The sequence below is a fragment of the Vitis riparia genome, chromosome 1 (assembly GCF_004353265.1).
Source record: "Vitis riparia cultivar Riparia Gloire de Montpellier isolate 1030 chromosome 1, EGFV_Vit.rip_1.0, whole genome shotgun sequence".
NCBI lineage: Eukaryota > Viridiplantae > Streptophyta > Magnoliopsida > Vitales > Vitaceae > Vitis > Vitis riparia.
The window spans coordinates 3,943,034-4,167,263 of NC_048431.1; the positions used below are offsets into that span (position 1 = coordinate 3,943,034).

The following is a 224,230-nucleotide window of genomic DNA, read 5'->3' on the forward strand; positions in this document are numbered from 1 at the left end:
CATATTTTTATATTTATTTTCCAAAATAACATTTTAATTTTTTTTTAAAAAGAAAAGATTTGCCCTCACTATTTCCAATATTTGGTTAAAGAAGAGTCCAAGTGGCATTGCAATGAAAAGAGGGACTGAATCACAGGGTTAGGTGAGTGGGGGATGCCTCATCGTCACCTACCCATGAATTATACAATGGCGTCTTCAAAGTCCAAAAACCTAACGCCCTCCATGGTCCGTAGCACATACCACGTTGTAAATTGACAAGAACACCCAGTGACTCTCTGCAGAGAGAATATATATTTTTTATTAATATAGCCTTTGATTTATCATATTTGAATAGGAATTTGGGTATACCTTAATAACTGTTCTTTTGCTGAATCTTTATTTTTATTTTATTTTATATTATACCTAACAAATTGTAACATCCTGAGTAAAATTGGGTTCCACTACGATGACTCTACTGTGTGATATTGGAAAGGGACACTTTGGTAAATTGACAGGGAATTACAGTAGAATCCAATACGGACTGTTTGGTAGTCTCGCATGTTCGTCGTCCTATTCGATTTCATTGCGGAGTCCCCTATAAGACAGGGTTTTTATTAAGACATTAGGTGACAACCTTTTTCCAAACAGAGGACATCGCTCTCACACCTGATATCCTCCTCTCCGACTCAGTACAGTGACAGCCATGGCCTCTGTGACCTTTGCGAAGTTTAACGCCTCGTCTTCGCAGTGGATCGGACAACAGTCCTTCTCTCAACGCCAGGGATCGTCCGCTCGCTTCCCGGCCCGCAGAGTCTCGGTCCCGATCCGTGCCGGGTCGTACTCCGAGGAACTCGTTCAGACTGCTGTGAGTTTTCGTTTGTTTTGAGGAAAACTGAGGGAAAGGGAGGGATAATTCTTTGAATCTCATGTTTTACGGTTGTTTGATATTTGAAGGATCAAGTCAAATCAGCTGAATCGTGTTCATTTGAGTTAGATTTATTTATATATATTTTCCTTTTGAAAGTCTAAGATTCGAAGTAGTAGTTTATTTTCTTTTTATTTAATTTTGCAGTAATCAAACATAGCACAATTCAATCTATTCTTGGTTGCATGTTTTGATTCCAGATCGTTGGGTTGTGTTTCTGGTTGATCTCCGAGTGCTTATGTATTTCTGTTTGTTATTCATGTTGTTGAATTCCATATTTTTATGTGTACATATTGATTTATCGGATCTCAATTTAGGAATATGATATGTGGCTTTGGTTGGGTAATTTGATTAAGTTGTATTGAGTCTGTGTTATTTTTTTTTGGTTTGATTCAAGGATTACTATACCGATCGATTTGAAAGTATGGCTGCTCAATTGAATTGTACGGTTGTTTTTTAGAAAAAAAATAATTTTTATTTTCTCTTTTCAGTTATCAACCCATCATATGTGTGTGTTTCTGTGATGACCGGAGGTTAAAGTTTTTCCCACTTTGGGTTTGTTTGTTTGGCTGGAAATTCTCATATGAAACAAATTTCATGTTTAAGAGCTGACTTTATGTGACAGAAACTAAAGATTGTTTTATAAGAAATCTCTCTCTCTTTTTTTTTTTGAATCATGTCATGTTCTGTTTCAATGTGGGTGATTATCATTCTTGACATGTATAACTACAAATTTTACTGTTTGACGTCCCACCTTTTTGAATCTGTTTCATTGTAGGCTTGGCTTTTCCCCTCTAACTTATTTCCCTTTCTCATGATTTAAGAGTTATAATTTTGTGGCAAAGGAAATTCCTCTGCACTTAATGGATGTGACTTGTTCTGTTTTAAACTTGATACCCTATGTATTTATCTTTTCTGCTCATTGACCTCAACAGAGAAGGTTTTGTTCAAAATGGATGCTAAAGGGCTTTGGGCAGACACCCTGATTGCTCCTTAACAAAGAGTTTGCAAGTTGAATTTTAGAATTCTTGCAACAAATAAATAAATAAATAAATAAAAATAAGAAATAATAATAATTGTAGTGGTAGCAGTAAATATTAATAATAATGATAGTTTGTTTGAGAATAAGGAGTATTTAGTTCAGTTTTTGAAGATGTTCTTTTCGAGAATAGTGTGTAGAGATTGATTCTTTGTCTTTATTTGATTTTATTGAGTGATTGGGTTCTGGTTAAGGAAGAGAGTTGTTATTGGATTTCTATTCTTGTTTCTGTGCTTAAGGCACTTTTTGTGTACGTCTTGTGTACTTTGGAGTGGTGTTTTTATTTTTTTGGTTTTATTTATAAAAAAAATTAATAATGATGATAATAGGTTTTTATTGTGCTTAATTGTTCATGGTCTCTGTTTTGATTGTGTAGAAAACTGTTGCATCACCTGGCCGTGGTATACTAGCCATTGATGAGTCAAATGCTACCTGCGGGAAGAGGCTGGCATCTATTGGTCTGGACAATACAGAACCCAACCGTCAGGCCTATAGACAACTTCTACTGACCACTCCTGGCCTTGGTGAATATATTTCTGGGGCCATCCTTTTTGAGGAAACACTTTACCAGTCAACAACTGATGGAAAGAAGTTTGTGGACTGCTTGCGTGAAAAGAAAATTGTGCCTGGCATCAAAGTTGATAAGGTATGTTACTAGTGCTTGTTTTGTATTTTAACAAGCCTTTCTCTCAAATCATTTGATGTGAGATTTCTGTGTAGTTAGTAATGAACTTGCTCATTTGTGATTTCTTTGTTTTGTTTTCAGGGTTTGGTTCCTCTACCAGGATCAAACAATGAATCTTGGTGCCAAGGCCTAGATGGTTTGGCTTCAAGATCCGCTGAATACTATAAGCAAGGTGCTCGCTTTGCAAAGTGGTAAGCCTTTTTTTTTTGGTTTAAGAATTTGTGACTTGTAGGTTCAACTGGAATCTTTTTGGTTGGTTGAATTGTTTGCATATGATGGGAAAATGAATTTCATATAATGATTGAACTATTGGTTGATCTGTTTACTACTTAAAGAGGTATGTATTGCAACTTATATTTGACTGCTGCACATGGTTCTTTGAAAATATCTAGGCGCACTGTTGTTAGCATTCCCTGTGGTCCTTCTGCCTTGGCTGTCAAAGAAGCTGCATGGGGTCTTGCACGCTATGCTGCTATTTCTCAGGTGTGCCTTTTCTTTCCATGTTCATATTTTCAGTAAAAGTAGCTAAACTTTGTTGAGAAAAGTATGAAAGCTAGGATATAACAATGCCTACACGTCTAAAGAACGAGGGCCAGAAGTTCACTGAGATGTCTTGATAATATTCATTCAATAAATTCATGCAAGGATATAGTTTGAAATGCATATATAAAAAGTCACCATTCAAGTAGTTTGTGCTTTGAAGACAATTACATCTTCATTATTGTTAGGACCAGTTGACATCTATAGAAGTAAAGATCCAATTCTATCAATTTGGACTTAATTGCCTCAAATTTCTGGCGCCTGCCAATAAAAAAGCGTTTTGAATTCCCAGCTTGGGAAAGTTAAAAGGCTAGTGGTAATATGGATTGGGTATCTAGTAATTAATTAGTATCTTTAATTCCCCACCTTTGAAGAACAAATTAATTAGTATCTTTACCTAGCTAAATAGATTGGGTTTGAATCTAGTAACGTGAAGAGACTTCTATTTTTATTTTTGTTATTCTTTTCCTTCAAGGTAATTATATTCCAAAGTGTAATCAGCTTATTACCATCTTTCCCCATCTTTCCCACCAGTTCAATTGTTTTACTCATTTTATTTTTCATTATTCTGAATTCATATGCAGGACAATGGTCTTGTGCCCATAGTAGAACCTGAGATTCTTCTTGATGGGGATCACCCAATTGATAGGACACTCGAAGTTGCAGAGAAAGTGTGGTCGGAGGTCTTCTTTTACTTGGCACAAAACAATGTCTTATTTGAAGGAATCCTACTTAAGCCTAGCATGGTAACCCCAGGAGCTGAACACAAGGAGAAGGCTTCTCCAGAGACCATCGCCAAATATACACTAACAATGCTTAGAAGGAGAGTACCTCCTGCAGTTCCTGGAATCATGGTACCAACCCCTGAACCCTTTTTCAATGCTTTTGTGCTCTATTTTACTATTCCTTCTGTCCTTACAATCCCTTCATTTCTTTGTACCACAAATTCATGAATAATGTGAACATAACTGTCCAATGAGTTGGTTGTGTAGAAACATTTCGAGTCTTTCTAGTGAGCAAGTATATATAAATATATGGATCATCCAGTATGGTTGATCCTTGGCCTAAACTTGTGGCCAGTATGTTGTTAACCTTTGACTCTAACAAGGCAATTCAATGTTCTTTTTTCTATATGAGAAGATATGACTCAAACTGAAAACTCACAGGCTTCAAGCCTTGCACCTGACTGGTTCTAGCAATAGAATCCCATTACACCTGCAACTGAAAAGTGGCATATTTGCCATCTTCTTGGGATGAGGAATATTCTAGTCATATTTTGTTTTTCATATGATTAATCTGTCTGTGGCGTTTGTATATGCATTTGATGTTCATTTTCTTGATCTCTAAAAAGAATATGAGACTAATGAATATATGTTTTCTACCAATATAGTTTTTGTCTGGAGGGCAATCTGAAGTGGAAGCAACATTAAACCTGAATGCAATGAATCAAAGCCCCAACCCATGGCATGTTTCCTTCTCATATGCTCGTGCACTGCAAAACACTGTCCTAAAGACGTGGCAAGGACATCCTGAGAATGTTGAAGCGGCACAGAAGTCTCTTTTAGTTCGGGCAAAGGCAAACTCCCTGGCTCAGCTTGGAAAGTACTCTGCTGAAGGTGAAAGTGAGGAAGCTAAGAAAGGAATGTTTGTCCAGGGCTATACCTACTGAGCTGTTTAAATCTATTGGCATTTCTTGGCTTTGTTAGTGTACTTTTTTCCTTGTTAACTATGGAGAAGCTTGTAATTTTTCTTTCCCCACCGTCACTCTCTTTCCTCAAAACTAGGGTGCTTGAATAAAGACACACGGGAAGGAAAGAAGTTTTCCAAACCTGTAAAACAGGAGTAGTAGGTTTAGCGAAAGCTACCATATGTTTGTATCTCTATCGTCTTTAAGGTAGGTTTGTTGAGAAGAATGGGTCTTGGAGATAGGTCTCAGATTCATATCAAATGAGAGTGAACTACCAAAATAATATTTATAAGTTTTCCCTTTCTTTTCGGAATAGATTGCTGCCCAAACTCTCAAAAATGGAATGCTGAATGTTGAGCACGAATAAATGTCTACATAAAATCTTGTTTTATTGCTGTTAAAATAAGTTTTCTTTTTCGTATTTTTCATTCCAAAAAATTAACCTGAAAAACAGAAAAGGGCTTGTCCTTAGTGTCTTCTTCTAATTATCCTCATTTGATTGAACCGTTCGCCATTTACTTATGTTAAAATGATCAATTTATGGCAAAACCTATTTAATTCATATAAATTTATTAATTTTATTTATTCTAAATTATAAATTTTAAAATAACTTTAATTATAAATGTCATATAATTTAAAAAGTTAAATAATTAAGTAAAATTTTTACATATTTCATTATACATATTAAAAATATTTTGTATTTAAGACATTGAATAAAATAATAACCAAATGTATAGTTACAAATTTAATTTATTTATATTACAAACGTAATATAATTAAATTTAAACAAATAAAATAATCAATATTTTTAAAAAATAAAAACTTGAAAATGAAAGCAACTAAAAATTATTTTAAAATAACATATTTATAAATTTTATTTAAACTATTTAAATTATTCATAATCATGTTCATAAATTTAATAAGTTGGAATTGTGTTAATGACTTCGAAAATTTAATTTAATAAATTTAAGTTAATACTTAAGTATTAAAGTTAACTTTAAGTTAAATTATTATTAAGTTATTAATTTAAAATTTATTACTAAATTTTTAGTTTTAAGTATTAAAGTTGTTATATGAAGCTAACTTAACATTTATTTTATATAATCAAATTCACATATTTACCACTCATTATTTTTAATTAATATTTATTTTTATTAATTTTAAATAATAAATTTATTTATTAAATATCCATATTTAAAATATTGTAAATATATTAGATAACTATAAAATATTTATAATAAAAAATGAGTCACACATATGAAATTATAATTTAAAATATGCTTTAAGTAATGTGGACAAATATGGTAAAAAATATTTGAAAATAATAATAAATTAATTATTTTAATTTAATACTTAAAGTTATAATTAAAATATTAAGTCGTTTTTTTAAATATATTTAATCCATTTAATAATATAAATTAAATTATTAAATATTTAGTTGACTTATTAAACACTTTCTTCTTAAGAAACTCGAAACACATAAGCCCCCATATTTCAATTTATCATAATTTTCTCAATGAAAATAACAGATGATATAATAAAAAATGATTGCAAAAATCAAATAAAATAACGGACTGAAATATCTATCAATGTCTCTCTCTCTCTATATACATAATAAAAAAATATATTTATAAAAAAATAAAGTAACAAAATATAATAAATTCAAGGAACGGTTAGAAGCCATTTGCAGAGGGAATATCCCTAAATTCGTGTTGAAGAACGGCTTGGCTGAAGGATGACGCAGGGGCTCACGTGCTGAGGCAGGCCAGGTCACGCCTTTCGTCAAGCATCAGCCGAGTGTTCCCTCCGCATTCTCAGACCGTCACACACATCGCCATTTCCATCGCTCTCACTCCCTCTCACTGAGAATCCCAAACACTTCATCTGCAGAGTTGCAATCCTCCATATATATGGTCCCGCCATAACCTTTTCTTTTGCTTGCATGTACGCTCTCCAATTTTCCTTCACTCCCCGCCCCAAAACCCTAAAACCCTCCGCACCTCCACCACTTCACATCCTCATGAAGGACCGCCCGCCTCCCTCATGCGTTTCCCGCTACATCCCTCCTCATCATCGTCTGCGCTCCGTCGTCACCTCCTCTGCCTCCCCCAATCTCAACGCCGCTTCTCTCGACTCCACGTCTCGGGATCATCAAGGCACGCTTCTGAACCCTAGGAACACTTCTCTTCCTCACTCCCAACCTCAGAAGCTGCAACAGAAGGATAATTCACTCTATGATTTCCTGTACGAGGAGGTGTCTGAGGAAGGCTCTGATCGCGAAATTGAGTCGTCGTCGCATGGGGTGAGTTTGATTCATTTGCTTGTTTGTGAATTTGGGGTTGGATTGATATCAAATTGCTTATTTCTTTCCTTTCTCTCTCTCTCTCTCTCTCTCTCTTCTTCTTCTTCTTTTAAAAGAATACTGATGCGGTTCCTTCTTCGGAAGTCTGAAATGTGACTTGTGTAATTGATGTTGACTGAGTGTTAGTGAGATACGAATTTCAAGTTTGAATTGCCGGTCATTTCATGACAGTGGACAATGTGATATTAACTCGGTGTGGAGACATTTAACTTATATTTTCCTTGATACATATTATTGAGGGGTTGCAAGGCTGGTGCTGTCTAGACATTCTGAGACTGGATGGGAACAGTGACCTTAAGTTGCCATTCTAATCTACTAATGGAAGGCCTTTTGTACAAGCCTCCATGAAAGTCCTTATTAGAACAAATCTAATGACGCATCTTCCAACCCCATTTATTATTATTTTATTTATAGTCATAATTGCTTCGAGATTGTGATGCATTGCTGCTTTTTCTTGAGCACAAGGCTTGGATGATGTAGCTAAGGTATGCAATACGGGGAATGCTTGAATGCATGATTGGTTGGCTATGCTTGAGTTGGTTGAGCTATTGGAGCATCAGTAAATCTGTGATTACCTATCATTGGTGCCTGGATTGAACCTTCTGGCATTATTTCAGTGTCATGTGGAATGCTTATTGTTTTTGAGAACGTTTTGGCCCTTCGTTAGAATGAAGATGCACTTGGTTGTTGTCTTGTTATGCCTTTTGCTATGAGTATGTGTTGCTTTCACTAGTCTATCGCTCGTTCTTAAGGAGTATGCTGTGGGCATGACATGGTCTTTAACTAGGGTGGGCATTGATGATGCCTTGATGGATTCTATAGGATGTGCATTTGTGTTATTTTTTATGGCTATGGGAACCATATCTTCTTGTGAGTGTAAGGTTCGATATGGAGGAGATATTGGTGTTTTGACTAACAAGGTGATGGGTGTTTGGAACTTGTTAAAAAGTTGTATTTGTTTGTTAATCTCAATAAACATGACTAGGTTTTTTTAGCACTGATGTGAGAATGGTGTTAGGTATGGGCTAGTTATGGCTTCACACAATTTGATTTTTATGAACAATATTGGATTTAGACATAAAGATACCTGTATTTCAATTGCATGCATAGGTTATGCTGCTGTGTACTTATCTTTTATATGGGGCAAAATTTTTACTCCCATCATGCATGGAATTTCTTTTTGGTTGCTTTCTAGAATTTTGTTTTCTAGCTTAGTACAACTGGGTTGCCTTTTTATTATGAATAGATTAAAAAGCCACATTTCTTTGGTAGTTGCTGTTTATTGGTATCAGATAAGACTTCGTTCTATTTTCTATGTTGGCCATGGTTCAAAGTCCCGGTATTGGTCATTGACTTGGAGGGCCCCAAGGCACATTTGTCTCAGCATTTGGGCTCGGTATTAGATGATATGCAAAATAAGATAGTTAAAAAGTTCAAAAATTTATATTAACATTATGAAATTTTTAGAAAACTAAATATAATTAAATAAGCTTAAAAAAATAATAAAATAAAAATTTTCTCACATTTAACATTATTTAAATAGTTATAAAATATCCGTAGGATGTAATTTATGATAATATTAAGAATTTAAAATTATTTTATTTCAAATACAATGATATTAAACTATTATCATGCAAATAATTGATTATAAAATCTGGTAATATATTACCTTAGATTAATGCAATTCATACTAATTCATACCACATTAACATATAAAATGATAAAATGTAAAATAAACATGACTATCATTTCTTTAAATCCCCAATTCACCATAATGCACACCTACGAGGAAAGAGAAGAGGGTTGACAAAAGCAGAGATAGAGATAAGGGCAGTTGTTGTTAGCCTGTAGACCCACACCCATGACACTAGAGACCCAAAATAGAGAGACAAGAGACTAGATGCAATGATTGGCAATGTAAGAAATCCAGATGATGTTTCTCAATCTCCTCTTCTTATACACCTCTAGATTCACTCAAGGGTAATCTTTCTTCCTCTTCACCATGGGTCATGGGTTTTGATTCTTGAAGAGCTTTTCCTTTTGAAGAACATCTTTGATTTTTCATATATTTTTTAGGTTTGAATCCTGTTTGTTGTTAATTTGTTGTGATTTGAAGTGAAAAAAAGATTTATTTCGATAACTTGACGTTTCAATTGAGTCAAGTTGGAATTTTGATCGAGTCAACTAAGTTTAAATGAGTCTTTATTGAGTCTGAGTCTGAGATGGTATCAAGTATCGGACTTGACACAGAAAGGACTGAGACAGATATGACTCGGTCGAGTGGTACCGAACTCAGTCGATGCTTTCAACCATGATATTAGTTAATGGGATGTGTATTGATTTCTTAAAAGTTTGAGAATTCGAAGTAGTGGGACCTTTTTCTCCTTATCCTTTTGTCTTGTTGATGGAGACCTTAGGTTGTTCCATTGTTAAGGCAATGGAGGGAGGCTTCATCAATGAGTCCAAGGCATAGGTGGAAGAGGGAAAAGGATGGAGATTTCATGTTTGCATTTTGCCGATTATAATATTTTGTTTCCTAAGGCAAATTATGAACATTATTATATTCGAGGTGGATTTCTTTTTTCTTTGTGATTGTATTTGGTTTTAAAGTTAATCTTTAGGAAAATTGAGCTCATCTTGGTGGATGATGGGGTAAATGGAGATCAATTGGTCCCTTTTCTTGGTTGTAGGATGGTGAAGTTTTCATCTGCCTAGTTGGATTTTTCATTGGAGCCCTTGTTTAAGGTTGTTTATCCTTAGAACTCTGTTGAGGTGCATTTCAAAAAGAGGTTTGTCTCTTGAAAGGGGAATATTTGTTAAGGTGGGAGACTATATGTATTAATAGATTCTTTTCCACCTTACTGCTATACTTCATGTTCTCTTTTTGACTTCTAGGTTCGTGATTAGGCTTGAAACTATTTACGGAGATTTCCTAAGAGCACTCATGGAAAAAAAAATGCACTTAGTTAAGTGGTTGATGGTTTGTTTGTTCTAAAAAGGCTATGGTCTGATGGGGTATTAGAAGCCCCATTGGTGAGGTTTACTCAAATAGAATAGCCTGTGGAGGAAAGTTCTTTTGGGCAAGTTTGGGGAAGGAGGAAGAGGGCTGGTGCTCTAGGAAGAGGAAAGATGCTTATGGTATAGGTCTTTGAAAAGCTATTAAGAGATGTTGCAATTGTTTCATAACTCAAAACTTGTATTTCAATTAGCAATGACTTAGGACAAAGTTTTAGTGTGGTTCTTGGTGAAGGGGTTGCTTCTTGAACTTGTTCAATCAATGTTGTTACTATAGAAATGCTTACATGGTTGATTTGTTGCATGAGGATGGTAGTTGGGGTCATTGGAATCTAAAATTTTCTGGGTGGTCTCTCATTTAGGGGGTTTGGAGTTAGTGTTGTTTTTGTGGTTAATTCATTTTTATGATAGGAACGAGGATAGGTTGGTGTGAAGGATCCCTTAGTAAGGTAGTCCTCTTTGAAGTCTTTCTACCAATTTTTTTTTTTTTGTTCATGGGTGCTTTTGGTCCATTTCTAGTAAAGGAAACGTGGGATTCTTATGCTCCTTCTAGGATTGTTCGCCCCACCTCCCCTTCTTTTTTGTGAAGATTTCTAACAATCGATCAACTCATGAGAAGGATTGGTTTCTTGCTAATAGATGCTTTCTATGTAAGTAAAGGGAAGAATCAAATTCATGGAATGATGCCTTTTTGGTCAAATTTCTTTATTCTATGTTGGTGTCAGGGTGCTCAATTCCTTTCCTGGTGGGCAATATTTGAAATTCTTGGGTTCCATCTAAAGGAAGGTTTTTTGGTTGGGAAGTTTGTTGGGGGAAGACATTGACTTTAGATTAGCTTCAAAGGAGAGGATGGTCTTTGGAAAATAGATGTTACCTTTATAAAAGAGAGATGGAATCCATTGATCATGTCCTATTTCATTACTTTAAAGCTAGGGAGTTATGACACTTGCTGTTTTATTTATTTATTTATTTTTAAGAGTCTTTTGGGTCCTTCCTTCTTTGGTTAAGGAGACCCTTTTAAGTTGGCTTGACTACTGTGTGGGCAAAAACATAAGAAGGTCTTGAGAGTCGCCTCGTTATGTATTTTTTTGACCTTGTGGTATGAAAGAAACTAAGAAACTTTTGACAATGTGGAGTCATCGACTCAATGATTGAAGAGTTCTTTTATTAGAAGTTTGTCGACTTGAGTTAGGGTTGTACATAGCAAAAGAATTTGTGTTTCTAATTGATTTTGTATATTGGGTGGGATCTAGATTAGGAAGGAGCACTTTTTTGGGTTTTCTCTTTTTTTGGGTTGTGCCTTTTGTTTCCCTTTGCACACATCCTGTCCTTTCCTGTTGGATAAACCTAATGATACAGTGTTTCCCGCAAAGAAAATATGGGTGGAAAGGGTGCCAACTAAAGTCTGTTTTTTTGCTTGGGAGGCCACTTGGGAAAAGGTGCTCACTCTGGATAGGCTTCAGATAAGAGGGGTGCAACTACCAAATTGTTGTTTTTTGTGTGGCTGTGAAGAAGAGAATGTAAATCATATTCTTTTACACTGTATAGTGACTAGAGTCCTTTGGGATATTATTTTTGGGTTGATAGATATCAAGTGGGTCCTCCCAGAAACTGTAAAGGAGACTCTTATCTTCTGGAGGGGCTCATTTGTAGGGAAGAAAAGGAAAAAGATTTGGAAATCCATTCCGTTGTGTATTTTTTGGACGGTTTGGAAGGAGAGGAATAGATTAACTTTTAGAGGGGGTGAGTTGAATATTCAGAGATTAAAGAATTCTTTTGTTTGTAACCTGTGGAATTGGGCCAAAGTGTATTTAGGTGAGGAGTCTTTCTCCCTTATAGGTTTCTTGGAGTGGATAACTTCCACTTGAGGGGAGGTAGTTCTTTTTGGTCCTTTTCTTTTTTTGGGCTGTAGCCAGCTTGTATACTCCCTGTATGCTTTGTGGCGTTTAGCCTTTTTAATGAATTTCTTGCTTACTTATCAAAAAAAAAATTAATATTATCCTCTCATTGTTTACTTATCAAACAAAAAAAAAAAAGGAAGAAAAGAAGAATTGACTCACCATATTGTAAAGTTATGCATGTTGTTTGTGATCTTTGATATTTAGAGTGTTTTTGGTGTTAACTTCATAGTTGTTAGAAACTTATGATACATCATGCGATATATTTTTTTTATGGAAATTGATATCAATATGTATTGCAATCTATATCTTATCTTAAGCTATCTTACGATACATATACGATACACTATATGTTATATACTACATCAATGCATACATTTTCAAGCATTTTTCATAATTTTTAAGAAAAATCAAATTCAATTTTTTTTTTTTTGTTAAAAGAATTATTTTATTAATTCTTTGAAACGTACATAAATGTTAGAAATTGACCATAAAAAGGAGAAAGAGGTAAAAAAATCTTATATGAAAAGTTACATTTTTTAAAAGAATTATTATATTAATAGTTTAAAATGTACAAAAATGTTAGAAATTGATCATAAAAAGAATAACGAGGTAAAATAATCCTGATGAAAAGTTACTTTCTTGTCGAAGGTCACAATGAAAGTTATATAAATTTATTTTTGCAATTATATATACATGTATATATTTTATAGGTAAATTTTTGTCCTCATTGGGACTTGAACTTGGGGACAAAAATTTAAGAATTTCTATTTGAATGGTTTAAATGTTGATATTGAAAATGATGGTGATTGGTGAATAAAAACTTTTATATAATATATTACTCTTTTTTTTTTGGATTTCTTTTTTCTAGTGGTTAGGAAGGAATGATGGCGAATATAAAAGTTGGAACTTAGGAGATGACACATAAAGACATATTTCAACAACAAATACGAGTACATATAACTAGTTAGAATTTTGGACTAAAAATAAAATTTAAAAATTTATTTTTGTGGATTTTGTGATGAACTACGTTAATTCATATTTTGGTTAAGCTAAAATTTTCAAAACTCTTGTATTCAATGTTTTCGTATAGCATGATAAGGTTTAACTTTTTAGGTTGTACTATCTCTCTTGAAATTAGTTATATATTACTCTATACTTCATGCTTCCAATATATATGGACATGTATGCATATTTTTTCTATTTGTTCTTCACTATATTAAAAAGCTTATGATACACAATACAAAAAAATAGAAAAATGATACACGATACATTTTATGAGTTAACAACTATGGTTAACTTATTCTATTATGGTACTTTGTCCAGTTGAAATGGTAGTTTTATTGGGTAAGAGCAGAATGAGGGAGGGTGTGGAGGATGGTCTCCTTGTGTTTGTTTGTCATGTTTAGAAAGCATGAAATTAAAGGATTATTTATTTATTTATTTATCTATTCTTTGGAGTGTTCTGAAGTGGCAGTGACAGAATTTCTTTCTCAAATCCCTATTTGCTTGGTCAAGAGGTCATTTGGCGATTGAGATCTTGTCTTTTCTTTAAGTCCTATTGATAATCTTGAGCTTTTTGTATTTTCTTTTGTTTGTCTCTATGTCTCTTGGTGCTCTTTGTAAGGGTTTGCTAAGTGCCCTGTTAATTGTTGCTGCTTACACATGCATAATAGTGCTTCACCATATATTTTACATATAAAAAATTTAATCATAGTTTGCATTTCAAGGGCTATTTTATTGCTGCTTATTTCAGGCTATTTAATCTTTACTTGCCATCCATTTGGAGGATATCTTAGTCTATTAAATATTTTAATCATTGTGTTTTTGTCTCCTTAATTTTGTATTGAGCAAGACACAAATTTGTGCATGCATTTACCAATGATGCATAGTTATAGACATTACAAATTCTACAATTCCTACAGTGGTTGTTTACTGTTTAAACCCTGCTTTTCAGGGTGCTTCAGCCCCTGATACCATTGATGAGTGGAAGTGGAAGTTTACTATGCTTTTACGCAACAAAGACAAACAAGAGTTGGTGTCAAGGGAGAAAAAGGACAGGCGTGATTTTGAGCAAATAGCTATTTTGGCAAGCAGAATGGGTTTGTATAGGTAACTTCAACTTCAATAGAGTAGCTGTTCTTATCATTGGATTTGCACTTAGTTACCATATTGATTTCAAGTTGTCATTATCTTTGGCAGCCATCTATATGTAAAAGTTGTTGTCTTTAGTAAGGTTCCACTGCCAAACTACAGATTTGATCTAGATGACAGGCGCCCACAGAGGGAGGTATTTTCTTGTAGCCCTACTCGCTTAATGCAGTTCATCTTTGTTTGATAGAATTTTGATTCACAAATCACTACAGTACTCTGAATTCTTTTTTGCTGCTAGAAAATTGCTACCTCCTCTTTTTTTTTTTTTTTTTTTTTTTTTCTTATTTTTTAATTTATATTTTATCTTCTCTATCCTTTGAGCTAGACACAAAATTGCCTCACCCTCTCATTTCCAAGATACTGTAAATTTCAATTTATTCCTTTTTTGCTTAGCTAGATTGCTTTTATTGTTTGAAACAGATTAATATACTTGTTTATTGAATGTCTTTAAGTGTTTTTTTGCTTCTCCCTTATTTGCATGCTTCTGGAGCATCTAACTGAAGCTCTTAAGAATTAAATAGGTAATTCTACCTCTTGGTTTGGATAGAAGAGTGGAAGCCCATCTTGAGGAGTACCTTTCTCAAAAGTTTACGACGAATGAAAACTTTCAAGATATTGCCTTCTCTAGATCAAGTAGTACTAGTAGCATTGCTACTGATGAAGGGCTTTTTGAGCAACCAGAGCCACTTGCAGTTAGTAGATCTGTCATTGAGAAAATTGTTTGGCGGAGGAGTTTGCAACTGCGGAATCAGCAACAAGCATGGCAGGTTTACTTTGTCCTTACCAATCTGGAAAACACATTTTTTCTATAGCCAAAGGGCAACATTCTACAACATTATGAGCAAATAACTAATATATAATTCTAGTCTAGACAGAGCAGGCAATATATTAATCATTCACTTTCCATGCATAAATGAAGTTTGGACATCATATATAGTCTATGTTACAGCCTTGAAAATTGATCTAGGCATGTTTGCTTGCACTATAAGGATAGTGATTAGCTGATTAAGTAAATATTATGTGCTTCTGTATGCATGCTCGTGCTTTTCTTTTTAAAGAGGAATAACTCCGATTTGCCATGCATGTAGGAGTGAATGACTGACTGAGTTGATGAGTGAGATCATAGGTGGATGTCATAGCCTTGAAAATCAATCTAGGCATGCTTGCATGGGCTATAAGAATAGCACTTAATTAATTTGGTATGTATTTTGTGTGTGTATGTGTGCACATGCGCGTTTGTTTGTTTTTTTTTTTTCAAAAGAAATAAACCTAATTTGCTATACATGTAGGAGTTATTCTAGAAAAAGACAAGTGTGGTTACATACATTCACTTAACTTTTGTTTTCTGTTAGATGTTTAATCCTAAAACCATTTGCTTAGCAACAAAAATTTAATAACTAGGAAACAAAAAACTAAGCCCTTTGCTTTGGCCTTTGAGAGTGGTTATACCCCTAAAACTTGGTAAAAGCATTGTCCATGGCTAACCATCAGCTAAACTCCTATGCTAGTTTGCCATCCTAGCATTGTCCATATTTGTAGCAATTTGAACCAAGAAAGTGCTAGAGCATTAGCAGTGCTGAAAGTTCCTAATTTTTTTAATATCTTTTTGTGTGCTGCTGTGGTAAATACTGGCTTCATGTTACTTTCTTATTTGATGGGGGAAGGTTTTGCAAATTAGTTGAGGTTTGAGTTGATGTTTTAATTATGCACTCTGTAATTAAGAAATAAAACCACCTTCTTGTGGGCTCTTTATTCATAATTAATACATTTTTTTGTTTTTGATAAAAAAAAAAAAAAAAAAAAAATAGAACTTGTAATCTTTACTTGACATATAAATACAAAATAATCATATTGCTATAATTTTATTTCCCATTAAGTTTTTCTGGTTCTAAATCCATATAGTTGATTTTCATATAGAATGGTCTGGATGCTTGTGATAATTTTTTTTGATATAGGAATCTCCAGAAGGTAGAAAAATGCTGAAATTTCGTGGAAGTCTCCCTGCTTCCAAAGAGAAGGATGCATTACTAACAGCCATTTCAGGAAATCAGGTATGACAAAATTTTAATATTTTGTTCTTATTAATTGGTTGATTGTGGTTCCTTTCTTTCATGAACCCCTAGATAAAAGGACCGAGTTTTTGACAAGCATGGATTTTCTTTGCCATGTGGTTTGTTGTCTCCTTTGATGGATAATCCATCCTTCTTTTTGCACTGTTTCATTTAGATTCAATGAAATGAAATGCTTATTTCTGACCCAACAGAAAAAAAAAGTGACAAGCATGGGTTTCCAAATCAAAGCTTTCTTGTTTGCTCTTCAGGGAATTGACACTATTTATTCATTTACTTGTTTGGATCAGAAACAAGAAATTTACAAAGAATGAATAAATCATGAATGGCCACGAGGGATGTGGAGCTCTTAGACTAAAAAGGAAAGATGCTTTACAAAGGATATCTATTCTGATTGATTACTGTTACCCTCACAGTAAAAATCTGCCTTCTTTTTTGCTACCATGTTCAATACTTTTCAGAGGTTTTTTAGAAGCAGTTCTTATGGGTAATGTCGATCCATGAAAATATTTTTTAGTGTGTGCACCCTCAAATAATGAATCATACTTTTGATTTGATTTCACCAATGCCATAAAGTACTCTGAACTTTCCCCATGTCTGTTCAGGATCAGAATCAACAATGATACTTGAAACTACATCTTTCTTTCCTTTTTTCTTTTCTTTTCGTTTTGTTTTTACGTTGCTTATTTTAGTAAGTTTAAGTTAAATCAACTTGCTTAGTTTGCCAATTGGAATGGAAAAGTTAAATGCAATTTTGGTAGGTCCTTGTTTTGGGGCACTATGGCAGTTGTGATAATGTTTTCTAAGATCTGTAATTTGGTTTTGTCAAACCATCCAGGTTTATCATTTTGGTTATGTCCAAGTAGTTCTTTTATCTGACACAGATAATGTTGCCAATGTATATAGAGATGTAGAGATGTCAAAGTAATTGTTTTTATATGCAAGAATAGAAGGTTTAAGAGTACAAACTGATATGCTAATTTCAAGCTCAATAGCTACGGACAAACTGATTATGCTAATGGCAAACTCAATAGCTGGGCTTTTATTATGGCATTGCTTTCTTTCCATGCTTAATAAATTGTTTGATAAAGGTAATATTTTGTATTATATCTGATTAAAAAATATTTTGTATTATACAGGTGGTTATCATCTCAGGTGAAACTGGTTGTGGCAAGACCACTCAAATTCCCCAATTCATCTTAGAATCTGAGATTGAATCTGTTCGTGGAGCTGTATGTAGTATTATATGTACCCAGCCTAGAAGAATATCTGCCATGTCTGTTTCTGAAAGAGTTGCTGCAGAAAGAGGGGAGAAATTGGGTGAATCCGTGAGTTTCTATCTCAAATACACTTGTCCTACAACGTTTGTCATAACCATGGTCTTTTTCGATCACTTTTGACAAGAAAACTTAAATAAAGTCTTTTTGCTTCTTGGCTTCGTATGCTAAAGGTTGGGTATAAGGTCCGGCTAGAGGGTATGAAAGGAAAGGATACTTGCCTTCTATTTTGCACCACAGGCATCTTGTTGAGAAGATTACTGGTTGATAGGAATTTGAAGGGCGTAACTCATGTTATTGTTGATGAAATTCATGAGCGTGGAATGAATGAAGGTAAAATGTGGACTTGATGTTCTGTTTTTCCTTGAGAAGAGGAAATGTGATTTCTTACCATGATACATGTTTGATTCCAGATTTTCTGCTTATTGTCCTGAAGGATCTCCTTCCTCGCCGGCCAGAACTGAGGTTGATTTTGATGAGTGCAACCTTAGATGCAGAACTTTTCTCATCCTACTTTGATGGGGCTCCAGTTGTCCATATCCCGGTAATTTTAAGATGCCAATGAACATTGAGTAGCATTTTCCTATCCCTGCTGAATTCAATCAGTTGATTCCATGATTAAGCAAATATGATTTAAGTATTTATTTCTATTTTCTTTTAATTTCATACTTCTCTCCTTGTTTGAAGTTAGATGTTTTAGTATCATTTATTTTCATGCATGAAGGTTTTGTTTACCGGTGTTCAATACTTCGACTGATTGGGTTAATGCCTTCATTATGATTTGCATAGTGTTTGTAATTGGTCAGGTTAAAGGGTTTCTAATCAGAATCCAACCTATTTATGATCAGGTTGCATTGGCTAGACTAAGTCCAGATCTATTTGGATTCAGATTTCAAGGAATGTTAAAATTATAAAAATATTTTGGTTGTATTAAAATATCTTCAAAATACTAAGAGAAAAAATAGTATGAAATAATTAATCAAGTTAATTAATTAATACTAAAAGGGTTGAGTTTAGGTTGGGGTTGCCAGGGTGGAACACAAACCTTTATAACTAAGTAGGATTTTGGTTGATATGTCCACATCTGAGTCCATATAAGAAAACAAGAATATAAGTTGATAGAAATAGAGTATACATTGGTTGGTCTGGAACTAGGGGGCATTGGAGTTTGAAGTTCATTAAGGATTTCTTGGATAGGGAGCCTGAGAGACTGAGTGGCTTTATGGGTTAGTTATATAGGAGAGATACATGGTTAAAGGCAGCCACACTGAGAGCATATTTTTATGTGGTAGGGAATAGAGAAAGGTACAGTTTGGAAAGAGGTTTGGGGGCACTTTGGCCCCTCACAAGTAGCTCTCTTTGGGTGGCCAACAGTGTGGGAGAGAATTTTATGCCATTGGCCAACTTATGTGGCAGACCCCTTACAAGCAGGTATTACATATGTAAAAGAGGGAAGAAAAAATGGCTCAAGGCTGTTACTATATGGTTAATGAAATTTTGATGTCTAGCTGGTAAGAGAGGTTGCTGGAAGAGGTAGAAGAAAGGATGTAGGGCATTTCATACTTATGTAATATATTTTTATAATATGAAACAAGAAGAAGTCATGCATATGTTCTGTGTCATTGTCCATTCATATGCTATATTTTGAAGTGTGTCCCTGCAGTGTTGTTCTGGGGTCTCTTTGGAAGAGGAGGAGTTGTAAGGTGTTTTGGATTTTGTCACTAGTATGGTTTTAGCTTATCACATCCAAAGAATTCAAGTGCAGTTGAGCTTAAGTTGTATATCAGTTAGATGAAACAACCATTTTTATTTAAACTCTTATGACTCTATGCTTCAAGTTTGTCGATGATATTCCTCTTTAGAGATTACAAGCAATTTACATGTTGAGGTTGTTCTCTATGAAAGGAGGTGTCACTGGTCTTTTTGTGTAGTCAAAGGGAAAATTTTGAAGGATGAAAGAAAGCAATTTCATTTGAAATTACATTTTTTTACCATCATTTTCAGTTCTTCATATATGATGTGGCCGAGTTAGGCTGATACAATATATTCTGACAGCCTCCAAACTCGATACTGCCTGCCAGCGTCCTTCTAAATGGGAGTACTTTTATATTTTTCCAGCTTTTCTGCCTTCACCAACAAAGAAGCTCCTCTAGTTTGATTTGAATATTTGGCTCAGAGGAGACATAAGTTGATGAAACCTTTTATGATCACTCCCTGAGACAGGAAGGTTGAACTGTGTTAGTTGTACGGGTAGCTTTCTCAGTCTCAAAGTTATGAACCAGAGCAGATTGAGCGGCTTTGAAAGGATGTTGAACTGCTGTCTCACATCCTTCAGAAAAATTAAGCTTTCAGAAATGCCTAAATGGTACTTGTAAAAGAGAAGTCCTTGCCATGATTTTTTTTTTTCTTCAACTTTTTGATCCAATATATGGAGTTCCTCTTTTGTAGTTACTGGAACTTGTTTCCTTATCTTTTATTTCATGGATATTCTTGTATAGAGTATAGAGCATGTAAGAAAGTTGCCTATTAAAAAGAGCATACAAGATTGTTATGTGCTGCTGATTAAACCTATCCATTGAGTTTTTAATACCCCTTTAGTTTTATTAATTAATTAATTAATTTATTTATTTTTAGTTTTCTTATTGCTTACAGTCAGAAATTTTAGTCAGAGTGGAGGATGAAAACTCCCATGTAATGGTGGAGCTCATGTCTTTTTTATTTTATTTTTTTAATGTTTTCTTTGATGTAGGGTTTTACATACCCAATTAGAACGTATTTCCTGGAAAATATTCTGGAAATGACGGGATACAGATTGACTCTGTACAATCAAGTTGATGATTATGGTCAGGAAAAGATGTGGAAAATGAACAAACAAGCTCCAAGAAAGAGGAAGAGCCAACTTGCTTCTGTAGTCGAGGTATTCAGAATTTTTAAAAGGTTTCTGTTTCTTCATTGCATTTTCTAGTATCCCCTGTCACTAATTTTTTGTTTCTTTTTCAAATATTAACTAGGATGCACTCAGAGCCACTGATTTCAAGGATTATAGCCCACAAACTCAGGAATCTTTGTCCTGTTGGAATCCTGACTGCATTGGTTTTAACCTCATAGAAAACCTTTTATGCTATATATGTGAGAATGAATGTCCTGGTGCTGTTTTAGTCTTTATGACTGGGTGGGATGACATAAGTTCTCTGAAAGATAAGCTCCAAGCTCATCCCATCTTGGGAGATTCAGACCAAGTTTTGTTGCTCACGTGCCATGGTTCTATGGCTAGTGCAGAGCAGGTAATTTAAATATATATATATATTAATAATCTATTTCATTGGTCTGAATAAATGTATGCTACTCAGTTCTGCATATGTTACAGCACATATCAACTGGGTTAAGTTGCCTTTTGCCTGCTAGTTGAAGCATGGGTGGTTTAAATATCATTGATCAAAAAAAAAAAAAATGGGTTGTTTAAATATCTTGCTGTTAATTGTATCCATGTCTTTTTCATGAGGTCTCACTGGCCTCATCATAAGTTTTCTCTAGAGATGAGAAATGATTTCTATTGGCACCCCTATTCCTGATCACATAATGGAACTCTGATATGACATATTATATTAACTTTGTTCAATTCTTTTTTGATCTGTTAAGCAAGAGTTCCCACTTTGTCATTATTAAATTTCTCTATGGATGGCACAATGATCTTGTTTGGTGTTCATGTACCACCGCTCATGTTTTAGGTAATAATATATGATGTGTGTGTGGTGTATATGTGAAAATAAAGCATTTTTTGCCTGCATGGACACACATATGGTCACTTTTTAACCGTGTAACTAAAAAATAATGCTACACTAATTGTGATACTAACACTAATGCTAATACTAACACTAATACTAATACTGCTACTACTACTACTAATAGTAATAATATTATTAATAATGGTAATTATAGTGAATTTTGCCCATTATATTAGTGCCTTTCAATACTTGCTTTTTGTTCTTTCCTTAATTTGATTAGAAGAGTTTTTCGCCCTTGAGGTTTATCTCAGGTGGCAAGTGGTTGGGGTGAGAATATGGGAAGTTCTAGGTTTAATTCCTAGGAAAAGAAAAGAATAAAATAAAATGTTCCTATAAAAATACTGCTATAATAATAATAATAACTTTGATTTCTAAAGTGTTGGCCAATAGATTTAAGAAGGTGGTAGGTAAGGTGGTGTCAAAATCCCAAAATGCCTTTGTGGAGGGAAAGCAAATTCTGGATGCAATGCTTATCACTAATTAGGCTATTGACTTATTGATGAAAAACAATGATTATGGTTTAATTTGTAAGCTCGATATTGAGAAGACTTATGATCATGTTAATTGGGACTTCTTGTTGTTGGGTCTAAAAAAGATGGGTTTTGTGAAGAAGGGATTAATCGGATTAAATGATATATTTTTGCAATTAGATATTCTGTCCTTGTCAATGATACTCCATTAGGCTTTTTCCAAAGCTCTCAAGGTTTAAGGTAGGGGGACCTTTTCTCGCCCTATTTATTTGTGATTGCCATGGGGACACTCATTTGTTTGCTAAAGAGGGCTAAGGTTGGAGGTTTCTTGTCGGGTTGGCGGGTGAGGGGCAAAGATGGAGAGATGATGGAAGTTTATTTTTTGTCGTTTTCCAATTATACGTTAATCTTTTGTGAGCCTTCTCAAGACCAATTCACTTATTTCAGGGGTAAGAATTGATTTGGAAAAGAGTGAACTAATTCCAGTAGGGGATGGTGGAGAACTTAGAAGAGTTGACTCTAGAGTTTGGTTGCAAGGTGGGTGCTCTCCTGTTTTCTTACTTGGGTCTTCCTTTTAAGTTTGTGGTGTTGTTGGATGGAGCGGAAGAAAGGCTTTTGCAAAAGTTTAGTTATGTGGAAAATACAGTATATCTCCAAAGGTTGGAAACTAATCTTGATTTATAGCACTTTATCTAGTATGCCTATCTTTTTTATGTCTTTTTTTTTTTTTTTTTTTTTGTATTCTAAGGACAGACAGGGCGAGGTTGGAGCAAATTCAAAGAGGTTTTCTTTGGGTAAGAGGGGCTCTTGAGCAAAAATCGCATTTAGTAGGGTGGGCTATTGTTTGTTCAAACAAAAGTAAAGATGGTTTAGGGGGTTAGGAATATTTTGACACTCAACAAAGCCTTGCTTTGTAAATGGAGTTGGTGTTATGCTGAGGATAGGGGGGCCTTTTGGAAATAAGTCATAAGTGCAAAATATGGGGAAGAAGAAGAAAGGTGGTACCTGCTAGGGTAGCCCAGTTGGTTAGGGCGAACACTGAGAAATGTGGTCTCAGTAAGTGACACCTGGTCCTGAGTTCAAATCCTACCACTGATGATACTTTGAATTTACTTGTTTCTGGTTATTGGGGGGCGGCCAGCACTCCAAGGTTTGGGTCCCCATGGAAAGTCCTAAGGGTTTGGCCATGGAAGGTTCCTCAATTATAATAATAATAATTAAAAAAAAAAAGGAAGGTGGCGCTCCCATGAAGTGAGAGAAGAGTATGAGGTAGGATTATGGAAATTCATTAGGAAGGATTAAGATATTTTGACTTCTAGAGTTGTCTTCTCAGTGGGTAATGAACGGAGAGTGAGATTTTGGAAGGATAAGTGATGTGATGAATTGTTATATAATACTTTTCCTTCTTTATTTGTTATTGTTGTTTCTTAGGAGGCTTGAGTGGAGGATGTTTGGAACCCCTCAAATGAAAATGGTTGTTAGCCGCCTTCACCCCCACCGCCCCCCCCCCCCCCCCCCCCCCCAACTTCTCAATGATCAGGAGGTGGAAATTGTGGAGTGTTTCTTTTGATACTACAAGGGAGGAGGGTGCATAAGGATGAGGATGATAAGGTGATTTGGACAGTGTCAAAGAATGATAATTTTTTTGTTGAAGCCTTATACTTGGGTTTGGAGCTGGAAAGTCCAACTTCTTTTCTAGTATGTGTTATTTGGACCTCTTGGATGTTGCCAAAGGTGGGTGTTTTTGCTTGGTTGGCTACATGGAATAAGCTTTCAACCTTGGATCATTTACAGAGGAGAGGGTGGTCTTTGACAAATAGATGCTTCCTTTGTCATTTAGAGGAAGAATCCATTGATCACATCCTCATTCACCTTATCAAGACAAGGGATTTATGACATTTATTGTTTTCCTTGTTTGGCATGTCATGGGTGTTTCCCTCCTAGGTTAGAGAGATGCTATTAGGATAGCATGACTCTGTTGTGGGTAAAAAACAGGAAAAGGCGTGGTAGGCTACTCCCTTATGCTTATTTTGAACAATTTGGAAGGAAAGAAACATTAGACTATTGGACATTTCTTTTCAAGGGCTAAAACACTCTCTTTCTTGTAACCTTTGGGTTTGGTCTAAGTTGTTTATAGTTTTAGGTCCTTCTACAGTAGGTTTTGTTGATTAGTTGAGCTCTTTTTTAGGGGATGGTGTTTTTTGTTGCCCCTCTTTTCTTTTGGTGGTGTTTTTAGTTGTCCGTTGTATACTCCTTATGTACCTTAGCATGCACTATTAGCGCTTCTTTTTATGATATTCCCTTGCTCTACCCATCAAAAAATAAAAATAAAAATTATAAGCACTATAATAAGAACTTCTCAAACACTACTAAAAGGTTCAGATTTGGCTTACCAGTCCAAATAGGGCCTAAGACTTGAAAAGAGGCTTGACAATTTTTTGAATTCATATGTTCATGGGCTATTTTGGGTCCTGTTTGCTTCAGCAGTAGAAGTAGAAATAGTTGTTGTGCAATTGAATTTATATTTGAGAGTTATACTTTAAAAAAATGTTTTTATTAAAAATAGGAATAATTTTAACATTTTAAAAAGATTCTAATTAAATAAAAATCTTCTTTCCACTACATGTTTGAGAAAAAAAAAAGAGTCTCTTTGCCTTTCTAAAACGTGGGTAAATCATGTTGGAAATTGTGGAACTCACATTTGTGAATTTTATCTGAACACTCTTAGAAGTTGCATTTAACCTGCAAATGCTGCATTTAGCATTTAAGAAGCTCTCTTCCAAACAGGGTCTTTATATGTTTGACTTTCACATTTTCTTACGTATTTGGTAGCTCAAATGGGAAAGCAAAAATTCTTCCTAAATCAAATTCCCAAAAACTGAATGATTGCACTTTTGATGTCAATTGGATGTACAAAGCTAACTCCTTGCCTGCATTTTTTTTATCTTCTCTAAAAATTTTCCTAGTTAGCAAACTAGACCTGCTCAAATTTGACCATGGGTCATTCAATGCTTTATTCACTTCTGTCGAGCAAATGCAGCACAAAGACAATGGATAGTATTATACACAGCTGCATCATCCATTCTTGATGATCAAGTGGGTACATAGATTTTCACAGTAATTTATCTGATCCATGCTATCCAGTTTAACCTCATTGTCAATTATAGTGCAAAACAGTGTAATTGACGATCAGAATTCTTTTCAATTACTACTGAGCCTAATACACCAATTTTTAGGGACCAAACTATGGAAACTCTGATATTCTGAATGTTCCAAGTGATATGGGCGCTCACATTCTTTTGTCCAGTCATCTTTCATCCTTAACAATCATGAGGTATGCAATTATAAGTAATATTTTTCTGTGCCCGGAGCATGAAGGACCAATCTCAAAGTGTATTCATTTTTGCACTAAGAAAATCCACTTACATTACACAAACACATGCATTACCAATTTTAGGTTGAGCTGCAAATTGTACAGAGGACTGATGGCAACTTCAATCTTTGATACCTAGATTATGCAACCTAGTTGTAGATCAATTAGCCAACATGGAGCATTGATTCATGAGGCTTTTGTTGGGGACTCCATACCACCCTGAGATGATTTGCTTTTAGATCTATGATTGCCCTTGTGGTCTTTGCTCTTGTTTTCTGTTTCTCTGTTCTTTTATACTCTTATGGTGACTTTTGGTTTGAAGGGTAACTCGTCCTTCCTCATAACCTCTAATCATGTAATGAATTTCTTTGTTTTTTCTGGTTTAAAAATAAAAATATGAATAAAATAAAGTAAAATAAAAAACTTCAAATTTGAGAAAGCTTTCTTCTATTAGAAAAGAGTTAGGATTGAGTCTGAATAGCCTGAATTGTGGTTGCCAGTTGGAAACTCTTATCGTGTAGCCTCTGGGTTCTAAATTGTAAAAACACAGACTGCATGGGATTTTTAATCAAGAAATTAGGGACAGAGATTGAAATTGGAACCACAAAAGTTTTTTAATTGAACCTGACCGGCCTGAAATAGATTTCCAGTTGAAAACATGCAATATGTCTAGGATTCCAATTTTCCTTAGCTGGGACTAGAAGGAAAACTTAGTGTGGCATCCACTAGTCCAGCTGTGAACAACAAAGAAATGGACAACGATATATCTATTGTAATAACCTCTCCCTCTCTCTCTCTCTCTCTCTCTGCCTGCCTCCCTTCTTCCCTCTCCCTCTCCCTCTCCTATTTTGTGGTTATGTGGTATGTGGCAGATATAGCTTTTGAGAGGCTGAAACAGTGGAATTGGATGTCTTGTGTTGATTCCAAAATTTTCTTGTTTTCATCATTTCATGACTTTTGGTTTGATTGATTTCTGTAAAATGCTTTTCGGCTACAAATCTGCTGATTGTTTAAATAAGCTGAATAGTTGATCTTATGCTGCTATTTTATGTGCAGACTTGCTATGTTTTGCTTTGCACTGTATATACAAATTTTGTATCCACTGCATCTCATTTTGCATTTTATACTGTCACATGTCAGCTTTGGCATTCAATCTCTTTGTTATCCTCATTGAAGGAGAGATTAAGCTATGTAATGGCCACTATATAAATATGCATTCTCACTGCATTTTTTTATAATCCATGTGAGGATTGAAATCAGTCTCATATATTATGCCTCTTATCAGTTCCTCAAAAGTTTTTATTTGGAATTCATGCAGCGGTTAATATTTGACAAGCCTCGAGATGGGGTAAGGAAAATAGTGCTAGCCACGAATATTGCTGAGACAAGTATCACAATTAATGATGTGGTTTTTGTTGTTGACTGTGGAAAAGCAAAAGAGACATCATATGATGCACTGAATAACACTCCGTGTTTGCTTCCTTCCTGGATCTCTAAGGTTTCTGCTCAACAGGTAAAGCTCATGTTCTGCTTGAAAATTTTATCTTTCAGATGCAGATTAGTAGTATTTAGCCAAGTTTTCACACATACAGCCAAGTTTTAGGAACCTTCTAATTGGACAAAAACCTTTTAAACAACTTGTACTTCCCTGATTCCTTTCAAATTACATTGACTTAGAAAATAGGAATCAAGGGTTTATTGCATATGTTTGATATATTTTCCTTTCCTATGCATTGTCTAATATGTAGAGAAGAGGAAGAGTTGGCCGTGTTCAACCAGGAAAATGTTACCATCTCTATCCTCGATGTGTATATGATGCTTTTGCAGATTATCAATTGCCTGAAATTTTGAGGACACCTTTACAGTCCCTTTGCCTGCAAATCAAAAGTTTAAAACTTGGAAGTATTTCTGAGTTCCTATCTAGGGCTTTGCAGTCTCCAGAGTTGCTAGCGGTGAGGTTCAATTATATTTCTTCTGTGTCATCTAATTATAATTTTCATATGTCATATATAGAAACTGTTTCTGGGGAAGATTAGAATCATGTCTATCTCGTGATGTTGAACTCTTTCATTCTCATTTGTTGGCAGGTTCAAAATGCTATTGAATATTTAAAAATCATTGGGGCTTTAGACGAGAATGAAAATTTGACTGTTTTAGGTGTGTATAGTTGTTTCCATGTTTCCTAATGCATTCTGGTGCTCATAACTGATGCAATGTATAACTTTTTCATTCCTCATGTCCTCTAACTAACATTGGCAGGCCGCCACTTGACAATGCTTCCAATGGAGCCTAAACTTGGAAAGATGCTTATACTGGGGGCTGTCTTCAATTGCCTAGATCCAATACTAACCATCGTTGCTGGACTTAGTGTTAGAGATCCATTCTTAACACCATTGGACAAGAAGGATGTAAGTCCACTTCCTCTGTTATTTGATTAGATGAAGGTAAAATGCTCTGTTTCAGATAGATAGAGACAAAGGTTTGTTCTGTCATTCTGGTGCTTTTTATAGTTTGTATGTTGTTGCTTCCCTGTTCTCAAAATATTGCCGGCTTGGTTATCTTATATCTCTATTTATCTCTACTTTTCTTGGGAGAGCAGCTGCGGATACCGTAGCTCTTTAAAGGTGTGGGAGGCAAGTTGAAGGTTTAACCTAGTGATGGTATATTGTGCAATTGGAAACTAACTTTTAGGTCACTATCAAGAAGAGAGGAGAAAAAAAACTGACTCTTAACCTGGCGATAGCACATTGTGCAATCAGAAACTAACTTTTGGCTGGCTTATCAAGAAAAATGAAACAAAGCAAAACAGAATAAAACTGACTTTTAGCTCAGATTGATGGTGATATAGGTGGGTTGGAGGGAGGTGCATGGAGAGCCCTTTCATGATTGTGGTTCATTTAGAGAACCAGCTAAAGAGGAAGGCTGTTGAATGGGAAGATACTGGCATGGCCTTTGTTTGTGAGCTGGTTGACTTTGTCTACTTGAAAGAAGTTTCAAGCTACAATCTTCTGGTCTAGTTGGATTTCCCCGGAGAACTGTTAATGAAGGATTATGCGTTCTTTTCACTGCATCCCCCTATTGATAAGGGCAACAAGCAGTGGAGAATTTCCTAAAATGCCTCATTTTATATTTATTGGATGGATGCCTGGGAACTTCTTAATATCCCTCTTAGGAGATTATGCAACTGCAGGGCACCTACATGTGTGATTTCAAATAGAGTTCGGGAATTCAGTAGCCATTTGGGGAGAATTTCACAGAGTGGGATAGATTTGAATATTGACTCATTGTTCTCAAGCTGATTGCCATATGAAAGCAACTAACAGGATTTCTATTACCAATTTGATAAAGTAGTGGGTTAGCATATTTGCTGCAGTTAAATTTGCCATTCAGGCGAACAGTATCATATATTTCAACAGTACTCTGTAATCGTATATGGGCAAAATCCTACTACTGCTCTTGACTTGGATCCATACTGCATGTGGCGGGGAAATATTGGGCCAACATATAACAATCCATAAGCATGTCGAACTTCAGTCTTAAGAACAGTGTGTTATCCATCTGGGATCATGACAAGATGAGTGCCATTCACATGTTGTAGATTTAAGTTGTGGCATTTTTCTGTTTTTTAAGTTCAACTTTTTAAGCGATAAGATTGTGGTGTATTTTCAATTAAGGAGTGGCTATCCAAATGCATTGGACATGTGGGAGTTTTTACTGGCTATTAAATTTTGCTTTGCACATGTGCTTTTTTGGTTTTCCTGCCCCCTTTTTTAAAAAAATTTAAATTTAAGTTTTTTGTCATTTTGATCTTCTACACATTGCATTGTTATGGAGGATGCCCAATGAATTTACCCATAGCTTATGCTGAAGAGATTGTGGCTGTCTCTTGTATAATTGTTCTCACAATAGTTGTATCATTTATGGCTATAATTTGGATATTTTACTTAACATCTATTTTCCTCTGATCTCTGATTTAAAAAAAAAACCCTCTATCATGGGAGAGAAGAAGAGAAGGGAGGGGAAGTATGGCAGGAAATGGGTTTTAGATGTTACAACTATAAAGTAGAAGACAGGTCCCCTGTTCAGGTGACTGACAACATAGGAGAATAGTGGAAGTATAGTATGGTGCTAAAATAATGTATTTTCTCCGTAACAATATTTGGGCTTTGCAACTAATGTATCCGGTTTCTTCTTTGTAGCTTGCAGAGGCTGCAAAAGCTCAATTTTCTCATGACTACAGTGACCATCTTGCACTTGTTCGGGCTTATGAGGGCTGGAAAGATGCTGAAAAGGACCAAATTGGATGTGAATACTGCTGGAAAAATTTTCTTTCGGCACAATCAATGAAAGCTATTGATTCACTTCGGAAGGAGTTCTTCTCTTTGCTAAAGGATGCTGACCTGGTTGATGGCAACATGGCCACCTACAATGCATGGAGCTATGATGAGCATCTCATTCGAGCAGTTATTTGCTGTGGCCTGTATCCTGGAATTTGCTCTGTTGTGGTGAGTAATGAATTTCCCTTCTGCGAAATTGTCATAGTTTATTTTGATTCTCTGAGTACAGCAATCTCTTTGATATTTGACCTCCTTTCCCCACTCCTAAGGTAGTTCTGTTTTGTACTAGATTGAGCTCATTTGGTCTAAGTTGGAAACTATGACTCCATTTAGCAAAAAATGAATAAAAAGTGCTAGTGATTCCATAATTTCACTATTTAGAAGAATGATTTGCTAATCCCGATCTTCTTGTTACTGTCTCCTCGTAAATTATATTTGGTCTATAAGCATAATATAATCAGTTTCCCTGCATAGAATCTTCATGTGTACTGACATAAATGTATTTACAGCAAAATGAAAAGTCATTCTCATTGAAAACAATGGAGGATGGTCAAGTGCTCTTGCATTCGGTAAGTTTCTTCGCCCAAAAGTATTGTATTTGGGCTACTATTATTTTTCACAAAGTAATTAACCTTGTATTCTCTTCCTAATTGAATACATCAATGCATTTTTCTTTCCTTTCTTTTTCTAGAATTCAGTCAATGCTCGAGAATGTAAAATTCCATATCCATGGCTAGTTTTCAATGAGAAGATAAAAGTAAACTCTGTTTTTCTCCGGGATTCAACAGCTGTGTCTGATTCAGTGCTTCTTCTATTTGGGGGCGACATCTTGAGAGGGGATGGTGTGAGTTTCTTGCTCAACAATAATTATTTTAAAATTTTCTCCTAACTTTATATGGTCTTAATAATTTGGAATGACACACATTCTCATTTGCATGTTTGTTTGTGATGGTCAAGTGAAATAATTTTCCTGTTTGGGCTGACATGCACATTCTCATCTGCATGTTTAGTTGTGACACTTAAGTGAAATAATTTTCTTCTTGTGGCAGGATGGGCACTTGAAAATGTTGGGAGGGTACTTGGAATTCTTCATGAAACCTGCTATAGCAGAAATGTATCAAAGCTTAAGGAGAGAACTTGATGAGCTAATTCAGAATAAAGTAAGTGAAAGCTTGAAGAAAAGCTATTTATGCCTGAGTAGATGGGTTCTATTTTTATGTCCACTTTGGTTTCTATTTAATAAGGCCTATATTAAAAATTTTGGTTTCTATCTACTTTCTGTTCTGAGCTGGTTATCAAAGGGGGCACTTTACTGTTTTGTGATCCACCTACATGCACAACAAGAAAATGTAGAGTTTTTCTCTGATTGTCTAGCTCATGACCAATTTTAGTTATTTGATTTCTGCTAAGTAATCCTAGTTAATCTATATGGGCAGCTACTGAATCCCAGAATGGGCATACACATGTATCATGAGCTCCTTTCTGCAGTGCGACTGTTGATCTCGGAGGACCAATGTGATGGCCGATTTGTGTTTAGCCACCAGGTTGGCCGCCAGGTCGTAAAGCCCTCAAAAACATCTGTTACAGGGATGCCAAAAGCCTTGGTTTCAAGGACTGAAAGTGGTCCTGGGGGTGATAATTCCAAGAGTCAGCTCCAGACGTTGCTCACCAGAGCAGGATATGCTGCACCTACTTACAAGACAAAGCAATTGAAAAACAATCAGTTCCGATCCACTGTAGAGTTTAACGGAATGCAGATCATGGGGCAGCCTTGTAACAACAAGAAGTTTGCAGAAAAGGATGCGGCAGCGGAGGCTCTGCAGTTGCTAATGGGTGGGACCCAGTCAGGCCACGAATATATTGACCACATGTCAATGTTGCTGAAGAAGAGCAAGAAGGATCATAAGTAATTGGGTGATTGTTTGGAAGAACAGTAACCAATGGGGCTTAGAAAAGCCTAAGTCTCGAAACTTCGGTGACCAGGTGGGTCCAAGAATTTCCCTAGTCACTCCTCTCCAAAGGAAGAAAGGTGGATTTGTCATTTATAAAGTCACCAACTCTGACCTTATTTTAAAATTCCGAAACAGTCATAAGCTGTCAGATTGATACTTCCACCAACAAAGAACAGACTTGCTGGCCCAAGGTAAAATTTGTGGTGGGTTTGGAATGTCTGATTATCTGCTTCCAGACATGGAGGTACAGCCAAACCGACCAGATACAGTTGAAGGGACTTAGAGGGACCTATGTTTTCCATTTCATATTTTTGCTTCTGGAGCGGGTTGATTGATGGTGACTGAGTGCTGTCATCAGAGCCCATGAACCTGCAGTTGCTACGTGGCATCAATGATAAGTACAGACTGAATTTAGAGAGAAATCGTGGGATTTTGCCCAATTCCAGGCTTAGAGATCATGTTCATCCTAACTTGATCACTTTGTATATCATGATTCCTTAAAACCGAACACTGGGAAGGTCTTTTTAAAAAAAAAAAAAAAATTGGACGAAGAAGAGAGAAAATGAGAAACCTGTAGTTTGGCCTGAATTGTAAAGTTGGTGGTTGGGATTGGTCGGTAGGAGTGGAATTTGTTGAACCTATTTGGGAATATGTTTGATGAGTTGAATCATCAGGAAATGTTATAGTCACTTTCGACATGGGGGGCCCGGAATTGGAGATTTTTTTCTTTTTCTTTTGTTGAATGATCAAGTGATGTCATGTGAATATTGATAGGGACTAAGAAACATTTGACGCCAATAAGAGTGGGAGTGTCTCATTGAAAGCCCTATAGAAGATAATTTCTGTTTAGCATGGATGTATCCTTATCGAGAAGCTGTATGGGAGTCTCTCATTGTTTTGGCTTTTAGCTGTTAACATGTCATGGCACAGTTGTCTCAGCAGATGGTACCTTGGAACTAGAGTGGTTGGTGCAGGCTTTTTTGGTCCTGACTGGAGAACCCGAGTATTAACAATGCACTTGTACGTACTTTACCTCTCTAATTTTGGTTTAAAATACTCTTAATATCCGCCTTACTTTTATCAGATTCCTCAACACCATCCAAGCCTGAATCTGGCTTTGATGTTAACTTCTGCCAATTGTTATAAAAGCTTAAGGCTGTGAGACAATTATTTTAAAATAGTAAACAGAGTTGTAGTTTCAAAAATATGTTTGGTAAAATTTTTAGTGATCGATTGATTGTTGAAGATGTTTTTGGGTACAAACCTGAAAAAAGAAACAATAGATGTCTCATATAGTGTAGTTATAAAGGAAAGGAGTCCCATAAGATCCATCTTTGTTCTTCCATGGTCAATACGCATACAAGTTCCTGAACCCACCACCCCATACTCACCCCCTAAAAGAAAAGGAAGGTTATGTGTTATGTATTAATGTATAATCTAGTAGAAGGCAGTTGCATGTGTTTTTGAAACTATTATGTCAAACGCCAGAAAGGGATTTTCTTTTTCAAGGGCACCCAATATCTTACTCTCCTCCAACCATCTTGAAAATGAAAGCCATAACGACAGCCTTGTGAAGAAGATCCTCCACTCTGGTTTGTATTGATGGATGTTTTGTTTACTCAAAATTGAGTCGTTGGAGGGGTATTATTTTAACAGAAAGAGCCTCCTCGAAATGCGATATCGATCTCGCTGTCGGGGTACCCCTTAATTGATTAGGTGAATAATGTTGAAAGGAGTGGAATCTGACCATATGAGTATGAGACAGCTTGGGAAGGCTCTGCTCCATCCTGTCCTGTATCCAAAGTAAAAATTTTGAACAAGCCCCTGCTCTTGCTGGGGATTACACGCATAATGATATAAGCTCAAAACGCAAAATTTATATTTATGTACATTAAAAAATAAAATAAAATAAAATAAAATCTAAGGCAATTGTCTACATCTCTATATCATGCTCTCAAAAGTGTACTTTGTGAGTGGTCGACCATCCAGCGTTCGGAGCTGACCCAACCATGTGACGACGCGCATTCGTCGTTACGCTGTATGGTTGCCGGGGAGTTGGGACCATATCTCCAACCCTCACTTGCTTACTCAAAGTTGACCCCCCAAAAATACAAAACTAATCCAGTCCAATCATCTCTCAATTCAATTTCGCACTAGCGTGTTTAGGGGACCCTTTTTGTTTATTGAATGTCTAATAGCGTGTGGATCATTTGCAAGGGGAGCCCCTCCTCTGGCCACTTGTGTTGGGTGGATCACAGGTTTGTGAATCCCATTGCATTTTGAAAAAAAGGCAAAAACACACCCCTAAAGTTGTGGTCATATCTGTTCCATTTTTTCTACACATGGCCGGGGAACTTTGGGGTTTGTCACTTGTCTGACACTCTTAGCTATTTCTTTTATCACTTCCCTCAGTTTTGCCAACTGGGTGATGTAATGTTATTAGTTTTGGTCACAAGATGCATGTCTCATGTCTCATGTCTCAATTCTCAATTCTTCAACTAAATGGTCATGACATTTTGAATTTTGATTGTGGGTTCAGGATTGAATATATTACCTCAGGGAAAATTGCAGTTCTGCAAACTGAAAAAAAAAAAAAAAAAAAAAAAAGTTCAAATCAGGTATTGTATTCAATTCCTAATCCACCATGAATATTTTGACATTGACATGACAAAATTATATCTAAAACCTAACTTATAGGTGGAGCCCTCCCTACATTTATTCATCAATGGAACATTAAGGCAGAATGTCTCAAAAATTTATTTCCCAGCTTGATTATTCCACCAGCAGCTTTCATTTATTTTCATTCATATCACACAGTGAGGGAACCCCACAACATTAAAACAGAAACACCATATGGGAACTGTCCCAACACACAAGTTTCAAAGCATGAACTGGAAAGAAACATAGGCAAAGGAGCAAGCATGACGAATAAATAGGGTGCAGTTCACATGAATTGAGATTATGAGCTGAGCGACACTTGTCTCTCTCCTTCTGGGTGCCTGGTCGGTGAGGAGTGGCTGCTGCTTGTCGCCACTGTACATTAGCATTTGCTATTTATCAGCTACAAAAATCTGGAGTGGCCTACTTTGAATGACATAGAGCATCTCCCCTGAATTGCATTTAAAACCCAATCAGTGGGTGTCCCCCTTTGTAGCACAATTGCTCTGTTGGTCTCTTAATTCTCATAAACTTGTATGTATATGATTTCATTAGTCTCGAGATGCTTAGCAGGTGGGTCTAAATTCTTAACTCCAGTTCCAAAGTTTCAGTCAGGGAAAATGGGCCTCAAAACTTGATGAAGAGCAGTTAATGCCAACGCTCAAAGGCACAAAGGCTCAAAGCCCACCCTTAACAGTTAAATACTCCTTTTGACGCTTGACAGTGGATTGAGTCAACCACTTCACGTGACTGTGGATTCAATGAACCCTTTCTTTTATTTGATATTGGAAGAGTAAATTTGGGGTACAGTGATCCTAACGAAATGGGGTAGCTCTGGTTTCCAAGCAGTGTTCTCATCAAATGGGAATAAATTAATTGTTATAGCCCATAGGCTCCTCCTGTGGTCCCTTGCTTACTGCTGCTCACAGATTAGCTACCCGTAGGTGTATATTTTTTTTATTTTTTATTTTTCAGCATATTCTTTTCTGTCTCTAACTATCGTTTTCGACTTGTCCTTTTAACCTTTGATTGTGTGCATAGCCCAAATGCTATGCTGCCTCTCCGAGGCGTACAGAACACGGCATTTTAACTCTTTCTCAGGTACGAATTTGTGTTGCCAAGTAAAGTAGACACACACACATCCATGCGTAGTAATGACTCTACGTTTAGTCCTTCTCGTATCCCTCTCTCACATTTCTTTTGTTCCAACCATTTTCCGTCCTTTATCCTCCCCTAATCACAAACCCATTAAAAGTAATGCGTGTTTTGCTGACTTGCCTCCCAACAGACTATGCTCATTATCATTTTCTCTGCATTAGTCTTTGTTTTTTCCACTTCTCAACCCATTATTATCTTTTCACTTCTCCAATCATCGAGCTTTTTCCCTTTTTGGGTTGTTACTGAATGGACTCCTGATGATGGGTTGAGATTAGAAGCCTTTTCTTTTTTGGCCTTTTATCAGTTTTTTTGCTGAGTCTGCTCGGCAAAGAGTAAAGAAGAAAGACATTGGAAAAGTTTTTCTACTTTAGTACGTTATTACTTATTTCCAACCCCATGTATCAATAATGGCTAAATATTTGCATTGTCTAGCAGTACCACCCTTTCCTTTTTTATCTTTTTACTTCTTTTTCAGCCCCTGTATTTCCTTTTTCTTGTCCATTCCCATGCCCCAAAGGAAAAAAGACCCCTCATGTTAAAGGAAACTGAGAAACTTATTCTGACTTCTCTCTTTTCTTTTTTTTTTGGCTTTTGGAAAACATGTCTTGGTAATTTTTCTGGGCTTCAGCTTCACTACAAATTTACAAAATGACTTTTGAAAATGATGTGCATGTGCAAAAATAATTTGGAGTAGCTATTTTCAAGACTGAGGGAGATGATTTAACAGATTCTATGACATCCTAAATGAGGTTGAGGAAATGGGCTCTCACCAAGTTCATCTTCCATGGGCATATGATAGCATTACAGGTATATATCACTCCATCTGGGTCCCTGGGTGAGATGGCTTATGGATGAAGAAATGAAAAAACTGAATACAGAAAAAAATACATGGGCAGGTGTTCATGGGTTCAGCATACAGTAGTCATAACTCAATCATTACAATTGAATGCATTACACATTTTTCTGGTGCCCTATTCCATACATATAAAGTTCAAAAAAAAAAATGGAAGATCCCTAATGACATCATGTGTAAGGCTGGCACTGGGAACCAATTTGAGATGTGAGATGTCACTTTTGACCGAATTATAGGCTACTGATTTTGGCATCATGGCAGCTATCTCACAGTTTGATTGGATATGATTTACAGCGCATATCCATTGAATGTGTGCTCATGCTCCTTTGCTTTTTCATATTACCTTTTTCCCTCAGACATTTGAACAGCAAACCTTAATCATTTTTACATTTAGGATCAGCATCTTAAGATATTAATCACCACAACCGATAAAGGATTTGATAAAGTGATGAAGATGAAGATAAAGATAATCACTTTGCTTTGTCGAATCTAGTATTAGCCTTTCTTAAAGTAGCTTTTGAATTCTTATTTGACCGAGATGAAGAATATTGATTTTAATTTTGATATTTTAAAAAAATTTAGTGAAATAAAAAAATATTTTTTAAGTCAAATAAAAGTTTCATGATGTGTTTGAATAATTTCATTGAAAAAAATTTGGAAAGAGCTTAAGACACAAGGAAGGAGAAGGAGAAGGTGAAGGAGAAAGGACTATATCACGTGTCATATAAGTTCTTCTTTAACTTGTACGGAACGTTGTTTATTTTGAATTTTGTTGAATGATTTATAATTTTATCAAAAATTACCCACGTTAATGGAGTGGAAAAATGGGATCCACCAGAACAACCCTAATCTTATCATGGGAGGGCAAATCAGGATATTTTGAATGAAAATTGATCACAGACAAAAATTGGGAGAGTAGGCGGTAATGGCGGTGACAGAGTAGAAGCAAAAGGATAATAAAAATTAAAAATAAAAAGGAGAGGGGGAGGAGAGAGCGGTCCATTTATATATATATATATATATATATATATTTATGGAGAGAGAGCAAATCTAAACATCTTCAAATCTCTCTTTGACCGTCGTACGCTCTCTCTCTCTCTCTCTCTCCCTCTCTCTCCCTCTCTTTGTTTTAAAGTTTTAAGATTAGTAGAGAGGGAGTCGCATCATCTCCTTTTCGCCGCTGTTGCAGGGAGACCCAGACTGAGTTGCTCTCTATTTCTCTCTCACAACTTTTTCCCTCTTTTCTCTCTGCCAAAACTGCAAGACTTATAAAGTCCATCTCCAAGAAAAGAGATGTATGGGAGAGAGTTATCTTTTAGTTTTACTTATTATTAATAATTATTTTATCGACTATCTTTCTCTTCTCTTCCTCTTTCCTCATTTCGATAACTCCCCCTTATTAACTCCTCTCTCTGTTCACAACCCCCCCTCTCCCCCCCTTTCCCACCACCGATCCGACGCCCACGATCTCCTCGTCCTCCCATCGTACGGCTAGGGCTCGCCTGTCAGCTTCCCCTCTACGTAAGTATATCTGCAAAATATATGTATTGCATATAAATATATAAATTTATATTTATACTTTGAAAATATAATACATATAAATAGGAAAAAAAAAGAAAAAATTTGAAATATCGTGTATTTTTATTAGCCACCTTTCTTTTTACTCTCTCTATCCATCTTTTCTTAGAATTATTTCAAATATTCTTTATCTGTATACGTTTATTTATTAATTATTATTATTAATTGGTAATAATACTGGTATTTTTTTTCTTTATACACCGTCTTCCCCGTCGCCATTTTTGAATCTGTTTTTGGCGTTCACTGTACGTAATTCGTTTATTTAAATTTTTGCTGAGCTGGGTATGGAGTAAAAATGCGTTTTTTCTTTTTTCTGGGTTGATGGTTGTGGCAATTTAGGCGTTTTTATTCAATACAGGTGTTTGGTATAATCAGAATAGGCGATAGCATGATGGGTACTGTTTGATTTTACCATTGCTGTGAGATTTTCTGGTTCCGGAAATTTATTTTTGTCATTCGTTCCCTGATTATATTGTTGATATATATGGGTGTGTGCGCGTGTGTTTGCAAGTATCTACATGATGTACTGATTTTCATTTTAGACATGTGGTGGAAGTGTAATTTGTATTGATTTGTGCAGTCTTTAGTGTTTGGCAGTATTACATGATGAAGGTAGATTAGTTGCTCTACTTTTGGATTATGAATCTTTACGGGTTTTCTTTTTCTTTTTTTGTTCTTCTTTTATCTGTTGCATGTACATTTAATTTTATTTTCTTTAAATAATTCTCCTGTGTTGGATTTGTTTTGATGTTTTCTGATAGATAATCTGGTGAGAATGAATTCTGCAAGTTTTCACCATATTATTTAGAAGTTCTAACTGGTTTTGATTCTTCAAGCTTCAGAAGCTTTATTTGATAACTTGGATATGAAATTTCAGTAAGGGTTGAGTTAAAACCCACAACTATATGGACCTGGATTATAAAGTTGGGTTTTGAATGCTGGGTCATGATGGTTGGTGAAGGACTAGGAGATATGTGAGCTGTTAAATAAATTTTTGCGGGTTTTGTTTTGCAGTTTAGTTTTATCCACGCCTGTTTAAGTTTGAGGATAGATTAGAGTTAAAAGAAATAGTGGAGATGGGGGTCCACTCAGAAGATGACTGAGAGCGATGACGGTTTTTAGCAAAGTTCAAATTTTGGGGATTTTATGGGTTCTGCTTGGCCAGCCCAATTGCATTTCTTTCCACTAGTGAATAGAGGGTAGTTGTAGATTTTAATCTTTGAAGGATAATATTTGAACCTCTCCATTTAACTTTTTCCAGGACTTAAACATCATGTGGAATCAATTTTTTTCTTTATAGGCATGGTAGAGTCACTTTTAATGGTGGGAGTTCATTTGGAAGTGGGATGCTATTATCTATGGTCATCGACATAGTGTCGGATTCTGATGCAGACATGTCAAATCACCACAATGGGGACAGTGGGACACAACCATATATGATTGTGTTTCTGCATACATTACATTAAATAAGAGTTATGTACAATAATGAGTATGTATAATAACACATATATATGCATACATCCGTACGCATATACATACGTATGTATGTGCAAGCACATACACAAAAATAGAAAGAGGTGGAGGGTGCAGGAGGGAAGAAAGATACAGTTACTTATGCTTGAGTTTGCTGGTGCATGTGAGTGAGGAATATTGCATAAAATGATGATGAATCAAACAAGGTGGACCTCTATCTCAGTGCTAAAATAGCTGTCAGACACAGGGAGGAGTGGGTGATGTCCTGCCAACAGTTAACAGCCCAATCATTGAGATGAAGATGTGTTCTATCAGTTGTTCACGGGTTGTTTTATTGTCTAGTTAACAAGTTCAATGATCTATAATGCATGTGTTTTACATTTCTTCTCTGGTACAGCTAACATTTTTTTTTTTTTTCATTTTTCACTCATAATAGTACTAAGACTATGGTTGTTGGGACTGCACATAGGTATAGGCTAAGCTGCTTTTTTCATATGGGCTGTCTTTTGTTCCATTCTTTTAAGCTCAGATTTTATGGTAGTTTCTATATTTTTAGTTTATTGGCAGGTGTTGGGGGGGAAAATTAGACTGCTAGAGCTTTAGTGGGTTGCTGATTAAGATACAGCATAGAATCTATGTGCTTCCATGATTGGGTATTTCTAATTACTTATATGAGGAGAAAATAAATGTTGGAAAGATGTTTCTCTTTTGGTTAACAATCAATTGTATTAGAAAAAGAGGAAAGGATTTCAATTCCTTATATATGAGAAGAATACTCTTAACTAGAAGAGAGAGGATTTCAAGCTTTTATATGTGAGAAAAATGCTCTTAACTAGAAGAAAGCAAAGATTATAACTTTCTATGAAATTACCAAAATAAAATAGATGTTCAAAACCCATTTCCCAGAACCAAAAAGAGAATGCTTTCAAATTTTAACTTCACCAGAAAAATCTGGGAGGCTGCTGCTGAAAGTGGGTATCGGTGGAACTCATAGTTAGTTATGCATGAGATTCATCTTAGGGAATGCTCCTCATATGTTTGGCTAGGTATTTTTGATGATTTTCTTTAGAAATTTGATATGATTGGAATTTCAGTTTGATGCATAAGGTTTACCAGATTCCTTCAATGATTGCATGGATTATAAATGTGAAAAATTGTAAATGAGCAATGCCTTTCCTGAATATTGGGAACACTCTTTAAGATTCAACTATTATTTAATTATAGAAATTGGTATCATCATTTTTATCTAAATTTTACAAATATCCTGTTCTTTAAAAATATATTTAATTACTATGACCTTTATTCTCAAATTTTTTTAGTCAAAGGTAAAATGGATGTTCTAAATTAAGGTGACTAAAATTACAGGCAAGTACAATTTTGTTTTGGTCAATTAGCTATAAATTGTCCCAGGACATTTTTCCTAGTTTAATTCAATATCATAGCTACTTGTATATGTTATTGAGATTGTCACAGAACATTTTTCATAGTTCAATACAGTGGCATGTCTACTTGTAGATGTTTATCGAGATTGTCACCGGACATTTTCTTAGTGTAATATGATGTTTATTTATATATCTTATCATAATCAAGCTATCTGATGTGCTATAAGTCATCAATTGTCAGTAAATAAGAGTTTCTTATATCCCTTGCTTCTGTGGAGAATTACTCATTTCAATTTCTGTATTTTCCTTTAAGACCTGCATGAAGATATGAGTTTTTACATTCTTTTAGTTCTTCCATTACTTCTAATGAAGGCTATGTTCTTGTTGGGAATGGAAGGTTAGGAAATAACTGAGTCTGTGCCAATAACAGACCATACTGTGCCTCATTTTTTATTATATGATTTTCAGTGAGCAAGTTGCATTGCTTAAACATTAAGCAATGGAACCTAATGGTCATAGGAGGGCAAGGAGAAAGGATTCTGCTGTTCAAGCAAATGGTAACGGCAGCTTATCAAGTGTTGGTGATGAACACGATCCATGGACTGCATGGGCATACAAACCTCGTACCATTTCATTATTACTTATTGGTGCATGTTTTCTTATGTGAGTGACCTATCAAATAAGTAGTTTACATCTTATTAAATTGATGGCTATATCTGTTGTTAGATTATTGAATAGGATAATTTATGGTGCTAATTATGAATCTATTGATTTTTTTCCCTTATTTTGACACTTGGTGACATGACTGTGATTCTGTCTCTGCAACCTCTTATACTTATGCTTCTGTAAACCATGCCAATTTCTGTAGTATCTACTGGTTATTGTGAATTTTAGTTGGACCAGTTCATTCCAATGTCACTACTTCATGGATAAATCTGTTTCTAGTATTGAATGTAGGGGAACCATTTGCATTTATAAGTTGTGTACTTCTATACCTTGCTTCAGTGACTACATTAGTTCATCCAGATGCAAGTCCTAGTTACTGTAGAGATAGACTTAATGATGATGAGGGAGTTTAAAATAATATTAACATAAAATTCTTCTATGTTTAATTAATTTGGAAATGAACATTATTTATTCCACATGTAGAGAGAGATCATTCAAACTTTCTTTTACTAACAATTTGTAGAACTTTTGTAAATTATATGATCGTCTTGTGATCTTAGAGTGTATTGTTTGATTGGGGGAAGGGTTTGTATTATTTATCTGGGCTTACATCCTGGGTCAGGTTGTGATAGTTAATGTTTGTTAACTCAAATGTTGTTCTCTTTAATCAGATATTCTCTTTTGCTTTCTTTTACTTTTTTCTTATTTTTGTTGCCTTCATATGTTGTTTGCTTTAGAATTTTGGATTAAAAAAATTTCTGTAAATCAGTGGTAAGGACAATCAAGTGGTCACGGATGCCACGTCCTTATCATGGGGACCCTACAAAATTGATTTCAACTTCTCTGAAGTCTTCCGTAAAATTAGTTGATCTATGTTTTTTTTTTATGGGCAAACAAGAATGTATAAAAGAAAAAGAATATATATATATAGAAGAGGCCAATCAAAGAGTGGGGGGCGCAGCCCAAGCTGATCTATGATTTTATATTTCTAAATCTATTCATATTGATGTTAGTTTTGATCTAATGGGCATCAATAATTTTATCAATAAATGCATCCCCCTGGGTGGGTCTATCTGCAGTAACATGATTGCCTGCATGAAATTGGAGCCTGCTCCACTGGTTATTGTCAAGACAGTACATCCCCAAGGTCCCCACAATGGTGTTGCTAGTGCAGCTTCCTGATGTTGACATGTGCTTGGGTTGCCTGTGAGACATGGAAAGTTCTTTCTGAGCTTGATGCTCATCCATGGCGAGTTCACAGCGAGTTGTTTTTAGGCTTTGGATGCGTTCATGGTTTTAGCCTGAGTTGGAAACAGGCTTGCTATCATCTGGACAGGTGTCAACATACATGCATTTCTAACTGTATCAATGTTTGACACATTGGATTTGGAGCAAACCATATCTTAATAACTTGGATAGATGTTGCCATGCATTGAGTTTATTCTGAGTCACGATCTGAATCAAGAGTGTTTTGCTTACTTGTCTCCTTGTTTTTCATGGGTTATGTAATGTTCTCTAGGAGCAGAAAAAACGGTCTTATGATGCTTGAGGTCCCTTCATTTTAAGGGGAATAGCTTTGCTATTCATCAGAATCAAACATGATGGACATGGGTTTCTTTTCTTCTTCCTTTTTTTTTTATTAAAAAAAAAAAAAATGTTTGTTGTGGTCTTGGAATAAAGATAAATTACCCTTGTATGATGTGCAGCATTCTTTTGTAGTTTTTTGTTTATTGAACTTGGTGGAATTAAAGTTTTACTTTTTGTTTGTCTGGATATGTTTACCAGTTGGGCAAGTGGGGCTCTGGATCCGGAAAGTAGGTCATCTGGCAATCTTGTTACTTCTGTGAAAAGGTGTGGCCTTGTCTGTCTGTGCAATACCACTTCATTTTAGAGAACTTTTTAGTATTGATACACATCATAAAATTTTGGTACCTCATGTGTATTGTTTCTGATAGGGGTGTATGGGCGATGATTGCAGTTTTTCTTGCTTACTGCTTGCTGCAAGCCCCTTCAACGTAAGTTCCAGATATTGTTTTCTTTGAACGAATTGGATTTCAAATTACCTTTAGCATTGAATCTGATGGCATTTGCAGATATCCTTTTCTTGATGTTGTTACTCTTGAGTCTTGAAACACATAATTGCCCCTTATCTGAATGGCATTCTTTAATATATTTGTGCTCAAGTGGAGCTCCTGCTATTTTTTGTTAATCGTTCTTATAGATATTTTTCAACACAGGATTCAAGAACATGCCTTTATACACGAGGAAATTAACAGGAGTTTAGGAGTTGATTTCTTATTTATGCTTCTCATCCTTATGCAAGAGACTATTTTGTTTCTTAGATGCCATTTTCAGGAAGGACTTTAGTTTTGCCTTTGCCCATTGATAGGTTGTAGAACTGTCATTTCAAATAGCTTTAGTGAATATGCCAGCTTAAAACTTGCTTTCAGTGTGGTTTCTTTCTTCTGTTGGATTCTGTTTTTAATGCATTTTCCTGATTCCAAATGTGAAGGAAAACTTCTATAGAGGTGCTGACTCATTAGGAGCATCTTACAGATAAAAATCATTTTAACAGCACCCTAATTATGAAAGAAAAAAGGAGTGGGAATTCCAGAAACCTGTATGATATGGGGTCAAGAAATTTGCAATAAGAGAATCTTATTAGCAACAATTAACTCCTTAGATCTTACTTATCAAAAAAAATTAACTCCTTAGACCTTGTAAAATTTCCCAATTGCTTAATAAATTTAAGAATGCAACTCAAATGGTTATAACTTTGCACGAGTTGTAATTTTCATGTTAACTAAATCGCTTTTCCAATATTCTTCTCTTAAAGTTCGTGAACTAATTGATTTAATTGTGTTTAGGGACAAGCAGAGAGTGAAGAATATCTGTCTAAAGAAAAATACTCTAGGTAGTACTTCCAGTAAAAAAAAAAACTACAAAAACTGCTAATACATAAGAAATCAGTGGTTTAGAATCTTATGATCCAACCCAGAATTTAATGATTATATCTATCCCATTCATAGCCCAATGGTCTGAGATCAACTGTTGTGATTTTTCTGCATCTCAGTCACTGCCAGGGAGTTGGATCAAAATTATTTATGTAGGGTCAACAATGGTACAACAATCTGCAATACAATTCTGGAAATCATCTCCATAGTGTGCTGACACCAGAATGGGATTTTGATGTTGATGCTACTGAAGTTCATAAACATTTCCAGTTATGCACTGTAAAATTTGTAGTCGTCTTTTTTTTTTTTACAGGGTACTTATTAGGCCACATCCAGCAATTTGGCGACTAGTTCATGGGATGGCGGTCATTTACCTTGTTTGTCTCACATTTTTGCTTTTCCAGGTTGGCTTTCTTTTCTAAAGCTCACATACTTCTAATAAGTTTGTGTGAGTGCATGTGTGTCCATATGCATGCATGTGTATGTATATATGTATGTAAGTTATTCCCATAATGTTCATGTTTGATGGTCATTTCTTTCTGCATCAACAATCTCAACACTTTTAGCAGCACTGAGATGCTAAAGGCCAGTGTTATTTGTTGAATGGCTTACATTCACTCATAATTAAATAAGCTTAGGTGTACTCCTAATGAACCTCTGTCTTTGTCTACCTTTCTCAAAATCGTTTCTGATAGTATCTCTTAAACAAAAGTATTTATCAACATCTATGTCCAAAATACTATAAGCTCTAACCTATGTGTTTTTCCCTGAATTTCCTTGACACCAATTATGGATCTTTGGTATGATTTCCAGTTAAAAGTATTGATAGTTGTCTTTCTGAATCTCTCATTTCCAGAAACGTGATGATGCTCGGCAATTCATGAAGTTTCTCCATCCTGATCTTGGTGTTGGTAATGCATTTGAACTTTGCCAAACTCTCCCCTCTGAACATTACTTGACATGGATTAGTTTGTTTTGCTTTCTGTAATGCACCTTCTCTTTTGTATTTGCTGAGACAGATTAGCTTATTGACTGCATGTTCAAGATCTGTCTAGATCGTTTTTAACTATTTGTATGACTTAACAGAACTTCCTGAAAGATCATATGGTGCTGATTGCCGCATTTATGTGCCTGAAAATCCAACCAGCAGGTTTAAGAATGTTTATGTATGATTTCTCACAATCCATTCACTTCAAAATTGTTTGTGTATGTTCCACTGTTCCTGACATACATCAATATGATATTGGGAGGCAAGACTTCTGATTTTTTCTGTTGTTTCTAGGAAACCCTTTTTGATGAATTTGTTGTGGCTCATATATTTGGATGGTGGGGTAAGGCTATAATGATTCGCAATCAGCCCCTCCTATGGGTGCTGTCAATTGGATTTGAGCTAATGGAGGTCAGTTTCTTGGTCTGATAATGTTATTTTGTGTTTTGCCTCTTAGGTTGTCATGGTTAATCTACCTTGTATGTCTAAGAATGTGCTCATGTTTCTGTTCTCAAACTGACTGTTTGAGTTCTATAAAGTTAAGTTTTATTTGTCAATTTCAGCTTACTTTCCGCCATATGTTACCAAACTTCAATGAGTGTTGGTGGGACAGTATTATCCTCGACATTTTAGTCTGCAATTGGTTTGGTAAGATCCCAAGAGCTATTTTCGTGGCTTAATTTTACTGGCTCTTGCAAATACTTGCACATGTAACATTAGCCTACATATTTATAACATTTGACTATTCAAGCTTTATCCTTGATTGTTGTAGCTTATCTGGTTAAATTTTTGTGCCATGTATCAGGAGTTTTTCATGACCATCTAAGCTAAATCTTGCATATTGTTCTGAAAAACACACTTCATGTATCAATTTCAACAATTTGTTCCCCCCATTCTCAGCCAAAAAAACAAAGAAAAAAAGAAAAGAAAAGCAATAGAGGACACTTTAAAACAATAAAAAAAGGTAGTCAATACTCAAACAAGCTCTTACTTGTCATTTAAAACTGTTTATTTGGGGGGGGGGGGGGGGGGGGGGGTTCATTTTTTCTCTGTTCTCCAATTGTGTCCTTCATTCTCTGCATTACTCATTCTGTTCATCATTTATAGGTATTCTGGAGATTTCAAATGATACAATAATCTCTTATTGTTGTTTGTATGGTGCATTCAAGGCCTTGTGTGTTGCTTCTAGTCCTCCAACACATGTGTAACATACTTTGCATTTGCATTAGTTTTTGCTATTTAAAAGGTCAGCAAGTCTTTTAAGTCATACTGTTGCTGGAGCTAGTAGTATTTTGTTCTCCCCTTTTTTACTCCATTCAGTTAGGGCACTAGTTTTTTATTTAACTTTTTTCTTTTATCAATGCAGTCTGAAGTTGGAATAAAAGAATTGAGACATGATAATATTTATACTATATTTCAGAATTCTGTGTACATTTCTAGGTTTTCTTAAGATCTTTGCATGAATTCGCAAACATGGTTCCTTACCCTGTGTATCTACCCAGATCATCTAGTGAATAAAAAGTTATCATTTTTGCATCTAGTTTCAGAATTTAGTTTGTGAATTAAGAATGGTATGTAGTCCTGTGGAGCCAATTATGACAAGTTGCATGTGATTTAATATGCAGGTATTTGGGCTGGAATGCATACTGTTAGATATTTTGATGGAAGAACATACGAGTGGGTTGGTATAAGCCGGCAGCCCAATATTATTGGCAAAGTATGTTGTGCATCAAAGTATTTACTCTTTCAGTTTTAGTAATATTTCAACTAAAATTATCATGTGCAATTTTTTTTCTTCTTTCCATTTTTTAATGTGCTGAATGATAGTAAATATACACTCTGAAATTAGTCATTAACCTTCATAACTGGGAAGTTTATGGAGCTGAGCCATGGTATGACACTTCCTTGCCTGCCAATTGGTACGGTTGGAGTCCATTTGGGTGCTTGAAACAAATAAATAACACAAGATGAGCCAATTTTGTGTTCCAACACAAAAAACCATAAAATCAATTTTTCAGGAACTCCCATCAGAAGAATTCATCTCTTTTCCCTGCTCTAAAAAAATTCTGGAAAAAGAAAAATGGAAATCGGTAGCTGGAGAACCTGTTTTCTGGAAAATGCCTATTCAGCAAAAGGAAATGGTATAGCTATTTTATATATCAATACTGCTGAACCATCCTCTATTTTGTCATGTTAACTTGAAAGCCTGTTTTCTTGTAATGATTATGCAGGGAAGGTTTACATTTAAGTGTACTTGTTTTGAAAATGTTCAGAATTAACCACATTACTTAGAATGTCATTTGTAAAACCAAATATAGTTTATACATGGTTGGGATTCTCAAGCCTTAGTCTCTTAGGAAGTAAAAGGATTTTGTGGAAACATGAGTTGGTTTAAACCACTTAATGGAGCTACATGATATGAGTGATGTGGTTAAGGTGCTGTTTTGGTTTCAACCTGGCAAATAGACCCTTGATCTGCAAAATTTCAATGTGTTGCATTGGCATGAAGAATAACGGATAATGATTCTAGATTACTACCATCTACTGGTTTCCCAGGTGAAACGAACATTAGGACAATTTACACCAGCACAGTGGGACAAAGATGAGTGGCATCCCTTGCTTGGTCCATGGCGTTTCATTCAAGTTCTCAGTCTTTGCATTGTATTCTTGACAGTGGAGCTTAATACATTCTTTCTTAAGTTTTGTCTTTGGATTCCTCCTCGAAACCCTGTGATTGTGTATCGGTTGATCTTGTGGTGGCTAATTGCAATACCAACAATTCGTGAGTACAATTCATACTTACAGGACAGGTACTATCTCTCCTTGCTTATTTGCAAATATTATACTTGATACTAAGAATGCCAACCAGCATTAGTGTGCATATAGTTCAACTTTTTCTTACATTTTGGTAAATGTTGTGTCATTCTTCAGAAAACCAGTGAAAAAGGTGGGAGCGTTTTGTTGGCTTTCCCTTGCTATTTGCATTATTGAACTACTCATTTGCATCAAGTTTGGACATGGTTTGTTCTCTATTCTAAAAGCATTATAATAAACATTTCAAGTTTGCTTATTACCTATTGTTTAACTGGCTAATCAAGTATTGATGTCTAGTTGATGTGTAAAACTTGCCTGCTGACATTCGTGAACTGTTATTTTACTCTTACCAGGCCTATTTCCCAAACCAATGCCTCTATGGTTGGTAATTTTCTGGATGTCTGCTGGGGTGGCCCTTTTAATATTTCTGATTGTGTGGTCGTGGCAACTACATCAAACTCTGGGGAGAAAGAGACGATGAATTTTCCTTTGTGGTACATCATTCTTTGATTCCTTGTTGTTCTTATGGATACCCATCCATTTTGTAAATACCAATCACCCTCATAAATTGTAAATGCTTTCTCTTTGGTTAGTGGATCACAGTTTCTTGTGCAGAGAATATTGATTCTTTCGTGTTAGATAGTGGGAGATAGCTTCTAATGTCAGGCTCATGAGTAATCAGTTTGCCTCCATTGCCAGATTGACAAATTTTTCCCAACTTGTCTGAAGCATAAATCGCTTGCAATGGTCTAGTGTTTCATATTGTATTGCTTAGTTTCTTGGTGTGATTCATTTAACATTTATTTATTTTTTTACTGGTCATTTTCTGACCACTGCATTGGATATTATGGTACATGGTAAACAATGTAAACCGTTTTCCTTTAGCTCATGGAAGCATAAACATGCTACATCATACATTTCAGAACCTGTGTCCTTTGTATTCTCAACAATTGTTAAAGATGAGCTTCTTTTTGTGGGGTTGAGCAGGGAGTGGAGTCTAAGCTATTTTATCTGATTTAATGATCTTGAGTATTAGCTTAAAATCAGTTGAACTAAACCAAATTTTAACAGCAATAGGGTTTGTGTTTGAAATGAATCACATCTGTACCTTGCAGAACTGGGAAATGAAAAATAAGATGCAAATAAAAGCCAAGCTTCAGATACCCCAATTTCATCCATTATTACTGACTTCATCTCCGTTTCACATCATGGTAGTAATCTATTACTACTCTGAACTTGGGTTGGTTTGTCAAAAGCTGAGCACCTATAGTATGAATTGTGGATTCATGGCTTAAATGTGCACATGAGCAATATCCATATGCCTTATGGCAATAATAAAACATTCTTTCCTGTTAAAAGGATGTTAGAATGTAGAAGCATTATTGATGACTTTTCTAATTCAAATAGTTATTTAAATTAATTGCTGTTTGGTTTACTTTCAACTTTTCTCTTTATTCTTTTGTGTTCACTGAAATATCTCACGACTAGGACCTTGACAGACCTGGAGAACCTGGCCTGTTATGGTCAGCATATTTTGTTTAATACTGCTGATGCACCGATATAGTTTAGAACTATTAGCAGGTGTCAAGATTGAATTGCCTGAGGTTTCCACAAAAAAATGATTAGGTTTACCTTATTGCTTGATTACAAATTCTTTCATTTCTCTGAGCAATGTTATTGACATGGTACCTTCCATATCAACCTATTCTTCTCAGATCCTATGATAAAGGCATTCTTCACAATCACCACAAAGATATTATGTCCCTTATTTCACTTCCTGCTCGCACTAGCCTCGATGATACTGTTGTTCAGATTAATTCCCATTGAATCACATCCGACCACTGCCACCTTTATTAAGAGCTTCAGTGTGTTCATGGCACCTGACCTAGAACATTGAAAAGTTTTGGGATATAGAGCAAATCCATTTAAGTTCTGGAAATTATCTCAACCCATCTCATATTGGTGATGAGGTGCCTTGAATATTGAATAGGACTAGTTTGCTAGATCCCATTTATATAATGTACAACTCATTAAGTAAAGGATATGGCAGAGTGTTTTGTCCTCCATTTTGTCCTCCCTCTGACGATCTCTTCATATTTGCGGTCCCCTTTAGTCTGGAGGACATGTGTATATCCTAATGTCCCCTTGTGAAAGGACCCATTCAGCAGACCATGGCCATCAAGAATTTCTGATGCCATTGGAAACCCATTTAGCAATTTGATCTCATTTGGTTGTTGTTGACCTCCCTCATTGAGAATTGCAGCCTCATCTGGTTCACATAGGGATTGAACAATGTCTGAACTTCCACATTCTCTTCTATATTCTAGTATGATGCTGGACAGTTGGTGGCTCTCCAAAAATTGATCAGGGATGGTCTGGAGAAATTATTTGAAAAACTTGCTGAAATTAATGCATTTAGTATCTGACTTGAACCAAGAATAATGTGAAGTGTTGGTCTTTACCTCAAGCATCCATCTTACGTACTTCACATTGTTCACGTGGTGGTTCATATCCAGATCGCTCCTCTTGGGCTACAGACCAGAAATTTACGTAGTCAGTAAATGTTTTTCCTCTAGGATGAGCTTTTTGAATTGGAATGGAGGTACCTTCAAGTTGGAGTTCACATATTTTGCTTTATCATCCAACTTAACAATTTTTTCAGGGACATCTTCTTTGATTGCTTGCTTCTCAATAAACCAGGGTGAAATCTCAGCCCTCACCTCTTCTGGCATTTTTGAAAGGCGCCTGGTTTGCTGGTTCATCATCACCCAAGTACTGTTCCATGGTTTAAATTTTTAGTCTGAGCATAATGAAAAAAAAAATATCAAGGAGAGAAATGGTAATGTTTTTTAGGATGCACCTGGTTGCTCTTGCAAAAATCTGCCCTGTGGCATGACTTCGAATTAGCCAGTCTCTTCGCATTCCATTCTTCCCTGATGCTCCAACCCATGTGTCAATTTCTACTACTTCTCCCCTGTAAGATGTGTTCATGTATTTGCCGGTTATGATTTCGGTTCATATGCCAGAAGGGTTTATATTAAAGTCGGAAACAATTTTAATGATTGGGGCCAGGTTGATCTTCAGTCACTTTGAAAGTTGTTACTAGGAGCTTAAATTTCTTATTATCTGCATTAGTACAAGGCTTTACTTCACTGAAGTTGATCAGCGTATAGAATTTTCCTTATTTGATGGTATAGAAGATGATATTAGACTTACCAGATTGGATAGTAATCAAGTTGAACCTGCATTCTTGAGACAACCCATATGAGATTGTTCCTCATCATTCCATGTGTAGCCCCGAATCCATTGCCAAGCAGTCCCGACATCCAAACGTGATTCAATGCTGTTTCCTACATGTTCATCCGTACTTTAAACAAATAGAACTATCAGTGACCGAATAGGTTGTGTTGACAGGTCAAGTTTTGTCACCTGCAAAAGATTAAGGATGCTCTCTAATGTTGCAGTTTTGTCAGGTCCAACTTCATATGAACGAATAACCACTGTCTGGCTGTATCCGACACCCCCTTCGACAATCAGCCCCTGACGGTATGGATCAACAAACTGCTTCTTTGTTGGAATATTTTGGCGGAGCTGCTCTTTGGTTATATGGCCATTTTCAGCTATGGAAGAAACTGAAGTCAATGCCGTTGCTGCTCCTACTGTTTGGCTCAGTAGATCAACCTTAGCTGTGGGCATAGTAGAAGTTCCATGTACCTTGATGTTATTCAGTTTTTGTTTATTTGGATCATGGGGATGGTCCCTGTTAGAACATCTGATGGAACAAGAGGCAGGGCAACAAAGAGAAGCCATTTTTTCCTTATGATGCAGCAAATGGAGGGAGGTGTTGGAAATTGAATTTTTCTTTTTTCTGATTGAGACAGAGGGAGGTATTTATAGTTTTCTTACGGCGGAGCCACCAAAAACAACTGGGTAGACGACAAATGAGGAAACCTTGTTGGAGTTGAATATATCGAAGAGGGTTATTGTGCCTGTTGGTAGAAGGTAGCTTTGAGTTTGCAAAATCAACTTCGATGTCTTAGGAGCCATCGACTAGTGAAGGTGACAAAAGGCTTTGTTTGGTTTTGGCATTTTGGTTGTGTGAAATACCGAGAATGCAGATGTTTGTAGGTCATAATTGGCATGACATGGAAGTGTGCTTGTGGGCTCCTGCAAATGGGCTTGGATTTTTCATATTGGCCAGCCTCATGGCTCTATGCTTGTTAGTAAGCAACATATGAAAATATCCTTTTTACTTTTGACCATACTAGAGAATGGAACTCTCCCTTCTTTTCTGTTTGCTTGATGCTGGCGGGGAAGTAGAGAGAATCTTTATAAGTTTTCCATCTCCAATAATGTCATTATGTGATGCAAAGTAGGAGGCGACAAAGCAGAACATCTTAGAGCTATATTGATTCTATTTGATGCCCTTTTTGGTGGGGCATGCATGGGGGAATTTGAGTTCTCTCCATTTCCATCCGTTGGTCTGCGCTTGAGAGGAGAGGATGAAAAATGGGATCAAAGTTCACCAAATTCTATATAAAGGAACAAAAAATTATATAAAAATCTTGTTAGAAAACCTTTTATGGTGTTGGCATGGCTTGATTTTACTTCTTGTTGGACTGTGTGTTGTTGCTGGTGTAGAACTCGTTGGTGAAAACATTCGTTTGACAGAGATATACTTAAGATGATTCCTAGATAGGCTCTCGTTTTGTTTAATATACTCCCTCGCTGCAATATTAGTATACTATATTTCTCGGCTGCCCGACAAAGAAAATGTTAAAATCTTAGAAATTCCCATTAATGGGGTGTAGATTTTTAAGGGTAAATGTGCCTTTTAATGATAATATAAAGTATGTCAAACATCAATTCAGAAGACATGGTAATTTCAGGATACAGACATTTGTGTATGACTAGTTTAAGAAATATTTAATGAAATGGAAGGGGGTTTAGTGGAGAGAGAGAGAGAGAGAGAATGTGGGGATAGATGATGGCTGAGGACATAATAAGACACACAATATTTTTCTTTACTAACAATTTCAACTCAATTGATAACTCCTAATTACCTGAAGCTATGGCTTGCTGATGTTTCCTATGTTGAAATTTTAAAAATTGCAGGCACGGTTTTTGTTTGTTCTTCCATTACAAGCCTAGTGCTTGCCTAGAGGAAAAAAAGAAATGATCTCTTCCCATATTTGGCCATATTTGGTAATTACGAGAATCTCACAGATGAAACATGGAACATCAACTTCCAATAGATTTCGGTCATGTTTGCTAAACAGAGAACTGTTCTAAAAAACAGTTGCCAATCCTAGCCTTCATTTTCTGGAGAGTAATCTATAACCTTTGAGGGATTCTAATTTCTGTACAGTTATCCATCACATTGTGGTAGAATATGCAACTATTACTCTTAGTAATTCATATTCAAAATCCTCTGTTAACTAATGGAATCCCATTTATCCCCATAATCAAATAATTCTTACATGACAGGTTTGCCACATAATCAATGGCTTTCATTTGTGTACTTAGGGTTGAAAGTAGTTGGATTGAAGTTTCTGAATGTTAGGATGCAACTTTTCCAATTACAACAGAACAAATTTTTGGAATAACTCAAGACAGTTTAGTTAGAGCATCAGTTTGACCCATATTTGAGAGACTGACATTTGAAGTATGAACAAATTCAAAAGCTATAAAAACTCATTACTAGGGCTTTACCACCCTGATTATAATTACATCTTCAACAAGAACGATTGCAAATCCTCACAAACTTCATATTGATGCAAAAAAAAAAAAAAAAAAAAACCAACCAGTTAGGTCCCAACTATCAATTCTGTCAAGCAAGTCCATTAGCATGAATTAAATAGACATAGACTCCATTCATAACACCATCCCAATTGTCTATCCAAGGAAAAGAACAGAAAAAGATTAGAAAGGAGTAAAGAAGTGGCATTTCCCAGAAGTAAACTTCAGTAACAGAACCTCTAACATTGGAATAACAGTGCTATTGATTCCATGTTTATATAAATGAAATCCATGGAGGTTGTGGCATTTCTTATGTTTGAGTGTGCGCACAAGCAAGAGAAAGCAAGAGAGGGAGAAAGAGAAGGCCCTAGTTTGTTTCTGTCCACCAAAAGCATACCATAAAAAGATGAGAAGAACAAGAACAAAAAGAAAATTAGAGACCAAAAAAGAAATGAAAAATTAGGAAAGAGTGACAATCAGAGGGAGAAAGAGATCTAGCTGCTAGCTGCAAGGGACAATCCATCCAATAAGTCAATATTTGTTAGAGAGGAAGGAAACAGAAATCAAGTCATGCACAGAAGAGATGCAGGCTCTTGACAGAATTAACCTTTAAGAAACAACTGTTAGTAAAGTTTTATTAAGAAAGCACTGAATTGCCACAAATTGAAAACTCAGTTTAACCAACACAAAGACATTCAGCCTTCTTCTTTTGCTGATAATAGTTATTAAAGTTTCCACTATTGCACCAACTACCAATGATGGCAGACCATACAGAGGCTGCCTATGCGGAAACAATAAAGGTGGTTTTGCACATACCAAAGTTCCATGATTGCTAATTGCAAGAGAAGAGGGAATGCAAAGAAGTTTAGGCCTGCAGCACAGCAAACAAATTTGCATATGGTAAAGGGGTACCAACTAGGCTAGTTTCAAACAGTCAATTCACAAAATAGGTTACAATTCATTCATGTAGAGCAACCTTTGAAGCTATTTTCTAAGTCAAGTGATAGACAACAAGAGTTGGTTAGAACAAGAATGACTTCCTTTTGGTATTTATTTAGAACAGACAATGAGAAGTGACCCCAACAGATAATGTGGTAGGACTTGGAATACACTGATGTAATCAGCAATGAGTATAATGAAGTGCAATCATGAAAAAGGTTGAAGGTAAGACAAGTAATTTCTCAATTACAAAATGCTTATATCACAAATGGGTCCATACCTTTGGAATCAGTTCTGAAAAAGTCTAGGCACATTTACTAACAATGGAAAATATTACTAGGACTACATTCCATAATCACAGCAACTCATACACCAAGAAGGAACATCTCCTTCCCCCTTCACCCCTCCCTTCTCTCTCTCTCTCTCTCTCTTTCTCTCTCTCTCTCTCTCTCTATATATATATATATAGAGAGAGAGAGAGAGAGATATAAAGAAAACAGAAAACAGAAAATTTTTTGCCAGGATTTATTTGAAAAGCTCAACTTGTTTAGGAATTTCAGCAGTACCTGTCAAAGAATTTATGTGACAGATTTGGCCTCTGTTTTGTAAAATGAATGGTCCAATCCAAGGAATGTTCTCCAATTTTACAGCATAACTTCCAGAAATGAATAAAAAAATGAAGTGAATAGCTCCTTGACCTTCCAACTTCACAGTCAAATGAAATAATTCCTCCAAGAAGAAGATGGAACCCATCCCAATCATGTGAGAAACCAAAAAAGCTACCTAAGTTTTCATCAAGGCTTTGTATTGGCAGTTTATTCACTGTCTAATAAACTCTCAAGTTGCCTGACTGCTTGCAGTTTACAGTCTTTGCCTAGTTGCTTCAGTAGTGCACTATGTGTACAAGAGTCAGGCTGAACTCCTCTATCTAGCATTTGTTTATACAAACTTAAAGCTTCTTGCCAATTGCCCATGTTGCAGTTCTCATTTATCAGGATGGTGTAGCTATACTTATTAGGGAGTATTCCCTTTTCTACCATCTCAGTAAAAAAATTGTAGGCCTGATCCATTCTCCTTACTTTGCAAAGACCATTTATCAGAGAATTATAGGTGATCACATTTGGCAGAATACCCTTCTCCTGCATTTCTGAGAAATATATAAATGCCCGTTCGAGCCTCCCTTTACCAGCATGTCCATGAATCAATACTGTGTATGTCACAACTGAAGGTGTTAGGCCTTTGCTCAGCATCTCATAGAAGATCTCTCTGCCTTTCCTGAGACGACCATTTTCCAAGTGTGCATGAATGATGCTAGTATATGTTACATAATCTGGAATTACACCATCACTAACCATCTTTTGCAACAGTTCAGATGCTTCTTCCAAATTGCCCCATTTACAAAGTCCATCCACAACAACGTTATAGATGATCAAATCAGGTGGGAAACCCTTTGCTAGCATTTCTTCTTGCAGACTAAATGCCCTGGATGTGTCACCAAGCTTCAGTTCACCCACTATTCGAGTTGCATATGCATAGGAGTCCAACTCCAGCCCTTCATGCAACATCTCATCAAAGAATTCCTGAGCCATCGATAAACTCCCCATCTTGCAAGACCCATTTACTAAAATAGTGTAAGTAACAATATCAGGGGCTATCCCTTCATTGATCATTTCTACTTTGAGCTGCTGTGCAACCTCCAACTCCCCCTGCCTACAAAGACCATCTAAAAGGGTATTATAGGTAACAATAGTAGGAAAGAGATATATACTCCTTAACTCATCAAATAACAGAAAGGCTTTCATCAAGTTGCCCAACCTACAATACCCATAAATAAGAGTGTTGTATGAAACCACATCTGGCAACAAATTATTTGCCAACATGTCAGACAACTGTTGCATAGCATCACTCATTCTTCCCAACTTGCAAAGCCCATATATAAATGAATTATAAGTTGCCACTGTAGGAGAAGCTCCTTTAAGCACCATCTCTTCCTGAAGGCTCAAAGCCTCAGCCAGCATCCCCTTGTTAAAATATCCATAAATCAAAGGGTTATAAGTATAAGCTGAAACCTTCAACCCTGTTTTTAACATCTCTCCAATCAATCCCTTGGCCTGCTCAAATTCCCCTTTTTTTGACAACCCATTTATCAACACATTATAAGTAACATCATTTGGAGCACACCCTCTTCTTTGCATCTCTGATAATAGATCTAGTCCTTGCTGCACTTTCCCTCCCTTGCAATAAGAATCCAACAAAGTATTGTATGTAACAATAGTGGGCTTAATCCCAAACTCACCCATTGTTCTATAAACTTCTACAGCTTTGCTCATAAGATCTTTATCTCTAAGTATCCTAAGTATTCTATTACAATTCTTGACATCCGGAGACAACCTACTTTTTATCATTTTATCAAAAACCGACAAACACTGCTCCACCATGGATTTTTTAGAGTAAACCCATATCAAAAGATCGAGAATCTTAACCGAAACCTCCGAACTCACGCACCCGCCAATCAAAACGTCCACAATTCGATGCATGTTTGCACTAATTACTCTCTCCATCACCCAGTAGGCTGATCGCATCAAGTTATTCTGTGCAAGAATTTCAAGAATGGCGCAAAACACAAACTCCGACCGGCGAAACCCTGGTTGGCTCTCCGCCCATCGGAAGAGCCGCAAAGCCATGCGTGGGCTCGTCCTAAACGAACTCAATACGCGAACAAACAAGTCGGGGTCGACAATTACGGGTCCAAACTGGTGGGAGAGCCAGTAATAATTGGAAAAATTCGAGGGTTTTTCACGAATTGATTTGGAAATGACGTCCTGGAAATGGGTTTCGGAGAAAGGTGGAGCTGAATGGTTTGAAGTGGAATCATGAAAAGAGAAGGAACATGGGAAGAGAAGGCGTACCTTGATAGAACGGGTAGGGTTTATGGTAGCCGAAGCTTTTGAAGCTCTCAGACAGAGGGTCATTAATGGAGTAGCACAGAAGCAAAAGCAAATACATGTGAGAGAGAGAGAAGGCAAAGCGATCTTACACCATTACGAAGAGTTGAAACGGCCCGGAGAATCTAAATTTACTTCTAGGTGTTGCGTGGCAGCCACTGGATCGAGGGTTGGCACTCGCCATCGCCAGTCGCCACCACTGGTTTCATTTTGTCTCCTCAGATGGTGGTGGGGTCATTTCTCATTCAGTGTTTCCAACTTTACTCCGGAGCAAGAAATTCTTGGATAGCCTCATACCTAGACATCCATGTTTTTTTTTTTCTTCATTTTCAAAGAAAATAAAAAAATTTCGACACTAATATTTTTCTTTTTCATTTTCTAAAATTTGGGATCAAAAATAGAAAAAGTAAAAATATTATTTTAAATTTTTTTCTTAAAAGCAAAAAAAAAGAAGGAGAATTGTTGTCTAAGAAAGTTGAAAACAAAGAACAGAATAAAATGGAATGGGAATATTATAAATTTTAGAAAAATATTAATATAAAATTCTATTTGATTCGAAAACTATTTTTCATTAGATGGAATAGGAATATTACAAATTAAAAAAATATATATAAAAGTCTATTTGAACTTGTTGGATAAAAATAATTCTAAAAAATAGTTTTTAAAAACAATTTTATAAAATTGTTTTCTAATTTTTTTAGAATAAAAGTCTATTTAAAAACCTAAAATATTTTTAATAGTTTTAAATATATTTTTAAAATAAAATTTATATCTAATATTTTTTTTAATTATTTTATATATTTGTATAATTATTTTTTAAAATAATTATTGAAAAATAAGTAAAAATATTATAAATAATAAAAAACGTGTTTTTTATGTTTTTTTTAATAGAAAACTATTTCCAAAAATAGTTCTGAAGAGATATAATCAATAACAATAATGTGTGGTGCCGAAGAGATATAAGATGGATGCACATATAATCTTTAATTATATATATATATATATATTTAAAATCAAATATTATTTAAAACTATGAATATAAAATATTGTGGAATTTATTTAATTATTATATGTATATTAGAATATTTTGCTAAATTATTTTAAAATAAAAATATGGTAAAAAAAAATGAAGAAAGATGATATAATAATAGTATATAAATATAATATAGTATAATATAATACCATATTATATACCTTATAAAAAAACAATAATATTACATTTCAAATGTCAAAATTATATTAGATTAGTAGAATAAGATATTATAAAATGCACATGTCCTATCTCACATGGTAAAATATATATGTCCTAAAATATCATTTCCAACGAGATATGATGTTTTCAAATATCATACCCAATGTCATATTTTAAGTTACTATATTTATTAATGTATCATGTCAGATTTATATTTATATTTATTTTATAAAATGAATAAAAAATTGAAACTTTATTTTTCAAGTTTGATATTTACTTCAAATAAAAATTATATCATGTTCCAATACTTACTATTTAAAAAAAAAAAATTAGAAAAATTTTCTTATGTTTGGTGATATTTAAAAGTTAAATACTTTAAAATTTGGTAAATATTTATTATTTATTTATTATTAACATTCATGATTAAAATACTTAAAATGTATAAATAAAAATTTGTGTTATATTATTAACAAAAATTATCAGAAAATTTTAATTTACAAAATAAGTAATATAAAAATAATAAAAAATATGTATTCTTACACCAAGGATGAGGATTAACATATCTCATGTAAAGAAAATATATACAAAAAAAAAAGACAAAATTCACTTTTCTTATCCACGACAGTGTTCAGAAAAACAATTAAATCCATAAATAATGTTAAATAATTCAAGTATACATTTACTATTGGATGATCACAAACAAGAGATATTAAACATTGAGCAGGGTGGAAGTGTCCTCACAAGGCTACCCACTCAGCTGGAAAAGCTCTTATAATCTCTTTTCTCCTCCACCTAAAGACGCAGGTTAAAACATCCAGAAGAAATTACTACAAACAGCAACCTTCACCTTCTCCTCTGGTACCCACAAAGCTGACCGGCCATCTATAACTTTCATTGATCCACCAGCTTCCGCAGAATGGCCTACCAACATGAGCAAGATGATACCACCCACATCACTCACATAGATACCATGAAATGCTAGCACAAGAAAATGCACACTCACACACTATTTTTGAAGGAACTTACAGGACAAGAGCGATATGATTTCAATCCCTGATAGAGTTCATGTGATGAGATTAGTAGCTTCACTGCACGAAATTCTATAGATTGATTGTTTCCCCTATTATCCATAAAACAGATTAATTCACGTTGTACAAGGTGTTCAAAAGCCTGCAGAAGTTGAGAGCAAAATTTGTTAATACATGCTGGGATGATTAACTGGAAAGGAACACATACATGGGTCATTTTTATATTAAATTCAATTTTTGATACATAGTTTTCATTCATACACACCCGTAAGCATACATTCCGTGCATAATAATCGGATGTCTGGTATGCATCATGTATGCCTTTGTATTCTGCTATAAATCACAAACAGGTAAGTAATGGAAGATTAACATAGTGGAAATAAAATGGGAAAAAAAGAAAAAAAAAGAACAGAGGAGAACATCTTTGGTTGACCTTTCATTACAGAATTGAAATTGTATGAGTTTTGCTCTTTGACTTCCAACCTCTTCATGCACACCAAAATATAGAGTTCCAAAATGGAGCAATCTGCTTGAACAAGTTGAATATGGATTCAGACTAGTGAAATCCAAAAGGCAATGCCATGCAAAAGAATTTTATGCAAAGGAGATAAACCACAATAAGAAAGGAAAGATTAACAAAGAATTACTACTGTTACTAAACATGTAATAGAAATGCAATAGAAGCACTCTTAAAAGGAATTCAACATGTAATGGATCTCTTTCTTTCCCATTACTCACTCACATCATTATAAAATGACCTTCAATCCCATAGTTTCAAGAAGCCTACGCAGCATTGACTCAGTAAGTATGCTGAGCCAGGGTGTAAACCAGGTATCAGTTTATCCATGCACATACTTGTCTTTCAATAGGCATGTCAAACAAATCCAATGCCAACAGCTATGTCATGTTGTGTCCAATGTGAGTCACCAATGTCTTTGAATATCTATTTAACAGAGCCAGGTACCCTTTTAACCGAAGAGAGTCACTGTTCCACTATTTCCTCTTCTAAAACTCATGTGAGGCCCCTCTGAAAATTTCAGGGATTTGATGTTGCTGATTCCATACATGAGTGCAAGGTGCTATTAAAAAAGAACATAAAAAAGAAAAAAGGATAATAGAAAGTATGGCACCAAAAAGGGTGTGGGTTGAGGGTGTGATGTAAGACATGCATGATTAACAGAAAGTATGATCCAAAGAAGAGGGGAACATTTGTTTTTTTTTTGATAGACAAGAAGAGGGGACCATCAAACCAAGATTCACACAGCAGATCTGTAACAGTTGGGATAAAGGCTTTGTCAGGTCAAGTATAGTTCCTTGCTCTTCCACACCCCCTTTCCAAGCTGGTAACTGTGGCCCAAGTACAAGGTATCCATCAATTCAAAGAGCTCCTGACCATAGCATTTTGTTATATATTCCAGAACTCCTGAAGGTGAAAATCTTCTGCTAGGAGCTTAATTGCATCTATTTTCAAACGCCTTGATCATGTGATGGCTAGCAACATAGATAGGAACAAGCATTTATGAACTTCAACTTCTTCAGGAACCACTCATTAGCAAGGGGTCACTGGCCACCATCTCCATGACTTCATTCAAAGGAAGGGAAGACAGGAGAGTTCAACCTCTAAAGAAACAATCTTACATTTTCAAATATTTCCTTAAATATATCCTCAGTGAGAATATACTTTACATCATAATTTAATAAGCAAAATAAAGAGCTCCAACCCTACAAGCAATAAGTTCCCAGGTCATGCCTACTAAAGAACCAACAAGGAGGAGGTTAGCTTGATGAGCTGAACAATTTTGTAAATAAAAAATATGTCTGCATAAAATTACCACTCATCCCCAAAGAATTCGAGATTTTAGCTTCACATTGGCATGGTGGTTCGTGAAGATTAAAATAAGAGGACAAAACCTGCAATGTAACTGGTTTGGGTATGTGATCAGGCAACTTCTGGCATGTCTGTCTATATGTAAACTATCAAATAGGATATGGCTTATGTGTGGAGCTTGCAGAAGCAGCAGAATTCCTTGTTTGCAATATTGATCTTACAAGGGTAATGAAATTACAAAGCCTATAAACTTGTAGATAACTTCTATGTCGCTCCTTATCTAGGGCATATATTGTTGACTAAACAATTAAGAGAATTGAGAGTACATAGGTAAATTGGAAAGCCATCTACGGTAAGATCTATGGCTTCTATTTGCAGATGGTTGGATCCTGGGCAACACATCTAAATAAAGCAGAACTAATTAGAAAGACAACACGGAATCCAAGTTAGGAAGGCATGCTCTTCTTAGCATAACATCTCAATAGGCAGATTAACCATGAGAGAAATCCAAATTGGGGGCATGGTGGGACATTTTGGCCACCACACAACTGTACCCTCCACTCAACAGAAAATGAGTTAAGAAGCCACAAAAAAGACCATCAGAATGACATTGAACAGCTCTTTTCATCACAACCACTGCCTACAATTTGTCTTCAGTTAGGTGACAAAGTAGAAGTATCAATTTGACATACTTATCTAATGTTCTATGCACTTATTGTCACTTACTGTCGAGAAGACGACAGAAAATGCAGTAAGTGCACATGACTTTTAGTTCAGAATTTTCAGATAGAACTCAACAATAAACAAGTAAAAGAAAAAAAGAATTAATGAGTCAGACCTTGTAAATATTCCATCTTTGGCTGCCTTTGGATGCTTGACATTGCTGTTCTGAAGTTATCAAGTGACAGGAATCCAGATTCCAAATCCATATGACAAACAGCATAAAATCTGGGAACATGGTAAGTCAATAGTAAGAATGAGAAGAGAATGAAGTAAACATTAACAGCCATAGATTCACAAAGGCAATCCATGCTTCCAGTTACAGGAACAGAGAAACTTACAGAAACCTCAACAAATGTTTGACAGTGGAATCAGAATTCAATAAGGTATTAATGATTTCTTTAAATCTCTCATCTGCCAATATTTGCTTTAGAATGTCAAGGATTTCTTTAACAGGATGATGTACAGGGAGGAAAAATCTTCCTGGTTATCAGAATAATAAAAATTTAGTGAATTACAAACATTCATTGATACAAAATACAAGAATTCTCAGAAATTCAAGGAGGTAGGGTAATTACAAAACCAAGCCACTCCTCCCAACACTGGTACGATTCTCATTTCACCAGTAAGGTGGATGTATTCATACAAACATACATGTATGTAAATGTAAACATACACATCATAAATCCTATTATGAAATATTCAATCAGGGAAAGGATACATGGAGTTTCATATTGAACTCAACAGCATAGTCATTTGGAGGGCTCGTGTCTACTGGCAAAGACAAAATGTGCTCTAACAATCTGCAAAACCAGTATTCAAGAAGATCCATATAAAAACATTTATTACAATAGAACCACAAATTTTGGTGCATAAACTTCAGCCACTACCACCCTCAGTCAGACTAGAAAATTACCTTTGTAGATCTTCCTTTGAGGGTGGAAGAAACAACACCTTTCTATGTGAAAAACGAGATCTTACTCTTTTTTCCAAGAGTTGATCTGCATCCTGCATGGAATATAACCAGGTTTTTCAGAGTTCTTCACAAATTGTAAGTTGTTCAATCAGTTTTTCTGGTTCTATCAAAACACAGGTTCACCTTAGAACTCAACATATCTTAACACTAAGTATTAGAGTAACATGGAGAAAATAGTGACAGGCATGTCTCTAGTTTATAAGAATATAATCAAGACACAATGAAAGAAAAATGCAAGGCAAATATGGGGGGAAAAAATAAGTCCAAACCAACATACTAGTCTGCAACTGACACCAATGACAACTGCTTGTGACATCACAGATTGCATTGCATCCAACAAGCTATAAAGTAATCGTTGTTTCCCCTGCAAAGAACAAAGGGAACTGGTAATACCTATGTCTGAGAATTTAAATGTCAAAAACCGATCCACATGGGTTTTCTTTTGTGTGTGTGCACACATGAGAGAGAGAGAGAGAGAGGTAATCTTGCCTGAGTGAAGAAGTCAAACTCATCCAATACAAAAATGATTGTCTTGTGAGCTAATCCACACTCCCTGACAAGAGATAACAAATAGGAAAATTCATGAAAGAAAGAGAATAACAACTTTTCCATGAAACCGAAAATGGTCATCTTTAGCAAAATGAACAAGCCTCAGCACTGACGGAGGACACAATCACCTACCAAATGTGTACACTCACCGTAACATAGCTATCATGAACTGGGAATTATCGTCAAATGATGCCTGCAGCAATTAACTAAAGATCAAGAATTCCAAATCATTTACATTAAAGACACTTTTAAGTGATCTGAAAGAGACTCTGTATCTTACCATTTTTGAGAACAACAATTGATGCTCCACACATAATTGTCTAGCAATTTCCTGAACAAGCAAACAAACAAGATAATGGAACTTTGCACCACCAAAATATATGAACAAAAATCAATAACCTCTTAGCAATTAAACGGCTTCATAAAATACCATTCAAAACTTTTCCACTCTAGAAGCAATTTATTGTTTACTTGTAAACCATAGTTGCTTGAGCAAATGTACAATCTTATGTTTTGCAATTAATGGTCCACTCTAGAAACAATCTTTTCTCAAGCTAACCAGTGTCAGTTTTATTTTTGTCAAACTTTTTTCTTTGAAACTTTTTTTTTTTTGATAGACAAAGAGAACCATTAGATTAAAAACACGCCAGAAAACAGGGGGCACTCCCTATGTACACAGGTTGTATACAAAGAAGGCCCAAAACAAGGCAACAAAAGAAAGATAAATCCTAAGAAGGATTAGTTAAATAACAACCCGATCACCTAACAAATTCCGAAAGGAGAGATAGTCCAAGTCCAAGTCCACAAATTGTTGAGACCATTCAAGCAGGGACCGAAGAAAGAGTTTCCTCAAGCTCGTATCTGACATCTCTTCTTCTTGGAAGATTCTTCGATTTCGCTCTCCCCAAATACACCAAAACAGACAAATAGGCGTCATTTTCCAAACTACACTCCTTTTCTTCCCCAGGCCTTTCATTTTCCTTTCAAGAAGCAAATTTCTCATGGATTCCAGGAGCACCCACACCACGCCAAACGAAGAAAACAACCAATTCCAAAGATCTCGTCTTACCACAATGAATTAGGATGTGGTTCGCCGTTTCCTCATTTTCTTTGCACAGGTTGCATCTATTAGCCATAGACCAACCCCTCCTCATTAGCATATCTACAGTGGAAATTTTACCTCAAACTGCTTCCCAAGCAAAAAAACGAGTTCTTAAAGGGGCATACAAACCCCAAACCTCCTTTTCTGGAAATAAAGGGCTATTGTCTTCCTTCAAAGACCTATAATAAGATTTTACCTTAAAAGTTCCTTTCCTCTCAATTTTCCAAACCAGAAAATCCTCCCCTTCTTGCACCTTTACTGCAGAAATGTAACCCAAAAAGCGGTTCACCTCCTCCAACTCCCAATCTTGAAAGGGTCTTCTAAAGTACACCTCCCATCCCCCGCCTCCACCTTCTTGTCTTCCCCAAAGATCAGCCACTACTACAGAATTATTAGCTGCAATTCTAAATAGCAAAGGGAAGAGATCCTTTAGCTTAGAGTCTCATACCCAAATGTCCCACCAAAATCTGGTTCGACTCCCATTTCCAATACGAATCCTAGTTCTAAGAAAGAACTCCTCCCAACCCTTCCTAATATCTTTCCAAAGGCCCGTCCCATAAGACTCCCTCACCTCTTTAGTGGTCCACCCACCTTGTACCTCCCCAAATTTACCAACAATGACTCTTCTCCAAAAACTCTCCCTTTCTATAGGAAATCTCCATAGCCATTTTCCGAGCAAAGCATGATTGAAATCCTTCAAGTACCTTAACCCCAACCCTCCATGCCTCTTATCTTTGCAAATAACCGCCCATCTTACCAAGTGGATCTTCCTTCTCTCCTCCATATCTCCCCACAAGAACTCCCTTTGAATTTTTCCAATCTGAGTCTCACCTTCCTTGGGATAACAAAAAGTGACATAAAGTAGATAGGGAGATTTGAGAGTGTGCTCTTTATGAGGGTAAGACGACCTCCCTTAGAGAGATATTGTTTTTTCCACCTAGCCAACTTTCTCTTGAATCTTTCTTCTACCCCATCCCAAACTCTACACGACTTGTGGGAGGCTCCAAGAGGTAAACCTAGATAATTCGTAGGGAGATTCCCTATTTTACACCCGAAAACTGCAGCAGCTCTATCCACCTCTTCCACTCCCCCAATTGGAATAATTTCGTTTTTCTGCAAATTAATTTTTAGGCCTGAAACTACTTCAAAACATATTACAACTCACTTCCAAAAAATCAGTTGATCCCTATTATCCTCACAAAAAAGGAGAGTGTCATCAGCAAACAACAGATGGGAGACCGAAACCCCTTCTCCACGTCTTCCCGTTGCCTTGAAGCCCCTAATAAAACCATTCTCCTCAGCTCTTGAAATTAAACTACCGAACGCTTCCATGATCAGCACAAACAAATAAGGTAAGAGTGCATCACCCTGCCTTAGGCCTCTAAACGTTGAGAAGAAATCTGTGGGAGTACCATTCACTAAAACTGCCATTCTCATAGTCGATATGCAGCAAAAAATCCATTTTCGCCATTTTGGACCAAAACCCATCTTCTCCAAGACTGACATAAGGAACCTCCAATTTATGTGGTCATTAGCCTTTTCAATGTCCAATTTGCACACTAAGCCTGTCCCGACACTTCTCTTCCTTAAGTCTATCGCCTCATTAGCTACCAATACAACATCCAAAATTTGCCTCCCTTCCACAAAAGCATTCTGACTATTCGAGACCAATTTTCCCATCACTCTTTTCAACCTATTTGCTAGAACTTTAGCAATAATTTTATAAAAACTCCCCACTAGACTGATTAGTCTATAATCTTGCACATCACTAGCCCCCTCTTTCTTCGGGATAAGCACTAAGAAGGTTGCATTATGGCTTTGAAAAAACGCATTCTGCGAATGGAGCTCCTCAAAGACCTGCATCACTTCCCCCCCAACAACAGGCCAGCAAGACTTCCAAAAAGGTCTATAATCTTGCACATCACTAGCCCCCTCTTTCTTCGGGATAAGCACTAAGAAGGTTGCATTATGGCTTCGAAAAAACGCATTCTTTGAAACTTTGAACAGTTTTAGGTACAACTTTCAATCTTAGACTGCCAAATTCTCCTAACATGAAGGGCAAAAAATTGACTTGATCGAATCATTCATTCCAGAAATTATAATGTTGTACAAATCCATGGATTTCAATAAGAAACCTTCTTTGTTCAATTCACAATGCAATATAACATTATGGTATGGTCTAACAAATCCATAAATCACTTGACTGGCAATGCATTGTATGACAGAAAACTCAAAAATTCTGTGGCAAATATAGCAATGCATAAAATTGAGGAAAAAAGAAGAATGAGGAATCTGACCTTGACTGCACAATTGTCATCACTGTGCAAAATCCCATTCAATCTGATCTGAAACACAGTGCACATTGGGATATTAGTAATAATGAGAAAGCACAGTCTCGTGAATGAGAGGGTTTTTGCACATCCAAAAAAAAAATATTTTATGCAGCATTTGAACACACAAATAGTTAGTGTAATGTATGGGCATCCTATAATGACCCAAATTATAAAGAAACTATAGCATTTATTGGAAACCTACAGCAAGGCAAGTAGTTCGGTTGCTGACAAGAGGAAGGGAAAGGAAAAAAGGTTACGGTTTTTAGTCTTAAGAGTTTTCATTAAGGATTTGCCTGGAACATCAAGAAATCCAAGTAGTTGGAAATAAATGCAATCCACTTTCAAAGTTTCATAAAAATCTGTTAAGCACACCCCTGTAAGTTTACTAGTCAGTCCAGCTTCAACACATAATGAGCTGAACCACTCTAGGAAACTCACAAATAGCCCAAATCAACTGTGCCTAAGACAGCCACTAAACTTAGTTAATGTACCTTTCCATTTGCAAAAACCAAAACTTTAATTTCTTTTCTTTTTCTTAATCTTCTCAACAGCCAAATGGAGGATTTTATTCCAGAACTGCTAATGGGAAAACAAATAAAAATTTATTGGAAAAAGATTCAGAACACAAGGAACTAATCCCAAATACTACTTTGAAAAAACGTCACTTTTTGCTAGTACTGATTTAGAGAGGAAAAAAAGAAAAACAGAGGAAGAAAGGGGGAAAAAAAATTCAAACAAAGGCCCTACCACTGATATCATATCAGCATGTTCTGCCAATAGATCTCTGATAACAAGCTCCAACACCTAAAAACACCCAAAATATAATAATGTAGAATACGAAAATTACGAACAATGACACCAAAACATGCTAAAAGTCAAGAATTAATCTTGAAACCCCAAAACAATTTGAGTACAAAATAAAATGTGTACCGCCGTTTTTCCAGAACCACGAGGACCAAGAAGAAGGATTGAATTGTTACATGCCTCGGTCACTGAGCTTGATATAATGAATTTCAACTTGCTGCATATTAGAAACCCCCAAAAATTTTCCCATAAATAGTATTTACGGATCAAAATATATAGCACCCAAAAAAAGTGGGATTAAATAGATTTCGAAAAAAAAAAAAAAGATTTAGGTTTGGCTGCTCAGAAACCTGAGAAGAGAAAAACATAATAGAAAATTCCTTTTACAATGATATCGAATTCAACCCAAATTTTCTTCAATTTTCTTCTGTTTTCCTACATTTTGTCGGCAGCCAAACGAGTATAAGGCATTGAAGGGTAGAATCGGACCTGTAATTGCTGTCGGGTGAATCGGAAAACGGTGTGAAGACGAAATTAGGGTTACAAATTCTACTTCTGAGAAGAATTAAGGCATCCTCTGCTGGATTTTCTCGCCCTTTCATCGCTTTTTCGCATTAATCAAAATGGCGGGAAAATGAAACGAACAGCAAGACCTGAAGCTTACATCTTATACTTATAGCCTATGCGAATGGAAGTAAATTACGTGAAAATCCTTCACTGTTTCAGTATTAACGAGTATGCCACTTCATTTAAATGGAGCGGTAAATTTAACTGTCGTTGGCTTTGCTTGGATTTACTGTGTAATCGCTTGGTGTATTCTTTTATTTTTTAAACGACTATGCCATTATTCGTTGGGAAGGAAATCCTTATCCGCGAGAGGTTTAGAAGCAAGCCAGAAGCCAAACAGGGGTGATACAACCCCGTCCTTTCCAAATATCGGCGGCCGAGGGAGTTTAGAGCCAATCGTCCAGCTGATGTCGTTTGATATTTAGTATTACCACCCAGAAATCCAGTATCCCCTCCCCAGTAGAGATGGGAAGCACCAGTGGTCTCTTCTCTCTTCTTCGCATCAACAACTGCTGTTTTTTTAATCAGCTCCACCCTATCAGACACCACAAACCTCCCCTGCAAATCCACCGCAGGAGAGCACCAGGCTTTGGGCCATCTCAGAGGCTCCGCCTTAGAAATTTCAGCACGCTTGTTTGTTCTGCCGTTGAAGATGATGCGAGGGATAAGCAGCAGCAACTGGGTGGCGGTGTTGGGTCAGTTGTTGAGGAGAGGCCTGGTAACAACGCATCTAATTTGCTTCCGTTTCTGAATAAATTCTAAATGGGAAAACCTCCGATCGGGTTTTTTTTTTGGTGATTATTTTATAATATATTTTTTTTAGGCTGAACTGGGTTGTGTGTTTTCTAGTTTCTACTGCTTTCAAATCTTACTGTTGGATGAAACCAAGGGGTTATTAGTGGCATTTTTGGTGCAAATTTTGTATTTCAATTTATAATTTTTTTTTTATTCCGTGGGGAATTTGGTGTCTGAAACATGTATTGTGAATTTACTCATTCTGATTTGCTGACTGTATTCCTCTGCGGTTTCTGAAATATAATTATAATTGGATAAACTTTGTATTATTTTCATGTAATGAAGTAAATCAAGCACGCTAATAAGCTGTAGCTCAGTTTATTTTGGGGCAAGTGGATTAACGAGTTGCCTTGTTTCTATTAGTAGTAGTTCTTTGATGTTCTTATGTCGGAACAAAGAAAAAAAAACCACCCAGGTGGAAATATTGCTTGTCTGCTGTCAATATTAGGGGCCATAAACAATTGGCGGTGGAGTGGTGTGGTGACAGTGTTTGGGGGTCCTAAGGATGGAGGTGAGGTGGTGATAGCACTGGTGGTAGTGGCTAGCAGTACTGTGTTGTTGTTGGTGCCCATGACAATGTTTTCAGTTTCTACAGGAGTGTTATCATGAAAAAAGTTATTGAGGCATACGATCGGTCTATGCCAATTACAGTTGGAGGCCTAAGGCTTTTCTTATTTTGTTACCTTCCTTTATAGCCCAGTTAAGCATATGCAGAAAGGGCAAGCCTATTCACTTCAAAGTGAGTGTGAACATCTTATCCTATAGGCCTTAAAGTAAATAGACGCAATATCTCTTAGAGCTTATAGAATCTCCCAGACTGTATCGCATAAAGGTTTTTTCGGGATCCACAAATTCCTACTCAGATATCTTTCTCTTCTCGATTTTCAAGGTTTGTATTTCCGAAGAAACCCATCAGTGAACTTAATGGCATGGCAAACTCTTGTCTTATGTGTCGAATTTGTAGGGTTCGGTCAAAGCACTTAGGAACTCGAAAGGGGCAATTGGTTACTATCAGTGGTGAAGAAGAACTGTAAGTTTATAGAGGATGAGCTGGCTTTGTAGATTCTCACTTTCTATGACAGCACAGATAAGGATTGAAGAAGGGGATGAAAAAACATATTTTAGGCTGCTTCAGAGGCAGCTCATCAGGGAAAAAAACCAGTCCTTATGCTGCTGTTGAAGATGTATGAGGGTGGGGTGTTAGGGTCCTATGAAACTTGAATAGATCCAGGAATGGCAATGTGCCAGTGTTAGTTGGGGACATGTTCCTCTGCCTTGTTACACATTGTTGGTGGTGGGCTACGATTTTGTTAATTCCTGCATCGATATGCATCTTTATATTTTAACTTTGATTACACCTGAGATGTCTTATTATTTGGGCCTTTGGTGCCTACTGCTAAACGGGGAGAGGGTGCAAAACAACTTCAAAACAAAAGGTGAGGTGAGGGATGCTGTTTTATTGGTTCAAATCTCCATTATCTTACTGAACGGGGAAATGGTTCTGACGCTGTTTATAAACAATGAACATTACTTCATGTTTTTCTTATACTAGACACATTGTTTTGCTTAATGAACTGCTGATACTTTTGAAACTCCCCATTCTACATCAGAAAAAAAGTAAAGAGGGCTTGAAGTTCTCAACTGAGTATCCCAAGCCATGATTTCTTCACGCTTGGGACACTGGCCATGATCTGGTGCAGTCATCTACTTAAAGAAAATTTGTGATTAGATATAACTTTGAGCCACAACAGGCCCATAATCTGGCCTGCTTGTGTCTTTCATCCAGCCCTGCTGCATTTTAAAAGTAATCCTTTTTCTAAAAAAGGTTTAGGCTGGAACACCCTTTGATGCACTCACCTCAGTGTTGTCTGTGTAATCAGCCATTTTTGGTTTACATAATTTTTGGATGTACAATTCAGGGTCAAGCCTTAGCAACATTCAGCTGGCTCTATTGGGAACATAAGCAATCCAGTTAGATATTAGTGGTGACATGATTTCTCATTGTTTTATTGGTATAGTAATTTTACATCCTTGGATTTTTTTGTATAATCAAGGAAACATTTTGTTTGTTTAGTTGTTAGAGTATCTTGATTATTTTATTAGTCTATTTCTCATCTAGTTTTAAATCTCTTCAATTTAGCATTTTTTTAATGAAAAGAATGCTGTCATGTCTCTAGTCAGAATCTGACATTGTCTTTATTATTGGTGTTATGTGGAAGTGGCTGAGGACTCAGGTGAAGATACACTGCAAAACGTTGACCAAGATAAAAAGGAAAATGGTCTTTATGATTTTCTTTATCCCAGTAAAGAGCTCCTGCCAGATGATAAAGAAATGTCCATATTTGATCATCTAGAGGAGCTACGTCAGAGAATATTTGTGTCAGTTTTGGCAGTTGGAGCTGCCATGTTGGGATCTTTTGCATTTTCAAAAGAACTGGTTATGATTCTTGAAGCTCCTGTTAAAGAACAGGGTGTTCGATTTCTGCAACTGGCTCCTGGAGAGTTTTTCTTTACAACTTTGAAGGTAGAATGCATGAAATGCCTCTCCTATCTTAGAGATCACACAATTCATTTTTGTCAGTGCCAAAAGGAATTACTTACATATCAAAAGGATTGGAGCCAGCCACTTGTTTTGACTAAAATAGCCTACAGATATTCTCTTTCTTAAGTTTCTGAAAACAGCCCTAACTAGCCAATCCTCAAATGGATTGGGGTGCTCCAGAAGAAGCTATGATTCAAAACAACTGCACAGGGAATCTTGGAACTAGTTTATATTTCCCTTGCTCTTTGTTTTCCCTTGTGGGTCATGCTGCAACTTGATTGGCAGAAAAGTTGCTATTATTCCCATGGGTGAACATTCTTTCCCAATCCTGGTCTGGTTGATTTTCATATTCTTTCCCAAACAGTTGATATATAAACTATTAGAAAAACGTTCGTTTATCACTTTCTCTCGAAATCATGATGATGAACTATCCACTTCTCAGTAAATTCTGTTTGTTGTGGAAGTCCACAAAGTCTTGACTTAAGAGTTCTCTGGTCTGTAGAATTAATTTTTGGATTTTTCAAACACTTCTTAAATATATGTTAAGATCAAAATCCATTTATTGCTGAAGAATGTCTCCTTTCTACAACTTTCACATAAATGACAAATGAATATCACAAGTTGACAATTTGACTCCCATTATCAGCAAAATTTTCAGGAAATCAACTCCAATCTTGAGCTCTCTAGTTTTCTTTCCTTTTTTGTTTGATTTTAATTGGATATGTTAACTTGTGCTGCAGGTATCAGGATACTGTGGTCTTCTGTTGGGGAGCCCCATCATCTTATATGAAATTATAGCTTTTGTTCTTCCAGGTTTAACAAAGGCAGAGAGAATGTTTCTGGGGCCAATTGTGTTAGGGTCCTCAGTACTTTTCTACGCTGGTATCATCTTCTCCTACTCGATTCTCACCCCGGCAGCCTTGAATTTCTTTGTTAATTACGCAGAAGGAGCTGTGGAATCTTTGTGGTCTATTGATCAATACTTTGAGTTTGTCTTTGTGCTCATGTTCAGCACTGGTTTGTCTTTTCAGGTAAGATATCTTTATTTCATCCTTTCTGTCCACAGGGGTGTCACTTATATTTGCTGTTTAGATTTGCAATATTGATATTTATATGAATTTAAATCATTGACCTTATTCTTGTTCAGGTTTCAGTTTAATAATTTTTTAGACATTCAATACTAGCTCTAACTAAACAATTACCGAACCCATTCATTGAAAAACTTATTCTTTTTTTATTACCATTTATATTGAGTTTAGTTTGTTGATATAGGCTTCTTAGCACTCAGTTTTAAGATCATTTAGTAAGTTAAATGAGTGCCCTCATCTCTGTGTGAGATAATTTTGGAGATCTTAATGATGACTTCAATGCACATTTCAAACTATTCAAATGCTCTAGAACCAAAAATTGTCTCTATTCCAATATGGCTTACATATACTAATAGCAATTAAACATTTTGTATAGAAGTAAAGAAATAAAAATAGCCTTTGTTCACCCTCTGCAATTCTCCACAATAACTGTCTTAATGGTTCTTGTTACTTTCCAATAGGTTCCAGTCATACAACTTCTACTGGGACAAGTTGGTGTAGTGTCAGGAGATCAAATGCTGTCAATTTGGAGATATGTCGTGGTTGGTGCTGTTGTGGCTGCTGCAGTTCTTACTCCATCAACTGATCCTCTAACTCAGGTGCTTCTGGCAGGGCCCCTTTTGGGTCTCTACTTGGGTGGGGCATGGATGGTAAAGCTTATGGGGCGGTGACTGGTTTCTGTTGGCTTGCATCAATACATGGATTTGTGCTTGGCCAGTTTTATGCAATGTATGACATATGTAAATCCCAAAAGGATGTACCATAAAATGATATGAGCACAGAATGGAAGGAGGATTCTTTATCTCGTTTCAATCTTATAGTTTATTGTAGTTAATTTTTGTAGCAGATTATTTGTCCATGTGCAATAAAAAGGGTGTGAAACTTATTTCTTAGTTTTCGAAACCCACAGAATTAATGACAGATATGATTATTGTCAGAAAGATCATTACGAAAAAAAAAAAAATTACTGCAGAAAGAAAACATTTTGGCTTTTATTCGTATTGCCTTCCAAAGTAAAAAGTGTCTCTTGACCAAAATACCAAACGAGGTGGAATGCTACCACCATTTCAATGTTCAGTTCTTGGGATTCATGGCAACAGTGAGGTATATGATCATTGTCCAAAAGTTTAAGTAAAACAAGTATAAGAAACCAAACAATTTGGCTTTTATCCAGATTATCTTTCAGAGTAAAAAGGGCTTAACTTTGCTGAGTTGAATTAAGTAAATCAAAATATCAAACAATAAAGTAATCTCTCTCTCTCTCTTTCTCATTCTCTTTCTTCATCTCTCTCCCTCTCCCTCTCTCTCTTTAACTTGTCACAGCAAGATTCTGCATTTCAGGTACAAGATCAGCAGTACTGGAATCACCCACTAGGGAATTTAGCTGTCCCAGAGAGCTCCTCAAAACATTGCATGCCTGAATGAAGGTTTCTGTGGTGCCTCCAAGATTTTCTATCTCTGCTTGTATTTCATCGACACTGCCAGATATTTTCTCTGTGGCGGCCTTCATGGCAGGAATCTCTTGTGGGGGGTAAAGACAAGCACCGAGCTCATCAACCTGTACACCAATTCCTTGGCAGAGCTTCAATAACTTCTCCAACGAATCCACAAAATTACTACTCTTGTTTGCATCTTCCTGTTTAACCAAGCCTGTAATGCAGCGGATAAGCTCCTTTATGACTGCAAGAATTTCAGTGACAACTGATATCACTGATACTGCAATTTTCATTTCCTCAGGCGACAGGTCATTGCCAAGATCACCTTCACTTGAATTATCATCATTTTCAGGTATGCTTTCTGCTTTGTTGGAAGCCTCATCAGAAGTTTCATCAGTTGGGTCTGAGGAAGCTGGCTTCAGCTCCTTCATCTCGCGAAGGACATCCTTCATGGAAACTGCAACCTGTGTCATTGTTCGTCCAATGGCTGTGATATTTGTGGCAGGAGTCTTCTTAAGAGCAGAACAGGCCTCCCAAACCGCACCCACTAACTGTGGGATTGAGAGTTTCTGGTCTCTGTTGCGGGATCCTGCGACGCATTCATTTAAACAGAAATTAAAGCTGCATTTATTTTGACAGAAAAAATGCCAAGAAAATCATTTGTTTAGGTTGGCATGCATCATGATATTCATGATGATATGCTATTATTAATGAAATGATGGATAAAATATAAGATGAATGAGGCAATTTACAAAATGCCTCCATTACGAAAACAACTTCACATACAAATTAACAGAAACCCTCCTACCTTATGGAAGATGGTGCAATTTGCTTCCACAAAGTATAGGTTTAGTTCAATAGTTTGTAATTCTTTTCAAGTAGAGAGGTTCCAAGTGCAAAAGGACAAGGAAAACATTTCTTCATGATAGTAATATTAAACTAGAAGGCAAAGTGACAGTTCATTTTACAGTTGACAATGGGATGTTACTGTAAAAAATATTATGTTAACTGCAAAAAAAAAAATTTGACACTTTAAGAAAGGTCTGAATTTTATTTTATTTCTAAATCTTGGAGACAGGGAGAGAGAGATTACCGTAGGAAGAGACGGACTCTTTCAATAACCGAAAACTAGAATCCACAACTTGCTTCACCGATGCATGAATACTGGAAGAAAGAGTAGGTCCTGCACCCACTGTACTTCCATGGGAGAGAAAAAGGAAACCCTGTAGCATATTGAAGTATGCTTCCATATTCCCTTCCAGTGCTGAAACTTCAGGTGCTTCCCCGGTCCAAAGCATTCCAACTGCATAGCCAATTAAGGACAAAGTTAATTCCTGGATATGAAAGGCAGATAAGCAAAGAAGAAATATCAAAAAAGTCTCAAGTGTTATACTTGACATGATATTGTTGACTTGAAATGTTAGATATCAATTCCGCTTAAACATGGAAATAGTATTAAAATAGATAAATAAATTGGAAACCAGTGTTTAATATCGAGCAAACAAGTGTGTCAGATAGCAATAAGTAGGGTCATTTAGAGCATAATTTACCTAGTTTGCATCTGGAGTGCTGTGCTATTGCATACCAACAAATAGTTTTTCAAATTAGCATACCACAATTTCACTTGTGGTCATGGACTATTTGTTCATTGTTCTAAAGTCCTTTGTGTTTGGACACTTTGGGGTATAGATATCCAAAAGTATTTCACCAGAAAACCACCTATGTCGCCATGGTTGTGGTTAGTGCTGCAAATTATTCATGATGTTTATATGAGTAACACATCATGAGCTAAAACAGGGAAATAATATCTTCATTAGGGTGAAAAGAGCCCAATCAGGTAAGTTATGATTCTGAATGGAGATCAATCTACAAAAGCATATTTTAGGAAAATTGAAAGCCCATTCAGCCCTTACCAGGAAAGACCCAAGCTTGGAAAATTTGGTTTTGCAAAAGTACAAGGATTCTCCAGCTTGTATACTGACTTAACTAGCTAACCACACTTCAACTCCAAGCAAGATAACCTTAAACTTTTTAACACAATTACTCTACAAGGCCCCATGAGGATTTGGCCAACAAGCAAACTAATCCCAACTCCTTCCAAATCCACATAATTGGTAACCTAGTAAGTCATGCTAAAAGTTAAAAAGCAAAAGGGGATTAGCTCCAAGCATGTAAATAAGCTCATTATGTCACTACATTCAATTGATACGACCATTTTATTCTTGATGTAACCCACTACAAGTAGAATGAACTCTATCACATCAGCATGAAAATTCTTCCAGTAAACCAGAAGTCATTTCAAGACCAAAAGATTTTATAAGCAGGAGAGACCCCTGCCCTGCCCCTAATCAAGCATGTTTGAGTAACATATATATGGGGTAGGGGCTGTTTGGGAAAATTTTCAAAAACCCGGGACTGGTTCCTTGTGGGCCTGGGTTCTGTCCTGCCCTACCCCAAATACTATAGCATCTTACAATGTTACCCTTAAGAGTTTAATTTATTTCAAATTTGCCATTCATATAAACTACTAGTTACCCACCACCACAGCCTTACCCCTGAATCCTCATCCTCCTCCCTTCATTTCTTCTTTATTGAGGGCTACCCTACCCCACCCACCAGTCTTCGATGGCCACATTCACTTAGGTACAGAAGACAATCTCAACATGACATACAACTAAACAACGTACTTGCCTAATATTTCAAATAATTTCATCTGAACTTCATGGGTACATCGATATTTAATGCTGGAGAATGAGAGAAGGAAATGATGGGGTGGATTGCAGTATCAACTTCCAGCCACTCCTTCATCTAGGGGACAATCCAAAATTATAGTAAGGGGGAGAGACCCTCTTACTGTTGGGAGAAGCAGTCTTAATGCTACTGTTGGGAGAGCAATTGCCTTGAAGAATCTCAGGCATCTCTTCTTTTGGGATGGCTTGGAATTTCTTCTCAAACTTAGTAAGAAGTATTATCATGCCCCAGTGTTTTGTTGTCATTCCTTGCCAATCCACAACAGTGGCTCACTACTGTGCATCCTGCTTGGTTGCCATTCCTATCTATGCCAAGGTATGATCTTCCAGTTCCTCTGTCTACATGCACATAATTCAAAAGATTAGTTTCCAAATACCTCTAATCTGTTGTTTCGTTGTCAAGAAAAATTAGGGAAAGAAAACCCCTAAACCTAGAGTTGCTGTAATGTTATTAACAAGAATTCAAAATATCAAAAAAAATTGAATATTAGTTGTTTTTGGTTGAAAGTTCCTTTTCATGGGCATTTTTGTTTGTTCTTGCTGCTGTCTTGCAATTTCAAGTTTGGAAATGGATGAATAATTGGGATGAATGGGGAGAGGGCAGATCCACTTCAATATTTGCCAATGGGGATGGAAATCCCTTGCATGGCCCATCTCAGGTTTGAACCAGGAATGGGATCAGATTTCCACTTTAGGGCAGGATTAGGAGAGGGGTGGTCCATGTCATTGCCATCCCTATAGCGCTTGGTAAACCATGTTCCTTTAGCATGAGTTGCTACACCTAGAGTGTAAAAGACTGTCAATGGAGAATACCACTCCCTGGAATCCTCTTTCTATCCAAGGGGCTACATTCTCCCCAGTTTCCCATGTTTCCTTGAATCCCAATTCTTCCTCATATGAACTAAGGGTAAATTAAGGTTACATACAGAGATGGCCTGGAATACACTTCATAAATGAAGCCATTATCTTACAAACTCCTGTAAAGAAGAAAGTTTAGCAATTTGCCTAACACCACACAACCCCCAAAGTAGCAGTGCATCCAAAGAAGATCAATGCTACACACCCAGGATTTGCTTATCCCTTTCATTTCAAAACCAAAGAACAACCAATATTTCACCATTTTCAACCATGTCCCACACTAAATCGGTCCACAGAGTAACGTCACAAAGAGTAGCAGTTAAATTCAAATAACATGCACTCAAGTATAAACTGATCAAATCAAACAAGAATCCACAAACCTGATTAAAATTCACAAGCACCCATCACGCTAAAGTCATATAACCAGATAGAAAAGCAAAGTTTGAAACTAAAATCCGTAGAAATTGCATAGAAAAAGGGAGGGAGAACGAAGATAGAATACCAATAGTAGCTTGTTTGTAGACTTGCTCTCCCATCTGTATAACGTCATCCCAACTGACTTTGTCAAGAGGAAGTGAAGATGTTTGATCCAAAACCTATACGCATAAAAAATAGTAATTCACATCATATAGTCCCCCATAGAACCCCGCATAGAATCACACATACACACGAAATTGAGAAAAGGGTAGTGAGGACCTGGAAGGTCTCGTGGATGTTGTTGAGGTGGGAATTCAGAGTTCGACTCAGCTGCTCTCTCTTGGCTCTACTCATCGTCTCTCTGTCTATCTCTACCTCTGGGGTTTGGGCTTTTGAAGTTGTTGAAGACACTGCTGCCAGGGCAACCCTCTACCAGATGAAATTAGAGAACGACGTCGTTTTTTGTAAACAACAGCGCATGCCCCAAAATAACAAAGGTTCAGTTTGGTTCGCGGTCCAAAACCGTGTTCTCAGAAGAGTGGTTTTTTTTTTTTTTTCTTTTTCTCATTAATTTCCAAAAAAAAAAATGTTTGACACGAGAGTTTATTTGAAAATTGCTTAATTTATACAGGTAATTTAGTAAAATATGACTGCTAATATTATAATAAAATCATAAATTAAATTTTTTATTAAAATAATACTATTTATTTATATATTATAAAATGGGGAAAATAACATTTTCATCAAGATATATGGTATCTGTCCCCAACTCCCAGAGTCAGCAATAGTTGAATTCAAATGAAGAATAGAATCAGAAGGCTTTGTATTTCTCCATCACTGCTCTTGATTGCACTGCAATGCCAGCCATGTATTGATGAACAGTTCTCATGATATCACATCCTCAAAGCTAAAGCCTATTGAACTCAATAATTTAACATATTCAAACGCAAATGACTATTCTCATAACTTCAGGCAATATTCCTAGCTTGCATCCTTCACATAAATACAACTAGGCCATCACTGCTTTCTGCCCGCCCATTCACATTAGTACTCCGTTTTCTACTGAAGATGTTCCCTCAAATATCCTCTGCCGTGCCTTGGTTGCCTGCAACATACGTTCACCCAAAAATCTTAAACCAATTATCATGTTTCAGACGTTAAATTTGAGGTTCTATTATTACATCTCTAGGCCAATTGTGGATAAATCTTTAAATGAGACTTTGCCATGAAGAAAGAGGAGAGGGAAAGAAACAAATATACAGATAAAGGGCAAACCTGCTCTTCCCAATTTGTGCGGCCAGTTATGATCAAAAGCAGACTTGTTTGTAGAAGGGAACCAGTTTGCAGTCCAACCCAGAGGCCTTTTCCTCGTAGATGTACCAAGAAAGACAATATGACAGCTACTGGGATGCCACAGAGATAAAATGCCCCAAGGTTAATAAAAGCCCCGATACGCTGCCGCCCGCATCCCCTAACAACACCTGATTTGAAGAAACATTAGCTAGAATTACAGGGAATGGGTTGACTGGTAGGGAAGAAAAAGTTTTCACCAGAAAGAGTCCCTTGTACGCTGTCTAAGATAACAGACAGACAAAGGAAAGGAGCTATGCTCGTGACATAATCCACAACTTCCTCTTCCTCGCTGAATACATAACCGAAAACACGCCGACTGGCAAAGAGGGTTGTGCTTATGACAATGGCCTCTGTCACTGCAAGACATACCGCTGCATGAACAGCTAGACGAGCCTTTTGCGGGTTCCCAGCTCCTAATTCATTTGAAACTCTTGTGCTGTATCAAATCAAGATAATGGGGTTTGCAGAATTAACTACATTGTGTAACAGCATTCAGTAGTATGCATAAGTCTACAAGAATATCAAAGTGAGTTCAATCGAACCTTCCAGCCGAACCCAGTCCATGTGGTATTGCATACAGAGTTGAGACGGTGTTGAGACTGTTCAGAGATATCGACAAAATCTATAAGTTGAAATGGAGTTGAAGGCTTCAAAGATCTAAAACTGAAAAGCGAATATAGAACATACCATACAGAGAGAACAGAGGCTTCAAGCTCTGGGTTAGGTAGAAGTCCGGACAGCAATATAAGCAGCTCAAACGACCACCACTCTAGACTACAATCCGCAGCATGAGAACCCCATTAGCGAAAAACATTTGAAAAGAATACCCATAAATTCCTAGAGAGAAATTACCAAATCATTACAGCTGACGGGATAGCGAAGCGGAAAAACTCTCCGATTCCTCCAAGTACCTCCATTGAAACCGGGACACGAGTTTTCTCACAAGCAGGAGAGTACTTAATGTATAATCCAAGGAAAATTACATTCAACCAGTATGAAATACCAATTGCAAGTGCCCCTCCAAGGCTACCTAGTCCAGACTTGAATACTAAAGCCCAACAGAGAGGTATATGGAAACCAAGAATGGCGCATGAAGTTAGGAGCAAAGGCATGATCAAGCTTTGGGTTTGTAAGTACCGAACAAGGGCCTGAAGAGTCGCATAACCGAAGAGTGCAGGAACTAGCCAAATTGAGATTTGACCGGCTTCATGTGAAATTACAGGGTCCTGGCCTATAAAAGTAAGCAGTTTGCTCATGTAGATCCATATGACAGCTAGAGGAAGACAAACCAAGAAAAGGGAGACAATAGCAGTGTAGGTTTGAGTTCCCAGCTTGTGATATTGTTCTGCTCCATAAGCTTGCCCACATAGAGTCTCCAGTGCACTAGCCATTCCCAACTGCGAGCAACAATGGAGTCCAGTTAGTAGTAATTTACCATAGACACTTAGACAGGACCATTCTATACACAGGGACGTTTAAGATTCTCATCAAACACAATGAAAAGATTTCCCAGACTTATTTTGTGATAAAAAAATTTGTAAGCTAATGAATTATGATGGGTTGGGATAATGAATTCAAGTCCATATGTCCGTTTCTGGTGTACAATGAGCTTTCCATGGCTCGTAGCTCCATGTACTGAATCTTTCAGGATGAATAATTATATCAATTACTATGTTAAGTCAAGCACCAAAATCCTATTTAATGTCTACCTATTTGGCTATCTGGTGGATGCAAAGGGCGGCACTGCTGCATGACAAAAGGGTAACTTTCAAATACCCATGGCTAACTACTCTATCGTCTCTAAGTTGACCAATTGCTTCCGAGAAAATACTAAAATACTCAGTACTTTCACTTGCTTCCCAAGATTTGAATAAGGAATTTGTTTAATGCAATAATACTAATCTTTGTCTTTCACTCACAATAGAAATTAATCACCTGCTTCCCAAGAATTTTTTGCTCAGGTATTTCCAAATAACTTTCCTGAATGTTTTCGTATGACACCGTCTTCCTCAAAAAACGCATGCAAGGTGTCGTGAGGATAGCATTAATGGATATGTCCAAGATACGGACATGACCAAAATGTGATAGGAAAAGATCCATGCAATCACAATTAAAGAAAAAGGTAATACAACTCACGAGAAAACTAAAGCCGGTGACGCCAGAGAGGGAGATGGCTATGGCGGTGCTGGAGAGAGCAAGCTCACCCAGGTGTCCAACCATCATTAGAGATATAACTTGTAACAAGTACTGTGATAGAATCACAGCAACCATGGGTGCAGCCAAGCAACCCAACCTCTTCACTTCTTCACCCACCAAAACCCATCTTAAACCCTCCCCCCTTTTCTCTCCACCTTTGCCCTTCACCAACAGGCTCTCTTCCATGTCTCTCTCTCCGGCCACCCACAACCCACAACCCAAAAATTAACTGTAGAATGGAGAGAGAGGAACGATAAAGGGTGAAAGGGGAGAGAGCGCACGTGCTTGAGGGTGAAATTCTGACGGTGTCGTGGGGGTATTTATTCAAAGTCGGTTTTTTTTTCCTTCTGTATTAAACCATTCATCTTCCCATTCCAACCGTAATTTTGCTTTGCCGTTCAAGCTTTACACTCCTGGAAGAGCCTCAAGTCATAAATATACGACTATTTTACATCATAAAAAAAAAATCGGCACCTTGATTTAATCACATCATGAAAATATCTAAAGGCAAAAGGTAAAACTACGGATAAGGACAAAAGTGGCATCGTCCTAATCGCCGAGTAAAACGGTTATTAAAGCGAAAATGACTTATACGTGATGAAAACTAATTCTATTTTAAAAACTTATGGCTTAAAAAAAAGAAAATTACTTATACATAAAAAATTAGAAAAACATTGTGTCTGGTAGAAGTTTTGTTTTATTTTTTTATTTTTAAATTTTATAAAAGTTTTTATATTTATTTGATTAATTTTGTTTTAAAAACTTAAGACTTAAAATATAGATATATAAATTAGAAAAATATAACATCTTGTAAAGACTTTGTTTTATCTTATATGAAAAGTTCTTTTATATTTAATAAAAATTTTATAATATTAGCATTGTCCTTCAAAAATCATCACTTTGATTTCAATTTAATTTTTAATTAATATTAAAACTAAGAAATTATCACAAAGGAGACGAACATATGAAGTGGAAACAATGAAATAAATTATTTTCTTTGATATGTGACAAAAGTTTGTTCCTTCCTTATTAGTAGTTAGTATGTAATTTTGATCATGTTTTGGGGTCGGTTTGTTGATGAAAGAGTTCATTTGATATTTGAGGATGAATATTGAAATTGCATGGAAACAATTTTACAAATAAAATCAATAATGTGTTTGATAGTATTTTTATTTAAAATATTTTTAATTTAAATATATTTTTAACGTATTTTTTTAAAAATCACTTATAATGTATTTATTTAAAAAATATTATAAGTGACATTTTATATTATTAGTAATTTTTCAGATTTTTAAAAGTGTTTTCTAAATTTTATCATATAACTAATTTTTTTTTCGAAAATAATTTATAAAATCACTATCAAAATATTCAACTTAATTAAAATATGAGGCAATTTTTATAATTTACTCTTTATTTTATATATACAAAATCGTCTGGATTTTACTATATCGATTTGCAAAAAACAAAAGAAAATTATATTTTTATATTTTTAAAAGATAAGATTACTTGACAAGTTATTTCTAAAAACACTTTTCAAATACCAAAAAATAAAAATGCTTTTGGATACATAAATTTTATTTATTTTTAAAATAATTTTATATTTCAATTTTGTAAAAAAAATGTAAATTCAAATTATATAATATCAATTAAATTTAATTTATTTCTCATGAAAAATAAATGTGAAACCAAGGTTTGGATAATCTTGATTTTGATGATAACAAAACAAGGTTTAAAACTAATGATTATATTTCAAGTATAATTATGCAAGATGATTTTCAAAGTGGCAATCACAGAGACAAATCAAGTTAAGGAGAAATCATGAAGAAAGAAGACCACCTCAAAGAGAAGTGTTTTTCAAGATCCAAGCTTCATAAGATCTCTTTGTAAGGTTATTGGTGCACTAGAATTTTCATGCATTACATTCTTTACTTATACACCAAAATCATTCGAGAGTTATTTTGTTTTAAATATTTTAAGAATTGGATGATTTCATGTTTTCAACTAAAACTTTGGGTTAAATGTCTTTCAAACTTATTTTAAAAGGTTTTAAGTTGAAAAAGTTGTTTGTTGAGCCAAAAAACGGCTCAACCGGTTGAACCGGGTGAGGAACTGGTCGACCGCAAGCTCAACCAATCAAGGTCCGGGTTGACCCACAGCTCAACCAATCGATACCCGGGTAGACCCCTAGCTCAACTGGTTGATGATGCAAAAAACTCTCTTTATTTCAGAATGGTTGTTCAACCGATCAAGGTTGAACCTCAACCGGTTAAGGTCCGGTTGAGGTCCGGTCAATGTCCAACGATCACCTGCCAAGCATTAAATGCTGACGGCTAGTCAATCAGTCGACCCCTAGTTCGACCGATCGAACCCCCAAACGGTTAATTTGGCTTTTCTCTTTTATAAAAAAACTCCAATCTTCATTGTTTAAAAAGTTTAACCTTCTCAAACCTTTCTTAATTATATTTGAGCATTGGAAGAGTGTGTTTTAGTGTACCATTATTTTAAAACTTGCATATCTTTAGTGCACCTTTCAATCCTAATTTTCTTGTATCATTTGAGTTTAAAGTTATTGTACTAGGATTTTTGTGAGATCATTTATTTGTAAACCTTTGAGAAAAAGTTTATCAAGAGTGTGGTATCTCTTGAGAAGTGTAAAGGGTGCTTGGAGCCAAAAGTCCAAGAGGGTGAATTGGAACCATAATCCAATTGTATTGCTTGAAGGTTTGGTTTGGAAGCCTTGAATTAGTGGAACCTCAAGATCGGAATTGAAGTTAGAGGACAGTGGATGTAGGCTGGGTTGCGCCGAACCACTATAAAATCTTATGTTTGCATTCTCTCTTCCCTACTCTTATAATAATGGTTATTTATATTTATTTAAAATGAATTAAAAAAAATAAATAGTGTTTAATTTTTTATATGTAAATAAGGCACATATATCATTATATGCACATAATTAAAAGGAAATTAACAAAAATAAGTACAATTAAAAGAGATCATATATAGTTGAAGATTTTAAATAGTGGTTGGTAGATAGAATGAAACAAGAAAAAGACCATATTCTACTTGATTTGCTTTTTTATAAATTTTTAAAAAATATTTTTTATTTTTTCATATTTTCTTTATATTTTAAAAAATATGTACATCTCATTTTATTTTTATTTTTTTTTTATAAAAAAAAAAACATTAAACTTAACTAAAATTTATTTTTTTAAAAAAATCTTTTAAAAAATAGTAAACTTTTTAAATTTGCACCACCAAGCAAGCTCAAATTTGTCCCCAATATTTTCTCACTCTACCAAGCTGGTTATAACTTAACTTGTAGATATGCTGGACAAGGGATGTATACCTGGACTAAGGCTGGGTCGAACTGCCTCTCACACCTGAGCCAAGGCCCAGCAACTCCAGCTGGTATGTGTCCTGACTCCCATAGGAGGAGCAATAGTTGAATTCAAATGAAGAATAGAATCAAGAGGCTTTGAATTTCACATCCTCAAAACTAAAGCCTATTCAACTCAATAATTTAACTATTCCAACGCCATTCCACAAAACTTTTGGTCCCAAAACATGATGGAAACTAAACCACTAATCTCATAACTAAACCACAAAGCAAAGGAGCCATGTTTGTGACATAATCCACAACTTCCTCATCGTCACTGAAGATATATCCGAAAACATGTTTGTGACAACAGCAGTGTAAGTTTAAGTTCCCAGATTCTGATATTGTTATGCTCCATAAGCTTGTCCACATAGAGTCTCCAGTGCACTAGCCATTCCTCACTGTGAGCAGCAATGGTATCCAGTTAGTAGTAATCTACCCTAGACAGGACTATTCTATACACAGTGACATGTTAAGATTCTTATCAAACACAATGAAAAGATTTCCCAGACTCATTAATTTTGTGATAAATATGTTTGTAAGCTAAATGAATTATGATGGGTTGGGATGATGAATTCTAAGTACTCTAGATGTCTGTTTCTGGTGTACAATGAGCTTTCCATGCCTCGTACCTCCATGTGCTGAATCTTTCAGGATGAATGATTACATCAATTAATATGTTAAGTGAAGCACCAAAATCCTATATAATTGTCTGCCTATTGCCTATCTGGTGGATGCAAAGGGCGGCTCTGCTGCATGACAAAAGCCGGTGACGCCACAGAGAGAGAGATGGCTATGGCGGTGCTGGAGAGAGCAAGCTCACCCAGGTGTCCGACCATTATTACAGATATATAGCTTGTAACGAGTTCTGTGACTGGATCACAGCAACCATAGGTGCAGCCAAGCAACCCAACCTCTTCACTTCTTCACACACCAAAACCCATCTTAAACCCTCCGTCCTCTTCTCTCCACCTTTGCTCTTCACCAACACGCTCTCTTCCATGTCTCTCCCTCCGCCCACTCACAACCCACAAATTAACTGTAGAATGGAGAGAGAAAAAAAGGTTGACATTATGATGGTGTCCGGTGCAGTTGGCCCTGTATATTCAACTATTCATCTTCCGATTCCAACCGTTATTTTGCTTGCCGTTAAAGCTTGAGGACTCCTGGAAGAGACCCAAGTCATGCATTACATCGTGTAAAAATCGTACCTTACTCTAATCTAAAATTTCAATAACTTAATCAGGTCTTGAAAATATCTAAAGGCTAAAAGCTATGGGGAGCCATTGTAACGGTATCTATCAAATAAAACATATTAACACATAAGTATATATATACTGAGATTTAAGTCATTGAACGAAGATATTGATAATGAAGTCAAGGATATAAATAAATGTGATTAGAGTATAAATAATGAAACCTAAAAATATATTCATGACATAATGGGGAAATATGGGATGTTTATAATATTTCAAATTGAATATGAAAGAAAATTCTCCGATGTTAAATAAATATAGACTCCTCTTAATTTTATAAACGCGTTTTAAAGTTGTCAGAACTCATTTAAATTTAGAGTTGACAATATTTATATGATTGGAAGTGGATCATTATAAATGGTTTCAAAGTTGATTTTATACGGGGGTTTGTGATTCGTAAAAAGTGTCATTCTATTTGATTCCATAATCCCATGAAATATAATAAAAACATTATGTTTAAATGAGAGTTTGTGATATCTCATATCGAATAAATGAGAAAGTTCTGATCCTATATAAGTATGAACACTTTTTAACTTTGTAAATGAATTTTAAAACTATAAAGTTCTCTTTAAACTTAAAACGATTAATATCTATATAATTAAAAATGGAATTAATGATATTTTTTCAATAAATATAAAAAAAGTACAATTTCTATGGTAACTTAACCAAAAAACTAAAACAAGTATTCATCCTAAATCCCCAACTTCCTTTTTTAATCATGCATCTATCCACCCCTCGTGCTCAAAAAGCATTAGGAATAAATTTTGCTTTCTTCAAATTATAGCAAAAAAATTATTTAGGTTAAATTTAGGTTTTTTTATTAGCATTTTTTGTATAATTTAATGGACATTAAAATCTTCTAATATTTATAAAAAAAATAATCTTTTTCTAAGGTTTGGTCTGACTTTATTCTAAAACAACCATTCTTTAAAGTTTGGTCCAACTTTATTACAAAACAAAAAATTGACTTGTGGACGACACCATTTGTCCAGTAAAATGATAAAATCAATCGTTTGTTTTTTTTTTTTTAATTTTTAAATAAATTTAATAAGATTTTTTATATTTGATTGACTAATTTTATTTAAAAGGTTTATAAATTAAAAAATAATTTAAATAAAATATTTAAAAAGTTACTTTTTATAAATAAAAAAAATTGATTCTTATATAAAGAGTTTTTTCATCTTTAATAAAAAATTTATAATATCACTATTGTCTTTTAAAAATTATGACTTTAATTTTAATTAATATTAAAAGCAAGAAGTTATCTTAAATAAGACATTTTAGAATTTTTCTTTTCTTTTCTTGGTTTTTTATAATCTAAATTCTTTTATTTGATTCAGAATGAAAAATAAAGAAAATAAAATAAATATAATAAAAATTATTTAATATTTTGTATTTAAAAAAAAAAGAAATAAATTTAAAAAAAATCATAAAAGGACACTTAATGAGAATTTAAACCTAATTTTTTTATTCACATTTTTTTCTTTAATTATTCTCTCTATTTTTCCTTGCCTACTTTTCTCAAAATTTGCAATTCATAGTTATTCTTTATATATATATATTCTACTTTTATCATCTGTGTAACTTGTTTATATCACCAATTTACAAAATTTAAAACGAATAGAAATTTCATTAAAATAAAATTTCTATTAATGATTTTATCAATATGTTTATTAAATAATTTTTTGGATACCTTAAAACTATGTTTGATTTCCAAAAAATTTGAGTGGAAGAAAATACCAAAAAAAAAAAAAAATAGAAGGAAAGAAAATGTGAAGGAAAATAAAAAACAAATTAAAAATCAATAAATTATTTTTATTTACTACTTCAAAATCATTTTAACTTATCCATATAAAAATTAAATAATTAAAAATATATAAATTTTTAACTAATTTTAATTATATTTTATTTTCTTTTATATTTTTCGTAAGACAATCAAATATGAAAAAAGCATTTTCTTTTATATTTTTTTTCTTTCCTCAGTATTTTTCCCAAAAATTAAACATAACCTAAATAATAATAAATTATGTGAAAGAAGTAATGGAGAAAAAACATGTAGAAATGAGTGATGAAAAGCATGTTTGAAATTATTTTTAAAAATGATTCTCAACTGTTTTTTACAACAAAACTCGATTTGGGAGCTCAAATTTAAAAAACAGTTATTCGTGGTTTGTTCTATGTGAAGATTAAACATAAGTCGATAATTTGACACATCAAATGCCGTTGCTAAAAGCTTTTGTGCCAAAAATTGATGGAAACTAAACTAGTGATCTCTTCGTCTGCTTAGCGAATATTTCTCTTTTACCCAACCTTAACACCAACCGAATAAGCCCATCAGTAGCTTCTGCTCATTCACATCAGTCTATCTTCAACTGAATATCTTCCCTCAAATATTCGCTGCCTTGCTTTAGTTGCCTGCAACACACAGGAGTGATAAATGTCGAATAATGATTTGCCTCTAGGCCAACTATCCCAAGGTCATCAGCCACTAAATCTTTACTGTCACATTTCATTTGTTTGCCAAGGTGGAAGAGGAAAATGAAAGAAACTTGGGAGTCTTGCATTATCCAGTGAAGAGGTCATTTTCAAGATCCTAGATTTTCTTACATCCCTTCCATCTAATTGGCAACCAACTGAATCAAATGGGAGTTATGGGTCAGACCAATATTGAAAGGCAAAGATGGAGGACGTACCAGTTTTTCCCAATTTGTAAAACCAGCCATAATGCAGAGCAGAGTTGTTTGTAGAAGAGCACCAGTTTGTACTCCAATCCAGAGGCCTCTTCCTCTTAACTGTAACCAGAACGCCAATGTGGCAGCTACTGGGATGCCACAAAGATAAAAGGCTCCAAGATTGATAAAAGCCCCTATATGCTGCCACCCACATCCCCTAGCAACACCTGATTTAAACAAATATTAGCTAGGATTATAGGGATGATTTGTCTCTTGGCAAGCGATGATGGTTAATTTGACTGGTAGAAGGAAATACTTTACCAGAAAGAACCCCTTGCATGCTGTCCAATATGACGGACAGACAAACCAGAGGAGACATGTTTGTGACATAATCCACGACCTCCTTCTCGTTGCTGAACAAGTAACCAAAAACACGACGACTGGCAAAAAGGGTTGTGCTCACTACAGCTGTCTCTGTGACTGCAAGAAACATGAGTGCATAGACGGCTAAACGTGCCTTTTGTGGGTTCCCCGCTCCCAGTTCATTTGAAACTCTAGTGCTAAACCGAACAAAGAAACATGTTTTGCAGTATTACTACATTGTACATAGTGATCTGCATAAATCGACAATATTAATGAAGGTGACTTCAAGCAAACCTTCCAGCAGCACCTAGTCCATATGGTATCATATAGAGTGTTGAGATGGTGTTGAGACTGTTCAGAAAAATTGACAAAGAAACTATTAGAATTGTACTCTTTTGACAAATGAATTCTATCAAATCAGATGAACTTCAAGATGATATTTCAAACTACATTTTTCCCATTTTACTTTTATCAGATACACAGAGATCCAAATCTGGAAAACAAATGCAGAACATACCATACAGAGAGAACAGAGGTTTCAAGCTCAGGGTTGGGTAAAAGCCCGGACAGCAAGATGAGCAGTTCAAATGACCACCATTCTAGACTACAATCAACAGCATGAGAACCCCATTAAAGAAAATATTTGAAAGGAACACCATAACTCCAATAGACGTTGAACAAAAAATAGAAAGATTACCAAATCATTACAGCAGAAGGGATAGCAAAGCGGAAAAACTCTCCCATTCCTTGAAACACCTCCATAGAAACTGGAACACGGGTTTTCTCACAAGCAGAAGAGTACTTCATGTACAATACCAGGAAGATCGCATTCAACCAATATGAAATGCTAATTGCCAGTGCTGCTCCAAGGTTACCTAGTCCTGACTTGAAAACCAAAACCCAACATAGAGGCATATGGAAACAAAGAGCAGCACAAGAACTTAGGAGCATGGGCATGATCAAACTTTGTGTTTGAAAGTACCGAACAAGTGGCTGAAGAGTCGCATAACCAAATAGTGCAGGAACAAGCCACATTGTGAATTTACCAGCTTCATATGAAATCAAAGGGTCTTGGCCCATGAAAGTGAGCAGTTTTCCCATGTAGATCCATATGACAGAGAGTGGAAGACAAACCAAGAAAAGCGAGAAAATGGCAGTGTAAGTTTGAGTTCCTAGCTTGCTATATTGTTTTGCTCCATAAGCTTGCCCACATAGAGTCTCCAATGCACTAGCCATTCCTAGCTGTGACCAATTATGAAATCCAGTTATGATTACTTGTCAAAAACAAGAAGTCCAGAGTACTCAACCAGCTTGGTGATTCAGCAACCAAACAAGCCAAAATTTAGTCTTTTTCAGAAAACACAATTACAGAAGGGCAGAAAACAGAGAACTAAATCAAATAAAGAGCATGTGATGAACAAATTTGGGACTCCATTTAGATTATTTCTTATTTGACATCATAATGAAAGGAATTGTAGCGTTTGGCAGTAAATATAACAGTACAGTTTGGTCATGGAGACATGAATATTTGTGCATTTACTATATATTGCTAAACACCATGAAAAGAATTTCCAGATTCATGCTGTCACAATTTAGTCAATTATGATGAAAATTTCTTTGATTCTGAATAGACAGAATCCAAGCCCATATGTATATTTCTGGTTGAATTTCCAGATTCATGCTGTCACAATTTGTCGCCTAGTCAATAATGATGAAAATTTCTTGATTCTGAATAGACAGTTCCAAGCTCATATGTATATTTCTGGTTTATAATGAAAGTTCCATGGGCCTTACCTCTATGTGCTGAAAACTCCATACTGAGAGGCACAGACAATTACACATGAGTTGCTAAGCCAAGCACTAAAATACTATTTAATTGGCCTCTCATGGGGTTATAAGGCCGGGTGCAGTGTATGTTGGCGTAAGACCACTGCTGCAGGACAAAAGGATAACTATTTTTTTTTTTCTGTCATGTTATTTTCAACCACAGACAAAAGGTGGCTTTCAGAGAGCCGTGACCAACTAGCCTACAATAGTTGTCCAAAATTTGACCAATTGCTTCCCTGACAATACTCTAATGGTCCCAGCATTTTTAGTGGCATACCAAAATTAAAATGAAAAGCATGCTTGAGGATATAAATGAGAAACCTTACATCCTGAAAAAACGTACAAAAATGGGTGTTCTTTTGAACCACATGCATTCTTCTGAAGATTGCTTGGTCATCTAAAAGCTACAGAAAAACCTAATTTCATCAACAAGTCCATCTTTTGTAAAATCTGGAATATCCTCTAATTTTTCCTTCAACAAGGAAAGAAGTCAGAAAACATTGTTTGGAAATAACGGAATGAAGGATTGGAGTGTAAATGGGACTCCACCAATCAGTCCATCACCATATAAAACTGTTGGGATTTGGTGATTTCACTTCAGAATTTGTGTCAAGACTGCAACCAAAGGAGTAATAGCAGGGAATTTCCGTACAGCCTCTAGTGAGGACGGCAGTGAATCCAACCCCCCACATAGATGCAAGAATGAAAAAGTGAAAGAAAAAGACAAGAGGCATCAAAGAGAGAGAAGAAGAGACTTACAAGAAAACTAAAGCCACTGACGCCGGAGAGAGAGATGGCTATGGCGGTGCTGGAGAGAGCAAGCTCACCCAGGTGTCCAACCATCATTACAGATACAACTTGTACCAAGTATTGCGATAGAACCACAGCAACCATGGGTGCAGCCAAGCAACCCAGCCTCTTCACTTCTTCACACACCAAAACCCATCTTAAACCCTCCTCCTCCCTCTTCTCTCCACCTTTCCCTGTCACCAACAGACTCTCTTCCATATCTCTCCTGGGATTCACATAACCCTCAACCCACAACCCACAATCCTCAATCGTCAAAAAGAGAGAGGAAGAGGGAGGAAAAGAGCGAGGCCAGACTGTCTTTTATGTCATGGGGATACTTATATACAAGACATAAGATGGGAGATCTTCGTATGGGTCATCAAATGATGACATATCTTCGATGGCTGGAATTCCAAGTGTCATCAGGGGATTAATCTGATTGATGACATTGGACGACAAGAGAATAAATTTCTTTAATTTTCCAAACCATTTATTAGAGATGAAAAAACAATTAGGAGGAAAAAAATCGTTGCCCAATAAATTTTTGAATTAACGGGGTAAAAGGGATAAAATAATTTTTATATTTATGAATTTAATATTTTTCATATTTCTTTACGGATAACTTATTTTTAATATAAATATCATTAACTATTTCAAATATTTACCTTTAGGTTTTAAAAGAAAGAATTACTTTTATAAAAAGAAAAAAATAAAAATATTTTTGTTCAAATTGTATAAAAAATGATAGAGAATTAGATTTTCAAAATTGAGTTTTTAATGGTTTTCTTAAACAAATAACCCTAAATTTTTTTGTCTAAAACATAAATGTGATTGAGAGAAAAAGTTGAGAAAAGGTTTTGTCAAAAAATGTAAAAGATAGATGAAACTTACATTAAAATATATATTATTTTCATATTTTTATTAAATTATTAAATTTATTAAATTACATAACAGTATAAAGCTAATAATATTATTTTTCAAAATTTGACTTCACCCTATTTTAAAATAATTTAATTATCAATATTTTAAATAATGGGAGATAAAATGGTATGTGTTGAGGCCTCGTATTCCTGATGATCCACGTAGTTGCCAAATGGATGGACATACGATCTCAACCAATATAGATTCCTGATTCAGCTGTTCCTGCAAAAGGCGTCCGGACACATCCTCCGATGGTTTTGTCAGCCATGGAAAGAGAGATAAAATCAGTTGGCACAGTTGGTCTTTTACTAGGTGTCGAAAAGCTTACCTTCCTCCTTGCGCGAAGGTTTATATATATAGCATCAGAAGTTCTCTCTCCTCTATAAATGATGGAAGGCTTTTTGGTTTACCATGATGCCACTAGGTGGTGGCAAGGACATCCTCACTCTATGGGCGGCTGTCAGAGATCGTGGGAGATGCCGTGACTGTTAGAGATCGTGGGAAGTGACTTGCCGTCACTTCTATCTTTTCACTCTGCAGGCGTCGAGATGTGAATTGTGATAGGATGTCAGAATGACGTAGTAAGGCATGCTTACTTTGGCCGATGATCCGGATCAAACATATCCGAATAGAATACGAAAGGTCGTCGGATGAGCCAAAACATATCCGGATAGAATATGAAAGGTCGCCGGATGAGAATTGGCGACGGTTTGGATGTGATGCTTTGCCAGTGCCGTGTGCTTCTATTTCAGGGAGTCCGGATAGGAGAAGCGCGCCACGTGTCTTCTTGGGGGATCCGGATGGAACTGATCCGGATAAAACTGTGTGCCACGTGTCGTCAGGTGTAGGGTCCCCACAGTATGTACATTATTTTTGAAATTTAGTCTTTACCCTATTATTTACTTTCATTTATATCACTGCCAAATGGTCCTTACCTTATTACCCTGTTGTGGCATCATCCTTCTAGACTTTAATGTCGTTTGACCGTGAGCTCTAGCCTCTTTTCTTGTGTAGGCCCTTAAAGGGCTTACGTCTCTTAAAAATATAGAGTGATGGAGAAGTGGGAACCACTGAATTAAAATAAGGTTGTTTTTTTTTAGGTGATACAGACGGATCTTTGTCACATTATCAATAAATGAGGCACATTGTTTTTTTTGTGTGTCGTGTATGCATTTGAAGATGCGCTCTGATATCATATTGACCAGATAGAGGAATGGCTATGGAAGGTGGAGAAACTACATGTCTTCAATCTCCTCTGATTGGACATCAAGGGGACAGTCATGAATTCGATGGAGGAACATCTGGGCAAGGTTGTTGCAGAAGAGAGATTATTGAAGAAGCAAAGAAGCAGCTGTGGCTGGCAGGGCCTCTTGTGGCGGTCAGCATGTTGCAGTACTGTTTACAAGTAATCTCCATCATGTTTGTAGGCCATCTTGGGGAGTTGCCACTCTCTGGTGCTTCCATGGCCACTTCATTTGCTTCAGTCACTGGTTTCAGCTTATTGGTAAGTGGGTAATCTCTGTTTCAAGCTTTGGTCTACATGCTTGGACTTCTGTTATATTCACAAGCCTGTTTGACCTTTTAATTTTGTAGCTGAAGTTACATTAATTCTCAGGCATTTATGAAATCTCTTGAAATGTGTAATAGTTAGGAATAGGAAGTGCATTGGAGACACTTTGTGGGCAAGCCTATGGAGCCAGAGAGTACCATATGGTGGGTGTTCACACACAAAGAGCAATGCTAACCCTTCTTGTCTTGAGCATTCCCCTTGCATTTATATGGTTCTTCACGGCCCCTATTCTCATATCTCTGGGCCAAGATCGCAGCATATCTACAGAAGCAGGGATATTCAATAGGTGGATGATCCCAAGCCTTTTTGCCTACGGCCTCCTGCAATGTCTCAACAGATTTCTGCAGACACAAAACATTGTTTTCCCTATAATGATAAGCTCAGGGATCACAGCTGTTTCCCATATCCTCGTTTGTTGGCTTCTTGTCTTTAAATCTGGTCTTGGAAGCAAAGGAGCAGCCTTGGCAAACACCATCTCGAATTGGGTTAATGTATTTATGTTGGCAGTTTATGTGAAGTTTTCCCCTGTTTGCTCAAAAACTTGGACCGGGTTATCAAAACAAGCACTTCATGATATTCCCAACTTTTTAAAGCTTGCAGTACCTTCTGCTACTATGATCTGGTAAATTTCCTCTGCTTTTCTTTCTGCTATTGTTATTGACCGGTAATTCTTGCCATGAACAAGGACATAGAGAACATAATCAACAAAATATAAAAATTCCAAGAAGATCTGGCATTTCACTTCATCAACCAGGAAACAATGAAATGACTGTAGCCATTTGATTTGGAAATCACCCTGAAAATTGTTATGCTTATATCCCATCTACAGATTCAGTCTGCTAACTTAACTGGCTTGCATGGCGTAATTTCAGCCAACCAATCATCTAGTTCATATCAATAATTGATAATGACCATGCAAGTTGTACTCTGTTGTGACCCCATTTTCAACTATAGCTGCATCTTTCAAGCACAAAAAGGGAATAAGTTGATTTCTTAGATGTCCTTTCTTGAGCTTAAATTTATACAATGTGAGTATTACACTTGAATGTGGAATTCCCCTGCATATGCGAAAGAGTAAATGCTATTTTAATTTTCCCATTTACAAAAATGTTACAGTTCTTAAGTGATTATTTTTCCATTAGCCATCCATATTTTCAAGTACTCAGTTTTTGGTAACTTAATGCCTGTTCTGAATTGCAGCTTTGAATATTGGACATTCGAGATGATTGTTCTCCTATCTGGCCTTCTCCCAAATCCCAAACTTGAGGCATCTGTGTTATCGATAAGGTTTTTATTCTACTTAATTCACATTCAGACAAAAACAGAAAGAAAAAGAAAAAATGACGAATCTTTCAGCATACTTACATTTACTTAATTGTAATGGTTGTGTTACTTTTAACCTGGGTTAATGATATAAATATTCATATATTTGGACTGAGTATCTGATCTTCATTAGCAATTCTCGTTCACTTAATTCATAGCCTTAACACATGTTGGATGGTCTACACAATCTCTGTTGGTCTTGGTGGAGCTATAAGGTCAGTCTTGCAATACATAATGGCAATTTTTGTCACATTCCTCATCAAATTCCATTTGTACAGCAACCTGCATCAAAAGAAAACAGAAGTCCTAAAAGAATTATATTTTCCTCTTTGTTTTCGGGTTTATATTGTTGATCAGTAACCATCTGTTCATATTATGTTATATTGAAGTGCAAGAGTTTCAAACGAACTAGGTGCCAAGCACCCACAACATGCACGCTTGGCAGTATGGGTAGTGATTATAATTTCCATATCAGAGGGTGTCGTGGTTGGAACCGCTACTATTTTGGTACGCCATGTCTGGGGAAAGCTGTATAGCAATGAAGCAGAAGTTATCAGATATGTAGCTAAAATGATGCCACTTCTTGCATTATCTAACTTCTTGGATGGATTCCAATGTGTGCTTTCAGGTTCTGATTTCTTATTATAAGGCTTTGACCACAATTCTTATTAAAATTTATGCTCCATCAAGGTGAAATTGATCTCTATTTGCATTTTCTTATGCATATATAGGGGCTGCTAGAGGATGTGGATGGCAAAATATTTGCACAATGATCAACCTTGGAGCTTATTACGTCGTGGGAATTCCTTGTTCTGTGCTATTTGCTTTTATCTGCAATTTTGGAGGCATGGTAAGTTTCTCTCCTAAGTTCTGTATTTTCGTTATTTCAAAGGAATTGAAATTTTTATGGCTCAGGGGCTATGGATGGGAATCATATGTGGCCTTGGCATACAAGTGACAGCACTTGTTACCATGAATTTATGCACTAATTGGGATGAAGGTGTAGGGGCATCTCTCAGTGCCTGGGTTTTCCATCCAAGTTTGCATGATGAACCAATGAGAAGAGATGAAGAAAATGAAGAAGCAATTGTCCTAGATTATGGGCACCCATAGCAGGAAGTACATAATTACACTTACAAAGCAACATCAACACCTCAATAGACCACACTTGCAAATTGAAATATAGACCCAACAGAATAATTCCACAAGTAAGGGTGTATAAGAATGCAGACAAAAAAAAGGAAAAAGGAAAAAGGAAAAAGAAAAACAAGTGGGGCTTGGACTACTTGTTCGGTTGATTGGTTGAGCAACCCAACCCAATATCATAAAATCTTAGTTAATAAGATGATTTTCATTACCACCATATATACATTCACAATGTTTTCAAGCACATAAACAATGCTGTTGAAATGAGTTCTATTGGCTGCTAGCTATAATTCCATTAGTTTCTAGTAATATTTTATGGTTCTAGTAGCACCTCAAGCATTCTTTATGATTCTAGTAATGGCTTGAGCATTTTCTATGATTTTACTAGTTGTTGTAGCACCATGAGAATTCTAGATGATTTTCCTTTGTATATATACTTACCTTCATACTATTATTTAGTTACATATCACAATGGCAGAAGGAGCACTTACAAATGCACAAGATCGCTATAAGTGTTTGGCTTGCAAGGACAAATTCAACGATGACAAATGAATTAAGGATCATAACAAAATAAGACATAAAGATCATGATTATGTTTGTGGCAAATGTCACAATGCTTTTAAAACAAAAGTTAAGCTTGAGGAACACAAATTGAATGACAAACATGGAGTTAATAATTAACTTTCTTTACATTGAAAAATTATATTAAAAATGTTATTATAATTCAAATATTGAGATATTATATCATTAAATTATATAAGAATATGATAATATTAGTTAAGAAATTAATTTGATCATTAACATAATTTGTATTTTGTTAGTTGAATGTTATCAATTAATATATCTATGTTTATTTATTTTGTGTTATATTTTTTAAAATTTAATACTAATTTATGCTTTTAAAAATTGCATACCAATCCAAGCAATACAAATGACAAAGACTTAATAAAGTTTTGATTTGTATATAGGTTCCAGAGAATGAGGAATGAAAATAAAAGGGAAATAAGGGGAAACATCGTTAGCTTATACAACATAAGAACCTTGTTTTCAAACTTTTAGTTTGCAAATTAGGATATATTAATACTAAAAGTAAAACAAACACAAATAAGAGTTGATTGGGATGAAATAAAAAACTCCCTTGATCATTTTAGTTTTTAGGTTAAAAATTATCGTATCATGACATTCATGCTCCTCTTCAAAGTAGCCTTCGATGTTGTCGTTAGTGAAGTAGATGCAATCCTCGTAAAATTCAGGATACTCTCTACAACATATGAAACAAATAGGTTATGTCCCAAAAGAAAAGTATTACGATTAAACGTGTTCACTTCTTACCATATGTTCTTTTTAAAATCCAATTGAAGTATCTCAAACATTTTTGTCTCATAAACATCATTGAGCCAATGCAAGTCTCTTAGCACTTGTAGTAGATCCTCACACAACTCTACTAAATAGTAGTAATTAATTAGAAAATTTAATATATGGTATGAATGTTGAAGTTTCCCAACATTCCTATTGCATATAAGGTACCCTCACAACATATGGCATCCATGTAATTGTTGATCTCCCTTTCTTTAAAAAATCTCATCCGTTCTTCACATGGTAACCCTCTTCTCATTTTATAAGATAATTCACCGTTAGTCTTTGGATTTAAAAAATGTTAGTTTTCTGCTAATTACTATAAATTGTCATAATAATGTGATTGGATTGTGAATGAGGACAAGAAGCCATTATCTTGTATATGAAGGCTTCAATGTGCTAACTATGTCAAGCGGAGGATCTTGACTTACCATTGTCGGAGGTAACTATATTTACAATTTGGACATAAAATGTAAAAAGTTTAAAGCATAAAAATGAGTGCAATTTGTCGTCAACAAATGGTCATTCCATAAGGTGCAACACCATGTAATTGGTATCTCAAGGAGTTCAATTTTATAAGTTTCCTCGTTAGAAATGGAAGAGTTTGCGGATTTTGTTATCCTTATTAGAAGGCGTCAACAACATCAACCTTATAACGTTCAAGTAGTGTAGCATTGCCTTGGAGGCAACCAATTCCCATGTCACATATATTGCTCTAAATCGACTCATATTTACAGCAATATCTCCTAATTCTTTAAAAATTAGCTCCAACAGTCCCATCAGCATGCTACTCCAATTAGCAATACTAGCCATATTATCAAAATTAAACATTTTTAGATGAAAATATTGTTAAAGAATAATATAAAAAATGATTAACTTTAAATTTATTTATTTATTTTCTTTTTTATTTTTCCTTAAATATTTTGGAAATAGCTTTAGGATTTCAATTGCATTTTAGTATTTATTAATTGCTATAAAAAAAATCAATTACTAAGAATTTTGGGATAAGTTGATACTATTTGATGGTTCAAAATCAAGAGAATTTGAGTTGTTTTTAATTTTTTAAACTCAACTATTATAACAAAATTCTAACTTTAAAAACAATTAGCAAAAATACAATACCCATAATACATCAAAAGGTTAAAACATATATAAATACATCCCTCAAAATAACGAGACCAAAACCCGTTCCCTTACCACTTCACCACACCCCATTTAGATTTCTAGTCAATACTAATAAACACTAATATTGTTATTAGTCGTGTTGGAAGGTTGAAATTGGTAAAACTTCCCATCAATTACCATTTATATCCCGGATATATAAACATAAATAGTAAATTACTTACAAGTTTCATAAATTTCAAGATTTTATTTTTAAAAAAAACTTCCTATTTAATCTTCAATAAATATTTTTTTCACAAAAAATAAAAATTTTAGAAAAACCTTTTAGGAAGTTTTTGAACCTCCTTAGAACCAATTTGGTAAATACCTGTTTCTAGAATTTGTGAATATCAAATTACATTTTCCATATTAAAAATACTTGGCACAATTTCTATAAACCTACAACTTGCAAGTGCTCGAGTTGCACCCACCCACCCTATAAAAGATAAAGGGTTAAATATATTTTATCCCTTCAAAATTTAGTGTGTTTTACATTTTGTCTCTTTATATTCAAAACTTATTAAAAATCTACATTTTACCTTCAATTACAAACTCTGCATAAAATTAAAAAAAAAAAAAATCATTCTTTTTCCCATTTTGAATCAAGCACTAGTTTAAACTTGGATAGAATCAACTTTAAATTGTCTACTTTCAAACATAATTTTTCAAAAGCTTTCAAAATATAGTAATTACCAATTTTAATTTTTTATTTTAGATAGATGTTAGCATGACTAATTATTATTTTTACGTACTGTGAAGTCAATTAAATTTCCTTGGATTTAGAAATTATATAATAAAAAATTATTATGATATTGAGATATTAGATTATTAAATTTTATAAGAATATGATATTATTAGTTAAGAATATGACTATGAATATGATCATTAAACAAATTGTGATCAATTAATATGTCAGTGTTTTTATGGTTATAAATTTTTAAAATTTAATACTAATTTATGATTTTGAAAATGGTATGTCAATCCAATAAATACAAATGAGACAAACTGGTAAAGTTTAAAACATTGTCAACTTATGGAATTTGTTTTCTGACTTTTAGTGTGCAAAATATTCATAATAAGTAACAATTAATTCCTAAAACCTCTTGTGACCCAAAACAATGGAGATGTCCATATTTCACTATAAGGAAAAATTGGCTTAATGACTCCAGTTTTTAGGTTAAAAATTCTCATATCATGACACCCCCTCTTCTCTTCAAAGTATCCTTCAAAATCATCATCAGTGAAGTAGATGCAATCTTCTTCAAATTCAAGGTAGTCTCTACAAGATATAAATTATATGTAATGTATTATTTTATATGATAATGGTAGCATATTTGGTGAATTAATTTATTATTAACAATCTATTCAAACCATTTAATTTGTTATTACATTAACATTATTAAAATCATTTAATCAAAATTAAAAATGGAATTGATGATTGAATTATATGTCTTTTAGTAAAAATATTATTATATGTGATATAAAACAATTTTTAACATTATTATAAATTGTTTTTTGCAAAGGCTTTATAATTATTTAAATAATGTTAAATGTGAAATAAATTTTATTTTATAATTTAAAAAATTATTTAATTATATTTATTTTTGTAAAAAATTTCATAATATTTTTGTAATTCTTTAAGTTTTTTAACTATCTTATTTTAGATATGACTTCGAAACGGATGTGCCTCGGACTGTCTGAGTCAATGTCCGACTTTGAACCATGCCAACAACATTGGCCTTGAAACGTTCAAGTAGGAGCTTGAATATTTTATTGGAGAGACAGTTTGCAATAGCAGCAGCTGCTAGAACAAGTGTAGGACAGTAGGAGCATAAAGGAAGGAATGCATGCTAGACAGTTCAATTATTTGACTACTTATTCTGAGTTTCTAGGCTTATCTGGGTCATTTTTTATTAACCTGGTTGGTATAGAAGATGCTCGTGTGGATCAAATATTCCAACAATGTCGGCATGCTTTTGTGCTTTCCTCGTTTATATAACATCATTTCCTATTTTCAACATACAGTTGCCGCCTTCTCTTTGGTTGCTATTCATCTTCTTCTCTCTGCGATTCATCTTCTTTTCTCTTCAGGTTTTGCCATGGCAGGTGTTCAATTTTCTAATGTCAATAATAAGTTTAAGTGTCTGATGTGTGATGTTGAATTTCAAAAAGAAGGTGGCATCATGAATCACAATCAAATACATAATCGTTTTTATCCTTACCGTTGCCGTAGATGTCATAACGTTTTCAAAACAAAATCACACCTTGAGAATCATGAGCGAAACAATGAGCACGCAATCAACAATCAAGTCCCCCAATGAAGATAGAGACAAAGATCAACAATCAACTCCCCGATGAAGACCAATGAAGATAGAGACAAAGATTAACAATCAATCCCCCGGTGAAAATAGAGATAAAATTGTCTAGATGATAATGAAATTTTTTATTTGGGTTATTTACAGTTATATAATTAAGATAATAGTAATATGTAATCCCTACGTAGTTACATAATTTAAATTTTAATTAGTTGTTATATGGTTTAAATTTAGGATTATGTTGATTTTTTTAATATCAAATTACAAATGAAATTTATAAGATAAATTAACCGATATTAGATTTGCCTTAAAAAAAAAAAACAATATTTTCAAATTACAACACTAAATTATTTAATACAAGTAGCATTATATCTTTAAAATATTATGTTGTGAAAAGGGTAAGTTTATTAATTTAATAGTTTAAACAATTTAATTTGATTTTACCAAACAAATTAAATGCTTAAATAAGAATTAATTGAATTTAGTTTATTTTATTTTATTTCGTAATACCAAGTAAAAAAATATTTGAACATTTTATGAAAAACAGAAGAGTATACCAAATAAATGAAAAAAGAGAAGACACAAGTAGTAGTAGTATTATTATTGCAAAATAAAAAATCAAAGTGAAACAAGAAATTCACCCTTAAACAAATCCGGTATGATCCAAAATAGTGGAGTTCTCCATACTTGAGTAATTGGAAAAGCTGGTTCTACCATTTGAGTTTCGAGATTAAAAACTCCCATGTCAGTGCAACCTTGTGGAAACTCACTCAGATAATAAGCGGTTAAATAATCGTCCAGAAAGTAAATGCAATTCTTTTTAAATTCCAGCAAGTCTGGAGTAGAAATTGAAAAAGTTCCGCTATGACCCAAAAATAGTGAATTATCACCCAAGCTCTGGACCTTTATCCACGTCCTTGTGTTAAAGTCCAACTTAAATACCTCAAATATTATGGTGTTATAAGGTGACATCTGATCACGATCATCATCATAATGCAAAAACCTTGATACTTGCAACAATTCTCCACATGACTCCACCAAATATTTGTTTTCAAGAGAACGGACCCACACAGGTGGTGCAAATGGAATAACCTTGGGCTCTGGACCAAGGTCGCATTGGACGATTCCAACTTCTTGCTTTGCTGTGGCATAGAAGTTACCCTTGTAAAATATGATGTCCTGAAAATGATATATTCCGCTCTTCAAGGTTTTCCACTCCCTGTCGCCTGGTTTACAGAAGGCCAATTTATTCCACATACTATGAATAACCATAATGATGCAATTCGGGTCCGAAGGAGAGGAAGATGCCACCATCTTACTTACGAAACATTCCGTGGGTATGGACGTATCCTCTGTTTCAGAATGGGCATCTTCAAACATGGTTGCCGGAGGCAGTTGAATTTGCAATCTTGATATGGGATTTAGAAGGTTCATTGCATAAGGGAAACTGAAATTTATTGTCAATAACCAGCCCTTCCATGAAGTGGAACACCATGCACCTTCAGTTTCTGGAAGCTCAATTTTACAAGCCTTATGGGTAGAAAAGTCGAGGAGGTTGTGGGCTTCATTCTGTGCATTAGGAGGCAGCAGCAACATGGGACTTAGAGGCTTGAGGTGAAGTTGTTTTGCTTCCATGGCAACAAAATTCCATGACGTACAAACTGCTCCAAACCGAACTATATCTGCAGCATGTCGCAGCCGAATGAAGATTAAACCCAGCAATTCCTGGGGCAATGCACTCCAATCACCCATCATATCATCAACTTTGTAGGAAGAGAACACCATGTCATCAACTTTGTAGGAAGAGAAGAGCGAAACGAGAGCACTATCAAACTCAATATTTATGAGCCTAGATTTTTTTATTGCGATTTCTAACTTTATAGTACAATAGTCTCCTATTATTCCTATGTAGGAATCTCCAAATTTAAGGAAACTCTAAGTGAAAAAAGGAAAGAGTGAATATGTATGGTTTCTAAGTCTCCTATTATTTCTATGTAGGAATCTCCAAATTTAAGGAAACTCTAGGTGAAAAAAGGAAAGAGTAATATGTATGGTTTCTAATTCTAACCTATGACGACTTCAATATGGATTATGAATTCATTAATTTTACCGTAAACCCACCTCAATTCCTGTTTCCCAATATTTCCAAAATTAATTTGTAGGGTAAATTAATGCCAAAGAACAATATTAGAAAACTAAATAAAAAAGTTAACAATGGTAAATTTATTTAATAATAAAACAATTTATTAATTTTACCATAAACCCATCTCAATTCCTGTTTCCCACACGGCTATGTCATTATTTCCAATTTGTGCTTTCAGGTTCTGATTTCTTATTATAAGGCTTTGACCACAATTCTTATTAAAATTTATGCTCCATCAAGGTGAAATTGATCTCTATTTGCATTCTATCATGCATATATAGGGGCTGCTAGAGGACGTGGATGGCAAAATATTTGCACAGTTATCAACCTTGGATCTTATCACGTCGTGGGAATTCCTTGTTCTGTGCTATTTGCTTTTATCTGCAATTTTGGAGGCATGGTAAGTTTCTCTCCTGAGTTCTGTATTTTCGCTATTTCAAAGGAGTTGAAATTTTTATGGCTCAGGGGCTTGGATGGGAATCATATGTGGCCTTGGCATACAAGTGACAGCACTTGTTACCATGAATTTATTCACTAATTGGGATGAATGTGTAGGCATCTCTCAGCGCCTGGTTTTCCATCCAAGTTTGCATGACAAACCAATGAGAAGATATGAAGAAAATGAAGAAGCAATTGTCCTAGATTATGGGCACCCATAGCAGGAAGTACATAATTACACTTACAAAACAACATCAACACCTCAATAGACCACACTTGCAACTTGAAATATAGACCCAACAGATTAATTCCACAAGTAAGGGTGTATAAGAATACATAAAAAAAAAAAAAAAAAAAAAAGGAAAAAGGAAAACAAGTGGGGGTTGGACTACTTGTTCGGTTGATTGGTTGAGCAACCCAACCCAATATCATAAAATTTTAATTGATAAGATGATTTTCATTACTATCATGTATACATTCACAATGTTTTCAAACACATAAACAATGTTGTTGAAATGAGTTCTATTAGCTGCTAGCTATAATTTTATTAGTTTCTAGTAATATTTTATGGTTCTAGTAGCACCTTAAGCATTCTTTATGATTCTAGTAATGGCTTGAGCATTTTCTATGATTTTACTAGCAGTTGTAGCACCATGAGAATTCTTGATGATTTTCCTTTATATATATACTTACCTTCATTCTATTATTCAGTTGCACATCACAATGGCAGAAGGAGCATTTACGAATGCACAAGATCGTTATAAATGTTTGGTTTGCAAGGATAAAATTTAACAATGACAAGTGAATTAAGGATCATAACATAAGAAGACGTAAAGATCATGATTATGCTTGTGGCAAATGTCACAATGCTTTTGAAACAAAAGTTGAGCTTAAGGAACGCAAGTTGAATGACACACATGGAGTTAATAATTAACTTTCCTTAGATTAAAAAATTATATTAAAAATGTTATTATAATTAAAATATTGAGATATCATATTATTAAATTATATAAGAATGTGATAATATTAGTTAAGAAATTAATTCAATCATTAACATAATTTGTATTTTGTTAGTTGAATGTTATCAATTAATATATCTATGTTTATTTATTTTGTGTTATATTTTTTAAAATTGAATACCAATTTATGCTTCTAAAAATTGCATGCCAATCCAACCAATACAAATTTAAAAGACTCAATAGAGTTTTGCTATGTATATGGTTTCCAGAGAATGGGGAATGAAAATAAAAGGGAAATAAGGGGAAACACCGTTAGCTTATATAACATAAGAGCCTTATTTTCAAACTTTTAGTGTGCAAATTAGGATATATTAATACTAAAATTAAAGCTAACACAAATAAGAGTTGATTGGGATGAAGTGAAAAACTCCCTTGATCATTTTAGTTTTTAGGTTAAAAATTCTCATATCATGACATTCATACTCCTCTTCAAAGTAGCCTTCGATGTTGTCGTTAGTGAAGTAGATGCAATCCTCTTAAAATTTAGGATACTCTCTACAACGTATGAAACAAATGGATAATGTCCCAAAAGAAAAGTATTACGATTAAACGTGCTTACTCCTTACCATATGTTCTTTTTAAAATCCAATTGAAGTATCTCAAACATTTTTCCCTCATAAACATCATTGAGCCAATGCAAGTCTCTTAGCACTTGCAGTAGATCCTCACACAACTCTACGAAATAGTAGTAATTAATTAAAAAAATTAATATATGGTATGAATATTGAAACTTGATACTTTTCAATATTGCATATCACAATTCCCAATATTCCTATTCGCATAGAAGGCCACCCTTGCAACATATGGCGTCCATGTAATTGTTGATCTCCCTTTCTTTAAAAATCTTATCTGTTCTTCACATGGTAACCCTCTTCTCATTTTATAAGATAATTAACTTTTAGTCTTCGGATTTACATAATGTTAGTTTTCTGCTAATTACTATAAATTGTCATAATAATGTGATCGAATTGTGAAGGAGGATAAGATCTCATTATCTTGTATATGAAGGCTTCATTGTGCTAACTATGTCAAGCAAAGGATCTTGAATTACCATTGCCGGAGGTAACTATATTTACAATTTGGATATAAAATGTAAAAAGTTTAAAGCATACCATGAGGTGCAACACCATGCAACTGGTATCTCAAGGAGTTCAATTTTATAAGTTTCCTCATTAGAGATGGAAGAGTTTGTGGACTTCGTTATCCTTATAAGAAGGCGTCAACAACATCAACCTTAAAACATTCAAGTCATATAGCATTTCCTTGGAGGCAACCAATTCCTATGTCACATATACCGCTTTAAATCAACTCATATTTACAACAATATTTCCTAATTTTTTTAAAATTAGCTCCAATAATCCCATCGACATGTTACTCCAATTAGCAATACTAGCCATACTATCAAAATTAAACATTTTTAGACGAAAATATTGTTAAAGAATAATATAAAAAAAATGATTAACTTTAAATTTATTTTTTTATTTTCTTTTTTATTTTTCCTTAAGTATTTTGGAAATAGCTTTAGGATTTCAATTGCATTTTAGTATTTATTAATTGCTATAAAAAAAATTTCAATTACTAAGAATTTTGGGATGAGTTGATACTATTTGATGGTTCAAAATCAAGAGAATTTTAGTTGTTTTTAATTTTTTTAACTCAACTATTATAACGAAATCCTAACTTTAAAAACAATTAACAAAAATATAATACCATAATACATCAAAAGGTTAAAACACATATAAATACATCCCTCTGAATAGCGGGACCAAAACCCATTCCCTTACCACTTCGCCACACCCCATTTAGATTTCTAGTCAATACTAATAAACACTAATATTGTTATTAGTCGTTTTGGGAGGTTTAAATTAGTAAAACTTCCCATCAATTACCATTTATATCAACGACATATAAACATAAATAGTAAATTACTTACAAGTTTCATAAATTTCAAGATTTTTTTAAAAAACTTCCTATTTAATCTTCAATAATTTTATTTTCACAAAATAAAAATTTTTAGAAAAACCTATGAGGAAGATTTTGAACCTCCTTAGAACCAATTTGGTAAATACATGTTTCTAGAAAATTGTGAATATCAAATTACATTTTCCATATTAAAAATACTTGACACAATTATTGTAAACCTACAACTTGCAAGTGTTGGAGTGGCACCCACCCACCCTATAAAAGATAAAGGTTCAAATATACCTTATCCTTTCAAATTTTAGTGTGTTTTACATTTTGTCTCTTTATATTCAAAACATAACACTTTACCTCCCTAAACTTATTAAAAACAAATATTTTACCTTCAATTACAAACTTTGCATAAAATTATAAAAAGAATTGCTCTTTTTTCCATTTTGGTTCAAGCACTAGTTTAAACTTGGATAGAACCAACTTTAAATTAGCAACTTTCAATTGTGATTTTTTAAAAGCTTTCAAAATATAGCAACTACCAATTTTAATTTTTTATTTTAGATAGATGTTAGCATGACTATTTATCATTTTTACATACCGTGAAGTCAATTAAATTTCCTTGGATTTAGAAATTATATAATAAAAAATTATTATGATATTGAGATATTAGATTATTAAATTATATAAGAATATGATAACATTAGTTAAGAATATGACTATGAATATGATCATTAAACAAATTGTGATCAATTAATATATCAATGTTTTTTTGGTTATAAATTTTTAAAATTTAATACCAATTTATGATTTTAAAATGGTATGTCAATCCAACAAATACAAGTGAGACAAATTGGTAAAGTTTAAAACATTGTCAACTTATGGAATTTGTTTTCTAACTTTTAGTGTGCAAAATATTCATAATAAGCAACAATTAATTCCTAAAAGCTCTTGTGACCCAAAATAATGGAGATGTCCATGTTTCATTATAAGGAAAAATTGGCTTAATGACTCCTGTTTTTAGGTTAAAAATTCTCATATCATGACATCCACCCTTCTCTTCGAAGTATCCTTCAAAATTATCATCGGTGAAGTAGATGCAATCCTCTTCAAATTTAGGGTAATCTTTACAAGATATAAATCAAACGTAGTGCATTATTTTATATGGTAATGATAGCATATTTGGTGTATTAATTTATCATTAACAATCTATTCAAATCATTTAATTTGTTATTATATTAACATTATTAAAATCATTTAATCAAAATTAAAAGTGAAATTGATGATTGAATTATATGTTTTTTAGTAAAAATATTATTATATGTGATATAAAACGATTTTTAATTTTTAATATTATTATAAATTGTTTTCTGCAAAGGCTTTATAATTATTTAAATAATGTTAAATGTGAAATAAATTTTATTTCATAATTTTTAAAGCTTATTTAATTATATTTATTTTTCTAAAAAATTTCATAATATTTTTATAATTTTTTAAGTTTTTTAAATATGACTTCGAAACCGATGTGCCTCGGACCGTCCGAGTCAATGTCCGACTTTGAACCATGCCAACAACATTGGCCTTGAAACGTTCAAGTAGGAGCTTGAATATTTTATTGGAGAGACAGTTTGCAGTAGCAGCAGCTGCTAGAACAAGTGCAGGAGAGTAGGAGCATAAAGCAAGGAATGCATGCTAGGCAGTTCAATTATTTGACTACTTATTCTGAGTTTCTAGGCTTATCTGGGTCATTTTTTTATTAACCTGGTTGGTATAGAAGATTCTTAGTTTTGATCAAATATTCCAACAATGTCGGCATGCTTTTGTGCTTTCCTCGTTTATATAACATCAGTTCCTATTTTCAACGTACAGTTGCCGCCTTCTCTTTGGTTGCTATTCATCTTCTTCTCTCTTCAGGTTTTGCCATGGCAGGTGTTCAATTTTCTAATGTCAATAATAAGTTTAAGTGTCTGATGTGTGGTGATGAATTTCAAAATGAAGGTGGCATCACGAGTCACAATAAAATACATAATCGTTTTTATCCTTACCGTTGCCGTAGATGTCATAACGTTTTCAAAACAAAATCACACCTTGAGAATCATGAGCGAAACAATGAGCACGCAATCAACAATCAACTCCCCCAATAAAGATAGAGACAAAGATCAACAATCAGCTCCCCCAATGAAGATAGAAACAAAGATCAACAATCAATCCCCCAATGAAGATAGAAATAAAATTGTCCAGATGATAATGAAATTTTTATTTGGGTTAGTAATATGTAGTCCCTACATAGTTACATAATTTAAAACTTAATTTGTTGTTATATGGTTTGGATTTATGATTATTTTGATTTTTTTAAGATTAAATTACAAATGAAATTTATAAGGTAAATTAACCGATATTAGATTTGTCTTAAAAAAAATAATATTTTCACATGAAGTGAATTACAACACTAAATTATTTAATACAAGTAGCATTATATCTTTCAAATATTATGTTGTGAATTTTTCAATAATAAAATAATTAATAAAGGTAAGTTTATTAATTTAAAGTTTAAACAATTCAATTTGATTTTACCAAATAAATTTAAATACTTAAATAAGAATTAATTGAATTTATTTTATTTTATTTTATTTCGTAATACCAAGCAAAAAAAGATTTGAACATTTTATGAAAAACACAAAAGTAGACCAAATATAATCATAAATGAAAAAAGAGAAGACACAAGTAGTAGTATTATTATTATTGCAAAATAAAAAATCAATGTGAAATAATAAATTCACCTTTAAACAAATCTGGTATGATCCATAATAGCGGAGTTCTCCATACTTGAGTAGTTGAAAAAGCTGGTTCTACCATTTGAGTTTCGAGATTAAAAACTCCCATGTCAGTGCAACCTTGTGGAAACTCACTCAGATAATAAGCGGTTAAATAATCGTCCAGAAAGTAAATGCAATTCTTTTTAAATTCCAGCAAGTCTTGAGTAGAAATTGAAAAAGTCCCACTATGACCCAAAAATAGTGAATTATCACCCAAGTTCTCGACCTTTATCCACGTCCTTGTGTTGAAGTCCAACTTAAATACCTCAAATATTATGGTGTTATAAGGTGACATCTCATCACGATCATCATCATAATGCAAAAACCTTGATACTTGCAACAATTCTCCACATGACTCCACCAAATATTTGTTTTCAAGAGAACGGACCCACACAGGTGGTGCAAATGGAATAACCTTGGGCTCTGGGCCAAGGTTGCATTGGACGATTCCAACTTCTTGCTTTGCTGTGGCATAGAAGTTACCCTTGTAAAATATGATGTCCTGAAAATGATATATTCCGCTCTTCAAGGTTTTCCACTCCCTGTCGCCTGGTTTACAGAAGGCCAATTTATTCCACATACTATGAATAACCATAATGATGCAATTCGGGTCCGAAGGAGACGAAGATGCCACCATCTTACTTATGAAACATTCCGTGGGTATGGACGTATCCTCTGTTTCAGAATGGGCATCTTCAAACATGGTTGCCGGAGGCAGTTGAATTTGCAATCTTGATATGGGATTTAGAAGGTTCATTGCATAAGGGAAACTGAAATTTATTGTCAATAACCAGCCGTTCCATGAAGTGGAACACCATGCACCTTCAGTTTCTGGAAGCTCAATTTTACAAGCCTTATGGGTAGAAAAGTCGAGGAGGTTGTGGGCTTCATTCTGTGCATTAGGAGGCAGCAGCAACATGGGACTTAGAGGCTTGCGGTGAAGTTGTTTTGCTTCCATGGCAACAAAATTCCATGACGTACAAACTGCTCCAAACCGAATTATATCTGCAGCATGTCGCAGCCGAATGAAGATTAAACCCAACAATTCCTGGGGCAATGCACTCCAATCACCCATCATATCATCAACTTTGTAGGAAGAGAACATCATGTCATCAACTTTGTAGGAAGAGAAAGCGAAACGAGAGCACTATCAAACTCAATATTTATGAGCCTAGATTTTTTTTATTGCGATTTCTAACTTTATAGTACAATAGTCTCCTATTATTCCTATGTAGGAATCTCCAAATTTAAGGAAACTCTAAGTGAAAAAAGGAAAGAGTGAATATGTATGGTTTCTAAGTCTCGTATTACTATGTAGGAATCTCCAAATTTAAGGAAACTCTAGGTGAAAAAAGGAAAGAGTTTATAGGAATGTATGGTTTCTAATTCTAACCTAAGACTTCTTCAATATGGATTATGAATTCATTAATTTTACCATAAACCCACCTCAATTCCTGTTTCCCAATATTTCCAAAATTAATTTGTAGGGTAAATTAATGCAATATTAGAAAAGTAAATAAAAAAGTTAACAATGGTAAATTTATTCAATAATAAAATAATTCTTATTAAAATTTATTTAATAATAAGACAATTCATTAATTTTACCATAAACCCATCTCAATTCCCTGTTTCCCACACGGCTATGTCATTATTTCCAATGTGTGCTTTCAGGTTCTGATTTCTTATTATAAGGCTTTGACCACAATTCTTATTTAAATTTATGCTCCATCAAGGTGAAATTGATCTCTATTTGCATTCTATTATGCATATATAGGGGCTGCTAGAGGACGTGGATGGCAAAATATTTGCACAGTTATCAACCATGGATCTTATCACGTCGTGGGAATTCCTTGTTCTGTGCTATTTGCTTTTATCTGCAATTTTGGAGGCATGGTAAGTTTCTCGATCTCCTGAGTTCTGTATTTCGCTATTTCAAAGGAGTTGAAATTTTTATGGCTCAGGGGCTTTGGATGGGAATCATATGTGGCCTTGGCATACAAGTGACAGCACTTGTTACCATGAATTTATTCACTAATTGGGATGAATGTGTAGGCATCTCTCAGCGCCTGGGTTTTCCATCCAAGTTTGCATGACAAACCAATGAGAAGAGATGAAGAAAATGAAGAAGCAATTGTCATAGATTATGGGCACCCAGGAAGTACATAATTACACTTACAAAACAACATCAACACCTCAATAGACCACACTTGCAACTTGAAATATAGACCCAACAGATTAATTCCACAAGTAAGGGTGTATAAGAATACATAAAAAAAAAAAAAAGGAAAAAGGAAAACAAGTGGGGGTTGGACTACTTGTTCGGTTGATTGGTTGAGCAACCCAACCCAATATCATAAAATTTTAATTGATAAGATGATTTTCATTACTATCATGTATACATTCACAATGTTTTCAAACACATAAACAATGTTGTTGAAATGAGTTCTATTAGCTGCTAGCTATAATTTTATTAGTTTCTAGTAATATTTTATGGTTCTAGTAGCACCTTAAGCATTCTTTATGATTCTAGTAATGGCTTGAGCATTTTCTATGATTTTACTAGCAGTTGTAGCACCATGAGAATTCTTGATGATTTTCCTTTATATATATACTTACCTTCATTCTATTATTCAGTTGCACATCACAATGGCAGAAGGAGCATTTACGAATGCACAAGATCGTTATAAATGTTTGGTTTGGAAGGATAAAATTTAACAATGACAAGTGAATTAAGGATCATAACATAAGAAGACATAAAGATCATGATTATGCTTGTGGCAAATGTCACAATGCTTTTGAAACAAAAGTTGAGCTTAAGGAACGCAAGTTGAATGACACACATGGAGTTAATAATTAACTTTCCTTAGATTAAAAAATTATATTAAAAATGTTATTATAATTAAAATATTGAGATATCATATTATTAAATTATATAAGAATATGATAATATTAGTTAAGAAATTAATTCAATCATTAACATAATTTGTATTTTGTTAGTTGAATGTTATCAATTAATATATCTATGTTTATTTATTTTGTGTTATATTTTTTAAAATTGAATACCAATTTATGCTTCTAAAATTGCATGCCAATCCAAGCAATACAAATTAAAAAGACTCAATAGAGTTTTGCTATGTATATGGTTTCCAGAGAATGGGGAATGAAAATAAAAGGGAAATAAGGGGAAACACCGTTAGCTTATATAACATAAGAGCCTTATTTTCAAACTTTTAGTGTGCAAATTAGGATATATTAATACTAAAATTAAAGCTAACACAAATAAGAGTTGATTGGGATGAAGTGAAAAACTCCCTTGATCATTTTAGTTTTTAGGTTAAAAATTCTCATATCATGACATTCATGCTCCTCTTCAAAGTAGCCTTCGATGTTGTCGTTAGTGAAGTAGATGCAATCCTCTTAAAATTTAGGATACTCTCTACAACGTATGAAACAAATGGATAATGTCCCAAAAGAAAAGTATTACAATTAAACGTGCTTACTCCTTACCATATGTTCTTTTCAAAATCCAATTGAAGTATCTTAAACATTTTTCCCTCATAAACATCATTGAGCCAATGCAAGTTTCTTAGCACTTGCAGTAGATCCTCACACAACTCTACGAAATAGTAGTAATTAATTAAAAAAATTAATATATGGTATGAATATTGAAACTTGATACTTTTCAATATTGCATATCACAATTCCCAATATTCCTATTCGCATAGAAGGCCACCCTTGCAACATATGGCGTTCATGTAATTGTTGATCTCCCTTTCTTTAAAAATCTTATCTGCTCTTCACATGGTAACCCTCTTCTCATTTTATAAGATAATTAACTTTTAGTCTTCGGATTTACATAATGTTAGTTTTCTGCTAATTACTATAAATTGTCATAATAATGTGATCGAATTGTGAAGGAGGATAAGATCTCATTATCTTGTATATGAAGGTTTCATTGTGCTAACTATGTCAAGCAAAGGATCTTGAATTACCATTGCCGGAGGTAACTATATTTACAATTTGGATATAAAATGTAAAAAGTTTAAAGCATACCATGAGGTGCAACACCATGCAACTGGTATCTCAAGGAGTTCAATTTTATAAGTTTCCTCATTAGAGATGGAAGAGTTTGTGCACTTCGTTATCCTTATAAGAAGGCGTCAACAACATCAACCTTAAAACATTCAAGTCATATAGCATTTCCTTGGAGGCAACCAATTCCTATGTCACATATACCGCTTTAAATCAACTCATATTTACAACAATATTTCCTAATTTTTTTAAAATTAGCTCCAATAATCCCATCGACATGCTACTCCAATTAGCAATACTAGCCATACTATCAAAATTAAACATTTTTAGACGAAAATATTGTTAAAGAATAATATAAAAAAAATGATTAACTTTAAATTTATTTTTTTATTTTCTTTTTTATTTTTCCTTAAGTATTTTGGAAATAGCTTTAGGATTTCAATTGCATTTTAGTATTTATTAATTGCTATAAAAAAAATTCAATTACTAAGAATTTTGGGATAAGTTGATACTATTTGATGGTTCAAAATCAAGAGAATTTTAGTTGTTTTTAATTTTTTAAACTCAACTATTATAACGAAATCCTAACTTTAAAAAAAATTAACAAAAATATAATACCATAATACATCAAAAAGTTAAAACACATATAAATACATCCCTCTGAATAACAGGACCAAAACCCATTCCCTTACCACTTCGCCACACCCCATTTAGATTTCTAGTCAACACTAATAAACACTAATATTGTTATTAGTCATTTTGGGAGGTTTAAATTAGTAAAACTTCCCATCAATTACCATTTATATCAACGACATATAAACATAAATAGTAAATTACTTACAAGTTTCATAAATTTCAAGATGTTTTTTAAAAAACTTCCTATTTAATCTTCAATAATTTTATTTTCACAAAATAAAAATTTTTAGAAAAACCTTTTAGGAAGATTTTGAACCTCCTTAGAACCAATTTGGTAAATACCTGTTTCTAGAAAATTGTGAATATCAAATTACATTTTCCATATTAAAAATACTTGACACAATTATTGTAAACCTACAACTTGCAAGTGTTGGAGTGGCACCCACCCACCCTATAAAAGATAAAGGTTCAAATATACCTTATCCTTTCAAATTTTAGTGTGTTTTACATTTTGTCTCTTTATATTCAAAACATAACACTTTACCTCCCTAAACTTATTAAAAACAAATATTTTACCTTCAATTACAAACTTTGCATAAAATTATAAAAAGAATTGCTCTTTTTTCCATTTTGGTTCAAGCACTAGTTTAAACTTGGATTGAACCAACTTTAAATTAGCAACTTTCAATTGTGATTTTTTAAAAGCTTTCAAAATATAGCAACTACCAATTTTAATTTTTTATTTTAGATAGATGTTAGCATGACTATTTATCATTTTTACATATTGTGAAGTCAATTAAATTTCCTTGGATTTAGAAATTATATAATAAAAAATTATTATGATATTGAGATATTAGATTATTAAATTATATAAGAATATGATAACATTAGTTAAGAATATGACTATGAATATGATCATTAAACAAATTGTGATCAATTAATATATCAATGTTTTTTTGGTTATAAATTTTTAAAATTTAATACCAATTTATGATTTTAAAATGGTACGTCAATCCAACAAATACAAGTGAGACAAATTGGTAAAGTTTAAAACATTGTCAACTTATGGAATTTGTTTTCTAACTTTTAGTGTGCAAAATATTCATAATTAGCAACAATTAATTCCTAAAAGCTCTTGTGACCCAAAATAATGGAGATGTCCATGTTTCATTATAAGGAAAAATTGGCTTAATGACTCCTGTTTTTAGGTTAAAAATTCTCATATCATGACATCCACCCTTCTCTTCGAAGTATCCTTCAAAATTATCATCGGTGAAGTAGATGCAATCCTCTTCAAATTTAGGGTAATCTTTACAAGATATAAATCAAACGTAGTGCATTATTTTATATGGTAATGATAGCATATTTGGTGTATTAATTTATCATTAACAATCTATTCAAATCATTTAATTTGTTATTATATTAACATTATTAAAATCATTTAATCAAAATTAAAAGTGAAATTGATGATTGAATTATATGTCTTTTAGTAAAAATATTATTATATGTGATATAAAACGATTTTTAATTTTTAATATTATTATAAATTGTTTTCTGCAAAGGCTTTATAATTATTTAAATAATGTTAAATGTGAAATAAATTTTATTTCATAATTTTTAAAGCTTATTTAATTATATTTATTTTTCTAAAAAAGTTTATAATATTTTTATAATTTTTTAAGTTTTTTAAATATGACTTCGAAACCAATGTGCCTCGGACTGTCCGAGTCAATGTCCGACTTTGAACCATGCCAACAACATTGGCCTTGAAACGTTCAAGTAGGAGCTTGAATATTTTATTGGAGAGACAGTTTGCAGTAGCAGCAGCTGCTAGAACAAGTGCAGGAGAGTAGGAGCATAAAGCAAGGAATGCATGCTAGGCAGTTCAATTATTTGACTACTTATTCTGAGTTTCTAGGCTTATCTGGGTCATTTTTTTATTAACCTGGTTGGTATAGAAGATTCTTAGTTTTGATCAAATATTCCAACAATGTCGGCATGCTTTTGTGCTTTCCTCGTTTATATAACATCATTTCCTATTTTCAACGTACAGTTGCCGCCTTCTCTTTGGTTGCTATTCATCTTCTTCTCTCTTCAGGTTTTGCCATGGCAGGTGTTCAATTTTCTAATGTCAATAATAAGTTTAAGTGTCTGATGTGTGGTGATGAATTTCAAAATGAAGGTGGCATCACGAGTCACAATAAAATACGTAATCGTTTTTATCCTTACCGTTGCCGTAGATGTCATAACGTTTTCAAAACAAAATCACACCTTGAGAATCATGAGCGAAATAATGAGCACGCAATCAACAATCAAGTCCCCCAATAAAAATAGAGACAAAGATCAACAATCAGCTCCCCCAATGAAGATAGAAACAAAGATCAACAATCAATCCCCCAATGAAGATAGAAATAAAATTGTTTAGATGATGATGAAATTTTTATTTGGGTTAGTAATATGTAGTCCCTACATAGTTACATAATTTAAAACTTAATTTGTTGTTATATGGTTTAAATTTATGATTATTTTGATTTTTTTAAGATCAAATTACAAATGAAATTTATAAGGTAAATTAACCGATATTAGATTTGTCTTAAAAAAAATAATATTTTCACATGAAGTGAATTACAACACTAAATTATTTAATACAAGTAGCATTATATCTTTCAAATATTATGTTGTGAATTTTTCAATAATAAAATAATTAATAAAGGTAAGTTTATTAATTTAATAGTTTAAACAATTCAATTTGATTTTACCAAACAAATTAAATACTTAAATAAGAATTAATTGAATTTATTTTATTTTATTTTATTTTATTTTATTTCGTAATACCAAGCAAAAAAATATTTGAACATTTTATGAAAAACACAAAAGTAGACCAAATATAATCATAAATGAAAAAAGAGAAGACACAAGTAGTAGTATTATTATTATTGCAAAATAAAAAATCAATGTGAAATAATAAATTCACCTTTAAACAAATCTGGTATGATCCATAATAGCGGAGTTCTCCATACTTGAGTAGTTGAAAAAGCTGGTTCTACCATTTGAGTTTCGAGATTAAAAACTCCCATGTCAGTGCAACCTTGTGGAAACTCACTCAGATAATAAGCGGTTAAATAATCGTCCAGAAAGTAAATGCAATTCTTTTTAAATTCCAGCAAGTCTTGAGTAGAAATTGAAAAGGTCCCACTATGACCCAAAAATAGTGAATTATCACCCAAGTTCTCGACCTTTATCCACGTCCTTGTGTTGAAGTCCAACTTAAATACCTCAAATATTATGGTGTTATAAGGTGACATCTCATCACGATCATCATCACAATGCAAAAACCTTGATACTTGCAACAATTCTCCACATGACTCCACCAAATATTTGTTTTCAAGAGAACGGACCCACACAGGTGGTGCAAATGGAGTAACCTTGGGCTCTGGACGAAGGTCGCATTGGACGATACCAACTTCTAGCTTTGCTGTGGCATAGAAGTTACCCCTGTAAAATATGATGTCCTGAAAATGATATATTCCGCTCTTCAAGGTTTTCCACTCCCTGTCACCTGGTTTACAGAAGGCCAATTTATTCCACATACTATGAATAACCATAATGATGCAATTCGGGTCCGAAGGAGAGGAAGATGCCACCATCTTTCTTATGAAACATTCCGTGGGTATGGACGTATCCTCTGTTTCAGAATGGGCATCTTCAAACATGGTTGCCGGAGGCAGTTGAATTTGCAATCTTGATAAGGGATTTAGAAGGTTCATTGCATGAGGGAAACTGAAATTTATTGTCAATAACCAGCCCTTCCATGAAGTGGAACACCATGCACCTTCAGTTTCTGGAAGCTCAATTTTACAAGCCTTATGGGTAGAGAAGTCGAGGAGGTTGTGGACTTCATTCTGTGCATTAGGAGGCAGCAGCAACATGGGACTTAGAGGCTTGAGGTGAAGTTGTTTTGCTTCCATGGCTACAAAATTCCATGACGTACAAACTGCTCCAAACCGAATTATATCTGCAGCATGTCGCAGCCGAATGAAGATTAAACCCAACAATTCCTGGGGCAATGCACTCCAATCACCCATCATATCATCAACTTTGTAGGAAGAGAAGAGAGAAACGAGAGCACTATCAAACTCGATATTTATGAGGCTAGATTTTTTTTATTGCGATTTCTAACTTCATAGTACAATAGTCTTTCTATGTAGGAATCCAAATTTAAGGAAACTCTAGGTGAAAAAAAGGAAAGAGGAATATGTATCGTTTCTAAGTCTCCTATTAGTAGGAATCTCCAAATTTAAGGAAACTCTAGGTGAAAAAAGGAAAGAGTCCTATAAGGAATATGTATGGTTTCTAATTGTAACTTGCACGACTTCAATATGGATTATGAATTTATTAATTTTATCATAAACCCACCTCAATTCCTGTTTCCCAATAAATTAATGCCAAAAAACTAAATAAAAAAGTTAACAATGGTAAATTTATTTAATAATAAAGCAATTCTTATTCAAATTTATTTAATAATAAAACAATTCATTAATCTTACCATAAACCCATCTCAATTCCTGTTTCCCACATGGCTACGTCATTATCCAAGTCCTTATATTAAAGTCCAACTTAAATACTTAGGTGACATTTTATCATAATTATGGATAAAAATATCGGTACTTAAATTTTACAAATATATCAAAGAAATATCAATAGATATTGTGACACAAAATATCAAAATATTGATGGATGAAAATTCATAAAAATATTTGAAAAAACTCAAAAAATAATAAATATATTGAAATTATTTTAATAAAACTTTGATATATATATATATTATTTATAAATTTTATTTTATAAACTAATATATATGAAGCATATTATGAAACCAATTCCAACATAGCTTTATTGGCAAGTTACTTAAGTTCTAAGCACAATACGAGGTTCAAGTTCTAGTGGCGTGCTTTGGGTTTATAATTTTTTTAATCTTTGTGGAAGGGATGCTCCCATTTTGTGCATGTTGAGGCGTGGATTGGGTTGCAGCAAGGATGCATACTTTTGAAGGCTTGGATGAATTGGGCTGCAGCAAGTTGGGCCCGGGTGCTTTTGAGGCCCGTTTCAATTTCAGTTTTAAATGAAAGGGAAGCACGTGACACCGCTTTATCATATCCCCGAAATGTCGGCCAAAAATGGAGAATAAAACGGACAATTCGTTCGATATTTCCATCCCATATCGTCCTATCACGACCATCTTGCAACAATTCTCCACGACTCCACCAAATATTTGTTTTCAAGGGGATGAGCTCTCACACCTGGTGCAAATGGAATAGCCTTGGGCTCTGGACCAATGTTGCATTGTACAATTCCACCTTCTAGCTTTGCTATGGCATAGAAGTTACCCTTGTAAAATATGATGTCTTGATAATGACATATCCCACTCTTCAAGGTTTTCCACTCCTGCTCACCTGGTTGACCCAACGCCAGTTTATTCCACGTATCGTGAAAAACCAATACAACTCGGGTCCAAAGGAGAGGAAGATGCGACCACCTTACTGGTGAAACATTCAGTGGGTATTGATGCATCTTCAAACATGACTGCCAGGGTTATTGAATTTGCAATCTTATATAGGATTTAGAAGGTTTATTGCACAAGGGAAAGTGAAATTTTCTTTCAACAAACTATCCCTTCAATGAGGTGAAACACCATGCACCTTCAGTCTCTGGAAGCCCAATTTTACATGCCTTATTGGTAAAGAAGTCGAGAAAGTTGTGAGCTTAATTCTGTTGATTAGGAGGCAACAGCGACATGGGACTGAGAGGCTTGAGATGAAGCCCTGCTTCCATGGTTACGAGATTCCATGACGTACAAACTGCTCTAAACCGAATTATATCTGCAGCAGTCGCAGCTGAATGAAGATTAAACCCAACAAGTCTTGGGCCAATGCACTCGGATCACCAATCATGTTATCAACCTTGTAGGAAGAGAGAGATGCACCTAGAGAGTATCAACTCGAGGGGAAAACTCAGGTAAGTTTTCTATTGCATGCGTTTCATAATCCAATTTATAACCTTATAATACAATTTCTAAATATGGGTCTCCATATTGAAGTCAATTTTTGCCAACAAATGTGAAAAATATGTATTATGGATTCATTAATTTTACCATGAACCCACCAAAATTCCCGTTTGCCATATAGCTACCTCATTATTTCCATTTTGGCTACAATCACCTTTTCTCTATTTCCAATTTAACTTCTACCCCGTCAAACTTCCCAAATTTGGAACGATTCCATCCAATTTGATAATTTACTGGCTCAATTTCATGATTCATGTTGTTCGGAAGATCATAATGAAAGACTACATTCAAGATTAGCCATATGATAAAGACAAACACCAGTACAAGTGTAAGAAAAGGCCGGTCTCTATCTCCCTATCAAATTTCAAGATAAAAGACAAATTGTTACCCATCCAAAATTCCTACGGCCGAAACTCTTCACATGATACAATACAACGCAATTAAATCAACACTTTACAGTAGCTATGTTGGGCCAAACTGAAATTCTTGGCAAACTGATTTCGATCAAACATTGATCACCGTGTTGTAATTCAAAATAAGAAACGGAAGATTTCTTACTGATAGTTTCAACTTTTCTGGGATTAGGTATATAGCATGTCAGTCAGAAGGGTCATGGTGTGAGGGTGGTGGTTGTTCTCCATTCTCATTGATTTCAGGTGAAGGAGGGGGCTGTTCCCCATGCTCATTGTTCTCAGGATGAAAGTTGATAGGAAATTTCGTTACTCTGGGCTTGTCAGCCAAAATATTTCTTTGAACCCTATCAATCAACACCTTTTGGGGAGGCTCTTCTCTTAGCTGTTCATCGTCATAATCATTGTTGACATAATATCCCACTCGGATAAATTCCTGACCCAGATAAGAACATGTTAATAGCAGTACTGTGACACCAATAATATCCTCTTCACGAATTTTTGACGGGTCTGGAGGGTCTGCCTGCCAAGTGTACAACCAGAATAAATTCAACGCCAATTTCACATGCAATTCAATTCTCAACATCCAATGTCAGAGTTATAAAGGATTACTTGAAACACAAAGCGATAGTTGCCAACATTGACAGGCCCAACAAGCACACTCTCCAAGAGTTGGTCATAAGTCTCATCCTCAGCAGATCCCACATAAATGAGCTTCCATTCCAAATCTGCAAGGAATTAAGGTTATAACATGACAAAGCTAAAGATATAGCGGTATAAATGAAACAAATTGAACTAGGAAATCATCTGATAACATCAAGTATCCAAAAAAAGACATCCAGGTTTGGTTATCAAGAAGAAAAGCAGAAACTAACGAAGTTTATTTGTTTTGGCCTCCATAGTAATTAAATGGCTCTAGCACCTTTGGCTCTCTACTGTATGCCACATAAGTACTTCACCAAATAAAAAGTTCAAAACAAGGTTCTTCCTATTTGCCAAACATTTTACTGCACAAAAAATATCCATCAAATGCTATGATTTGTTCATGATGCCATTTCCTAACTTTCCAGTGCTGCTTTCTCATTCCAACCTGCCAAAGACTCAAAGGCCTGTCTTCAGCTAAGACATGAAATCTAATACTACAATACATATGATAAATAGTTCTTCAAACTTCCTATTCCAGTTTGAACACCTTCAAATTACAATTGTTACAGCTATAATTATCAAAACTCAAAATGCAACGTCATGGATAGAGTTGAGAAAGAAGGACCTAGAATAGTTTCAACCAAAGTTTTTAAAGGCGAAAGCGTAAGGCGAGGCGTTTTTGTGTTCGTGAGGCGAGGCGTAAGCCTCGAGGCGTTGAGGCGTAAGCTTTTTAAGCCTCACATTATATAATTAATTAATATTTTTAAATATATAAAATAAAATAGCATAAATAGAAACATGAAAACAATTCATTAGAATCATAATAAAAAAAGCATACTAGTACCCTACTTTCACAAAAAAACCATAACAAAGTCATAAAATAGATTCTAGATTCAACTATACTAATAATTTCAAACTTTAACAAAAAACCATAACTAAGTCATGAAATAGAAAATAGAGTCAACCATAATAATAGTTCTAAACTTTTACAAAAAATCTATAACTAAGTCATAAAATAACAACTAGAGTCAATTGTTTCAACTTAAATCCTCATCATCAAGGTCATCATCATCCTCATCCAATGTATCAATAGTAGGAAAATGTCCACTATCATGTATCCCCATTTCATGTAAATCTTCATCTTCATCAATTGGTGTCAAATTCAACTCCTTCTCTTTGCCTTTGCCTCCACTTGTACCTAGCATAAAGAATTAATTAAGTGTAAATATTATAAGTTTTTTTTATTAAATTTAATCAAATTTATGACTTCAATTTTTGAGTACTTACTTGGTACTTCATTATGTTTCCTTTTGTAGGAATGTGAAGAAACCATGTGATCCGATGATGTTTCAATCTCTTGGGAGTTGGATGAAACAACTCTAATGGCATCAACACTGAATAACTCATTATCTTGAAGCCAACAAAGATCAAGGGGGAGGAGGGGATCTTCTTTCTCCGCAATCCATTCATCATCCGAATCAATCTCCTCTACCAAAATCGGATCAACATTTTGTTTCCTTTGTAGACTTCGCTCTCTCAATCTAGTGTTGTATCTTACATACACTAGAGCATTCAACCTTTGATGTTCAAGTCTATTTCTTTTTTTTGTATGGATCTACAAATAATAAAAGTATCAAATTTATGTGTTAAAATGAAATAAGGTTCTCTAACATTGACATAGAAATATATGTATAAAAATTTACAAAAATAGAAGTATTACCGACTCAAATGTGCTCCAATTTCTTTCACATCCCGAAGCACTACAAGTAAGGCTAAGGACTCGAATAGCAAACTTTTGCAACTCCGGTGTTGAACCTCCAAAACGCATCCACCAACTTGTAGGACTTCTTAATGTTCGAGAATCAATTGCAATACGACTCCCAAATTCACCCATTGCTTGGTCATATGAGTCCAACTGAATGTCAGCTTTTAAACGTTCTTGATAATCCAACATCCTATCCATGCATTCAAATAATCCCTTCCTCACCTCATCAGCATTAGAAAACTTATCTCCATACCGCAATTGAGGATTAAGATAATAACCCGCTGCATGTAAAGGTCGATGAAGTTGCGGAGTCCATCTTGCATCAATTTTTCTCCAAATTGGGCCATATTTTCTCTCCACACCTCGACAATTAAATGCAATCTTCTCCTTAGCTGAATCCATCAACTCATAAATATAACCCATGGCTGGTCTTTCCTCTGAATCAACCTCTCTCAAGACACTAACTAATGGAACAGTGGTCTTTATGCAAAAAGCAACATGAGGCCAAAAATTTGGATCAAACAACACTGTACTTCGAGTTTTCACACCTTCTACCTTTTTAGCCCATGTGCTTGAACACCATTTTTCTGATGAGAACATTGCTATAAGAGCTTGCTTTTGCTTATAAAGACTTTGGAGAGTAAGAAATGCAGTAGCAAATCGTGTAATTGCTGGACGAAGAAGTTCATGATTTTTTGTAAATGTTCTCATCAAGCTAAGAACCCAAGTATGCCCATATATGAACTTCACTACTTGCCTAGCTTGAGATAGTGTAGTAGCATGGACATTTAGCTTTCCAATATCCTCCAACATCAAATCAATACAATGAGCAGCACAAGGAGTCCACCACAATTTTCTCCTTTTTTCCATAAGCCTCATTCCAGCATTCACATAATTAGAGGCATTATCAGTGATGACTTGCACAACATTCTCCTCTCCAATTTCTTCAACCACCTCATCAAGATATTTGAACATCAATTCCCCATTTTTTATTGTATCAGAAGCATCAATTGATTTCATAAACCAAGTGCCAGCAGGACTATTCACCAAAAAATTGATAAGACACCTACTCTTTCCATCTGTCCAACCATCTGACATAATTGAACATCCATATTGTTTCCAAGCTTTTTGTGATCTTCCATAATGATACTTAGGTCATTCACCTCTTCTTTAAGAATCCATGTCCTCAATTCATGCATAGATGGAGGCTTAAACCCGGGCCCAAAATTTGCAATAGCATCTATCATAGGAAACCAATAAGGATCATTCACAGTGTTGAATGGGAGACCTTTTGAATACATGAATCTACCAATTTTTCTACACACTTCCTTCCTTTCTTCTTGCTTCCACTTTGAATTCAAAGTAGTTTGTCTAGGTTGTGAAGTGGTAAATTTATCCATGGTCCCCTAGGAATAGGTTCCCCACTCCCACTTACACTCCCACTCCCACTCCCACTCCCTAATGTCCCTATTGTTTTAGACAAGGCACTCTCATGCATTGAATTAGGACCCATACCAATTTCTTGGAGCAATTCATTTCTTTTCGTTTTTTGATCCTTAAAATTGGCCAATGCCTCTTTGCATTCCAATCTAGCATCTTCACTAACCTTGTTGCATGGTTTCATACCATGATGAGTTCCGGCTAAGTGATGCTTGAGTCTATTCACCCCTCCCGTGCATCTTTGATTGCAAAATTTACATCTTAAATATTGCTCCCCGGTAACTTCAAGAACATACTTCCACACAAAATCTTTTCTTGAATTTTCGAATCGGAGGAACTCATTCTAAAAAAAAAAACACCAATAATAATATTCAAATTCTATATAATAATATAATTGACTAAAAAATAATAACAAAGCACAATTGAAAGAAATTTAAAAATGAAATACAAAATTTAATTGGTTTAAATTTAAAAAAAAAACCAATTTTTTTAAATGAGTTTAAAAATTATACACATAAATTTTAATTGGAATTTAATAATGAAACAAAGAAAATTGAGGTGAGAATTAAAATTAAACCAGAAATAAAAAATTCAAAATTCACAAATAATTATCTTTTATATAATTTTAATTATATTTGTAAGCAATCATATAAAAAACTTCAAAAAAAATCTTATTAACAAAAGGCACATCTGATTTGATAAATTAAAAAAAAAAAAAAAAAAAAAAAAAAAAAAAAAAAAAAAAAAAAAGAGGAAAAACCTACTGGGAGAGAGAGAAAAAACGTGGACGGGAAGTGTGGGCTGTGAGCTTGTGGGAGAATTTAAATGTGAGAGAGAAAAAAGGCTTTGAAACTTAAATAGATGTACAGCACGCACATCTGATTTGATAAAAAAAAAAAAAAATTAGGATGAGGAGCCGACGCCCGTGTGGATCGCAGAGAGAGAGAGATGAAGAGGGAGAAACCATGGAAGAGGGGGTTCGCAACATACCTGGAGATGAGAGGGATTGCCGCCGGAGAAGATCGCTGCGATTGGTCGCCGCCGAGGGTGAGCACTCCGTCGCCGCTTGACTGGAAGAGGTAGGGTTTCGTTTTGGGTTTGTTTTCAGTCGGGATTGGGGTTTTAGGGATTACTTAGGGTTTTTTTTAAGTCTCTGTTCATTGCCACATCAGATCCGACGAAGCGTACGCCTCACCGGAAAAGCGTGAAAGGCGCGATCAAAGCGCGCCTCAATCACGCCTCACCAAAAAAGCGTACGCCTTTCAGGTGTTTCGCTTTATTTTTAACGCCTCAACGCGTTTTCGCTGCGCCTCGCCTCAAGGCGCGCCTCAAGGCGCGCCCCACAAACGCCTTTAAAAACTTTGGTTTCAACAAAAGCAATCATTTTTATCCAAATGCATACTTACCTTCAAAAACAACAAAAGAGATTTTAACCCTAGTTGCCTTGTTTCAAAAAATAAAATTGAAAAAGCGAGTGAGAGTACATAAAGTTTTGAACTTGGGATACATATAAAAAAATAATATTATGTACTGAATTGAAAGTCTTGTATATTTAACACAAGAACTTTTGGTCAGGAAGAAGCAAAACAAAACACAAACCCTCAAAGTCACTGGAAAGAAATGTGATAAACTAAAAGAACTTTCATGGGCTAAAAGAATGAAATATACTTTACGCTCCCAAGTTAAATTAATAATAATAATACCAAGAAAAAAAGTTCTCAAAATGATCTGTCAAAAAATGGTACTTGAAGTCCAAAAAAATTAAAAATAAAGAAAAAAAAATAACATCATGATTCCAATGTAACTCAAAATTTAAAATTGAGGTTTGGACCAACTGAAATTCAAGCCAATGTCCTGGTAGGCTAACTTGGGATTCCAACTAAGCATTAGTCACCATATGATTTAACAACTAAGCATTAGTCATCATATCTCCTCACACAGCCTCAGCCCACATTTTTCTTGGCTATCCTATTGTCCTTGTAGCACATTGAAGTTGAAACAAATCAACTCTTCTATGTGCTGTAATCCAACAAGTCTTAAAACCCACCCTGAATCTAGCATACAAGTTGAAATGCCAACTATAATTTATTAAAAGTTAGAACAATGTTGGACAAGCTCTAAATGGATGGTGGTAGTATAAGCAGGAGCAGGGAGCACTTGGTTCCAATGATGGAAGTGAGTAAGAAGCATCACTAAGTTGCTATAAAAATAGTGCGGCCAAATTACATGATATAATCTGAATCTGATGTAAGCAGCATACCACTGAGGTTTAGAAATACCATAAGAAGAAAGGAAGCATTCGTTAAAGAGAAAAGTTTGTTTTTTGGTAAGTTTCTTGGTTAGAACTTGCCTAAGGAGTCAAATTCTTTTTACCAGTTTCAGTATCTTGATCACTTTTAAGTTTGGGACTGCTGGTAAGTTGGTAGGCATGTTTATGAGTTTGGTTCAGTTCCAATGAATTAAATGGGTCCAATTCTTACTTTACATAGCTTCCATTTCCTTTTTATTCCCAATTTTAACAAGGTACACAAAGAATAGCCAAATGCCTATTTTGACGGTCATCTGCTCAAAGCTACCAATCCATGAAGCATTGAACAAACTAAATTTTTTTTTTTTTTTTTGATAGGCAAAGACGCAGAAAAGAATATATTAAAAGAAACAGGGCACCCACCGGCAAGCCCAAAGGATACAGGAAGTATACAACAAGCACCTGTAGGCTAAAAACAAAAGGAAGAGGGATACAAAAAACTTACCCACCCTCATCTATAGCCCACCCACACAAAAAAGTTAAAAAACGAATTAGGCCCATCAACAATACAACACTTGGACCAAGACCACAAATTACTAACAAAAGAAATTTTCATCATTTGGATTGAAAGATCCTCATTTTCAAATGCAACCCTATTTCTTTCCCTCCAAACCATCCAAAAAAGGCATAAGGGGGCTGCTCTCCAAACCTTCACCCGTTTCTTGCCCACAAACTGCCCATGCCACCCAAGAAGGATCTCCTTCATAGATGAAGGAAGAACCCATAGTACCTTAAAAAGGTTAAATAACAGGTCCCATAAAACCCTAGCCTTGGTACAATGAATTAAAAGATGATTTATTGACTCTTCAACAGCCCCACAAAAGTAGCATCTGTTCGGAAGCGCCCAACCCCTCTTCTTTAGTTGGTCCAAAGTTAAAGCTTTACCCCAAGTAGCTTCCCAAGCAAAAAAAAACTGACCTTAGCAGGAACAAAAGGGCTCCAAATAATACTTCTCAAGAACGGGACTGTGTTGCTACCCTCCAAAGCACTATAAAAGGATTTAACGGAAAAATTACCATCCTTTGCCTGCTTCCACCGTAACTTATCTTTCAAATTAATGACCACTCTCTTTTCTTGCAAAGAGAAAAGAAATCTCTCTACCATCTCCATCTTTCAATCAATAAATGATCTCAAAAAGCATGGATTCCAAACCCCATCCTCCCCCAAAGCATCCCAAACCTCCGCCACCCATGCTTCTTTGGAAGTTGCCAAAGTGTACAAAGAAGGAAAAGAAATGGTTAAAGCATCGTCTCCGCACCACCTATCCTTCCAAAATCTCATTCTTCATCCATTTCCTACAAAAAATACGAATTTGTCTTTCATAAAAGGTCATTCCTTTCTAATTTCCTTCCAAAACCCCACACCATACCCCTCCCTTACTTCTCAGGTCCATCATCCCCCTTCTTCTACCTCATACTTTCTATTAATAACTTGATGCCATAAAGCCCCCCTTTTTTCCACAAGGTGCCAACTCCATTTACCCAAGAGGGTTCTATTAAGTTTAGAAAGACATCTAACACTCAATCCGCCCTTTTTTTTATCCGAACATATAATCGACCACTTCACAAGAAGAGGCTTCTTCTCCAACTTCCCCCCGCCCCAAAAAAAGTCCCTTTGAATTTTTTTGAACCTCAACCTTACTACTCAAGGCATACAAAGCATAAACATGTAATAAATGGGTATGGTTGACAACATGCTATGAATAAGAGCAATCCTCCCTCCTTCAAAAATAAATTGCCTCTTCCACATGGCAAGCTTTTTCCAGAACCTCTTCTCCACCCCATCCCAACTCGTAACTGAATTATGCACAACCCCCAAAGGAAGTCCCAGATAATAGGAGGGTAACGCCCCCACCTTGCAACCCAGTTCAAACACCAATTCCTCCACATTATCGACCCTTCCCACTAGAAAGATTTCACTCTTGTCCAAGTTTATTTCAAACCTGAAATGGCTTCAAACCACATCAAAATCCAGCTCAAATAGACCATCTGCTCTTGGGAAGCTTCACAAAACACGAGGGTATCATTGGCAAACAGTAGATGAGTTAATTGAACCTCATCTCCTGCCTTTCCCCTAACCCTACAGCCTAATAAAAAACCCGCACTCTGAGCTTTATTAATGAGGTTGGTAAAGGCCTCCATCTCAATCACAAAAAGGTAGAGGAGAAGGGAATCTCCTTGCCTCAATCCCCTATTGCCATTGAAGAAGCCCGATGGAGTTCCATTAACCAAAATCGAAAAACTCGCTATGGAAATGCACCAACTTATCCAGGCTGCCCACTTCTCCCAAAATCCCATTTTCCACATCACGATGAATGGAAAATTCCAACTAATATGGTCGTAAGCCTTTTCTATATCCAACTTGCATAACAATCCATTCTCATTCCTTTTTAACATCGAATCTATGGCTTCATTTGCTATCAACACAGCATGAAGGATTTGTCTTCCTTCCACAAAAGCATTTTAGGCCCGAGACACTACCTTGCTTACCACTTTCTTTAGCCTGTTAGCTAAGACTTTAGCCAAGCTGATAGGTCAGTAATCTCTAAGATCACCAACGCCTTTTTTTTTTTAGTATTAAAACCAAGAACGTAGTGTTCAAGATCCTAACAAATTTCCCCTGCTCATGGAATTCTCTTAAAAAAGTCATTACTTCTTCCTTCACAAAATCCCAGCTATACTGCCAAAAAGCAATAGTAAACCCATCTGGCCCAAGGGCTTTGTCCCTGTTCGGCTCGCACAGTGATAGGAACACCTTCTCTTCACTAAAAGCTACCTCCAGTTTGGTTGCATCCTCATCCCCTAAACAATCAAAGTCCAATCTCGCCAAGCTACGGTGCCAATCACCCGACTCCAACAACAGACTCTGAAAAACCCTAGCCACTCCCTCCTAAATCTCATTCTCCTCTGTACACCACACTCCGTTAATTTTAATCTTCCTCAACCAATTACTCCTATTGTGCGCATTAGTCATCCTATGGAAAAAATTTGTGTTTTTGTCTTTTTCACCATATTTCTCTTGATTTTTGTTTCCAAGAGACTTCCTTCATAAGCACCTATTTCTTAAAATCCTCCCTTGCCTCCTTTCTAGCCTCCACTTCTTCCACGGATAACTTTCTTGATTTCTCCTACTCGTCCCAAAAAGAAACTTTCTCAAAGGCCAAAGCTTTATTAACCCCAACTTTTTTGAACACCTCCTTGTTCCATGTTTTCAAGTTGGATTTGAGGGCCTTCAACTTTTCTATTAGAACAAAACTACGAGCCCCTCTAATATTAAAACCTTGCCACCAACTTTTCAACAACTCCTTAAACCCCTCTTCCTTTAACCACACATTCTCAAAACAAAAAGAGATTGATCCTCTCCTCAACCCTCCTCCATTTAGCATGACGGGGAAATGGTCAGACACTGGTCTAGAGAGGGTGTACTGAACTACCCCTCTGAAGTGGCTCTCCCAATCCTCAGTGACCAAAAAACTATCCAATCTAGACATGGACCGACCATTCAAATCGCCAGTCCAAGTAAATGGACCCCCCTGTAAAAGGAGGTCTCTCAGGTTCAACTCATCAACCACCTTTGAAAACCTCCTCATAGCTGAAGACATCCTCTCTTTCCTGTTACGTTCGCAAAGGAATCTGGTCACATTGAAATCCCCTCTAATGCACCAAGGATGATGCCACAACCCTCAGATAGCCCCTAACTCCTCCCAAAAATTTTCTCTATACCTTTTTACAGCAAGCCCATAAACGCCCATGAAAAACCACAAGAAACCATCCTCACAGTTTTTAAAACGACAAGAAATAGAGAAATGGCCCACCTCCATCCCTACCAACTCCAAAACTTTGTTATCCCAAAAAACCATCACCCCCCTACCGTACCCCTAGCATTCATTGCACCCCATTGTAAAAATCTTCCCACTCCTAGGCTTTGCACCTCCCTAATAGACATCATATCGTGCCTTTTTGTCTCCTAAAAACACACCACATCCGCCTTTTGAGACCTGATTAAAGCCTTGATTGCTTTCCTTTTCTTAACATCATTCACCCCTCTCACATTCTAGGACAAAATCTTCAACTTCATGTAAAACAGACCTCTTTGGCCCCCTCCTCTTTTGTCCAACCCAACAAACTAAATGACTTCAGCAGCAATTAGAACCACTCCCAAAAGTATACTTTTTTGTTCTTTCTTTTACAGTAAGCCCAAGGACTACTGTATTGAATGAGGGAGAGAGGAGGTATGTTAGCAATTTGTCACCAAGTATATGAAATTGCAATGAGATTATGTTCTCTTTTCCAATTAAAACCACACCCATTAATGTGATTTTTAGTCTAAAAAAAATGACACATAGCAGTTAGATATCAATGTGGCAAATAATGTAGATGCACTTTTTCATTTTCATATTGATTGATCTTTTTCCTAAAATCAAATGATTTTGGTTTTATGCAGAAGGTTTCATTATGAGGCTGGCAGCAGTGACTTTCGCTTTCCAATATCCTCCCTCTCTCCTCTTCATCATTATAATTAGAGGATAGTAGAAATTGTCCAGTGGGAACAGTGAAAAATGGCTGGATTTCTAACATTAGAATTTCTACTTATTCCTTCAACTAATAAACAAGTTACACAAGTATTATAGCAACTTACATTAGATATTCATCGGCAGCATTCCCTTGATGCATACATGCAAAGATGCCCAATATTTGATTCATTTCAGAAAATATTTGGAGTGCTTATCAATACTACAATGAGATAGCATTGGACATTATAATATAAAATACACAATGTTTTAGGAAGCAATGCTTATTGAGGAGATAAAGCAAAGTTGTATCCAATGGTAATTAATCTGTACTTATGCAAGTACAAGCTTTTGAAATTACCACCCCTGGAAAGACAAAAATTGTGTCTGATACTTCTTTGGTAGTTCAAACAACTACATATATGACAATCTTTTCATGGAGAAAAACGCTAAACTGTGGCATCATGTTCTCAAGTCCTGAATTCAACTGTGATGTCATGGAATCGATGAGCTTAAAATGTGCAAAATATACTACTATATATTTGGTGTATGTTCTAGATTTTTTACCCAGCTAAAGCAACAACATGACCTTAACGACAATGAAATAACTAAAAAGGGAAAGAGGAATACTTGTCTGTCCCGTATAGTTATAACAACCCTTGCTCTGAGAAGGAAACCCATGCATAAATCAATCGATAAAATGTAAGAAAATTAATAGAATCCGTCAATCAAAAACCATATGTTAACAAAGGAAGAAAATCTCCAGTATGCAGAAATAGACCGGAGAGTCCCTTTCATACACACTCAATGGCACCCCATACCATGCAACTTCATGGGCATTAATTCCCGATACTTATTAGGGGGGAATCGAATCTTATAGTCCCTTCGGAGTGAACAACGTCACTCACTATGGATAGGTTTTCTTCGTAATACCCTGAAGCTAACGAATCCCGAATGAAAAATAAAAACGTAACCGGTTCAGTGATGGGAACACATATGAATCAACAAAAAACGCTTGGCGTTGAACGGGCTGAGAAATTTTACCATCTTTGAGGGGAATCAAGCACTCGTAAGAGATTTCAAATTGAAAAGGGTTCAGAAAAGCCGCCGGATTATCCAAAACGGTTACGTTAGTGATGTTGACAGCACTCATCTTCCCGAACCAGGTTCAAAACGAAGGAATCCAAACCCTAGAAATGATTCGAATGAAACCCTAGAAATGGTTGGAATGCAAACGATGAATGAAACGCGGTGGCTTCGGCGTGGCTGCTGAGGTTTATATATGGGGAAAGGGACGGTGAGGTTACCGGGAGTAGCCGGTAGTGGGGGAATGGAGGGAGCAGAGGCCTTTGGCAAATTGGCGGGAGGATTCAACTTTTGGTGGGTACGAGTGAGCACCACCTCTTTCCGTATGGTGCGTACTTCACAAATTTTGGATCCTTGCCTCTTGTAATTGAACGGCTTAATATTTTCTGGTCAACTTTTCTTAGCATACCCAGCAATTTGTAGTCAAATGAGAATTGGTTGTCTCTTATATGGCACTATGATCTAATGTGGTGGAGCATCATGCCCACCATGGGTGGCTCAGAATTCATGATGAGTGGGCCATGCCCATCTAACGGTACAGATCGGTAGACATCAGAACATACAGAATGATGCTTAATAGTCAGGCAAAAATGGCCTACGCTATTTTTTTGCATAGTGTTTACTTGTTTTAATAATTTTATTAAAAAAGCATATATGATCAAGAATAATTTATTATGAAAGTCCAGAAATATAATAATAATAAAAGGACAAGTGTTCTAGAATATTCTAAAAAGCCCTTACCTACACTCAAATGTGTTGGATGTGTTATAAGAAACATTTAATATGATAAGATGACACTTCTATAACTAAGAAGCAAAATAAAAGAAAATTTTAAAAATTACATGTTCATTGACTATATAAGCATTTAATTAAGCATAATCAAGACATTTAACTAAAATTCTAAATAAAAAATTATTCAAAATTAGCTAATAATGTATCAAGTAATAAATATAAGACTTTAAATAAATAAAAAAATTTGTCAAACATCAAATCATATGAACCGAACAATCCAAAACTTAAAATCATATACGAAAAATTTTTCGCAAAAATATATGGAATACCGAGACGAGTTGAAATGAAATCAACCACTTGCACTAAAAATTAGAGAAATCGTGAATAAATTATTAATTTTTCAAAAAACAAACCAATTTTTTAATAAAAAATATTTTTCCATGTGTTTTTGTTTTTAAATTTATTTTTTCTAATTTATTTCTTATTTTAAATTTATATTATCATTTTATTTTTAATTATTTTTCATATTTATCTCATTAATCCTATTTTAAAAAATTACCATCGTCTCCTTTTAATTTTTTTATAATTATCCTTTTAATTTTATTTAATTTAAATGTTCTTATTTTAAACTTTAAAGTATTCAAAATAATTTGATAAGATAAATTATTAATATAATTTTTAATTATTTAAATAAGTTAATATCAATAGCAAAAAAAAAAATATTGCATATTTGTAATAAAATTTTAGGCATTAAATCTCAAATTAAATATTTATATAAATTGATATAATTTTTATTTAAAATGTAATCAAATATGTTTTAATAAAAATAGTTTTAAAATTTTTAAATGAATTGATATAAATATATTAAAATAATTTAAACTAATTTAAAAAAAAAATGTTGGATAAATAGTATCATTTATCGTACATATGTCAATTACATTTACAAGATAATTTTAATATATTTTTTTCAAATAATTACATGAATTTTGAACAACTTCTATATCATTGATATTTCTTCAATATACTTATAAATTAACAGCAAGATTACTAAATAGTTCAATGTTGGTTAAATTCGTATTACGTAGGTTGACCAAAAATTATTTATTTATTAAATAAATTATGTAAATTGATACGAAATTAATTAAAACTCATTTATACTCAACTTAAATCCACAAAAAAACATGTTAAGTTTGTATCGTATCAGTTAGTCATGTCAAATTTTGTCACTCTTATTAAAAATCATACATTAAAGTATTTATTTGTTATGATCAAAATTAATGAAAATATTTTTTTAAAAAAAAGAAGATATATGCAATAAAAAAAATTTATAGATTTTTTCTTTATATTAATGATCTAAGGTAGTCTTACATACATTAATTTTATGTTTGTTGATTTATTATTTTTATTTTTATTAAAATTTTTGTTTAGATTATTATTCTTCTAGCTATTGATTTTATACTAGCTGTTTGACTATTTAAAGAAAAGTTGCAGTCAGTCTTTTTTTCATTTAATTAATAAGAACGCGTAAATAAAAATATATTACATTTTTTCATTGCGTTTTAAAGTTTAAAATCTTATTTTATTTTTTAATATTCCCGTACAAAACTTTAAAAAAAATATTTTTATTTAGTTTATTAATTTCTTTGTTTACATAAATTTTTTTTTGGATATTTGTTTGACTTTTTAAAGAAAAATTTGTTGTGAGATTTCTTTTTCATTGCCTTTTTAAAGTTTAAAATCTTAGATTTGTATGAAATTTTTTTTATCCAAAACAAAAATTGGAGAATTACTCGTAAATAATAATTACTAGAAAGGCTCACTCATTTCAAAAATTGTGAGACGATAATTTTACCATTGAATATGTTTTCTATATTATTTATAAATAAATTTGAAATTGTCAATGATGTGGGACCCGTACATGATGATGAGTACAAGTAATTAACTTTACATTTATCGAGCCTAAAAAAATTGTTGTTCACTTTTGAACAATCAAGTGATTGTTTAAAATTTGCTATTTTTTTCTTCTTTTTTTTTCAAAAAAAAAAATTGAAATTATTAAAGAACGTTGTAAAAAAAATAATTTTCAATAACTCATAAATAAAAATTATATCCTAATGTTATTATATCGTTTCGTATATGAAACATACAATTAAAAATTTTGTTACCATAATTGAATGAATAATTATTTTTTACAAGCGCTCATCAATTGAATGATATATAAATATTTAATTGACTAACACATACTTATTAAATAGAATAACTCACAAATATTCAGTAGGTAATATAGCATGTGAAAAAATTAAACAAAAATAAAATAATTATGTTGTAATATATTGTAATGATAGTATATTTATATTATAAGTATAATACATTTAAGTCGTACCTGTATTTCATTACAAAAGTAATAATTATAAAAATGTTTATTCACACCCTATTGGTATTAACACATTGTATCAATATATTAACAACATTCATATAACACATTAAATTTATTTAATAATTTTTGTATCTAAAAAAAAAACTCGTGAATTCAAATTAGTATTTCATTTGGTTTCAAAAATTATTTATGATATAGGTATGTTGTGAAATATGATATAATCATACAAAATTATAATTTTTATAAAAAAATCAAAATTTTCTTAATTAGGTTTTATTGTAATATAGTGTATTTATTTGTAATTATAACATATTTTTGTTATACCTGTATTTTATAATAAAAGTAATAATATCGAATATCACTTTTTATACCTTATTATTATTCAATATATCAACTATATTAACATTATCCACTTTATGCATTGAGAAAAAAAAAATTATATATGAAAAAAAAAACACTATGCAAAAATCATATAATTTATTTAAAATGAATTTATTATAAAAAAAAATGATTAAACAGTCTCCATCATTTTCTTATTGTTTTAAAATAACTTGAATGAAAAAATAAGCATTTTATATTCTTTGAATTTAATAAAAAAAACATAATTTATCAATTTAAAATTTATATATATATATATATATATATATATATATATATATATATATATATATATATATATATATATATGAAAAAATCATCATTTTTATTATATAAGTATAAAACTTATTTTTTTTAATAAAATTTAAAATTATAATAAAAATAAAAAATGTAAAAAAATAAAATAAATGATAGTTTGAAAATATTACTGTTTTAAATAATAAATTTAAATAACAAATTATATATAATTGTAAGGGTTAACCCAAAATTTTGATTTAAAATTTGAATATCAATAATTATAATAAATGTGGGATCCATGCACCATAAATATCTTGACAAATCAAATAAAGTGCTTTAAATACTTTAAATTTTAAAAGTTTTAGTCGAAAGACAATTTTAGTATTTAAGTCTATTAAAATATTCCGCAAGAATTATTAAAAGAGACCACCATTTTCAGTAATTATTCAAACCCAACCCACGTGGGTAATTCTCCCAACAAAAAATATAAGAAATATGTTTAAGTTTTATGTTTTATGAACAAAAAAATGGTATTTTAAAAAAAAATTAATTATTTTATATTATTTTTACTTATTTTTTTAGATTATTTTTAAAAATAATTATATAAACATATAAAATTATTAAAAATAAAACACTATGGTAATGTTTGCTTTTCAGGTAAATAGAAAAAGTCAAATTTGGTTTTTTCTATTCAATACAAAAAATAAACATCACTAATATATAAAAATATATTTAAAAATATTAAAACATATTAAAAAAATTATAAGCTTTCCAATAGATTTTTGTTCTACAAAAATTAGAAAATAATTTTCAAAAACTAATTTTCATAATTGTTTTAAAAAAAAATTATCAAATATGCTTTTATTTTCGTAATTTCCATATCATAATTTTTTAAAAACAAATATTTAATTTAATTTAATTTAATTTTTATAGGTTTTGAATCTATGGCATATCAAATATTTATACATGATATTCTTAGCTTATATGACATTTTTATTTTTATAAAATGAAATTACTTCTATAAAATAAAATTTTGACTAATGTAACATTTTATTTTTATAAAATAATTTTTTATCATCCAATAAAATATCATAAATATAATCTTTAGTTACCAATTTATTATATTAAATAAAATATATTTGAACTAGTGACCAATATCATTATATTAAATAAAATATATTTTAAATTTTCATCTTCAAAATGTAGAAAATTAAAAATATTTTTTTGAAATATTTTAATCTTTTACAATTAAACCAATTTTCTCAATTTTAAAAATAGTATCTTAATGTTTTAAGAATGCAATAATGGTAAATCAAATTAAAACGACATCGTTTTCTGCTCGATGGCGATTTGTTTCCATATTGTTCGGATTCCTGATCTGGCATTTCTATTTCTCCAAAGGAGGAAACAAAGGGCGGATTAATATTTAAAAAAAATAAAATTAAATTAAAATCATCTTGAGGCGCACAGGCGCAGTGGTAATAGTTAAGCAGAGTAGGTCTTATAGAGAGAGGCACTAACCCTATTGTCTCTCCTCGGAAACCCTAGAGCCATGGCTTCTCGGAGGCTCTTATCTTCTCTTCTTCGATCGTCCGTACGCCGATATTCGGCCAAATCTCCGGCAATCAGCCCTAGAACTCCATCGCCTTACCCTTCTTCTCGTCCTTCTCCAAAGGGTTTTCTCCTCAACCGCGCTGTTGACTATGCAACGTCGGCCGCTGCCGCGGCATCACCACCGCCGCCACCTCCCGCGAAGGGAGCGGGGCCGAGCGGGAAAATCACTGACGAGTTCACTGGCGCCGGTGCGATTGGCAGTGTCTGTCAGGTGATCGGTGCCGTCGTCGATGTCAGATTCGATGAGGGGTTGCCACCGATCTTGACGGCCCTGGAGGTTCTGGACAATTCGATTCGGTTGGTGTTGGAGGTTGCCCAGCATTTGGGAGAGAACATGGTGAGGACCATTGCTATGGATGGAACGGAAGGGCTCGTGCGTGGACAGAGAGTCCTCAATACTGGTTCTCCTATCACTGTAAGGGTTTTTCTCTCTCTATAAAGATTAATTTTTTGATCTTTATCATGGAGATGACTTTGCTTTGTTGAGATTTCGCATATTTTAATTTTTCAATTGTTTTATTTTTGCTTCGATAACATGTGCAGTAGAGGAAGTGAGCTCTGGTAATGAGTAATGTGAATCCGCAGATCTGTCTAGGGCTATATTGATCCGACTGTTAGGTTTCCAATAGACTCCTTGGGTTACTGCGAACATGTAGGAAGAGAAAAGAAATTAAACGTTGGATCTTCATTCTTTTAACTGCGTATGACTTTTGATATTGAAAAACTCAGTCCAATGAGTCCCAAAACTGCCATTTGGACAAACATTGGAAAAGCCATGTTTCTGTGTTTTCTTCTTTTGTCTGTTCTATATTATATATATTGCATCTTCATTCTTTTAACTACATAGGATTTCTGGTATTGAAAAACTCTAATCCAATGAGACTAAAATTGCCATTTGGAATAGTTGAGTGAAGTTTTTCATGCCAAACATTGGAAAAACCATGTTTCTGTGTTTTCTTCTTTTGTCTGTTATACAAATAGGAAATCAAAGTGAGGGTTTACCACCACACATGCCTTGCAGATTTTTTGAAGTTTGGTTTCGGTCCCTCTTAAAATAGGCGCTTCATGCGTGTCTGCTTGTTTTATCATGTATCAATTTGTTGAGTTTTTAGTGATGGAGGCTGGATTTCAATGTTACCTTTGTTTCATTGTTGGAAATCATAGGAATTGATTTGCATGATGCTAGTCATAGAATTTTTTTCATTGGCTGTGTCTAGACTCCATTTTTTATGGGTGTTTTGAAAATTTTAAACTTTTAACTAATTGATTTCAGCATTTGTACCTCTATATTAATAATAGGGTGATACTTCTTTTTAGATTTTGCATTTTAATTTCATGTAATGTTTGGGTGTCATTTGATTACAGTGTACTACTTTATTTCTTTTTCTTTTTATTTTTTTTTATTATTTTCTCATTTGGGTTTCCATATGTCTGTTAGGTGCCTGTTGGTAGGGCTACCCTTGGCCGCATCATTAATGTTATTGGAGAGCCTATCGATGAGAGGGGCGAAATCAGTGAGAAATCTCAAAAGCTTTTGGATGTTGATAATTTCACTTGATTAGGTTTAACATGCAAAGTAATTTTTTACCTTTTTTTGGTCAAATATTGCATCAGAAACCGACCACTTTTTGCCTATTCATCGAGAAGCTCCATCCTTTGTTGATCAAGCCACTGAACAACAGATCCTCGTTACTGGAATCAAGGTAGATCATCAGTTCATTTCTCTTTTGCAAAATTTATACTGGGTCGTGTGGACTAATATCATTCATATGGCATTCTTCTTTAGGTTGTCGATCTCCTTGCGCCATACCAAAGAGGTGGAAAGATTGGGCTGTTTGGTGGTGCTGGAGTAGGAAAAACTGTGCTTATTATGGAACTTATAAACAATGTTGCCAAAGCTCATGGTTGGTTTGCAGTAATACAAATTTGGAAGCATTGCCTTGTTCAATACTTGTATATTTTATCTTTACTGATATTTTATACCGATCAAAAAAAATAAAATTTATCAGTTACTTTTTTTTCCTTTGATCAGGTGGTTTTTCTGTGTTTGCTGGTGTTGGAGAGCGTACTCGAGAGGGTAATGACTTGTACAGGGAAATGATTGAGAGTGGTGTGATTAAGCTTGGGGATAAGCAGGCCAGTTTTGTGTATTTCATTTGTTTCATTTGTTTTGTCTTTCAAAACACAGTTGTGCATCCTTTTAATTGTATTTTAACAGCAATTTTTTCATATATTCAGAGCGAAAGCAAGTGTGCACTTGTGTATGGTCAAATGAATGAGCCCCCTGGTGCCCGTGCTCGTGTTGGGCTTACTGGATTGACTGTGGCTGAGCACTTTCGTGATGCTGAAGGACAAGATGTGCTTCTCTTTATTGACAACATTTTCCGCTTTACCCAAGTAAGCTTGTTAACAAACTTGAGGAATTGTCATTAGTTGTGTGTGGCCCCTGCTGATATTGTCACTAATTGGTGGATCACTTGCCATATTGCAGGCTAACTCTGAGGTGTCTGCTTTGCTTGGTCGTATTCCATCTGCTGTCGGTTATCAACCAACCTTAGCAACAGATCTTGGAGGCCTTCAAGAGCGTATTACAACAACCAAGAAAGGCTCCATCACATCTGTCCAAGCCATTTATGTGCCTGCTGATGACTTGACTGATCCAGCTCCTGCAACCACCTTTGCTCACTTGGATGCCACAACTGTGTTGTCCCGACAGGTATTTAGCTGGATTAATGTCAGTAACTGTGAAAACAGTGTTGCCAGTGGTTTCTTTTCTAATTTTCTTATTGTTTTGCAGATCTCTGAGCTTGGTATCTATCCTGCCGTTGATCCTCTTGATTCTACATCTCGTATGCTTTCCCCACATATTTTAGGAGAGGAGCATTACAACACAGCTCGTGGGGTACAAAAGGTTCTTCAGAACTACAAAAATCTTCAAGATATCATTGCCATTTTGGGAATGGATGAACTCAGTGAAGATGATAAGTTGACTGTTGCCCGTGCTCGTAAAATTCAACGATTCTTGAGCCAGCCTTTCCACGTTGCAGAAGTTTTCACTGGTGCCCCTGGAAAGTATGTGGAGTTGAAAGAGAGCATTACCAGCTTCCAGGTAATTATTGCCTGTTAACCTTCATTTTCCATTGTCATTCTCTTCTGCTCCTTCACACTTTGCATTGTTATGTGGTTTTTGACCAGATCATATTTTACTTTAAGAAAGAGTTGTAATGTGCGCTCAATACTGGTGTATGAAGAGCTAAATAATCCTTGTGATGTTTGTTTCTCATACCCCTATATTCAGAACTGCTTTTTGAACATATTGTGTGTGTTGGCATCCCATTGTGCAATACCTACCAGAATGATAGACTTTTTTAACTAAAACCCTTTGTTATTGATGACTAGGAGTTCAGAATGGATATTTATCTTGGGAAGTGTCATATACATGTTGAACCTGTAGTATGGATCTTAACATGAGAATCTATCCAGAGTAAAAAAGATTCTTCAAATTCAGTTAGGGCCCAGTTTGGTGTACTATTTGTGAGGCTTAAAAGAGTCTTTTGACAATAAAGCTCTTTTATCTGGTGTTTGGTTGCCTTCAAGCAGTATCTTGAAGTAAAGATATTAGGACTTATCTTCCAAAAAAAGTTGCAATACTATAGTTTTCAGCTAGACAAAATGTGGAAAGCTAGTATTTGTTTAGGAAAAAATTTCACTTGACATTCATAACCTTATAAATTTTTATAAAATGGAAAAATTGTTAATGTAATATTTTTATCTTATAATTATCCATGTTAAAAGTCCTAAAAATGTAGTAACCAAATATTAATAAATCTCTTTCCGGTGATTTGGTCTGCCTTTTTCCCCTGGCTTCTTTGGTGTGCTCCTTTGCTAGGCACCATTGAAATAATATTTTTGCTTGCCTATCATGAAAGTAAGTCTCTTTCATGTAAGCTATTATGTGTACCAAATTTTCTTTTGAAAGAGGAGTTTGTGAGAAGCCACAGCTGCCTCTAATGGGAGCGGCTATGGGATCTCATTCGTTTTTGTGAGTCTCTTTTTGGATTTATAATGAAATGTGAAGGAAGCCACGACATTGGGTTTTTCTACTATCACCTGAAATTGGTAATAAGTAAGTAATTCAACATGACGCCCCTTAATTATCTTAGAAATTTTTCTGGAGATTGAGATTCATGCATGCAACCACTTTAATTTTATACGATTAACCTTCTGGGCTATCACTATCATTGTTTGTTAACCTAATGGTGCAATATCATTCTGTGGTGCCAAACAGCATGTTTGTATGAATAATGATATGGCTATGTATGCATATTTTTTTGGTTATTTATTTATTTACTTTGTGTACGAATGCTTGACATTGTGGCTGTTTGTTGAGAGCATTAACCATCAACTCTGATCCATTTGGTTCCTTATGTTTGTTTGGCAGGGAGTTTTGGATGGAAAATATGATGACCTTTCAGAACAGTCCTTCTACATGGTTGGAGGAATTGAAGAAGTCATTGCTAAAGCAGAGAAGATTGCAAAGGAATCTGCAGCCTAATTAAGTTGCATTTCCCCACTGACTATTTTGTTCCTTTGTCTCGATAATTGCGAAAATCAATAATTTAGTTGGTGTTGGTAATTCCTTCACCGGGAGTTTCATTTTTTTGAGGTCAAATGTGTGAGGATTTCCATTTCTGTTATATATTGTTGCAGGGTTGTGATAGAGAAATGGATCCCAAAGGCTTGCCCTGTCAGGCCCCTTTTTATTTTGTTATTCAATAAGCAAAAACGAAGAGGGCTGGAATGTATATTTTTCTTGCTTTATCTATTGGAATCTTGGATGCCCAACCTACAAACACACATGCCTTTGACTTGCATCAAACATATCGTGCGTTTCAATTTTTTTTGTCTTAACCTGTATTGTTTGCTGACAGCGCTTGCGTGAAGAACCTTGGTTCCATGTAGCATATGGCATGGCAATTTAAAATCAAGAATCCCGATAATTCATAAGAGCCAATGGTTCCCGCTCATGTAATTTTTCGTTGCAATTGCAATTCAGAGAGGAGTATGATAATCCATTTTTCATGTCTATAATGGAAGGGCAAATTGATCAAATAATCAAAGTGAATTTGCACAGCTTAGGTTTTCACTGTTCTTCCAGTGATTTACCCCAGAAGGAAAATTAGTAATGCATTTTGGGTGGCTCTGGAATTGGCTGGAAGTTATTTCTAATGCTTCAGATGTTTGTTTTACGTAAGTATTTAAAGCGATCTTTGTATCAGCAACTGATATGAGTTTGATTTTCAAAATGATTTTTTTGTTATTTAATTTAGTGTCAAAATTACTCTTAAAATATTTGTTTGGTGCAGATAATTAAAAAATGATTTTTGAAATGATTTCTTGATAGAAGTGAACGTTATGATACAATAGCCACTCTCAGATTTGTTTTAAATTATGTCAAAAGAGTGTTTATGAATGATCTTAAAACGAAAGATTGAGGATTTAGTTTGGGGTTGTTTAGGAGAGCCGGAATTTGGATCACCAGTCAATCGTGAAGAGAACTGTTTGGTAGAAGAAAATATAATAATTCCCGGGCTGTGGGTTGAGCCATTTTGATTTTTCGTTGATACTATAGAAAAACGTTTGGTGATGGAAAAAAAGGTGCATTCACACGAATGGTGCAGTCAAATAAAAAAATTCCCGGATAGATGGAACGGCCCTGATCATCCAATCAAAGGGTGGTCGAGGACGATGATAGATGATCCACAAGAAATTCATGACACGTGGATATGTGGGAACAGGATTCCAAGAGAGACGGAAGCCACCCCCAATTCTTTCGCCGCCTTGCTGAACTGCCATCTTTCAATAGTTGGTGGTTCAAAGATTGGTTGAAACTATGTCCAACATCTCACTCTCCCACACCTCGGTCTCTCTAACTCCCCATCTCCGCTTCCCCCATGCCCATCGTAAATATCCCATGTCTATCATTCGTCACTTGAAACGACGTCGTTTCACTTCCATCGCTGCCGCCCTTCGCCAGGACACCACTGTTTGGACCCCTGCCCCTCTCTCCTCCGTCCATCCCGCCGCCGACTCCCTCTTCCACGTCACCATTGATGTTTCCGACTCTCCCGACATCCTTTCCTCCCACTCCTCCGCCGGTCAATACCTGCAGCTCCGCCTCCCCGACTTTGCCAAACCCTCCTTCCTCGCCATCGCCTCTCCCCCCTCCCTGGCGGCGGCTAGAGGGGAGTTCGAGTTCTTGGTCAAGAGCGTCCCCGGTTCAACTGCGGAGCTTCTGTGTGGGCTTAAGAAAGGGGATGTTGTTGAGTTGACACCGGCTATGGGTAGAGGGTTTGATATCGATCGAATCTCGCCGCCCGAGGATTATCATACCGTTCTAATTTTTGCCACCGGATCTGGAATTAGGTGAATTTACTTTTGACTCCCAAGTTCAGCTGCTGAACTAAGGCAAAAAAAATTTCTTCCCCCAAATTGGTTGTGTTGTGTTGTTTTGTTTTGATTTTTATGAAAAATCGAAATTAGCTTCAAATTATACAGATGCGTCGTAGTTGCATTGGGGATGGTTGAGTGGTGCCTTTAGTTTTATGATCCCCATTAATTAAAAATCTAGGACATGTATTTGACAACGACATTGAAACTGCTTATAGAATTTAGATTTATGGTTGGGTTCTGCAAATGGTAATTTAGTGTTAACAGCCTTTGGTAGAGATATTTTGGATTTTGGACATGGTTTGGTTTGTATTTCCTAGGCATCTCTAGTGCTTTCAACAGCGATTGCATTGATTTTGGCAGTAAGAATTAAGATACTTTTAGAATGTTCTGGAGTATCAGGGGTATTTCGGCAGATTCTTTTCAGTAAGCTCTTGATTTCAAATCAAAAAAGGGAACCCAACATACCAATCAAACTGTATAGCTTAATTGACTAGTCTTTCAATTCAATCAGTGGGACCTTCTTGGATTTTCAGGTTGAATTTTTATTTATTTATTTATTTTTTGATAGATGATTTTCATGTTTGAATTTGGAACTTACAATCTGAGTTCAAGAAATTTTAATTTTGAGGGTGTTGATATGTGGTGATGATTCTCAAGTTTCAAGGGTCCAGGCTGCTAGTTTATTCGGATAATTTGAGTTATCTTCTCCTCAAACATGAGTCTCAGTTTCAAAGTTTTGGGAATTGCTTGAAATTGTGAAAACTAGGCACTTATGAATGATTCTAAAATCCTTAGAATAAAAAATGATATGATTTTTCTAGATAATGGGAGTTTCCTAAAGTTAAAAATGACTTCTTTATTCAAGATTATATTGTATTCTTCTGAACGATTAGTTTAGCATGCTTTGTCTTCAGGCAATATAAGTTCCAAACTGGAATATTTTATTGGTAGTTTTTGCATGTTTTATTTGGAAATTTCCTCTGTTGATAAAACACAGTGCAAATGTTAGATTGCTCAGGAAAAAGGTTGGCAAGTAGTTAGGAATTTTGTCAGTTAGAATTCAGAAAGTGGTTCCATGTTCCTTGGCTTGTATTGTTGTGACATAAAGGTTTCAGAATAAAGTCTACTCTTTCCATATGTTTTGATGTAGCGCATGTTTTAGGTCTTCTCTTAATCAATTTGGTAAATAGGCTACTGAAACTAGCATTTCCAGGTTTCATTTTTTGTTGATTTTACTGTTTGCTAAATAGTCAAGTATTTTCTTATAAGCTTCCATTTAATGTGCTTTTCTTTGCTATGTAGTTTTGCTTATTTGGCTAACTTTTGACTTACTTTTCTCTTGTTCGTAGTCCAATCCGATCTCTCATTGAGTCTGGATTCAGTGCTGATAAGAGATCTGATGTCAGGCTCTACTATGGGGCTAGAAACCTTCAGAGAATGGCTTATCAGGTTGATTGAGGGTTTTGTTTGTTTTATAAAATTTATTGGGTTCATTGATGATTCAGAAAGCCTTGCCTATCCTATCAGAGTTGAATTATAAACTTGTGCTTGTTCTTTCCCTTGCAGGATAGGTTTAAAGATTGGGAATCTACCGGTGTTAAGATTGTCCCAGTATTATCACAACCAGATAATAGTTGGACGGGTGAAACAGGCTATGTACAGGTAGTTTGCATGGGTGTGTCTGTCTTTCTACTTCTTAAGTTGTTTGAAGTTTCCTTTAGTAACACCTCCTACATGTTGCTTTTGCAGGCTGCCTTTGCCAGAGCCAAGAAAATTTATAGCCCTCAGTCCACTGGTGCTGTGCTCTGTGGGCAGGGACAGATGACTGAGGTTTGTCACTGTTTTGTTTGTTTAAAATACTTGAGATTGATTATTCTGGTTGTACTCCTCGCTAATTACCTTGTGATCAGATTTAATGATTCTAGATAGTTTCCTTTGTTTATATTGCAATTATCTTAATGTGTTTAGCATGCTATGACCATTGGAGAAATGGTTTGATGGTTGATTGTTTGGTTCCCTTTGTATTTATGGAGTTTTTCTTATTTTATTTTTGTTGAGTTACCTATTTTTCTAAAATTTGAAGCTGTCACGATTTGGGTCTATAATACATATCATACTCTAATACCTTATTTTCTTTTTGTTGAGTTACCAACTTTCTTAAAGCTTAGGCACACAGATAGCAATAGTTGTGCACCCCCCATACCCACTTTCACAAAAACTTAAGCTCGTAGATAGCAGTAGCTGTGTGGCCCCATATCCACTTTCCTCTGTGTGGCCCCATAGGATCACACCCACTTTCCTAAAACCTAAGGGCATAGAGAGTTCCTACATGCAGGAACAATGTGCAGGCCCATATCCGCTTTCCTAAAAGCTTAAGTGCATTGACAACATTAGTTGTGCAATCCCATACAACCGAAGGGCATAGAGAGTTCCTACATGCAGGAAGTATGTGCAGGCCAATATCCACTTTCCTAAAAGCTGAAGTGCATCAACAACATTAGTTGTGCAACCTCATACATTGCTATTGTGCAAATTGCAATATTTTGATTACAGAGAATTAGACAGATAAATGATAGGGGAGGACTTGAACCCGAGACCTCTAGTTAACCAGATGTCAGATGCTATGTTGAGTTACCAACTTTCCTAAAAGTGTAAGTTGTTAGGATTTGAGCACATAATGTATATCATGCTTTAATAATTTTGATTTTTCTTTTCTATCAATTTGTTTGCATGGGAGAATTATGAGCATGAATCCATGATTTACTTAAGATCCGGTTGGTTGATGAGCTATTGTTGTAGGATTCAGAATATTTCATTGGTATAGTTGGGCCTGATTTGCTGTAAGAAATCCATAAAGCATATTGAGTGAAGTTATGATAGGAACAAGGTTAGTTAAGAAACATTTACTTTGATCTTATCATACCTACAATACCATCTTAAGAATGTGGCTGCTTGTGGGAAGGCGTCTATAAAATCATCATTTCACTTGGTTAGTAGCAAATAAAAGAGTTTAACTCCAATTAGATGCTGTAGTAGAAGAGACTTGGTGAGGCCCTTCCTTGACAGATTTATTATGTGCCTGAATTTTAGTGAGTCAGTGGACACTTTTTTCTTCAGTGCTAGTTGCTTCAGGCTTTGGCACAGATACTTGTTGCAGTGGATTGAGTCCTCCCAAAAGTGTGGTAAACGTGATGATTATTGCTTTTCAAGGATTTGGATATCTTCCCAAAGGCAAAGTCCTGTTTTAAATGGATTGTCATCCTGTAATCTGTCTTGGAAGAAATGTCAGATTTTTTAAGGATAGATGGATGTCTGTGGAGATGGTTGGGAGGCTGGGCATTTTCTATCTATTTTGACTTTTAAGTCACAGATGCTTTTACTGGAGCTTCATTGGGCTTGATTGTGCAAGATTGGAGGATTTTATGTTATTCTTGAAGAAGTTCATTAGAGGTGCAAGTTAAGTGAATACCTGTTTCAGCAAGTGCCCTCAAACTGAACATTAGAGATTGTTCTTTGGGTAACCTGGATCAGCTAGGGATTGAAGGGATGGTTAAGTAGGATAATGATTGTGTTTTGAGAGCCTTGTCTAGACTTGGTTATGGTTGTTATTTGGGTAACCTGTGTCAACTAGGGTATTGGATGCACAATTGGGAGCATGATAATAGCTTGTTGAGGGCCTTCTTTAGGCTTGCTGATTTGGGATCAGCGATGCAGGCTGAGAGTTGGACTCTTTCAAAGAGATTTTGCTTTGGGCTAAGATCTTTGGGGCCGTCCTATCTCATTATATTTAAATATTCTCGTCTCTTGGGTGTCAAATAAAATAAAGGTGTATGGAAGTATGATTGTTGGTTGCATCAAATCAGATAATGAAGTGTTGGGTTCTTATGTTAGATTCACTGCTTAGCTAGCTAATCAGATAGCAGATTATCTAGCTAAACATGGAACCTTCTAGTTAGGAACTTTTTTATGGGTTTTTTCTTACCTCCATGAACTCTGGTCTTGGTTTTTATTTCAAAATTATTCTACTTTAGAGGTTTGCTGTACTACTGCTTCTAGACCCTTATCATGGTATTTTTGAAAGGTGGTCTCCTTTTTGGTCAAATTTTATTTTCTGTAAAGAATAACTCATCCTTCTTTCTGTATTCTTGTGTGTTTAAATAGAGTGAATCTTCTGTTTCTAAAAACAAACAAATGAACATAGCTCCAAAGTGTTGGATGAGGATAAATGATGTAATTTGAGTATTGGCTGCATCAAGGACCAGCAACATGGAAAAGGGGCCTTAAGAAGGGTGCGGTTCAAGGTGGAGTGAGACTTTAAATCCTCATTTTAACATTGGATTCAAATTGTAATGGAAGCAGAGGATTTGTATGATCAGTCATAAGCAAGTGGGAATATGCTTCTTCGAGATTGGATCAAGTCGGGAAAATATCTGGGAAAAAAACTCTTTTTGGCTTAAACCTTTTCCTATAGGCTCCCGTTCTTGGCTAAACCTTGACTATTGACTCATAGCTAAATTTGTATGAAATCTTGAAACTTGTATGGTATGACTTTCAAATTGTTAGAAAACTTGAGAACAATTTTGGGTTTAAATGAATTACTAAAAGATTTTTTATGAAAATATATTTCAAAATTATGTTCATGTGTTCCACATTTTAATAGTCATACAGTATGGAAACATGTCTCAATCATTGTTGTGAAAGATGAGATGTGGGGACAAGTTTTTTGTGCTTCCCTATGCCAGGCCATATGCATAAAGGCATGTGATGCAGGCCCCTCTGTTTGATGATTTGCCTTATTATTCATTTTCAGAGAATTTATTCATAGATTTGCCAATGGTAGGGAGGATAATTTGATAATCTATGTATACACTCTGAAGTTTCATTGTATAATTTAAAAATGCTGTTTTGACATTATTTTGTTCCATTCAAACATAATGGCTGTCAAACTATAAGGGATAAGTTACATTGATAATGTCTGATTTTTGCAGGAAGTTACCTCAATTCTTGTAACAGATGGAGTATCGAGTGAGAAGATATTAAAGAACTTCTGATAATTGATCAGTTAAGCTTCAATTTGTTGTATTATTGTTCACAGTTGGAATTGATTCATTTGTTCCATGATGCTGAAGGTCAAGTATCTCAGTTTGGAATAACAAAATAAAACAGATTTTGTGATTTTTCTTGGCATTTTCAATGTTAGTGTTCCAATGAGAGCTGCCACTGACGGTTAAATCACACAGCTTATGCATAATTATAGTGAACATGCTAATGTTAAGATCTTCATTCGAGAAAAACCAGTTATCAGATTGATCTTTTTCTTTCCTTCCTCTTAATAGTATTTTTACTCGTATTTTACTCTCAGCACTATCATCCATCTAACTATGCCTCTTACAACACAAGTTCTATTGTGTATAAGAAGGTTGGGCAGTTTATTTATGGTAAATAATCGCAATAAACAAATTACAATTAGGAATGACATGGCCAACAAAATTTTCAGGGGTCTGGAGAAAGGAAAGCTGATCCAACATAAGACGTCCTGACGTACTCCAATTCTCAGGGGCCCAAGGGACTGGACATTAGTGGAATTCAGTTGAGGTTAATATTGCCACAAAATATCGATGGTCAATGGTGATGGAAATCAAAATGATTTTAATTGAAATTAATATTGCTATGAAATATCAATGTTCGATGGGGGCATCTCCGTTTTTAGGGGCTAAAACAACACAGCATTTAGCTGTAACTTTTAGGCAAGGCCTTGGCTAAAGGCAAGAGCCGAAAGTGTAGGCCCATGGCTCAAATCTGATTCTTGATTGTTTTATTAATTAATAGGAAAGAGGCAAAGAATCTAAATTCCCAAGTTTAGCTTGACAAATTTCAGAATTTCCATTCAGGAGTTCCCAGATCGATAACTGCGAACCGCTTAACCCTAAGCAATGAACTGCAAAAGAGCCAACGCCAAGAACCTGACAAGAAGTTCTTGAAACAACATCCAAGACCAATCCCAACCCCCAACCCCTGCAGTACACCGAGGCTAAAAGTATTAAGTAGAGCAAAACATAAATGAATCCACCTCAACCTGGAGCATCTATCATTAATTTAAACCAGTGAAATAGTTGGTGCCACAAATGAGAGACATGCAAAACCCATGGCAGGTTTGAAGATAGATTAGATGTGTCATTAATTTCAACCAGTATTATTGACATGCAAAATAAAGGGCCGGTTTGAAGATAGATTAGATAATTTGCTTCCAATAAGTTTGAACACAAACAAGTAGGAAGGTTAAAGTCAACAGCAAATTTAGTCTATATTAAATTCCCATATATCCCACAAAACCAAAAGGCAAAAGAGTCTTGCAGTAAGTTGATGAATTAGGTCGTTTGAGATCAACCCAACACTTTCTGAAAGTCGTGAGTGGCATCCTTGTCATAAGCATCCAACTTCATAGAATGCTCCAAGTGTTTTCCATTTAGTTCTCCAGAGTGCTGGATCTGATCAATTTTCTCCTCATCTGAGTGATGATGCCGCTGTTTGTGATGATGGTGATGGTGATGGTGACCACATTTTCTATGCTTTGATGATTTACCTGCTTCTTCATAGTTATCATCTAATGACTTTTCTAAGGATCGGCTCCTTCGATCATGTCCATGGGCACCACCATCAGATGACTTCGAGTCAACACTTTGGGATCGTCGATGATGTTTATGGTGCTTTGCATGATTTCTTCTTCTGGTTACACCAGTATCTTCATCACTTGAGGAATCTGAAGTAGAACTAGACTCCGATCGTCTATGGCGTTTGTGACGCTTGACATGATGACTCCTCTTGCTTGCAACATTGTCTTCATCACTTGAAGAGTCTGAAGCACCCGATTCCGATCTCCTGTGGCGCTTTTGGTGCTTCGATCGACTTTTCCTTCTGATCGCCCCATCATCCTCATTACTTGAGGAATCAGAAGCACTAGAATCTGATCTTGAATCACGATGCTTGTGTCTCCTCTGGACCCGCTTCTTCCTCTTCCTATCTTCTTCTGAGTTGCTTTTTATTTCATCACTGTTGTCATCACTTGAGGAATGTCTCTTTCGCCTTCGTCTGGATTTCTTCTCCTTCCTCTTCTCATTTTCACCTGAGTCAGAATGACCATGCTTCCTGTGCTTCTTGTGTGCCCTTTTGGTTGTCTTTCTACCCTCATCACTGCTGTCACTGTCAGAATCACTGTCAGACTCTGATACAGATCTTCTTTTATGCCTTGCAGCCTTCAGCTTTCTCTCTTTGGCTTCAGCTTCAGCTTTTGCCTTGGAAGCAGCCTCTAGCTTCTGCTCCCATTTCAAGGGAGCTTCTTTCTTCTCCAAAGCTCTCTTCTTTTTCTCCTCAACCAACTGGATGAACTTCTTGCAGTCCATATAGATACAAAAACAAGCTCAATACCTGCATTTTGGTATGATGACCGGAAGTGCATCTCACAGAAGAGAAAAAACAATGTTAGTTCTTCCATCATTGCAGCTCATTATTATTCATTAAATAACAAAACATGTCCATTGGGAGGCATATCCTGCAATCCATCTAGAATGATAAACATATAAAACTACTATTCCAAACAATCAAAGAACTAAATTTGCCATGAACATGGTGCAATACAAATGTAATGACAAACAAACTCTAACTTTGAAATACTTGATAATATTGTTAGCTCAAAAGAGATATCGACTAGGCAAATATTTAGTGCATTAAAAACACAACAAAATTTTAAAAATTGTTTGGAACTTGTCTTTTTGGTCTTCCCCTTCACCATTTTGCAAGTTCAGTTTTTTTTCTTACTGTTAAAACCTCAAAATCCCATTTCAATCTATATTCTAAAAGCTGTAGAGGAAGGGTTTCCAACAAACCTTGGTTTGGTTTCATCTTTTTCAAAAAATATAACAATGATCATAATGGCCCTATTGTTCTGATGGGAAAAGAACCGACACCTGTCTTTTAGGGAAATAATACGTCAAATTATTTGCTAAAATAAATTGGACAGCAGTTCTGGTTCCATGTATGTTCATATGAATTAGAATAGAATAACAACCACCTTAGCAGATAACAAACTAAGAAAGAGGAACATTTCAACTGAGAAAAGAAAAAGAAATTAGCACTATAAATTGCTTCGGCTTTCTTACCTTATATGCAAAAACCTACAAGCCCAAAACCAATGTCCTGCCTTAAAGGCCAAAACTGTAAGTCTTCCTCGACAATCCCGGCTGAAATCTGTCCAAAATTTTCAACCCACAAAAAAATTGAAAAACTCCACAACCCAAAAACCCTAAAAAAAAGTAATAATAAAAATAAGTAAAAATAAAAATAAAATATGTCTATGAACAAAGAACTAAATTTGGCTCTACTAATGCATAAAATCTAGATAAAAGATTCCATCTATAAAAGCATTAGAATAATCTCATACGATTTCAAACGAGACTACAATAAATTGCCAAATGCCCCCTTACCCACGGATTCAATAACCCCCAACAATCATATTTGATCCCTCTGTAAACCCTAGATATAAATCCACCGCTGAATGAACCCCAGCAACCAAAATTTATCAAAAAAGTGATCGTTTATTCAACCCTAAAACAAAACATAAAATGTAGAAACCCTAAAGAAGCTGTACAACGAAACACATCAAGAGAATAATAGAAGATAAACACGATTGAAAAGAAACATACCCGAAGCAGTGGGAAGAGGAGAGGGTACAGATCGAGCTTTGGAATTATGATCCCCGGACTCCTTGGCTAGAGCTAGGGCAAGGGCTTGGGCTTTGACCTTTCTGTGGGATGCCTTCGTTCTAGAAACATCCTCTCCATATTTATACTGGCGGGCAGAGTCGTGTGAGTTTTGATATATGCGCGTGGCCCAATCCATCTCCTCGGGTCAAGCACGCTTGTCTGAAACCGACCCGGCTTCAGATGGTAACTGGTCGGGACCCGGTTAAAGCCCAAAGAATTACCCCAATCTCTAAGCTTTAGCCCAGAATTCTCCAATAAGTATAGGAGAAATTTTATGCCAGTGGGTCAAATTTATAGGATACAAAATGCATGCATTACATTACAATAAGATTAGTAATAGAGTTATTGATATCAACAGCACGTCTCTAATTTTTTAAATATTCAAATATTTTTATTTTTTATGTATTAAAAATACTAAAAATATTTCCTAAAATACCAAACATACTATAAGTGCATAACACTATAATAGAAATGATGTTTTTAATGATGTAACATTCGCATATAACAGATATAATCACAAATACATGAGTCAATATAAAATTTGGTATGGATACATTATATTAAAATTTTTAAAAATTATTGAAGAGTAACACTAAATTCTTTGGACCTATTATGAAACTTGAAATGTAATCTTCAATTAAAATTTAATTAATTAGCTAGGAATTTGCTTTCATACATTTTTGAATAATAGAGAGGTCATGAAAGTGGATTTAACTATATATTAATACATTGATTCATATGATTTATAGATAATTATATTATTAACAAAATATTCAAGTCTACTACAATCATATAATGTAGTGCTTTTATGAAATGTTTTTAATTATTCTAATAGTTAAAAAATAAAAAATTTCAATTTGATTTTTTTTTTAAATATTATAAACTCTTTATAAAATTACTATTAAACACACTTTAATAGTACGTTTGATAGTGATTATGAGAAGTAGTTTTAGTCTTTTTAAAACTTTAAAATTTTTATTTTTTAAATATTAAAAATATTAGAAATACTTTTTAAAATAATTGTTAAGTACTTTATGATAAAGTTTCCAAAAAGTAATTATAACATTTATAATATTTGAAATATAAGATTTTTTATATATTAGAATGTGTATAAACACTTCCTCACATCATTACCAAACACACACCAATGTAAGATTGAAGATATCTGTCGTCATTTAAGAAAAAATTATAATATTTCCAACAGAATAATTTAGGACCGAGTTTAAAAACTGGGTTGGATAAAATTTTAGCAACAGACTTAACGGAGAAAGACAAATTTAGGACAAGAATTATTCTTATCCCGGTGTGGAATAGTATAATTCAAGGAAACAAACATCGAGAGCTTCAAAAGCCCTCTCCATTAGTTTCCTTTCTCGATAAGTTAAGAAAGGAAACGCGGTACAGGATCCAGAAGATTTTGCAATTGACTTCTCGATTTCTCAGTACTAGGCCCAATCACAATTCTTCATCTTCTTCAATTTCATCATCCCGATTTCGGTTTAATCCAATCGAATCCGATCCCATCATTTTCATCCGCTTCAATGGCCGCGCCACCGTCGTCGTCGGCCACCGCTAACATCATGCTCGCAATTTACGAGAAGAAGACCGTTACAGTCGACCTCTATCGCCCTCTCCGCCAGTACATCGCCTTTACCTACTCGGAGCGGGAAGCCCAAAATCTAGAAGACGATCTCCTGGCCCTCAAACAAATGCGCTCCGATCTTGAACGTCCCGGCGATTCCCTCCCCACCCGGAGAGACCTGCTTCAGTCCTACTTCAAAGCCCTGTGTCTCGTGGAGTCACGGTTCCCAATTTCGCCTGACAGGGACCACATCAACAGCATCACTTTCACGTGGTACGACGCCTTCAAGCAGAAGCAGAAGGCCTCTCAGCAGAACATCCACTTGGAGAAGGCTGCAGTTCTGTTCAATCTCGGCGCCGTCTACAGCCAGCTTGGGCTCTTCTACGATCGATCATCGGTGGATGGTATGCGCCAGGCTGCGCAGGCGTTTATTGCTGCCGCCGGTGCGTTTGCCTTCTTGAGGGATAATGCGGCCATGAAGGCATCGATAGGGAGCTCCACGACGGTGGACGTTTCGGTGGAGTGTGCTGGGATGTTGGAGCGGCTGATGCTTGCTCAAGCTCAGGAGTGTGTGTTTGAGAATACTATTGCCAAAGGAAGTACGCCGATTGTCTGTACCAAGATTGCTAGGCAGGTTAGGCTTCATTTATGTTCCCCCAATTTATTCACGTATTTATGATGATTCATGGGCATAGTTTGAGCTGAATTTTGACCAGTAATTTAGGGGGTATGTGGAAATTATGATCTTAGTCATTGGAAGATTTGGAAAGTTTGCTGATCTGTAATGAATATTATATGGGCCTCATGTCACAACTGATTATAATCCACAGTTATTGTTAAAACAGTGAATTTCATTGGATTGTGCCAAGCATGTGATTGGTTTTATAGTATCAGGGAGTATAATTTATGAAGAAATGGTAAATTGAGCTCATTTGTAACAAATATTTTCTGTGGGTTTTTATTTTTTATTTTTATTTATTTATTACTTCGGCCCAAGTGATTGAAATCCCTTTCTGCCACAGCCATTGGAGGATTTGCAGTGTTACTTGAATTTTAACAAAATTTTTTATGGATGTCCAGGCACAAAATTTTGTGGAAAATATAAATCTAGTTGAATTGTTTCAAATATCTTATGGGTCTTGTCTTGAATAATTGTATATCTGTGTTCCATGGTTATTTTTAAATTGTATGTTTGTTTCAAAATGCTTTGAAAATTGGTGTTTAATGTCGCAAATAATTGCACATCTGTCCCACAATTATTGTGAAATTGCATGCCTGTTTTGAAATTCTTTGAAATGGGTGTGACTGCAGGTTGGGCTTTACTACGAGGAAGCTTTTGCCGCACTGAATGTTGCACCTCTGAATCAGCACTTTGACAAGACATGGATATCTCACGTCCAGCTCAAGGCAGCCTTGTTTTATGGTGAGGCTTGCTATAGGTATGGTTTAGAGCTGCATCAGAAAGAAGAGATTGCAGAGGAAATTGCAAGGTTGAAGAGTGGGATAAGTGCTTTATCTGAGGCAAAGAAATCCTCAAAGGGAGCTGCTGCACAGATTTTGGATACGATTACAAAGTTAGAGACCAATCTTAATCGAAACTTGGAAAGGGCTGTGAAGGAGAATGATAGAGTGTACCTCATGAGGGTTCCTTCCCCCAGTACCCTACCACCTCTTCCAGCTTTTTCCATGGTTAAGTCGATGCCGATGAATGAGGTCCTGGATGCCAGCAAGGAGAGGATGTTTTCAAGTCTTGTTCCAGACAGCAGTGCAAAGGCTCTTTCAAGGTACACAGAAATGGTTGATGACATTATCAGAACACAAGCTGAAAAATTGCAACAAGGAAGTGAGCTAGCTCGAGTGAGGCTCAAGGAAATGGACCTGCCAGACTCTATTCTTGCTTTGGAAGGGAATTTCACTTTACCAACAGATCTTAAAGAAGATGTTGAGGCAGTGCAGATTTGTGGGGGCCCAGCAGGGTTGGAAGCTGAGTTGCAGCAACTTATGGATCTGAGGAGGGTGAACCAGGAACTGCTGGTTCAGACTGAGGAGCTCTTGCAGAAGGAAGCAAGAGAAGATGGTCAGTTTAGAAGCCAATTTGGAACGCGGTGGACTAGGCCTCAGTCCAGCACTTTAACAAAGAATCTGCAGGACAGATTAAACAGATTTGCAGCAAACTTGAAGCAAGCTTCTGAAAGTGATGCAAGGATCGAGCGTTCAGTGAGAGAGCATATGGCACTCATGTCAATCCTTGATCGTCGTCCGGTATGTTTTTCAAACAATCTGAGTGGTTTTTCTTGTCCTGATTGGTTCAGATGGGAAGCTTTTAAAAAACATGGTCCAGTCATAATTGGTTTCTATCATGCAACAATTAAAAATTCTGTGTATGTTCAAAAACCTGCATTTGTTGTATAAATGACCAGTAAGGCATGTGCATGGTTTAATATGATGGGAAATTCATACAGCTCAGAAACTTCTTTGGGCATTTTTTTACCCTGTGCCTTTTTCGTGCTACCCCATTTAAAGGTTCCAGCTTTTGTTATTATTGGCAAGAAATGTGTCATATCAAAAAGTTACTTGATTCAATTGATTTATTCTCTGCCCTAACAGTACTTGTTGGTTTAGCTTTTTGCACTATTGACTGCCTCATTATTCTTTCTTTTGCTACAAGTTGAACTATTGACCAAGCAGCATCCTTAGCAGGGACCAAATAATCTTTTACATCTATAAGAGTGATGTATTTATACTCATTATTTGTGAATTATGCTCTCTATCAGATAGAATCAGCACTTCCAACCCTGGCTAGACCAATAATGTCTTTGGATGCCAATGAAGATGCTATAGTGGGGGCCCTGAAGCAAAGCTTGGTAACTTATATTTTGATTTTATACTTTTAGAATGTTTGTAAATCTCTAATCAGGTTTATAATTTATATTTTGTATTTTCCCATTTGTCTATAAGACCCCACTACATTAGTTGAGTGACGTAAGTTATAGAACTACTTCCATGTACAGTTAGTCCCTTTAATTTTGCATGCTCATATGCAGAGGCAATTGGAGACTCTTGGGGCACAACGGGCAGGTCTTGAAGACATGCTTAAAGAGATGAAAAGGAAGGTGTGCTTTTAATGTATTTGTGATATTCATGTTCAGTACCTTGTTTTTCACATTCTGGCATGTCTTTTACTTCTTTTTTTGCTTTTTCTGTCTTATGGATTCCATTCTCCCTTGTTGTCATTCGGCATGTTAAAATGTTTGAATATGTTACCATGAACATGTTAGGCTGCTTTTATAAATTTGCTTGAATGTATATAAAAGGCATGCCCTGAGTTTAAGTAAGGGCAATGTGAGCTATGTGATCAGTGTTCTTGTGGGGGAGAATTTAGTGAAGAAATGTCAAAATTTGCTTTTTCGTGTTCAATTAATTTGCATTAATGTGAGGACAATTCGTCATGCATGATGTAAAGCTTCATATGAGAAAATGTGAGTCATCTAATTATTGATTCTATGGAAGAAATTTAGTGGTAGAATAAGATATACTTTCTCTAGGCTTCTTTTCATTGGAATGGATTAACTAAATTGTATCCTGTTGAAGAGGATCCTTTTGATTTATGATTCATCATCCCTTATTATTCATGAACTGGATAGGAGTTGATCAGTAATTGAAGGTATCAATTTTGAATCCGCATATGCGCAGATCTCCATTTTATTTTTGATACAATTGCAACTGTTCCTGACAATCAAAGAATTAGAAAGAAATCTATTGAAATAAAAGATGTCAATCAATGAGTCCATTAATGGTCATACAAATTAATCAACAATTTAGAACAATGGGAGGGAGAAAATATTCACCTGTTGCTCATTGACTTTTGTCTTTTGACCTGATTTTAGGCCTTCACCCACCCTCTGTGGACAAACCTTGTGGAGGACCCCTTAGGTTTTTAAGCATTGGATTCTCATGAATGTTTGCAATATCTTTTGAAATTAATGCATTTTATATATTTGCTTGACAAATTTATCCAGTTGGTTTCATTATTAATTATAGTCATTTTGGTAATTACAAAGCTTGAGCTCAAATTACACCTACAAAATTGTTTGGCAATATTTTAAATTGATTAAGGTCCAAACATACCAAATTTTTGTTTGCTACCAATTTTGCTTGACCATGGCACAAAGGTTGTCTTATTTGTGCATATTTTGCTTTGTGGCTGGATGCCCACTGTCTGTGGTGATGGAGAGAAATGTGAGAGATGGTGTTAAGAAATGTTTCTTCTAGAATGGTATCTGAAGTTTGAAAATTTCGTTTTGACAAATAAGTCTTTTGTGTTTGTATGCTGCAAATTGCTCTGTGACATGTACTTTGTCAGTTTTCTGTGGCATGTTCTCCCCCCCCAAAAAAAAAAAACGAAGGAAAAAGAAAAAAAGAGAAAAGTCTGATAGAAAAGAAAGCCTCATGATATAAATGCTCATCTTATGCATTATACTGTTCTAGTATTGTTCTTCTGTTCTGCATGTGCAACGCCCTTGCTTATGCTCTATCTTATGTCTGGCTTCAGGATGATATACTGCCCAAGTTGATGACATCCACTGGCTCCTATGAAGACCTTTTCAGGAAGGAGATAGCAAAGTATGATAATATTTGTGAAGATATTGCCCAAAATATTGAGGCACAAGAACAACTGTTGCTGCAAATACAGGTATATTTCTTTTCTGCCCCTAGTCATTCTATGATTTAATTTCCCTCACATGTAATCTTCCAAAAATTAGGACCATCTGGTTTGAACTCTGATGCCATGCTTTCATCGTGCGCAAAGTCTTTCAGGCTACTGGATGTAACTATCTACTGAAGAATGTTTATTTTCAATTGATATCTCTTTCTCACTTATCAAAAAAGTTGAAGCCTTTCTATCTATTCATTTCATGCTATTTTTTATGAATCCTGAAAAGGTAGCTCATTATATAGTTGGCAAGGGATTTAGAATTAAGTTTTGGATGATCTGAATTCTAATGACATCAGAATTCAATTTTTTGTTGTTTATTTTACCGGCCATTTACTTTGGAAAGGGTATTTCAACTGCTTAGATGTTATTGTAGAAGTTAAAACATAAATGTCATTCCTGCAAATCATTTGCTTTTAACATTTTCTGGTTCTTGAGTATGAGAAAATGCTTTCACTATCTTAACCTCTGATGTCCATTGATAACCTTACGTCATATGGGCAAATTAGTAAATTATCTAATGATCTAGTTGCATGGAATATGACTGGAGAGTGATGCGAGGGAACTCTGACTGTTCTGTTCCTTTTTTTCTTTGCCAGAAGCCATACATCATCCTTCCTTCTAGTGTTGCATTTTTTACATTTCTTGTACATGTTCTTACTAAATAGAAATCATTGTTCTGAAGTGTTCTTTGTTCGCTATGGTAATCAGTTGTCCTTGTTTACAGGCTCAAAATGATGAGTTTGCTGCAATCTTTAATCTTGAAGATTATAAAGGTAGATTACATCTGGTTGCGGTTTCAATGCACTTACGAGCAGCTTTCTTCTATTTGTTTAGTTATTGGACTAGTTTAATAAAGCAGGCAGGCCATGTATTTAAATGTGACATCAGGTTTACAGTTTCTTCAGAACCTTAATGGATGGTAGTAGAAACTTGATCTCTTTTTTATTTGGTACTTCACAGACAGTTCTCAACAGCTGGATTTTTTTGGGTGGGACTTTACTGGAATTAACTAGGAATTAAAGATGTTCTTGATGTGTCTTTATTTTATGATGCAGCAATTAATGTTTATGTTTTGTAGTTTGTTTCAAGAACATGCCCAATGTGTGAACCTGATAAACTTATCCTGATGTTGGCCAAGTCGATTCATAACAGGGTTAGTGTGTCCATTCACAGAAATCTAGGATGAAGAGTACCAGTTCTATCATCTGATGTTTGTCCATATCTTTCTCAAACTATCCTTGCTTTCAGCTTGTTCTTGTATTGCTCTTATAGATGGATCTGACAAGAAGACTTCCCAAAATTGCTTTATTCCTTTGGCATGTATATGATCTTCTAAGTCATAGCAATTTTCCTCTTTTTATTTCTCAATTTTCTTATTTTAAGATCTGCACATTTTATGTATCATTGCTAAATTTAAAGTTATTTAACCTAAGAGTCTCTCCAATCAGGTTAGAAGATAAATTTTTATTCCTCATTCTTATTATTATTATGTTTTTCAGCTTGCATTTTCGAATTCAAATGAAGTGCTTTCCACTTTTAACAGCTAAAATGTTTTTCCTTGAAATTTGTTCCAGCATCCCGTGAGAAGAGTTACAAGCAGATTGCAGCTGCCATAGCAAAGTTCCGAGAAATTAAGGAGAACATTAATGAGGGACTGAAGTTCTATGTGACTCTTCAGGTAAGAAGTTGCTTACTTTTTTACTGTAGGATCCTATGTTTAACCACTTATTCTAGCATAAAATTACTAAATTGCTCATAGTAATTCTAGCGTTTTGGATCTGCGTAACTATTATCATTGTGCTTAGAGCTCACTTGTGTGGGCTGTGAGGTGACCGCTGTCATATAGCAGTCAATTTTCATTCACGTTAAGATGGCACAAGTTGGAAATAACTGGTTGTGACATTAACTACCATAAAGTTTGTTGGATTTTATAGTTAGATTTGTATCACACAAACTCTTGTGTCTTGCCATGGAGGATGTGGCAATATATCAAGTGCCTTCTTTTGTTAAACAGGATGCAATCACAAACATAAAGCAGCAGTGCAGCGATTTTGTGATGACCAGAAACATCCAGTGCCGTGAAATGATTGAAGATGTACAGAGACAAATGGCAGGTCTCAGTTTCCAGGATGGTAAGAACACTGGTGCTTACAACTACCCTTCTGTGAGTCAACCCCATCAAACTCAGAGAGCCACTTCTCAGCAGCAAACAGATCCTGTGAACATGACTCATCCTTCTCGCCCCCAAGCACCTTATTACCAGCAGCCACCTCCTGAGCAGCCGACAATGCCAGGATATGCTCACTCCCTCCCTCCTTATGGCTCTACACAGCAGCCACCATCTCCTTACCATGTTGCAGGTGGCCCATACCATCCCCAACAGGCCCAACAGCCACCACCTAGCCATGAGTATGGCCAACCTGCTTATCCAGGGTGGCGAGGTCCATACTATAATAATGCTCATGCACAGCAACCTGGATCGCTTCCTCGTCCTCCTTACACCATTCCAGCCCCTTATCCTCCTCACCACCAAAGCGGCTACTACAAGCAGCAATAGAGCAGCTGGGGATTCTCTGTTTTTCTGCCATAGAATTTTGATTGTTTGTAATTTGTTATTTTTGTCGGTTCATGCAATCCTCTGCTGAATGGATTGGATTTAGCTAGATCTCACTTCTATCTTATATAGCATAGTCATTCTGAATGTATCCCTGGCTGTTTGATGGTTCCCCTAAAGCTTTGTTTGGAAGTGCATAGCTTCATGTTTCAAAATAATCATATGTATAGCATGTTTTATCACATCTGTTACTTGGAAAAACCATACAGATTTTTCCTGTGTCCAAAAAATAATTACAGACTTCTCTCTATTAAAAATATAGATCTGAGTCATTTCATTTTATACGTTGAGCAGACACTGCTGTTTTAGTCTTCATAGAACAATCATTCTTTGATGAACAATCATGTGACATGCCCACCTCCCATTCTTTCAGTTGGTTTGAGGAAATTATAGGCTTATTTTAGAAGTCTGATTCCATGCGGCCTCTCTTTATGTTATTGTACAAATGAGGAATTCAAATGGGAGAGGCGAGAGGCATTCCGTATCAAGCGTCTTAATTGACTTTGTAAACTGCCATTTTAAACTATAAATTGGTGGGAAAAGTCAACCTCCTTAAATGATATGTTTGTTTGAATGAGGTGAAATTAAGGAGGTGGGACAGGAATTAAAAACATTAGAATGCACCTTAAGACTTTGGTTGATTGGATGGGGGAATAGAGAAATTTCAAATCCCGTTCAAATGGGTGAAATATGTTTTTTAAGTCCTATCCTTATTCCACCAAAGAATTAAGACTAATTATAATTACATTATTGAAAAATAATATTATATCGGGTGTGTGGAAGGCCTTTGGATGGAAGATGTGTTGAATTGGTTTATGCAGCACAGCACCTCACATAACGTGCCTTCCGGAGCGCCATGTCATTAAGGGAAGCCAAATGTTAGGTGAGACATCAACGGCACCTCACAAAACGTGACTTTCGGAGTGCCATCTCATTAATAACGCCTATGGGAAGCCAAATGTTAGGTGACACATCAACTTCCGTAAATCTCAACTTGGAATTCTTGGTGTATTGCCATAAAAACAGATTCCTCCATCTGTCTCTACTTTGCCACTCTTTCCTTCTTTACTATCCCATTTCTCCTGCACTTCCTTTGGCCTTGGACAGACTCAAAATGTAAATGATGCATGAACTTTGAGACAGGTAATTACAAATACAAAGAAACCTCTCGGAATTGGGGTTTTCCAGGTCTACTTTATCATGTAGCTATATAGTGGTCATATATTGTTCTACAGCAATATATGGACAAACCACCAAGTTTCCACAAGGAACAAGAATTGTCCATTTCAGTGACATTGATTCATTGTCCAGTGGCTTCACTTTGTCCTTGACAATGTTCCTTCCTGAAGGCAATTGTGGGGCAGATAAGGTGGAAGCAACAGTTTCGACATCCTGCTTGGCAACTGAGCAGGGATGAGTTTTCTATTCAGACTGGGTGCAATGGGTTGAGATTGTTGTCACTTGGCAAATACCAAACCCTGACTAAAAAATTTGCAGCAAAATTGGGAATGAGTTTAATATATTGGTGAATACGCAACTGCAGGCTGTATCAACACAGTATTATGAGATAAATGGTGATCATCGGAAAAATCCCAGAGTAAGAACAAGTTGCAATAAAGAAAACACCAATCAATAAATGAATCAAACAAATGCAGAATCCAGTAAAAAGTATAGTACTTATGCTCTCCATCAATGGCATTTCATTTGAGGAAAGAAATTATGTTTTTCCCTTCTGTTGCCTAATCTATTTACATATGATACAGTTTTCAAATAAATGAGACAGTAACAAAACACCACAAGTACACAAAGAAAAAGCACTCCTTGAAAAAAAAAATGGCACTGTTCATGGTTTGTGTTGTGCATAAATTGAAGTCCGAACTGCCTGATGACAAGCCAGAGCTTTTCCATTAACAAGCACTTGTTCTAAGAAGTCCACACGAATTGATTTGAACTGGTAACACTGGTTTAATTTGCCCGCATACAGAAGCAGAAGATCAAAAATCAGAATGCTTTATTACTAATATGGTAGCATTACTAAATGAAGTGAGAAAATTATGATTGTAATTCACATTGCCAGATAATTTAATCCACCATGAAATGGGATGTCTCCAAATATTATGAGTTTTTCTTTCCTTAGCATGGCTCTCCTATTAAAACCCAAAGGAAACCAGAGAAGCTCAAAATATATGAAGTCTTACCTTTCCCTTCCATGAAAAATCAACATGACGGTAATAAGGTTCCAATAGCGTTAGTTGATCTCCTTCTTTAATCTGCATGGACAAGAAGTCAGTTAATTCTGTAACATGGGTAGGCTAATGATTACTGTCAGAAGAGGACACAATATTTGCTTGATTTATGCAAAGTTGGGAACTATTAATTGCAATTTCTTTGCTTAAAATCTTTTCTGGAACTCATTCACAAATATTCCCTGCTGCCATTTACCACAGTGGAGGGGTATCTCAAAGAGTATTAGCTACCTTTCCTAGAGCAATGTGTTCCCTTGAAGCTAAGAATAATCCTGGATAATTTCCAATAGAGGAATTACGATTCCTTAAAAGAGTCGAGTGAACTTGTATGGCACAGTGGCAGTTTAATAATCAAGAAGGTCCAGGTACACAGTAAATTGGCAGGGTAGCAATAAATATAGGATCTGTTGCATGCTGGATTGGCCAACAAATTTAGCAAGGAGTGATGCTGCTTGTCTGAAATTCTAATCCATTAGTTCCTAGGTTATTACCTGTTCAATGGAAATTAATGAGCATGGAGCAAACACTGTCTTTTACTGACACAAGATTCATCGTTTCCTCAATGGTTTAGGTGTTCCACAGATAATTTTATCCCTAAGAAAACCTTACCATCACCTAGATCCCATTTTATTTCTAATATGTTCAATAGATATGTAGGTATGTACATAAACCTTACCGCATCATTGCTTATGCCATACACTGAGAGAACATAGCATATTTGATTTGAATCGCATACCAAATAGTATCTGCAAAAACCATAACAAAATTCAGATGTGATTTTGCTGCCTTAATAAAATAATTAATACAAAGATGACCAAAAAACTTAGATATGAAATGTTTGCAAGCTCTAATGCAAGGGTTAACATAAATTTAAATGAACTACAGAGGTTCAAATGAATAAATTGTGAGAAATTTTTCAGAGGGACTTACAATGGAGCAACACTCTCATGCTTAACAAACAGAAGAACTTTCCCCACAATTGCTACTGCTTTGTTCAGACCCTCTGACAGAATATCTATGGTGATTCTTTTGTACGAAGGATTCACTGTCAGATAAAATGCAAGTAAAACAATTAGTACATTGCAGGAGAAATATGACAGAATATGATAAAATAAAACATGTAAACCTATCTTGGTGGAGATGAAGGAAAGTCTCTAGCTAATAGAACACAAAGGTTGCCTCAAAAGTAGTGTTCTGTATATTGGTTCGTGGTCTTGGAAAGTGTTTGGGTCATTTGCTAAGCATAGATAAGGCAATTCAAAAAGGTGTATCAGGTGCAAGTATGAAACAGAATCATGGGCTTTGTTTTTTCTCCTTTTGGGATCTGGAGGACAATGCCAATATCGACAGTTGGCTACTTTCAAATTGGAGTATAGGAGCTGGCATTAATTTCTTTGGGATGTTAAAGGTGTTTATTCATAGAATATTTTGGAATGTTTGTGAATAAAGGAACCCAGAAAATTCATGAGGATGTAGACTTGTCTCCAGGAAATTGAAGTTTTTGGTGGCAAGAGCCTTCACTCATGGAGGATGGCAGTTGGGGTTGGAATGTTTTCTTTTTCTCCATTTTCTTCTCTTCTTTTCCTCCACTCTTTCAAGTATATCTCAAGTGTGCTTCAGCTTCAGTCTTCTGTCTCTTTGTCAATGTTACTGTTAATTTATTTAAATAATAAAAAAAAAGATGGAAAAGTTAGGGAGATTACAATTGTCAGCAGCTCGTGAGGATGCTAAAGCCGCATGTCGTTTAGCCCTAGCCTGGCCCTGTAAAACAGTATTTTTATAAGAACCAACAGCATCTCTGAGAAAAGTATATTATATATAGGATAGGAAGTAAAAAAAATTAGCAAATTATAAACATGCAAGTGTCAAATTTGACTTCAGAGGGACATTATATCAATCAAAAATGAAAAAACATGGGTTCAAAGAGCATTCTTTGTCTCAAAATGAAAAAATAAAATAAAATAAAATCTGCAGGAGAACTGACAACATTTCTGCCTTTTATTCAACTTACAAACAAGAGCACATGGAGGTTACCACAATATTATAATTAACAAAATAATTTCACATAAGTACTACATAGCTATACATATGTAGAGAGAAATCCATTACCTTCAACAAGCTCTCTAACTTGTTGAGAAGATCAACAATCTTTTGAACCTCCTCAACAGCATTTAGACCAGGATCCTTTAAGGCAGCAGCTTCAAAGCCACTAAGGGCTCTCTCATAGTTTTCTAGATATTTGTTGACCTGAAATAAAGATTACAACAGGTAATTCCACTCTAAACATATGTGGGTGTATACTTAAATAGCTGATGAATAACATACAGCCATAGACATAAAAAAACAATGGTTTGCAACAGACAGGCACATAACAAACTCATAAATAACCAGTTCAAGTTATAATGTCAGTGATCAGCGAATATATGCTTCTTGCACTCAAATAATTCCCAGCCACTTCTTCGCTTTGTTTTTTTGGATATTTTTTCTGGGCATGAGATTGCTAAATGTACAATATATTTTTATTTAGATGCATCTACAAGATCAAAATTTGTAGCATATATAACTTGTTCATAAAAACCTATAACTAACAAAAGACACATACCATTAAAAGTCTAGGAAGGAAAATGAGACATGAGTCCTGTTACTTTTTAGTCTTCCCTCAAATCTTCCATTTCCAGTTGAAAAAATAAAAACTTGCTTAGCAATTCACAACTCAGGCTTTATCCCAAAAGTTTGGGCGCAACACATGAGTCCTGCTTAACTGCACTGCTCTAAGCAGAACCTATAGAAAAATTATAGGCTGTTAGGATTTTCACAACCTCAGCTCACATACCTCTTGATTTTGCCCTTCTCCTTGCACCACCTTCTACTAACACAATTTTTTTTTTTTGATAGGTGCCTTCTACTAATACAAATATTGCTCCTCACTATTGCAATCATTAGTATCATTGCCCTCATCCATTATACATTCCTCAATCTAGCTGTATTCATTCTATGGAACGATACAAGTCCTTGTAGTTCATATCATTGAACACTACCAGTTTTATAGATGTCTTAATCAAAATCTTTGAAAGATGTACATTAATTACACAGTATGATGGAAGCACCTCTCTCTTCATCCACCCAGCTCTAATACCATAGGCAACATCCTCTCTAATCTCTGGTCCTTATAATGACTTGAAAAAAAGAAGAAGATAAAAAGGTCACTCATGGACATCACTTGGTCATCAATCTCAACTAATAGTTTAATACCATGTTTATGGTTCTAATTTACTACAATACACTTCAGAATCCTACTTATTTCTTTAATATAATATGAGTGGGTTCGAGTCAATTGATGAATGTCCATCAACCTGAGAAGTTGAATTCTACTATATTAACTATATAAATGCAGAAACTATGGCAGTAACATGATTTAAGAAATAGTCTCGCAGGGAAGACGGGCAAACAAACTCAACTTACAGTGGCACAGTTGAAATACAGGTCTGGATTGGATTTCATCCTTTCATCTTTTTCCTGATATGTATAAAAGTTAGTACACATTCCATATTTCTATGATCAGATCAATCTTAATACAGAGTAGCTGACAAACTATCCTTCCATGTAAGAGAATATCAGAGAAAATTCAACCACTTTGATAAGCAACCAATAATCACAAGAGATCCATCAGTGGATGGAAAAAGGATTTGTAGGGAAAGCTCTCACTATGAACACTTACAGCATTTTGGTATGCCTTTAAAGATTGCAGAAGCTTGCTATGATCCCATGCTCCAGTCACAAAAAAACTTGTGAGGCAAGCATTTCCAAGGTTGTCTGTCAATAAGATGAATGATGTTAAAAAAAGAGAATATAGATGTAACATGCCAAAAACAAAAAAAAAAACGACAATTAGGAAAACAGAAGATCTAGTAAACAAACCAGTAGTAGATAAAATGAAATAGGTTTCAATAAGACCCAAGAAAATACAAATATAGAAAGCAGCAGCAGCAGCATAAGTAAATATATTTATAACTGTACATACATGTGTTTGAAAGAAAATGTGCATATATGAACACATGAGCATGTGCTACAGGGAAAATAGTCAAATTACTGACAATAATTTAAATTTAATTAGCCCACAGGAAAGGCTGGTGAATACAGGACAAATAAATCATTATTTTCATCGATGTAAAATGCATTGCATGTGAATCATATACAGAGACCAAAAAACTTTGAAGGTGATCTTTCTGCTATGGTAGGATTGAAATGGACTCTTACACCACGAATTTCCATCCTTGACGTCCAAAGTAATAGCTTCCTTGGCATGTTGGATGCTTTCTTCAACAATTTCTGCTTGATTTTCAGAACCTACAAAGAGGACAATTTAGGTAACAAAATTTTTTTTTTTTTTTTTTTTTTGATAAGTAAATGAGATATGCATTAAAAAGGCTAATCGCCACAAAGCATACAGGGGGTATACAAAATGGCAAACGCCTCAAAAAGAGAAAAGGACCAAAGAGAACAACCTCCCCTTAAGTGGAAGCTATCCACTCCAAAAAACCTATAAGGGAGACATACTCCTCACCTAAATACACTTTGGCCCAATTCCACAAATTACAGACAAAAGAATTCTTTAGTTCCTGAATATTCAACTCACCCCCCTAAAGGCTAACCTATTCCTCTCCTTCCAAACCGTCCAAAAAATACATAACGGAATGGATTTCCAAATCTGTTTCCTTTTCTTCCCTACGAATGAGCCCCTCCAAGAGATAAGAGTCTCCTTTACAGTTTCTGGGAGGACCCACTTAACATCTATCAACCCAAAAATAATGTCCCATAGGGCTCTAGTCACTATACAGTGTAAAAGAATATGATTTACATTCTCTTCTGCACAACCACACAAAAAACAACAGTTTGGGAGTTGCACCCCTCTTAACTGTAGTCTATCCAGAGTAAGCACCTTCCCCCATGTAGCCTCCCACGCAAAAAAACATACTTTGGTTGGCACTCTATCCACCCATATTCTCCTTGCAGGAAATATTGTGGCATTAGGCTTGTCTAGCAGCCTGTACGCTTCTTTGACTCTGAACAAACCCTTTCTTCCCTGTTTCCACATAACTGAATCATCCTCCCTGGAGGGCCTATGACCCCTCAAAGTATGAAGCAGCTCCCCAACCATATCCAACTCCCAATCATTGAAGTCTCTCACAAAGACAAGATTCCAATCTCCTTGACCCGAATCCTGATCCCACATCTCCTCAATCGTAGCATCTCTATTCACAGCAAGGACAAAGAGATGATTGAAACATTGGGACAACGGAGTGTCAGTGCACCAACTATCTTTCCAAAATTTGATTTTGGAGCCCTTTCCAACTATAAAAGCCAAGTTTTCCCAGCACCAATCCGCTTCTTTCATAATCTCCTTCCAGACCCCTACTCCAACCGCCCCAATAGCCCTTTTTGACCTCCAACCATAAACCTCTTGCCCATATTTCGAAATGATTACTTGTTTCCAAAGATAATCCTTTTCACAAGCAAACCGCCAAATCCACTTGCCCAGCAGGGCTCTATTCAAGGTGGCTATTCTCCTTATTCCTAGCCCTCCCTTGTGTTTTTCTGTACAGACCGCATCCCATTTAACCAAGTGGACTTTTCCCTCCAAATTTCCTCCCCCCATAGGAAATCTCTTTGGGTTTTCTCCACTCTCTTAGCAACAGACTTCGGCATTCGGAAAATAGACATTTGGTAAATTGGCATGCTAGCCAAAGTACTTTTTATGAGAGTGATCCTCCCCCCTTTGGAGATGTACTGTCTTTTCCACAACGCAAGTCTCCTCCTGACCCTCTCCTCCACTCCATCCCACATAGAAGAGGCCCTAGCTGGAACCCCTAGGGGAAGGCCCAAATACTGAGAGGGCAAAGACCCCACCCTGCACCCTAACTCAGCTGCCACCTCAAGAATATCCTCCACCTCTCCAACTGGAATAATCTCGCTTTTGGCTAGGTTGATTCGAAGACCCGAAGCCGCTTCAAACCAAAAAAGTATCCAGCTTAGGTGAGAAACTTGCTCTTTGTTTGCCTCACAAAACACAATCGTGTCATCAGCAAAGAATAGGTGGGAAATATTCAAGGAGGTCCTACTACCACCCCGAATGATGCATCCTGAAAGATATCCCCCCTCCACCGCTCTCCGTATAAGGACGTCCAGAACCTCCATTCCCATAACAAAAAGGTAAGGAGATAGAGGATCCCCCTGACGAAGTCCTCTAGTACTAGGGAAGAACCCAGCTGGCACTCCATTGACAAGAATTGAGAATTTGGCAGAAGACACGCAGCTCCACATCCATCCCACCCACTTGGTCCCAAATCCCATTTTTTGGAGGACTTTCATTAAGAAATTCCAATTGATACTGTCATAAGCCTTTTCAATATCCAATTTGCAAATAAGGCCCTTCTCTTTTCTCTTCTGCCACGAATCTATCACCTCATTAGCAATTAAGGACGCATCCAAAATTTGTCTTCCCGTTACAAAGGCATTCTGAGCATTAGAGACCACCTTGCCAATCACTTTTTTGAGCCTATTAGCTAAAACTTTGGCCAAAAGTTTATAGAGCCCCCCAACAGGCTGATAGGCCTAAAGTCTCCAAGATCCTCAGCCCCGCTTTTCTTAGGTATTAACACCAGGAAAGTGTGATTAAGGCTCCTAACAAAGGAATTATGCTCATGAAATTCCTTAAACATCTCCATGATCTCCTCTTTGGCAAAATCCCAAACATTTTGCCAAAAGGCTACAGTGAAACCATCCGGGCCTGGGGCTTTGTCCCCATTCATCTCCATCAGTGCCGAGTGAATCTCATTCTCTGCAAATGGGATTTCCAGACTCTCTGCTTCTTGCTGGCTGATGCACCCCACCTGAACTCTACCAATATCCGCATGCCAGCCCATATCTTCAGTGAGCAACTGCTGAAACGAGTTCACCACTCCTTCTCTCACCTCTTGTTCCTCTTCTAGCCACTCCCCATTAATCTTAATTCTGTCCATAGCGTTGGTTCTTCGATGGGCACTAGCCATTCTATGGAAAAACCCCGTATTTCTATCCCCCTCCCTTAACCAAATCTCCCTTGACTGCTGTCTCCAATGAGCTTCCTCCAACAAGACCCATTTCTTAAAGGAATCTTTAGCTTCCTTTTTTAACTCAGCTTCCTCCATAGTCAATATTCTCTCATTTTCCACCCGATCCCAAAAATCAACTTGTTGCAAGGCTGAGGCTTTATTAGTTTCCAGCCTCCCAAATACCTCTTTGTTCCACTCCTTCAACTTCTTTTTAATTTCTTTCAATTTAACAGCCAGCCTATAGCTAGCACTGCCCCTGATATCAATTCCCTGCCACCAGTTTCTAACAATATCATTAAACCCCTCAACCTTCAGCCACATGTTTTCGAATCTAAACGGGGTTGGACCTCTTCTTATTCCACCCCCCTCCAACACAATCGGAAAATGATCAGAAATTGGCCGAGACAACCTGCCCTGAGTGACTCCACTAAATTGATCCAGCCAGCTTGGGGAAACTAAAAATCTGTCTAGTCTCGCCCACGCCTGATTATTGAGCCCCCCACTCCATGTAAACTCGCCCCCTTGAAGGGGCAGGTCCACCAGCTCAAGATCATCCACAGTCTCTGCAAATCTCCGCATGGCTGAGCTGATTCTTCTCTGGCTGCTCCTTTCTTGCTGAAACAGGGTGATGTTAAAGTCCCCACCGAGACACCAGGGGTCCTCCCAAAGGCCTCGTATTGCCCCAAGTTCTTCCCACATACCCTCCCTTTCCACTTTGGTAAAGGGACCATACACTCCCGTAAAAACCCAAATAGCTCCATTTTCTATGGTCTTGAATCTACAAGACAAAGAAAATTGACCCTCCTCCCAATCCAAGATGTCCAAAACCCGCTTGTCCCAACATATCAGAATGCCACCCGCAGCCCCCTCCGCATTTAGAGCTCTCCAGTCTAAGAATCTCCCTAAACCCAAACTTCTCACAATACCCTCCGTCATCACCTGAATCTTGGTTTCCTGAAAACACATTAGATCCACCCTCTGTTTCCTTATATAATTCTTGATAATTTTCCTCTTAGAGCTGTCATTAGCTCCCCTCACATTCCAACTTATGATCTTCAGCTTCATTGAGAAACTATCAGCTGATTCCCTTTGCCCTGAGAAGGTCCTTTCTGCTTAATCCCCCCCTCATAATTAACAGAGCATTCCAGCCTCTTTAGCTCCCTTTCAAACTTGGACTTTTCCAAAAGCTCTTTGCTGTGAATCTTCTCTCTCCTCTTTCTGATTTTAATCAGAAAATTCAATATCTCCTTTTCCAACCCCTCCGTAGAGAATCCCAAGAATTGACTAAATCTTGCTAGGCTACATTCCTCCCATAATTCCTCTTTGTCACTTTCGGTGCCTTGAGAACCAGAGACTCCAGTATTCCCCTCCCTGCCCCTAATCTTGTCCCTGGTTATGTTGTCCTCTCCCGACTTCCATGATTCAGTTTCAGTCTCCACATTCCCCTCATAAACTGTTAACCAAGTTGTCATATCCCCCTTAATTCCTCCACAACTCCCCCTGGGCGATCGAAAGACTCCCCCTCCGGAGCCCGATCAGAATTAGAAGAGAGAAGAAGAGAAGCACCCATAGCTTGTTGATCTTTAGGATAAAACGGGGCATACCTTTTAGCTTCCTCTTCCAACTCTTGATCAGTCTTTGATAAATTCTCATTCCTCTGTCCCCTTCTAGGCTCCCCTGGCATCCAGCTCGTCAAGGGGTCCTCTGAAATGGGTCCTTTTCTGGAACTAAAACAACCCAGAAGACCATCCTTCTTTGACGGAACAGTTAGGCTCTTCCTTACCAGGCCTTCCACCTCACTCTCCTGATAGCAGCCCAAATCAACAGCCCAGTTACTTGGGCCTGCCTCTGCATCACCAGCCCCCTTCAATTTGTTTTTTAACTTTTGGCCCAAAGGCCCATCTGTTTTGGACAGTCCAACCTCTTTCTGCACTTCATTAAGGCCCATACTTGGGTCACACCTAAACGGCCCAGCCACTCCATCTGGGCAGACCCCATCTCCCATTACCGGGCCATGGATCAGGGTCCTGGGCCCTAGACCCGGCCCATTCTCCTGCAAAGCACTCCCATCAGCTGGCAGAGGCAGTTCCTCGTTGCCCACAACTACCAATTCCTTCCCCACGCGCTTCCCCACGCGTGAAAGCAACTCACCCCTAACCTCAGTTCTTCTACTGATGTCCGACGCAGAGGATAGCCTTCTCACCATCGGCCTAACCTCCCACCACAATGCCACAGTGTATACCTCTTCCTCAACCTCGATTTCTAACATGCTTGGTCTAAAATCTCCTCTGATTTTAACCAAAATTCTGGCCCATTGAATCTCCCCCATCGACCTGGTGCGCTCGTCAAAATCTACAAATCCCCCACACACCTCTCCTATTTTCTTCAAAACCCCCGGGCTCCAAAGCGAAATTGGAAGACCGAAGATTTTAACCCAAGCTTCCTGTTCCATCTCCTTCTCGTCCCGACATCCCATCTTTGGATTCCATGGAACCAGCCCTAAATGGACTCCTCCCATCAGTCTACTCCCCGAGGAGACCACTCGGTGAGCCTCACTGAGATCTTCAAACTCCAGCAGGGCCTTACCTCGTTCCAGCATGGCCAGCCCTAGCTTGCCTTTTAGGCCCCAAGACTTTGCCCAGAGACTTCCCAACCTCTCCAGATCGTCTTCTTCCCTTTTATTGGACCAACTCGCGACAAGACATTGCTCCAGCTTCTGTAGATTGCCCGCAATCTCCCCCTTAGAGACCTTCATCCTGACTGCGTTTACGCCATCCCGATTTGATCCCGTAACTGCTTCTACAAATGATTTCGCCGGAGAAAAATTTCCAGCAGTCCTTACCTCCTGCAACTCTGTCCTTCTACCCACTCTCTCTTCCGTTTGGTGTACCATCTCCGCCATAGCCTTCCATCCGCTTTTATCTCTCCTTCCTCTCGGTAAGAAGATGCAATACCATTTTCGTTCCAGATCCGTAACCCCCAGCCTTAGGAACCCACCCGATCTGTTGAACCCCCGAACCAACGTAAACATTTTGCCTCTATCTTTCCACTCCTTTACCCATCTCCCTTCTTTCTCGTCTCGTATACAATGATCTAAGCCCTCCTTAAAGAGCCCTAGGCTTTCCAGCCCTAATCGAACCCAAGACTCTACACCCCGCTTCTTCTCCACGATGCGAATCTGGTTTTTCCCTTTCTTAATCTCCAGGGCAAGCTCGAAGGTCTTGGATTCCACCGTGAAGCTTCGCGTCCAGCTCGCCTCGCCGTTCTCATCGTCGTCGCCGGCACACGCGCTCTCACGCTCCCTCGCTCCCGCTCTCTCTCTCTCTCTCTCTCTCTCTCGCTCTCTCTCTCCCATCTGACCCAGATACCTAGGTAACAAAATTTTACGAGCTTATCATCAAAGGTCAGCATACAAACTTTGCTATGGAATAAAAAATGGCACCAAGTGCAGGTAGAGATATAGAGAGGAGCATTGTGGAGTTCTAGTTCTATACTAGGTTATCAAAGTTGCCTCCTGTTTGTCTTTTCAAGAATGATCCACAAACAGATACTAAACTTCCATTTCATAATAAATGTCATTGATTCAAAAAGAAAAAAATGGTCATAAGTAGCCTAAACAAAATATTGAGTGTTGGTATAAACAGCTCCAATCTCCACTTCAGTGTAACTTTTGATCATAGCTGATAGCACAAACAAAACTTATTTGGGAAGAATAAAGTGTGAGACCATTCTTACATTGATCTGCATGTAAATAACAAATTTAATTTATCATCAGAACAGATGGATTTACCTCCAACCAATTTGTCTTCTCTCTGACCCAAGAAAATGTGTCCTTTTTTGTCCTTACAGGGATTCTAGTCTCACAGTTCAAAAATATGGTTAACTGACTATTTTCTCTTCAGTCTACCACATTTTTTTTTGGATAGGTAAGTTTTTGTCCCTATTGGGAATTGAACCTGGAACCTCCCACAAACCCTTCCCATCCCTTTACCACTTGAGCCAAGAAACTATAACAAGGATATATTTTCCTCATTGTTCTTTGAACTTGCATAACTCCTCAAGCAGTGTTATGGGAATGATTTCATAGTGACAACCTGATTATCTTTGTTAAAACAGGAACCAAAAAAGGGGAAGAGGAAGTGGCCACTAAGTTAACAGAGACATATTTCAGCAAGTTCATTCTCTTCAGTACAAAAAAAAAAGGGTTCCAAATTTAATGGTATCAAGTAAAACAGGAAATACAAATAAATAAATAAACAAAAATAAAAAATAAAACCATAAAGAGAGAAACAGAGCTTCTGAAGCTCAAATCAAATGAAACACCAACTGGTAAGGGTGGTTTTGGAGAGAAGGGTAATTTTGGACATCAAGAGTTATTCCATAACACATTGGAACAAGATGCAGAACAAAGTTTTGAAGTCAGTAGGAGCTTTTTTGCATTGAGTCCAATAACAAGGGATTGACCCAATACTCTCAGGGAGAGAAACTTTAGCAAGGCGTTGAAGCAATTGCTGGATGTCAGCTATTGTGCTTAACCCAAGTTCTCGATGCCTTCTAGCCTTGAAAAGGAAAAATACAAGGCAAAACAATTCAAAACCATGACTTAGTTTTAGTCTTGCATAAGCTAGATCAGATTCAAACAGTATTAGATAACTTGATTCTAGGGCTCCCTCTTAGAAAGGAAGTGGAGGTTAGGGAATTTACTACTAATGTGCATTTATAGTTGAAAGAAAAAACAAGGAGAAATAGAAGTTAGGAAGAAGAAGAGAATGATATAATTTTTTAACTGCATGTCACAACTTATAAGAAAGCCAAAGTAGGAGGGAATAGAAATAAGAGAAACTCAGTTTTTGAAATTAAGCCGTTAATGTGTACATGGGCTACACCCCCTCTTTTGTTAGGCACCTTTTAGCACATCCTGTTCTATTGCCTATCAAAAATGAGAAATTAAGGCAATTCAGACTGAGGCCGCTCCAGGTCATAGTGCAGTTTTATGCATCAAAAGTGGCAAGTAAATTTCCTTCGTATTGTTAATTTCAGTTTCTTAATTATTTTATCCAAGTGAACACAAAGGTCACAAGCAAGAAAAAGACATCCACCATCCACCATCAACTTAAGCAAGCATATACAAAGTATTCTATTTACTAGAGTAAAAACACAAAAAGACAAACACTCCACCTCAGAAACATACTGCTTCCTGGCCCTTCTCAATATCATTTTCATAAGCATAACATGACTTAAGAAGAAAAGGGGAAAACAGAAAATTTTCTTGCCTGGAGCGATCCTTCTTTCAAGCATTGATAATTGACAAAGTATCTCCTTGTTTGAACCCTGCATGAGATACAAAACACTATTTATCAGAAACTGACACCAATATACGAAGACCGGTTTAATTAAAATTCTAAAAGAGATGTCATTCTAATTTCAAGACTAACCTTGCCGAGTGCAAGAGTGAAGCAGTTTTTTGCTGAAGCTAGATCTCCCTTCTTCCAAATGCAGTTACCTAAACATAGCCAAGCATCTGCAAGAGATGGATTCAACTTAACCTGAAGCATGAATTAGTTAAATTTCAAAACATCATTGATGCCCTTAACCCAAATATTAACAAACTGAACTACTGGACTAACAATGTATTCTCACTTACAGCTTTAGAGAGATGATCTTCTGCTTCTTTCCTATAATCAGGAAATACATCCAGTATCTTTCCTCTCAAAAATTCATAAGTCCCACGTTGTATTGGTAATCTCCTTTGTTCTGCACAAATAAATGCAGAATTGGGAATAACCATACCGTTGTCATATATAAAATAGTAGCATTCACGGGTTGATGAATTATTGGCTAAAGAAAACTACCCTTTCATCATCATGAAACAAAAGCATGATGGGTTTATCAAATCTCTCTATCCATTCATATATTCCTACCCACGATAGCAATCGTGGTTCTGTAATTGGACCGATAACAAGTTCTTCGAAGAAGCATTAAAAGTAGTATTCAATCAATGATCTACTAGTAACCTTACAACCAATCCTCCGTATATTCACAAAGTTAAAAAAGAAAAAAAGAAAAAATCAGAATCTTAGATTTTTCCATGGTTTGGTAATCAACTGACACTAATACAATTATACGCCTAAGCTAATATGGAATTTTGATTTCCCACAAAACATGAGGTTCATTTTCGTCAGTTTTCACGGAAACCAAACAGAGGGTATGAGAAAAATTATTGCAAGAATTAAAAAGGGTGGATGTTTGGGGTCGAATAGAAAGCAATACCAAGAGGAAGGGAATCGAGGAGCGAGAGAGCGAGATCTGATTTCCGCTGCAGTTCGGAGATTTTTTCAGCTGGATTCGCCGGAAAATACGTGTCTCGGAGTTGGTACAAATCATCGGCTGCTCTTCTGGCTTCTCCGAACAACTCCTCCATTTCATTCATTTTGCTCTCTCATTCACTACTACTCAGTGTTTTGAGTTTGTTTCTTCCCAAAACGCAGAGTTTTGATTAGAACCAAAGGGTTCAAACATCCGAATGCCATTCAATCGCCACTGGGCTTGTAATCGCAGGCCATGAGGCCTGCTTGGGCCTTGGCCCAATCTTCGTAAAAATTTCAAATTAGCGCGCCCAAAACTCTGTTCTTTTAATTAAATTTCCCAAACTTCTTTTATTGTACTTTTGACAATATATTATATAACATTAAAAATTGATTTTTAGGAATACATATGAAAGACTATTTTAAGTATGATTTCAAGTGATTATTTAGATTTTTAAAACTAATTTTAAAATTTTGTAAAAAATCTAATTTAAAAAAAAAAGTCATCGAATATTACTACTAATAAAATTATGAATTTACTAGGTGTTGATTTTGACAAAACAGTCAGCACCTTAAGGTTTGGATCCCATAGAAAGTCCCGGACTTTATCATGATTGTTGATAATTAAACTTTGATACTTTACTTTCAAAGTTATGTGTGGTTCCTCAAAAATATTAAAGAAACCATAGAAAACATAAAAGAAAATTAAATTTAAATAAAATTAATGACAAATTTATTTATTTTCAAATTATTTAATTTTTTATAAAAGAAGAAAATTGAGAAAATAAAAGTTATAAAAAGTTATTTAATATTGTATTATGAATTTTTATTTGCTATTTCTTCATTTATGAATTTATATTTCCTTGGATAGGAATTTTAATGCTGCATATCCAGCTATCATATGAAAAATTGGACCAGCACAGCGGCAATCTTGATATTTTGTTTTAGTGGAAGGTAGCTAACAACTTGAAGAAGTAGATAAGTTGAAATTGCATGCAGAAAAGGCAAAAACATTAACTATCGGATTGAAAACACTTGCAAAGTGAAGAATTGAATCAAAATGAATGATGTATAAAGCAGACAAAAGAAAAATGTTTCCATGTCCGGATAATAATGATAAAGCAAATCCCTCTCTGCACATTGCTCGTGCGTTCTGTTTCATTGCGTCTTTGGTATATATCTTTAAGCTCCTGCCTCACATTTTTATGTACATATAAAAGCTCTCCCTTCAACCCTTGTACTGCTCCCATAGTAACTCTCAGGGACTTGGCCTGATCAGATGGAGAAAGTGCTGTTGCTGCTACTTCTTTCCCTTGCATCGTCTCCTTCAGTCTTTTCATTCAATGTTCCCGCAATCTTCACGTTTGGAGACTCCATCTTTGATGCTGGAAACAACCATTTTCTCAAGAACTGTACTGCCCAGGCGGATTTCCCCCCTTATGGCTCTAGTTTCTTCCACCACCCCACTGGGAGGTTCACTAATGGAAGAACAGTAGCAGACTTCATTTGTCAGTTTTGTTTATTTATTGTCATTTAATTTTCATTCTCTCCCCTCCTTTTTAGACTCCAATCTAATATTAGTTCTTTGTGTATGTGAAAATGACAGCCCAGTTCATTGGACTTGATTTACAGAAACCTTACCTTCAGGCACAGATTGAGGTTGTGAACGGAACCCAGAAAAATTATCCGTCCAACGGTATCAACTTTGCTAGTGCTGGCAGTGGGGTGTTGAGGGAAACAAATAAGGATATGGTAAGAATGTTTTGTGGGGTAGAGACATTTGAGCTAAGCTAGCTCCACCTAGGAATTAAGACATACATTCAAATCTTTTTGTGGGTTGTTGGGCAAAGAAAAGATCTGATCAACTGTCATGACTTTCCACACAAGCTGTTTTTTAGATCACATGGCATGTTTTATAATTTTCTTTCTATCAGGTATTTGCATATTAATTTCTTCAAAAGCAATTTGGTGCAGCTATTTATAAGTTGTCACTAGAAGCATCCCAGGAAGCAACCAAAAACAAAAGCAAATTAAAAACAAAAGAGAAAAAAATGCTGTCATAGTCTCATAGAAACTGATTAGTGAGACAATAGAAAAAGCAAATCTGGATTTTATTTGGAAGGTATCAGACATCTGGGGCCAGCAATACGAATTTTCTTTGGGGCATACCAATAGAGATGAAGGGTAAAACTGCAGCAAATGTGTTTGTACTAAAATAGATTTACTTGTGGTGACACACAGGGAGTGATACCAATCCAGGACCAGCTACAACAGTTTCAAACACTAGTGCAGCAAAACCAGATTGATTCAAAGCTAGTCCAACAGTCGCTCTTCTTCCTCGAGTCTGGTTCCAATGATGTCTTCAACTACTTCCTCCCTTTTGTCACCCCAACGCTTGATCCAGATGCCTATGCGCAAGTCATGTTGACAGAAGTTGTACACTACCTAGACACAATCTATAAGCTCGGTGCTCGCCGCATTGCTGTGTTTGCTCTAGGCCCTGTGGGATGTGTTCCAGCCAGGTCCCTCTTGCCTGGTGCACCCACTGATCGATGTTTTGGGAAGATGAACCACATGGTTAAGCAATACAACCTGGGTTTGGAGAGTTTGGTCAAGGACATTCCCATTAAGTACCCCGGTGCTGTTGGTATCTATGGAGCAGTGTATGATATCGTTCAGCGATTGCGGGCTATTCCTAAACACTATGGTAAATTCCCCAAGCCTTTGAAGTTTGCTTCTTTGGTTTAGTTTTTCCTCAGACTGAATGGGTGTAAGAGTTTATTTCGTAATTGTACAGGGTTTTCGGATGTGTCTAATGCATGCTGTGGAGATGGAATACTTCGTGGAATGTTGCAATGTGGTCAGGAGGGTTACAAGAGATGTCCAAACCCTTACGAGTACTTGTTCTGGGATTACTTTCATCCATCAGAGCACACTTACAAGCTCATCTCCAAGGGTTTATGGGGCGGAAAGCAATCCCAAGTTCGGCCAATCAATTTGAGGACTCTGGCCAACTTGACCCTCTCATCAGTTTGAGTTCCCTTCCCTGGTGGTTTCCTATGTATTGAATGAGTGGTCAATAAATCAAAATATAATTTGATCTACACTCGGAATACATTTTCCAGCTTGCATTAGTTTCAAAGTTATTTTATTTTTCGGTGGTGGTCCAAGTTTTTGACTGGGACAACTTCGAGGAGATGAACATCCATGTCATCCAAAAATGGCAGGCTTTCTTCCACGTTGTCTTTAGCATGTGGTAGTGAGTCAGCGACCCAAGTTTCCTTTACCCGTTTTTTTATGCACATTTATTTAATACTTTAAATGTCGAAGCCTTCCATGTGCTTTCATAGTAAATATTGGAGGCTACCACTCGTATATTCTTCAACAGCCGTGTGCGTTTGTCCTTCGCGTCTTCTATTTTGGACTGATGTTGCTCCACTGTATGGTGGGGAAACCACTGGACTTGGAATTGAACTTAACCCAACTGCAGGGAAATCAATATGATTTTGGGACCTAATTTTCCATTTTTGATAACGGTTAAAAGTGATTTTTTATTAATAATATTTTTACTAAAAGCACTTTTAGAAAGAATGACCTGATGTTTTAATAACGTTTTTACTACTCTATTACCAAAAATATGATTGTTGAAGTAATAATTATCCAAACGATTTCAATGAAAAAAATTATTAAACATTTAATTTTAATAAAAAATAGTTGAAAACATTAAAAAGTGCTTTCAATCATTTTCCAAATAGTTGAAAACAGTAAGTGTAGCCATTAAATTTGGTGGTTGATTGCAGGATGCCAGTACAAAAAGGCAATGGGCCAGAACAAGATTAAGTACCAACCCTCTTTTTCTTCCGATTCACACAACACAACTGCTTCTTCTGATTCCTTTGGTCAAACGTTAAGTAACTATATTTTGTTTTATTTCTATCCATATTTACTAAATTTAGTGACAGCCTTTGATCATATTGTAAACAAATCAAAATCTCAGTAACTTTAAGCCAAAACTCTAAGATTTAAACTGATGAAATCATAAGTAATTTTAAGAAATGTTTTTAATTTTTTTAATATTTAAAAGATAAAAATTTTAAAATATTAAAAAAAAAATAGAAATACTTTCTAATATAACTGTCAAAGCTTAGTCCCCATGTGTTCATTTCCCAATATAGAAATATTTTTAATTCTACTTCGAAGTTATTTTAGAGGTGGAAGCCAGGAAAAGAGGCAGATGCCACGTGGCATGTGTTAAACTGCAGAGGAAAGAAGAAAAACAATATAAAAAAATCTCATCGATATGCTTGTGTCGCGGTACTTAGCCAGTGACCACGTAGGGGGAAGTAGAGGTCCCACGCGCTTTTACAACGAAGCTTCGCGTGACAAAGAGACATGCATCTTACCCTTCTCACTTTTTTTTTCTTCTCTTTCATGCCTAACGCGTAGTATAGTCAAATATTCTCGATATTCACATTTCTACACTGGTATTTTTCCTCTTTAAATTTCCGGCTCCTTTCTTCCCCTATTTAAGCCCCAACATCCACCCTAACCCGCCTTCATAATCATCTTCATTTCATTTGCCAGCGGTCTATCGATCTCTTTTCACGATTCACAGAATGGGAAACTATATTTCATGCACTCTAATCACCCCTACCATCAAGAGCTCCAAGGCAGCCAGAGTGATCTTCCCCACCGGCGAAGTTCGACAGTTTCGGGAACTCGTCAAAGCGGCCGAGCTGATGCTGGAGTCCCCGAACTTCTTCCTGGTTAATTCCAAGTCTCTGCATATGGGTCGCAGGTTTAATCCACTTACAGCGGATGAGGACTTGGAGTTCGGCAATTTATACATCCTGTTCCCGATGAAAAGAGTGAATTCCGTTGTTACCGCAGCCGACATGGCGGTGTACTTGTTAGCTGCCAATTCCGCCGCCAAGAGGATAAGCGGTGGAAAGGTGAGGATCTTGCCTGAGTCAGGCGGAGATGGGTCTGAGGCGGTGGCGGTTGCGACGGCAGCGGTGGAGAATGAAGCTGGGTGTTCCAGATTGAATTTGGATGAAGTTGAAGGGTTTCCGGTGTCGGAATACAAGTACAGGTTAGCGATGTGCCGGTCAAAGAAGCCGTTGTTGGAGACCATAAGAGAGGAGCCTGTTTGTTCTAGGTAGATGGAATTTGTTGACCTAGGTTAGAAAAGTCCTCTGCCATCAATTTTTTTTGTCTCGTACTCTCCTAATATTTCAGCAAAGAGAGGGCAATTGTTGATAGTATTTGATCAAACAGAGTCGGCTAGATGTAAGATTGAAAAGTCTGTATAATATCATAAGATATGACCACGATTTGCTAGTTTGCATGTCTGATCTTCTTTAAACACATATGAATATGAGGATGGTGAATCGGTGACCATAATTTGTGAGTGTTCTCCAGGCAACCAGGCCTTATCTGGGCTGGGTTTCATACTTTTCATTCCCATTAACAATTGCAGCAGATTCAAGATTAAAATCATTCTATGCAGCAGATCTTGAAAATTCTTAGGGTGAGTCAAGCTCAATTGTGCACATTCGGATGGTCAATCTGAGGATAAGTATGAATAACTTTAGGGTGAAAAAAGCTTGATGATAACTAAAGCTGATTTGGAGAAAAGCTGTGCTTCCATTATTACCATATATGAATGGATACTTGTCGTATATGGGCATCCTTTCAATGTATATCAGTCATGATTTAGGACTGATTAAAGCAGATAATGGATCCAAAGTCCACGTATTTAGCATAATTTATATTAAAATATAAAATATAAAAATATCTTTAAAGGAAATTAGGTCAGTATTTTAATTTAATATTTTTCCATTTAAAAATTTTTGAAAAAGGAAAGGACGATAAATGTTTATCATAGACTTTTATATTTTTAAAAATTTTTAGTTGTTGATATACAGGAATAAGAATTTTTGGAGTAAAATCAACACTATTGAGACTTTTCTACTTACAAAATTATTAGAAATTGCATTGACTGTTACAGTTTTTTGCTTGAGAACCGAGTGGTGTTACGAGTTGGAACAGTAATTAATAGCATATTTCGTCCTGACTTAGTTCGGGTTGAATTTCCTGTGAACGGTTGGTCAGCCTGTGATAAGCGGTGTTTAAGGGCAGAAGGAGCGTAAGTCCCGTGTTGATTCGCTTGTGGTGGTCCCTGTTCAAGAAATTATCTGAATTGATTAAGGATAAAATTGTGATTATTTTATGTGACAATGAGTAATATTATTAGGGAATTAAGTAGAAATAGTTATTCCAGATCTCTTAGGTCCCATGATAGTTCTGCATCTGCATTAAATAATTCTGCATATGATTTAGAAAGATTTTCATATAAGATAATCAGCTTTACGACATCATTAGCTGCATCATCACCTGCTGCATCATCATCTGCATCATTCTATAGTCATCACATAAAACTTAATATTTCAAAATTAGATGAAGGAATGAGTCAAATAGAAAATCAACTAAAAAATATGTCAAATTTTGTGCCGGAAATTCCTCTTTTTAAAGAAGAGTCTGAGTCAATTAATTTCTCTCATGAAAAAACTCCTTTAAACATAAATATCATTAGAAAAGGATACATTAAGAGAAATCCTTTTGTTCCTGATGTAGAATTGATCAAAGCAAATTATTTTTCTCTTGAAAATATTGCAAAAAGAAATTATTTTCAACAACTTCCTCCTCAAGTTAGAAATGCCTTAAGAAAACAATATGAAAAATATATGCAACAAGTTAGGATTACTATTCCTTTTTTCCTTTGGTTTTTCAAATATAGGAAACCCCTTAAAAGAATTGCAACATTAACTTCAAGAAAAACAATAGAAAATTCTCCATATAATAAAAAACTATTAGAAAAACAAAACTTAAATCAAGAAGAGTCAAGTAAAGAATCAAAAGAAGAGTCAAGTGAAACAAAATTTGATCAAATTTTGTTTCCTTCTACCCCGGGAGAGGTAGAGGAAGCAAAGATAGAAGAAAAAACAATAAAAATTAATGAAATACCAAAATTAGAAAATAAAGAAAAACCAAAAACAATAAATGTAATATCTTCAAAAGTAGACAAACAAATATTTTTTGATGTTATAGATAAAATTCAAGATGAAGAAACACAAAGAAATTATTTAAAAATTTTGAAAATTTTAATTCTCAATGAAGACTCAAATAAAATTCAAATTAAACCTACACAATATTCAATGGATGAAATTTATAATAGATTTAAAAAAGACTCAAAGACCAATAACTATTAAAGACTTGGAAGAAGAAATAAAAGAAATAAAAATTCAAATAAATCAATTAAAATTAGAAAATGAACAAATAAAAATAGAAAATGAAATAATAAAACAAGAAAATGAACAAATTAGAAATGTAATACAATATAAACAAGATTTTGCTTAAACCTCTGATAATCAAGAACCAGGAATAATTATACCTAATAAACAAACTCCTATAGAATCATTTATAAATACAATAACAAAAATAGATTTTCAAAGATGGTATACAAATATAAAACTCATAGTAGAAGATTTTGAAATGGAAATAGTAGCATTAATAGACTCAGGAGCTGATATGAATTGTATTCAAGAAGGATTAATTCCTGTTAAATATTATGAACAAACCGGACAAGAACTTTTTGCTGCAAATAAAGAAAAATTAGAAATAGAATTTAAACTTCAAAATGTTCATATATGTCAAGATAATTATTGCTTTTGAACTCAATTTATATTAGTACAAAATATGAATGAACCTTTAATCTTAGGAACTCCTTTTATTACATTACTTTACCATTTTCAAGTAAATGATGAAGGTCTCAAAACTACAATATTAGGTAATACCATATTTTTTCCTTTTATATATCCCTTAACGAAAAAAGAAATACATCAAGTTCAAAGTGATTCAATAAATAAAAGAATAAATTTAATTCAAAGAAAACAAGCTCATATAAATTATCTATCTAAAGAAATTCAATATAAAAAGATAGAAGAACAACTTGTAGAAGAAAAGATTCAAAAGAGAATAAAAGAGATTCAAGAACTTTTTCAAAAAGAAATTTGTTCTGATCTTCCAAATGCTTTTTGGTCTAGAAAGAAACATGAGATAAGTCTGCCTTACGTTCAAAATTTTGATGAATCTAAAATTCCTACTAAGGTTAGACCTATTCAAATGAATGAAAAAATTTTAGAATATTGTAAACAAGAAATTGATTCATTATTAAAGAAGAAATTAATCAGACCCTCAAAATCTCCTTGGAGTTGTGCCACTTTTTATGTACAAAATATTGCTGAGATAGAAAGAGGAGCACCTAGATTAGTCATTAATTATAAACCTTTAAATAAAGTATTACAATGGATAAGATACCCTATACCTAATAAGCAAGATTTACTCAAAAGACTACATAGTTCTGTAATATATTCAAAATTTGACATGAAATCTGGATTCTGACAAATTCAAATTAAAGAAGATGATAGATACAAAACTGCTTTTACTGTCCCTTTTGGTCATTATGAATGGAATGTCATGCCTTTTAGTCTCAAAAATGCCCCCTCTGAATTTCAAAATATTATGAATGATATTTTCAATCCTCATTTTCAATTCATAATTGTATACATTGATGATGTCTTAGTATTTTCTGATTCATTAGAAAAACATTTTGTTCATCTAAAAAAGTTTTTCAATGTCATTAAAGCAAATGGAATGGCTTGTTCTGCTCTAAAAATGAAATTATTTCAAACAAAAATTAGATTTTTTGGACATGAAAATTTTCAAGAAAAAACAAAACCGATTAAAAGGTTAATAGAATTTGCTGACAAATTTCCTGATGAAATAAAAGATAAAAAACAATTGCAAAGATTTCTAGGATGTTTAAATTATGTTTCTGATTACTTCAAGAATTTGAGAATCATTTGTGAACCCTTATACAAAAGACTTAGAAAAAATGCACCTGCATGGACTGAGCAGCATACTAGTTTGGTCAAAGAAATTAAACAAAGAGTCAAACGTTTACCATGCATCAGCATCCCTAATCCAAATGCATTGCTCATTGTAAAATCAGATGCATCTAATTTAGGTTATGGAGGCATACTAAAGCAAGAATATAACAATCATGTGCATATAGTTAGATATCATTCAGGGATCTGGTTGGGCGCTCAAATAAATTATTCAACTGTCAAAAAAGAAGTTTTATCAATAGTTTTATGCATTTCAAAATTTCAAAGTGATTTGATAAATAAAAAATTTCTTTTGAAAATTGATTGCAAAGCTGCAAAAGATATTTTACAAAAAGATGTTAAAAATTTGGTTTCAAAACAAATTTTTGCAAGATGGCAAGCTTTACTTTCAAATTTTGATTTTGAAATCGAATTTATCAAAGGAGAGTTGAATTCCCTTCCTGACTTCCTTACTCGAGCGTTTTTGCAGGGTAAGGATCCTTCTCCATCCTAATGGGTACTCCCGTTAGGCCTCAACTCTCTTCCTTATCCAAGAAAACAAAAGCTTCATATGCCATGATTTCAAACTTTTCAAATGTTCGTCCTACTTTTCCTTTACAAACTTCAAATTCCTTTCAAGTGTTGAGTCCAGAGTTTCCTCCTCTTCAACCTTCAAAAAGTTTTATTCAAGCTTCTAAATTAACCCCCAAAAACACTGTTGTTCAGAGACAATCCAGCCCTAACACTATTTCAACATTACCTTCTCCTTCTCAGTCTCCTTCTCGGTCTCCTTCCCTTTCATTTTCTTATAGTCAATATGTCAAAAAACCCAAAACCTTAGAAATTGCTTTCATCGAGCCAGAGTTCAATTATGAAGAGATTCCTAAAATCCTTCCTTACATATTTCCCCAAGGAGTCAACTTCAATTCAAATGATCCTTTGAAAACTCGTCAATTCTATGAGTTCATCTTGGTGGACTCCGATTCAGTTGAAATCACTCATAACACTGACAAAAACAATCCTCAGAGGATTGCTTTTTCCAAATGTCAAATTCTCAGAGTCATGACCATTGCTGATTGGAATCAAAAACCCTTCACTTGCAAGGCCTTTAGTCAACCTTTTCATCCCATGAGCTACAACTACATAGATTATATGGATGCTTGGTATAACATGTTTTATTTACAGAGCTACCAGCATTCTTGGTTCATCCAATTTTCAAGAAATTGCAATACCAAATTTCCCGCTTGGTTTCAAAAATGGTGGACTTTCTTTGGTCTACTAGACTCCTTATTTCCTCCTGAAATTCAAGAAAAATTCAACTTCTACAAGAGCAAGACTTCATCTCAGGCTATCACTCAGCCCAGACTCCTGACTTTCTGTTCGAGACTAAGGATTCCATGGATTCTCTCATGGAATATTATCAAGAAACAAGAGCAACCTCTTCCATTTCCATTATCTCTTTTGAGAGAATTCAACATCAAATGGTGGGACAAATTCAATCATGATTTCGTATGTCAACAGAAGGTTTTGCAATTAATTTCAACAAGGCCAGGATCATCAAATTCAAAAGATTCAACTAGTTCTTCTCAAGGACCGACTCAAGAAGAATTCTTAACTTTGAAAAGCAAATGTCAAGCTTCATTAGCAGCCGCTACTGATTTAGAGCAATATCGTCAAGGACTCATTCAATCCCTTAAACAGTTTGGAGATCAAGAAAATGAAGAAATTGAAGATGTAGTCTTATTAGATGATTCATACGTAGACCCTGAGTTTATCCTTTACGGAGGACCTATGGGTCAATCCAGATAAAAGATCTCAAGAATCTTTTGTACATCTGTATCTTTGTAAATTTGCTCCCTTGTGATTATCCAGTAAAAAAAAAAAAAAGGTGAATAGTGTTTTATGAATAGTGAATTTCGTCTTTTACTATGACTCAAAAGTAAAAAGCAAGAAGGTGACTCATTGCCCATGTGATGAAATGAAGAAGAAGAAAAGAACCTTAACTCCTGCAATCTCCATACACGTGGAAGAAATCAAATGCACAATGCCTTCCTGAAGCTCAAAGCCTCTGCTATAAATAGAGATCCAAGGCTCATTCCTGAGGCAGAGTTAAGCTAGAGTGGAGAAGAACGTGAGAGTTTGGTAAGGGTTCAAAAGGTCTGCAAGAGTTCAAAAGAAGAAAAAATAGAGTGAAAAAATTCCGAGAGTTCAAAAAATTTTCTTGTAATTTTCCTCTTTCAGTTTGAGTCATTCCTCTGCTGTCAACGATCTGTAATCATCAACTCTCTGTAAATCAAGGTATATTTTCAATAAATAATATTTTCAGATTCAAATATTTGTGTTATTATGCTTAAATTTCTGCGATAAATTAGACAGTATTAGACATTAAATATTTCTGTTTTTATGCTTGGAGATAATTAGACATATTTAATTATTGCGTGCATGAATTGTTGTATGTCCTGGGTGCAAATGGTATCAGAGCCATTTTCTGCTTGAGAACCGAGTGGTGTTACGAGTTGGAACAGTAATTAATCGCATATTTCGTCCTGACTTAGTTCGGGTTGAATTTCCTGTGAATGGTTGGTCAACCTGTGATAAGCGGTGTTTAAGGGCAGAAGGAGCGTAAGTCCCGTGTTGATCCGCTTGTGGTGGTCCCTGTTCAGGAAATTATCTGAATTGATTAAGGATAAAATTGTGATTATTTTCTGTGACAATGAGTAATATTATTAAGAGATTAAGTAGAAATAGTTCTTCCAGATCTCTTAGGTCTAATGATAGTTCTGCATCTTCATCAATTAATTCTGCACACACATCACTTGCACAAAATATTGTCAATAGTCAAGAAATAAATATAGCAAAAATAGAAAATCAATTAAATAATTGGTCAATTCCTCACATGAAAATTAATACAATATATCAACAAGGAAATTTTGAAATTAGTCAAAATTATTCAATAAAAACTGAAGAAAAAACTATATCTCTTAATCAAAATCTAGAAAGTCTTCAATTATTGAGTCAAAACTCTATTAATCATCATAGGAAGAAATTTAACTAGGTCTTGCAGATATGAAATCTTGACTAAATGAATATCTAGAGGCTGGACTAAATTCTACTTGAATAGTACCATCTGTATGTTGTATAATTTTTGAAGGAGTTGTTAAAGGTTTAATTGGTTTTGGAAGAGTTAAATCTTTTAATTCCCATTGACCTCCTTGAGTAATTTCATTCCATTTTAATTTTTTAGGAACAAAGGCTTGAGTATTATTAGGATTATATTGTAATAATAATGTTTCATCTTTGACAGATTGACATACGGCTCTAGGATTTAATTGGGTTGTCATGACTTTATAATATATCCTATAAATTATTGCTATAGTTTGAGCTTCTTCTACAAAATTCATATTTTTAGTTTTAATGTTTAAGGTTAGACTTGAAACCCAGGACATACAACAGTTCATGCACGCAATAATTAAATCTGTCTAATTATCTCCAAGCATAAAAACAGAAATATTTAATGTCTAATACTGTCTAATTTATCGCATAAATTTAAGCATAATAACACAAATATTTGAATCTGAAAATATTGTTTATTGAAAATATACCTTGATTTACAGAGAGTTGATGATTACAGATCGTTGACAGCAGAGGAATGACTCAAACTCAAAGAGGAAAATTACAAGAAATTTTTTTTGAATTCTCAAAATTTTTGCACTCTATTTTTTTTTTCTTTTGCAGATCTTTTGAACCCTTACCAAACTCTCTCGCTCTTCTCCACTCTAACTTAACTCTGCCTCAGGAAGGAGCCTTGGGTCTCTATTTATAGCAGAGGCTTTGAGCTTCAGGAAGGCATTGTGCCTTTGATTTCTTCCACGTGTATGGAGATTGCAGGAGGTAAGGTTCTTTTCTTCTTCTTCATTTCATCACATGGGCAATGAGTCACCTTCTTGCTTTTTTACTTTTGAGTCATAGTAAAAGACGAAATTCACTATTCACAAAACACTATTCACTTTTTTTTTTTACACTGGATAATTACAAATGTACAAAAGATTTTTGATATCTCTTAACTGAGCATTTCTAAGAGATATTTTTCAAAAGATCTTCTGGCTTCTTCTTCAAGGACATATTCTTTTCTATACTTATCGACAAGATAGGTAAATTGAGTCTGATAAAGAAAAAGGACTTTTGGAAGGTAGATTGAAGAAATGAATTTTTGATTGTTGTCTTCAGAAATGAGATTATAGTTAGAAAAACTATAAATCTCAGCATCAAGGTTTCTTGAAATCATTCTTGACCTCCAATGTCTGATTTGCTTTTTGAGGGTAAATTTAGTACAAGGTCAAGAGCTCTCTGTACCGAACAATTGGTATTTTCTTTGATTGGCTTTGAGAAGAATGAGATGTTGAGCAGGGTAAACTCCTCCATCATTTGACCATTCAGGAGGTTTACTTTCTATGATGAGTTCAACTGCTTTAAAATCTCTGATTAAAGCATTTAAAACACAAACTGCTAATTTTCTTCTAAATCCATCGGTTTGATCAGGATGAGAGAAAATCAATTGATAAAGAACTCCATAATCCATGAGAAGAGAAGGGGTTAGCTCTATTGACTCATTGTTGAATTTAATGATTATTGGTTTGTAACTGTCTAAGTCAATGTTGGCTTTGCAAATACTGTAAGTAAGAGCACACTTACAGTCATGCCTTTCTAATGGAATTTCCTTACACAAGGGATCGATCTTTGGACAATTATTATAAGTGCTGTCATAATAAGAAATCCAAGTGAAGCTCATCCATTGAATAGGAATTCCAAAAGTGCTACAGTCAGCAAGGAATTGCATAATATGCTATTGCTTTGCTTCCCCTGTAGCTTTAGTCTTTTCATAGATCATCTGTCTAATGTTTTCAAGAAGGTCCAAATTTTTCAACTTGAAAAATGAAAATCTGGAAATTTGACATTCTTGGCTTCCTTGAGAAAGTTTTGAATCTTCATTTGGTTTTGAAAGTTCTTTTTGAAATTCATTTTGAAAATCTTTTGAAAATGCATTTTTGGATTCTCCTGCTTTTTCCCTACAAATGAAATTTTCAAGATCTGTATCCATTGGGGTGTAATGTATATCAGAACTTGAAGGGTTAGAAAAACTTTTTAATTTATCATTTAGCTGTTTAAAATGGAAAGATAAGGCATTTAAAGCTTCCAACTTTTGAATATCACATTTTGCATTCCAAAGATTGTCTAAAATGCATTTTTGTGATCTATCTAATCCTTCTATGTCTTTATGAATTCGGAATGACAGATTACATTTAGGAATTACTGGAAGAGTAAATTTCCCAAATGTAATTCTTTCTTACTCCATCTGTAGACAAAATTCAAATATTAGTATCTCTATTGAAGAATAAAACAAATATCTAATGATTTTGTCTTTATCATACCAAATTTGAAAATATATTGAGTTTATGAGAGGAACATAATTTCAAATAATGATGCTAAAATGAGTTGTTGAATTTTTTGAAATCACATTTATTGATTTATATGAGCATGCACAAATACCATCACAATCCTTTTGATTATCTGATTCTTCTTCTGTATTTGACTCTTCACTTGATATTTTTTGTGTTATTAGTATTTGATTGTCTTCTTCTGTGTCATAATTTTCACTTGATTCTTCATTTTCTTTATCAATCATTAATCCTATCATTAGATTTTTAAGTTTATCACTTATTTCTAATGAATTAATCTTGTTTTCTAATTGACAGTTTCTTGAGTAATGTCCTACTTTTCCACATTTATAACATGTTGGTGTTTTCTTTTTTAAAATTGTTTTATTTGAAGATTTTGACTTATTAGGAGTAGATTTTACAAACTTCTTTTGAAATTTTGACTCTATGTATGGGTTTTTACTTTTTATTTTATTTTTTCTTTTTGAAGGGGCAACTATTGAATCATAACCATAATAAGAGCAAAATTTTCCTAATTCTTTTTTACTATCTTGTTTTTCTTTTTTCATTTGACTTTTTAATTTAAGATCTGTACAAAGGGCTAATCCTTCATTATTGACAAAAGTAATTAATTCTCCATATGTTAATGACTCGTAAGGAATTCTACCATTATGAATATTTCTTATTCTTTGTCTAACTTTTTCTGCAAATAAAGTGAGTAAACCTGATATAAATTTTTCTTTCCAATAATGACTTCCACAATCATGTCTTGTCATAACTTTGACCAAAAACATATCTTTATACCACTTGAAATCTTGAAGTGTTGGGCATCTAGATTATTAAGGATTTCAAAAGTTCTTTCTTGAAAATAAACTGGATCTCCTATGAAATGTTCTACGATTAATTACTGTTCCAACGAATGGATACTTGTCGTATATGGGCATCCTTTCAATGTATCAATCATGATTTAGGATTGATTAAAGCAGATAATGGATCCAAAGTTTACGTATTTAGCATAATTTATATTAAAATATAAAAAATAAAAATATCTTTAAAGGAAATTAGGTCAGTATTTTAATTTAATATTTTTCCATTTAAAAATTTTTGAATAAGGAAAGGACGATAAATGTTTATCATAGACTTTTATATTTTTAAAAATTTTTAATTTTCATAATTTAATTTTTATATTTTATAATAAAATGAGTTAAATTTTAAGTAAAAACAAATATTTCCTATAATTTAAATTTATTTTTATTTTTTATAATATAACATTTTAATAACATTAAATAAAACTTTATTAATAGTAACATTTCAAAAGATAATTTTCATATATTTGAAAGAGAGTCATAATTGTTTTTTTTTTATTGATTTTTTCCCATATATTTTAGAATTTTTATATGATATATATTATTATTATATAAAATAAAAAATCTTGAAATCATTTAAAAATAATTTTAATAATTTTATTTTAAATTATATTTTGAAATATAATTTAATATTATATATTAAAACAAACTTTTTAAATCAAGATTTTACTTTACCCGTATCATTTATATATTTTTATCATTTAAAAAAATAAATCACTAGAAAATTAAACGCCTAAAAAAAAAACAAATATGATACATTGTAAATGATATTACGTAGTCACAAAGTATGAATTTATTTTGTAAATTTTTCATGTCTTTCGGGTATTTTTGACACAAGGAGATGCTCGGTTCTATATGCAAAAGAGTAAACTATAAAAACGGACTCCTATGAGATCGTGGCAGCTTCGCACCTATGCTAACTACCTTCCCTACACTCCCTAGGGTTTCTCACTCCATTTCTCTGCATTCTCTCACCTTCCATCACCTCCATGGCCGGAATCAAGCTCTCGCAGGAGGATTCTGAGTTCTCCCAGCCCTCCCGAGCTCCGGCCTCCACTGACCTTGCATCCGTCGTCTCTGACGACGATCGTTCTGTCGCTGCCGATTCTTGGTCGATTAAGAGCGACTACGGGAGCACTATGGATGACGATCAGCGTCATGCAGATGCCGCCGAGGTGCTCTCCTCCGCTGTCCTAGGCTCTGCCGATTACAGGTTTGTTTGCTTTCTATTGCTTCTGATCGGTTTCTTTCTTTTGTCGTTGAAATTCAGGAACATGTAGGAAATAAGACGGTCATGCGAATCCTAGATTAAGCCTAATTCTTGTGATTGAATGTGATTGTGGTTTGTTATATTGATGAAAATATTAAAGGAGGGTAAGATTTACGATCTTTGTTTACTTTTTGAGAGAAGTAAAACGAGATCCTCCGCTCAACTCTAATCGACACAACTACTCGATTTAGTTGAAGTAGTTTTTTTTTTTCTTAAATTTATTTTTCTCAGTTCTATCAGCAACAAATCGGAGGAATTGTGATATTTTCTACTGGGTGAGATACTTCAACTTAGTGAATAATTTTTAAAATTGAAATTAGTTCTATCAGCAACAAGGTTATGTTTGCTTCAGGAAATTTTGAGGGAAAATGTGAAGGAACAAAAACAGAGAGGAGAAGGAGATGGAAAGAAAAAGTGAAAGGGAAATAAAAAATCAATAAATTATTTTTATATGCTCCCTCAAACTCATTTCACTTATTTTTTTCTAAAGATTAAATAATTTAAAAAAATATAAATTTTAAGATGATTTTAATTATATTTGATTTTCTTTGGTTGTTTCCATGGTGAAACGAAACACAAAAAATTATTTTCCTTAATATTTATATTTTTTTTCTTTCTTTGATACTTTATGGGAACCATAGATGGCCTAAAGGTTATTATGAATTTTATTTATTTATTTTTAAAGGATTGTTTATGGTGATTTTGGTTTCTTGTTGAATTTTCGTTTGAACAACTGGCTTTTTCAGATGTTTAAATCTGATGAGATAAGATTACTTAATTGATATGTGAATCTTAATAAATATAACCAAGTTGAACACTCTTTCTGGCTGTATAAACTGCATATTGTCTTAGGGAACAAATCAGTTACTCATGAGGGAAAATGAGGAGTCTTTGCATGATTGAACCGTGAATTAAGTTTAAATAAGCAATAAGTTGTCTCAAATGCATTCTGAGTTCATGTTGTGGAAGCAGTTCTGACAAGGAAGAGCCATATGTTGAAGTTGACAACTCAATGCTAGGTTTACAGAGTCATTGGGATGCAACATATGCAGGTGACTTTGCAAACTTTCATGTGCATGGCCATGCTGGTGAAGTTTGGTAAGTGTTCTATAATCACTATTATGGATATGGGCTTAACATTTCTGTTTCTTGTCCTATGTCTTCATTTTCACACATTGGTTTTTCTGTGTTCCCTGTTTCTTCTTCTCTTGGCATTTGAATGAATTTATATGATAGAGATAAAATTATTAAAAAGTGGGTCTGGAGCATAAGATTGAGGTATGGATGGTTGTGAGCCTTGAATTCCTTCTCAGATCCAGAGGATGTGTATGATTGGGGTTTTGGATGGGCGTGCAGGGGTGGATTGTGGTTAGTTGTTATATCGGTGAAGTTAGTAACTTGCAAATACTCTTTTGCATCCTATTGTATCAGTTGCATTGCATAGATCTTATTAATTTGTATTTTTAGGCTAACACTCTGGTATGATGTTTTAACAAATGATTTGATATTCTCTCACTTGTTAACTATGCATTTTAATTATTTCACTGTTCAAGTGCATGCTTGTAATTATTCCTAGATCTTGTTTTGTGTGTATGATTTTTTTTTTTTAAATGCATATCATGGTCATTCTGGTTCCAAATTCCAGCAGGGCCACCCTGGTATTGAGATTTATCATCATGGTTGGCATAAGTTAAAATCCTGTATCTTACAACTGTTGCTTCACAGACTGCTCTTTTTTTTGGCCCTGGGATTGAACTCTGAGTTGTTAATCCCTTCTCCTTCTAGATTGTCTCAATTGAGATCAAAAGGAAGGAGAAGAAAAGGGGCATTTTTATCGTTGTGCTACAAAATTCTACTTATATGGTGAACTTTGAACTCATGACCTCCTGTAAAACAAGGCTCCCATGCATATTAAGCAACCAATTGACCTAAAAATTTAAGTTAACTAGTAGACTGAAAATGAACATTAAGCTTATTTGGGTATAGCCCTAAACATGGAAAGAGAGAGAGATAGATATTGGCAATCTCAATGGGAATACCAGTCAAATTCCTCTTCTCCCAGCTCCCCTCATCATGACCCTTCTCAAGAGGTGAGACCTTGAGAGATATCTTGTTCATATCAGGATTTAAGTCTATGTTAGTATTTGAGAGAAAACAACTGTTGCCTGCCTTAGCATATGGAAACAGAAGTGCGTTGTTGTTCTGGAAGGACTGTATAATCTTTTTATTAGAGTTCTACCATGCTTATGTTTCCTTTTGTTTATCTGCTTTCTTTTCCTTAGGTTTGGTGCTGAAGTCATGAGTGTGGTTGCATCCTGGACAAAGAACCTCTGTATAGACATTTCTCAAGGTTGTATGCCCAATCTCAGTGATTTCAAATCCAAGTCATTTGAGCAATTTGAAAAAGATTTGGCTAGATGGAGAGTGCTTGATGTTGGAATTGGCAACGGTCTACTTCTTCAAGAACTTGCTAAGGGTACCATGAAAACTTTTATTTCATGGTTTGTGCATAAACATGCATATGTGCACGTACATGTAAAGATCTGTGTGCATATTTATGAAAACCCAGTAACCATCATTTGGCATGCACACAATCAGACATGTGAAAGCTCGTGCACATATAGTATGGAAATGGTTCATGTACATGTGCAGCCATCAAAGTGCTTTGACCTTTAATTTGGTGAATTTCTACTTCTGCTGATATCTTTTCTAATTCAATAATTTGTATACAAACTCTGATGCAGGAATAAATTTTCATCATTCAAACTTAAATTTTTTTCTTTCATTGGATTATGTGATAGTGGTAATGATAGTAACAAACTGATTGTGGTTTTGTGATTTAGGTTCTCTGATTTGACCGGAATTGATTATAGTGAAGGTGCTATTAACCTTGCTCAGAACCTTGCTGATCGTGATGGATTCACCAGCATTAACTTCTTGGTTTGTCCTAATTTAAAGTTTAATTTCATGCTCAACCTTAGTTAATTTGCATGATGGGATTTTGAATGTGCACTCTTTTTCCTGATTTGCTCTTCAAGAGTGAATCCTTTATGGCTTACCAAGATCAACTGATCCATAGTTCTAGGGTTCATCTCTCACCCTCTCATAATTACCAAAATGGGAAGTAGATGCAGGAAATAGCATGGGAAATGCAGTCTTAAGAGTGTGTGCACCTGCATGCTTGCTTGTAGCGTATAATTTGGAGCCAAACAAAAAACTTAAGAGAAATCCAAGTGAGAAATGCATGAATATGAATGCTAGGAAAGTTGTATGAAAACCAAGAAACAAACACTAGAGAACAGGTTAAGAAACTTCTAACAAATATTTATGATTTACATGAAGAAAAAAAAATAGTTTCATTAGCTGGACATGTTTTGCATGAGTTTTTTGGGTAGTTTCCTTGAGTTCCTGAGAAGTTCTTGGACTTTTTATGTTGGTGAAGTATTATTTTATTATTCTGGATATTTACATTTTAGCTGTGCCGCAGGCTTAATTCTTTGAAACATGCATTAACACAGTTGAGATAGCTCTACTTCTGTTTGTTTAGCTGCTTCTTCATATGATTGGATTCATTTTCTTCTGTTCGTGCATTTTGCTTAGGTTGATGACATTCTTGAGACAAAATTGGAGAGGCAGTTCCAACTTGTTATGGATAAAGGAACTTTAGATGCTATTGGGTTGCATCCTGATGATCCCATCAAAAGGTAATAGCCACCACCTATGGCTGTTGGGAGCTCCACACCTGCAATTTAGTTCACTCCTTTTGTTTTATTAATATTGTGATATGGTCTATGTAGGATCCTCATCATAAGGTTGATTTTTTAACAAATTAAATCGTATTATCCTGTAAAATAAGGACCTCCTTTTTTTTTTATGCTTACTTTGTTTAAACCTCTTGCTATTTTTCCTCAGTAGCCTAAGATGTCATGAGGACACTTAGTAACAGTTCTCACCAGGTGTGCCCATTTTCATTAAGTTGTAATTCTCTTTTTAAAATATATCTTTTAAACTCATTCAGAGAGATTGCATTGCCACTTTGGATGCAGCTAAACCAAGTGACGTAATGGGTACACATAGCATGCTGCCAAGAATTCCAGTGTTTTTTTCTTGTAGATTTCTTTAGCATTAAATTTTTTTATCTCACTACATATTTGAATTATCAGTTTTATGATGGCAGCATTTATATCTGATTCTAGGGGTGGGTGATTTTAAGACATGCCCTCCTCTGTTGGCTTGGCACCAGAAAACTGTGAAAGGCACAACTCTGAGAGCACTTCCTGTTACAACATTGAGTGCCATAGTAACTAAATGCTTCAAGTGAAATAGGACCTCAATTGTTACTCCAAATGCAATTGTATGGAAAACTGATTCCATATGTATAAGAAATCTCATTTCATATAAATCTGTAAATGGATGTAAGTTTGGTTAGTTACTCATTAACAAATTTTGTTTTACATTCAGGATTATGTATTGGGATTCTATCTCAAGGTTGGTGGCGCCTGGTGGTATAGTGGTTAGCATCTTCTCTTCCCTTTAGCGTATATTAGTATGCTCCATATATAATCTCATTTTGGGGTGATAAATGCTCTTAACACAATGCTTAGGGCCATCTCCTGGATTTGTTTTTCTAAACTTGGTTTTCACCCTGATGATTCTTTGGATCCTGATCATAGGTGATTACATCATGTAAGAGTACAAAAGATGAATTGATGCAAGAGGTGGATGCTTTCAACCGAAGAAGGCTCAGTTCCTCCCAGGAGCCAGAGATCCCGAAGGACCAAGATGCACCCAGAGATTATCCTCCATTTAAATACCTGAGTCATTTTCAATCTGATAGTACATCAGTGTTAGGAGCAGTAGGCTCACTAGTTGTCACTGTTGCATTTCTTCGAGGCTAAAAGTGTTCTTACACTTCAATTTTATCAAATCTCTTTCAGGTCAGTCTTGACATTTCACATTAGAGTGAATGCCGTTGTTTTATTTCATCTAGGGCACTGTTTTCCTGTTAGAAAGAAATGTGGAATGTGCTTACGTCCAGAAAAGAACCTGCTTACATTTGGGAAATTCTGTACTTTTTTACTCTATATTCTTTTTTTATGTATAAAGAAGGACAAATCTTTTGGTGTATGGTTTGGTGGCTTGGCATTGGCGGGGTTTAGAAGTTTCTTGGGGAATTGATGATTTTGAATTACGGTTTGGGGGGTGGGTTAGTGGGTAGGTAAGTTGGTATTGGGTTGGGTTTAGAAATTACGTAGGGAATTGACTTGGACGAGCATATGAAATGTGATACGCTGACCTCCTTTTATTCTCTCGGAGGGGAGAGGTTGCAACTTGCAACCTGCCCATATTATTGCATGTCTCGTCTGCCTGATACTTCCTCCCAATCCTTCCTATATTTCTTTAGGATGTATCTTCTCCTTATTCTTTAAAATTGTGACATCCAAAGAAATCAGTTTTTATGCCTTTTTCTTGTTACCATGGATGGAGAATAGAGAAGCTAATTGAAAATTGTGGGAATATTGTTTGAATGAACATACTGCAGGTGAACATTTCGCCTACTTGTAGAGAATGAAATAAAGAGTCACATTATTTACACATTCGGGAGATTGGTTGATAATAATCAGGACCAATTTTTGAAGGCACTATCCCTTGTGCCAGAAGAATTTCTATCTTTTAGGGCACTACCCTTATATCAGAAGAATTTCTATTCGGACGGACGTAGATGAAAAGGCGTTTATATGTTGAAGTGGTGTTAATGGACATGGTCATCTGTGCCTTTGAAAGGCGTTTATATGTTGTAGTAGTGTTCAAAGACATGGTTATCAGTGCCTCGGTTCAAAGGATTGGAAAGTCTGATCTCCAGACGGTCAACCCCCGAGATAGCCATGCTTGGAAAGGATAACTTCTCAGTTTACAATTACAGGCCCAAATGGGGGCTTTGTGTTCACGAGATAAGTCCATTTAAGGTCAAGGGTGGTGATTAAGAGAGAGCTTTACTTCCCTGGCCTCTATAAATAATCAAATCGTTGATGGCCTCCACATTCCTTTCTACATCAGCTAACTAGATACCTAAAAAATCTTGAAAATGAGCAGCAGAGAAAGCAACACTGGCAGTGGGAAGAAGGAAGCCAAAGTTGGTGGCGATGGAAGCACTGGAAAGGGAAGTGGAACTCCTTGCAGTGGCGCTGGGATGATGGCGGCCCCTGGTCAGGCAGGTGAATGCATCTCCAGGGAGGCCTTTGAGAGCAACCCCAAGGCATACTTTGCTGATCTTCATGCCAAGGAAAAGGGCTCTCCTAAACCCAACAAATAGAGGCACCCTTCAATTGCAATGCCATCTATATGTCTTTTGCTGTGATGGCCTCTTATCTTAATATAATAAAAGCTTGGTTGCACTCTTTATTCTCTCTTTACTTGATCTCTCTTCTAAGCTTCTTTAGCCTAAAGGTTGTACCCCATGAATGGTCTCCATAATTTTCAATTTTTTTTTTTAAGAGATTTGAGATTTCCTGAAATTTGAAATATTTCCAATGTTCTAAAAAATAATAAATATAACATCAATAGAATCTATTTAAACACACAATAAAACTTTTTATATCTAATTAGCCTAAAATCAAAATTTTCTAAGGGTGGTGATGATGAAAATCTTTAAGCCAAAATCTAAGATTTGTTGGGGGTTAACCGATCAGAAATTTAATTCCTACGTTGCTAAATTTTCTTGTACTCTGCCCTATGTTAAATTTCTGTTTTTCTGTAGAACCAAACAAGATTTACATGCATGTACCAACCTCTGCTCACAAAGTGACAAGTTCCACCGATTGTCTTCTCTAAACCCACCTATCGTTTATCTTAAACTAGAGAACCATATAGATAGAACCCTATCTACTTAAAGACCGACAACAGAATCCCTTCTTTCTGTGTGTATTTTCTTTTCCTCTGTAGGTGAGTAAAATATAACCACATCTATATACTAGAAGCTCTACCTCACAATTGAACACTAGAATTGGGAATAAGATCACAAATTATGTACTTTTCTAAAGATAAAAGATGCCTCGTTTCCAGCATCTTTTGGTTTAGAATAACAGCTCTAATTTAAAGCTGTCAGTAATCCGTGCCCCATAAAATGGTAGCTTATGTTCACGATAAATCCATCAACTTCCAAGAATCACGTAACCCACTATAAATAATGGACCATCTCCTAATTCATTCTCACGCTTGACTATCGATTCATATACACCATCAAGAACGACAAAATTTCAACATGGGGAAGGGAGGAGGAGGCGGTGGCTCAAAAGGTGGGGGAAGAGGAGGCGGTGGCTCAAAAGGTGGTGGAGGAAGCGGCGGTGGCTCAAAAGGTGGTGGAGAAAGCGGCGGTTCTGGATCAAAAGGTGGGAGTGGAGGTGGTGGACGCAGCAGCGGTGGTGGAAGCTCTTCAAAGGGAGGCTGTGGGGGCCATGGAATGATGACAGCACCCGGTGGAGGTGGGGCATGTATTTCCAGGGACGCATTTGAGAGTAACCCCCAGGGTTACTTTGCCGATCTCCATGCCAGCGAGAAGGGCAGCAAGTAGATGTAGTGCCATCATAATGGTACCTCTGATATAATTAAACCGTAGTTTATAATAATATATCGCACTTTGTTTATTCTTCTCTTTCAATTTTTTTTTTTAATTTTTATTTTACCCATATTTTTTCAACACTCAGTCTTCATAATGATCTAAGTTATGGTTATGCTCATAAAATAAAATCTTTTAACAAATGAACATGTCTCCTTCTTCTTATCCATATTTCCTGTTGATATGACAACGAGGTGAGTTTGGAATTCAGTGTCCTGGATATCTTGAAGCTTATGTACTCCATACAACTGCCCTTGATTTGTGACAGAAAGGCCTGTCCATGAACCTTAAATTTCTGATAGGTAGAAACCAGAAAACCTTTTGTTTCTGATCATTTTCTCTTCATACAAATGTCCCTTTTGGACACCATGACATTACATCAAGGATAATATATAGGAACCAAAGAGCTAATTAGAGAAATGTTAAGTTCGTACACATCATAATAAACTCAAATGAACAAGGATGGAAACCAAGCAGATGAGGAAAGAGCCACTGAAGAAGACAAGTCCCAGTGCACCACTGACGGTGCCTATAAGCTGAATGGATTCGGACAGTATGGGATCTCTCTTGTGTTTATGGTCATACCCAGATTGATAGGTCCACCCATTTTGGAGACTGCATGTGTTCAACCTTTCTTTCTTCTTCACTTCTTCTATTCTCTCTCTCAGAATTCTCAAATTTGCATCCACAATGTTTGCAGACTTCCCTGTAATTAATCCAAACGTAACAAGCAAAAATATAACAAATTTGTAGAACTAATTAACCAAGACATGTCATCATCTTATTTGGAAATATGGCTACCACTTCATAACATTAATTTCTGCCATATATCCATGGCCCGAGAGCAGGAAGATGGAAAGGAGAAATAAATAAATAAATAAAAGATCAGATTTTCTTGGCAACCAAACCAAGACATGTAATCAAAGTATACCCCTATTTCTTCCTGTGATCCATCCAGCCATCCTTGTTTACCAAGTCCATCTGCTTTTAGACTTGTACCCAAATCTCTCTTACTTGAGAAGGATTATAAATTAAACAAGAGTACTACCTTCATCCATGAAGCTCTGGGATCTCACTTGGGAATACTTCTGTACTTTAGGCCTGCAAAGGGGCTTGTTCAAGCTACAGAAAGATAGCAGGGAAGAAGCCATGGAGTTGGTAGTTTGATGGAGTTGCCTCTACTCCTTAATTTGCATTTATATAAACTACTCATCCGTAGCTCCGCAATTACATTATCTATATATATATACAGTGAGCAGGAGCCTTACGGAATGTGAAGGCAACTACAAGGAGTCATGTGATGCGGCATTGGGTCAAATATGTCCAAGTCCTCACTATCAATTTTCCCTTTCATGCTGTCATTCTATTAACTTTTGAAATAAATTCCTAGTGATAATAGTAAGTACGAATTTTTATAATAAAAACCTAAAATAGGGGTGTGTCCTTTGACTGTACTCTCATAGTGGATTCAGCATCATTCACTCTTCTCGTAAAATTCTCCACCTTAACTTGAAAGTTTCCCAAGTAAAGGAAATGGGTCGCATGCCTGTATGATGGCCGCCATGATAGGCTCAAAACCATGTCACAGAATGAAGTGACCCTTATTCTTTAAAGTATTTCTCATTGTCCCCCATTGCAGAAGCTCTAGGACAATAGCTACAACATCTCATACATATTCATATACTGAGATCTCCATCACACACACGCCTTATAATAGAACTTAATTATTATGTGACATCCACTACTCACGCCTGCATTATTCAAGACACAGGAGCTAGCTATGATGATCAAGAGCCATGATTAAGACCAGTTTGGCCCAAAGAATGAATCAATCTAGGATACGTTCCATTGTTCTGTTGCAATATGTCCTAATAATATTCTTATTAAACTCGAACTCACTGTGGAACGAGAGGAGTTTGGTGGAATAGTTTCAATACACTTGATTGTCGTGCTTAAAATATTGGTGGAAAGTGGCAAAGTGCAGAAAGATCTAATTGGCAGCCACTTTTGAAGAACAAGTGGGGATGTACACCTAATTATTATTAAGGGTTTAGATTAAAATATTGATCATTTTCCCATATCAATTATCACTCCACCAAGTCACCATTGAAGTCCTGTGGAAGAAACATTTGGCAAGGTACATGGCATTATCATGATATTGACTTAGATTATCAAGTTATTTAGTATTCATTTTCTCATCGAGTGAATGGGAAAACTGGCTTCCATTCATGGCAGGAGGATTGCTATTAGATCAATCAATATTATACCCTTAAAGCTTTTCCATGGCATTTTAAATACTTGCAGCCATTGTCTGTCAAAGTAGTTCTGAATCAGCCAAGAAATTAAGGTGTGGACGTATAATGAAGGATGAAAGAGATGTAACCCCAAAATCCCAAAAAGACAAAGAAGAAAGAGCAAAGACGAAGTGAGTTGTCACAAAGGTAGGCCATGTGTCACCCAATATGATGCTAAGCTCCCAAAGATCCGGACATATGTGGCCATATAATATACCAAATAAATACACATTATCATGATAGGATGAAGGAAAGGGGATACGACGGAAGTACGCTGGTTGATTAACTGATGTAGATATATAATAATATTGTTGGATTTCTACAAGCAACTTTTTCACTTTGTCTCTTCTTCAATCATGCATGGCAAAAATCAACAAGTGTTCTACCTTCATATGCTGCTTTATGTCCGATTTATGTTTTTTTTTCCATTATACATAGTTAGGCAGAAATGATAGTGGAGTAGGAGCATCCAAATGGACCTGGGAATCTTTTATCAGCATGGTTTTATGTTGTCGTTTATATTCCTATTGATTACCAAAAAAAATGGGCAAATGATTCATGATAGGTTAGAGCAAAGTTCTTCAATTAGCTCCTAACATTTGGTTTTGGTCTTTATGTTAATTTGTTGCATACTAGTCCAAAGTGACTTTTGATAAGAACTATTTGAATTATTAAGGATATGTTTGGTAACCCTTTTTGAAACAATTATGAAAAAAAGTTTTTAAGAATAGTTTTTGAAAATTGTTGTCCAATTTTTATAAAATAAAAATATGTTTGAAAACCTAAAATATTTTTAATTTATTTTTAATATTTTTAAATATGTTTTAAAACTAATTTTTACATGTAGTATTTTATTTTTATCATTCTACATATTTATATAATTATTTTTTAAAACAATCATTAGAAAATAAGTGAAAACAATAAAAAAAAAACAACTAAAAAGTATTCTGTAAAAACACATTATTTTCTATTCTTAAAAATAAAAAACAAAAAATAGTTTTTGGTTATCAAATGTGTTTTATGTGTTATTTGTCTTAAATAACAAAAAATTATTCTCAAAAACCATTTGCAAACAGACACATGAAAGTTATACAATAACCTGTGGGATAATAACATTTTTTTACAATAAATCAAAAAAATAAAGCAAATGTCATTCAATTTTAATATTTTATGATTTTTTTTTTATTAGTCAATTTCATTTCTAAGAAGTATTTCCAAAGTTATCACAGTTTATTGGCCCATAATAGGTAAAACACATACATGGGACGCCCCAGCACTCTTTCTCTATATACCTGATTATTTTTTTAGGTAGAAAAATGCTCTGTGGGAAACGTAATCAAAATTAATTTGCAATAATCATGAAAAAAGATATAGATGGAATCACAGCCGCAGATAGGTAACCCACCATGCAATTGCTTGCAAATTAATCTGGGCCATTGATCTCATAACCAAATAACAAAATTGGGTACGTATTAGACTATTAGTATTACAAGCTTAATTTTGCAAAATAATTAATTAATCACTATCAAATTAACTAAAGCGATTGGATGATCAGCAGCCCACCTACCCAGCTCGATTACGGGCCATGCACCTATCATCCTTCGTCCACGTGAATCTTATACCTATTAATCTAAACCCCATTTCCCTTATAAACCTAACCAATCAGACTCATTTCTCATCAAATCAACTCTAAAATGGTTCAACCACACCTCGGTTTTCTTAATTAGATGATCCCTCCCATGACCCTCTTCCCTGAAAATACAAATGAGATTTCAATATTGTATGAGATTTATTGGCCCATCAATGGCTGCAGATATGGTTTGACCTCCTTAAAAAATGGTCACATGTACAAACTACTCAGATACGCTCAGATGAATTGGATGACCAAACAAATATGAAATATCCATGTTAATCGCTTTTCTATGCGTGGAGAGATTAAAAAAAGGAAAGAATCAGAATCAAAGAAATAATATTAGATGACTGGGGACGATGATGGTGACTTGATGCATGAGACATGAGCGATGATTCGTGGTTTTGTTTTAGGACGGTTGCCAACCGAACCATGAAGTGGACTTTGTATCATTTGGAAGATGTAGTTGTATGCCAACCACGTAAGCTAACAAGGGCTACAGGTGGGGCTCTTGGAGCGAACTTCACCAACTTGAGCCATATATGACCTCACACTTGGCACCCATTTACAGCTTCTACCAGAGTCAACGGTCAAATTTGATCTTTTCGGAGATCCTTCAATCCAAATTTCAAACCTTGTCGATAAAATTATTTGTAAAATCGAATTAGGTGGTATGCAATATGCATGTAAGAATACGTAATTTTGCATCTTAGTTGAATTCACTGGTATTGTTATAACTTATTTTCATTTCTATTCAATGATTTAGATTTTATTATTCATATTTAATAGTCAAAACCAACTATTCAATAAATATCTATTACTTTAAAAAAAAAATTAACTTTATTTTTTTTGTTAAAAAAATCCAAGCACGTGTCTTAAGAAAGGTAAAAAATTTATCAAACAAAACTACGAGTCTTGAAGAAAAAATATATTATTAGTGAGTTAAATATCACTTTTTATTGTAAACTTTTTTATTTTATCTCCTCTAAATCCTATTTTTAGCTTTGATCCGGACTAAAAATGCCGTTAAGGTAAAATTTTTTAACATAATAAAAGGATTTTATAATTTGAATATTATACCCATATGAAATGAATATTTCTATTATTTTTCTAAAAGAAATTTATTGCTAAAGTCTCACAAGTTAAAGCTTCCCGGCAATAGCAAGGGAGAGATTAAATTAAAGGTTTACTAGTTGAAACAAAAAGGAAAATAGAGAAAAGATGAATGTATAAGTTTGATTTAATTAAGAAGAAGGGGCCCATATGTGATGAGATAGGGGCTCAATCACTACCCCGGAAATCCAATTGGTCATCTCCTCACGCCTCTTCAAACACAATAATGGAAGATTTAAATTATAGTCACCCTCTTCCTCTCTTTCCATATTCCAATATCTCACAATGATGATAACAATAATAATAATGTCCTACGATTTCCAGTCTCCTAAGCCATGCCTTATAAAACTCAACTTCTTGCTAATAAATGTTCGATTAAGAAAATGACTTCATCATGATATCAATTGAAAGGGCACTTAATTTATTTTAGTATCATGGAAGAACATTTTAGTGGTAATGGTAAGGAGAAGGATCTCAGTCTCACCCATTTGCCACAAACAGTAATGATGGATTTTCAGTCCCATTCTACCAAATATTTTATTTTATTTTTTTTATTAAGAAATTACGTGAAATTATAATATTACAAAATCTAGTAAAAAAAAATTAAAAGGGTGGGAGAAGCATGCATCATCATTGGTCCCATTGTGACCATAGATTTGGAGTTGTATAAAATCTTTCCTAATAATTATTTTACTATTATGATTGAATACCATTGTAAGTAATTTTTAGTTTTCTTCTCTGATTGATAAAGTAGTTGTATTTTTAAAACATGGAAATGTTTAATATTTGGTAAAATAATAAAATAATCAATTTTTGAGAAAATTTAAGAATAATTTCTGAAAACAGTAATATCCAAATTTGTGTTTTAAAATTGTAGGAGAGTAGAACTTGGAAAACAGAACATTAAAATGGAGTCAAATTTGGTGTGTGTGTGTGTGTATATATATAGTGGAAGAAGAGAAGATGAATGAATTATAGGGGCATAAATGATTTGGGTTATTGTTATTGAAGTGTTTTTTGGCCTGTCATCCGAGTCCCGATAAGAGCAACACTCAATCTCTTGCTTCATTCCAAAACCCACGTAGGGAGAGTGTTGCAGGCACAGAAAGTTTTCTTAGCTTCAAGTTATACGATCCCCTTCTTGTAAGTCTCTTCTTTCTTCTTCTCCTTCTTTCTTTCTTTCTTTCTTTCCTTCCTATAACTATTTCTATTTGATTGCCACAGCATCTTTCCTATGTTGATTGAAGTGTTTTCTGTGTTTTAAGGCCTTGGATTCCTTTTTTGACATCTGGGTTTGTTTCACTTTCTCTTTTCTCTGTGTTTCCTTTTCTGGCCACTCTTCAATCTTTCTTGTTTGTGCATGATACTTATTTCGCTTTTTCTTAACTGGGTTTCTTTCACGCTTTCTGATTGCATCAACTCCTTTTCTGTTTGGTAAAGGACACCTACTTTTCTTTTCTTTTCTTTTTTTCCCCCTTCCCTGTTTCGTTTTTCAAACTTTCGTGCTCTCACCTTTTTGGGTTTTTGTTGTGGTTCTTGGACGTCTCTTCAATAGTGCTTTCATTGGTAATAAACTTCATGTACTCGACTCGTTTCTGGTATTAAGATGTATAACTGTTGTTTTAACTTGAGAATTTGTTTTGCCCCTTCTGTTTGCTTGGGCTTTTAATGTTTGCCCAAGAAAATATCTTTTATATAACTTGTGAATTCGTGTTGCTCCTTCTATTTGCTTGGGCTTTTAATGATTGCCCAAGTAAAAATTTTTATACACAAGTGTTGTTTTAACTTTGTGAATTTGTTTTGCTTGGGGTTTTAATATTTTCCTATGCACTGTTTCACTAAAGAGAACACAATTTTCTGGTGATTGTTTGCCGAGAAAAGGTAGGAAAGAAAGTGAAAAAAACTTACAAAAACCTCTCGACTGAACCTATTATAAGTATGTTGCTCAGTTCGGATGAGATTTAAGTTTTTTGAGACCAGAACAACTAGAACATAAGATTGAAATTTTTGCTTTCATTTTCTTTTCCTCTTTGTTTTCAGCTCATAGTTTCCCTCTAATTGGATATTCTGTTTCATGCATTTTGCTGTTCGGTTTCCTTGTTTTGGTTGCAGATTCAATGAAGGTCTTGAGTAAAAAGCTGTCTGTTCAATTGCTACATTTTATCAAATACCTTGATTTGTTTTAACTGTAATGGGTTTTGGTTTTCAGGATTTCTGGTGAAGGAGAAGGAATTGGTAAGGGATTCCTAGGATCTGGTTTAGTTTATTTCCTCCAATTATAGTGGAATTGTATTTTGGTTAGATGGGGGATCATTTTGTATTGCTTGTGGATCGTTTGCTTACCGAGTCTACCCTTGAAGCTGCTATCGAAAGCAGAAACCGGTTAATGCAAGCCTCAGTCTCAGCAATTGCTGATACAAAGGTTGATTGCAAGTCGCATAAGATGGATTTCAAACATGGGTCATCTCCAAGGAAACTGGTGGAATGCAGGATATGCCAGGATGAGGATGAAGATTCAAATATGGAGACACCCTGCTCCTGCTGTGGTAGCTTGAAGGTTAGTTGTGCTTCAAATTATTTATTGTTGTGTCTTTATTCATTAAATTATTAGTTTTGAAATTTATATTAGTTAAATTTGTATTTTAAAAGTCCAAGAACTGATGATTTTTCTTTTTAGCTTGTCTACATAATCTTTGAGGGTCAAGTTTCCAATTTGACTACATTGTTGTCTTGTCTTCTAGGAATTTAGTATTTTATGCCACACCTAGTTTGTTTGTGTTGTGAAACGTCGTTATCTTGATGATTGTAAGATAAACCCTGCTTTTGGTTACTCCTCCTTTCTTTGATGATTAGAGTGTAAGACATATTGCTGCAGAATGCAGATCATTTAATTTTATTGGTTTCATTATTTTCATCTTAATGGGCTCAAGTAAAAGCCTTCGGCTTCATTCAATTTTGTCAAGAAATTTCTTTAGAAAACTATCGCCATTCTTGTGTTCATGTCACAAATTCTTCTGCAGATAACGAATTCTGTAGTCCTCCAATTTGATGGACTGGGTTTCCCACAGGTTGGAAAGTAGCCCTGCTGTCCATATCTAATTCACCTCATATTATGTGATGCTCAAATATTAACTCACTGAAATCATAAGCATCGTATAAACAAGTGTACACCGCATTTAATGGCATTGATGGCCTCCTCATTTCATGTTCAGACAAATGGAGACTTTCTGTTTGTTAGACCTATAAACATGATCTATCAAAACTAGTTTGAATCCTCAGGCAAATGTTTTAATTTCCAAAATAGTGCCTAAGTCTTCTACTTTTTGGTCATTTACACATGGTGTAGCATGAAGACATTAATATCAGTGGATGGATCATTTTACTTCTCTACTCTTCAATCCAGTTGTTTTTAGGGTCTAACCATGAAAATATTTCTTGACTTGAATATGGTGTGTGTGAAAACCTGCAACGAAAAAACCAAATGATGTTCTGTTCATCAGGTTATTTGAAAATGGGATTGCATCTATACTCCTGGGGTTATTTAAATCTACTTGTTTAAATGTTTCTGTGCAACAAATACTTATCTTATTGATTCAATTACTAAGAAATATATTGAGTAAAGACGTGCTCTTCTTAATTTTTGCAGTATGCTCACCGCAGTTGTGTACAGAGGTGGTGTAATGAGAAGGGCAACACCATGTGTGAGATATGCCAGGAGGTGGATTATTCTCTTCTTCATTCCATTTCTTATCTGTTTAATTTTCTTTCTGTTCCATGTAATAAATCTATTTTATCATGAACTCTCAAAAATGTATCTGTAACCATTTTAGGCTCTATACTTTGAAATGTGTGAATTTCAGCAATTCAAGCCAGGTTATACAGCACCACCTCCACTGTTTCAATTTCGGGGTATTCCAATAAATTTGAGGTACTTTTGATCAAACATTTCTTTGGTCTATATTTTCACTGTTACTAATCTGGGACCTTCATGTTGGTTTTCGTTTATTCGTTTAGTTATTTATTTATTTATTTTTCCAATAGAACTTAAAAATGTGCTTCCATGATCTTTATAAGGGGAAATTGGGAGATTTCCAGGGGAGAGTTGAATAATCCCCGGTTTATAGCAATGGTTTCTACAGACCGTAATTTCCTGGATCCTGATTACAATGAGTTTACAACTTCTACTTCAAGAGGCATGATGTGTTGTCGTTCAGTTGCCATCATTGTAATCTCCTCTCTCTCTCTCTCTCTCTCTCTCTCTCTCTCTGTGCCAACTTTGAACTGTATCTAGATAAGAGTTTGAAACTTTCTAGTTGAACTTTAGCTTATGTGAAAAAATAGGAATACACTGTAAGGAGAAAAAAAATAGCTTTGGATAACATTCATGTATAGAAGGTAAAGAACCTCCATGTATCCTATTGGTGTTTACCATCATAAGCAATCGACTACATTAATCTCTACCAGTTACATTGAGGGAATGAACAACTTGGTAGGTTGAGAATGAGACAGGGATTGGAAATATAAAGAGATTAACAGAGACAGAAACAACAAAGACACGCACACATGCATATATTTAACTAGGCAGAGGAGATGAATTTCTGATTACAGCAAGTTTTCCATCCTCATTTCTTTCATCATGCAGTTCATGGTTCTTCTGATTTTGCGGCATACTCTACCTGTCATGATTAATGGAGCCGAGGAGTATACTTTCCCATTATTCATGGTGAGATAAACTTGCTTACTATTTTCATTTGGTATAAGACAGTTTGAAGCTTGAACTTGCAAAATGGAGATTTAACCTTTCTACTTTGACAGTTGGTACTATTGCGAACTGCTGGGATTATCCTGCCAATCTACATCATGCTGAGAGCAGTCACTGCTATCCAGCGACGCCGGCGCCAACTGGTGGGTTCCCATTAACCCTTCTCATTTTTTCTCTAGTTAAAAAATTCTTCCAAACAACTTCAGTTAGTTATTTCATTATTTTTTCCCGACACTTAGGACCCTCCTACTCCATATGCTTCAACCGATGAAGAAACTGAGCAGCCAGCCCTGCAGCCTCAGACTCACATCATCCATGTTCCCTGAAATTGGTATAAAGCAGCCTTGACAAATTCATTTCATGGATAGAATTTAAATGTTGGCTTAAATGAATAACATTTGCTAGTCTTTACTCTGATCTTGTATTTCCGCTTAATTTTTCACATACAGTTCCCAACACCAGTGACCAATTATTTCATCAGGAAAGGAAATTTGGAAAGTGAAGATACTTCTGGAGAATGATGGAAGGATTATTGTTTTCCAAAGAAAAAGATGTACCTTTTGTCATCTCTACAATCAACAAGCAACACTCCCATGTAGATGGATGTTGGTCAAGTTTCAATTGAGTTGTGGGTTTTATGATTCAAGTGGTTCAGTTGCTGCTCATTAGGTGAAACTCTGTACAGTCCATGTGTATATGAATAGTTATTACTAAAGAACAATACAAGCAAGCAAGCAAGCAAAGGAAATATTATCCATATACCTTTTACTGAAAATACCTGTTTGGCATTCATTCCCAAGTATTCCTTCCAATTTGTTTTTGTATTTTATCAGCATTATGACATCATTAATGAGAATAATGTGCAAAAGAATGCTGTAGAAGGAACCAGCAATTCAGTAAAGATGTTAGCTGTAGCCTTAAAAGAGAGTACCAACATGTGAGGGGCCCAGAATGTGAAAAAATTTTCAATGCAATATTCCTATGCATCCCAGGGTACAGGCTGTTGATGACTCTTATTCATTCTTATGCCAAACCAAATAGAGCGCCGCTATAAAGGCAGCAAAGCGGAGTGTCCAGTCTCAGACTCACAGTTACTGGCTAATCACCCAGTTTTCCAATCCAGGAACCACAGAGGTGCATTCATTTGGAATTTGTATACTCGTAATAATTATCCCAATCAGAAATTTTACTCAAATTTGGCGTCCATTATCTGATTATTACATTGATTCAAAACCGCTTATGTGAATAAGTATTGCTAGAAAAATTGGTGTTAACCTCAGAATTCCACGGGAGGCCATCAATGCAACCAGGTCTATGAATGTGTCTGATCAAAGGACTGGTAATCGGAAATGAACAATCAGCCCAATGGTTATAACAATCTGACTGGTGTGCTCTATGATAGGCAATAGTTCTCAACATATCCATGTTTGGTCATCCCTTGGATATTTTATCCAAGCAGCAAAAATATCCGGTAGGTACAAGGAAATTGAACAACATTTAATCTGCTCTATCAAAATAATAGCAGTTCATTTCAGTTTTCTTCAAGTGCATCAGGCCGGTGTGGAACAATAAATAAAATAAAAAAAGATGAATTTTTTTTAAAACACTTGCCAAAATTATCTAAAGACAACTCTTCCAAAATCAAGATTATGATATAGGTCTGTACATTCCATGTTAAATGTTTCATAAGGTAGACCTTTAGAAAGGGTACATGAGGACATCAAGACCGGTCATTTGGTGCAAGTCGGTAATCCGGATTCCTATTCAGAGCATGATATCACCTGGTGGTGCACCTTAATGGCCATGAAAGGTTTGGTCCTTTTGGCCACCTTAGTTCCAGCTTCTCCTTGGCCTGAAAATTTTTTAGAAGAAAAGCAAATAATGTCAACCTCCTAGCAAACAAATAATCTCCCTCCCTCTCTCATTTTCCCTAATTTTTTTCTTCATTTCTTTTTTTGTTCTGTTTGTTTTTTTTTTTTTCTCCTTTCTGAAAGAGCTCATAACCCTCCCAAAAAATCATATGTTCTTTAAAGAGTGTAGTTGGTGTAAATACTTCCGATTCTTCTGCTGTGACCGCCAAAAGCATGCGAGTGCTCCAAATGCACAGCTGGCAAGTGCAATTGCCAATGCAGCTCCTACAGGCACCACAACTGCATTTGTCGTGGTTGCCAGATCTTCAAGGCTCACTCTATCAGTCCCATCATCTCCTAGAAGACCCTTGTCCTTGTACAGTGACACAAGCATTTTCCCATAGTAACTAACCAAGAACTTGAACACCTCATCCCTATTCCAAACGATCTGACTTGTTCCATCGTTGTTTTTGCTGAGGGAGAAATAACAAGAAGGGCAAAGCTGCTTTGAAGGCCAAATGATCTTGCGGAATTTGGGATCACCAGTTCCTAGAGATGCTTCTTCTTTGATTAATCTCACGTTCACTTTGTTATGTGCACTCCACAACCAAAGGGCGAAGTCACGAGTTTTGTTGAAAGGACTGGAAACACTGCAACTTAAATTTATTTATGGTTAGATGAAAGAAGTTTGGAGAATTAAATAATTAACTTATTCTCAGTTGTTTTTACCTTAAACACATCTCATAAAAATGTTGGCGACACTCTTCACATATGAAGAAATTGTGAATAAAATCACACATAGCTGTAAATGCCAATTGGCTCTCTCCATCCTCAATTCTTACAGAGAGTGAATGTAATAGAATCCATAGTCCACAGCTGCAAAAGGAACCAACACTGGGTTAAACAAAACCACTGCACCAAATTTTCATACTCTTGTATATGATGCCATGGTTGCAAGAAAATGAAAACTTTGGATAGCCAGCTTATTACAATATTGAAAGAAACGGGGACTTAAAAAGGAAAAAAAATTCCATGCCATTGGTGTTCACGTAGAGATGGTTGAAAAAAATAATAATAAATAAATAAAGAGGCAGGGCTAGCAGAATGGTAATAATGAGGCAACTATGTCAGTGGCATTATGGACCAAACCAGTGCATAACTAGCCCACAGAACTAAGACAACATTTAGGTAAATATTAAGAGTATGCTTCTTGGTTTGGGATCCATGATTTATACACTAAGAATGAAGCAAAGGCCAAAGATAAAAAACATGTTTCTTCATTCTTTTGAAAAATATAGGGGCCATTGCTTTGGTCCAATAGTAAGTGTCTCAGGCTATCAAGCCTGAAGCCACAGCTTTGAGTCTTAGAGCAGCAACTTCATGCAAAAATGATGGAGGTTAGAATTGAATCTGATTCACCCCTCCTGGTACTCCACATGGCAGGACTAGTACTAGTAGTGCCCTTCTATCAAAGATTACAAGTACGAAGGTAAGCAAAAGTACAAACACATTACCTAAAGCCCAGAGGATTAGCTGTTCTATTTTTTCTGTTCTTTTTCGTCCTTTTTTCTAGGTGGGCAAATATAATATAAAAAACCCCCCATTAAAAGAGTGAAACCTAGGATTAGCTATTCTTTGCCAGTGGTTATTTAATCAAAGAGATACAATTTCTTTAAAAGCATATCTCTATATACACTTCGTACATGCATACATGCAAATCACTTTGTAGGGCATAACCGCCATATGAAAATTAAAGATGTGATGAATAAAGTAACAAAGGCAGTCTTGGAATAAAGAAATAAAAACAACCATTACCTAAAGCCCCTAGTTTCATTCTTACTGCCACGGCAAAACATCTGCAAAACACCCAAAGATAGTGTCATTTATACAGTAACATCTGTAAGCAGCAAAATGAAAAACTTAGAAGCACAACATGGGAGCAAATAAAAGTGCAGGTTTGAGGGCAAGAGCAGGAAAGCATTCATTCTCACAAGGTTCAGAACTTTGGGGTGTCAAGGAAGTTCCTAAACATTATATACATAGATGTATCATACGATATATTATAGATAGAGTAATTAAAAAATCTTCAATACAATGAAATATTTCAACAGCAGGTATATCTAAAATCAGAATAGTCGATTCTTCTGTGAAGGATAATTAGATGACAGATATTTCCTCTGAGTTTTATAAATTATAGTAAAATAGCAATTGCTATTTATTTTCATAGAAGTTCAGTTCTGTTTTGGCTAAACATTTCATTCCAAATGGCAGTTTTTTGTTTCCTATATGTTGAATTATATATAAACAATACCATTTCAATGCATGAGAAATCCAACTGGACTCTTTTTTTTTTTTTTTTGATACATAAAGATAGGTATGCTTAAGTAGTAATAGAAAAAGGTACACCAGAATACACAGGACATAGACAAGGAACACCTAAAGGTAGGCCTCAAAAAATAGTACATAAAATACACAGGACACTCCAGAAGACCCCACCCACTCTACAAAATCAAACAAAGGCATTGAGCTTTCACTTAAATACATGCTAACCCAAGCTGAATCCAACTGGACTCAAGTTAGTTCAAGGTACAGCCATGATAGACACATAGCTGAACAGTGCGTATTATGAGGTTCAACTATAGAAACCAATCCTGTAACCATATTTTTATGGTTTGATTTTAATATAGGGAAGTGTAATGTAAAATTCATTCAACAAAAGCATTAGTATTGGTAGCTCTCTGTAGTAAATTCTACTCTTAAGGCAATCTAGCTCAACTTAAACTACTGACTTGGTCCATCAAATTTCTCAACAAGGACAAATTATGGAAGCACTGCCTTCTAATGCCCCGGTAAGATACAAATATAGGTCAGTTTAAATCCACCAGTAATCCAAATTTAACACTCAAATCAAGTATGTACATTGGAAGTGCATGCTTTGCTACTTAATAATTCGGTGGTAATGATGGTGATTGTCTTATGCATAGCAATATGTTAATAATTTTAAAACAAACATCAACAAAATAATTTCAAACAAAATTCTGGGGAAAATGGTAATAGGTATTTAAATTAAAAAACAACCAACCATGTCAGCCAATATAACTAAATACTCCCAATAACTATATTTTAAAACCTGCTTATACAGTAATTGATATCACTACTTTAAATAGAAATAACCTTTGAGTACCCACCCAATACCCACGAGGAACTTCTTTTCCACAAATCTGGAAATTCCTTAATGCACCCTTGCCATTACCATCAGTGGCTTCCTGTTTATTGGGAGTCCCCATGTCTGATGGGCACAAATCATCAAAGTTCACAAGTACCTCTGCACTTCCCTTCCGGCACCTAATAAAAATAATGTGTTAATTAATGAACAAAGCAGCACATTTTGCAGGTCAAAGGTTCAAACTAAAAGAGTTGGTGTTGACCTCCTAGAAGGGTGATGAACCACCAAAATCTGAAGAAACTTTATAAGTGAAGCCCGAGTCTCAGATTTTATCATCTGTCAAAATGCACATAATAGATGACTGGAAATTATCAACACTGAAATGCAAAAAATTAACACAAAATGACTGGGAAAAATGTCTACCTTCTGTTCTAAGATGATGTCATAGGCAGTGGATGTTGCCTCTTCAATATCATATACTGCTCGTGCAATCTTTTCAAAATACATTGATTGACAAAGTAAATATCTTGAATTGAGAAATGAAATTTAATTTATAATAGAAATGATAAAGAATGGGAGCTATGTTATATATAAAACCTGTTCAGGATCTGACGCATTTGATGCAAGGTGATCATTTTCAAATTTCTGATCATCCAAGCTAAAAAAGCTGCAAAGTTAAAAGAGCATTAGAAGTAGCTATGACAATGATTTCAACTAACATTCACAACATCACATATATTATGAAACATATAATTCTAACTTCTACTTTCAACAAATTAGATATTCATCACCCAAATCGTAAAGCCCATAAAAACACAAAGCTATATTACTCCATCTTTTTAAGATTTGCCATGGGATAGAAGCTTCAAACACCATCACAAAAGAGGAAGGGGAATCCAGTTGTCATTCATTATGGTTTTGCTTCTCGTAAAATTCTATTGCATTTTATAACTTGGTGTTTCCAAGTTCACATGACAGCCCCAAACAGACTACCATCGCTAGATTCATGACAGACTTCTCATATTTATAATGTCAAAACATATTCTAATAAAGAAATTAGGGTTAAGGTGAGAGATGGGAAAAATCAATTCTAGGAGGGATGTCTTGTGTATTGGTAAAGGAAGGTGGGGTATCTCATTACCTATGCAAATACGAATTGGAGCAGTGAAATCCTGATTTTAGAGAGGCCTCCAGAACAGAAAGTGAAATCATTAGAAATTCCACAAGACATGGGAATGGAAAGAGAAGTCGTTAACTTTTTTAACAATCAACAACTTAATATTCAGAAACTAGCATGCTCAGAACTCAAGCTAAATTTTGATTTGTTGTCCCCTTTTTCATCCTCCCTGTAAAGAGTTCCAGATTCAGGCTATCTTGATTATACCAAGCTCACTTCATATGGGCATAGGGTCCTCAGAAGCTTAATAATTTGATGTAGAAATAAATAGAAGAATTCTTTAAACAACCAGAGGTCAATGAGAAAGTCCAAGATAGGTGTATTGTTGACAGGGCTCCTTCTAGCATTCAAATGTATACATCAATTTAAGGAGTTAAAATCGCTGATTTTCAGCTTGGAACTGTATAAAGCAGTCAGTCTTTTGTTTCTCATGTCATACATCAGTCAGTCGCTGATTTGGAAATTCTACAACTCTAAAACTCTGAAATATTTTATTATCATGAAAATATCTTAGGCTTATTTATTTTGCTCACTACCTCAGTAATGTGTCATTTGCAAATCTCAAGACCAAGTCAATATGTTACTTCTCTTATAACCATTCATTCCTTTGAAAAGATAAAACCCTAAACAAGACTGATGCAGATGCAAATTAAACAATATTGTCTCTACAAAATACTTCGCATTTTTTTTATCTAACTCATTATTTGTTCAATGATTCTCATTTTGCCTCTGCAAAGGACTAGCAGGTAGTTCAATGAAACATACATCTACTATTGTGATACTAAAGTAGGCAATAGATTGAGATACCCCATACCTGCCTATTTGTTTGTTGATCCAATTAAGCAGACGTTCAGCTGTTCGTCCATCATCTATCAGACGAATTTCATTCTTGTCCTTCTTAGGATCCCAACTACCAGATACAAATTTAGAAGGATTGCCCCAGAGGAGCATAGGATAATGACCCACAGAAAAATTATCACAAAGCCTGGTATTTATCTGTGCTGCCAAACAAGTGAAAAGAAGAGGGACTAATCAGCAAGCCATACTCTTAGATTTTTTTTTTTTTTTTTAAAAATGTCAAATCAGAATGAGCAATAAGAGAAAAGCAGCAATGTTAGAAGAGAGGGAACTGCAGATTGAAGCTAGAACCAACCAGTGAAAAGGTTATATAGATAAGGAAAGCAAATCAATGAGATATGTTAAAAGGCAGACTTTATGAACTAATGGTCCATGTATGGTGAATGGTAATTCAAGCCTTCACATTCAAGACATGTAATACACAACAATTTTAGTATATAAATTGAATCATTTTCAGCATCACCGCAGTTTTAACTTTTCAAATAGTAATAGGCTGAACGAAATGAGTTTCATTATTCCAGGTGTCACTAAAAGATGTCTGCTAAAAGTGGTGCATAAATAAGGGTTACAACCAAATGGAAAATAGAAGACAATGAAGTAGTTAGTTGGATCCAATGGCTAACTTGCAGGATGCAATGTCAATATATGTCATGTTCATCACACTTGATAGGCGATCTTCCCAGAGTCCAATGGTTTAAGGCAACCATATTGATGCAGATTTCATTGAGTATATGTCAGACAATGAGATGATAATGAGCCCTAGAACTAAATCCATGATTCTAAAGCCCAAAAACAGACCCTAATTGAATAGACAGCAAGGGTCCATAACAGTTCACTTCCAAAATTCTAATATACATTTGAATATATTTTTTTTCCATGACTTCGATCTGGAATCAAATCATGCCCCAGTTTCTACATTGAATATTACCAAGTTTCCCTTTTATTAGTTGCTTGATGTCAATGTTCCATATAGCTTTTACTTGCTTATGTCAAATTTCTTAATTAGTTTCTAATTATGTATTGTGGTTAATTTTAAATATTTTTTTTTTTTTGATAGACTGTGGTTAATTTTAAATATTGAGTACCAAATTTTAGACCATATCAAGAAATTCCCAAATTTGTTGTATACGCTAAAAGGTATTAAATTTTTTCCAATGTCATATATCTTGCAACAGGAAGGTGGAATATTACCAGCAATCTATAAAGGTCAAATAAAAAATATTTATTGTTCAGGAAACAGGAAACCGTTGAGAAATAACTACAAGAATACCACCCTTGATGCACAGTAATAATCAAGAAAAAATATCGAAAATACCTTTGAAGCACAGTCCACCCTTGTCATCAATATGATCCCAGGATGCACTGCATCAGGTCCATTGAAAAGCCTTGCCACCTTTTCATAATGGGGCTGCACAATTGTTCCTCAAGCAATGAATAAAGTAGTAGGATATGCAAGCATCCTAATATCTCAAGCCTTGCATTACAACATAGTACAAACGAAGCATATCATACCTTATAATTTCTGCAAGCAGGGCACCTGCAAGATCAATGGTAGAACGAAAATTAATGTTCCCTCATACAACATATAAAATATTGGCGTGAATAACAGCATCTAACCAATATAATATCAAAAATTGAATCGCATGGTCCTTTCACCCAGAATACAAATTGGTCGCAAACCAAAGTGCAATCTGAAACTATTGCATGGTTGGATATTAGGCAACATTGGGTTAGGTTGGGTCCTAGAATGTCATCCTAATTCCTAACCCAAATCCTATATAGAGAGAGAGTATCTAGACCTAAGCTAAACCCGATAAGGTTTAAGAAGTGAACAAACTCAAAAAATGCTAACAGACATCAGGCCAGCCCAATCTTCATTTAAACTTCCAGTTTGTCTTATAAAGTGGGATGATAAGGTGATGCACCATCCATTTGCAGTTATGCACACTGCAAATGACAAACTCAATGAGATTCTGTCCTTTTAATTGCTATTTCTCTACTTGGAAAGGAGCTCAATTCCCTCAATTACCAAAATTAGCTTAAATCTTTAACTAATTTTCAGAACCATTCAGATAGCCAATCAATTAGTGAAGCATGTATTCTATGAAACAAGTTATGCTCAACTAAGATAATCTTCTTATGGTCAGCAACACAAATCCTTTTTCACCATTCCTCTTTATCTAGAGTAATATCCTATGATAATCATTGGAAACGATGTCTTGTTTCATCCTCAACCAACATCTTAAACTTGAATCAAATCACTCCTCCCTATTTGTGCACTCATTAGTCTTCTTTACACACAGCTAAACCTCCTCAAACAACTCTTTTCCATCTTCTTCTAAGTTGTTACCCGCTTTAACTTCTTGAAAATGCACTTAATTATTAATCTAAGGGGCAATAATATTGGGTATATAGTTCCAATAATAAAAAAAATAATATTGGGTATATAGGCTAACAACTCGTTTATTTCCCTGACCACCATGGCTCCCTCTAAGACAACATACATTTGTTCCAAGGATTCTAGATAAGCAAATTTCTTCAACAAGAAAAACAGTCTCAGCTTAGAAGACGACACAAACCTCTTTTCCAATGGTTTCCTTTGTTGGGGCTCGCTACTATTTGACAAAACTAAAATTTCGTGACTGCAAACTATTCAAAAAAATTAAAATCGTGTGACTGAAACTATTCGACAAAACTAAAATTACATGTAGTTGAGTAACTGGTGTGCATTATGAAGTTTCAAGTTAACTTCTCATAGGCAGACTTGTTCTATCCCAAAATCTAGAGAACAATAACTATTGTTTGTGGTGCCAACACAAGAATGTTCTAAAGAAATTCCATCTTCACCAATCCAATCTCCTTCGGAACTAATTTTAGCATTTCAACCAGTAGCACGTATTTAGCACATATTCCTTTCTATGTCAACACAAATTTCCCCTCCATACAACAATATTTTCTCCATGGACCTAATTCATCCAATAAATTTCTCAATCGTTTTGTTCAAGAGAACACAATATCAACCCTCAGCAACATGCATGAAAAAGCGTATAAACAACAAATTAGCATAAACAAAAGACCCAAAAGCAAGAAATCGGACTGACCAGTGAGCGAAGAATTCAACAATTGCGTAGGTAGCAGGGGTGTTCCTGAGAACTTGATCGAAATTGGTGGTGTTCAAATCAACGGCGGCATCATGAAGATCAGGACCTGTATTGCTGTCGATGTCAATAGCTCTGAGAATATCACGAGATCCAATTGGAACAGACGAAGACGGAGAGCAGCTGAAGAGAAGCAGAATCAGAAGCACCACGAGTGGAGACATGGGAGACCAGAGAAGAAGAAGAATGAGAGAGAGAAAGGGAAGGGGCCTGGATTAATGATTTAGTTTGGGGTTTTGTTGGGATTTGAGGGAGGGGACGTCGTCGGAAAATGAGGTCAGAAGTTCCGGCGGAGAAGAGGCGGGGGTGGGGTGCGTATTACGCTGCCCTCGTATGGTAGTATGATAGGGAGAAGGGGGTGGGGAAATGGCTTTACAGCGAAGGAATGACATGGTCGGCCATGTAGACATCCCCCGTTCCCACTTCGGATTCGTTTTCCTCTCCTCCGATCTCCCATTTTTCAACCCTCCATCTTAATTAATTCTCTTTTTTTTCTTTTTTTTTTTTTACTTAATTATCTTGTAACTAAATTTTATTGTTAAATAAAATATCAATTATAATAAGATTATTTAAATATTTATTTATTTCATTTTCTTGCTTTTCTTATTTTAATTAATATATTTTTTTAAGTTATACTTATATCAAAAGACAATGTTTTCAAAAATGTGGAAAGTAAGGAATGACAACACCTAACCAAACTCAAGAGCCCCATGCGTCTTTCATGCTGATGAAACAAATCTGATAATTTCAAAAGGGTTTTTTATTTTGAAAACGTGCTTACAAAGTTAAATCTTAAGGTCTGCGTTTTACTTGATGAAACACAATATCATTATCATATTTCTTAAATTGTCGAGTGGCGCCCGCGTGGCCCTCCAACGTGGAGGTCTGTTGAGACTTACTTACCTAATAATAATTATAAAAAATAAAAAGATGACGTGCCAAAAAGAGAGAGGAAGGGAAAATATGATTTTTTTTTTTTATCAAAATTGCTATGAGAGCACTTGTTTTTCTCCCTATAAATGATGACGCTTTCGTACAAAAATTAAAATCAAAATAAAAAAGGAATAATTTAAAATTAATAATAAATCCAAAAAGGTGGATAATTAAAAATGAAAAAAAAAAAAAAAAAAACTCCATGTGGTAGGGTGGTTTTAAAGCAAAGTGGAAGCAGCGGTGGTTGGACTACCTAATATCTGGTCATGGGTGCTACAGGTCGCCAACTAGGAGGCTTAAGAAAGTCAACCTGTTAAGCATTAAGCACTTAAATTATGGGTGAGAGTCTCAGTTTTGCCTCAAAGGGGCCCTTTGTTCGGTAGAGCCTGAGAATTGTTCAACATATCCACGTGATCCCTCTTTGACCCATTTTTTCAAAAATAAAAAAATAAAACAATATTCAGATCAAATTATCGTCCTTTTCAACCTCTAAACCCCTCTTAATCCCAAATTTTTATCCAATT

General features: G+C 35.2%; 28 protein-coding genes and 1 long non-coding RNA gene across 56 annotated transcripts; 14 read left to right on the forward strand and 15 right to left on the reverse strand.

Moving 5' to 3' along the window:
* The first annotated feature begins 603 nt into the window (after positions 1 to 603).
* Positions 604 to 5,170, forward strand: LOC117918099 (fructose-bisphosphate aldolase 3, chloroplastic). Its single transcript, XM_034834627.1, has 6 exons — positions 604 to 844; positions 2,320 to 2,589; positions 2,710 to 2,819; positions 3,021 to 3,111; positions 3,753 to 4,022; positions 4,559 to 5,170. The coding sequence occupies exons 1-6, from the start codon at positions 683 to 685 to the stop codon at positions 4,835 to 4,837; spliced, it is 1,182 nt and encodes a 393-aa protein (XP_034690518.1). The 5' UTR covers positions 604 to 682; the 3' UTR covers positions 4,838 to 5,170.
* A 1,399-nt stretch (positions 5,171 to 6,569) lies between these two features.
* On the forward strand, positions 6,570 to 32,614 carry LOC117913578 (DExH-box ATP-dependent RNA helicase DExH5, mitochondrial). Of its 4 annotated transcripts, XM_034828584.1 has the most exons (19): positions 6,571 to 7,157; positions 14,088 to 14,242; positions 14,333 to 14,420; positions 14,806 to 15,051; positions 16,240 to 16,335; positions 17,493 to 17,681; positions 17,804 to 17,963; positions 18,044 to 18,174; positions 20,380 to 20,547; positions 20,642 to 20,914; positions 26,577 to 26,771; positions 27,007 to 27,210; positions 27,346 to 27,415; positions 27,518 to 27,666; positions 29,458 to 29,763; positions 30,105 to 30,164; positions 30,287 to 30,439; positions 30,645 to 30,755; positions 31,032 to 32,614. In XM_034828584.1, the coding sequence occupies exons 1-19, from the start codon at positions 6,798 to 6,800 to the stop codon at positions 31,503 to 31,505; spliced, it is 3,588 nt and encodes a 1,195-aa protein (XP_034684475.1). In that variant the 5' UTR covers positions 6,571 to 6,797; the 3' UTR covers positions 31,506 to 32,614. The 4 variants fall into 4 exon arrangements, with proteins under 4 accessions (XP_034684482.1, XP_034684475.1, XP_034684490.1 ...); XM_034828591.1 differs by lacking the exon at positions 30,287 to 30,439 and having other exon boundaries at positions 6,570 to 7,157; XM_034828599.1 differs by lacking the exons at positions 30,105 to 30,164; positions 30,287 to 30,439.
* A 4,665-nt stretch (positions 32,615 to 37,279) lies between these two features.
* On the forward strand, positions 37,280 to 52,203 carry LOC117912448 (CDP-diacylglycerol--serine O-phosphatidyltransferase 1). 8 transcript variants are annotated; one of them, XR_004651015.1, is made up of 15 exons: positions 37,283 to 37,737; positions 41,118 to 41,312; positions 43,101 to 43,166; positions 43,271 to 43,330; positions 44,583 to 44,673; positions 45,126 to 45,180; positions 45,356 to 45,435; positions 45,552 to 45,668; positions 45,821 to 45,905; positions 46,883 to 46,974; positions 47,814 to 48,067; positions 48,189 to 48,277; positions 48,425 to 48,565; positions 50,734 to 50,843; positions 51,545 to 52,203. XR_004651015.1 is itself a non-coding variant. In XM_034827034.1 (14 exons), the coding sequence occupies exons 2-13, from the start codon at positions 41,149 to 41,151 to the stop codon at positions 48,550 to 48,552; spliced, it is 1,281 nt and encodes a 426-aa protein (XP_034682925.1). In that variant the 5' UTR covers positions 37,283 to 37,737; positions 41,118 to 41,148; the 3' UTR covers positions 48,553 to 48,565; positions 51,545 to 52,203. The 8 variants fall into 8 exon arrangements, 6 of the variants coding, with proteins under 6 accessions (XP_034682945.1, XP_034682954.1, XP_034682925.1 ...); XR_004651017.1 differs by lacking the exon at positions 48,189 to 48,277 and having other exon boundaries at positions 37,280 to 37,737; XM_034827034.1 differs by lacking the exon at positions 50,734 to 50,843.
* Positions 49,658 to 51,881, reverse strand: LOC117912487 (palmitoyl-acyl carrier protein thioesterase, chloroplastic-like). Its single transcript, XM_034827080.1, has 6 exons — positions 51,501 to 51,881; positions 51,288 to 51,421; positions 50,932 to 51,045; positions 50,678 to 50,846; positions 50,534 to 50,602; positions 49,658 to 50,446 (listed from the first exon to the last, which is right to left on the reverse strand). The coding sequence occupies exons 1-6, from the start codon at positions 51,879 to 51,881 to the stop codon at positions 50,102 to 50,104; spliced, it is 1,212 nt and encodes a 403-aa protein (XP_034682971.1). The 3' UTR covers positions 49,658 to 50,101.
* Positions 52,204 to 54,403: 2,200 nt separating the features above from the next.
* LOC117912497 (pentatricopeptide repeat-containing protein At1g22960, mitochondrial) lies at positions 54,404 to 57,947 on the reverse strand. Its single transcript, XM_034827090.1, has one exon. The coding sequence runs from the start codon at positions 57,719 to 57,721 to the stop codon at positions 55,565 to 55,567; it is 2,157 nt and encodes a 718-aa protein (XP_034682981.1). The 5' UTR covers positions 57,722 to 57,947; the 3' UTR covers positions 54,404 to 55,564.
* Positions 57,948 to 59,476: 1,529 nt separating this feature from the next.
* Positions 59,477 to 68,874, reverse strand: LOC117912954 (origin of replication complex subunit 4). Of its 3 annotated transcripts, none has more exons than XM_034827774.1 (16): positions 68,716 to 68,874; positions 68,353 to 68,443; positions 68,170 to 68,226; positions 67,387 to 67,434; positions 64,268 to 64,318; positions 64,137 to 64,180; positions 63,928 to 63,991; positions 63,716 to 63,802; positions 63,379 to 63,470; positions 63,184 to 63,265; positions 62,804 to 62,889; positions 62,581 to 62,690; positions 60,348 to 60,440; positions 60,180 to 60,247; positions 59,913 to 60,056; positions 59,477 to 59,807 (listed from the first exon to the last, which is right to left on the reverse strand). In XM_034827774.1, exons 1-16 carry the CDS (start codon positions 68,826 to 68,828, stop codon positions 59,778 to 59,780), a joined length of 1,260 nt encoding a protein of 419 aa, XP_034683665.1. In that variant the 5' UTR covers positions 68,829 to 68,874; the 3' UTR covers positions 59,477 to 59,777. The 3 variants fall into 3 exon arrangements, with proteins under 3 accessions (XP_034683665.1, XP_034683673.1, XP_034683681.1); XM_034827782.1 differs by having other exon boundaries at positions 60,180 to 60,244; positions 68,716 to 68,873; XM_034827790.1 differs by lacking the exon at positions 68,170 to 68,226.
* Positions 68,875 to 69,128: 254 nt separating this feature from the next.
* On the forward strand, positions 69,129 to 74,111 carry LOC117912981 (sec-independent protein translocase protein TATC, chloroplastic). Its single transcript, XM_034827814.1, has 4 exons — positions 69,129 to 69,511; positions 71,808 to 72,112; positions 72,871 to 73,161; positions 73,680 to 74,111. Exons 1-4 carry the CDS (start codon positions 69,259 to 69,261, stop codon positions 73,887 to 73,889), a joined length of 1,059 nt encoding a protein of 352 aa, XP_034683705.1. The 5' UTR covers positions 69,129 to 69,258; the 3' UTR covers positions 73,890 to 74,111.
* A 194-nt stretch (positions 74,112 to 74,305) lies between these two features.
* Positions 74,306 to 79,117, reverse strand: LOC117912972. The gene is made up of 4 exons (XM_034827801.1): positions 78,959 to 79,117; positions 78,765 to 78,858; positions 75,748 to 75,957; positions 74,306 to 75,243 (listed from the first exon to the last, which is right to left on the reverse strand). Exons 1-4 carry the CDS (start codon positions 79,031 to 79,033, stop codon positions 74,528 to 74,530), a joined length of 1,095 nt encoding a protein of 364 aa, XP_034683692.1. The 5' UTR covers positions 79,034 to 79,117; the 3' UTR covers positions 74,306 to 74,527.
* Positions 79,118 to 79,482: 365 nt separating this feature from the next.
* On the reverse strand, positions 79,483 to 82,584 carry LOC117923282 (protein DETOXIFICATION 12-like). The gene is made up of 7 exons (XM_034841510.1): positions 82,169 to 82,584; positions 80,885 to 81,429; positions 80,720 to 80,806; positions 80,575 to 80,631; positions 80,230 to 80,468; positions 79,955 to 80,160; positions 79,483 to 79,784 (listed from the first exon to the last, which is right to left on the reverse strand). The coding sequence occupies exons 1-7, from the start codon at positions 82,412 to 82,414 to the stop codon at positions 79,719 to 79,721; spliced, it is 1,446 nt and encodes a 481-aa protein (XP_034697401.1). The 5' UTR covers positions 82,415 to 82,584; the 3' UTR covers positions 79,483 to 79,718.
* Positions 82,585 to 88,922: 6,338 nt separating this feature from the next.
* On the reverse strand, positions 88,923 to 92,820 carry LOC117925929 (protein DETOXIFICATION 12-like). Its single transcript, XM_034845039.1, has 7 exons — positions 92,482 to 92,820; positions 90,593 to 91,137; positions 90,413 to 90,499; positions 90,190 to 90,246; positions 89,854 to 90,092; positions 89,554 to 89,759; positions 88,923 to 89,275 (listed from the first exon to the last, which is right to left on the reverse strand). Exons 1-7 carry the CDS (start codon positions 92,728 to 92,730, stop codon positions 89,213 to 89,215), a joined length of 1,446 nt encoding a protein of 481 aa, XP_034700930.1. The 5' UTR covers positions 92,731 to 92,820; the 3' UTR covers positions 88,923 to 89,212.
* A 1,809-nt stretch (positions 92,821 to 94,629) lies between these two features.
* On the forward strand, positions 94,630 to 97,903 carry LOC117912206 (protein DETOXIFICATION 16-like). 2 transcript variants are annotated; one of them, XM_034826712.1, is made up of 7 exons: positions 94,630 to 94,936; positions 95,080 to 95,624; positions 96,203 to 96,289; positions 96,484 to 96,540; positions 96,715 to 96,953; positions 97,057 to 97,175; positions 97,241 to 97,903. In XM_034826712.1, exons 1-7 carry the CDS (start codon positions 94,646 to 94,648, stop codon positions 97,436 to 97,438), a joined length of 1,536 nt encoding a protein of 511 aa, XP_034682603.1. In that variant the 5' UTR covers positions 94,630 to 94,645; the 3' UTR covers positions 97,439 to 97,903. The 2 variants fall into 2 exon arrangements, with proteins under 2 accessions (XP_034682603.1, XP_034682612.1); XM_034826721.1 differs by lacking the exon at positions 96,484 to 96,540.
* Positions 97,904 to 102,921: 5,018 nt separating this feature from the next.
* LOC117914725 (putative F-box protein At5g55150) lies at positions 102,922 to 104,088 on the reverse strand. The gene has a single exon (XM_034830181.1). The coding sequence runs from the start codon at positions 104,086 to 104,088 to the stop codon at positions 102,922 to 102,924; it is 1,167 nt and encodes a 388-aa protein (XP_034686072.1).
* Positions 104,089 to 110,571: 6,483 nt separating this feature from the next.
* On the reverse strand, positions 110,572 to 111,705 carry LOC117914732 (putative F-box protein At5g55150). Its single transcript, XM_034830190.1, has one exon. It carries the CDS (start codon positions 111,703 to 111,705, stop codon positions 110,572 to 110,574), a length of 1,134 nt encoding a protein of 377 aa, XP_034686081.1.
* A 6,544-nt stretch (positions 111,706 to 118,249) lies between these two features.
* LOC117914742 (putative F-box protein At5g55150) lies at positions 118,250 to 119,383 on the reverse strand. Its single transcript, XM_034830202.1, has one exon. It carries the CDS (start codon positions 119,381 to 119,383, stop codon positions 118,250 to 118,252), a length of 1,134 nt encoding a protein of 377 aa, XP_034686093.1.
* A 2,250-nt stretch (positions 119,384 to 121,633) lies between these two features.
* LOC117921989 (histone chaperone ASF1B-like) lies at positions 121,634 to 133,874 on the reverse strand. The gene is made up of 3 exons (XM_034839944.1): positions 133,485 to 133,874; positions 122,385 to 122,500; positions 121,634 to 122,295 (listed from the first exon to the last, which is right to left on the reverse strand). Exons 1-3 carry the CDS (start codon positions 133,591 to 133,593, stop codon positions 121,960 to 121,962), a joined length of 561 nt encoding a protein of 186 aa, XP_034695835.1. The 5' UTR covers positions 133,594 to 133,874; the 3' UTR covers positions 121,634 to 121,959.
* Positions 123,059 to 124,074, forward strand: LOC117921998. The gene is made up of 2 exons (XR_004652426.1): positions 123,059 to 123,138; positions 123,734 to 124,074. It is a non-coding gene; the product is annotated as an uncharacterized LOC117921998 (long non-coding RNA).
* On the reverse strand, positions 123,291 to 125,578 carry LOC117921980. Its single transcript, XM_034839932.1, has 3 exons — positions 124,138 to 125,578; positions 123,705 to 124,032; positions 123,291 to 123,615 (listed from the first exon to the last, which is right to left on the reverse strand). The coding sequence occupies exons 1-3, from the start codon at positions 125,278 to 125,280 to the stop codon at positions 123,455 to 123,457; spliced, it is 1,632 nt and encodes a 543-aa protein (XP_034695823.1). The 5' UTR covers positions 125,281 to 125,578; the 3' UTR covers positions 123,291 to 123,454.
* Positions 133,875 to 138,734: 4,860 nt separating the features above from the next.
* On the forward strand, positions 138,735 to 143,736 carry LOC117918212 (ATP synthase subunit beta, mitochondrial). Its single transcript, XM_034834723.1, has 9 exons — positions 138,735 to 139,279; positions 140,303 to 140,378; positions 140,479 to 140,567; positions 140,651 to 140,768; positions 140,897 to 141,000; positions 141,103 to 141,261; positions 141,356 to 141,580; positions 141,662 to 141,973; positions 143,306 to 143,736. The coding sequence occupies exons 1-9, from the start codon at positions 138,803 to 138,805 to the stop codon at positions 143,417 to 143,419; spliced, it is 1,674 nt and encodes a 557-aa protein (XP_034690614.1). The 5' UTR covers positions 138,735 to 138,802; the 3' UTR covers positions 143,420 to 143,736.
* A 928-nt stretch (positions 143,737 to 144,664) lies between these two features.
* Positions 144,665 to 150,639, forward strand: LOC117914081 (fruit protein pKIWI502). Its single transcript, XM_034829272.1, has 5 exons — positions 144,665 to 145,290; positions 146,667 to 146,766; positions 146,884 to 146,979; positions 147,067 to 147,147; positions 150,306 to 150,639. The coding sequence occupies exons 1-5, from the start codon at positions 144,758 to 144,760 to the stop codon at positions 150,366 to 150,368; spliced, it is 873 nt and encodes a 290-aa protein (XP_034685163.1). The 5' UTR covers positions 144,665 to 144,757; the 3' UTR covers positions 150,369 to 150,639.
* Positions 150,640 to 151,489: 850 nt separating this feature from the next.
* Positions 151,490 to 154,135, reverse strand: LOC117914055 (protein FAM133). 5 transcript variants are annotated; one of them, XM_034829252.1, is made up of 3 exons: positions 154,017 to 154,135; positions 153,474 to 153,561; positions 151,490 to 152,742 (listed from the first exon to the last, which is right to left on the reverse strand). In XM_034829252.1, the coding sequence occupies exon 3, from the start codon at positions 152,715 to 152,717 to the stop codon at positions 151,701 to 151,703; it is 1,017 nt and encodes a 338-aa protein (XP_034685143.1). In that variant the 5' UTR covers positions 152,718 to 152,742; positions 153,474 to 153,561; positions 154,017 to 154,135; the 3' UTR covers positions 151,490 to 151,700. The 5 variants fall into 5 exon arrangements, with proteins under 5 accessions (XP_034685143.1, XP_034685115.1, XP_034685133.1 ...); XM_034829224.1 differs by having other exon boundaries at positions 151,490 to 152,773; positions 154,017 to 154,134; XM_034829242.1 differs by having other exon boundaries at positions 151,490 to 152,777; positions 154,017 to 154,134.
* A 1,317-nt stretch (positions 154,136 to 155,452) lies between these two features.
* On the forward strand, positions 155,453 to 163,197 carry LOC117913442 (vacuolar-sorting protein BRO1). Its single transcript, XM_034828425.1, has 8 exons — positions 155,453 to 156,292; positions 156,970 to 157,920; positions 158,433 to 158,522; positions 158,703 to 158,771; positions 160,211 to 160,351; positions 161,100 to 161,148; positions 161,950 to 162,053; positions 162,390 to 163,197. The coding sequence occupies exons 1-8, from the start codon at positions 155,618 to 155,620 to the stop codon at positions 162,930 to 162,932; spliced, it is 2,622 nt and encodes an 873-aa protein (XP_034684316.1). The 5' UTR covers positions 155,453 to 155,617; the 3' UTR covers positions 162,933 to 163,197.
* A 993-nt stretch (positions 163,198 to 164,190) lies between these two features.
* Positions 164,191 to 178,797, reverse strand: LOC117916025 (tetratricopeptide repeat protein 5-like). Of its 3 annotated transcripts, none has more exons than XM_034831837.1 (13): positions 178,597 to 178,797; positions 177,971 to 178,080; positions 177,762 to 177,872; positions 177,600 to 177,657; positions 169,493 to 169,582; positions 168,954 to 169,048; positions 168,698 to 168,751; positions 167,345 to 167,482; positions 166,939 to 166,996; positions 166,166 to 166,280; positions 165,912 to 165,981; positions 165,188 to 165,259; positions 164,191 to 164,471 (listed from the first exon to the last, which is right to left on the reverse strand). In XM_034831837.1, exons 1-13 carry the CDS (start codon positions 178,754 to 178,756, stop codon positions 164,412 to 164,414), a joined length of 1,191 nt encoding a protein of 396 aa, XP_034687728.1. In that variant the 5' UTR covers positions 178,757 to 178,797; the 3' UTR covers positions 164,191 to 164,411. The 3 variants fall into 3 exon arrangements, with proteins under 3 accessions (XP_034687728.1, XP_034687721.1, XP_034687733.1); XM_034831830.1 differs by lacking the exon at positions 164,191 to 164,471 and adding an exon at positions 164,604 to 164,949 and having other exon boundaries at positions 178,597 to 178,795; XM_034831842.1 differs by lacking the exons at positions 164,191 to 164,471; positions 169,493 to 169,582 and adding an exon at positions 164,604 to 164,949 and having other exon boundaries at positions 178,597 to 178,795.
* Positions 178,798 to 179,910: 1,113 nt separating this feature from the next.
* LOC117911689 (GDSL esterase/lipase 6) lies at positions 179,911 to 181,668 on the forward strand. Its single transcript, XM_034826121.1, has 4 exons — positions 179,911 to 180,139; positions 180,238 to 180,383; positions 180,873 to 181,338; positions 181,429 to 181,668. The coding sequence occupies exons 1-4, from the start codon at positions 179,911 to 179,913 to the stop codon at positions 181,665 to 181,667; spliced, it is 1,080 nt and encodes a 359-aa protein (XP_034682012.1). The 3' UTR covers position 181,668.
* A 1,474-nt stretch (positions 181,669 to 183,142) lies between these two features.
* LOC117931326 lies at positions 183,143 to 184,034 on the forward strand. Its single transcript, XM_034852315.1, has one exon. It carries the CDS (start codon positions 183,248 to 183,250, stop codon positions 183,791 to 183,793), a length of 546 nt encoding a protein of 181 aa, XP_034708206.1. The 5' UTR covers positions 183,143 to 183,247; the 3' UTR covers positions 183,794 to 184,034.
* A 10,751-nt stretch (positions 184,035 to 194,785) lies between these two features.
* Positions 194,786 to 200,214, forward strand: LOC117914750. The gene is made up of 8 exons (XM_034830211.1): positions 194,786 to 195,093; positions 196,123 to 196,248; positions 197,433 to 197,823; positions 197,952 to 197,953; positions 197,994 to 198,090; positions 198,751 to 198,854; positions 199,612 to 199,663; positions 199,824 to 200,214. Exons 1-8 carry the CDS (start codon positions 194,870 to 194,872, stop codon positions 200,046 to 200,048), a joined length of 1,221 nt encoding a protein of 406 aa, XP_034686102.1. The 5' UTR covers positions 194,786 to 194,869; the 3' UTR covers positions 200,049 to 200,214.
* A 128-nt stretch (positions 200,215 to 200,342) lies between these two features.
* LOC117917870 (glycine-rich cell wall structural protein 1.0-like) lies at positions 200,343 to 202,807 on the forward strand. Its single transcript, XM_034834359.1, has 2 exons — positions 200,343 to 201,406; positions 202,421 to 202,807. Exons 1-2 carry the CDS (start codon positions 201,236 to 201,238, stop codon positions 202,718 to 202,720), a joined length of 471 nt encoding a protein of 156 aa, XP_034690250.1. The 5' UTR covers positions 200,343 to 201,235; the 3' UTR covers positions 202,721 to 202,807.
* A 250-nt stretch (positions 202,808 to 203,057) lies between these two features.
* On the reverse strand, positions 203,058 to 203,965 carry LOC117923874. Its single transcript, XM_034842374.1, has 2 exons — positions 203,814 to 203,965; positions 203,058 to 203,471 (listed from the first exon to the last, which is right to left on the reverse strand). Exons 1-2 carry the CDS (start codon positions 203,914 to 203,916, stop codon positions 203,203 to 203,205), a joined length of 372 nt encoding a protein of 123 aa, XP_034698265.1. The 5' UTR covers positions 203,917 to 203,965; the 3' UTR covers positions 203,058 to 203,202.
* Positions 203,966 to 208,769: 4,804 nt separating this feature from the next.
* LOC117916407 lies at positions 208,770 to 213,101 on the forward strand. Of its 7 annotated transcripts, none has more exons than XM_034832429.1 (9): positions 208,770 to 208,945; positions 210,012 to 210,037; positions 210,163 to 210,359; positions 211,449 to 211,520; positions 211,663 to 211,730; positions 211,877 to 212,027; positions 212,445 to 212,525; positions 212,618 to 212,707; positions 212,804 to 213,101. In XM_034832429.1, the coding sequence occupies exons 3-9, from the start codon at positions 210,189 to 210,191 to the stop codon at positions 212,888 to 212,890; spliced, it is 720 nt and encodes a 239-aa protein (XP_034688320.1). In that variant the 5' UTR covers positions 208,770 to 208,945; positions 210,012 to 210,037; positions 210,163 to 210,188; the 3' UTR covers positions 212,891 to 213,101. The 7 variants fall into 7 exon arrangements, with proteins under 7 accessions (XP_034688320.1, XP_034688275.1, XP_034688283.1 ...); XM_034832437.1 differs by lacking the exon at positions 208,770 to 208,945 and adding an exon at positions 209,690 to 209,925; XM_034832384.1 differs by having other exon boundaries at positions 210,012 to 210,359.
* Positions 213,102 to 214,040: 939 nt separating this feature from the next.
* LOC117916387 (sulfhydryl oxidase 2) lies at positions 214,041 to 223,205 on the reverse strand. 3 transcript variants are annotated; one of them, XM_034832365.1, is made up of 12 exons: positions 222,717 to 223,205; positions 221,128 to 221,152; positions 220,931 to 221,023; positions 219,572 to 219,753; positions 218,178 to 218,247; positions 218,004 to 218,072; positions 217,843 to 217,916; positions 217,603 to 217,759; positions 216,230 to 216,270; positions 215,144 to 215,290; positions 214,618 to 215,070; positions 214,041 to 214,416 (listed from the first exon to the last, which is right to left on the reverse strand). In XM_034832365.1, exons 1-12 carry the CDS (start codon positions 222,935 to 222,937, stop codon positions 214,395 to 214,397), a joined length of 1,554 nt encoding a protein of 517 aa, XP_034688256.1. In that variant the 5' UTR covers positions 222,938 to 223,205; the 3' UTR covers positions 214,041 to 214,394. The 3 variants fall into 3 exon arrangements, with proteins under 3 accessions (XP_034688256.1, XP_034688264.1, XP_034688249.1); XM_034832373.1 differs by having other exon boundaries at positions 214,618 to 215,064; positions 222,717 to 223,204; XM_034832358.1 differs by lacking the exon at positions 214,041 to 214,416 and having other exon boundaries at positions 214,423 to 215,064.
* Between the last annotated feature and the right edge of the window lie 1,025 nt (positions 223,206 to 224,230).

Coding starts and splice junctions, on each gene's coding strand:
- LOC117923874 (XM_034842374.1), bottom strand. CDS start 203,916: ATGGCTTCTTCCCTGCTATCTTTCTGTAGCTTGAACAAGCCCCTTTGC. Junction 203,472..203,813: donor CCAGAGCTTCATGGATGAAG/GTAGTACTCTTG, acceptor GATTAATTACAG/GGAAGTCTGCAAACATTGTG.
- LOC117912954 (XM_034827774.1), bottom strand. CDS start 68,828: ATGAAAGGGCGAGAAAATCCAGCAGAGGATGCCTTAATTCTTCTCAGA. Junction 68,227..68,352: donor GTGGTTCTGGAAAAACGGCG/GTACACATTTTA, acceptor GGGTGTTTTTAG/GTGTTGGAGCTTGTTATCAG. Junction 60,248..60,347: donor TTTCAATTCTGTAATGAAAG/GTCAACCAAAGA, acceptor TGTGATTTATAG/CAGAATACAAAGGCATACAT.
- LOC117918212 (XM_034834723.1), top strand. CDS start 138,803: ATGGCTTCTCGGAGGCTCTTATCTTCTCTTCTTCGATCGTCCGTACGC. Junction 140,769..140,896: donor CAATGTTGCCAAAGCTCATG/GTTGGTTTGCAG, acceptor TCCTTTGATCAG/GTGGTTTTTCTGTGTTTGCT. Junction 141,262..141,355: donor ACATTTTCCGCTTTACCCAA/GTAAGCTTGTTA, acceptor GCCATATTGCAG/GCTAACTCTGAGGTGTCTGC.
- LOC117911689 (XM_034826121.1), top strand. CDS start 179,911: ATGGAGAAAGTGCTGTTGCTGCTACTTCTTTCCCTTGCATCGTCTCCT. Junction 180,384..180,872: donor GGGAAACAAATAAGGATATG/GTAAGAATGTTT, acceptor GGTGACACACAG/GGAGTGATACCAATCCAGGA. Junction 181,339..181,428: donor GGCTATTCCTAAACACTATG/GTAAATTCCCCA, acceptor GTAATTGTACAG/GGTTTTCGGATGTGTCTAAT.
- LOC117916407 (XM_034832384.1), top strand. CDS start 210,105: ATGGGGGATCATTTTGTATTGCTTGTGGATCGTTTGCTTACCGAGTCT. Junction 210,360..211,448: donor CCTGCTGTGGTAGCTTGAAG/GTTAGTTGTGCT, acceptor TAATTTTTGCAG/TATGCTCACCGCAGTTGTGT. Junction 211,521..211,662: donor TGTGTGAGATATGCCAGGAG/GTGGATTATTCT, acceptor TGTGAATTTCAG/CAATTCAAGCCAGGTTATAC.
- LOC117912487 (XM_034827080.1), bottom strand. CDS start 51,881: ATGGCTTCTCTTTGTTGCCCTGCCTCTTGTTCCATCAGATGTTCTAAC. Junction 50,847..50,931: donor ATTTTTGCAAGAGCAACCAG/GTGCATCCTAAA, acceptor ACCATGGAACAG/TACTTGGGTGATGATGAACC. Junction 50,603..50,677: donor ATGTGAACTCCAACTTGAAG/GTACCTCCATTC, acceptor TCTGGTCTGTAG/CCCAAGAGGAGCGATCTGGA.
- LOC117912448 (XM_034827034.1), top strand. CDS start 41,149: ATGGAACCTAATGGTCATAGGAGGGCAAGGAGAAAGGATTCTGCTGTT. Junction 43,167..43,270: donor CTTGTTACTTCTGTGAAAAG/GTGTGGCCTTGT, acceptor TGTTTCTGATAG/GGGTGTATGGGCGATGATTG. Junction 45,436..45,551: donor GCAGGTTTAAGAATGTTTAT/GTATGATTTCTC, acceptor TGTTGTTTCTAG/GAAACCCTTTTTGATGAATT.
- LOC117921989 (XM_034839944.1), bottom strand. CDS start 133,593: ATGAGTGCTGTCAACATCACTAACGTAACCGTTTTGGATAATCCGGCG. Junction 122,501..133,484: donor CTTGATTCCCCTCAAAGATG/GTAAAATTTCTC, acceptor AATTCCTTGCAG/ATTTGGAATGGAAGCTCATT. Junction 122,296..122,384: donor ACTATCGCTTTGTGTTTCAA/GTAATCCTTTAT, acceptor TACACTTGGCAG/GCAGACCCTCCAGACCCGTC.
- LOC117931326 (XM_034852315.1), top strand. CDS start 183,248: ATGGGAAACTATATTTCATGCACTCTAATCACCCCTACCATCAAGAGC.
- LOC117912206 (XM_034826712.1), top strand. CDS start 94,646: ATGGCTATGGAAGGTGGAGAAACTACATGTCTTCAATCTCCTCTGATT. Junction 94,937..95,079: donor TCACTGGTTTCAGCTTATTG/GTAAGTGGGTAA, acceptor AATGTGTAATAG/TTAGGAATAGGAAGTGCATT. Junction 96,954..97,056: donor ATTCCAATGTGTGCTTTCAG/GTTCTGATTTCT, acceptor ATGCATATATAG/GGGCTGCTAGAGGATGTGGA.
- LOC117914055 (XM_034829258.1), bottom strand. CDS start 152,717: ATGGACTGCAAGAAGTTCATCCAGTTGGTTGAGGAGAAAAAGAAGAGA.
- LOC117921980 (XM_034839932.1), bottom strand. CDS start 125,280: ATGTCAGATGGTTGGACAGATGGAAAGAGTAGGTGTCTTATCAATTTT. Junction 124,033..124,137: donor ATTGGAGCACATTTGAGTCG/GTAATACTTCTA, acceptor TATTATTTGTAG/ATCCATACAAAAAAAAGAAA. Junction 123,616..123,704: donor GAAACATAATGAAGTACCAA/GTAAGTACTCAA, acceptor TCTTTATGCTAG/GTACAAGTGGAGGCAAAGGC.
- LOC117914750 (XM_034830211.1), top strand. CDS start 194,870: ATGGCCGGAATCAAGCTCTCGCAGGAGGATTCTGAGTTCTCCCAGCCC. Junction 196,249..197,432: donor GGCCATGCTGGTGAAGTTTG/GTAAGTGTTCTA, acceptor TCTTTTCCTTAG/GTTTGGTGCTGAAGTCATGA. Junction 199,664..199,823: donor TGGCGCCTGGTGGTATAGTG/GTTAGCATCTTC, acceptor TCCTGATCATAG/GTGATTACATCATGTAAGAG.
- LOC117913442 (XM_034828425.1), top strand. CDS start 155,618: ATGGCCGCGCCACCGTCGTCGTCGGCCACCGCTAACATCATGCTCGCA. Junction 157,921..158,432: donor CAATCCTTGATCGTCGTCCG/GTATGTTTTTCA, acceptor GCTCTCTATCAG/ATAGAATCAGCACTTCCAAC. Junction 158,772..160,210: donor TTAAAGAGATGAAAAGGAAG/GTGTGCTTTTAA, acceptor GTCTGGCTTCAG/GATGATATACTGCCCAAGTT.
- LOC117913578 (XM_034828584.1), top strand. CDS start 6,798: ATGTACGCTCTCCAATTTTCCTTCACTCCCCGCCCCAAAACCCTAAAA. Junction 17,682..17,803: donor GGGAGAAATTGGGTGAATCC/GTGAGTTTCTAT, acceptor CGTATGCTAAAG/GTTGGGTATAAGGTCCGGCT. Junction 30,165..30,286: donor GTCAAGTGCTCTTGCATTCG/GTAAGTTTCTTC, acceptor TTCTTTTTCTAG/AATTCAGTCAATGCTCGAGA.
- LOC117912981 (XM_034827814.1), top strand. CDS start 69,259: ATGGGAAGCACCAGTGGTCTCTTCTCTCTTCTTCGCATCAACAACTGC. Junction 72,113..72,870: donor TTTTCTTTACAACTTTGAAG/GTAGAATGCATG, acceptor CTTGTGCTGCAG/GTATCAGGATACTGTGGTCT. Junction 73,162..73,679: donor GCACTGGTTTGTCTTTTCAG/GTAAGATATCTT, acceptor ACTTTCCAATAG/GTTCCAGTCATACAACTTCT.
- LOC117916025 (XM_034831830.1), bottom strand. CDS start 178,756: ATGAATGAAATGGAGGAGTTGTTCGGAGAAGCCAGAAGAGCAGCCGAT. Junction 178,081..178,596: donor CCTCGATTCCCTTCCTCTTG/GTATTGCTTTCT, acceptor TTATTTGTGCAG/AACAAAGGAGATTACCAATA. Junction 169,049..169,492: donor CAAGGATGGAAATTCGTGGT/GTAAGAGTCCAT, acceptor TCTTATTGACAG/ACAACCTTGGAAATGCTTGC.
- LOC117914742 (XM_034830202.1), bottom strand. CDS start 119,383: ATGGGTGATTGGAGTGCATTGCCCCAGGAATTGTTGGGTTTAATCTTC.
- LOC117916387 (XM_034832358.1), bottom strand. CDS start 222,937: ATGTCTCCACTCGTGGTGCTTCTGATTCTGCTTCTCTTCAGCTGCTCT. Junction 217,760..217,842: donor GTTCATCACCCTTCTAGGAG/GTCAACACCAAC, acceptor TATTTTTATTAG/GTGCCGGAAGGGAAGTGCAG. Junction 215,291..216,229: donor AATGAAACTAGGGGCTTTAG/GTAATGGTTGTT, acceptor TTCCTTTTGCAG/CTGTGGACTATGGATTCTAT.
- LOC117912972 (XM_034827801.1), bottom strand. CDS start 79,033: ATGAGTAGAGCCAAGAGAGAGCAGCTGAGTCGAACTCTGAATTCCCAC. Junction 78,859..78,958: donor ACATCCACGAGACCTTCCAG/GTCCTCACTACC, acceptor TTATGCGTATAG/GTTTTGGATCAAACATCTTC. Junction 75,244..75,747: donor AGAGTCCGTCTCTTCCTACG/GTAATCTCTCTC, acceptor AATGCGTCGCAG/GATCCCGCAACAGAGACCAG.
- LOC117918099 (XM_034834627.1), top strand. CDS start 683: ATGGCCTCTGTGACCTTTGCGAAGTTTAACGCCTCGTCTTCGCAGTGG. Junction 2,820..3,020: donor GGTGCTCGCTTTGCAAAGTG/GTAAGCCTTTTT, acceptor GAAAATATCTAG/GCGCACTGTTGTTAGCATTC. Junction 4,023..4,558: donor CTGCAGTTCCTGGAATCATG/GTACCAACCCCT, acceptor CTACCAATATAG/TTTTTGTCTGGAGGGCAATC.
- LOC117914725 (XM_034830181.1), bottom strand. CDS start 104,088: ATGGTGTTCTCTTCCTACAAAGTTGATGATATGATGGGTGATTGGAGT.
- LOC117914732 (XM_034830190.1), bottom strand. CDS start 111,705: ATGGGTGATTGGAGTGCATTGCCCCAGGAATTGTTGGGTTTAATCTTC.
- LOC117917870 (XM_034834359.1), top strand. CDS start 201,236: ATGAGCAGCAGAGAAAGCAACACTGGCAGTGGGAAGAAGGAAGCCAAA. Junction 201,407..202,420: donor CCTTTGAGAGCAACCCCAAG/GCATACTTTGCT, acceptor AACATGGGGAAG/GGAGGAGGAGGCGGTGGCTC.
- LOC117923282 (XM_034841510.1), bottom strand. CDS start 82,414: ATGGAAGAGAGCCTGTTGGTGAAGGGCAAAGGTGGAGAGAAAAGGGGG. Junction 80,807..80,884: donor CCGTCAGCTGTAATGATTTG/GTAATTTCTCTC, acceptor TGCGGATTGTAG/TCTAGAGTGGTGGTCGTTTG. Junction 79,785..79,954: donor GCACAAATTGGGAAGAGCAG/GTTTGCCCTTTA, acceptor CGTATGTTGCAG/GCAACCAAGGCACGGCAGAG.
- LOC117914081 (XM_034829272.1), top strand. CDS start 144,758: ATGTCCAACATCTCACTCTCCCACACCTCGGTCTCTCTAACTCCCCAT. Junction 146,980..147,066: donor GTGAAACAGGCTATGTACAG/GTAGTTTGCATG, acceptor TTGCTTTTGCAG/GCTGCCTTTGCCAGAGCCAA. Junction 147,148..150,305: donor GGCAGGGACAGATGACTGAG/GTTTGTCACTGT, acceptor TGATTTTTGCAG/GAAGTTACCTCAATTCTTGT.
- LOC117925929 (XM_034845039.1), bottom strand. CDS start 92,730: ATGGAAGAGAGTCTGTTGGTGACAGGGAAAGGTGGAGAGAAGAGGGAG. Junction 91,138..92,481: donor TCAGTGGCTTTAGTTTTCTT/GTAAGTCTCTTC, acceptor AATTGGTCACAG/CTAGGAATGGCTAGTGCATT. Junction 89,276..89,553: donor TTACAAATTGGGAAAAACTG/GTACGTCCTCCA, acceptor TGTGTGTTGCAG/GCAACTAAAGCAAGGCAGCG.
- LOC117912497 (XM_034827090.1), bottom strand. CDS start 57,721: ATGACCCTCTGTCTGAGAGCTTCAAAAGCTTCGGCTACCATAAACCCT.